Source organism: Misgurnus anguillicaudatus, chromosome 5 (genome assembly GCF_027580225.2).
Source record: "Misgurnus anguillicaudatus chromosome 5, ASM2758022v2, whole genome shotgun sequence".
Taxonomy (NCBI): Eukaryota; Metazoa; Chordata; class Actinopteri; order Cypriniformes; family Cobitidae; genus Misgurnus; species Misgurnus anguillicaudatus.
The window spans coordinates 4,349,885-4,555,745 of record NC_073341.2 but is presented as its reverse complement, the minus strand read 5'-3'; the positions used below and the strand labels follow the sequence as shown (position 1 = coordinate 4,555,745).

At 38.0% G+C, this 205,861-nt stretch overlaps 2 protein-coding genes, 5 long non-coding RNA genes and 1 pseudogene across 9 annotated transcripts in view; 3 read left to right on the top strand and 5 right to left on the bottom strand.

The window, feature by feature from the left end:
• Positions 1-4,947: 4,947 nt before the first annotated feature.
• On the top strand, positions 4,948-14,209 carry LOC141363889 (uncharacterized). 3 transcript variants are annotated; one of them, XR_012369495.1, is made up of 8 exons: positions 4,948-5,034; positions 7,167-7,340; positions 9,012-9,071; positions 9,208-9,288; positions 9,455-9,508; positions 9,678-9,764; positions 11,807-11,894; positions 13,684-14,209. It is a non-coding gene; the product is annotated as an uncharacterized lncRNA (long non-coding RNA). The 3 variants fall into 3 exon arrangements; XR_012369494.1 differs by lacking the exon at positions 4,948-5,034 and adding an exon at positions 6,528-7,063 and having other exon boundaries at positions 11,807-11,884; XR_012369493.1 differs by lacking the exon at positions 4,948-5,034 and adding an exon at positions 6,528-7,063.
• Positions 14,210-23,371: 9,162 nt separating this feature from the next.
• On the bottom strand, positions 23,372-30,253 carry LOC141364005 (uncharacterized). Its single transcript, XM_073868206.1, has 2 exons — positions 28,675-30,253; positions 23,372-28,593 (listed from the first exon to the last, which is right to left on the bottom strand). The coding sequence occupies exons 1-2, from the start codon at positions 29,750-29,752 to the stop codon at positions 26,711-26,713; spliced, it is 2,961 nt and encodes a 986-aa protein (XP_073724307.1). The 5' UTR covers positions 29,753-30,253; the 3' UTR covers positions 23,372-26,710.
• A 37,382-nt stretch (positions 30,254-67,635) lies between these two features.
• On the top strand, positions 67,636-178,661 carry LOC141363888 (uncharacterized). Its single transcript, XR_012369492.1, has 2 exons — positions 67,636-67,850; positions 178,514-178,661. It is a non-coding gene; the product is annotated as an uncharacterized lncRNA (long non-coding RNA).
• On the top strand, positions 101,733-145,210 carry LOC129413376 (taste receptor type 1 member 1-like). The gene is made up of 6 exons (XM_055167092.2): positions 101,733-102,065; positions 102,287-102,584; positions 125,621-126,367; positions 132,364-132,576; positions 132,660-132,780; positions 143,957-145,210. Exons 1-6 carry the CDS (start codon positions 101,884-101,886, stop codon positions 144,889-144,891), a joined length of 2,496 nt encoding a protein of 831 aa, XP_055023067.2. The 5' UTR covers positions 101,733-101,883; the 3' UTR covers positions 144,892-145,210.
• On the bottom strand, positions 104,999-106,353 carry LOC129437247 (uncharacterized). Its single transcript, XR_012369491.1, has 2 exons — positions 106,034-106,353; positions 104,999-105,171 (listed from the first exon to the last, which is right to left on the bottom strand). It is a non-coding gene; the product is annotated as an uncharacterized lncRNA (long non-coding RNA).
• Positions 164,420-167,801, bottom strand: LOC129413377 (uncharacterized). Its single transcript, XR_008633903.2, has 3 exons — positions 167,461-167,801; positions 164,979-165,225; positions 164,420-164,552 (listed from the first exon to the last, which is right to left on the bottom strand). It is a non-coding gene; the product is annotated as an uncharacterized lncRNA (long non-coding RNA).
• A 10,823-nt stretch (positions 178,662-189,484) lies between the features above and the next one.
• Positions 189,485-191,805, bottom strand: LOC129413378 (zinc finger BED domain-containing protein 4-like; annotated as a pseudogene).
• A 13,617-nt stretch (positions 191,806-205,422) lies between these two features.
• Positions 205,423-205,861, bottom strand: part of LOC129442786 (uncharacterized) — a 2,541-nt gene continuing 2,102 nt past the window's right edge. The window contains exon 4 of the long non-coding RNA XR_012369387.1: positions 205,423-205,861. This exon is cut by the window's right edge and continues 294 nt beyond it. This is a non-coding gene — a long non-coding RNA (uncharacterized lncRNA).

Here is a 205,861-nt window from a genome sequence, read left to right as displayed (position 1 = left end):
GATCGATCAAACGGGTGTTCGTGTAGGCTGTTAATTGTAAGACTTGCTTTGTGAAGTCTTCATGTTACTTATGAGAGGCAGTGTTGTCATTTTCACTTTCACGTGTTTCTTCCATCTGCCGACGTTGTCGCCATTTCTCATTTCACCCGTTTTTATGCGTACGCCTGGGTCAGAGCTTGCGTGGCGCACAGCACATTTTCCCGTCAAGTTTGCTTTTTATAAATAACAAGTATTGCGTAGAGAGTGGCGTACGCCTTCTTTTGTGCGTACGCAACGTTTATAAATGAGGCCCCTGATCCTTACTGAAAAACTACTCATAGTCAGTAACAATCTTATTCATGTACATTGCAAAAACAAACACTTTAGGCATAACATAAAGACTATATTGTAAGTGTTTAGTATTTAACTAAATAGATAAATAATACAAAGATCAATATTAACTGGTCAGAAACAGAGACGAGGATTTAGCATGAAATGAGAATACTTAACGTACTCTCAAAGTTGTTTATTTAACTTTAAAAAACACTTCTTCTTCTTACTGTTGGGTAAGACAGTCTGTCTTGCAATACGATTAACGTCGTTCACGGTAACTTAATTCACGTTAATCGGGGGAATCTTGTAAACAGCAAGTGTAATGTGTGTTATTTTAGCAATATTAATTTATGAAACAATATAAAATAAAGTAATAATTTACACGTATATCCCGCACTTCGTTCGCCATGCTTGGTTGATGACGTGAACTTCATTTCAGTTGATTGCGCAAAAGGTGTGCAATGCTGAGCTCCTTGAGTGCTGTGCTCTTGGCGGGTTATGATTAGTTGAATGGTAAGCTTGCATCTGATTGGCTAAAGAGTACGAGTGACCCACGTTGGAGAAGCACGCTGCCACCAAAGTCTAAAAAAAACACACACACGAATTCAAAGCAATTTACTCATGATAAACTCAAAATTTTTAACTTTTCGTACACAGTTCTACATTTGTGAACGTATTTTATGAATATGTATTTTTATTTTGGTATGTACATTTATATATATTTGTGTATGTGAATTAGATTTCATGCATGTGAAATTGTCTATGCATGTGTGAATCATGTTTTTTTGCGTGAATTATTAATGAGATTAATCTGTCTCCATAGTTCTATGGTGCAGATTGCACACGCTAAAGTTGGAATTATAAGGTTCTGACATTTTTGTCAAAATTGAGTTATTCACATATTCTTACTCTGTGACAACTTATTTACATTATGTGATGTTTTTTTAAAAAGTTATGTACATTTTGGGACATTTTATAAAAAAAACAAAAAGGTTCTATCTACAAAGTCAAACTCTAACTTGGCTCTATAAGGTTCTATCTACGTGAGCTAATCAGCACTTTGAATGCACAGAAGAGGACCAATCAGGATCAACTTTATGGGATGGTTTCTCGGACAGGGATTATCTTAAGTCAGAACTAGACCTTAGTTTCATTAGGAAATATTTAACAAACATGCCTTGCTTAAAGCATTACTTGTGTGCATTTTGAGGCAAAACAAAGGCACTGATGTATTTTAAGATATGTCAGTGCAAGTTGTTTTCAGTTTGGACAGCTCTTACATTTATTTTAGTCTAGGACTAGTCTAATCCCTGTTGTATCCCTAACCGTCCCTATATGTTGTGTTGCCGGCTTTTTCCTTGACGACAGGAAAAATCACAGACACCCAATATCTGTGAGGATTATCCTATGCTGCGCAACGCAAAGTTTTTAAGAAACCTTAAGATCAACTTCCAGGCCCAAATTCCAGGCAACCCTACTGTAAAATCCAGCTTATGCTGGTGGGATGGTTTTGGCTGGTCTCCCAGCTTGGTTTTTGCTGGTATTGCTGGTGTGGCGAGCTGGTCTGGCTGTGTTTTGGTCGCTTTTTGAGCTGGTCTAGCTGTGTTTTGGTCACTTTTTAAGCTGGTCTAGCTGGAAGACCAGCTGACCCACCAGCTTGACTAGCTTTGCCAGGCTGGTTGGAACAGCTTACAACAGCTCCTGCCACCATAAACCAGCTAAAACCAGCTACCAGCTTATGCTGGTCTTTGCTGGATTTTTCAGTAGGGGCAGTCTTTTTTTTAGGTCTTGCTGAGGAGATTGTTTTCATAGTTAGACACCACACTAGCCATCAGCGCTAGCTTCTTAGTTCCTGATATTAAGAGGCAAGCACTAAGATAAAAAAATACAGACAAAAAGGAACTAACCTATCCTACCCCAAAAAAAGTGTGTTTACAGTAAGTTATGATCGTTATGTCAAAATTTAAACATGTGAAAGATTGTTAAAGCAGTTACCTCAGTATTAAAATGATTTCAGAATGATTGTAGCCTGTAGCTGCTGAACCCTACTGAAAAATCCAGCAAAGACCAGCATAAGCTGGTAGCTGGTTTTAGCTGGTTTAAGGTGGCAGTAGCTAAGTCCAGCTTAAAAAGTGACCAAAACACAGCTAGACCAGCTTACTACACCAGCAATACCTGCTAAAACCAAGCTGGGAGACCTGCTAAAACCTAGTTTTGAGACCAGCTAAAACCAGCTCACCATCTTATGCTGGTCTTAGCTGGATTTTTCAGTAGGGAATGGTATAACATGCTAAAGCAAAATTGTGTATTTTTGTAATGAACCCGACATATCCAGAAGGATGGTAGAGAAACTGAGGCAGAAGAGGGAAGAAGCAATGTTGTAGAGGAGCAATGTAAAATCAGACTTTTAGAGATAAAAGTGCTAAAAATAAAAATATAAAATGTCATAGAAAGGATTAAAATGTTACTTTCTAACACATGTTGAAAAATTGTTACAACATTCATTTTATATTTAAAGGAACAGTAGGCCTATGTAAGAAATTTTTATCAATTAATCATAAAATGGCCCTGATATGTCACTAGACATTAAGAAATTATTTTCATTTTAAATACTAATTTCACTGACAACAGTGATCCGGCCAGGATATTGTCATTTAAAAAGTGGAGTTGCAGCCCTCAACTGATGTTTATGTTGTCATTTTGTGTATTGGCCACCAGAGGGGTATTGCACAAAAGCAAGATAAGGGATTAAGCTGGGATTTTCCAGTTATCCTGGCTGAATTTAGCCCTGACTCGGTTGCATGAAGGGAGGCTAAATTAATCTAGATGAAGTTACTATGGAGATTTATTTTTTGCAGCTAGCCTGCTCCAGAGCAGGCTAACAACCAGGCTAAAATTAATCCTAGTGATTAATTTAATTCAAAGAACTTTATTAATCCCAGGGGGAAATTGCTTTAATGTTACAATTATAGAAAATAAAGAAATTAAAGAAAAAAGAAATAAAAACATAACTGCCCATCAATGTTTTAAAAATTAATAGATAAAAAATAAAAAAAACTATAACTTTTCCCATATAAAAAAAGGTAATTTACTTCAATAGTGCATTGTCCCAGCACTTACAAATTGGAGTTAAACAGCCTCATGACCACAGGTATAAAGGATCTGCTAAAACGCTCAGTAGAACTCTTAGCAGTGATCAGTCTCTGACTAAATGTACTTCTCTGTTCGGCCAGCACCCTATGTAGTGGGTGAAAGGGATTGAATATAGTTTTGAGAGTATTCTTTTCTCAGCCACAACAGAACAGAGTCCAGCTCCATAGCAAGTACAGAGCCAGCGCCTCTAATGAATTTGTCCAGTTTATTTCTGTCCGCCACCTTCATACTAATTCCCCAACAGACCACTGCATAAAAATTTATGCTAGACACCACAGACTCAAAAAACATCCACAGCATGGTATAGCAGACTACCATTTCAGATTAATCGGCTAGTTTCTCTGAATCCTACTAGATATTCATGTGTTTTAGTCACTTCATGGTCTTGCATAAAAATACTAGATATACTGTCATTTATTTAGTGTTATTATTAAGACTTCTGTCAGGGGTTTGATGAATACATGTATTAATGCAGTTGTAAGAAATGGCTGATGAAGTTGAAATGCGGTTTCAATTAAGTACATATGTAGACTAGCATTAAGATATGAGAAATACCTGATTGAGAGGTACGGATTCTCATGTGATGTAAGAAATGTCAGTCTAGCACTGAAATCACTTCTACAAGATTGCAAGTAACAGGAACAGATTACTCCATAAAGTGATAAGGGCAGTCACACATTATTTTGTGTAACAGCTTTCCCTATTGTCTTTGGATGCAGTGGATGGCACCCACCCCTATGACAGATATTTAAGACTTTTTTAATGTTAAACTTAGTACAGACAATAAAATATGTCAGCAGACACTACCTTATGTGTAGATTTATTTCTGCAATCAAGTCATCAGCATGCAGAATGTTCTTGATCTTGATTTTCTGAAAGTGATGGATGGTCCAAATTATTATGCACATGCTATTTTTGTTTGTTTTTTAAAATAAAGTCAGTAAGTTTACAAATTGTATTTTAATCTCAATAGTTATATGACATTGTGCATGTTATTCTATTTAAATACATAATTTGACGTATTTAAAATCTCAAAAGATACTTTATTACTTAAAAAATATGCAAATTATGCTTTTCCAAATTATTTTGCAAAATGCACTTTATCAAAATTCAGTGTGTTAAAATAATCCACAAAACAGATATCTGTCAAATGTGCTGCATAGACAGATAATAAAAAAACATTGTAAATCAAATAATGTATTTAAGACAGGTTACATAATAATATATGAGCATGTTTTTGACATGACTTTTACTGTCCCATTTATTAAACTTGTAAGTCTATAGTTTTTGTCTTTTTTTTCACTTGAAGATGCTAGTATTGTATCCCAGACAGCACGGTCAGTCTTACCGACGTCGGCAATTGGAGGGCACCAGCGGCAAAGTGTCGGTTGGGGTTTTTCCCCTGCACACAGAATAAAAGTAGGTGGGTAAACGATCGGCGCGATGAGTCTGCAGCCGGAGATCGGCAGCGGAACCGCGAGCAACCTTTATGCCGACCGCGCCTCTTTTTTTCTTCACTAGATCTACGCAGTTGTTGGTCCACATCAAGCCGGCAGTGTAAGCGCGAAGGTATGTTGTTTAAATATGATTGTGGAAATGTTTTCGATAAACGGGTGACAGAAATTGGCGTCGGAGGCAACGTTACATGTTTTTAGACTTGGTTTGTTGTTATAACTGTTGACTTGGGGTGCGTTTCCCAAAACCATAGTTGCTAACCTGTTGTATTAGCAACTAGTTGGTTGGCAATGGAAAATAAGCAACATGGTTTTGGGAAACGCACCCCTGGTTAGTTATTATTAATATGTTCGAGTATTAAATATTTTTCAGTGAGTTGTTTTAGACAGTATTTTTGACGTGAGGGGATCGTTCGGTAAACAGTTAGGTAAACGGTAATAAATTGACGGACTGTCTTTTGTCTACACAAAAATGACATCTGTCATTTTATAATATGGACCCCTTACACTCTAAATGCATTTTTAATGATTTTGTCTAAGTGACATGCTTAAAATTAAAGGCAGCTCTTGTTGTGCGTTTTTATGGTAACGTTATAAGTAGACCTGTCAATCAAAGAGCTAGTTTAGTACAAGTGCACAGCCACTGTAGACAGTCAGACAAAGTGGTTATTAAGTAATAAAGTGATAGGAAGTAAGTGTTTTTGGACACACACCTATTCATAAAATAGAGCCTTTATTTAACCTTTGTAATTTAGGCAAAATAAAATGTCTTTTCTGTTTTTTTCACTCAGGTAAATACTAGTGCTGTGTTCAAAATATCGATACGACGATACATCGGCATGGACGCCTGACGATGCGCGCATCGATACAGCATCTTCCGTATCGATTCGGATGCACTTTTTAAAGTAACGTGACCAATCGCTGCTGATGCGTGATCTATATGGAAAGGACGCATGTGTCCCGCGGAGTACGTAGAGTTAAAGGTAGCGGGGTATACTTTCGCTTTACGTGTCTGTCTGTCTCTCTCTCTCTCTCTCTCTCTCTCGTATTTAAAATCAATGAGTTCAGTATGAAAGCGAAGATATCTTAGCCTATACTTATTAGTCGCTCTCTTATAAAACAGTACGCATTAGAGAAGAAACACGACAAAGATCTGCATGTGAAAAGTGTACATCTAGAGAAGAGATACAGAGCTTCTTCAAACTATAGCTGTCACATTAATAATCTGATTTCTATTAAATAGTATTAAGTCTGACTGCATGTTTACACATATATAAATAGATATAGAATAATTAAGTGAGAGACAAATATAATGCCTAGAGTAAGACACTTTTTCTTTGTAAAACTGTTTTAAAAAAAACATAAGTATTAACTCTGAGATTTTAAGAATTTCTATGAGTTACACCAAAAGCTAATAAATGCATGGCAAAAAGACAACTGTTACAACACTGCTTATTCAATGTACATTAAACAATAATAGTAATAATGTTACTTAATTCTGAACAAAAATGTAATAGTCTTGTATCGTGATGCGCATCGTATCGGGGCCCTTGTATCGGGATACGTATCGAATCGGGAAACTGTTGGCGATACACAGCCCTAGTAAATACGATGAAGCATGGCTTGGTGGCCTCCAGAACCTTTTACAGCCCACGTGATCAAATAGCTTGCGCGCGCATTTCGGCCACGGAAGTGTTGTTGTTCCCCAGTGGTTCTCTAACCTGTTAGCAACTCAGAAAGTTTATTAAAACGGTTTCCCAGCATCAAAATGTCTGGTTGTTGCGTTTGGTTGCACTAATATAATATACTAATATACGTATATATGTATCTGGCCACTTTATATTTGGCCATCTGCTAATGTCTTCTATCCACTCCACTATAGTACACGGATCTGGTAGATGTGTTGAAAAAGTTGATAAGTCAACTTTTTAAAATAACTTTGTCTGTGTTACTTCACTGCTGATTCTTACCATACTTCCGTTGCCAAACTGCGTGCACCTACGTTGCCACATCATCATTGTGTACAAAGAGTAAAAGGGTCTATAAAGACTCATACAAAATACTCCAAAGTTTTTTCAAGAGGACATCACCCAACCCATCTAAAGGATGAAAACAATACTCTTGTTGAATACTACATGAGACAAGTGAGAGTGGGGGGCTATGTTGTTCTGATGTTACTCATTGTACTTTCTATGTTCGATGTGATCAATATGAAAACTAATCTTTGTAAAAACTTTTCATTTACAGACCATCCTGACTTAGATCACCATCACCACCATCATCCCCTGCATCGTGCCCTTCATCAGACACCCAAAATGCACCACAAACATCACAGGCGAAGAAGAAAACGCACAACAAACCTTCCAAAAAACCCTCCTCCCCCTTCCCTCCTACCTATGGCTGGAAACAACATAACAGTTGGCAAGTTGAATTAACTATTTTGACCTTAAAGGCTTATTTTTTTATCTTATTCACTGTATCCCATAGTTAGATAAGTGCTTACATACTCCTTTCATCTCTGTGCGTGCCGTAACTCTGTCTGATGCACCCACCGCTAGCTTAGCTTTGCACAATGACTTGAAGTAAATAAGTGACAAAATAATGCCAACTTTTTCCTATTTATATGTTGTGATTTGTATAGTCACAACATGTACAAATAACAAGGTCATGTGAGACACAGCCATCTATTAATCATATACATACAGGGAACTATATTCTCAGAAGGCAAAGCCCGGCTACTTGGGTGCAGTGATTTGCTAGCAGCACCTGAGAAACCCCCGGTGAGGAGCAGAGAGTTCGGTCAGAGTTGTGCAGTTACTCCCCCCGGGTGGCAAGTGCTTCGCCTTCTGAGAATGTAGTTCCCAGTGTGTGTACTGTTGAAAGATGGCTGTGTCATGGCCTTGTTGTTTGTGCATGGTGTGACTAAACAAATCACAACACATAAATAGGAAAATGTTGCTGTTATTTTGTCAGCATGCTAGCTGGAGCCATTTACTTCAAGTCTTTATGCTCAGATAGGCTAGCGGTGGGTGCGTCAGACGGAGTTGCGGCACGCGCAGAGATGGAGGGGTGTGTATGCACTTATCTAACTCTGGGGGTTACTGTGAATGAGCTAAAATCCCAAAAAGTCGGCGTGTTCCTTTAAGTTTCCATATGTCCATTAGAAAATTGGAGGGATAGTTCACCCAAAATAATGTCATTAAGGACTCACCCTCATGTCGTTCCAAACTTGTAAGACCTCCGATGTTTTATGTTTAGTCCGAGAGCCCTCTGACCCTACATTGAATATCTATGCACGGTATACTGTTCATGTCCAGAAAGATAATAAAAAACATAATCAAAGTTGCCATTTGACATCAATGGGTCAGTTGGAATGTGTTGAAGCATCCAAAATACATCTTGGTCCAAAAATGACAAATTTATTCAGCATTCTCTTCCATGTCTATTGTGTAGCGCATGTGTCTGACTAAAGTCTTGTGACGCAGATGGCGTGTTATCCTCAGATATGTTTGTGAATTTTTTTCACATTTACAGCATTCGTCTCCCTCAGACTGTAAACGAAGCTCGGGCGCACAAAAAAAAGCGGGGACGCACCTAATAACACATCAGCCACGTTGTACGTCAGCTGCGTCACTGCAGTCATGTGACTTTGGTCTCGTGCGCGTTCAAAACGGAACCGGAAGAGAAGACAATGCTGAATGATGTCGTAATTTTGTTATTTTTGTACCAAGGTGTGTTTTCGATGCTTCAACACATTTTAACTGACCCACTGATGTCAAATGGCTACTTTGATGATGTTTTTTTATTACCTCTCTGTTCCTGGACAGTATACTGTGCATAGATTTTCAATGGAGGGTCAGAAAGCTCTCAGACTAAATCTAAAATATCTTAAACTGTGTTTCGAAGATGAACGGAGGTCTTACCCTCATGTCGTTCCAAACTCGTGAGTCATTAATGACATTATTTTCATTTTTGGGTGAACTCTCCCTTTTATTACATGCTCATACTTTAATTATGCCTGATAAGAATTTGTAATCTTTGTGTTTAAACATTTTTCGAATTTTAATCCTTGTTTTTAAATGGCCATGACAGTGACAAAAAGGAAGCAGCCTTCTCTAGCCCACCCAAGTTTCCATCAAAGGAGCAAGCCTAGTAAGACATTTTATGTGTATAATGCTGCACTTCTCATACAGCGAATATCAGATGTAGATATCTAAGGTGCAAATCTTATGGTTGATGTGCCTTTTTGATCATCTTTCTGTTGTAACCTTTTTTAATCTTCTTGAAGTGTCAGTAAGAAGAAAGCTGGCTAACCCTCCCACCCCTTGTTTAACTCCTCCAGCCCATCCCACATCATTGTAGAGTGAAGGTAAGTGTACCCTATATAGTAAAATGCATCAGGTCCCTAAATTCAAGCAGACACAATGTACTCCACAGGTCCACAGCACATACCATAGTTTGATGTTCCAGAGATATGATTTTTGAGTTTATATTAGTAGTGTGATCAGTAAACCAAGGTTTTCTGTCTTTCCAAGAGACTGCGGTTAATATTCAGAAAGAGGCGCAGAGAACTGAAGGCTTTCCTGACTGTAAGCCATTTAAAACGCAGACAATGAAAACACTGACACGTGTGTGTGTGTGTGTGTGTGTGTGTAGAAATGTGTGGCAATTACTCAGCCCACTGACATTAGTTTATCTAATTGTGATAAACTTGACTTACTGTTCACTCCAATAATTTCGTTTTTCTGTATTTTCTAGTGACACCGAATAATAACGAAGGCCTGTGTGCTTTGCAGCAGCCTCCACGTCACCCTCTTCCAGTGCTCCGTCAGAGGACTAACGATAGTAAGATATTTTACATGTAATGTATGAATCTGCACTTTTTACTCAGAACATCATACTGAGGTAGTAAAAGAATAAATTTCAGAATAATTCAATAGCAAATGAATTAGGGCCAGATTTTAAAATCAAGCTGGATCTGGGCCATTTGTGTTTTTTCCATTTAAGTGATTACATCAGTGAATGAGGACCTTCTTCGTACTGAATGTAAGTTTCCATTAAATATGTGATGCATAGACCCTTTTACAGCCCACGTGATCAAATAGTTTGTGCGCGCATTTCGGCAACGGAAGTGTTGTTGTTCGCCAGTTGTTCTAACGTGTTAGCAACTCAGAAAGTTTATTAAAACGGTTTCCCAGCATCAAAATGTCTGGTTGTTGCGTTTGGTTGTACTAATATAATATACTAATATACGTATATATAAAGAGTTTTTTATTCCCAAATAAACGCCATTTTTGAAAAAAATGAGTTGCTGCCAGAATCAGTATTATATCAGGTCAATATTAAAAAGTAAATTCTTAATTTTAAGCAAAATCCAATATACGCCGTTTTATTCTGTCATCTTTTCTCCCTTTTTTCCCAAAATGCAATAAACGCCACTCCTCCTTTTCTACAGAATGCCATAAATCCGCTCCACAGTTTGCAGCGCACCATTGCAATGTAAACAAACAATGGCGGCGCTTTGAGTACACGGAATACTAGTTTTCCTCATCTACTTTGTACTTCGTGATCAACAAACAAACAAAAACAAAATAATACTTTAATAGCATTGATAAACCTGTGATGGTTTTCTGTGACGGGAAAGAAACGTAAGCCATCAACATCTAATAATTTACGCAAGAGACACTCGGGAGACGGGTGCTTGTTTGCCCGGGCCGACAGCATCAAGTTTCTGTCATGATATAACACATTGACCCCAGGGGATCTTATGAAAAACTTTCCATAATTTTACTCAAAGTCAACGAAAATCGAGCAGGACCAAAACATTTTACAGCTGATCGCTGTGAAACACGTTAAGCGACGACGTCAAGTATAACCGCAGCAATGACAGTGTTCTTAATATCACAAAGTAAGTGTTTTGATTAATGCCATTAATGTTTATATTTTTAATTGGTGTATACCACTAGTCAACTAAATGAATAACATGGCAAAGATGAATGCACATTTATAAAGGCTATTGATTCAATAGATTTATAGCATTTTGAATAAAAACTTGTCATGGATTTATTGCATTTTGTGGAAAAAAGAATTAGTTTTTATAATAAATCTTTGAAAATCAAGTTATGAATTTGAATTATTTTTATGTTTTTATAACCTAAAGATGCTATGTGAAAGTTTGTAACAGAAAATAGTGGTTTTCATCTTGTCACTTTCTTGGTATAGAAAACACGTTTTTAACAAAATTTGTCAAAATGGATTTATTGGGTTTTGGAACCAAACTCTTCATATGTATCTGGCCACTTTATATTTGGCCATCTGCTAACGTCTTCTATCCACTCCACTATAGTACACGGATCTGGTAGATGTGTTGAAAAAGTTGATAAGTCAACTTTTTAAAATAACTTTCTCTGTCTGTGTTACTTCACTGCTGATTCTTGCCATACTTCCGTTGCCAAACTGCTCGTGCATACGTTGCCACGTCACCATTGTGTACAAACAGTAAAAGGGTCTATTGGGTCTTTAAACTTGTGGCTGTAAGCGCACTTGAAAAGTTTGAGAGCAAAAAGCCTACATACTGTTTAGCAGTTTCACAATCTAATTTTATCATTTCATAGTGACAACCGTTAATTGGCAGCAGGAAGATGAATATGAAGGGCTGGGCTCTCCTGAACATAAGCTGTTTAGCATGCAGATCAAGAACACACTAAGACAGGCACACACACACAATACACAGCGCACACACAGCACAGTCCTACATAAAATGGGGAATGACAAAAAAGACAGAAAAAGTTTTAGAACCACTGCTGTGGGGTCACTTATTTAGCTCTGTTAGTTGGACCTGGGTGATGCTGTTCTTTGTGTAACGGGACTTTTTCTGTATTTCCTAGTGCCACAAGATGATTGGCAGCAAGACACACCCAGTGATGAAGGGATGTGCTCTCCTTAAATCACAGCCTATTCATCAGGTACTCCTGAGTAAGTCCTGCAATGTGTTGAAACAACATGATTTTATTTTTTGCAAAATGCTCTGACTTTTCTGAATTGTCTTTTTAGAAACCATCCACGAAGATACAGTCTTGTTCAAAATAATAGCAGTACAATGTGACTAACCAGAATAATCAAGGTTTTTAGTATATTTTTTATTGCTACGTGGCAAACAAGTTACCAGTAGGTTCAGTAGATTCTCAGAAAACAAACAAGACCCAGCACTCATGACACGCACGCCCCCAAGGCTGTGCAATTGGGCAATCAGTTGAAAGGGGTGTGTTCAAAAAAATAGCAGTGTCTACCTTTGACTGTACAAACTCAAAACTATTTTGTACAAACATTTTTTTTTCTGGGATTTAGCAATCCTGTGAATCACTAAACTAATATTTAGTTGTATGACCACAGTTTTTTAAAACTGCTTGACATCTGTGTGGCATGGAGTCAACCAACTTGTGGCAGCTCTCAGCTGTTATTCCACTCCATGATTCTTTAACAACATTCCACAATTCATTCACATTTCTTGGTTTTGCTTCAGAAACAGCATTTTTGATATCACCCCACAAGTTCTCAATTGGATTAAGGTCTGGAGATTGGGCTGGCCACTCCATAACAATAATTTTGTTGGTTTGGAACCAAGACTTTGCCCGTTTACTAGTGTGTTTTGGGTCATTGTCTTGTTGAAACAACCATTTCAAGGGCATGTCCTCTTCAGCATAGGGCAACATGACCTCTTCAAGTATTTTAACATATGCAAACTGATCCATGATCCCTGGTTTGCGATAAATAGGCCCAACACCATAGTAGGAGAAACATGCCCATATCATGATGCTTGCACCTCCATGCTTGACTGTCTTCACTGTGTACTGTGGATTGAATTCAGAGTTTGGGGGTCGTCTCACAAACTGCCTGTGGCCCTCGGACCCAAAAAGAACAATTTTACTCTCATCAGTCCACAAAATGTTCCTCCATTTCTCTTTAGGCCAGTTGATGTGTTCTTTGGCAAATTGTAACCTCTTCTGCACATGCCTTTTTTTTAACAGAGGGACTTTGCGGGGGATTCTTGAAAATAGATTAGCTTCACACAGACATCTTCTAACTGTCACAGTACTTACAGGTAACTCCAGACTGTCTTTGATCATCCTGGAGGTGATCATTGGCTGAGCCTTTGCCATTCTGGTTATTCTTCTATCCATTTTGATGGTTGTCTTCCGTTTTCTTTCACATCTCTCTGGTTTTGCTCTCCATTTTAAGGCATTGGAGATCATTTTAGCTGAACAGCCTATGATTTTTTTGCACCTCTTTATAGGTTTTCCCCTCGCCAATCAACTTTTTAATCAAAGTACGCTGTTCTTCTGAACAATGTCTTGAACGACCCATTTTCCTCAGCTTTCAAATGCATGTTCAACAAGTGTTGGCTTCATCCTTAAATAGGGGCCACCTGATTCACACCTGTTTCTTCACAAAATTGATGACCTCAGTGATTGAATGCCACACTGCTATTTTTTTGAACACACCCCTTTCAACTAATTCAACGAATTGCCCAATTGCACAGCCTTAAGAGCGTGCATATCATGAATGCTGGGTCTCATTTGTTTTCTGAGAATCTACTGAACCTACTGGTAACTTGTTTGCCACGTAGCAATAAAAAAATATACTAAAAACCTTGATTATTCTGGTTAGTCACATTGTACTGCTATTATTTTGAACAAGACTGTATATAGACTTTTGTGCTGTCTTATTTTTTTCTGTTGCTTATTACATTATTACATTTTTTTAGGTGCTGTGTTAAGAAATCCTGCCTACAAAGTTCCACTGAGGCTGATATAAAGATGACTGTGAGAAACTGGCTGCAGCTGTCTGAGCAGAGACAGGAATGGGGGCGGCAAAGGCGGGACAAGCAAGCATCTTAAGTGAAATAATTGATTGGACTGATTCTGGAGTATGACTTATTCTGGAGGGAATTTCTTATTTTTGTTGCAGTTTGCTATGGGACGGTTTCAAGGACAGGGATTAGACTAGTTCTAGACTAAAATAAATGTAAGAGCTGTCCAAACTGAAAACAACTTGCACTGACATATCATAAAATACATCAGTGTCTTTTGTGATGCTTCAAAATGCACACAAGTAATGTTTTTATTAAGACATGTTATTAAAACTAGTTATATTTCAGAATTAAACTAAGGCCTAGTCCCGGTTTAAGATAATCCCTGTCCGGGAAACCACCCCAAAGTGTAATTTGTGGAGTGTTAAAATAAATGAAACTGCCTTTGCAAAAACAAAGTAAAAAAAAATTTCCAGATGCCCTTCTGTTTTGTTATTTCTCCTGGAAAACTCACTGATCCATTTTTGTCTGTTAGACTGACATTTACCAGGTTGTCATATTGTGTATGAAATACACCCTACACATAACAATCACTTATTTTCAATTTAAACTTTTTTTGTCATAAAACCTGGCAACTCAAAAGGAAGCGGCTGCAGACTGCGCAGCCACGGACGGAGTCTTGCATGCAAGTGGGCTAGTTGCCTACTTCTCCACTAGCTCTTGTCAAATTGTTAGGGAAGAAATTTTATGATTAACACAACATAAACTGTTATTGAGGGTTGATTGTTGTTGATACACAATATGAAATGAGTTAGCCTGCAGGGGTCTCCAACATTGTGAGCGAGGGCTACAACAATATGTATAAAACAATCTGGAGGGCTACTTTTTTATTTATTCTACTCAAAACTTTTTTGTTTTACTTACTGATTTTATTTTATTTTACTTTTTGATATGTTTTAGTATTGTTTAATATGTTAACATACGTAAACCAAGCCAAGTTAATATAAAACATATGTATGTAATAAATAAATATTACAATTGAGACTAATAGAATGTGCTGGCACCATGGAGACCCCTGGCCTAAACAAATCAATTATATAACGGTGGGATCCTGACGCCTCGCTCCCTTTAACACTGGAACAGCTGCTTTATAAGCATGCCTTGACGTTTACAGCGATGCAGCCGAAAATCAGCTGTGTTCAATGGGAGAGCGAAGCGGATCGCGCCGCATATAGGTCATAATAATTAGGGCGGGTTTACGTTGGCTCACGGTCGGCGATCATTCTGATGCCACCATCTTCCCGATGTCTTGCCTATTAGCTACCGATCTCCATAAGACATCTCACCGAGGCACTTTATGTCGGGCAAGTACATGCGCCCCAACGTCGGTAAGAGCTAAATTGCTGTCTGGGATCCCAGAGTTGATGTTTGAATATGAATTATAGTGCTGTCCACCTCACAGATCTTTCATATAATGATACTCCATAAAGAGTTCAGCGGGTAGTATTCATTAAGGGTGTCACGATTTCGATTTTAAATCGAAATCGATCGAAATTAAGTCACAGCTCCTAACTTCGAAATAAAAAATGGGATCGTCGATGCTGCCACGCCCCCATTTCACGTCTGGTCGGCTTGGCAAGCGAGGAAAAAAACCCTCAGAGATGCCTTTAAAAACATATGTCCAGCAGAAAGCGATCATATTTTAAACACGAGGGATGTAAGTTATTGCTACAACTCCTTGAAATGCATATCATAAACAGGATTACGTGATCTGACTTTGGACAGAGCGCAGCTCTCTGCACGTGCGCGATAGTGAGGGAGGCGCAAATATGCAGCGGGTTATATTTTAAACAAAAGGATAGTTTGCCTCAGCTTGCATGAAACGCATAAAACTGAACAAATACATAAGGATTACTACTTTAGTTTATGTTCAGACTTCGGACAGATGCGAGAGCGCATGCACACGTGAGACAGAGAGAAGCGCAGCTGCTTATGGTGCTGGATTTATTTCAGATGCTATGAGTCCAAGACACGCGCATTAAGTCCATGTGCATTAAGTCCATGTTAGAGATGCGCGGATGGACTATTATTTCATCCGCAACCGCATAACAAAACTCATCATCCGTCCACCATCCATCCGCACCGTTTCTAACCAGTTTTCAAAACCGCACCCGCCCGCCATCCGCTGACTGGGCGATGCAAGACTAGAAAGCTCTAGACTAGAATATCAGCAGTGAACTCCGTCTCCGATCGGCGCACATGGGACAAAAACAAATAAATAAATAGCCTAAATTAAACGCACAAATTACATAGCCTGCACTGGTGTCATCCTGATTTACCACTTTGTAAAACTTATTCCAGGCAACCCTTTTCTGACATTCTATTTCCTTTGTTTTTAATTCTCATTTTTTGAGTTTGCCACGTTCCTCCTTCGCTGGCGTTGATAAGAGCTGTGTCAAAATGCATCCTCAACGAATGGATCCTTAACAGCCGAGGATATCCCAAACAATTAAAAGCTTTATTAAAAAAATGTGTGTATTTATTAGAAAACTTTTTCTTGTCACTGTTTTAGTATTATAAGTTATGTTTTGTGTTAATATTATTCTGTTTATGTTGCGTATATTTCTAGGTTGATTATTTGATATGCTGTTGAATAGATTAATCTACATCAATGTGTCATATGTTCTAAAATAAATTAATATTTTTCTGATTACATATTTATTTTAATAAGTCAGAAATGTCTCCGCTGTTTTCTGCTGACAGGCGCGGTGGGCGCTACTGGGGGCGTGTGCAACAGGTGACGCAAATTGTGGGTCCTCAGAAGGCTAGACCGTCTCATTTCAGTTCTCTTCTTGAACTTCTGTGTCTGCCACTATGAAAGGCAGAGAGGTCGCATGCTTAGAAGGACACAGCTAATAACAAGCAGTCGACCGAATTTAATAAAAAAAAAAATTTTGTCACGTCATCCGCCCGATCTGTGTGTGCAAGAAGGAATCCTCTATCTACTAGCTCTAGCGTTAAGTGAAGCCCTCAAACCCCAATTCGAGTTGTGAAATGTGCATGTTAATGTTATAGTATTATAATAATAATAACAATATATAATGGGATATATTTTTTGTCTATATTTTATGCCATATAAACAATATGTAAAAATCGAGAATCGGATCGAATCGTGTCCTTAGAATCGAAAATGTAATCGAATCGAGGATTTGGAGAATCGTGACACCCCTAGTATTCATACTGTACCTTAATTTTTTTTTATTTCATGGCCATATTAAAATAGTCAGTGTTGCTTTTTTGCAGCATGCTATATCCTGCATGAAAGTAAATTAATTTCAGAAGACATGATTCATTTTTTCCTATGCCCATCTTTAAGGTACTCTACATATCTTCCAGATGTCCTTTTGGCCCCCTCAAGGGACCTACTATCTTACTTTGCAATATTCCAGTCCAAACCAGCCTTGTTTGAACATGGTGGCTATTCACCAACAATCCAGAATATACTATTCAGTGTTTTATAGCATGTCAATGAATACAACTGTTTGAAAACTTTATGAAGCTCACAGTAAATGTAGTATTTTTGGAAGCTTTAGTTTGGGGGTGGGGTTGAAATCCACTTGTATGCACTGAGGGATCCCATATTGAGGGCTTCTTGGTATTACAGAGACATCAGCATGTTTGCTTTTTAGCAGTGGCATTTTTTATTACTGCCTTTTCCTAATATTTTCCTTAAAAAAATTCTTCATATGGTCAAATCCTGTACATAAATCTTATAATAATTCAATGATTTCTGTTTAGTTCCACCAAATATAAATTGCTATAGAAAATAAATAGCTTTTTTAAGAAAAATGCACACTTTTTGCATCAAATAGATACACATAGTAGTAGTTAAGTGTTTGGAGTTTCATGGTGAATTTTTATGAGTTTTATCAATTTTTGCATCAGTGATTCTGTGATCGATTCCGTGGTCTGTTTAAGAATTCCGTGAACGTGCACTTATCCTAGCTAGCTACACCTGGCTTGACACAGCTGCACGTTCTCATCCTGGCTTAGCAATCGTGCAACAGACTTAGCCAGGATGGGCTAATTAAACTAGGTCAAGCTGGGCCTTTTCTGTTATCCTGGCTTTCTTAATTCTACTTTTGTGCAATACCCCCCAGTTGTGTGATTGCAGTACCAGTTTTAGCCACAAGTTTTGTGATTGTAATACCAGTTTTGGCCACAATCCTACATACTGTTCCTTTAATGTTTAAATAATGTTTTGGCAGAGAGAACCTTATAATTCTAAGCGAAAAGTGTTGTTTTAGAATTAGAAGGTTCCATCTGCATTTGACCCCTTCCAAAAATCCACATTTAGAAATTTGAGAAGATTTTGATATTGTATATTTAGAATGCATTTAGGGTCCCTGTTATTTTCATGTTTGAAAGAAACTTCTTCCCCATGTAAGTTTTCCTATATGCAGGGTGCGATTTGCCGGGGGGGGGATGCGTGGGATTTCCCCCTTTCTGGTCAATGTATCCCTGCCTCTGCTTAATTATTTTTATCCCCGGTGGGGGTTAAATTTATCCCCCTCTCAAAGTGATCAGTGCTACTACACTAGTGGCGAGACGGATCACAAAACTTATCACGGATCCGTGGTTTGATTAAAGTCAATTTTGTTTTAAAATGCGCTACTTTGGCTGGCTCTGATACAGCTGCCGCGCAGGATCTCTGTATTCACCACTCTGAAGACTTGATCAATGTCCCGCCCACGGCGCTATCTGATTGGTTACAGACCAGGTTACATCTCACGAGTAATAGCCTATCAACACTTGCGAGATGGTTATGGAGCTGTGTGTCGAAAAGATGAAATGCAGCATATTCAGCCGCATATTAATAAAGCGGGAATGAAGATCACAATGTGATTATCTGTTTATGATGACAAGCTGAGTTAGTGTCCCAGTCACACCATTGAGAATGGCAGAAGTTACACACATGATAAATGCCGATGAGGCGTTTAGCGAGGCGCGGGCGCGTCCAGTTTGCGCAAATGAGGCTAAGTGACTAACACATAATGCATCTGACTTTTCTATAATTTCACTGTAAATCACTGTAAAGCATCGCGGTGTAAAGTTAATGTTATTACTTTAAAAGCAGCATTAAAACGGTTTCTACTGTAATGGTATAACTTTGCAATCAATACATTGTTCATATTTATGTTTAAGTTGACACTACATTGTGCCATATAGTTTTGCCATTCAAGATTTAATTATTGCGTGTTTTTTTCGTTGTGCATGATCACAGTTCATATGTGTGGGGAAAAAAAAGCTATTACAGTAAAAATATTGCGTTATTAACTCATGAAGCAGCCTAAGAAAAAAGATTTTACAATTCCTGCAAATGCAGTGATGAGTTCATGTTCTCATGATTTATTATATGAATTAAAATGTTTTAAAATGTGCTGTGGACAGAGACGCATTATGTCAAGAATTATAAAAAATCGTCAATAAGCTCATAATTTGTGCTAAAATAGTATAAATCTTTAGTTTAAAACTATTTTGAAAAGCTGGTTATATTTTTATGTTTCTGCGCAAGTTCAGCAGACAGTGAGGTTCGGGTTTGTTCCGATCAGAGCTCGTGAGCGGAGAGCGCATTTCTGAATATTAGAAATATTTAAATTAGAAAAATATTTTTAAAAATAATAATATTATAATGGATTTTTGTTTAGGTCGGACAATAATTACCAAATTTCTCTCTCATATTGCTCTTCATAACCACTGAAAACAATCAAAAAAGTTAAAACTAGTGGTGGGTACAAAATGACGAAATATGGTGGGTACCCACCGTCGCCGAAATCGACGCCTATGAAAACATCCCCCCCTCTGTTTTTTTCACAAATCGCACCCTGCCTATATGTAATGCAAAAACTTTGAAGCTCAATATCTCAAAACTGCTCAGAACGCAGATACAACCTTATAATTCCAAGGGGACGAATTTAAGACAGAACACATTCAACACATTCAAATTATAAATAAAACGTAATATGTGGTAACCTCCTGCTGTCATACTGGAACAATTAAATTAAAAGCCTGTCTCTTATAGACGCCTGTCTCTTTTAGACGCCTGGTGTGAGGATAGGTTTGGGAAAATAAAAGCCCGGGCTATTATTTGAAGTTTTACATTTTATGACACAAGAAGGAATATCGAATATTGTGCAAGTTTTAAGCTTTATTGCCATTGACTCAAAATGCATTATAGGAAACTTGGCTGTCATATGTCCACACAAGTCACCTCCTGATGCATCCTCAATAAAATGGGCAGATCAAGAATACATCCGGGGGTTGAAGTCCATTTTTCAGCGTTCAGTGTTGAGCGCCGAGAGATAAATAAGATTCAACTTTGGGTGAAAAGTTCCGTTCATTAATATCAGTTCTCACATGGCTGTACAATCACAGTGGAGGAGGGGCGGGACATTACCACAGCAACCAACGGCGAACAACTCTTCGTACAATGAAAAAAATAGTTGGCATTCGACGTCTTCCAGACGTTTTCAGCCGCTTTTAAAAGCTTTGGTCTGCACAACTCTTAAGCCGAAAGTATACTAGGGACGTCCGCGTATGCGCGCCGTCCGCAGAATGTCATTTTTGTCATCAGGAGGGTCCGCAGACGGCCCAAAATTTGAGACCGTGTGGACAGTGCGCATAAAGTACGTGCACAACAGCGCATGCGTGTGAAAATATTTAGACAGGACACTCCACTATAAACAATTATACACTCCACTATAAACAATTATACAAAGGAAATAGACAGCATTTGCACACACATCGTTTTTCTTCTTTAACTTTTACTTCATCCAAGAACAGAAAGCTGTGGAGCATGTTTGTTACCATAATGTTTGATTCCTGTTCTTTGTTGTTTGTTCTAAACTGTGTTTGCAATGGTGGATCAGTTACTTTACTTCACCTATCCTAATGTTTTAATATACTGTAAATGTCGCCAAATCATTGCTGCCCTGGCAGCCTGTTAGACTAATAATTTGAATAAGAAATCATTTGTATTGCGTATAGTGTCGAACGCGGCCATCCGCGTGTAACCGAGGGGAGTAAACTTGGAAAGCTGCGCGGACGTGGGAGTGGAAAAAAGGTATACCCCAGCCTTTAGGTCAGTAAGGGGCAGGACACAACAAAGCTTTTTTTGTGGCTGAAAACGCCTGGAGGATCCCGAATGGCAGCTGTTTTTTGAATCTCTTTTAACTCTTGAAGCTCAGCACTTAACTCAGTCCTACAGATATAAGTCTATGGGGCGGTTTCCCGGACAGGGATTAGAGTAGTCCTAGACTTAAACACTTTTAAGAGCTCTCCAAACTGAAAACAAATTGCACTTACATATCTTAAAATACATCAGTGGCCTTTGTTTTGCCTCAACATGCATACAGGTAATGTTTTTAGTAAGGCATGTTTGTTAAAACTAGTTATATTTCCTAATTAAACTAAGGCCTAGTCCTGGATTAAGCTAATCCTGGTCCGGGAAACCGCCCCTATAAATCTAAGTTACTATGGTAACTAATGTTTGAGGGTTGTGCATTTATGTGATCAAACTGACTGGACCTATTTGTACATTAAACGATTTTATTGCAGACCGTCCAGCCAATCAGAATCGAGATTTTCAACAAGCTGTGTGTCAGGGCAAAAACCACAGAGAGATCCCAAAGCAGATTAACAGAAATGTTTATTAAATGAAACAACAAGAGTCAATAGCGCGTCTGGGTGCGAGGCCACTCCGAGGCAGACGGCAAAATAGAGAGCACACACTGGACAGAAGAAAGCCGCACACGTTCGGGTTCCTGCCACACTGTAACGAATGGTGGGTGAGAGGAAGATGGGCACACACACAACAGGAAGAAGGATCCTCCACTAGACTGGACTCCATGAGCCACAACACTGGCGGATTAAGATATTCCTTGAGACAGAGACAGAGAGCGAGAGAGAGAGAGAGAGCGTTAAAGGTGCTGGAGAGAAAAGCTGGACAGCTCCAGAGGAGAAGGACCGCTCTGCTGGACAGCGACAACGCCGCAGCGAGTCTCCTTAACTCGCAAAACGTAACACAGTCTCTAGAAAGGGGAGGTGGATAACAGTCTTTAACACAGACAGATGGATCTCAGTCTTAGAAGCCATCAGCGATCACCGTGATAGAATTCCAAAAGATTCCTGGGCAGCATAGGGCACAGATTAAACGGAGGAAAAAACTAAACAAACAGACTAGAATTACTGGAGAAAATAGACTGGACAAGACTAGAAACTAGCAGAGCTAGTAACGGGCGAGAACATACACAGACGAACTTGCAGTGAACCATCTTCTTCTTCTTCTTCTGTTGAGTTTTATGGCAGTTTACAATCAAAGTGTATTACCGCCATCTGCTGCGGTGCAATTCATTTTGGGTTTTTAAAGAAACTGAATAAAAAATAATAATAATAATAATAAATAAATAAATAAAAGAGAAAATAATACAAAAAAAAATAATTTAATTGATTCTAAGTCCTACTTGCTAACTGTGTATTTTTAACGAATGCTACTATAGCGCTGTTTATGCTTCCTGACCTGGGCTCTGCCAATAATGTTTCCAAGGAGAATACTTTCTTAGCTGTATTAACCGTCCTTTTCAGTATTTCTCTTTCCCCATTAAACCTTCTACACCTTAAAAGGACATGCTCCACATCTTCACTCTCTCCACAAACCTCACAATTCCCAGATGGATGTTTCTTTATAATAAATAAATTACTATTTAAACCAGTGTGCCCTATTCGTAATCTATTAAACCAAACCTCCTCCTGTCTATTTGTGTAACTGGTCTTTTTCCTTGATATTTCTTGTTGCAAATTATATAAATGTCTACCCCTCCTCTCCTTATCCCATTCAGACTGCCACATTGCATTCACTTTTTTGTTTGATTATTACCTTTATCTCTGACTTACTGAGTGGAACATTTATTTGAATTTCCTCTTCTTTTATTGCCTCTTTTGCAAGTTTGTCAGCTTGTTCATTCCCTTCAATACCTTTGTGTGCGGGAACCCATACAAACTCCACTTTTCTTCCCTGTTGATTAATTATGAACATAATTTGATAGATTTCATTCAGGAGGTCCGGTCTACACACTGATTCACCATTCTGAATAGATTTTAGTGATGACATAGAATCAGAGCAGATAGCAGCTTTAGGGAGCCTAGCCTCTTCTATCCATTGCAATGATAATGGCTACCATCTCCGCAGCAAAGATAGATAAATGATCAGTAGTTCGCTTTTTTATATATATCTCTGATCCAGAAATATACACCACAATCCCAGTCTTACCCTCAGAATCCTTTGATGCATCTGTGTATATTTTTGCAGTGTCGTAACACATATTCTCAACATACTGGCCTACCATATCTTTTTTTTCTATAATTACACTAGGAAAACCAAACAACCAAGGCGGGGTTATTGCCAGAGGCAAGGTCTTGCTACAATGTATTTCCTCTATCTTTAACTGATTTGCTAATCTGTTGGCATCCCATCCAAAGCTACATATCTGCGATCTCCCATATTCCCAACACTCACTTAAGACTTCTTTAGTAGGGTGCGACGCATTATGTCCTTTTAAATTGACCCAATAAGCCATACACAATTTCAAGCGCCTGAGGTTTAATGGCATTTCTTCTGTCTCAACTTGTAGCGCTGGTACAGGAGATGTTCTAAACGCCCCACTACATACTCTTAGACTTTTAGCCTGCATTCTGTCTAGTTCTTGGATTTGTGTCTTTGATGCAGATTGGTACACAATACATCCATAATAATCCAAATACTGATCTAATCAGAGCAGTATAAATTCTTTTAAGGGACGTTCCTGAAGCTCCCCATTTGTACCCTGTTAAACATTTCAATACATTATTTCCCTTTTTGCACTTCTCCAACATTTTCTGGATATGTTCCTTAAAAGTTAACTTTACATCAAGCCACACTCCCAGGTACCTAATAGTATTGACTTGCTTTAATTGTTGGCCATATAGCTTTAGTTCTACGGTAGGGTTATTTCTTTTCTTTGAAAAACAAATAACTTGTGTCTTTTCCACTGATAAATGAAAACCCCATTCAAATGCCCATCTTTCAACCTTGCTAATAGCTAGTTGCATCTTAGCTGAGATGTTTTCAATACTACGCCCTCTTATCCACAAAGCTCCATCATCAGCATATAATGCTCTGTATATTCTCAGATCTTCTATTGACTCAAATATGTCATTAATCATTAGGTTAAAAAACACTGGATTACACACACTACCCTGAGGTGTCCCATTTTCTATAGAATAGGTCTTGGAAACATTAACCCCAACTCTGACTTCAATTGTTCTGTCTTTTAAAAAGTCCTTAATCCAATTAAACATCCGCCCACCAATGTTCATCCTATTCAGCTTGATCAATAACCCTTCCTTCCATAGCATATCATATGCTTTCTCAATGTCAAACATGGTAGCCAGAACTACTTCATTATTTTGTGCTTTCCTTATCAGATTCTCCAAACAAACTACAGGGTCCATTGTTGTTCGACCACTACGGAACCCGCTCTGATGTTTAGAGAGCAGATCTTTCTTTTCAACCTCATACATCAACCTTCTAACCATCATTCTTTCCATTAATTTACATAAATTCGACGTTAATGCAATTGGTCTATAGCTTTTAACTACAGTTCTGTCTTTTCCTGGTTTACCAAAAGGAACCACTACAGAATGTTTCCAACACAAAGGTAATTTACCTTGCTCCCAGATCTTGTTATAAAGTTTTAGAATTCCACACTTGGCTACATCATCCATCTCCTTAATCATTTTGTAGCATATACCATCTTTCCCTGGTGAAGTATTCTTGACCCCATGTAATGCTCTCTTAAACTCAAATAAAGTAAATTCCTTATCAAGTACACTCTCACTATCTAATTTTTCCCTAGTAATCCTTTATTTTCCTCCATTACTTTAACTCTCCATGATACCTCTTCATCTGTTAGGTTTTTTGAGCTATGAACCTTGACAAACCCTTTAGCAAGCATCTCAGCTTTCTCCTGATTAGTCACTGCCTCTACATCATTATTTTTAATCACAGGTATATTGAATTCCCTTCTAATTCCTCCCATTTTCTTAATCATGCTCCAAACATCACCCAATTTAACTTCTGCCCCAATTTTACCACAAAATTCACGCCAATATTTCCTTTTTGCCTCTCTTACAACTTGTTTAACCTTTGCCTGTGCTCTTTTAAATTCTATTAAATTAGTATATGAATGGTTTGACTTTACATTTCTGAAAGCTTTATTTCTGGATTTTACTGCTTCCTTGCATTCATCTGACCACCAAGGTACCATTTTCCTTTTCCTCAAACCAGAAGTTTTACCAATAACCTCCTCCGCTGCCTCACACAATATATTTGTTATTTTTGAGTTTAATTCATCAACATCACAACTCCTATCCAATATCATCTCCATCATCATGCCATTCACTTTATAACTATACAACCCCCAATTTGCCTCTCTCATTTTCCATCTTGGAAACCAATTATCTTCTAGACACAAACTTTGATTCCAAACACTTAACCAGATAACATAATGATCACTGCCAAGAAATCTTTCCTTAACCTCCCACTGACTTACCCCTGCTATCTGATCAGATACTATTGTAAGATCTAACGCAGATTCCGTCCCATGACATACATCAAATCTAGTACATCTTCCATCATTTAAACATATTAGTTTATTGTCATCCATAAATTCCTCAATAGTAATTCCATTTTCATCCACTTTTGTTCCTCCCCACAGAGTATTGTGAGCATTAAAATCTCCACATAATATTACCTTTCCATTTTCGCCCTCAAACATCCTATCTAGCATTTCTCTCACGATTTTTTTACAAGGATTATAAAGGTTGATGATTTTAGTCTTAGTTCTTCCCATCCATATATCCACCATGACTACTTCTAAATCTACCAGTATATTCAATTCAATATTTCTATAATTTATCCCCTGTTGAATAAACGTAGCCACTCCACCTCCTGTAGTGTCCCTGTCTTTGTGCACTACTGTATATCCATATATAATAAAATCCAATGTTGATTTTAACCATGTCTCCTGTATACAGATAATATTGGGTTTGTCTTCTAATTCCTCAATATAATTCTTCAGCTCTTGACCATTAGCAATTAAGCTCCTAGCATTCCACTGAAGAATAGACAGAGTCATACTGTTTGTGACTCTTCTCGTCCAACCTCTGCTAGTAGTAAATCATTGATGCTATCTATAGTTATTTCCCCCATACCAATGTATTTCTGTGCTGCTTTAATAATGATTTTGATTTTCTCAGTTTTGCTCGTTGTTTGAGCAGAGCAATTGATAACTTCTGCTATGAAGGCTATAAACTTTACATTGTCTACTGCTATGTATTTTGACTTTACCTCTTTTCCGATCTGTCTAATTTCCTGAGAGTACCATTGTTGATTTTGTCCATGTATTCCGAGACCAACTCCTGCTGTTAACACTGCTTCTTTTTTCCCCTTTAACTTGTTTAATTGCTTCAGCATATGTTACCTTTTTCTCTACTTTAACTCTCTGAACCTCTACTGCGCGTTTGTGCTCCTCACACCCTTTATACGCAGCACTGTGCTCTCCTCCACAGTTACAGCATTTAACTTTAACACCTTGCTTACATTTACCATACTCATGGTCCTCCCCTCCACACTTGCCACACCTGGCTTTTCCTCTACACACTGCTGCTATATGCCCATACTTTTGACATTTAAAGCATCTAAGTGGTGGTGGGATGTACTCACGTACTTGGTAGCTTATATAACCCACCCTCACTCTTGCCGGTAATGTCTCCTCTCTCATGGATAACATTATGGACAAACTCTCCTTTTTAATCCCGTTTTTGTTATACATTAACCTCTTCACTCTTTCTACCTTAGCTCCCGTCACTTCTTTTCTTCTTCTTCTTATTCCTCTTCACTCCGAGCGGAGCATAGGGCTTCTACGGTCTGCCTCCAGACAATACGGTCTAGGCTCTTCCTCTTGGCTTCTTTCCAGGTGATGTTGATTTTCTGGAGTTCGTCTCTGGTGGTTCTTCGCCATGAGTCTTTTGGCCTTCCTCTGCGTCTCGTACCTTGGGGGTTCCAATCAAGTGCATGTCTTGTAATGTTTGACTCTGACTTTCTCAATGTATGTCCAATCCATTTCCATTTTCTTCTTTTGATGCTTGTTTCCAGTTCTTCCTGTTCTGTTTTTCTCCACAGTTCTTTATTGGTAATTTTCTTTGGCCACCAGATGCCACATAGATGTCTTAGCTTCTTGTTGATGAATGGTTGTAGTTTGGCCAAAACACCCTTGTTTATTTTCCATGTTTCGCATCCATACAGAAGGATGGTTTTAACACTGGAATTAAAAATCCGTATCTTTGTTTTCAGGGAAATGGCTCTAGATCTCCAGACTTTATTTAGGGTGGAAAATATTTGTTGTGCATTTCTCTTCCTGGCTTTTACATCATCTTCTGTTCCTCCAGATTTTGAAACTATGCTACCAAGGTACCTAAACTGGTCTACTCTCTCAATGGTCTCTTCTCCACATTTGATCACATCAGTATTTGCAGGTGTCTTAACTCTCATTTCCTTGGTTTTGTCCACATTTATTTTAAGACCGACTCTCTCTGCATTTCTCTTCAAGGTGTTTACTTTCAGTCTCATATGTGCTACTTTGTGGCTTAGTAAGCACAGGTCATCTGCAAATTCTATGTCCTCCAGCTGTCTGGTTAGTGTCCACTGGATTTCAGTCTTCTCGCTTCCGTAGGACTTGCGTGTGACCCAGTCCAGCAGGACGAGAAACAGCAGAGGGCTTAAAAGGCAGCCTTGTTTTACTCCAGTTTTGACCTCAAATCCTTGTGTTGTTATTCCATCATGTATGACACTGGCTTCAAAACCATCATACATCACTTTGATCATCCTGACAATTTTGTCTGGCACTCCATAGTGTCTCAGTAGTCTCCATAGTGTGGCCTGGTCCACTGAGTCAAAGGCTTTTTCAAAGTCCACAAAGGTTATGTAGAGTCCAGAATTCCATTCAAGAGATTGTTCTATTATTATTCTCAATGTTGCTATTTGGTCGCAACATGATCTTCCGGCTCGAAAGCCTGCTTGCTCATCTCTTATCTTGAGGTCTATTGTTTGTTTCATCCTTTCTAGGATTGCTCTTGTCATGACTTTGCTTGTAATTGACAGTAGCATAATTCCTCTCCAGTTCTTGCAGTGGCTGAGATCTCCCTTTTTAGGAAGTTTCGCCAGCAATCCTTTATTCCACTCTTTGGGGATAGATTCTGTATCCCAAATCTTGAGTAGTAGTGAGTGCAGGGCATTTACTGTCACTTCACCTCCAGCTTTCAGTGCTTCAGGTGGTATATTATCGGCTCCGGCTGCTTTCCCGTTTTTGATCTTGTTCAATGCATACCTAATTTCTTCCTTTGTGATAGGTCCTATAGGTATTTCAAGGTCTGTTACTGCTGGTGTTAGCTCTGGGGGGTCTTCTGGAAAGGGTCTATTGAGAATTCCTTGGAAGTGTTCTCTCCATCTCTCTAACTGTTCCTCTGTTTTACTTATGAGTTTACCATCTTTTCCTCTGAGAGGTTTCTTCTGTTGGAAGTTTTTCTTTCCACTCAGGCATCTTGTGATGTCGTATAGCTTCCTAAGGTCTCTTCTTTCTGCGGCAGCTTCTAGCTCGCTTGCCATTTCTTCCATTTGATCTCTCTTGTCCTTCCTACAGCTCTTCTTTATCTCTCTATCTTTCTTGTTATACTTTTCCATTCCTATGAATTTCTGATTCCTTGTTCTGGCTGTACCAATTTTTCCTTTTATAGATCGTCTTTCCTCCACCAGCCTCCATGTGTGGTCTGTCATTCATGGTTTCCTCCCTGTCTCTGGTTTCCCAAGAATTTCATCACATGTGGACAAGAACATGTGCTTAATGTCTGACCATTCTTTCTCCACGCTGTTCTCATTTTCTTTTCCTTCAGTATCTGATCCATTGTATAGGATGTCATATTTATTTGCCAATACAAGTTGAAACTGGATCCTTTCGTCTTCGTTTCTTAGCCTGCCAACGTTGTATTTAATTCGTTCCTTCTTTTGCTTCTTCTGTACTGCTAGTTTGATTTTAACCTTTGCAAGTAGCAGGTGGTGATCTGATCCTATATCGGCACTCCTCATGACTCTGGTGTCTTGGAGATTTCTTCTCCATCTCCTACTGATCGCGACGTGGTCTATTTGGTTCTCAGTTTTACCATCTGGAGACCTCCATGTTGTTTTGTGTATGTCTCTGTGTGGGAAAAGAGTTCCTCCAATGACAAGTCCGTTAGTAGCACAGAAATCTACAAACATTTCTCCGTTTTCATTTTGTTCTCCAGTTCCTTCGTTTCCCATCACATCATTGTTTGTTGACCTTTCGCCCACTTTGGCATTAAGGTCACCTATCAGCATGATAATGTCTCTTTTACTGATTTTGTTCAGAACTTGCTGTAGTGCATCATAGAAATCTTCCTTGGTTTCCAAATTTGCCTGTTCAGTTGGCGCATAGACTTGGATGATGGTAAGGTTTTGACACGTTGAAAGGAATCTGGCGACTGGTATCCTTTCAGATACAGGTTCCCATTCCAGTATGCTTCCAAATGCCTTCTTTGAAAGGATGAGACCAACCCCTTTTTCATGAAGGGCATCTTCATCTGAGTTTCCTGAGAAAAGTATGATTTCTCCATTTTGTGTTTTTACTTCTCCTGCGCCGTTCCATCTTGTTTCACTCACGCCAAGTATATCGAGCTTTAATCTATCCATTTCCCTCAGTGCTTGGGCAAGCTTCCCCGTTTGGTATAGGGTTCTTACATTCCATGTTGCAATCTTTGTGAAGGATCTCCGATTCAACAACATCGGTCTTGTTTTGGACTTCATAAATTGAATCTTCTCCCTTCCATTGTATTTGTTTAATGTCCCACCTTCCATTCCAAAAGGAACGCCCGGTGTGTCTGAGGCTTTCGTATTAGTTTCTGTAACAGTATTTTTTTCTGAGGATGGGTCGTTGGCCCTTCGCCCAACCCCCAACCTGGAGGGCCAGGGATATGTTTACACATGCCTTGTGCTAGGAGAGTTATCTTCCCAGATTTTAGCAGTCTCTCCAACCGCTCGCAGTGACCTCTAACTGGTCTGCTTGCTGCTTGCCGTTGACCATACAAATTTGGTTCTTCCGCCCACCAGCTTGGAAACCTCAACGTTAGTCCCTTAGGGTTCCTTTGCTGAGGATAACCATCCGACATTCCTGCTGCCGATGCCTTCGCCTTAACTCCGTTAGCCTACCATTTTTTCAGGGTTCCTGCGAAACCTTCTTGGCTACCGTGACGGTTCTGGGATTCATGAGAATCCCACCATGCATCGCTCACGCAGGCAGTCCCCTACTTTGGCGTTTCCCGGGGTGCACCATCGAGGAGGTGGAGTAGGACTTTGTACCCCAATCTCCCGTCACATTTCTCATAATCTCATCATAAGTCAATTCAGTTGGGACCCCTGTGATCACTCCCTGCACTAGTCTTTTCTTCTCCCATAATCCACACTTGATCTTCTTCCCCTCCAACACTGTCATTTTAACCAAAAGGTCTCTTTGTCTGTTATCAACACATGTAATGATTAAACTTCCATCTCTTAATGGTTTAACTGACACAGTTCCTACTGCGTTGTATAACTTTGATAACTTCAATGGATTCAAAGAACATGGCGAATCAAACTGAAGTTTTACCTTTATTTCTTCCTGCTGTCTTACATTTCCTCCATTATCATCCTCACCTGACTTCAGAGATTTAGCATTTAAACTATTATCACTGTTAGATCTTCTTCTCTTTTGTTCTTTCCTAGAAATAACTTTCTCCCATCCACGATTTGTTTCTCCCGCTTCCTCATTCTCCATCTCACTCTCACTCGTTTCTGCTACGTCACTTCCTCCCATTACCTTAAGTCGGCGCATCAACCCAGAACGCACCTCAGTCCGCCCTGCCGCCATCGTTCTCGTCAGCTTGCAATGAACCACTAAACACAGGGATAAAATACTGAACCGATTAGCCATCAAATGAACTGCAGCTGTGAGTGACGCAGGTGATGAAGATAACACTGATTACACCCATGAGAGAGATGCGCACGTGTGAAACTGTCAACACACAACACAGGGAAACCAAAATACAGCAGTCAATAAAACCAAAGTCATGACACTGTGGCCACAATATTCATTTTAGATTGGGTTAAAACTATCAGGTTAATGTTGTGGCAACTAATGTAATGCAACTGAAAGACTGATTGAAGAAGATTGAGGCAAATGTCAAGCAGTTGAGAAATGTTTAAAACAAAGAGAACTGAAGAGAAATAATGCCAACTTTTGGGTTTAATTTGGAGTGAGATTGACTGTCGAGCATATCTGAAAATGAAACTTGTCGATCAAATGTTTTTAAAGGGACTGTAAGTAGGATTTTAAGTGTTTTATTAATCAAAATCAATGTATTTATTCATAAATATGTTCTCTGATGTCAAATGACCTCTGCCAGTGATCTGACTTTTATTTGTAAGCTTAGAATTTCTCCTTTTTACTTACATTGAACGGGTAAGTCCAAGGAGGCATCCATATCGTTCCGCCGTATTGATAAACTATAATAGCAGAGAGGGACAAAAAACAATAACCTACCAACGCGTTTCCCCAATGCGTTTTCATTCAGAACACGTGAACCAGTAGCAACGGACAAGGAGATCAGTGATTACATAACGGCTACCGTAGTTGCAACACGCATTTGGAAACGGGAGGCGCTAGAGAGCACTGTTCGTTTGAATGTAAAATACAATTTCACCACTAGATGGGGTAAATCCTACTTATTGCCCCTTTAAATGATTCAGTCTGATTTGGTGTATTGATTGAACTCATTCATTAAAAAGAACCGGTTCAAAAGAACAATTTGTTCATGAACCAGACATCATTACTGAGAAAGAGGAGAAGCATAAAGTGATGATTTGTGATTGATTGGTCCTAATAGAAGGAGTCCCTGCTGAAAAAAACAGCATCAAACCAGCATGGACCAGCATGGGAATTATGCTGGTCTATGCTGGTTTAGCTGGTGGTCACAGCATACCAGCACCAAAACACAACATATGCTGGTCTTGCTGGTATGCTGTTTTTTTCAGCAGGGCTGTCACACTCAAAATACATCAAACGAGCATTCTGAATTAAACTGAAGCAACAGTTAATGTGCATGTCAAGACCATAATAATTATATTCTGTGTATAAATATATTATGGTTTATAGATATCAAATGATTTTTACTCTCTTTTATTGAAAACTGTCACAACAAACATCACACAGGCTTGTAGTGCTCACAAACACACACATGCTGGGCAGGGTTCTAAATTAACACCTGCCAAACTGCCAAATGCGGGTTAAAATTCATTTTGGCGGGTGTTAATAAAAACTTACTAGCCAGTTTGGCCGGTGATGCATGAGGCATTGCATGCATGAGACATAAAGCTCTGTTCTCGGACAATTATCCCTCTGGCAGTACTTCCTACATTTCCCATGAACACTGTGCTGTATTGCTACGTAATAATGTTTCATACAACCATTGGCTGCACGTAGTTTGCAGTGAAACCAGCGCGAGAAACCATGGAAATGAACGGAGTGCGTCCACCAAAACATAAGGAAGGCGGCATGTGCACCAGTGTAAATCTCAAGTTTAAATTTTAGCAGTTAACTAGTGTATCCCTTTACAAAGATAATAGCGGAAACAAAACAGATCTATATGCAGTGTAGTTACCCAATTTACGCTTGTAAAAGCGTTGCAGCAAGCGCACTTATACACGCACAAATCCATGTCCGCGCACGTCTTTGCGTTCATCCACGTACAACCACATTCAAAAGTCCAGGTGACCCCACACAATTGAGTTGGCTTATAAAAACATGACGAAACTAAAGTAAGGTTCTAAATTAAAATGTTAATCTTATTTGACTCGATCACTATTGGCTCCTGTAGATGGACATCAGAAATGTTTTGTGCAAAGCAGGAAAACTAGGGAACCAGTAAGGAGAGATGATGAGTAAGATCAGATAAGAGATGTAAGACAAATTACATCCTCACCCAGTCAGGTCTATATTAGAGGAAAAATCTTAGGAAAACCTGATGTCAAGTCTATAGGATTGAATTGTTGCTGAGAAAATCAAAACATGTATGTGTATGTTATACTGCTCTGTATTTTCAAATATTAAATTAATATTTAGTTTACTAATATTCAACTCTAACATAAACACTTAACAGTAACTATGACTGAGATTATTTTAGTATAGCAGTCATAAAATTACTGGTTTCTTAAAATATTGTAAAAAATATTCTAGAAAAATAAGTTATTAATCATTGCTATCATTTTATAATGTTGAAAATATGCATGTACGCGAAAGAAAAAACAAAACGAACAACTCCGTGGTGGGAACTAATAATTTTAAAGTTGAGGCAGTAAAGGACCATGAGAGTGCCCGAAGTCATCACAGAACCTAACGTTAATTAAAACTGCCAAGACAGGTCGTATTGAAGAGAGTCTTGCTGGGAGAAGCTTCACTTTATGTGTGTTTTTCATACCAACAATGTTAATAAAATTATCAAATGCATTCAGTGGCACTCATAATTTCTCTTATTTTCACCAGAAAATATTGGCTAGTGAAAAAGCACATTGGCTAGTGATCAAAAAAGTTAATTTCAAACCCTGATCGTGGGTATGATTGCTTGTCAATGATGAGTTTTCTGGGGGTATCTGCTTGCGTGGAAACTGGACAGGCAATTCAGAGTTGATACTTTGTGTCATCGACTTTATGAGGCTGTGTATACCTCATACCTGGTATTAAGATGCGCTTTGGTCGATTGAATCACAAGTGCAGACACATACACGTTTACATCTGGGATTTTAATCTGTCTCTTTTGTACATTTTTGACCACTTCTGTCCTGATTACTAAGGGTATGGTATTTGGACGAGCTTTAATTTTTCACAGGTTTAACATAATGCAAACTTATATAATGTCAGGGTTCGCTGCTTGTGTTGTTAGTAAACATGCTGCATAGTGTTTTGTACATGTATATTTACGAGCTTTGTCTGAAATTTCTGAACAATTGATGAAATAAGATCACGTAACTTTTACATGCTTGCAAAATAAAAAAAAGAAAGAAGCAGAGAGCAGCCACTTCAGTTTACAATTTCATGGTAATATTATTTTTAAACGATATGTTACAAGAAATTACTGTGCAATATTCAGACAATTACTGTGCTGTTTCCAGACAATACCAATGTAAATTGTGTTGATTTAAATATATAATATGTAGGATTTACATACTGTGAAGTAATATTTCTGTAATTACACCAGACTAATGGTGTTATGAAGGAGTAAAATGTAAGTACGTGGTTACTTTTAAATGTTAGTGGATAATAACACCATGATCAGAGAGACTAACAAAAGTCATTGGTAAAATGGTAAAATTTTCTCTGTGGCTTCCTCAAAACAAAACAAAGAGACAAACCAAGTCATTATAGTGGTTAGATGGTAACATTTGATCTGTTACTTCCTCAAAGCAAAAAGTAATTTCATAGAAACTTTGTAAAATACAGTATTGCCTGTTCCTACTTAATTTCTCAGCTGTGTTGATATACCCATAAAGTCTCCTTCTAGAAATGCTCAGTGTTGTTTCAATGGAGAAAATGAATGTATGGCGTGAGAAGAGTCTCACGCTGAATGCGTGAGTGTTGACACCCCTGATAATGTTACTATTTGCAACTATAGCACTGCACGGCTGTTACAAAGAATAGATAGTGTATTATCTAACTGAGCTGGAAGCTTACACAGAAAGCGAGATGACCAGGCAGATAAGCAGGCAAATTAACATCGCAGCGTTTCCCTTAGGCAACGGAAACTTATCGCAGCGCTGCCCTTAGGCAACTTATCTTTAGCCCTGTGTTCAATCAAAATGTATGCAGTAGAAGGTTTAGTAGATTTTGGAGATATAAAGAAAGTCTTTTCCAATTATTTCTGGGAGACATAGGCTACAGCCAAGCTATTGATTGTAGTCATCAGTTGGGCAGCATGAGGATGGGCATTGGGCAGAACCAGAACTATGTCTGTTGGTCTAAGGTGTCATCAGGAATCCCAGGATGAAACATGGAGACAAGTTTGCGCTTAGTTATGCTCTGTAAATGAGCAACACCTGATTGTTCCATCACAAGGCACAGAAATCACTCTCAAGAAAATGTATGCATTCACAAGCCTCGATTTAAGGGGGGATTCAGTACTGTTACAGCATCCCCTCTGAAAAATCTCCATCCCTATTACCATCACAATTAGATTTGTGTCTAATGTTAAATGTATCATGCAAATCAAATATTAAAATTCTCCTGACATGATCAACAACAAACTTCAGATTCTTGACAGTTTCTGATTACATATACTGTATATATTAACCTTGGCTGATTTTGCATCCTTGAGCAGTTTTGACCAGGACTGACATTTGTGCTTTTTCCAGGTGCTAATAACATAACAATGGCAAAGGTTTCATAACACTGTTCAGCACAAACTGGGCTACAATATTATGTAAGCAACATGCATGTAAATGTTTGTATTTTTCAGAGAAAAATGTTTATGCATGGTTTTTGAAAAAGCTAAAGTTTTAAGTCACTGATATAAGTCCACAAAACCCATACTAAACATGATTTCACAAGACTTTTCAAAACTGGATCTAGTATTCTAGAGTTTTTTTTTCTATAAAATGAAAATTATTCTGCCTACTCATTTATATAAAACAATACATTTAGAATTTCTAAGACACTTTTTGCTTAGAAAAGCCATATGCGAGGAGGCGTGAAAGCTCCTCAATAATCTGGTATTGACAATTGAGGAAACAAAGACTTGCATAATGAGCCTTTTATGCCTGGCTCACACTACAGGATAATAGGGGTAAATTCGAGGGAAAATCGGGCAATGGACCTCGATCGGCTCCGAAGTCCGGCCCAGATTATCCTGTAATGTGAGACTTTAAAAATGTAAACTTACACCTTCCAATATGCTCTAAAGCAAATCGGGGCCGCCCCGATCTTATCAAACATGTTTGATATTTAGGATTTTAAATCCGGAAAATTACGTCAGTACTTTCACAATAATCATTGAGAGACGGAGATGATTGACAGCTTTTGGGACCGCTGCAGTACGGGTAGACACAGGGACGGATTGGCAATCTGTGCGTTCTGGAAAAGTCCAGAACCATTGCGCGCCCGTCGGCAAGAAAGTCTAATAACGCAATATGAACAGCCAACAGCAGGGGTACTAATACGGTCACTTATATGCTGCTACGTGTAAAAAAAACGAGGAAGAAGAGTCAGCCTACTAGCCGTGATTGGTCCACGGATTAACGTCACATCAGCAAGATGTACTGTAAGTGCCAATAGTAGCAGGACACGTGACATTATAATATAAAATACATGTTATAAAAATAAATAAAACTTGTGTGAAAATGAACGTAATGCGCAACTACTGTTAGAGAGACGTGATATGTATGTGTGTGTGTGTGTGCGTGCGCGTGTGTGTGAGAGAGACGCGCGGCCACGATTGAACAGTGGAAACGTAAGAACAATACATACTCCGTCATTTTGTTCATATGGGACATCATTCAAACTGCAAAGTGTTTGCTTATGTGTGTACAGTCGCAATAAAACAAAACATTGTGCTTTTGTCAAACTGTAAACTCAAACTGTAACCTAAAACTGTCATCAAAATCACACACACCAAAGCAAAAAATATTTATCCAACCCCATTTAAAAACAGTCTGTGGCTGGACATTCATCGTATTGCATTGGTTTTTATTTCTTTCGTTGACTTTATTGTATATGAGAGGTTGTAGTGAGCTCATTTTTTTGCTAGTGTCACGGAGTGACTGTTGAGGCGGAACCAAAAGTTGTGAGCAGAGGTTCCGCCCGGACCGAAGACCGCAAACCCCGGCACTTCCGGGTAACCCTGGGCAACCGAAATCGGGCCAAATTCACAGCAGGTGAGAGGAGTGACGTGGCGATCGCTGACTGGGTGTTCCTAGGGATGTATGGAGTATAAAAGGAAGAGCAAAGATGCAGGAAGCGAGGCTGATTTTGGGCGAACTCACTCTCGCCAAAGGCGAAGCGGTTGACTTCGGGCTGGCTCTTTTCCGCCAAAGGCGGACCAAACCACACACCCTGGTGAAGAGTTGGAAAGCCCCGCTGATCCGGGGATCGCAGGAACGCGACCGGAGAGAGTGCGGGGCTAGAAGAGACGACGGTAAGGGTGTGTTGTTGTTGTTGTTGGAAGAAGAGACACCACGAGTGAGTCAACGAGAGACTGTTGGAAAAGAAGCGCCATAGGCGTAGCGTGAGCGAATATCTGGGAGCTACAGGACAAGGAGGCTCTGAAGGAATTGGACGGTGTAAAGGAAACCAACGAGTAAATGGGGTGAGCAACGTGAAATACTGATAAGGAGATTTACCTACCACTGCGTGTGTGTTGTGTTGTGTTAAAGACACGGAGAAAGAGACAGCATGGGGAAAGCTGCGGCGAATTTGGGACACATCCAGAGAGCGGATGGTGAAAGGAGTAAGGCGTACATACACACAGACTGTGAGTAAAGCAAAAATTTGAACACACAGACTGTGAGTAAAGCGGACATTTGATACTAATCACCTTCTCTTAATAGAACTATATGCATACCAAGCACAGCTGATGTTTCTGACCACTGTATATGAGGATAGCGGTGAACGAGTTGAAGCAGCAGATTTGGGCCTGGTGGTCTTGCGGGCCTGACCGAAGGTTGTGTGAGTACAGAAAAACCCAAGTTCTTCTTAGGACGGGCCTCAACCCGGCAGAGGGTGCAGACCTCATTAATCACTGGAGTGTGTCTGAAGTGCTGTGGGTGAGCTTTTCGTCTTGACATGTGTGCACGAGAGCTTTGCTGTGCCGTCTCTTTTTGCTGTCTGTGCCCACTCACAGGTCTGGGGGAGCCCTAGGGGAACGAGCAAAAGCTGTGGTCACCAGCACGTCGCCTAAACATCTTCTGACTGCCCGCTGCCAACCCTGGCCCCGAAGATACAGAGGTGAACTGTGTCCCCTGAGGAGGTATTGTTGTGTGGCAAGCCTAAAGTATAACAAATCACAACGACTAAAGATACCCACTGTCCACTGAATTGAAGTTATTCGTCTTGTGTGGCAAGCCTAAAGTATAGCAGAGTACAACGACCAAAGATATACACTGTTTGCAGAGCTAAAGCTAACTCACCTTACACGTCCCAAAAACCTAGATGAGAGAATACGGCGACGAACGGTACTTACCTAATTCCCAGCACTCATCTAATGTTTCCTTGCCTTCAGTAGGAAGAGAAGGGCGCCACAGGATTTACAGAAATACAGGAGGTGTGACAGGGACGAGGGAGCTCCGTCCTGTCCTTTCCCTGTGGGCACTTACCTTGCTGGCTGGACGATTGCCATTCCCCCTTCCCTTGACCCCCGTCTCTCCCTGGAGGAGAGAGAGAGAACCATTTTAGATTTCCCCCTTTCCCATTCCCCATTCTATTTTAAATAATTTAATAAAGATTGTTATATTTTACTAATCCCTTCTTCGTGTGTCTGGTCATTGGGGTACTTTTGGGACCTCCTCGAGGTGGAACTCAAGGAGGAGTGCGACACACAAATCTGTGGTCCACCTCTGCCTGTGACACTAGACTAAGGTATTGAATTAAACAGGAACATATCAGGCATGCATTGCTACCACTCTAAACATGCTAATATACAAGAAAGGGGGCTAAATAATTGACCAAATATTAGTTTAACCAAAAAACCCTAGCTAGCACTTTCTGTCTGTATTTCATCAGAGTGCAGTTTTTCCTTGTCTTTTATATTTGTGTTTAGTATTGTGAAATTGACAAAGACCTGGTGGTTGTTTGTGAAAGCTTTACAGACAAAATTAAAAGGACCTTGCCATTTTCATTATTTCACAGCTTTATTATACATCAAAGTGTAACATGACATTGACAAAATATTAAATAAAATTTAAATAAAATTTTTACAATAGTTAATTGTTTCAATATACCTCCAGTAAGTGAGTTGGTCTACCCTAGAGTATCCACCGAGAAACGAGTGACAGCTCCTCATCGGATCCAAGCCTACTGTCTATGCTCCGCCCACACCTTCATAACGACCCTAGCGATTGCCGAGCCAACTGATCTGAGTGCACTCTTAACAGAGGACGTTTTGACTCCAGAATGAGGAACGTTGGTTAATGTCAAGTGACTTTGTGAAACGGGACCTATAATGATTTTTTATCTATATTTCCCCAGTGAACAATGACCCAAACAACCACAATTAATAATGTTGAACTTTGTAATATATTTCAGGCAGCTGTTTGAATCATGGAAAGCGTGAATAAAGTGGCCAGTTCTAAATAGGACCCACTGTATTCTTCCCGCCTGATGCTAATTTAGCAGCATATATCAAGTTTGATTTTCATTAGCAACTAAGTAAGTTATCATTAGTCACCAAAAAAAAAACATTCGGTCTCATTAACATTGCAATGTTTTCCGCTACGTTTCGTGCGTCCATTTGGTGTTCATTATCATCGAAGACATTTCAAGCTTCTTAGCTAATGTTACCTCTTAGCATCAGCTTGGTAGATAACGGGTGAAAACCGGATCGGATCTGGGGTAGAGCTAACTATTAAACACTAACAGCTAAGGATGCGTGATCATTTGCATGCGATAGTTATTGCGCTTCTTGTCAGTGAAGACGATTTCTTGATTAAAAGTGAATCGCCATCAGCTGCTTTTTCAGATGGAGCCACATTTACTGCACAAAGCCGTAGTTCATGTACAAGCTGAGCATAGGTTATCGCGAGGCCTATTATAAGTGAACTTCTAGCGAAATACTAACAGCATCTTACTTACCAATCGAAAAGAAATGTTGTCATTGAGTCAAACCTCATTTCTTTCATGTCCATAAGTTGTCTCCAGTGATAAAAGGCAGTGCCAGTATTTACTCTGGTTCGGTTCCTTATTTTTAACAGATTTTATTTGTAATTCCGAGCGCGTTTTTTCCCTGCAGCGAATAGTTGTGGTAGTGGTAAATGTCTCTTGCTTCACCATTCTTCCGCTCTCTTCCCTGAACTGAAATGTGTCCGAAAACCCTATTGCAAGGCAGGAAGGCATCAGGGCATGTCCAAATCCATGGCTGTCTGAATTGCATTTCTCTGAGCTGCCTTCATGCCTCTTAAGTCATTGCCTCATGAGGCAGCGAGGCAACAAGTCAGCTGCCTTAGTTTTCGGACGCAGCGGTAGTAGTGGGGTGTACTTCCCACACGTGCGACTTATTCATGTATTGCAGTTTGGCTGGCGGTTATGTACGTGGCCCGCATACCGCCTCCCATGGTTGAAACTGGTATTACGACAACTGTCGGGCTGTAGCTAGTAATTTAGCATGCTAATTCAGATTGATATCTCTGCAGCACTATACCTTGTCATTTTTTGACATCTTTGCCCTTGTAGCATCTGGCTGGTTTGCCAGAACCGGATCATATCTGATACTTGGATTGCAGAAAAGCTAATAAATGTGATATTATGTGCTATCCCCCTTAGCCTATTTAGTTTCCCTTCATTTCTACATCAAAGAGGCTAAAGTCACCCCCGAATGCACCCCAACCATCTCGGGGGGGGGGGACATTTTATGGCACCTTTTGAAGCTCACCAGAGAGCTGACAAAGAAGTGTAATTTGCCCTAAAGAATACCTCCTGCAAAGAATGTCTTTGAGACCATATGACAAACTCTTAGATTGTGTCTGTAAATACATTTATGCATGTTTGATGTATGTTGGTTCCCTCTTTTATAAACTGCTTGTTAAATAACTTGTATTCTCATGTACAATTGTGTTTCTATGACTAAGTCTAGACTACCTCTGACAAATAGAGATTGTTTGTTTGTTATTCATACATTGGGATGAATCACAACATAATGCTTGCTTAAAACTATTCATGTTGGGTATTAAACTGTTCACCTTTCAATTTACTCTTTATTGATAAATATTGTATGATGTTATAACAATTCATTCTATTTATTCAATGATCTGGACTGATGTTTTGCAAAGGGAACCTAGAGTCATAAATATGCAAAGTTACAGTAAAGGGGGGACAAACAACTCTCCCCTGCTCAGCCCTGATTGGTCGATTCAAACTTTGATGAGCATGTCCTCCTGAAAGGATAAATACAGGCAAAAACTTTATCTCATCAGTTAAGTTAGCTGTTCTTTCATTCGACTCATCTCTTCTACAAGTTCAATTCAATTCAATTTTATTTATATAGGGCTTTTCACAATAGTTAATTGTTTCAAAGCAGCTTTACATTAATAGAAGCAGTGAAAAGCACAGAAAAACGACAGATTAGCAGTTAAATTTGCTGCATCAATGACTCAACATTATAAGCGAGCGTATTACTAATGTTACGTCTGGAAGAGGAAGCTAAGTTAAGCCCAAGGCGGCTGCCTCCCTGGGTTAAAAAAATTCCTAGGAGGAAAAAAACCCAGGCTTTTTAGCCAAGGAAATAAAAAAAGTACTAGGAGGAAAAAACCCTTGGGAGATATATTTTATATATATACACACACACACACACACACACACACACACACACACATATATATCGTCGCTGTCCTTTGAAAACCACGTATGTCCATTTTGCAGATTTTTAGATTTTTCGACAGATAGAATGTCCAGGTTCATTTCCGTATACAGTGTGCGTCACATACCTAAATGGCCAATGAAAAGTTGTGAAATCATGTCATCTGATTTTCACGTATATCCATTTGGTGTCAAAGCTGTCAATCATGCCGCATATCTTCCGCCTGTGAAGCATCTCGTCGGTCTCGTAAAGTTTTATTGAAGCTCAGCACTGGATATAGCCGAATAAACATGACAATGACTTTCCTTCATCGAGGTAAACGTTTCCCCCGGACGCCTGACGAACATCTAGGAGTGACTTACTTATGGTAGGACTGTGCAAACAAAGTATCTGTCTAGCATTGGTGTTATTTACGCTGGGGATGTCCCCACCACTTTTTGAAAGCATTTGGGTAAAATGTTCTGAAAAATCAAGCGATGCTTAAGAATGGTTTTGTGGTAGTGATGGGAAGTCCGACTCTTTTTTGTGAATCAGTTCTTTCGGACAGTTCGTTTCAAAGAACTGGTTCGAAAATCCGATTCACCAGTTCTTAAACGTACTTTACGTAATGACGTCATTCGCATCTAATTCTATCATCCAGGTGGGTAAAATACATAAAAAAATTCGTAAAATACATAAAAAAGTAAAGTCGTGTATGGTTGATTTATTATTATTTAGTTGTCCAACTAAAGTACATTCAAAAACTTTAAACAGAAATCATGACCAAGCTCATAACAACTTAAAATATAATCTGCACACACAAACTTAACAAATAAATTTTAGTCAAAACTGTGTTTAATATAATTAGCTGTACCATGCATATTTCGCGTAAGTTTTATGGTAAAATTAAATAAACTTACTTTATGTCTGTCAATCACCTTAGTTCGTGTAGGCTACAGTGTTAGCACAGCAACTCACTGATGTCCATACTGTTTGGCTCACGCATGCTGCTCAGTATCCACAGTTCTTTAGTTCTTCGGACGCGTCTGATAGAAACTGTTCTCAAATCAGTAAACTGGTGACTCCATAAATGCAGCAACCTGTTCCTGACTCAAGAGTCGCTGTATCGTGGTTTTCAGTAACACACGCGCAGTATTAACGGCTCATCAAGTCGGACGCGTCCGATAGAAACCGTTCTTGATTCAGGTATTCATTTTAACGGTGACTCTGGAATACCAGTATGTTTGTTGCGCATGCTCGGTATCAAAAAATTCACCATGTGTCGGTTCAGTCAGTGATACTGTTGGGGAGAGCTTCTACGAGTTAAGATATGGATTACTTTTTCTTAATTAGAATCGGAATGACTGTCGAGCACATCTGAAAGTGAGTAACTTGTGGATCATTACTGTCTCGAGACACAAACTTTTTAAACGATTCAGTCCGATTAGGTGTACTGATTCAAGTCGTTCACTGAAAAGAACCAGTTCAAAAGAACGATTCGTTCACGAACTGGACATCACTATTTTTTGGTCTAGTGTCACATATGTTGCGTTGTATGCTTATGGTGTGTTTTCTTGTACATATGTATTGAAATTCCTTGTAATCATTGACTAAAAGCGCTGCTGTTTTCTACACTATGGTGCTTTGGCACTGTTCGGTTGAGCTGGTGTTGCAGGGACTGTTACGTGTGTGCAGTCGACATTGTTGAGGGTTTTTTGCTGAGTATTTTCTTGTTGTTGACTGGCCTACGCTATGCTCATTTTCGATGCGCCGTTATTCAATATTTTTGTCCCCACCACTTTTCAACACAAACTGACGCCCCTGCTGTCTAGCATTACCATGTCAGTGTATTGATTCATTGTCCCTTCATAGTTTGCAAGAGACATTTAATAAATGTATAATTAATATTAAATAAAGTAAGCATATTTAACTAAGACGTAGGCTATTTAATGAACTGAGCATATTCATCTGTCAATACGAAACGCGACTTGGCCATTCTAATTAATGATCGGAAAAACGTGTATCGACCACTGTTACTGTAAAATATGCACGTATGTCCATTTAAACTCAATTTTGGTCAAATGTGGATTATATCATTACACTGGCAAGAATATGGTTACATGTAAATATGCCGTACCAAGTATGACAACGCTACATTCAACTGCTTTTGATATACAGTGTTTTTTTCACTTCCTGAAAAGTAACCGTTTTGGACATACGTGAGTTTCATCGAGCAGCGATGATATACATACACACACATAAACTGATAAGGAGATTAAGTGGGTTCTGCCGGTGATCGTTGGTCAGGCATTAGCTGGGCATTACCTTGAAGGACGGCCAGTAGATCAGAGGTGTGCCGACTTTCACATTTACTGGAACTGGGTCTGTTTGTCTCAATGTCCTCGGGGTCGAGGACGAGACAGGGAGAGAAAAAACAAAATCATATTAGCGTAGGGGTCGTTCACATGTAGTGCAAGTGTCACACAGTGATGTGGTTTAAATCAGCTTAGTCCCAGACAGGCTAACTATTGCGGCATAATTATGTTATCCACAGTTGAGGATTTAGCAAATTGGGGGCCCAATGCGAAGGTATATACAGGGATTAAATCAAAGAAAATCATCTGACTGAAAATTTTTTAGGCAATCACTTTGTGCCGTGGTCACATAGTGCCTCAAGATTCGAACACCATGTGGTCCAATACCCCTTACTAGTTCAAAACTAGCACATATAACCAATATTTTTCGTAATGGGCCAAAAAAAGACAAAACGTCTGCACAAGTTGTCAGTGCAAGCATTTATTTCCACAATGCTTTCAAAAACAAATAAATTAAATAGAACAATGTTTGAACAATAAACACAATGGTTTAACAGAAAAAAATAAGTTACTAAATAAGTTAAAACACTTAAACACAAGAAGAGAAAATGAAAAAGCCTACTTCTTTGGCCTTTTAGTGGTAAATCCAAAGTCATCTAACTTTAGGACACCTGATGCTCGTTTCTGAGGGGGGGTTTTTGACCCAGGAGGAGGGGATGAAAAGGGGGGGGGGTTCCTGCAGGTGTGGCTTTAGATGAGCAAGAGGAGGATGAGGGAGTTCCACCATGAGTTCCTTTTGAGGAGAGGGGTTTTCCTGCAGGAGTAGATGAGGAGGAAGAGGAGGAGGTTCCAGCAGGAGTGCCTTTTTTCCAAAGGGGAAGATGAGGAGGAGGAGAGAGTACCTTTTAATTTTCCTGCAGGGGAAGCTTTTCCAGATGTGGAAGGTGGGAGATGGCCTGCAGGGGAAGCTTTTCCAGATGTGGATGGTGGGAGATGGCCAGTAGGAGCATCTTTTCTTGATGTGGAAGGTGGGACATGGCATGCAGGGGAAGCTTTTCCAGTTGTGGAAGGTGGGATATGGCCTGCAGGGGAGGCTTTTTATTGAGGTAGAAGGGTGGGAAGATTTGGTTGCTGATGAAGTGGTGGAGGCTTTTTTCACCTTCTTCACCTTCACTGCTGATAGGACCTTTAAAGCTTCTCTGATTTTCCTATCCTTCTCTGCATTCATTTTCTCTTTCTTTTTCTCTTTACCGTTCAAATGATGAGAGACACAAACTTCTCAAAGCAGCACTAATTTTCATGGTAGAGGCTGTTTGTTCTGCTGCCTTCAGGTGTGTTTTGATGACAGCAAAGCCTTGATAGGTCTCAATGTTTAATCTGACCCTATCCTTCTCAATGATGTCATCCATGATGTTGAATGAACCTTCAACAAGAGGCCCAGTAAACAAAGAGAGCAGTGCCCTCACCATTATGCCCAAGATAGGAAATCAGATTGAGCCTTCTGGTGTCCTCATTAAAAAGATTTCACTCCACCAGTCAGCATCAATACGTGCAGCATTGTCATCAAACCCTTTGCCCTTTTCCTTCAAATCCAGGTCAGTCTGGTAGGCCCTCACCTCTTCATCCAGCTGGCCCAGTTCATCAGTGGTGATGACATTTGCCAGAGCCTTGGCTAAAGTGCTAAATGCAGTAAGTATATGTTGGTCCTGGATTAACGAAGGTGATAGTGCAGACAAGGAGGAAATGATGATGTTGCTCAAAGGGAGTTTTTTTGCAAGAATGCAGCTGCCTTGGTGTAGTCTTCTCTTAGGGAGGTGTACAACTCTTGCACCTAAGGTTTCTTCTCCACACTGGCCTTGTTGACTGCAAAATGGCTGAATTCACCAATCAACAACAATTTGTTTGGATACTGTAGGTCTTGGTTCTGGATATCCAGTCTCAACAAGCCCTTCACATTCAAGCGGATCGCATCGGGCTTCATGAACTTGGAGAGGATGTCTCTCACCAGCAGCACCACCTCAACATGCAGAACATGAACCATAGGCTTTTCATGTTGCAGTCTCTTGAGGAAGACCTGAAAGGGTGGGAGTATACCTGCAATTCGTAATTAAAAAAAAACATATTTAAAAATTCTAGAATCTTCAATGCACATACATTGCAACTTACCACTGAAAATAATTCAAAACCATCTCAATTCAGAAAGAATGTGGTTCCTGTGATAATTAACTGTTATTTTCCTCAAGTTCCTTAATTTGAATATATATACTAAAGGTTTATTAGGAACACCTGTTCAATATCTAATTAATGCAACGTTGTAATGGTGTGGGGGATGTTTTCTTGGCACACTTTAGGCCCCTTAGTGCCAATTGGCCATCGTTTAACACTCTGGGGCCGGCTGCGGCGCGGGCGCCGCCAACTCTTTATTTTTCAATCACTCCGTAAAGAGACTTAGATAACTCTGCTGATTTTGGACATACAGATATGATTTATACATCATTTAAAACGTTAAAGTGTCTAGTTTTTTTTCTGTCCACTCCCAATAAAAACAGAATGTTGTGCTTTTCGCAAAATTAAGAAAATAAACATGATGCGCGTTTTGTTCTCTCTCCCTCAGTGAAGTCATTTCAGAAACGGGTCAGAAAATTAACTGTAACTTCACGAATACATGTCATATAAACAAAAGATAAATGTCTACATAATGCTTGGAATGTCAGCTTTTAAATGATGTAAGTGAAATCGAAAACATATATTGTCATTTGGTGTAAACTGTATGAGAAGTAGGAGAGGGACCGTCTTTCTAATGTTACCTGATTATCTGTAATGAGAAGAGATCGCCACGCCCCCGCGCCATTGAAGTGAATGAGCAGAGACATCCATATGCATAACTTGTACCTCCTGCAGTCAATGGATACGCAATCCACAACCCAGTCTCTCCATTCCTTGTTGTTTCATCCGATTGCACCAAAACATGACATCTAAATCCTTATTTACTTGCGTATGTGTGTCAGTATCTCCAGACGCGAGTATTTTCTTTGTTCTTCCGTCAAACATTTCACGCGAGGGGAACACACATAAACAAACACACGAGTCAGGAAACTCGACGCGGTTTATGGTATTCTTATAAAATACGCGACTGAAAACAGTACAATCCGTATTTACTTGCGTATGTGTGTCACTATCTCCAGACGCGAGTGTTTTCTTTGTCTTCCGTCAAACAGTTCACGCGATGGGAAACGCATACACAAACACGCGAGTCAGGAAATCAATGCGGTTTTTGGTATTCTTATAAAATACGCGACTGCAAACAGTACAATCCTTATTTAGTTGCGTCTAAGCATATATCTCCGCACAGCATGTTTATTAAACACAGGATCACTCGCATGTGCACACATAAGTTACTGCTTTCATGAGCAACACGTGAGGTAATGGCGGCGGCTGTAAACAAACATTGAGCAAGTTTATCGTGCAAGTTTATCATGTTTGTCCCTTGTTGTGTTTCTACTATAATGATATAATGATTACAAAAACACAACTAAGAGTCCAAACAACGATAGGCAGTTGTTCTTTTGAGCTTTTTGCTGCACACAAACCCTGTGTTCACTTTACCATGATTAGAGTCAGGAAATCGACGCGGTTTTTGGTATTCTTATAAAATACGCGACTGCAAACAGTACAATCCTTATTAGTTGCGTCTAAGCATATATCTCTGCACAGCACGTTTATTAAACACAGGATCACTCGCATGTGCACACATAAGTTACTGCTTTCATAAGCAACACGTGAGGTAATGGCGGCGGCTGTAAACAAACATTAAGCAAGTTTATTGTGCAAGTTTATCATGCTTGTCCCTTGTTGTGTTTCTACTATAACGATATAATGATTACAAAAACACAAGAGTCCAAACAACGATAGGCAGTTGTTCTTTTGAGCTTTTTGCTGCACACAAACCCTGTGTTCACTTTACCATGATTAGGCTACTATGGTTTTTAAAAGGTAACTTATACTTGTGAAATTAATATAATATCTATATATCTAATATATATATATATATATATATATAAAATGAGTGTGTATTTACATTTAAATTGAAAAGTAAACCATATCATGGTTTTACTACAGAGAAAGTTACATTCCTGTTGAACATCCCCACAAGGCTCATTATGTGGCTCATTATGCAACCCTTTTGTCTCTCAGCTGTCAATCACTGATTATTCAGGAGCTTTCCCGCCTCCACGCATACAGCCTTTCCCAAGCAAAAGTGTCTTAGAAATTGTAAATCAATATCTTGCTTTATGTGAATGAGTAGGCCGAATGATTTTCACATCATTTTGAAGAAAAAACTCTAGACTACTAAATCCTATTTTGAAAAGTCTTGGGAAAACATGTTTAGAATTAGTTTTGTGGACTTATATCAGTGACTTAAAAGTTTTGCTTTTTCAAAAACCATGCATAAACATTTTTCTCTCAAAAATACAAACATGTACATAGATGTTGATTATATGATATTGTAGCCCAGTTTGTGCTGAACGCAGTGTTATGAGACTTTTGCCATTAATATGTTTTTAAGCAACTGAAAAAAGCACAAATGTCAGTGCATGTCAAAACTTCCCCAGGGCCCTAAAAACCCCTTAGATCCCAGAGGGTTAAATGCCACGGCCTACCTGAGCATTGTTTCTGACCATGTCCATCCTTTATGACCACCATGCACCCATCCTCTGATGGCTACTGTCAGCAGGATAATGCACCATGTCACAAAGCTCAAATCATTTTAAATTGGTTTCTTGAACATGACAATGAGTTCACTGTACTAAAATGTCCCCCCCCCCAGTCACCAGATCTCAACCCAATAGAGCATCTTTGGGATGTGGTGGAACGGGAGTTTCGTGCCCGGGACGTGCATTTCATAAATCTCCATGAACTGCAAGATGCAATCCTATCAATATGAGCCAGCATTTCTAAAGAATGCTTTCAGCACCTTGTTGAATCAATGAATCCTTTAGGTGAGTGTGTGTGTATATATAAAATCGTATTTATTTATTTACAATACCTCTGTACAAGTCGATCATGGCTGTGAGCTTATTGAACTCTGTAAAAAGTACACAGATTCTTGTCTTCCTGTCACTATTTGCGTCATTTAAGCCCTTTGCTGATTTTGCAAGTTGTTGATATAGCACATCTATCCTAGCCTTTTCATCAGATGTCACTCCATGCCTTTGCAGAACCTGGTTGAGCAGCCATCTGTAAAAAAATAAATAAATAAATAAAAACACAGGACATACATGAGATTAAGAAGAGTAAAGAAAAGTATTGTATTTGAGACTTTAAATTTAATAGAGAAAATATTGAAAGGAAAGACTACAGTACTGCCATCTCACCTGTATTTGCGCTGATCATGGGGGTGAAAGGAAGCTGAAATAGTGTGCAATCAGTGGATCTACTAGCTCCCTTACCCTGTTGCACACTTCCAGCATCTGAAGGAACCTGCTGCTGATGGGGCGGATCAGACTCTTGCTCTTCATGTGTAATAGAGATTGAAACTCTCCAAACAATTCCTTCTGCTTGGGGAACTTTTCAATATCATAGTAGACATCTGTGCAGAAATCATCAACAAAATTCTTGAAAGGATTCAAAAGGGCCTTGGCAGCATTTGACACCATATGCATTGTGTCTCCACTGATGTCAAGGAGGTATTCATTTTTTGTCTGATCTGCGTCTCCACTCCAGATCGCTTCCCTCTCATAACGCTGCAGTTATCCATCAAAACAGACACAACCTGATCCCAGTTTAAATTGTAGGAGTGAAGGATTTTTGCCATTGCATTTGTGAGAGTTGAGGCATCTGTAATGTTCACTCTCCTTGAGCCAAAATGATGGGTCACAACTTTCCCCATATCCTCATCAAAAAAGCGTACAAGTACATTTAAAATCTTGTCCATATTCATATCAGTTGCCTCATCCGCATTCAAAGAGAACATCTTTGTTTTCAATTTTATGGACAACTCTGTTTTGCAATAAGCTGCAATTCCATGTGTGCACAAATAGGAGGCGTGTGCATTGGACAATGACAGCCTGGAGAGCGCTCTGGTCTTCTGCAACTGATCGAATCAGATTGACAAGAGGCTGCGATAAGGTCAGGGACAGGTCATGGTCTGCTATGAAAAAGCAAATGCGTACTTTCTGTGCACGGTCAGCCATAGAGGGACTTACTTCTGTCGTGGTGGTTGTTGCACCAGGCAATGAGGATGTGTGCCGAAGAGCTCTAACATTAGCCCTATGACTAGCTTCCGACTGATGGCGTGAAAGGACTTTCTTGCCATTGCTCCCATAAACGCCTGGCATTTTCATTTTTTTGCACCAAGATGGCACATCTGACACAACAGTGGGACATTCCATATAATACGTAACTAACAGCGGTTCACTTCCGCGATTTGGTACGATTGCGCTCACATTAGCAGCGAACCGATCTGGAGTTCACATGAACCGGACCCCAGACCACCCTTTTTAAGCGGACTCAAGTACGTTTCGCGGGTGCGCACCCGAGTTCGAAAGACAGCGTTCACATCATCCAAATGTACCGAACTCTGATGTCAATCGAACCCGGGTGCGCACCAAAAGTGCTAATGTGAAAACGCCCTAAGACGCAGCTGCTCTGACAGAGGCTCTGTAAATTTGCACTTAACAAGCCTAAACGATGTTCTTAAAAAAAATAAAAAAATCTGTAGGATAGGTTTTGTTAATCTTTTTTTTCATAAGGAGAAAGACGTTCTACCTGCATGCACCCGCAGTTCATCTGGATTTGAATAGCCTATTCATTTTATTTTAATATTTTTAATAGATAAAAGCCGCGCAAAAATCACTGCAAAGGAAATTCCTTCACCACAACAGCCCTATTATTATTAGGCTATAATTATCATCATCATCAAGTTTACTGCACGTTCATCTATGCGTCTGCCAAACCCCTTTGGAGATCTCGTCTTTGTTTTAGACTGCATTTGTGTTCCAACGTAATTTAACTTAATATAACTTATTTAAACAAACTACCGCTGGAGACTGATTGGGCATTGAACACTGGTGTATAATTTCTGCTTTATGAATTTTTTGCGTGTTTATCATATATCGGGAAATGTCATTACGCAACCTCCGTTCAAATTCTCCGACCTTCTCAAACCTCTGTTTTTTTCCATTACTTCTCTACATCGTAACCTACTTAACCCTAACGAAGAGAGAATTTTGAGACGTCTGTTGATTTGGATTTTTTTTGTTTAATTCTTTCTTTCTGCCAACGTTGAGTGATAAACCGCAGCCTTCATGCTCAAAGCGAAGCAGCCTGGCTCCGATAAATCTGGTCTGTTTAAGGATTTCCATATAGCCTAATGATTATTTCATCAGTAGGCCTATTCTTTGAACTTTATCATAGCCTATGAGTCTATGAGCAGGCTATTTCATCAGTAAGCCCATTGTTTTTTTAATGAAAACTTTGAGTGGAGCTATGCCATTATTGCCAATTGTTTTTTTTTAAAGGGACACCATGAAACTTTTTGGCCACTAGGGGGTGCTAGACACGTATTTTTCACTTCTAGCGCCCCTAGAGCCCACAAGCGCCGCAGCACTGTCGCAAAGGAAAGGAACTGGCCAACCTAAAAACTAAACTAAAAACTAAACATTTAAAATGCTAAACGATCAACATTTTGAGACAACAGGGAGAAACGCAGTCATGTTACAACTTTCTGAACTCGTCGTGGCAGAAGCCATTTCTCAATCTGAAGGTTGCAGCCTCCGGATGTCTTATTTCTAAGCTGTATACGTCATCAAGACTGTCTTATTTCACAATATTAACAATTACAAAGTTGACTATTATACTTAGTTAATCGTAAATTGTTGCAGTATGCTTATGACTTGCGAATGTAATGCTCAGTTTACCTTAATAACCCAGGCTTGATGACGTGTGCAGCCTGCATATTTGACCTCCGGAGGCTGCAGCCTTCCAATTCAGAAACGGCCAGACGTATTTCCTTGCCTTTTTCCAAACAAATATTGTTGCATCCTCTCTCTTCCTCGCCACCAGGATTTTCCGCAATGGCGTTTGTTATTCCTCTTTTTTGTGTGAAAATCGCTCCAAATCCAAGTAAACCGATGCGTTTAGGTCTGCCGCTTTGTAATACGTCACGCGAGTGACAGCGGAACGCAGCAAATGAGGAAGAGAGAAGAGAGAAACGCTCGGATCATAGACACAGTAAAAGAAAGGTAAATACGTGAACACAGCATCTGAATACAGGGAACTATATGCAATATAATCGCCGTAATTTATAAAGAACATCGCATTTATGTATGAATCAACAGTTTATATAAAAAATTGCCTTAAAGGGGAATCGAACCCGGGTCGCCCGTGTCAAAGGTCCGTGACACTAAAGACTGTGCCACAGAGTCACATAATAGAAACTGCTCTCTACACTCCTTAAGTAGCCTCCAGCAAAATTCACGTTAAAAACAAATTGTGTGGAGGAAGTGACGTATGCCGTAAAGCAGTCGAATTTTGTAGTTTTTTTTGTGCTCTGGTTACTACCAGAAACCCTACGTTTTAAAATACGAGTAAAAGTGATACAGACCCCGTCAGGCTATGGTAGACATGTCATTCAACCTATTTAAAGTCGATGTACTATCACAAGGGTCTAATTACATGGTGTCACTTTAATAGGTAGACTTTAGCCTGTTATTATAAAACACACAATGCTCCATCTGGTCCTCATTCAAGTAATTTTTTTTGCCACACTAATGGTCAGACACACACCTAGCATAACGCTTGCATGGGGATTTTTTTTAATGCTCAAAGCATGTTTTTTTATGTCGCGTCAATTTATCTTTCAATCAAACATGACCAAACATAGCAAAAAAGCACACGGCATGTTCACAAACAAAATGTTTAAACACCACAGCTGTTAGGTGAACTTGTGCGAATCATATTCCAACCCCCCCCCCCCTTATTTTTTTCTCTTCGGATCTGCACCGATCTCATTATTAGCCTTTTGAGACTCGAGTTGACAGAAATCCGTCGCATGACGGAAAAACTTTAATCCATGTATATATGGTAACTAATGGTCACCTTCCGAACTTTAAGAGAAAATGAAACCTGTCGACCCGTTTGACTAAGGCCTGAAGCCCCACTGTCGTCGTTAATGCAGGTTCAGTGGCAAACGGGTCTATATTGCATACTATTTACAAGACCACGAGAAAACGGCAACATAGCAACATGACCATAAGGGTCAACCCGTTTGACTAAGGCTGGAGGCCCCACTGTCGTCGTTAATGCCGGTTCAGTTGCAAATACTCATGATTTTGTTTTTCTCTCCCTGTCTCGTCCTCGACCCCGAGGACAATGAGACAAACAGACCCAGTTCCGGTAAATGTGAAAGTCGGCACACCTCTGATCTACTGGCTGTCCTTCAACGTGATGCCCAGCTGATGCCTAAACAACGATATATATATCTCCTAAGGGTTTTTCCCTCATAAGACTTTTTTTTTTCCTCGGCTAAAAGCCCTGGTTTTTTTTCTCCTAGGGTTTTTTTAACCCGGGAAGGCAGCCTTCTTGGGCTTAACTTAGCTTCCTCTTCTAGACGTTACATTAGTAATTAGGCTCATGAGCGACGTGCAGATTTGCATTTCTCTCTTTGCCTTTACAGAAGAATGCCGCACAGCATTCTTCCACCTTAGAAATATCTTAAAAATACCCCATATGTTGTCTGCATCAGATGCAGAGAAGCTTATCCACGCTTTTATGACCTCTAGAATAGACTATTGTAACTCGTTACTCGGAGGATGCCATGCAAAACAGGTCAACAAGCTTCAGCTAGTTCAAAACGCTTCTGCAAGAGTTCTTACTCGATCAAAGAAGTATGACCGCATAAGCCCAATTCTGGCATCTTTACACTGGCTACCAGTTAAATATCGTATACAATTTAAAATATTACTAATCACCTACAAAGCCTTAAATGGCCTAGCACCCTCATATCTTAGAGAATTATTATCAGAATACAATCCATCACGTGCATTGCGGTCACAAAATTCTGGCCTCTTAATTATCCCTAAAATATCCTACTTAGCCCCTAAGCTATGGAATGATTTACCAACCGACGTCCGAAAATCAGAGACAGTAGATAACTTTAAATCTAAACTTTTCTCTTTAACAAGGCTTTCAAATAGTTGCAAATAGTGCAATTTTGGCCTTTTCCCATGACCTTAAAATAGTATGTCATACAGAACCGTTTGCCACTGTATGTTAGTATTAACGACGGCAGTGGGGCCTCTGGCCTTAGTCAAACGAGTTCTGTTTCCGTTTCTAAAATCATCAACTATATGTAATACACTTAACCAGCAATAGTTAGCCTGTCCGGAACCGAGCTGACTAAAACCACATTACTGTGTGACACTTGTTTTCTATGTGAACGGCCCCTACGCTAATAAGATTTTGTTTCTCTCTCCCTGTCTCGTCCTTGATCCCGAGGACGAGACAAACAGATCCAGTTCCGGTACATGTGAAAGTCGGCACACAACTGATCTACTAGCTGTTCTTCAACGTGATGTCCAGCTGATGCCTGACCAAAGACCCCCGGCAGAACCCGCTTAATCTCCGCTTAATTTCCTTCCGTTTCAATGTGTATATATATATATATATATATATATATATATATAACTCCCAAGGGTTTTTTCCTCCTATGACTTTTTTTACCTCCACCTGCTAAAAATCCGGGGTTTTTTTTCTCCTAGGGGGTTTTTCAACCCGGGGAGGCAGCCTTTTTGGGCTTAACTTCTATACGTTACATTAGTAATACGTTTGCTTATAATGTTGATTTATAGCCGTAGCAAATTTAACTGCTTGTGCTATCGTTTATTAGGTTGTGCTATCTGTTGATTTTCTGTGCTTTTCACTGCATCTATTATGTAAAGCTGCTTTGATACAATTACCAAATTGTGAAAAGCGCTATATAAGTAAAATTGAATTGAATTGAATTGAATATGTGTATTTTCTATGAGGACGCGGTCCGGTCCTAACAGCGCGACCCGTCTTCACATCCCCATCAAACAGCGTATACAATAGTGATGCGCGGGTCGGCGTTTTTTCCAACCCGCGGGTCCCGCTTTTATGAAATATTTGGCCCGCCCCAACCCGGACCGCAACACTGTATCTATTTTTACAACCCGCACCACCCCGCGCCGGTGACCATTAAAATAGACATATTAGGCATTTGTAATGTAAATAAAAAGAGGCTTTATTAAAGCCTAAGAGTGCTTGGAAACAGCCATCAGATTACATCGCCCTGTATGAAACCAGCATGGTCATATTAATATAGAGATAGGATAATGATAAACCAGGGGTGTCCAATACATCGATCGCAAAGGCAATGCCGGTAGATCGCACAAAAGATAACTGTGTATTCTCATGCTGCTCCATCATGCCTCCACGGGAAAATTGGCATTATGAGAAATTGTGAAACACTTAAGTCTTTTTGAGTTGCTGTGCCTTTCTTCTCATATGTGTTTTTATAAATCTTATGCCTGCCCGCTGCAGCTCAGTCGTGTAAACTTCCGAAATTTACAAGCATGCAATTGCATCACATTCTTCTTGCTTTCATGCACGAGCTGAAGCACGCGAGAGCGAGCGAACGAGGGAGAGAGAGAGAGAGGCAGCGTTGTGCTGATATACCGTATGCTTCTGATACTATTGTAAGTTTGTTTCACTAAATCTCCGCTATTTTAAACAGTACTCGACATGTGCTTCAGGATTTTTTTTTTCTCCTACGGGTTTTTTTCTCCTACGGGTTTTTTTAACCCGGGGAGGCAGCCTTCTTGGGCTTAACTTAGCTTCCTCTTCTAGACGTTACATTAGTAATACGCTCGCTTATAATGCTGAGTCATAGCCGCAGCAAATTTAACTGCTTATGCTATCGTGTATTATGTTGTGCTATCTATCTGTCGCTTTTCTGTGCTTTTCACTGTTTCTATTAATGTAAAGCTGCTTTGAAACAATTAACTATTGTGTAAACGCTATATAAATAAAATTGAATTGAATTGTATTCTGATAGTAATTCTCTTTGTAGGTGATTAGTGATATTTTAAATTGTATGCGATATTTAACTGGTAGCCAGTGCAAAGATGCCAGAATTGGGCTTATGTGGTCATACTTCTTAGATCGAATAAGTACCCTTGCAGAAGCGTTTGAACTAGCTGAAGCTTGTTTACCTTATTTGCATGGCATCCCCCGAGTAGCAAGTTACAATAGTCTATTCTAGAGGTCATAAAAGCATGGATAAGCTTCTCTGCGTCAGATGTAGACAGTATATGGCGTATTTTTGAGATATTTGTAAGGTAAGAATGCTGTGCGGCACGTTGGCGATGTGAGTATCGAAGGATAAGTTGCTGTCGATGTTGGACTTTAAGGCGTCCATCTGCATGTTCATAATTGGAGGAAAGACACAAATATCTAAATTGAATATTTATTGATCAGATATGAAAAAGTTTTACAGCGCGCCGGGTTGTTTCAAGGCCACAATCGGCAAGCAACAACCCCCAGCATTTGGGAAAACAGTTATTTATAAAGTATGTGACGTCGATCTTCTTCTTAGAATCTCCTCCCACAAAGGCTGCTTTTCCTCGTGAATCTGACTCCCTCACCACACCCAATTTCAGCCTATAGGAAAGATAAACACACAGACAAAGGAAAAAACAACTGCTCTCCCCCAACTTTGAGAGTCCTGCAGTTTGTCAGTACTTTTCCACTTTACATATGATTGACTTCACATAGCATTTTACAATGCTTTCTTAAAAACAAATCATTAATAAAACATTCATTTATTCATAAAAAACAAACTGTAAGATAAAAGTGATTATTATGTAGAACACATTTCAATATCATGACATAATTTCATTATTCGTAAAATTGGTTATATGAATAAGGCACACATTAACTTCTTTAGATAGATAAACACATATTAAATCTTTTACTGCAATACTACTTCTAAGCAAACACTTTTATCATCATTAAAAAACATCTGTTCAGTATGTTTTCCCTTCAGGGCTTTTTACAGCCCCCCTGGCTCCCACACACACATCAGCCACTTTGTGCCCTCGAGCATTTCATCCCTACATGTCAATGTCTTATTACAGGGCAATCTTCTACATTAGTCATGGGCACAAAGGCATAATCATTTATATATTTTAACACATTAATATTCATAGCAACATGTAATTTTATAAATCCAAACACCTCTACATGTAACAATCTGGAAATGAATGATTGCCAGTGAACTAATATCAAAAGCATGCACTTCTTTGTCTGTGTGTTTTCTCCTTAAAGCTTTGCTCTTATCTCGGCCATCACCAGCTGGAAATTCCTTCACTCAAGCTACCTCCCCCCAATAACCATCCACACACAGACAGCTCTCTTGTACTCAGCACAGAAATCATTGTTTTAAAAATACACATGAATTAAGATTATAAACAGCACGACTAACAAAATAAAATAAAATCCCACAATTCCCTCTCTTGACCTCTGAAAGAGGTCACACATTTTCTTATTCCTCCTCATCCAGGTTCTGTAAGCCTATTAGGGGCATGCTACATGGGGGTGGATTGTTCTCTTTTTTTCTCTATTGCAGATACTATTAATCTGTTGCACAGGGATCTAAGACAGGGAATGCAACAACATCCACAGGTCATCAGGATGGCCACAAATAGACCAATGGACACTACTATAGAGGTTACTATTGCCCTCCACAGTCTATCATACTGCATAAATCAAAGGTGTATGACGTACTTGAATTTTTTGTGTAATTCAATTCAATTCCCCCATATCCCTGTACACACTAATCTTGTGATGTAGTTTTGGACCTTTTGTCAATTTTCAGATTACCTCCATTGTTTATGCTAAATATTATGGTGATTATAATTGCAGTTATAACCCCTAGGGCCCACAGAACCTTCTAATTGCCATATAGCTTCATCTCTGTGGAAAAAATACACTTATGCCTATTGGCTTAATTAAAAAAAAAAAACACTCTTAAATTGAAACTTAATAACAGGTAAGAGTATAGCAAAAGAAGTAAAATGATGGAAAAACATACACTTATATGACGTTTACAATCACTTCTGTCAGGATCTCCACCACCTTACTGAAATCCAATTTATCTAACCCACACCCCATCCGGGGAGTGGATACACTTGTTATTCCTTTTTTTTTTTACACCAATCTCTCATGCATCTGAGGCTGTTGGTAAAATTCTCATATGTTGGTAAATCAGTACAGTTTTTTTTGGTTATTAAATGAAAAATCAGTCTGCCGTCGTCCTCATGAGTAACTGCACATTCACCTGTGTGTTTGTTCTGTCTTACAACCTTTTGTATTCCGTACTTGGTCTTGAATTGTACGGCTATACCTGCTCCGTAGGCACAATCTGTGCAGTGTGCTAAAGGTTCTGTTGCTGGGCTAGGAAAAAAATATCACCTTTTTTATGCACAATTTTACAGAGTGTTTGTTGACTTTGTTGTTGGTGTTGTGTGAGTGTTACCACTGATATGTTACCACTGATGTTTCACTTCCTGTTTGTTCTCTCTGTATTCCAGCTGATTCACTTTCACTTTCAACACTCTCCCTCTCTTGGACCTGAGTCCTCAGGTCCACACCGATTTCTGTGAGAGACCTGCTGGGAGAATCACATTTAACACAAGAAAATAGATGGATCCAGGTGTCGCCTTTGACCTGTAGCTGGACACAATGTTAGGTTTTTGCTTTTACTCTCGGTAGCCTGGACCGTCTCGGTTCGGCCCAGCACCGTCTGAACACCTTCACTTTCACTCAATCATCATTTGTAACAGCTTGGTCTTTGTCCCGGTGTCGTGTAGCCTGGCAGGAAAAATGTTTAATCATAGCAGTTAGTTTGTAGAAATAAACATCATTAGTTAGTGGCAGGATTGGATCCTACACCAAGGCGTTCCGTGGGCCTGGAAACTGTCGACCTGTGAGCAATTCAAAGGATGTGAAACCAGAAATCCTGTTAACAGAAGAGCGAATAGACATTAATGCAATTGGCAATGCGTCAAGCCATATTATTTCTGTCTGTGCACAGATTTTGTCAAGTCAAGTTTTAATGTCAAAGTCAGGTTCATTATTTCAGCTTTGCTCTGGCATTGGGGTGATAAGCAGCCCCGAAACTATATGTCAATTCCAGTGCATGTTTGTCAATTTTGTCAGATCTAACTTTGTCTTGGGAAACCATGGTTGGGGATATAAGTGGTTTATTAGGCAGTTGACAACAGCCACTTCATTAGGTACCTTCACAGCCTGTATTATTTGTCAGGCTTCGCTAGCATTTATTATAGGCCGGCCTTTCCTGGTTTAAAACCCACCTATCTGCCATATGGCAGTTCCATATATACTGCACCAATCACATATCCATAGTCACTATAAATAATCACCCTCTCTTCACCAGTGTAGTGCAAGGCTTTGATAACAGCTATCATTTCAGCTGTCTGTGCTGACTGCTTACCCTCCAATTTACCACTCACTCTAGTTACAAAATCACCCTCAACCTAGTCAACCACAGCAAACCCTGCCTTTAGCATACCATCTGATGCTCTAAAACAAAGCCATCCATAAATAACGTGATTACCGGTGGGGGAGTTGTCAGTGGTACCACGAACAAACCATCTCTCAATTTGTTTACTTTTTCAGTCAATGGTATGCAATCATGTGGCTCACCCTCAGTGATAAGATCAGTCATATTTACACCTTCATGCACATAATTTCAGGTTTGGTTGGCCAGGATTTTTTGGTAAACTTTATCTAGAACACCGTTTTATATATTGGTGCATACCTTGTTATCTATTGTTTGTTGTTTATAAGGCCCAGAAAATAAAATAAAAATAAATAAATAACAACATAAGTCTTTGGTCCTGGGTCAGACATAAGGCTCTATCTCACCATAGTTTAATTAGTCATTCATTTGTTCCCCGTCCGTCCGGGGGCACATTACAACGTTGACAGGTCATTGTAATTTCTAGGTCCCTATCTATTAATAACTATGTGTTGGAGGAATACAGAAATGCGTGCGAACTAGACTGGTTTGCTACCTTATATGGTAGTGGTTTGTTGATAGTCACTTTTCAATTTTACCAGAAACCCATTATCCCCACCGTTGTTGAAACTTTTTTTTTTTTTTTTTACGGTGGACTATTTAGGCCCATTATCCACTAGGGCTCTTAGTGGTCCATGAGAGGCCCAGCCATTCCTTTCATGGTGGGTTCCTGTGTGCCCCGTTATTCATCCGCATCACTCCCTTTGGCCCCATGTTGGGTGCATAGGCGCCATTAAATCTGGTTGTGATGGGTTGTGCGATCTCGGTGGCCCCCTGCCATAGCCACCTGCTCCACGCCCGGCACCACCTCCTCGGGGACCCCATCCCCCCCGCAGGTGGTCCGTTAAGTGGGCTCGCACCTGAATTTTGGGGCTGTGACCAATACATGGGACACTCTCGTCCCCAATGACCCTCCTGTCCACACACATAACATGTATTCCTGCCAAAACCTCCAAAACCTCCCTGTTTTGGTCTACTACTCCTTCTTGGCCTTCCCCTTCTCTGTTCGTTATATCCCTCCCACGGGTTTCCTGTATAGGGTGGGCCTTTATATGGATCTATGGGCTGATTGGGATATTGGACGTTGTCCGGGACACTAGTTGTCATAGCTACTGGTGTTGGTTGAGCCTGCTGGGGCATTTGTTTCTTTTTTGTGTTTGCCTGTTCCAGCTGCAGTTTCAAAAGCTCATTCTTAATCTTATCTACCTCTACAAGTTCTGTTTGTGTGATTTGTTTATGGCCCTGTCTGTGTAATACACAAGATCTCTTTCCCATGTTGTTATCATTTATATTTCTCTGTAATCTTAATATAGTTGTGATTATCTCTCCCTGTGTCATAATTGTTTGTTCTAATCTTTCCATTTTTCTTTTCAGGGCCTTTATTTCATCAAATTCAACATCTAGTTCACCGCTGTTTACTGTTAACACCGGCTGTTGCTTTGAGATCGAAACAGACTTTTCTTCATAAGGAGGAGGTGTGTGCAGTGAGGGGTATAGTGACTTCACTTGAGGAGGAGCCATGGGTGGGGCTGAGGGTACTGGCTCAGTGTTTCCTTGTCCTTTTACTTGCTCACAGCACAACTGTCAACTTCCCCTTTTTCTTTGATTTAATAGCCTGCATGGCAGCAGCAACCAGAGCTAATCTCGTCCAAATTCTCAAATCTGTTTCTAAGTCTTTTACAGTTGGTCCCTTTCCAAACTACTTGCCCTTTTTCCATTGCACATACACTGTTAGGCAACCATACTCATCACATTTTTTTTTATTTAGCCATTTTCACACAATTTACAAGCATTCCGAATTAAAAAAAAAAACACAAAACGTCACTCTTATCTAACAAAAGGATATATACACCAGTAGTTTTCAGGAGTTTCACCCACGCAACTACTGACCCGTCTTTTTAACAAAAATTGAAAGCGATTAACAATATGTACACCAGTAGTTTTCAGGACTTGCACCCGCGCGACTACTGACCCGAGTATTAGCAAAACTTAAAACAATTAAAAAATATCCTGACACACCAATTCACTATTTACGGAACTTTCATCTGAGGGACTTTAACCTACTTTGGTACTTTATAATGTCTAATACATTAATGGACTCCAACCACAATTTACCTTTATGGGGCTTTCACCCAAGGGACCATTCAACCCTTTTGGTACTTTATAATGTCTAATACATTAATGGACTCCAACCACAATTTACCTTTATGGGGCTTTCACCCAAGGGACCATTCAACCCTATTGGTACTTTATAATGTCTAATACATTAATGGACTCCAACCACAATTTACCTTTACGGGACTAAAACCCGAGGGACCATTCAACCCATCTCTCTCTTTCTATTAACCTTATTTTTTTTTTTTTTTAAAGTTTTTCAATCTGATCGTTTATTCAATTATTACTTTCAGTTTGGATCTCCTTATCAACACAATTAATTTGGTATATGTCCAATAGCAGAATTTGATAAAACAGGCTTCTGCTTACCTTTGTTTTAGAAGACCGGTCTTTTTGTGTTGAAATGGAGCCCTCCCTTACTCAATCCTAAGCAATTCGAAACTTCTCTTAATCTTCTTTTCCCTCCAACAACGTCGGGGATCACCAATTGTTGGACTTTAAGGCGTCCATCTGCATGTTCATAATTGGAGGAAAGACACAAATATCTAAATTGAATATTTATTGATCAGATATGAAAAAGTTTTACAGCGCGCCGGGTTGTTTCAAGGCCACAATCGGCAAGCAACAACCCCCAGCATTTGGGAAAACAACTATTTATAGAGTATGTGACGTCGATCTTCTTCTTAGAATCTCCTCCCACAAAGGCTGCTTTTCCTCGTGAATCTGACTCCCTCACCACACCCAATTTCAGCCTATAGGAAAGATAAACACACAGACAAAGGAAAAAACAACTGCTCTCCCCCAACTTTGAGAGTCCTGCAGTTTGTCAGTACTTTTCCACTTTACATATGATTGACTTCACATAGCATTTTATAATGCTTTCTTAAAAACAAATCATTAATAAAACATTCATTTATTCATAAAAAACAAACTGTAAGATAAAAGTGATTATTATGTAGAACACATTTCAATATCATGACATAATTTCATTATTCGTAAAATTGGTTATATGAATAAGGCACACATTAACTTCTTTAAATAGATAAACACATATTAAATCTTTTACTGCAATACTACTTCTAAGCAAACACTTTTATCATCATTAAAAAACATCTGTTCAGTATGTTTTCCCTTCAGGGCTTTTTACAGCCCCCCTGGCTCCCACACACACATCAGCCACTTTGTGCCCTCGAGCATTTCATCCCTACATGTCAATGTCTTATTACAGGGCAATCTTCTACATTAGTCATGGGCACAAAGGCATAATCATTTATATATTTTAACTAGGGCTGTAAATAGATTAAAAAAATTAATCTAGATTAATCGCATGATTTCATGAGTTAACTGCGATTAATCGCAAATTAATCGCACATTTTTATCCATTCTAAATTTACCCTAATTTAACACTTTTCAGGTTTTTAATATTCTAATCATATATACATATATATAAATGCTTTATGCAAATGTATGTTAACAATAGCCTGTTTACATTTTTAACAGGATCATCAGCCATTGTTTTGTATACTAATTTTCCTTTAAGAAGATTTTTCTTTCTCCATTTTTGTTTGCTGCTGTATCATTTGTGACCTGTGCTGGCAAGTTGAGTCAGAATTAGCCAATTTAAAAAAAAATAGTTGTTCATATTTTGACATTCTCTATTAAAACATAGAACAATGCATGATTTGTTGAAATATAACAAAATATGACAGAACTACACGTGTTTGAAGATGAAAGAGTCAAATTACCACAAAAATTACCACATCCATACATTATATTACCACATCAATACCTTAAAATCACTGGTAAAACTAATAGATTTAGCACACACAAAGCAAAAACATCATCAATGTATGTTCAACTTTTTTCCTTTTGTTTGATTGACATTGAGACAGACTGCTTAAAATCTAAGTGATCTAATATAATGTCACACATCAGATATTTTTACCCAACAGTTAACCAAACATTTACTTAAGACATAACAGATTATAGATCCTACCTGCGTGAATTCTTATAAAAACAGATATTTGTAAAACTGTAATTTTGTGTAGATGTCTCCAGGTCGCGCACTCGCGCGTCTGTGTGCACGCGCTTCAGATGTCAGTCAGTCAGCGTGAGGGGATCGCTTTTGAGTCTTGTCGCTCTTAATAACTCTTTAACATTAATCAGGTACCGAACTTTATCTCTCTTAATGACTATTTTAACATCAAGCAAGTCCTGCAGTCTATTTTTTAAGTCATGCATAAAAGCGAAACCAAAATGAATTGAGACGCATTTTTGTAGAAGATTAAGCATTAGGAGGATGGTAACGTTACACCTCTCAGACGTATAAATAAAGATCATATCAGATGTCCAACGAGCATTTAAAGCATTGGATTTGGTAGACGATTTGCTTAATGTTCTTATTTCTATGAAAACCTTTTACTCATTTAGAGAGAGTCACATTTGTCTGCGTCTCTGTTCATTCAACTATATGGGCTGGACCAAGGGTCAAACAGAAATTGCGCGTTGCGTTAATCTCCGTTAATAAAATTAGTGGCGTTAAAATGAATTTGCGTTAACGCGTTATTAACGCGTTAATTTTGACAGCCCTAATTTTAACACATTAATATTCATAGCAACATGTAATTTTATAAATCCAAACACCTCTACATGTAACAATCTGGAAATGAATGATTGCCAGTGAACTAATATCAAAAGCATGCACTTCTTTGTCTGTGTGTTTTCTCCTTAAAGCTTTGCTCTTATCTCGGCCATCACCAGCTGGAAATTCCTTCACTCAAGCTACCTCCCCCCAATAACCATCCACACACAGACAGCTCTCTTGTACTCAGCACAGAAATCATTGTTTTAAAAATACACATGAATTAAGATTATAAACAGCACGACTAATAAAATAAAATCGAATCCCACATCGATCATCACACCTAAGTTCCTAACCGTGGAAGATGGCACCACAGTGCAGCCATCTATGTGCAACTTGTAATCTGACATATTATGTTTGTAGAGATTCGGTTCAATAATAAGTATCTTATTGGAGTTGAGCTTAAGAAAGTTATGTGCCATCCTAACACAGTCTCACCCATGGCGTCAATATTTGACGACACTTGACCATGCGTCAATATGTTGACGCGGAGGGTATACCTTTCGCGTCATTTTTTGACGAACTGGGGACTTCAATACTATTAGGTACGCGAAATTAAACAGTTGTCACCTGGCATTGGGGTTTGGGTTAGGTTTGGGTAGGGATGTCATTATGTAAATCTAACCCTAAACCGACGCGAAAATGGTATAAAATAGTAAGAAAATAGGAAAGAGAATGCAACGGACTTAATAGTATTGAAGTCCCCAGCTCGTCAAAAAACGACGCGAAAGGTATACCCTCCGCGTCAACATATTGACGCATGGTCAAGTGTCGTCAAATATTGACGCCATGGGGTGAGACTGGGTTGGCCATCCAGTCACTTACATCGCTTATGCAGTCTGTTTGCTTAGAAAACGTGTGTGTTTCGCTGGGGTGTGAGGAGATGTAAAGCTGGGTATCATCCGCATAGCAGTGAAAACTTATGTTATGTTTCCTGATAATGTCTCCTGGGGGTAACATATATAACGCAAACAGGATAGGACCTAAAACTGATCCCTGCGGTACACCGTATTTAACCAGGGAGTGATATGACTCTTACTCATTTACATAAACAAAGTGATAGCGATTGGTTAGATACGACCTAAACCAGGCTAGCGCCTGACCACTGATACCAACATAGTTTTCTAGTCTATTGAGTAAGATTGTGTGATCTATTGTGTCAAAGGCTGCACTAAGGTCTAGTAATATAAGGATTGAGATTTCACCACGATCGGGGGAGGAGGACAATTGGGCCAAGAAGCCTCTTTGTTCTGTGAGTTTTAGGCCAAACTCACCTGAGTTTTTGACCAAGAATGGATTTTCAACAATCAGAAAACCAACAATTCACATCTCACATGATCAGATTAAGCAGTTTTTAAAAGAAAATAATAATTTAAATGAGTTTCAATCAGGTTTTAGATCAGCCCATAGTACTGTAACAGCGGCAACACTCACAAATGTTACGAGGTAGTTTTTGTTGTGTTTACTGTTGGACTTTAAGGCGTCCATCTGCATGTTCATAATTAGAGGAAAGGCACGGTATTAAAATTAAACTATTTATTGATCAGATATGAAAAAGTTTTACAGCGCTGGGCAGTCTCAAGGCCACAATAGGCAATCGACTAACAGCCAGCATTTGGAGAAAACAGTTATTTATAAAGTATGTGACGTCGATCTTCTTCTTAGAATCTCCACCCACAAAGGCCGTTCCCCTCGTACATCTGACTCCATCACCACCCAATTTTAGCCTGCAGAAGATAGACACACACAGCAAAGAAAAAACAAACTTTTCTCCGCTCATCCCTGAGGGCCATGCAGCCCGTAACTTCCTCCCCAGTACTCCTCCACTTCACATATGATTGACTTCACATAGAATATAATAATGCTTTCTTAAAACCAAATCATTAATAAAACATTCATTTATTCATAAAAAACATAAGCTGTAAAATGAAAGTGATTATTATGTAAAACACATTTCAATATCATGACATCATTTCATTATTCATAAAATTGGTTATATGAATAAGGCACACATTAACTTCTTTAGATAGATAAACACATATTACATCTTTTACTGCAATACTACTTCTAAGCAAAACACTTTAATCATTATTCAAAAAAACATCTGTTAGGGAAGAAAACACACACACAAAGAACAAGCGCAGGAGATTCTGTTCTTCCAAGTTGAGCTGCCATCCCCCCATTAGATTATTCTGTATGCAACCTTCATTTCATTGGTTAATACACATTTATCAAAGACAACATCTTATATTTATTACATCAATTATTCACTGATTAATACTGATTAAGTAAGAAATATATTGCATATTTTATCCTATGAATATTAAAGCATTGGTTAATACATGGTTGTCTGTTTGCTTTTCCCACTCTGGTCTCTTTCTTATCTTTGACAATTTCCAGACATACATTCCTAGTTAATTCTTCTTGCATTTTTACACACACACCCAAGCTGGTAGCTTTCCACTCTCAAACTCAAACACCTCATTTTTACGTAATAACTCAATGCATATATGAAACACACAGTGTTTGTAGAATAAAATGATTAATTAAAGAAATATAAAATGGAACAAAATCAATTTCCACAGTCCTTATTTGGACATCTTTGTAACTTTAACACGTTTGGCAATCATCATGAAATGTAAGCAGTAAATATATAAAACATAATTATTCAACAACACAACAATACTCCATTGTTCATGAATTGGTAAAATGCATTCATTAGTTAAACATACTACTTTTCACTTTCTCTAAATATAACATAGTTATAAAGCAAACAACTTGTTTATTGAAACCATCTGTTCTGTGTGTTTTCCCTTAAGGGCTTTTCTATAGCCCCCCTGGCTCCCACACACATATCAGCCTCCTTGGTAACTTTCCACACACACAGACAACTTTCTTGTGGTCATCACAGAAAACATTGTTGTAACAATACACATTAATTAAGATTATAAACAGCACGATTAATACAACAAAATCAAATCCCACAATTCCCTCTCTTGACCTCTGAAAGAGGTCACACATTTTCTTCTTCCTCCTCATCCAGGTTCTGTAAGCCTAATAGGGGCATGCTATATGGGGGCGGATTATTCTCTTTTTTCTCTATTGCTGACACTATTAATCTGTTGCACAGGGATCTAAGACAGGGAATACAACAACATCCACAGGTCACCAGGATAGCCACTAATAGACCAATGTACACTACTATGGAGGTTACTATTGCCCTCCACAGTCTATCATACTGCATAAATCAAAGGTGTATGACGTCGTTGAAAAATTTTTTTTTTTGTGTAATTTAATTCAATTCCCCCATATCTCTTTACACACTAATCTTGTGATGTAGTTTTGGACCTTTTGTCAATTTTCAGATTACCTTCATTGTTTATGCTAAATATTATGGTAATTATAATTGCAGTCATAACCCCTAGGGCCCACAGAACCTTCCAATCTCCATATAGCTTCATCTCTGTGGAAAAATACACTTATGCCTATTGGCAAATACTCAAAAAACAATCATAAATTCAAAAAAAAAAAATGAAATGTAAAATTAATACTGTAGAATTGTATAAGAAACTTAAAAATTAGATTCAAAAGGAAACATTGAAATGTAAGATTATATAAGAAACTTAAGAAATTCAAAGGTCAATATGATATGTAGCTACCCAGGTTATAATAAATAAACAGTAATTGTGATGTTCAGGTCCCTGAACACTTCTGTCAGGATTTCCACCACCTTATGGAAGTCCAATTTATCTAACCCACACCCCAGCTGTTGGTAAAATTCTCATATGTTGGTAAATCAGTACAATTTTGTTTTGTTATTAAATGAAAAATCAATCTGCCGTCATCCTCATGGGTAACTGCACATTCACCTGTGTGTTTGTTCTGTCTTACAACCTTTTGTGTACCGTACTTCGCTTTGAATTGTATGGCTATACCTGCTCCGTAGGCCCAATCTGTGCAGTGTGCTAAAGGTTCTGTTGCTGGGCTAGGAAAAAATGTCACCTTTTTTATGCACAATTTTACAGATTGTCTTTTGAATTTGTTGTTGGTGTTGTGTGGGTGTTACCAATGATGTTTCACTTCCTGTTTGTTATCTCTGTATTCCAGCTGATTCACTTTCACTTTCAACACTCTCCCTCTCTTGGACCTGAGTCCTCAGGTCCACAACTGTTTCTGTGAGAGACCTGCTGGGAAAATCACATGTAACACAAGAAGAGATGGAACCAGGTGTCGCCTTTGACCTGTAGCTGGACACAATGTTAGGTTTTTGCTTTTACTTCTCGGTAGCCTGGACCGTCTCGGTTCGGCCCAGCACCGTCTGAACACCTTCACTTTCACTCAATCATCATTTGTAACAGCATGGTCGTTGTCCCGGTGTCGTTTAGCCTGGCAGGAAAAATGTTTAATCATAGCAGTTAGTTTGTAGAAATCAACATCATTAGTTAGTGGCAGGATTAGATCCTGCACCAAGGCGTTCCGTGGGCCTGGAAACTGTCGATCTGTAAGCAATTCAAAGGGTGTGAAACCAGAAATCCTGTTAACAGAAGAGCGATTATACATTAATGCAATAGGTAATACCTCAAGCCATGTTATTTTTGTCTGTGCAAAGATTTTGTCAAGTCAAGTTTTAATGTCAAGGTCAGGTTCATTATGTCAGTTTTGCTCTGTCATTGGGGCGATGAGCAGCCCCGAAACTATATGTCAATTCCAGTGCGTGTTTGTCAGTTTGTCAGATCTAACTTTGTCTTGGGAAACCATGGTTGGGGATATAAGTGGTTTATTAGGCAGTTGACACCAACCACTTCATTAGGTACCTTCACAGCCTGTATTATGTGTCAGGCTTCGCTAGCATGTGTTATAGGCCGGCCTTTCCTGGTTTCTAACCCACCTATCTGCCATATGGCAGTTCCATATATACTGCACCAATCACATAAGCAGAGTCACTATAAATAATCACCCTCTCTTCACCAGTGTAGTGCAAGGCTTTGATAACAGCTATAATTTCAGCTCTCTGTGCTGACTGTTTACAGTTCAACCTACCACTCAGTCTTGTTACAAAATCATTCTCAACCTGTTCAACAACTGCAAAACCTGCCTTCAATGTGCCATCTGCTGCTCTAAAACAAAGCCATCCGTAAATAGCGTAATTAGTAGCGGGTAGTTGGCAGTGGTGTTGTAAACAAATTTTTTCTATTTTTTTTTGGCCATTTTTGGTTTTGTTTTTTTTTTTTTTTTTTTTACTATCATGTGGCATCCCCTCAGTAATTAGGTCAGTCAAGTTTACACCCTCATGGACATAATTTCAGGTTTGGTTGGCCAGGATTTTGTGGTACACTTTATCTAAGACACCGTTTTATATATTGGTACATACATTATTATCTATTGTTTGTTGTTTATAAGGCCCAAAAAATAAAATAAAAAATAACATAAGTCTCTGGTCCTGGGTCAGACATAAGGCTCTATCTCTCCATAGTTTAATTAGCCATTCATTTGTGCCCCGTCCGTCCGGGGGCACATTACAACATTGACAGGTCATTGTAATTTATAGGTCCCTTTCTATTATTAACAAGTGTGTTGGAGAAATACAGAAATGTGTGCAAACTAGACTGGTTTGCTACCTTATAGGGTAGTGATTTGTTGATAGTCACTTTTCAATTTTACCAGAAACCCATTATCTCCACCGTTGTTGAAACTTTTTTTTTTTTTTTTTACGGTGGACTATTTAGGCCCATTATCCACTAGGGCTCTTAATGGTCCATGAGAGGTCCAGCCATTCCTTTCATGGTGGGTTCCTGTGTGCCCCCTTATTCATCCGCATCACTCCCTTTGGCCCCATGTTGGGTGCATAGGCGCCATTAAATCTGGTTGTGATGGGTTGTGTGGCGCTGGTGGTCCCCTGGCAAAACCACCATTTCCACGCCCGCCACCTCCTCTATTGGGACCCCATCCCCTTGCATTTGGTGCGTTAAGTGGATACCTTACACTGGAATATTGGGGCTGTGACCCATTTTGAGGGCATCTTCTGGCCCAATGACCTTCTTGTCCGCACACATAACATGTATTCCTTACAAAACCTCCAAAACCTCCCTGTTTTGGTCTACTACTCCTTCTTGGCCCTCCCCTTCTCTGTTGGTTATATCCCTCCCACGGGTTTCCTTTATAGGGTGGGCCTGTATATGGATCTATGGGCTGATTGAGATATTGTACGTTGTCGGGGACACTAGTTGTCATAGCTACTGGTGTTGGTTGGGCCTGCTGGGGCATTTGTTTCTTTTTTGTGTTTGCCTGTTTAGTCTGTTCTAGCTGCAGTTTCAAAAGCTTATTCTTAATCTTATCTACCTCTACAAGTTCTGTTTGTGTGATTTGTTTATGGCCCTGTCTGTGTAATACACAAGATCTCTTTCCCATGTTGTTATCATTTGTATTTCTCTGTAATCTTAATAGAGTTGTGATTATCTCTCCCTGTGTCATAATTGTTTGTTGTAATCTTTCCATTTTTATTTTCAGGGCCTTTATTTCATCAAATTCAGCATCTAGTTCACCACTGTTAACTGTTAACACCAGCTGTTGCTTTGAGATCGAAACAGACTTTTCCTCATAAGGAGGAGGTGTGTGCAGTGAGGGGTACAGTGACTTCACTTGAGGAGGAGCCATGGGTGGGGCTGAGGGTACTGGCTCAGTGCATCATTGTTCTACTTCCTTTACTCGCTCACAGCACAACTGTCAACCTCCCTTTTTCTCTTTGTAATCGTCTCGACTTCAGCTGCAACAAAAGCGATTCTCGTCCCCTTTCTCAAATCTGTTTCTGAGTCTTTTACAGTTGGTCCCTTTCCAAACTACTTGCCTTTTTGCCATTGCACATACACTGTTAGGCAACCATCATCATCACACATTTTTTTTTAAATTTAGCCATTTTCACACAATTTACAAGCGTTCAAAACTTCAAAAAGCACAACACGTCACTCTTTTCTAGCAGAAGGATATATACACCAGTAGTTTTCAGTAGTTTCACCCTCAATACAAACACAATACAACTTTCACAGAAATGTCACAAAAATAACAACAATATATCAACAATACTATTCACATTAAGACGTCACTTCTTCTTTCCAGTATTCGTGGACCTTACATCCACGGGCTGCTGTACACCCCCTACAGGCTATACAACCTGAGTCGGTATTTTATAATACCTAATGTATTAAAGGAATCCTCAACCTTTTTAATTAATTCTGTTAACTTACACCGCCATTAACAGTATTCTTGGACCTTTCATCCAACGGGCCTTGCACCCCCTACAGGCTACAACCTGAGTCGGTATTTTATAATACCTAATGTATTAAAGGAATCCTCAACCTTTTTAATTAATTCTGTTAACTTACACTGCCATTAACAGTATTCTTGGACCTTTCATCCAACGGGCCTTGCACCCCTTACAGGCTACAACCTGAGTTGGTATTTTATAACGCCTAATGCGTTAAAGGACTCCTCAACCTTTTATTTAATAACAAAATTAAAAAATTTCAAAAAGTTTTTCACTCTGATCAATTTATAAAAAATTTAAATTTGTAATTCAGTTCGGATCTCCTTATCAACACAAGTAATTTGGTATATCCAATTAGCAGAATTTGATAAAACAGGCTTCTGCTTACCTTATTTTAATAGAGCGCTCTTTTTGTGTTGAAAGGGAATCCTCGCTTACTCTGGTTTCTTCAATGTGAAACCCTCCTTCCGCTCACTCTCTCCTTTCCCTCCACAAAACGTCAGGGGTCACCAGTTGTTGGACTTTAAGGCGTCCATCTGCATGTTCATAATCAGAGGAAAGGCACGGTATTAAAATTAAACTATTTATTGATCAGATATGAAAAAGTTTTACAGCGCTGGGCAGTCTCAAGGCCACAATAGGCAATCTACTAACAGCCAGCATTTGGAGAAAACAGTTATTTATAAAGTATGTGACGTCGATCTTCTTCTTAGAATCTCCACCCACAAAGGCCGTTCCCCTCGTACATCTGACTCCATCACCACCCAATTTTAGCCTGCAGAAGATAGACACACACAGCAAAGAAAAAACAAACTTTTCTCCGCTCATCCCTGAGGGCCATGCAGCCCGTAACTTCCTCCCCAGTACTCCTCCACTTCACATATGATTGACTTCACATAGAATATAATAATGCTTTCTTAAAACCAAATCATTAATCAAACATTCATTTATTCATAAAAAACATAAGCTGTAAAATGAAAGTGATTATTATGTAAAACACATTTCAATATCATGACATCATTTCATTATTCGTAAAATTGGTTATATGAATAAGGCACACATTAACTTCTTTAGATAGATAAACACATATTACATCTTTTACTGCAATACTACTTCTAAGCAAAACACTTTAATCATTATTCAAAAAAACATCTGTTAGGGAAGAAAACACACACACAAAGAACAAGCGCAGGAGATTCTGTTCTTCCAAGTTGAGCTGCCATCCCCCCATTAGATTATTCTGTATGCAACCTTCATTTCATTGGTTAATACACATTTATCAAAGACAACATCTTATATTTATTACATCAATTATTCACTGATTAATACTGATTAAGTAAGAAATATATTGCATATTTTATCCTATGAATATTAAAGCATTGGTTAATACATGGTTGTCTGTTTGCTTTTCCCACTCTGGTCTCTTTCTTATCTTTGACAATTTCCAGACATACATTCCTAGTTAATTCTTCTTGCATTTTTACACACACACCCAAGCTGGTAGCTTTCCACTCTCAAACTCAAACACCTCATTTTTACGTAATAACTCAATGCATATATGAAACACACAGTGTTTGTAGAATAAAATGATTAATTAAAGAAATATAAAATGGAACAAAATCAATTTCCACAGTCCTTATTTGGACATCTTTGTAACTTTAACACGTTTGGCAATCATCATGAAATGTAAGCAGTAAATATATAAAACATAATTATTCAACAACACAACAATACTCCATTGTTCATGAATTGGTAAAATGCATTCATTAGTTAAACATACTACTTTTCACTTTCTCTAAATATAACATAGTTATAAAGCAAACAACTTGTTTATTGAAACCATCTGTTCTGTGTGTTTTCCCTCCAGGGCTTTTTCTATAGCCCCCCTGGCTCCCACACACATACCAGCCACCCCCTCCTTGGTAACTTTCCACACACACAGACAACTTTCTTGTGGTCATCACAGAAAACATTGTTGTAACAATACACATTAATTAAGATTATAAACAGCACGATTAATACAACAAAATCAAATCCCACATTACCTTTTCTCTTTATAGGTTAATTGGATCCACCTGTTTCCAATTCCTCCTTTTGGGTACTTAAGAGATCTGGATCCTCACACCAGGGCTCATTCTCATTTGGCTTGGTTTTGAGTCTGGCTCGACCTTTTGTTTTGTTGTGCTTCTTTATATTTAAGTTGATTTTTATGTTAAGTTAGGTGTATGTTTATGTTTAATTTGATTACATTTAAACCCCTTTATTAAAATAAATTATATTTTGAACGTGCACCTTTGTGTTTTGTTGCTTCCTTGAAATGGGTTGTAACAAAATGGGGGCTCATTACTTGATTCACCTGTGTGTTTGACTCAGCTAATGTGTTAGCAAGCACACATGTGTTTTGTTGGGAGTAGTAAGGAGTCTGTTTGGTGTCCTTTTGTATATTAGATATGCTTCATCTTTGGTTGTTGGTTGGTGAAGAAAGAGAAATTAAGGAAAACTAAACTGAAACCACATTACGTTGGGTAAGTTAATTTTTGCTTTCCTCCCAAAATTGTTGTGAGAACGTTTTTCTATTTTGTGTAGAGAATGAGTTTATTTAGTTTATTCATAATATTCAATAATCTGTAGCACAGTTGTGGTATTTCCCCAGTAGGTTTAGCAACGCGTTGCGTTGGTTTGTTTTTTTAGTTTGTTATTTTTGTGCTTTTTGCTGGGTTGAGAGCACTGCCGCTTTTGTGTGTCTCACTGGTTTGTCCGTGAGATTATACGATTGACGGTATTTGAGTGCTTAAAAAGACTCAACTCTTGGCATGGGCATGAAGATTAGGGTCTACTTATTGTAGGGAAAAAGGGAAATAGAGTAGTGGGGAATAATCACGATTTGTGTTTACAGGTAGTTGAGAACAGTTGAATCTTGTTGTAAATGGTTGAGTTAGACTTATTTTTTGAGTCTCCTAGTGAGGAACTGTTTGATCAGCTAACCAAGAAACAATTGTTGGTGGTTGCTGCAAAATATGATATACAGTTAAATACTAAGGATAAAAAGTTGAAGGACAGTGTTGCATTAATTGTTAAAACTGCTCTTATTAACTTGAATGTCCTTGATACTAGTGAGTTTGGTTCTGATCGTGTTGGCGAAATGGCTTCAACATTCTCTTTTGAGCAGAGGAAAGAACTGATGCTTTTGGAGTTGGAAAAGGTAAGATTGAATCGTGAAGTTGAGATTCGTAAATTAGAGGTTGAGGCTGTGCGTTTTCAGTTGATTGGGGAAGGCAAGTTGGCAGGGACTGGTGTGTCCAGTTCTGTAATGGGGTTGGGTGTTGCCAATAATATTAGACTGTTGCCCAAGTTTAGTGAAACTGATGTTGATACGTTCTTCAGTTTATTTGAACGTTTGGCAAGTATGATGAAATGGCCTGAGAAGGAGCAGACTGTAATGCTGCAGTGTGTGTTAACTGGTAAGGCACAAAAGGCCATTTCTGCCTTAAATACTCATGATGGTCAAAGCTATCAAAAGGTAAAAGAGGCTGTGTTAAAGGTTTATGAGTTGGTGCCAGAGGCCTATAGGCAGAAATTTAGGAACATGCGGAAACTTACAGAAAAGACGTATTCTGAATTTGTGAAAGATTTAAAAATTCAGTTAGATCGTTGGTGTTCTGCCTCAGGAACAGATACGTATGAAAATCTTTATGAATTGTTTTTGTTAGAGCAATTTAAAAGTACTTTGCCTGAGCATGTGTCCATTTTTCTGACCGACCGTAATGTTATATCTACAGAAGAAGCTGCAGTTCTTGCTGATGAGTATGTACTCAATCATAAGGTAGAACTTAAGAAAGGTAGGTCAAAGTTCACTGATAATCCTGAAGATGGTGCAGTTCCCCGTCATGTCCCTTCTGATAAAGGAGAGAGGAATTTGAGAAATTATGTTGACAAAAATGACCGTTGTGCTTATTGTCATCTAAAGGGTCATTGGAAAAAGGATTGTTTAGCACTCAAAGGAAAAGTGATGCGTACCAAATCTGAACTAAAGCCTACTCTTACTGTTTCATCTGTTGAGAGTGACATTAATATTGATTGTTGCCTTGATGTTTTACAGAATGTGGCGAAACCTGTGGTACTTTGTAATGATGAAGACACTGGCTATGCTGCTTTTATTACAGATGGCTATGTGTTATTACTTGGATGTGACAAACAGGTCCCTGTTAAGGTGTTGAGAGATACTGGTGCATCAGAGTCATTTATCTTGGAATCTGTTCTGTCTTTTTCGCAGAAATCTGATACAGGGAATAGTGTGTTAATTAGAGGCATTGGACTATCTGTTCCCTTGCATAATGTGTTCCTTCAATCAGATTTAGTAAATGCACCAGTGGTGTTGGGAGTTCGACCTTCTCTGCCAGTGGAGGGAGTTTCAGTTATTTTGGGAAATAACCTGGCAGGTGACCGTGTATGGCGTGACGTTCCACCACCGCCACCTGTGGTAACCGTTTCACCTGTTCCTTTTGGTGAGAATGATATCTCTCAGCAGTATCCAGATGTATTTGTGTCATGTGCCCTTACACGTGCAATGAGCAAACAGAATGTTGATGGAATAGAACTGTCTGATTCTAAGGATTATTCAACATCTAAGAGATGGTGCCTGGTCTTCTTGCTTTACCTTCTGTCTCCCAGCAGGTTTGGGTGTCCACTCAAAAGGAGGACCCATCGCTGAGGTCTTTGTTTGATGCAGTGTTGTCTTCAGAGGAAGCAGAAAGTTCCACAAATGGGTACTTTATTGAGAATGATGTACTGTTGCGGAAGTGGACCTCTAGTGGTGAGCAAGGTCTGGGTGAACCCATGATACAAATTGTAGTGCCTGCCTCTTTGCGAAATACTGTTTTTGGAGTCAGTTCATGGAGGAGTGTCAGGTCATTTTGGAGTTAATAAGACCTACCAGCATTTGCTGCAGTATTTTTACTGGCCTCGTGTAAAGAGTGATGTAAGACAATATATAAAGACTTGTCAAACCTGCCAGTTAACTGGTAAACCAAATCAAGTTTTGAAACCTGTACCTTTATATCCCATACCTGTTATGGAACACCCTTTTCAACATCTATTAGTGGATTGTGTGGGGCCACTACCACCTTCAAAATCTGGTAATGCTTATCTTTTGACTGTGATGTGTCAAAGTACTAGATATCCTGCAGCCTATCCCATGCGTGCCCTTACAACACGGTCTGTTGTTAAAGCTTTGACCCAGTTTATATCTATTTTTGGAATTCCAAAAATAGTTCAGAGTGATCAGGGTACAAATTTTACATCTAATATGTTTCAGGAAGTGTTGAGACAGCTTGGCATCAAACACAACAGGTCAAGTGCATACCATGCTGAAAGTCAAGGCGCTTTAGAGCGTTTCCATCAGACTTTAAAGTCTCTATTGAGGGCATATTGTACTGAGCTTAAGGGTGATTGGGAGGAAGGGTTGCCATGGATGTTGCTGGCTGCTCGTGAGGTTATTCAGGAGAGTTTGGGGCTAAGCCCAAATCAGTTAGTTTTTGGACACAGTGTACGAGGACCATTGGCAGTATTGTGTGATGTTGTTTTGCCACCGGAACCACCACAGAGTTTAATTCAATATGTGCAGGGTTTTCGTCGACGTTTAATTTTGGCTGGAGAATTTGCAAAGGAAAACCTGGAAAAAGCTCAGAGAAAGATGAAATGTTGGTTTGACCGCAAGTCAGAGGTTCGCATGTTTAGTCCAGGAGACCAGGTGTTAGCCTTACTTCCTTTACCTAGTTCTTCTTTCTGTGCAAAATTTTCAGGTCCTTTACACTGTACTTAGACGAGTGTCTGATCAAAATTATGTGCTTTCCACTCCTGACCGTAGGAAGTCCACTCAGTTGTATCATTTGAATTTGTTGAAACCTTTCTATGCTCGCACTGTTACTTCTAAATTAACGTGTTCTCCAGTTGCAGTTGCTAGTGTGACACCTTCAGGTGAACAAGGACAGGATGTGAGAGCACCTGATGATGTAATTCTACAACCTCGTCTAAAGAACTCTGAAACTCTGGAAAATCTAGAAGGATTGTTAGCACATTTATCTGTTGAGCAATGTTTTGAATTAACTTCTCTGATAACTGAATTTTCTGCTCTTTTTCAGATATCCCCTCTCGTACCAACCTAATTGAACATGACATTAATGTAGGAAATGCTAAGCCAATTCGTCAACGTTTCTATCGAGTATCTTTAGATAAACGTCAGAAGTTGGAGTCTGAAGTAAATTACATGCTTGATAATAATATAGCCAAACCTTCCTTTTCAGATTGGGCTTCTCCATGCTTGCTAGTAGGAAAACCCGATGGTACTCAACGTTTTTGCACAGATTACAGACGTGTGAATGCTTTAACTAAACCTGACTCGTACCCTTTGCCCAGAATTGAAGATTGTGTAGATCAAGTGGGGTCTGCTAATTTTGTAAGTAAATTTGATTTGCTTAAAGGATACTGGCAGGTGCCTCTGACTACACGTGCTCAAGATATTTCATCTTTTATAATACCTTTTGGACTATTTTCCTACTCCGTTATGAGTTTTGGCCTTCGAAATGCCCCGCTACATTTCAGCGTTTGATGAATAGAGTGACAGCTGGTTTGGAGGGATGTGCAGTGTACCTTGATGACATTGTTGTCTTTAGTGATACATGGGAGCAACACCTACACCGTATCCGAGCCCTGTTTGAGAGATTGTCTGCTGCCAATCTCACAATTAATCTGGCCAAATGTGAGTTTGCCAGAGCAACTGTGACCTACTTGGGTAAGGTGGTAGGTATGGGATAGGTGCGACCAGTGGGTGCTAAAGTAATAGCTATTAACAACTTTCCCCCTCCCCAAACAAAACGTGAACTAATGAGATTTTTGGGAATGGCGGGGTATTACAGTAGTTTTTGCCCTAATTTTTCTTCTGTTGTTGCCCCTTTGACTGATTTGTTAAAAGCAAAAGCTAAATTTGTCTGGACTGCCAAGTGTGAACATGCGTTTGAGAATGTAAAGCGATTGCTCACATCATCTCCTGTTTTGACAGCCCCCGACTGGAAAAGCCATTCAAGCTTCAGGTGGATGCCAGTCAGGTGGGAGCAGGTGCTGTTCTGTTGCAAGCTGATGAAGGTGGAATTAATCGCACTATTAGTTATTTCTCACGGAAGTTAAATGTGTATCAGATCAATTACTCTACTATTGAGAAGGAGGCTCTTGCTTTGATTTGGGCATTACAGCACTTTGAGGTGTATTTGTCTGTTGGGACTATGCCAATAGTGGTGTATACTGACCATAATCCCCTGACATTTCTTCTTTCTCTGCAGAATCCCAACCAGCGTCTTATTAGATGGTCCCTATTTTTGCAGCCTTACGCCTTGGAAATTCATCACATTAAAGGCAGTGATAATATAATTGCTGACGCACTGTCACGTGCTCCATGTGATGAATGAAGTCTCTTGGGGTCTGAAGTCTTAACCACCTTTTAAACATGATCTATACATTTATTGGTTTATTTCCTTAAATTATGCTTTTCCCAGGCGCCGGGAAGTTGCGGGTTTTTAGGCCAAGGAGGTGTATGACAACTGGATTATGTGTATGTGGAAATAGAGACTTAATGCTTACTCTGAAAGGTTATGGTAATATTGTATAAAATATGGTAGAGTCTATTGGCCTCTCCCTTTTAAGGGGGGAGGTGTTACGAGGTAGTTTTTGTTGTGTTTACCTTTTCTCTTTATAGGTTAATTGGATCCACCTGTTTCCAATTCCTCCTTTTGGGTACTTAAGAGATCTGGATCCTCACACCAGGGCTCATTCTCATTTGGCTTGGTTTTGAGTCTGGCTGGACCTTTTGTTTTGTTGTGCTTCTTTATATTTAAGTTGATTTTTATGTTAAGTTAGGTGTATGTTTATGTTTAATTTGATTACATTTAAACCCCTTTATTAAAATAAATTATATTTTGAACGTGCACCTTTGTGTTTTGTTGCTTCCTTGAAATGGGTTGTTACACAAATGATATGATTACATCATTGGATAATAAAAATCATTGTGCTGCTTTATTTGTTGATCTCTCTAATGCTTTTGATTCTGTAGATCACAACATTTTGTTGAACAGACTCAGCTGCTTAGGTTTTAGTAAAATGAGTATAAATTGGTTTTATAATTATTTATCTGAAAGAACGCAGTGTGTCTCAGTTGAAAATTTTACTTAAAAAAAACTTGAAATTAAGAAAGGTGTTCCTCAGGGATCAATTTTAGCACCAGTTTTATTTTCAATCTATATAAATGATTTAGGTAATTTGATAACTACAGCTAAACTGCATTTATACGCTGATGATACAATTATTATGCAGGAGCAAAGTCCATGGAAAAAGCCGTAGAGCTATTACAAGATTCTTTCCAGGTATTGCAATCTTCATTGTTAAATTTAAAATTGGTTTTAAATATTAAGAAAACGAAATATATGCTCTTTACTCGCTCTCGTAACAAATGTGTGATTCCACCTATTTCAACTTTGGAAGGAGACTGTATAGAAAGAGTACATACCTATAAATACCTGGGTATATGGCTTGATGAAAGGTTGGGTTTTAAAGGCGGAGTCCACGATGTTTGAAAGCCAATGTTGATATTTGTAATCACCGAAACAAACACGCCCCTACCCCAATAGAATCTGGACCTTCTGTTGATAGACCCGCCCCACACATACGCAACCCAGCAAGGATGTCGGTTAGTAGACACGCTCCTTACTGCTGATTGGTAGTCGGCCCGTCTCCTTTTCCAAAGCGTTTTTCAAACATCGTGGACTCCGCCTTTAATATTCATATCGAAAATCTTTCAAAAAAGCTCAGACCCAAATTGAGGTTTCTTTTTCGTTTAAAGAAATTTGAGGCAAAAACGAGAATTATTCAAAGTTGTTTTCTTTCTGTGTTGGACTATGGTGATGTGATTTATATGCATACTATTTTATCTTCATTAAAAAATTAGATGTATAGTATATACCATGCTGCAATACGATTTGTGACAAATGCTCCTACACGTACCCATCATTGTACTTTGCTTGATTTGGTTGGTTGGTTCTCCTTGTATCAGAAAAGAAAAATGTATATGTTGCAGTTTATTGCAAAAGCTTTAAAAGGTAACTTGCCTTTTTATATCTGTAGTCTCTTATCTTATTGTTCTGGTAGTTATAACACTAGATCATCCTTTAAATTACTCTTAACTGTGCCTAGATCATACTCAGAGTTCGGCAAAACTGCCTTTTCTTCTTATGCGCCTAGATTATGGAATGAAATGCAGAGTATTTTGATGCTGGATGTGCTCCCATCTTTAAATATTTTTAAAAACCTTTTGGAATCTTACCTGAAAGAATCATGTTCGTGTTTTAATTAACTTTTATATATTTCATTTTTAAGAATGGTAGTTCTAAGTGCTGGACTTTTTTTGTATTGTCTGTTTGAAATATTTTTGTGTAAAACTTTGTGTGCTGCCATTTTGGCCAGGACTCCCTGGCAGAAGAGATTTTTTATCTCAATGGGATTATTCCTGGAAAAATAAAGGATAATAAATAAACCTTTCGGAACAACTTGTCAAATGCACTGGACGCTCGGTTCGCATACCGACAACCTGGTCTGTTCTTCCAGCATGAAAATGCTGCAACTGGACCTGCAAGCCATCTTCTTCCATCTGAACCTAAGACTTTCAAATGCCTCCAACTGCACAGATATGCAAGTACCCTATATCTTAGAATATAGCTGCGTTTAAGTTGGTTAAGTAAGATGAATGTGATTTATGCTACCGTCTCTCTCCCTCTCTCTTTCTCTCTCTTTATTTCATGTTAAATGTTCCTGTTTGTCCTTTGTCTATGTGTCATGTAATCCCAGTAGAGTAGTCAAATAAATGTGCATGTTTATCCATGGATGCCTTCTGAGTTCTGATTAAATTCAAAGTCACTTAAACTTTCGATCAATGCTACCTCACGCTCAAGGTTTCAGCAGAATTGATGTACAATTTTAGATATATATTCGTTGGCGAATTAATCAATTAATTGTTACGATTTGTTCTGCTGGAACCTACAATATATATATAGTTAATGACGATTAATTGTATGCATTTGCATTTAAGCTAAATCAACAATTCCCCGAATTGGAATAGTGATAAACAATAATTTCCCTTAACAGGGTGGTGTAGAAAATATCAACATTAATAATTGTAATTATTAATGAATAACTTATCATTATCAAAATGATGATTGGTTGTTTTAAACAACACTCTTATTTCTTCTCATTCTTTTGATGCGTGTAGCTCATTTTTTAAAATCTTTTACCTCAATTCTTACAAATGGCCCCTTTAAATAAATTACTATTTTAATGAGAATACTTGCAGAGACTGTGGTATTACAAGATTTGTGCATATATCTACTGTCAAGCCGAAAGAAATTAAGTGTTTGCGTGATTTTTGAAATGCGCGTTTCCATGCATGGCCTTTTGAGTTTGTTTCCATGAGTGTGTGCGCGTATGCGCACAGAAAACAACTAATTTAGCATCTTTGTCCCTCAAATTGTCTAAAATTGCTTAAATGTTACTGTAAACGATAAACTTTCTTATTAACAGTATTAGTAGCAGTATGTTCTTATTAACAGCATTTCATTTGCATTTTCAGTTTTACCATATTTACATTTACGTATTTACAGCAGTAGGCTACTAGACCGTGACTTACAAGCGAGGAGCATGTCCATGTGATGGTGATTGCTGTGTGGGTCTGTGGTGATAATCCAACTGGTGAAGACCGGAACATCCAGAATGAAGATGACACAATAAACAATCCACACGCTATACAATATAATCAAAACGGTCCGGAGACTGACATAGAACAAGTATCTGGCAGGGAACAGAGAGCTGAGTGAGTATTTATGGAGAGCATGTATTGATGAGCAGCTGGAGTGAGACATTCAAACACAGGTGAAGGTAAAAGGGATAACGAGCACATGACATCACAGGTGAGTAAACACCATACACGAGACACGGAGGAAACAGTGTGTTTGCCTACCGTGACATGTGTATGACGAAGAACACAGAAAAGGCAGTCGCCCGTCCTGCTCGCCACACAGTACAATAAACTAATCTCATACAGGAGTATGTTTTTTTTCAGCTATGAGAGAGGTCATGTAACATCAACTCCAATAAAGAGAACATTTTCTTCAGCATTGGTGCTTCTGACTGTGTAGGCAACCGTCCATTGGTGCAAGACCACCTTCTCTGGCTTCTTCAGGCGGCGTTACTGTCATACATTTTTCTGTTTTTACATTGTACAGCTGTCCCTGTTATGTAAATATTAATAACTATAACCATAAGCGGTAATAGAATTGTTATGGCAATGTTAAAAATGGTCATACGTTTATATAAATATCTAATGTATATGAAAATAATTACATCACATGCATCTAGAGATGTTTCCATACAATTTTTTCCCGCCCGATGCCGATTCCGATACTCATGGTTTGGGTATTAACCGATACAGAGTACTGATACCAGTGTTAAAAAAAGGAAAAGATTATACTACACCTACATAACTGTGATATTATCATTGTGGTAAGGTCTGGCTCAGGTTAAACCCTTTGTAAAATATGAATGAATACAGGAAATGGAAGCCATTTATTTTAAAAATTCTTTTTAAATAGAACAGTATAACAATAGTGCAACACCAACTTAAATATAAGAAAAAATATTTTAATTAAAGTGCAGCCACAATATTGTAAAATAAAGGCATTTGTCACAAATAAGTGTGCTTAAGTGTACTTTTATAAAGTGTACTTATTACATAAATAATATACTTTAAGTACTTAAGTGTAAATTAAATGCAATCTTTTCGGCGCACTGAATGCACATTAAGTGTAATTAATTTCAAATATATCATATATTAAGTTGAAATAAAATGTAATAAGTTTCCATTAAGAGTGATTTTTTTAACAACTTAATTGGTACTTCATTACAACTTTATATCTACTTTCATAATTGCTTCTTGTGTTTTTACAATATACTTAAAGTGCACTACACAATATAATGACATGCAATTAATGTGACTTAAAATACACTTTAATGTCAGTTAACAATAAACTCAAGTGTGGATTAAATCCACTGTTTTCAGCGAGCGAACTGAATAAACATTGAGTGTAATTAATTTCAATGTATCACATATTAAGTTGAAATTAAAACCAATAAGTTGCCATTAAGAGTGCTTTTTTGCAACAATTTATGTGGGTCCTTAATACAACTTTATATTTACTTTAATAATTGCGGTACGAAGGAGGAGGTAGCGGTGATGGTGAGCAACAAGCAGAGACAGAAGGTAAGTTGATTAATTAATTATTTTACTTTGAGTATTGAGAAACCTTTCTTTTTCTTTCCTCAATCACAATATGGTAAACAACAATGAAAATACAATGAACTTATATATATAAGGAATAAGGAAACAGTTTCTGAAATGTATCCTCTTATTCGTCTGAAGAAAAATATTTAAAATAGAAATTTGTCCTTTCCTCTAGATTCGTGATCCAATCAGGTCGAAATGGGAGGCTCGCCATCAATTAGGAAAATCCAGCTCAAGGAATGTTCAGTCCATTCACGTGTTTCTCTCTCTTTTTGTCTTTCACAGGCACGTGCAACCAAAATGGCGTCAGCGAACAGCAGTGAACACAACGCACCATGTGGTTTTACATAATCACACTGCAATGAACAATCCAACCCATATAACATCACAATATAACACCATTTTGTATCGTATGCATTAAACAAATAAAATGATATGCCATTTAAGTGTTGACATGCGTTTTTATGGCTAATTATAACATTGGTAATTAACAAACTCACCAGGTCAAAATGAAAGCTCAAAAGTGCTCAATCCACACAATCACGCTAGATCATTGAATATATGCAAGTTAAATTCTGATTTCTTTAGTTTATATAAACTTTAAACAGTTTAGGAGTCATATTTAATCAAATTAAACACTCTAGCGTTAGATCAGTGTCTCTGTCGCTCTGCATCTCTCGTCTGAACTGAGACGCGATCCGAAAGCAAAAAGGGGCGGAGCTTGCAATTAAACACTCCGATTGGTTTACTCATTTCAGATTTATAATTCAGATTGAATTATTCACATATATTTCCTCATTTATAAAATAAATGTAGATGTATGAATAGTCTCTATCATGGGCTTCAGCACCCCTAAAAAGGAGCTCAGCACCCCTAAAACTTGGGGCAAGAAATTTAATTATTCTAAAATGTAAGTTCGTCTTTGACCAGGTTAAATAATGTCCAAAACATACTCCGTAGTTTGTGGTTTAAAATGTATAATAAGGTAGAAAATGAAAACCTCCCCGCTTAGCAAATGGTGTCATCCTCTTCTTCTACTTCTCTGTACCTGCATCGCTTTAGCCCGTCCGTCATTCAGCGCAAAACACACGCAGAGTGAGAATCAGTTGTGTTGTGATGCAACTTTTTTGTTCAAATCGTACAAAATGTTTACGTTATGTTTATAATGAGCGAGTACATCACGAATCAATCTTTCAAGCCGTGTTTTTGTCTTATAATGAATCACCATGGTACACGTATTATAAGTGTTTATTTTCGGATTATTTTAGTCCGTCAGGTACCCGCGGGCTGCGGAGTAGTACAGTACCTGGGTGACTCGTCCATATACTTAAACGGAGAAGTAGGGCCGGTTACAATGTTCTTCCGCAAGACGCATGCAGTGCGTCTCAGTGGGTAGTTGCATACGTGTGTCTCCGTTGTTAAAGTTTATTGTATGATTTATCGTTAATTTGAGACTTATTTTAACAATCGGGAGTCATGTAAACATGACATCACATGCGTCTTTTCTGGTCAGTCTTCATGAAAACATGGCGTTTGGAACAGAGTGAAAACAAACTACATATCACTGTATACCACCAGTAGGCTACCGGTAAGTTATGTGTGAAATCACTGTCTTACTATCAAACTAGACAATAAATATTTTTTTAGTTTGTCACATGTAGACTAATATGAAGGGGATAACTTTTTTAACCCTTAGTGCAGGAGTCACAAGTGTTTTGTTTTAGACATATAGTAAAGGTAATGGTTCAATTAAAGGACTGTTAAAAGAAAAGCTGCAAATTAACAAACTATTAATAAACCTACCATATGTTGTAGGCATAAAAGTTATAAATTAGGAGATTTGTCATTTTGACAAAAGCTTAAAACAGTATATTCACATAAAACCATACCCACACTGCTGCTGTAGCCCACCTTTTGTCCTGAGACTTTAATATGGCATTAATGGCAAAAATGTGCTAGCTCACCATTAATTAGAAATAAAAAGGTTGGCAAAAAAATGCATCTGAAAACTCATCAGATTGATGCTTTAAAATATGTTATTTTAAAAAAATTCTAAGGGGGAGCATGCTCCCGGACCCTAGAGGGGTAATATTCTTCTCATCTTTTTCACCCCTGGCCCATTTTTATGCCTGAAAGGTCTCCAAAAAAATCTTTATTTTGGAGTTAGTTGAACCAATGTTAAAATGATAGCTATTTTACAATAGACATATTATTGGTTTTTGTAGGAAAAAAGAGCGAGTGGTGGCAGGCAGCGGAGCTCATTGGGTGCTCAGCACCCCTAAAGCTCTAACCCTAGAATCGCCTCTGGTCTCTATTATATTTAAGCACACTTTTAAAATAATAATATTTATAATTATTTAACCAGGGTTACATTTAAGTAAAACTAAATTAGACATTAATACAAAGTACATTTTAAAACAGTTTACTTAAGTGTGTTAAGAAATATTGTGATGAAAGTGTACTTACTATAAGTTAAAATTAATTAGATATTATTACAAAGTGCATTTTTAAACATGCACTTAAGTGTGTTTATAAATATTATGATGAAAGTATACTTTCTTTAAGTTAAGCTTAATTAGACATTAATACAAAGTGCATTTTTAAAAAGTGTCCTCAAGTGTGTTAGTGAAATATTGTGATGAAAGTGTACTTTCTATAAGTTAAAATTAATTAGATATTATTACAAAGTGCATTTTTAAAAGTGCACTTAAGTGTGTTTATAAATATTATGATGAAAGTGTACTTTCTTTAAGTTAAGCTTAATTAGACATTATTAAAAAGTGCATTCTTAAAAGTGCACATAAGTGTATTTATAAATATTATAATGAAAGTGTACTTACTATAAGTTAAAATTAATTAGATATTATTACAAAGTGCATTTTTAAAAGTGCACTTAAGTGTGTTTATAAATATTATGATAAAAGTGTACTTTTTTTTAAATTAAGCTTAATTAGAAATTATTACAGTGTTTCCCACAGGATTTTGAGAGACTGTGGTGGTGATGACATCACCCGCTAATTGGCATATATGTGACGTCATCATGTCGTGTTTGCTTTTGATCTAGTGTTGGCACCTAAAATATGTTTCACTTCTACTCTTTAATCTGTATTTGATCTGTATTATATATCAAATGATATTTTAGGCCGAATTAAGCTGTTTTAAATAGTGAAATAAAAATGTAAATGGGAATCATGAAAATTCTATTTGTGGGGGGCCAGTGTTGATTCTGTGGTGGGCCACCACAAATAAATCGATGTATGGGAAACACTGTATTAAAAAGTGCATTTTTAAAAGTGCACTTAAGTGTGTTTATAAATATTATGATGAAAGTGTAAAATTAAAATACATATGTAAATTAAATACATATTATTACAAAGTGCAGTTGTAAAAAGTGCACTTAAAGGGATACTTCACCGATTTAGCATTCAGCTTTGTATCTGTAGAAACCCGGCAGTATTACTGAATGACCATGTTTCCCTCCATCATTTCCCCCTGAGAGGAGAGATATCTGCATTTTGGTTCTGCAAAAAAGTCCTCCGATGATGCAAAAATCGTCATATTACATCATCGGAGGACTTTTTTGCAGAACCAAAATGCAGATATCTCTCCTCTCAGGGGGAAATGAGGGAGGGAAACATGGTCATTCAGTAATACTGCCGGGTTTCTACAGATACAAAGCTGAATGCTAAATCGGTGAAGTATCCCTTTAAGTGTGTTAATAAATAGTGTCATTAAAGTATATTCCATTTAAGTACACTTAAGTGGTCTTTAATTTATATCATATTATCAGCAAGTGCACTTCTCAAAAAGTATACTCTTATTATTTTAAGCACACAAAAGTATACTCTTATTATTTTAAGCACACAAAAAGTACGCTTTCAATACACTTAAGCACACAAATTTTTCACAAAGGAATGTTTAAATACAACAGTATAAAACAGTAGTCCAACAGCAACTTCAGTGATTCCTTTAAAAAACTTAAAAGTGCAGCCTGTCAGGGTTTTGAGACAAGACACGAACCCAAATGCAGACGTTAACAACAAAGGAATTTATTAAACAAACAGGGTAAAACAGAAAAACAAAACCCACGAGAGGGCAAAACAAGACAAGGGAAACACGACACTAAACTGACACTAAACTTAACAAAACTAAAAATAAACTTGTCTAAACCATTAAACAGACTAAGACTATGAATTCACTTAACACTCCAGAGATGTTCACAAGTCTCTGAGCTCGAGTCCGAGTCAAGTCTAAAGTCTTTGAGCTCGAGTCCAAGTCAAGTCTGAAGTCTTTGAGCTTGAGTCCAAGTCAAGTCTCAAGTCTCTGGGCTCGAGTCCAAGTCAAGTCTCAAGTCTCGTTGTAACAAATAAAACTCTAATAACAAATAAAGAAATTACAAACATTTATAAAAAAGAACAAAGTTGCACATTAAGTAAGGTCTAAAATTAGCATTAGGTACAGAAATTAAATGGATAATTACACTGTCTTTATTGCAAAAATTAAATATTATTATTATTATTATTTTTGAACAATAGAAGTGATTTTCTGTTTGTCTTGGGCTTGTGTTTGATTAACATAAATGACACAGACTTAAGTAGGTTAATTGAGGTTACTGTCTCTTTATTAAGAACAAATAAGCCCAGATTGGTTTCTGACTGGTTTCTTAAGACATAAACAAAAATGTTTTTATTAGAAAAAGAATACTGTGAGATCATTTTGTGTGTGTGTGCCCTGTCAAGAAAAGAAAGATTTTATGTTGGCTTAACTTTTAAAACACTTCTCTCTGTATGTGCACTACTGAGGGCACTGAAACGTGTGTTCAAACACAGGTGGAGCGCTTCAGGAAGAAGATGCAGCAGTCGCTTCACATAAAAACGTTACATTGTTTTTCATTGCTCTATTCAGCAAATGTATGTTAATGGACTACAGTATGACACAAAGTAGCGCAACTCTGAACCTGACTGGAGCTGGACCGGACACACTTAACCGCATGTGCGTACAGTAGGGGTGTAACGGTACGTGTATTCGAACCGGACCGTTTCGGTTCAGGGCTTTCGGCACGGTGCACACGTGCACCGAAATGCCGAATGCATTTTGTGTGCGCCTGTGCGGAACATAATACGTGCGTTTCCGCACGAACATATTAAGTGGCGGAAGTCTCCTCGTTCAGCGCAAGTCTTCTGTCAAACATATAACATAATTCGGCCCGCAGAAAGATTTTTATTTACTTAGTTGTATATCCGTTTGATTATTGATGTAAACGTTTACGTGTCGTATCTAAAAGCGCATGTTAAACGCGTGTCAACGCGCTGCTTTGTTCTTTCAAAAGTGAGTGAGAGGTTGCGCGTCTTTCGTTGCTACGCATTCATGAGACGCACTTTCTGTGACAGCGAGAATAAGGAATGCGTGATCAGATTTTTCATCTGCACCTCACGTCAATCATATCATTGTCACAGCTGGTCGGGACACGGAAGAGTTGTACCCGGGCTTACTCAGCTGTTACTCAGCTGCGGAGGGGTTCGTAAGTAAAGTCACAGCTTACATTGATGACACAAGCAAAGAATAGGAGAAACGTGCAAAAGATCAAAGATGGCTATGCATGCAACTCACTAATCTCAAAATGAGTGTATAATAAGTATATCATCATGTTGCTTGCTATGCAGTTACACATAGAGCAGTAATATTATTTTTATACAGAGATGGTACATAGCCAATTCAATACTGTGAGGTAAACAATCCAAAATAAATCAAAACAGAACATTTTTGGTGGCAAAAATGTAGGCTAATTGTTCATAAATGTATTCAGGAATTGAATTTGTTAGTTCAAGGTTTTAGTAGAAAAAGTTTAAGAGAAGGTTAAGAAAAGAGTTACCTTCTGTTATAAAATAATGTAAAAAAGAACTTTGCAGTAGTATTTTATTTATTATTTTTTCATTTTATATATATTTTATATGTTATATTTAATAAAAAAGTGTTTAAAAAAGTGTAAACAAATTGTAAAAAAAGTTTATAGTAATAAACAACCTGCAGTTTAATGTTTGCATTTTTCCCTTACTGTACCGAAAATGAACCGAACCGTGGCTTCAAAACCGGGGTTCGCACCGAACCGTGATTTTTGCGTACCGTTACACCCCTAGCGTACAGAAATCTGCTCAATTTAGCGCCTTTTTGCGGTTAAATTGTTTAACCATTTAAACAATTGCAAGCCTTAGAAACAAGTTAATGATAAACTTACCCTATTTAAATTGCATATTAATCCGCGAATCGCATGCGAGCCGAACCGCGGATCCGTCACAGCACTACCCAAAGCTTCAGATGAGTGGGACAGCAGCAGCCGGTGCATTTGATTTGCGGCCGCGCGTGCGGAGCAGATACGTCAAGTATCACGTCGTGGGCAGGTTGTAGGTAACGGAGGGAGGGGTATGACAGCGAGCTCATCAGACGTTTCCTAAAAATAAAAATTGTTCACGAGTCGCGCGGCTCGAGTCCGAGTCGAGTCTGAAGTTTTTGAGGGTCGAGTCTCAAGTCGAGTCTGAAGTCACTGTGTGTGCGACTTAAGTCGCACTCGAGTCCGAGTCTCAAACTCGAGTCCCCATCTCTGTAACACTCACAAGCAAACCAGCAGGATAAGCGACAAGACAAACGTGCACAGAACAGCAAACACAAGGACAATAAATAGGGACAGAGTAAATTACATACACCTGGAAATAATTACAAGTAAGGGATCGTGGAAAAAGTGTCGAGACCCAGGAAATGCGTGGTCAGAATAAACCAATACTAAAACCACGCATCTCCCACATAGAACATATGTACTGTCAGAACCCTGCCATGCTAAACTAGATCTAAATACAAACAAGGATCTGGCAGGATTCTGACACAGCCTTTATTTTATAAAAAGGCATTCAAATCTTCAAATAGTGCAGTATTTAACAATAGTGCAACACCAACATATAAAGTAAACATAAACAAAAATACAAATCAAAAGAGTAGCAGCTACATATTAAACAAAAAATACTTTACCAAGTAGGCTACACACTGCAGTAGCATTTAAATAATTTAGTATTGCTCATAATTTCAAAAGCAAAGGCAGATTTTTCTTTAAGAAGATGAGCATTTCTGCCCTCTCTCCTCCTAGCCTGCTCCTTCTTGCATCAATAATGTTGGATGCTACACTGAACTGCTCTCACTGTCAACACTGGTACAATAAGCACAAAGAAACTTTGTAGCAGTGGGAGCCAGGGTGGGAAAACAAATTTGGTTGACTTCTCTGTACTGGAAGGGGCTGTCTGAGCGTGGGACCATTTGCTCTGTCAAATATGTCTGTATTTGATTTTGAACTTGTGTGCTGCTAGTGCTACTTGCCCCACGTTCCTCGTCATGCTCCTGCAGAATTTCCTCAAACAGCCCTTTCAAGCTGCTTTTTCTGCTGCTGCTGTCTGGCTGTGCTTCCAGACGTGGGGCTTTATGAGGGTTTTCTGGCCCTGTCTCTGCTCTCTCAGGTGTGGTCCTGCTCAGTAACGTTGCCTCCATCTTCTCCACCTCTTATGTCAGAGCATCCTTGGCATGCTTGTTGCTGTCTGCTCCTGTAAAGTATCTAAAAACAATGAAAAATAATAAATAAATGTCTTACTGTGTAAAAAAAACATATAAACAACCTCTATAGTAGCTTTTAGTGGTAACATATTAATGCAGCAGTAATCAATAATAATGCAGTATCTAGTTATCCAAAACACCATTTCAAAATTTTGTTAATAGTATAGACATTTATTAAACATATTAGACATACCTGTCTTTGAATTGTGTGTCTAAAAGAGTGGCAACTGCATACAAGGGCTCATTTTCGATGGTGTTAAATCTTTTCTTCCTGTTCCTGACGAGAGACGCTGAGGAGTGACGAGAGACACTGAGTCGTATATAGCATATAGCCCGCTAGCATCACCAGTCGTTGCCGACTATAGTTAGCATTTCTTACCGTCTTTTTACCATAACCTGCCCTCATTGCCGATCTAATGGTGGATTCATCCGATGTATGCTCTTCTGACCTATCCACACCAGATCGGGAAGCTGTGGAAGAGCTGCTGCCCGGCCTTGGCAGATCCAATTTGCGGTACAGCGTGCCTCATATCAACCTGGCTCCAGACGTTCGCAGGCGACCGAGGCGTACTGCAAGCGAGCACCCTTCGCAATGCAGCTTCACGAACCTCATTCGGGTGAACAGAGACGCCATCGCCCAGCATGAAAGCGGTAAGACTCCGCTTGTTTTTGTAACCTGCACTACCTGCCACATGTACAGTTTAGCTTCTTCCGTCAGCACAGAGGGGTTTACATGTGCTAAGTGTATTGAAGTAATAAGGCTGACAGAGAAGGTTGCAGAACTAGAAGCGCGCATCCGAACGCTCGTTGAGGACAGTAAGGCCGCTAATGCTATTGTTAATGTTACAAACACTGTTTTGGGTGCGCCTACTGTAACGAGTAATACACATAGCTCGAATCCGGCAACTGAGTTAAGGCGGCTGACTAACTGGGTGACTGTCAGGGGCATAGTCATATCCGATGCCCATCGAAGACCCCCCTAGTAATTTCTAACAGATTCGACATTCTAAGCAATACACCGGCTGAGACATCTGTTAAAAGTGCCTTGGTTATTGGAGACTCGATACTCAAGAACGTGAACATTGAGGCACCAGCCACTAGGGATGTGCCCGAAGCTGAATACGTTATTCGGAAGGGCACGGATAATGGCTTCAAAACGAACAACGAATTCATCCGAATAACAGAGAAAAAATTCGGCCAGACATAATCACGTGTTTACTTGAACAGCGCTAAATTATTAACCTCTTAAAGCACATATATGTGTGTGAAGTGAATGAGTGCAATCTTTAAGATGACATGAATGACATTTTCTGCGCGTCCCTTATTTAGGAACGCGAGCTGTTTTGGAATTAGTTTAAAATCTTAAAAACGCTGTTGTATCAAACTTCTTTTAACCCAAATGTAAAAAATGACCCTTTTAGTTTTTTATTTTATTTTATTTTATTACACAAGACCAGAAAACCTTGATAAAATGCTGCACTCTGATAATAAAATATTTGTTAATAACTCCTTGTATCCGTGTGACTTCGGTCACAGACGATCTTTTAATTACTTCAAGTTAAAGCAAGCTTAATTTTCAATCTAGGTGAATATAAAATAAATAAGTTAATAGATAAAAAATATGAAAATGTAACATTTTAAAAGCAAAATTTAAACTGAAGATTACTATGAATTGCAATTAACATAAAAATATTAGTAAAAACATAAAAGTAAGTAAATAACAACTGAAACATTTGAATTAAATCTTTCTAATTTCCTTATTGTTTATCAGGTTGCTTGTTTTGAACTAAGTCAAAACTGATTTTTAAAAAATAAAGCAAACTGTAATTCGACGTTTTAAACGGATATCTGATTATTTATTAATTTAGATGAAGATTAATGAGAAAGTTTTATTTTAAACAATTAGTTCTGTTCGCGCAAACGCTGTATGGACATAGATAATAATAAAATCAGCAAGTTTGTTCTATTTATTATGCTTTCGTAAATTCTTGTCAAAACCGTTGTTTTTTAACTATTCTGTCAGTGCACATAATTGCACGGCTGTGCGTTGCGTTTCGGATCTGTCAGTCAGCGCGAGTCTTGTCGATCGTAATAACTTTTTAACATACATCAGTCCCGAATGTATCTCTTTTAATTACTCTTTAAACTTCAAGCAAGTCCTGCATTTTATTTCCAAATTCCTGCATGTTTTTAAACCGAAACCAAGATGTGACATGACACGTATCTTAGTATATTAGGTTAATCATTTCACTCTAAGAAAACGTATTAGATGTTTAATTAATAGAGTATTTGAATTAATGTAGACTACTTATTTTTTCTAAAAAACCTCCCACTCATTTAGACAGAATGGGTCACATATGTAACTGTGCTGCAAGATACAATAAACGCTTAAAGGTGATATACAATCAATGCGCTCTCAAGTTCAAAGCACATAGGCACAAGCTGTATAAGGCTTTGAAAATTAGAAGTTTGTTTTCCATGCCTATTATTAATGAGAATCAAGTTATTTAAGTAATTTTGATTAAAATTGTGTATAATTATTTTTAATAAATATTTACAGTTATTTAAGTTATAATTATAATAAAAGCAACATTTCATTTAAAATGCCATTTTCATGTAATACGACAAACTTCCAGTTTAAGACCCGCCCACTTCCGGTTCCATCCGAATACAAATACAGATACAAATAATTTTGAGATTGTTACAGATACAAATACAGATACAAATACTGACTCTGCTGCACACCCCTAACAGCCACTATTTCAGCTGTAAATACTGATAAATTGTCATTAATTCTTTTGATTTTAACTACCTCAAACTCTGGTATGTACACTCCTGTTCCTACATGATTATTCCTTGGATCTTTAGATCAATCAGTGAATTTTGATATGTACTGATAATAATTCTGCTTAACACATAATTTTGACATATAATAATAGCATATTTTTGAACCAAATATCCAATATTGCCATCATCCTTTTCAATACATTCTTTCTTTATTTCTAAAAGTTTAAAGTCTACATTGGGAGTAGGAAATATCCACGGAGGAACATTTCCCCATACCACATTTGGGGACTTCAGTTGTGCCATTCGCCACACCTTTGACAACCTGGCTACTGACAAGGTGAAAGATTGGCAGACCTTCAAGGAAAGTGTCATCCAGTCAGCTCACAATGTCTTCGGACACTTTCAACCTCCCCCGAAAAGCCGTGGATATCAGAGAGGACACTTAACATCATGGACCGGCGGCATGAGGCCCAGCTCCGAGGTGACCTGAAAGAGTATCAGCGACTGAACCCATGTGGTTACAGCTGAGTATAGGGAGAAGTTCTGGCAAGCAGAAGCTAAACACCTAGAGTCCCCAGCCAATAATAACAACATGAGCCCACGCCCATGCACCAAGCCCATAATGGCCCCCGCATCAAGACAGCCCTGGTGAAAGATTCTGATGGCAACCTTATAGCAACTTAAGCAAACTGCCTTGAACTCTGGAAAGAACACTTCAGCCTCCTTCTGCAGCATGGTACCTCCCCGGCTGATCCTGCCTTCTCATTGGCCACTAACGTTGCAGCCTCTAGTGTTGTCTGCAGTACAGGCCTTGTCACACCTGAGGAAGTGAAAGCTGCCATGGAAAAACTTAACAACAGGAAAGCCCCTGGCATATGTGCAATAACCGCTGAGATGCTAAAGTCAGCCGGTGAAAGCATCGTCGAGTGGCTTACCCACATATTCAATGAGGTGTGGGAGACAGAGAGGCTTCCCAGCAACTGGACCAGAGAAGTCATCTTGCCCTTCTGGAAACGTAAGGGTGACAGGCTAGTCTGTGGCATTACCACAGAGGCATTACCCTTCTATCTTTACATCGGGTTCATAGATCTGAAAGCTGCCTTTGATTCCGTCTGCCACACTTCACTGTGGAGTATCCTACATGCCCTTGGAGTACCACCCAAGATTGTTGCCATGTTCAAGCTGGTATATAGCAATGCTCAGAGCTGTGTCCGCATCAACGGCAGAGACTCAGACTGGTTTCCCAACTCCAGTGGCATTTGCCAGGGCTGCGTGGCTGCACCTGGCCTCTTCAACTGCATCATTGACCATCTGATGTCCAGGGTTTGCGAGTGGATCCCCGGAGTGTCCTTCTGCAATTACCACTTGACTGACCTGTATTACGCTGATGACACCATCCTGCTCAGCACACCCTACAGCCAGCTGAGAGATGCTCTGGGCATATACAGTGCAGAGCCGGAGAAGCTCAGCCTCCAGGTAAGCTGGACGAAAACCAAGTTCATATATATTGGTGACAGACCACATCCACCTTCCCTGCGGCTTGGCAATGATATTGTGGAGCCTGCCAAGAACTTTGTGTAACTGGGATCCATAGTGACAGACAACGGTGACCTAAAACCAGAGATTACCTGCAGAAGAGCCCTAACTGCGTCAGCTCTGCAGTCTCTCTGGAAAAAACTCTGGCGACACTTGACTATCTTACGCAAGACGAAGCTCCGGCTTACAACTCAGCAGTACTCTTCATCCTGCTTTATGGCTCGGAGACTTGGCCCTTAACCTGTTAACCTTTTTTTGTTTTCTGAACCCCCCCACAAAAAATGTCATAGCTAAACTAAAATAGATACAGTTTATGAAGTCTTTGCACTAAAAGCATAAGTTTGGTCTCATTTGAAAGCAGACACTTGGAAGTTTATTAAGAGGTGAACATTAGTTACTGTCATAATGAAAAAAGTTGTTATAGAGAGCTTAAATTATACTTGTTTATTAACTCCACCAAACATTTATGAAATATTGTTATGAAAAACTAAATGAACATGGCCTTGGAGCAATCTAGAAATGCTCTGCAGATAAAGCCACAGGTCTCACCATGTTCTGTTTTAAATCTGAAGATGATACCTCTAAAACTCTGTATTTTATTAAATGTTTTTTAGACCCATGTCATGTAAATTTATTTAGAGAAAACAGCAAAAATGCTAAGCTAATGTTTGTTTATTTATATCTCACAACATCCTTTCAGTTTATTGTCCTATTGCTCCGTGTTTTAAACAGACTCATTAAATAAGCATCCGAATGAGTCATTAACAACTTTTAATCCTGGATATGGCTGTCTAAATGTTTATTTTATTATTATTATTAATAATTACTCATACATTCTATTTAGTGTTTTATTTCCTCCTTTTGTCTCAATTCACTTTCTTTTTATTAAATTCCTTTCTTACAAAAAGAAACTTACCTTAAAGAAGCTTTACCAGTCTAAATTATTCCTAGAAACATATATCTCATATCTCCAGACAGCAGATGTTTACAGAACAGCTAGTACGTTAGCTTAGCATACCATCAAAACACGACAAATAAAAGCATTTATAATAAAACTCACTTTATAACATCAAAAGTCGAGTGCTTAAACAATCATGCGTGATCTGATGTGGCTTTGGATCATAAAATAAGACCGAAAATAAACAGTTTTATGCTATTTATGCTGTTAGCTTAGCATAGCATTATAATATATAGTACTGTTATGAAAATACCAGACATAGCGTTAAAAATACAGACAAACCATATATAATCTTAATCGTGTTTATTGTCTCCATGTTTCAAAACATCTTTATTTGCATGTTATTATAAAAACAGCGATCGCTCGTTGTGCAGGTCACTGTTCAAGTTCACGTCTGACTGACAGCTGCTGCTGAGCTGCTCTGACGTCTTATTCTTTTTATGAAAGTTTCATATTGACACTTTCAGACTTTAGCGCCCTCCGGCTTCACGTATGAATGAAACAAACTGAGTGTGAATGACTGCAGACTCAAACTTGCTCATATCGCCATTTTTGGAATAAAAATGGGTGAAATATTACCCCCCCTGCAGAAATTTGAAGTAAACATATAAAATTGAAGTAATATTTCTCCAAATATGCATACTTTGAATTAAAAGCCCCGATGGATGTTGTTTTATCGAGTGCTTTCATGACGATCACGGAGGAGTATTTTTATCAATGAGTGCGGCTGAGGGTTATATTTCAAATTAAAGGTATGTACCGTTTTTCATTTTCATAACGTCTGACAAAAATGAAGAAATTACTGTTACTAGGATTCTCAGATTAAAATAAAGGTCAAAAACTAAATCTTAAATCAAAACACTTTTTAATGATGTATAGTTGTTTAATGTAAGTACATTTAAACTAACAGTAATTTAAATTATGTAAATAAATAGCTCTTCAGTACATCCACGCCCTCGCGCAGGTTATCAAGACACTGGCTGCAAGATTAGATGACTTTGATAGCAGGGCTCTCAGAACCATCAAGAACATCAATCAGGTGGCCCCAGCGGGTTTCCAACCAAATGGCCGATTAATTGGCCGATTTTTGGCATATTTTAAAAAATCGGCTTTGGCCGATTTTGCAGCAAAATTAGGCCGATTAATAGGCAGGAGCATCTGCGGGCACCTAAGCGCTGTTGTAGAACTCGTGACGCTGCCTCTTGCTGGAAGCAGATCGCTCCCGTGTGTGTTGTTCACAAACAACTTTAGTAAATGATGGCGGGATCGCGCGAATTAAGCAGCCAGTACAACAGCGCGACGGGCTTATGTCTCGTGGTGCACTGTCCGTGCAAAGATTAGGCTCATTTCATGTGATTAATGAGTGATGATGAGTTTTGTTTGCGTGACAGAGAGAGAAGAGCCGCGCACGCACGCTTTCTGTCTCCCTGCTTTTATTACTCAAAACAAAACTGACTCGATGGTAAAAGGTCGGAAGACCAAATCATATCAACCGAGGAAATGTTTTTCGTGTTGTTACAGTAACACTTTGTTTACAGTTTTGCGCTGCTCAGCCTGGATTACAACACAGCGCGTCCGATCGCGAACTGACTCCTTTGAACGGATTCGTTTGAATGAACGGTTGAAACAAAAGATCTGTCCCAACACTAAACTCACAAGACGTCACTGTCAGCACAATCAGTCACTTATAGCGCCTCAGAAATGAGAATGTAAATGTGTTTAGAAAGATTTGCCCTAAATAACAGTCTCAACTAAAAAACATAGACATTTACTATGTTAACTTTATGATGAATAAATATTTTATCAGATCTACCAAATAAGGATTTTATCCTACAAAGCAATAAAAGCCATGGTAAAAAACTGATCAAAGATTATATGACAGAGTGTCAGGTAATATCTGTGTCTGATAAATGCATGGTGCAGAGGAGGTTATAAAACTCTTTAGAAAGACCAGTCATATTTTTTAAATACTTTGACTTAAATAGTGACATTTTTACATTTAAAATATCTGCTAATGATGAGAACATTTTGATTAATATGTACATATAGAAAATCGGCCAAACATATCGGCCATCGGCTGCCCTGATTTCTAAAAATCGGCATCGGCCAGAGAAAAAGCATATCAGTCGACCTCTAGTCAGTACAAATTAATATCAGCTGGTCAGGGAGCTACACTGCGACCAAAGTGGTCGCATATGCGACCTTTTGAACTGCCGTTGCGACCCTAATTTTTAATGGGTTGCAAATGTGCTACCTAATGTTTTAGACAATATGCTATGATTTACTATGAGCATTTATTAAAACAGAAATGTGGATTTTAAGAATACGTTTTATAACGTGCTCTGAGCCATCAACACGTTGGCTTCATTTTGCGTGAAAGCACGTCGTGTCTCTCCCTATCAGTAAGCGTTTGCGTGCTCAGCTGTTTCTCAATGAATTAGGTGCGACGCAAGCGCAGTGTCTTCCATGTTTCTGAACTTGAGCAGAGGTCTTTCTTCACTGAGGACGCGGGACCCGTATGGTTCCGGGTTTATATTTTAAATGGTCTGTCGGGTCCGGTTAGGTCCTAGTTTAATTACTTTGGGTCCCAAGTCTGATTAATGTTGTGTTTATAACCCGAGTCGATCAGAAAACGGCCATGAGCGCTACCGCGCTAAAGCTCGAGTGCATTTTCAGCGTGCCTTCGGTTTCTATGGCGATGGTTCTTGTTACGACCACGCGCTGCATTTGCTTTCTCACATTTTTTTAATAATCTTATTATTAATAAACCATATCTTTTCTAAAACCATATCCATATTAAGTTTGGACAGAGATTGTAGCAAAAAGCAATGCTAATGTCAAGGCTATTGCACTGAATGAGCAAAGCAATGTAAAGTCTGTCACCGGGACAGCAAGTAGACTTTTAAATCTGAAATAATGAGTGGATTAAGCTTTTTAAATCGGCAAGAGAGAAATAGAAAGATAGGCACTTTTACTGCTTCTGCTCTATCTAATAGAAATTATTAACATTATAACATCAGTCATAACATCAGTCACATTTATAATCTATAGACCTGCACTGTCTATTAATATACTATACATAGTATTGTATTATATTGAGTTTGATAAAAGGGGTCTAATTGCTTCATATATCAGTGCAAAAACAGTGTTTTCGTGGTGCTTTGACAGTGTCAGCTTTGTTAATGGCAAAGAAAGTTTGGGGTGGTTAGATTGATGAAATATAATGTGAAATTAATATTAATTTTCAATGAATCAAAGTATTGTGTTGTGTCACACATTATTAGTTCTACGTCACATGTATAGTAGAACATTATTTGTCAGTGGGTAATAATTGCCCTTTTCACCGGCTACCACCACCAAGTAAATTTCAGATCTTTGGGAAACACTGCAACGTTTAGGAAACCAGGCTGCATGTGGTTTAAAAGATGGCAAGTAAAATAAAAAGCATATCTGTATGCAATACAGTTTCATTATTGTTCATTATTATCCAGAGCGCCTTAATATAACTTGAAAAAAATATGTGCGACCAAATCATATTTTGCGCCAGTAACTGAAAAAGTTGGTAGCGCAAGTGCCACCAGTGGAAAAGGTTAGTGTAGTTTCCTGCAGCTGGTTAAGTCCCAACTGATGGCCTACAAAAAGGTCTCATTGCCAAGGTGTCATACAAGACACATCTCATCATGGGTAAAATCAAAGAGCTGTCTCAAGACCTTCGCAACCTAATTGTTGCAAAACATGATGCCATTGGTTATAGGCGCCGTTCTAAGCTTCTGATTGGTCCAGTGAGCACTGTTGGGGCCATAATATGGAAGTGGAAAAACACGAGTTTAAAATGCAATTATTTCAGCTTTTTGCTCAAAATTTTTTTTTAAGAAACCTACCCATATTTAAAAGGTTACAAAAAGCAGTCCCTCCAGAAAAACGCGATTGTGCGAACGCGCGATATATATCATAATCAGCCAAAGTACGCATATTTATGCGGGGCTGCATTTTTTTCCAAATACGACGCACTTTCGTAGCAAAAAGTCACATATATATTAGCAGAAAGTTGAAAAATGTTGCATTTACTTCCCAAAAGCGCAGCCGTGTCCTCTATTGCCATGGGAACGTTATGAAGTGACGTGATTATGTGACATGAACATCTTTGCAGCTTTTGCAAGTTTCCGCAGTTTTTGCAAGTTCCGCAATTTTCGCAAATTCCCGCAATTCCATCGCATAAATTGCATAAATATCCCCCATATTCCATCGCATTTTTTAAGAAAACGTGCCGCAAAATCGAGGATTTTTGCCCGCAACAATCACAAAAAAACTCTGGAAGGCTTTTCTGGAAGGACTGAAAAAGAGAAAAAATTAAGATAGGATTACAGGGCAACTTTTCAAATAAAGGCTGGTGGGGGATGAGTTCAGGTCATTGCCGTGTTTGGAATAAAATGTAATAAATATTACTCCTCTATAAAAATTTTAGAGGTAAATATATATAATCAATCAAAATTTCTTCAAATATGTGTATTTTTGAACAAAAAGCCTCAATTGATGTTGTTTTGTGAAGTGCTTTCAATTACAACCATGCATGAGTTTTTTTCTAAATGACTCCGACTGAGGTTCATAATTCTTTTTACAGGTATGGACTCTTTTTTCATTTTTATAACTCATGTCACTATAAGATGTGTAGAATAAACGTCAAATACTGAAGCTTGAGTCTTAGAGCTTTAAATGATGTAAAGTTTGTTCAAGTAAGTACAACCTTTCACATTTAAAATAACAGTAACTTCGAACTAATGTAAACAAAGGGCTCTGCAGTGCGCTGACGTTGTGCTGGGTAACAGGTTAACAATTGATTAACATATGATAGGGTGACCATACTTACCATTTTTCCCAGACACGTCTTAGCCAGGATTTCGAGTGCGTTCTCTGGAAGTCACATTTGTCGACTGCAAATGTCATCTATTCCAGGTTCTGAGTAGACAAACCTCAATGACGTATGCAGTCGCCCAATGCGACTTCCAGTGGACGCACCCGAAATCCTGGCTAGGATGTGTCCGGGAAAAATGGCATGTATGGTCACCCTACATATGCTCAGTGGATTTAGGTATGGAAATTGGGACTTGAATCAGTGAATATAGTGGTTTAAGCAAATTTAAGTATTGTATATAAGTCTCTATTCTCTTCAGTAATAGGCCACTACACATACCTGTTTCATGAGCAACAGTGCATTTTAAATCATGCTTCTGAGTCGTATTTACACTTTCCTTGTGGGATTTATTAATTTTGTCTTTTTAAAGGTTTCTTGCTTATCATCTGAGTTCAGCTTGGATGGAGACTACTTATTGGGTGGCCTTTTTCCAGTACATGAAGTTGAACAGGCGGCACCCATGTTCTTCCCGGAGGCCATTGAATGTAAATGGTAAGGCAAAACCTTTTTATTGCATTTATACAAGGTGGTTTAATAATTCTGTCATTATCTGTATGCTTATTACAACATGGTCTATGGATATCATCACAAGCCATTAATATAAAATGAAACAATATCTGTATTTTATTATGAGTAATGTTAAAAGTTGAAACTTGAATTGAGTGCAGTGAACTTGCATTGAAATTGTTAATTCTCTAATTAATGTTTTCTAGGCAAACTTTCACAAAATCTGGTTATCAGATGTTTCAAGTAATGAGGTTTGCTGTTGAGGAGATTAATAACTCCACCACCCTGCTGCCCAATGTTTCTCTGGGTTATGACATTTTTGATCACTGTTCTAACACCAAAAATTTCCCTTCAGTCTTCAGTTTTATCTCACAGAACAGATCAATAAAACCTAAAGAAAAACTCAACAACCATCAGCCTAAAGTCATTGCTTTAACAGGACCATATGGAAGCACAAGAACTATTACTATTGCACCACTGGTCACAATGGACCTTATACCACTGGTGAATTATTTATATTTCAGATGTGTTATATTACATACAGTTTACATGAAGTAATACGGCTCCTTTACGTGTATGTATATCAGATTTTCTTTTATGAAAAATATTTTTACCTGGACCTATTTTACCTAACAAACACATACAGTACGATATGTGATTTATACCATATCTGCAATAATTTCACTTATGCAATAATTTAGTCTTGTTTTGTAATAATTTATTTTTAATGCTGAGGACTACAATGTTACAATCTTCGAACATGCCAAATCGAATCAGAATTTAGATTAGGAGCTGTCCCTTTAAAGACAATGATTTAGGTTAGAAATGACAAGAGCAAATTAATAAATAAAGCACACAGAAAGCAAAAGTAACTAGTAAAAGTAATAGGAAAAAGCTAAACATATGGAAACAGTATAGAATGCTACTTTGTGTACATACAATCTACAATACAAGGCCAAAACTCTAAAACAAGACAAATAAAATCCCAAATCAGGCTATTAATTCCCAAACACAGAGAAAAGATTAAAAGATAAGTATTGCACAATGTTATCATAATGTTATATTTACTACATTTTAGTCAAATATCATACTTTTTACTCTACTTCATTTTGAAAAATCTGTCATTCCTTTTTATTTATCAGTGGATAAAAAAATCGTAACTGGGCAAACTAAGATGCACGCATGACGCGTAAAACCACCAATCAGGGTACAGCACGTGCTTCGTTTTGAACTTGTTTTGGTTGCCACGGTGGTTCATGTAAGTGACGCGAGTGCAGCAGTTTACCAGCGTATCGTTTAGAGCAGTGGTTTTCAATCTTGTCCTAGGGGACCCACTGCTCTGCACATTTTGCATGTCTCCCTTATCTAACACACCTGATTCAGATCATCAGCTCATTAAGGGAGAGATCCATGAACAGAACTGGGTGTGTCAAGGGAGACATACAAAATATGCAGAGCTGTGGGTCCACTAGGACAAGATTGAAAACTACTGGTTTAGACAATGAAACTGCATTCATAAACAACGGAGGAAATAACTGACTCACCACAACAACAATGGCCTTATTTACGCAGGTTTTTTAAGTCCTTGAATAAAAGAACGAGTCCTTCGTGTCTTCTCTGCCTGCCTTGAAACTCTGCTATTTCTTTTTACAAGAATACTCCTTCAAATCTAAGGAAACACGTAGATGTAAGCCATTTTTATTTTGTTTATATTTTTAAATGAACAATCTTAACAGTAGCTTGCAGAAAACAAGAAAAGTTTCATTGTGTTGTTAAAATATATATGACATTATCATGAATGAACTTTTTAGCAAGTTAGCTATGCAGGCTGGAGCTATTTTTAGCCGTATAGTTAGCTGTATAGACCCTTTTACAGCTCACGTGATCAAATAGCCTGGGTGCGCATTTCGGCAAGTGGAAGTGGTGTTATTCCCCATTACTTCTAACGTGTTAGCAACTCAGAAAGTTTATTAAAACGGTTTCCCAAAATCAAAATGTCTGGTTGTTGCATTTGGTTGCACTAATATACTATACTAATATATGTATGTATCTGGCAACTTCATATTTGGCCATCTGCTAACGTCTTCTATCCCCTCCACCATAGTACACGGATCTGGTAGCGGTGTTAAAAAAGTTGATAAAGTCAACTTTTTAAAATAACTTTCTCTCTGTGTTGCTACTGATTCTTGCCATACTTCCGTTGCCTAAGTGCACGCGCATACGCTGCCACGTCATCATTGTATACAAACAGTAAAAGGGTCTATGGTTAGCTGCCCTGGTGAAAAAATAGTATGCTAAATATATTTAATTTTGATATACTTAAGTATACTTGCAGTCACACTAATGACCAGTATACTTAAAGTGTGCTATTGATTAGTTTATTTAAAGAGTGCTATTTTGGAACAATTAATTTTGTACTTAATATATTTTAGTTGTATATTAATTGTAACAAAGTACAACTTTAAGTGTATTTAGTGTACTTTTGTGTGCTAAAGTGGAACAACTTTAAGTGTATTTAGTACAATTTAAGTACATGACTGTTTTTGTGCTAAATTCATGCTTGATAAGTGGATTTAGAGTGTGTTTTATTTATGTTAGGAGTACATTACACATGTATTATGAGTGTCTTGCAAGCATACAATCAGTATACCTTAAATAGACTGTTTGCATACATTCTGTATATTTTTGGCCAATCCAAAATTCTAAAAACTGCCCTGGTGAAAAATGAATATGCCAAGTACATTACATTTTGTATACTTTTACATACCTGCAGCTAGATTAGTAATGAGTATACTTCAAGTGCGTTAATAATTAGTTAACTTAAAGAGTGCTATTTTGGGAATAGATTACTTGCTGGTAACATAACCAAAATAATTTTTTCCAAATAAATAAAAGCTGATTAAAACAGTCAAAAACAATTCATTTTAAATATATTTAAAATATAGTTTTATTCACAGCATTCAAAGTGTACAGTATTTGCCTAAAAATTGAACAATTACTCATTGAAGAATGTCAAGATGATTAAGTTTACAACGTCTTTCTCTCCCAAATCAACTTTAGTCTGGCAGGTTTTGGTTCAGCCTTAGGAAATCTGAAAAAGATAGACAATAAGCTCAATTAAAAAGTGTTTAATATTAAAACATTACATTTATTTAAGACTTACTCTATTAAATCTATAGTTTACTGGCAGAGATTGTATAGCAGATATAATTTTACCTAAACTAGAGCTTGACTAAAATGTCATCATATATATTAAGGGGCGGTTTCCCAGACAGGAACCAGACCAGTCCCAGACCAAAACAAATGCAAGAGCTGTCCAAACCGAAAACAACTTGCTCCGACACACCCCAAAATACATCAGTGCCCCCCGTTTTACATCGCAATGCACACAAGCAATGCTTCCAGCAAGGCATGTTTGTTAAAACTATCCTAATTAAACTAAGGTCTAGTCCTGGATAAAGCTAATCCATGTCCGGGAAACCACCCCTAAGAGTTTTCATTATAATGACTTGCCTATATGGGCTGCAAAATCCTCCTTACATAAAATACTTTAGCTCCTAAAGAAACATTTTATTGTATTAAATTTAAATGTAAAACTTGTCAGAAAGAAAATGCAACAAGCAGACAATTGGGTGGTTTCCTGTAAAGGGATTAGCTTAAAACAGGACTAGGCCTTAGTTTAATTAAAAAATATAACTAGTTTCAGAAAACATGCCTTGATAAAAACATTACCTGTGTGCATTTTGAGGCGGAACGGGGGACACTGGTGTATTTTGGGATGTGTCGGTGCGGGTTGTTTTCGGTTTGGACAGCTCTTGCATTTGTTTTGGTCTAGGACTAGTCTAGTCCCTGTCCGGGAAACCGCCTCAATATGTATATAACGTTATCTAAACTGAAGCTTGATTTACTACAACGAATGAATTATTATATCTTAAGAGTTTAAAATGACTTACCATTAGCTGCAAAGTCCTCCCTACAAATGTCTTTGAAAAACTTTAGCTTCTGAGGAAAGAATGCAGCATCATTAATACAAAATACAGTTAAGTTAGGTAAAAGCCTTACAACCTCTAAACAGTCAATAAATGGTTAACTTTCACGCTACATTAAAAAAACTGATTTTCTGACGCTACCTTTTTTCATTAACATATACATACACACCAATACATATATTTAACAAAACAATCGGGTGTACTAATTCGATATAACAGGCTAACAGTGCTATCTTTCAAACCTTTAACATTAGCTATAAGCTAAGCTAAGCTACACAGCAGCTTATCACTAGACACCGCGTTATTGACAACATTTCGCATTCGAAATATGATAGTCTACTGATAAACTTCAGAATGGTCAAACGATAATCAAATATAATTAATTTTAAGATATTTTAACGTACCTTGGGACTCAATCCGTCTGTCTTGAACGACTGTTAAAAATCAAAATACGTGCGTCGTGACGTCATCCCACACGTCAGATGCATTATTCAAATCTCAGAATTCACTTTTCTCTGAAATGCATTTACGAAAACTGTTTAGGTTAATTAATGTGTACAGCTAACAGCGGTATGCAATTGACTCAAAAACTACAAAAAAACAAACACTCATATTCCCCTTACGAAAATTTATGTTTTTTTTTGTGGTAAAAGTTTAGTAACCATGTTTTTTTTTGGTGTATTGATTATTATTAGCAAAACCATGGTTATTTTGTGGTAAAACACAGTTCATTGGTTTATCCAATGCTTGACAATAGTGAAGTTAAAGTGTACCTTATTATGTTAATAGTATATTACAAATGTATACATCTACAATATAAAATGTAACAGAACATACTGCTCTCTCGTAATTTTAAGCCCACGTTATTTCTCCATAAAATAATATACATTTGTACACCCCATATACTTTCAAAATGTGCTTAAAATATACTGTTTCTAAAGAATACTAAAAAATGTATTTTAGAAATATACTGTCAGTGCATTATTATAATGATAACTTTAAGCATACCGATAAAGTATACCTAAAATACATTTTAAAATAAGTTTAAATTTAGTATACTTTAAAAATTGCACAAAACTTTAACTTTAAGTATATTTTTCTAAAGTATACTTTTAGAAAATATACTAAAGTATAATTATTTTGAAGTATGTTAAAAGTTTAATTGTAAAAAATACGCGCAAATATGTTGTAAGCATACTTTAAATATGTTTAAAGAAAGTACATTCCTTTGTAAGTATATTTGTAATGTACTATTGCAAAGTTAAATATACTTGAAATACAATAAAGTATATTTGTTTTTCACCAGGGTGTTTTACTTAAGTTCATTGTATTTGAAGCTCAGTGCTCTGTTATTGTGAAATGACAATCAATCGCTATCAACACTGTTGTAAAATACAAATTACATTTTGACTAGCCATGCAGTCCCAGGTGAAAAAAAGTGCACAAAAATACACTTTATTTAAGTACACTTAGTACACTTTTCAACAATATACTAAAAGTGCTCTATTTTCGCACACTAATTTTGAACTTAGTATACTAAAAAGTAGTATTTAGTACTGCTTAAGATGAACTTAATACCATCTTAGTGTACTCAACTGTGCTATTTTGAGACAGCATGAAGTTGAACTAAAATGTATTTTTAACATACTATGTCTGTATTTAAAAAATATATATTTAATTATAACTTGAAGTACACTTGAACACACCTTTAAGCATTTTTAAATATACTTTAAGGTATACTAATGGTATGTTAAAATAATATTCCAAATGTATTCCCAGGTGAAAAAAGTTCACTAAAATACACTTTAAGTTCACAACCTTAAGGTACCAAAATCTCTTTATTTTCGTGCAGTAAATTGTGCTTAATATACTAAAAAGTAGTATTTAGTATATATTAAGACAAACTTAAGACAACCTACTGTGTACTCAACTGTGCTATTTTCTAAAATTGTATTCAGTTCCTTGAAGCACATTTGAACCCACCTTTTAAACGTTTATAAATATAATTTAATAATTTCAGATATAATATTATTACATAAATAATATAACATACAAAATGAAATAATAATATATTTCCCACACATTTGTATACATAAAATAAATCATTTCTAATGTACTGTAACCATATTATGTGACATTTGAATTACTGTACAGTCAAGTATACTATTAGAATGTTATATATTTACTATTTTACCTGTATGTTTGCCACCAAAACATGTTTTAACTCATTCTAAAATGATACCTATTCTGTATTCATACATACGAACCGGCTTCTTCAATCATTAACTAATTAAATGTTAAAGGGACAACTAAGTATGTATTTACTGCTATTGAAATTATTTTACAATATAAAACAAAGATCAGTGAAATGCAATGAGCTACTTTTATCAAATTGTGGAACATTAATACATCAATATGAAACGTACACTATGAATATGCAACCATTGAATATTCATATAATCATAATAATGTAATTCTCTAAACAAAAAGTTACTGGAAAAAAAGCAGAAGTGCATTTGAACTAACTCGAGATAAACCTGCAAATGGCTGAACCAAAACACAGAGCAGTTTAAATGTCACGTTTAGGTGGAGGGTCACTTCTTCTTGCCATTCAGACACTAAAGACTTAATCACATTGGCCCTCATTTATCAAAAGTGCGTACACCAAAATTCCAGCGTACACCCAAAACCACGGTGACTTTGAGATTTATCAATATGGACGTTGGCGTACGGTACGCTCAAATCCTACGCCTGCTCAGGAGGTGGTGTACGCACATTTTGAGTTAGTGCAGAAATGCGCAAACACTTCCTAACACCACAAAAAGCACTGACAAACTAAAATATATGATATATTATGACCCACTGTAAAAAAACATAATAATTACAAACTTCAGTGTTTATTTTTATGCAACATGGACTTCAATGTTTAATTTGAGAGACTTTACCAAAGCATTTGATTTGAATGCATATGTATTCCTTCAGTTGAGAGCCTGGGCGCTTTACCTGACGTTTCAGGGCAAAGCATGTGAGCGGAGCGGAGCCTTGAGCGGTGCGGTAAAGCGCCTTTCTAAAAAGTCCGCTCGCTCAGCACCGCTCGTTGAACCCAGAACGCCCTTTGATAATTTGCTAGTTCGAGAATCTGTAAAAACGTCTAGCAATAAGTTGTGGAATTCAATCCTTATCATAAATGTAAAGTAAAAATCAAAGTTAATATTGGACAGGAAGAAAACATTAAAAGGAAGTGCGGAGAGACTGTAAAAGTTAGCAAATATTCATCCTGGAATCTGAAGCGGCACATTGCAAGAAAGCACAAGGATGTGCTACGAAAACATGGTAATAATGCATCAAAAGGTAAGCTAGTTATTCGATGATAAATAAATGAATAGGTAAAGTAAAATGTTTGTGTTGAATGGAGCCATAAATCCGATCATGATGACATGCGGACAAAATCATGGCCACGAATTATCTTTTATGCTACATTATGGACACTTCTTTTTCTTATTTAGTCTAAAGTATGGCCATAAATATAAAATTCGTTCCCAATATTCAACAGTTTGTTCCTTGGGATTAATTATTATAATATTTCATTACTATTACAATTATTATTACTTCAAATTATGAATTAGCCTAGTAAAACATGTGGATGTCGTGGAAACAAATTGTTAATTTGAATTATATCCGGAGCTCCGTATGAAACTGGATCTTAGCTAACAAACAACTGTATGTAAATACAGAAAAACACACTATAAAAGTTACTACATCATTAAAATATTATTTAAAAAAAACTTAACCGAACCATTAAGCAGACATATAATTTAGATGTAGGCAACAGTAAATAATAATAATAATAATAAATAATTATTATTCTAAATATCAATTAAGCGTCATTAATAATAAAAATAATAATACAAATATTACAAAATGTCATGCAATTATTAATGTGTCTTTAATCCCGCTCTTTAAACTCCCAAATAAAACAATTTTGTTTCTTTTCACTTCCCCGGATTCTCTTCTTTGCCGTCTTTCGTGTGTCAATGGCGTAAAATGAGGGCGTGGGGGAGGTGGAGACTTGAATTTATATGGGCGTGTTATTCTAATGACGATCGTTTTCAGCCGCGGCATTTATGAAGGGCAGATATTGCGTACACCTGAATATCAACGGTACGCACAGTTTCATAAATCAGGCGGTGAGAGGAGTGTAAGCATAATCTTACGCCAACATATACGCCCGTTTCTACGCAAGAATGATAAATGAGGGCCAATGTCTGTGAAAAGGAAACAGAATATATACAAAATTAACCAATAATTAATAAACATAGATAGGCATTAGAATTTTGTTAACTCCTCAGTTTACCTTTTAAAGCTTTGACTGTGTCCTCATCAAGCTTGACATGAAGTGTCAGTTTGATCCGTCACTACATGGTACTCTACAAGTTACATTGAACATACAGGGTTATAGGAGGCTTAACTCACTGATACTGATATAATGCAACCTGTGTGTATTACAGGATATGCTTTACTTTGATAATTGTGTTTTATTTTAACCAAGGGCATTTTCCATTGACATGTCTATTGTGGTCTTGCTTACAAGAAAAGTTCGCCTCTGTTTAAGGAGATTTAAGGAAATCAGAAGTCATGCCAATGGACTCTATGCACGCTTAACTTCCACGTTTGACTCAAGGCTGCACTTAAGTTTCCGATGCGGGAGATTTAAAGCAGTGTGACAGCAGAATTGCTAAAATTTACTCATTTGCTGGATTTACCCAAATTTACAACCTATGATGTGTGAAGAATTGTCCAGATGTGCAAACTGAGAAAGGTTTTATGTCTTGTCTTATCTCTAAATCATTAAGATATATTCAGCTAGCCTGTACTAGCAGTGCTTACATTTTGCTGTTTTTTACAATTCGTTCAGCAGGCTAATCACGTTAGTAATATATTAATGTCTTTGTAATGTTGTCTAAAAGTGTCAGGAAAATAAGAGACATAAGAGAGATCTTACTGTTACTGCTATATGAGGAAAAAGCAAAACGAACAGAATTACATATTATGATATGATGCTGATAGTGTAAAATGTGACATTCAGAGTTCTGTTCTGAGTTTTTACTGTTTTATTGTGGTATATTCACGCCGATTGTCAAAACATTTTTACTTGGTTATTTGAGTTAGTATCTTGAAACATTAGAGAATGTATAAAACAAAGCAAAAAGGACTATGGTAAAATCCATAACCACAGATGATATTTTCAGAGAAGACAGCTCAAACATACCTTTTAGTCTAGTACTAGCATTGCATTAAAGCGTAACTAAACCCCTGGTCAGAGCCTGACTCCACCCACTGGCAATATTTGAAAAATGCAAGAAAAGTGGAAAGGTCCCCACGGAGATAGAGGGGACGAACTAAGCTTGTACCAAGTGTTTGGTGAGATTGTAACAACCCTTACGAAAATTAACCATGGTTTTATTGTGGTAAAAGTGTAGTAACCATAGCTTTTTTGTCAATTGATTACTATGAGCAAACCCTTACGAAAAAGAAGTACACTTCAAGTTCATTTTATTAAGTATACTTAAGTAATGTTGGAGTATAGTTTTAAGTATACTTTATGTAGTAAGTGTACTAACATTTATGTTCTAGTAGTAAACTTGTAAGTGTACTGCTTGAATACCGATTGGGACTAAATTGGCCCACTTTTAGTATATAAAAGTATACTTCTAAGTGTACTATAAGTGTAAGAGTAGTCAACTTTAAGTGTACAACTAGTGCACAATTAGTTCTTCATTTGTACTGCAAGTGAACTCATGAGTATACTAGTAGTTTTCTAGACTTATACTTCAAGTGTACATGCAAGTGTTCTGTTAGATTACTCTTAGTAAACTAGTAGGTTACTCATTTTGTGCTGCAGGTATACTTCCAAATGTTCTTTTAATATACTTTTAGTTAACTAGTAGTTTACTAGTCATATACTGAAAGTGTACATGCAAGTGTTCTGTTAGTGTACTCTTAGTAAACTAGTAGGTTACTTATTGTATACTGCTTGTGTAACAAAGCACTTTGACACTGAGGATCCATCTGCAGGTTTTTATTAAACACTCATATTCCAACAGGCAAGGTCAAACAACAGCAATGTCAGGCAGGCAAACCGCTCAGCAATGACAGCCGGTACAAATCAAGACTTTGCGCTAACTGAATGTTTCCAGAGAGTTTATATAGGCTGTCCAATGAGTTTCAGGTGGCAGAGTAATCAGCCCAGGTATGCGGGATTATGGGAAATGGAGTCCAGAACGAAAGTAAATATTCAGGGGATTCAGCCATATATATATAGATATATATATACAACCTCAAATCAGAAAAAGTTGGGACACTGTAGAAATTGTGAGTAAAAAAGGAATGGAATAATTTACAAATCTCATAAACTTATATTTTATTCACAATAGAATATAGATAGCATATCAAATGTTGAAAGTGAGTATATAATATATAAATAATATATTTATAATTTTTGTATTTATTATTTTTGTTTGATTAGCTCACTGATAGCATGCGAAAGATTTAGCTTCAAATTGAAAGTACAATTAAAAGGTATATGTCAAGTATAAAAATTAATACACAGGAACATTGTATTGTACTTTAAGTGCAATATATATATATTTATAGTATGATGTTAAGTTCATTTAAAGTAAAGTTGAGTAGTAAACTACTAGTTAACTAAAAGTATAGTAAAAGAATACTTGCAAGTATACCTGCAGCACACGGTTGGTGGCTTGCTGGTTTGCTGGGAGTGCACTGGCGGAGCACTTGCATGTACACTTTCAGTATGAGTACACTAGTTAACTAAAAGTTTACACTGTGAAAAATACTTTGCTGCCTTGAAGTTTTTTGTTGAATCAACTCAGATTTACAAGTCATGTCAACAAAAATGAGTTGTCACAACTTATAAAATATAGTTGAGTCAACTTAATTTTATAAGTTATAACAACTCACCTGTAGTTATAACAACTGGTCTCTAATCAAGATAAATAACAGTAAGTTGAGATGACTTCTAGATCCGAGTTGATTCGGCTAGAGATTTTGGGGCAGCGGGGTATTTTTTGCAGTGTAGTAAGGGAATACTTGCAGGTGTACCTGCGGCGCAGAGTTAATAACCTACTAGTTTACTAACACTAAAGATTCTCCATAAAGATAATATACATTTGTACACTACATATACTTTCAAAATTTATACTGTTTCTAAAGGATGCTAAATAATGTATTTTATAAATATGCTGTCAGTGCATTATAATGATAACTTTAACAGATAAAGTATACCTAAAATAAACTTTAAAGTAAGTTCAAATTAGTATACTTTAAAAATTGCACAGAATTTAACTCCAAGTATATATTTTTTTTAAAGTATACTTTTAGAAAATATACTAAATTATAATTATTTTGAAATATGTTAAAAGTTTAATTGTAAACAAATATGTTGTAAGCATACTTTCAATATATTCAAAGATGGTACATTTCTTTCTAAGTATATTTGTAATGTACTATTGCAAAGTTAAATATACTTGAAATACAATAAAGTATATTTATTTTTCACCAGGGCTAATCATATGGCTTTTTGCAGCTTTCTTGATGTAGCTTTTGTTGTTGCATTTTTACTTAATACTTTTAAGTATATGTCAGTAAACAAGTATAGGCCAAATATACTTAGACATTTCGGTCAGTATAGGTCAAGTATACTTTAGTACAATTTAAGTATATTTCTGAGAAGTACCTAAAGTACATTTTAGAGAAGTACATAAAAAGTCAACTGAAAGTATACTTTCTTATTTTAAGTTTAAAAAAAGTATACTTATAGCACACTTGAATAAACTTCTTTTTCGTAAGGGAAACCATGGTTTTACTACACCAACCATGGTTTAACTATGGTTTTTGAAAACCATGGTTGTCAAAACCATGGTTATTTTGTGGTAACCATGGTTTAACTACACTAACCATGGTTTTTTGGTCTTAACTGTAGTAAAACCATAGTTAATTTTCGTAAGGGAGGGCGTGGTGAGCTTGAACCTGCTTACGTCACGAGTTATTTTTTGGACCCAACATCCAATAAGAAAATTAAACTGCAGTAGCCACCGTTCAACCTGAAGAGGGCAGCACTCAGACGTTTTTACACCATATATTGTAGTATTGAAACACTTTATATCCAAATTTCAAAAAACTTACTAAAATCAATGAACAGCACTAATAAAGCATCATTCTTACAGATCATTAACTAAAAAGGTTGGTTTAGGGTTTAGTTACTCTTTAAACATTAGCATTAGAAAAACGTTAAAGTGATCTAAATGTTATACGAATACTGTAAAACTAAAAACTTACCACCAAGAATAAGTATTTTTACGGGCTGTATCTTCATCTGTTCATCTCTACTTCGACTTATTAGAAATTCTCGGATCTGATTGGTCAATTTGAATGCCGCTGTGCTAAAAAAAGACAGGCTGTTATGATTTCTGAAATACAACAAGAGAAATGAAATGCCTAACTTTACTTACAAAAAATGTATGTTCCAAAAGCCACACAACATACATGCTTGAAGAAGCTGGGTTATACTGTAATACTAAATGTTCTACTTATTTAATAGTTCACTTAAAATAAAAAAGCAAAAATCTGTCATCACTTAACTTACCCTCATGTTCTCATTCATCTTCAAACAAAAACCGAGGTACTTTAATGAAATCCAAGAAACGTATATTTCCCCTCGATGTCAGATCCACTTGATACTTGAACTAAAAACTGCTCACATTTCAAAAAGTTATTCGCAACAACAATAAAAAAATATCGCTGAAGTAATCCATGTGAATTGCGTTGTTTCAGCCAAGTCCTCTGATGATCACTATATATAATTGAACAGTTTTAGTTTCAACTTTTAATCCACATTTACCAACGATCACGCACGTTGTGTATCGAACAACAGAATCAGGAAGCCAATGTGACGTACTGAATCCCAAGAACCAATGAGGTTTAGTCACGTCCGTCACGTGTGTTGTTTGAATATAAACACTAACAAATTTATGTGGATTAACTTTGTAAAATTAATATATAATGCACGATCAATGATAAGATGTTGAAATTGCAATGTTAGCCTATTAAAATTAATGTACATGTTTAAAAAATATATGTTTTTTTCTAAGTACACTAAAACTTCTGTAAAAGTATGCTTGTGTTTAACATAGTTTTTTTAAAATGTGTAATTAAACATATATTTTATCCCAGCGTACCTCTAGTGCTCTTTTTAGAAATATAGGTTAAATGTATGCTTGAGTTTAGCATACTTTTTTAAAGTGTAATTAAAGATATAATTATTACCAGCGTACCTCTAGTGCACTTTTTTTGAAATACATTAAAAGTATGCTTGAGTTTAGCATACTTTTTTAAAGTGTAATTAAATATTACCAGCGTACCTCTAGTGCACTTTTTAGAAATACATTAAAAGTATGCTTGAGTTTAGCATACTTTTAAAAAGTGTAATTAAACATATATTTATTACCAGCTTACCTCTAGTGCACTTTTTAGAAATAAATTAAAAGTATGCTTGAGTTTAGCATACTTTTAAAAAATGTAATTAAGCATATATTTATTACCAACATACTTCTAGTACACTTTTTTGAAATACATTGAAAAGCAATTTAACATATTTTTAATACACTTTAAATAAGCACGTTGGTAATACAAATGTATTAAAAACATATTACTTAAATACATTAAATACTACTTTTTTTTCACCTGGGGTGTATGATGATTAAACAGGCAGGTGGATTGGAGTGCTTCTTATTAACTGAGATTGGTATTTTCAAAAGTTTTGCTTCCAAAATATATTACAGCATGATCTCACGGATCTCCGAAATTTTCAGTAGCCCTGCCACGGACTTTCTTTTCCGTGGCATTCTCACGGATTGGTTACTGCTTTTTCCTATTTTCAAACCATTGTCGCTTCGGTTTAGGGTTAGATTTGGTGTTTGCGTTAGTATGTCGCTTTAAGTATTAGTTTATACTATTTTTTTCTGAGGTATTCTTTTATATTTTCTAAACTTTAAACAATTGTCGCCTGGCGTTGGGGTTAGAGTTAGGTTTGGGTAGGGATGTCATTTTATGTACATCTAACCCTAAACTGAAGTGACAATGGTAAGAAAATAGGACAAAACATGAGAATGCCACGGAAAAGAAAGTCCGTGGCAGGGCTACTGAAAATTTCGGAGATCCGTGAGATCATGCTGTAATATATTTTGGATTTTTTTTTTTTTTGCCCAGCCACCACCCCCCCGACTTCGGAGGACAACTTTATTTTTATTCATATGAAGGTTTGACAAACACATATATTGATTAAAAAAAAAAAAACACAGGTGAAAAAAAGAAACCAACTCCGAATGTCATATAGATATAGAAACAAGAGGAGCGAAAAATAGGAATTTGGGGGGTACACACCAGCTAGGTACACATATACAGACATAGATAAACAGACAGAGAGAGACAGACAGGCAGAGAGAGGCAGAGATAGACAAACATACAGAGACAGACTTACAGAAACATACAGACAAACAGGCGAGGATTTATGCATGTAGGATTGGTATAACTGTGCGTGTGTCTATTAGGTGTTGTTGGGGAATGAATATAGAGGTGGTTAGAGTGAAGGGTGAGATGGGGGTTGATGGGAATGTACTTGGTTCACATTAACTGATGAATTTGTAGAAAAGCTATGAAAGGTTTCCAGGTTTCTTTAAAGGCAGATATATTATTGTTTTTATGCGCTATGGTTTCTTCAGTCAAAATGAGTTCTGTGATTAGGTTAGTCCAATGGTTGAAATGACAAGATGATTTAGATTTCCAGTTTTGAAAGACTATTTTCTTAGTGACAGCTAGAGAGACAAGGACTGGGGTTTTATATTTGGGAGGGATGGGTGTATCAGAAATAACTCCTAGAAGACAGAGTGTAGGAGACAGTGGGAGTCTGCAGTCCAGAATTCAAGACAGTGTGTTGGTGACTGTAGTCCAGAAGGAGTGAACGGGCTGGCAGAACCAGGTGGCATGGAGGTAGGTGTCTGTGTTGCCACAGGTGCACTGTGAGCAGGTATCTGTTTCAGATAGTCTCATTTTAAATAGTTTGCTCTGAGTGATGTGGGTTCTGTGGATGGTTTTATATTGTATGAGTTGTAGATTGGTGTTGGTGGTCATGTTGAAGATGTTTCCACAGATCTGTGTCCATAAATCCGGGTCTGAAGGTAGCGTGAGGTCATTATTCCATTTTTCCTTAGGCAGACTAATTGTGGGATTAGATGAAGTGATGAGTCTGTAAAGTTTAGATATGAGTTTTCTTGGGTGGTTGGCTATTTCCATTAACTGTTCACTAGTTCTAGATGGCTGTGAAGTATTAGTTAAGGTTATTTTGCTTTTGAGTAAAGATTTAAGCTGTTGGTAGTGGAGAAATTGGTCTGTCTCGACCTCGAATTTCTGGATAATTGAGGTGAATGGCATAAATTTGTGGTTTTCAAATATGTGGTGAAGATGGGTGATGCCCTTTTGCTGCCATTTAGGAAAGTGGATTGGTTCATTGTGAAGACGGAAGTCAGGGTTGTGCCAAATTGGGGTGTATCTACATGGTGCTAATAGTGATTTTGTAATTTTATTGGTTTTCCACCACGCTGCCAGAGTTGTTGATATTATAAAGCTCTAGTTTTTTGATTGACTGTGGTAAGAAGGGGAGGTCTGCGATTGAGTTCGGGGAGCACAGATGTAGCTCAAGATCCAGCCATGCGTTGGAGTATGTATGTGGTTGAGTCCATTTGTATAAGTACTGTAGTTGGTTTGCCAGGAAGTAGTGCAAGAAATTTGGTGCTTCAAGTCCGCCTAACTGTTTTGAGTTTTGGAGTGTTGTAAGTGCTATCCTTGGTTTTTTATTTTGGCGTATTGCTACTGCAAGTGGTTCTATGAATAGGGCAAAAAGAGATGGAGAGAGTGGACATCCTTGTCTAGTTCCTTGGTGCAAGGTGAAGCTTGGTGAAGTGATCCCATTTGTGATGACTGTTGCCTTAGGGGAAGTGTATAGGGTAGTAATCCATTGTATAAATGACTTTCCAAAACCAAATTTACGAAGGGTGGTGAATAAGAATGTCCAATTGACCTTGTCGAATGCTTTTTCTGCGTCTAGTGATGCAATTATGGTTTTCTGTGGCTGTCTTTGTGCAATGTTGATAAGATTGAAAAGTCTGCGAATATTATCTGTTGCATTTCTGTTCTTGATGAAGCCTGTCTGGTGTGGGTGAATTAGTGAATGCATAACTGTTTCAATCCTTGTTGCTAGAGTCTTTGTAATAATTTTCAGGTCAGTATTAATTAAAGATAGTGGACGGTAGCTAGAGGGATATATTGGGTCTTTGTTTGGTTTCAGGAAGACAGTGATAAGTGCAGTATTCATATGTGTGGGAATGGTAGATGTAGTTTGAATTTCGGTGAGTAATCTATTAAAAGTTGGTGATAAAATATCCCAAAAGTGTTTGTATAATTCTGCTGGTAGTCCATCGGGTCCAGGTGATTTGTTATTTGGCATGCTTTGTAATGCTTTGCGGAGTTCTTCGGAGGTGATGGGTTGTTCTAAAAAATTTGATTCTTCTGTGGTTAATGAGGGAAGATCCAGGGTGTTGAGAAAGTATTCAATTTCAGGCTGTAGAGGTTGAGTGTCAGGAGAATACAAACAGCTATAGAACTGGCGAAAGATGTTATTAATTTCTTGTGGGTCCTGTGTAGTTTTACCAGTAGAGTCCAGAATGGATGGGATGAGTGACTTGCCTTTTTTGTATTGTAGCATATTTGCCAGATATTTACCTGCTTTGTTGCTAAGGTGAAATTTATCATATTTGAGTTGTTGTATACAGAACTGAGTTTTTTTATTTATGATATTATCCAATTGGGTCCTTAGTTGCTTTATTTCAGTTTGTGCTTCTTCAGATGGGGTGGTAGATTGTTGATTACTTAGCTGTTTAATTTTCTGCTCAATGGTGTTTTCCAATAGTTGATGCTGTTTTTTCTTGTGCGATGAATATGATATAATGATGCCTCTCATGACTGCTTTGCCTGATTACCAAAGTGTTGATGGTGAGATTTCTGATGAGTCATTGATTTCCAGAAAGGATGCCCACTCTCTTTTTATAAGGGTGTTAAAGTTGGGGTCTTCTAGGAGAGAGGTGTTGAAGCGCCATCTTGTGGAGGTTTTCTTCTGTACTGGGATGTTTAATGTTAAAGATACAGGGGCGTGCGTGATCACTGATAATAATTGAATGTATAGTGTTTTCTGATATCTGTTGAATTAGTGAGTTGCTAACAAGAAAGAAATCTATTCTAGAGGAAGAGCGATGTGCTGAAGAAACATGGGAATATTCTCTTAGTAGTGGGTTCCTTGCTCTCCAGCTATCGCTAAAGCCATAGTCCATTATGTATTGTTTAATTACTTCTGTAGAGTGACCGGTTCGTGCGTTGCTGTGGTTGTGTGTATGGTCAAGTGATGGATTGAGAACAGTATTAAAATCTCCAGCTACTATGAGATTTGTCGTGTTATATAGCAAAGAAAAAATGTTATGAATGAAAAGTGGGTCATCAGTGTTTGGAGCGTATATGTTTGCCAGTGTAAAAGTTAAGTGATTAATAGATATATTGATGATAATGAATCTTCCTTCTGGATCTGAGATTGAGGAATTGAGAGTGAAGCTGATGTTTTTGTTTATCAAGATGGAAACGCCTCTTTGTTTACTGTTATATGTGGATGAAAACATTTTATCGAATTGTTTGAAATGAATGTGTTGTAGTTCCTTATCTATTAAATTAGTTTCTTGTAAAAAGCAAATATCTGCCTTTAATTTAACAAGGTGGTTGATTACTTTAATTCTCTTAGAGGTAGTATGAAAGCCACGTACATTCCATGTTATTAGATTAAGTGTTTGCATGACTAAAAGTAAGTAGTGTGTAGAATGTGCTATTTTTACCTAAAGTAGGTAACCATGATATATAGAGGTGGTGGGGGGTTTCCCAGGCTGGATTAGACAAATGCAAAACACAGATGGACATTATAGATATATAAACACTACACTGAACATAGACAGACAGGACACATTTACAAATGCCACACACAATTATACATTCTGACCATGTCAGCGGAAAATAGAACGAGTAAAGAGTAACAAAAAAAGAAACAAAAAATACATAAAGATAGTGACACAATGCATATGATGCTTGATGCAGATATAACATTGTAGCAGTAAATAAGAAGAGAAGAGAGAAAAAATAGCAACAACAACAACAAAAAAATAAAGGAGACCTCAGGGTGCATAATAAGAGTACATTGATAACTATTGGCGTGGAAAATTAGATTTATAACAGGTTTTATCTATAAGGTAATGTAAAATGCATTATGGAACAGTCAGTGTTAAGATGAGCAGTGATAATTTGGTTAGACTATAGCCACGTAGTGATGTTTGGATCGCGATAGAGTTTCCCGTTCACGTACAGTTTGTCTACCGATAATGTAGCTAGTTTCCCTTCTTCGCGGAACTGTTTCATTATCGGCAATAGTTTTCGTCTGCGGTCTTGAATTTGTTTGGGAAACTGATTGTACATCGCATATGTTGTGTTCTTCAGTCGATTTCCTCTGCTTTTAACGAGTTCTTTGTGTTTGTAGTGTTCAAATTTAGCAATTATTGAAGGTGGTTTTTTGGGGTCTTTGGACGGTAGACGGTGAACTCGGTGAAACGTTATCTCCTCAACTGTTGCTGCAGGCAGTTTAAGAGAGTCGTGCATGAATTGTTTTATTGCATTCTCTGGATCGTCGGGTGTGTTTTGTGGAGGTATGTTTATTCCTGAAAATATCAAATTATCGCGCATGCTGCGACACTGAATGTCCAATATGGTTTCTTGGATAATTTGATTTTCGTTGGAGAGTTTTGTGACTTGAGTGGTGAGATGTGATACAGTTGCTTTTAGTCCGGCGTTTTCTTGCATTAAAGTTTCGATTTGCGATTGAGAAAATTCGAGACTAGCTTTCAGACCACGGATGTCTGTATGCAGAAGTTCGAGTATGGCAAGTTTGGAATTTATGGATGCGAGTACACTGACCTCGACTGTGACTTCCTCGTCTGTTTGGGTTGATGAGTCCCATTTTCGTATTTTCTTGTTTGGTTCTGACATGGTGTCCAAATTGTAGAAATAGCTGTCGATGAAGTTGAGCAGGTATCCGAGTCTTGACAAGGTTGGTTATCCAGTAGTATAGCGAAAGTTGTTTTGATAAATGAAGTCGTAATCCAATGTTTGTTTGTTTGTGTTCAGCACGCTGCCATGTTGGATCTCACCCACAGTCTCGCGATACTCTCAGTCACGGTGCATTCTCTCCTCCTCCTTCTCTCGCCTTTTGGATTTAAGGCTTTAGGCTTATGATAATTTAAATAGACATCAGTGTCTGATTAATTAATGTCCTTCTATTAATAGATTGGTGAGCCAAGAGAGTTTTTTTCACATAATTTGAGTTTTGTGACAAAAATGATACAGACATAATAAATCCCAGTACTTTTGTACTCAAGTATATTTTGAGGTAAATACTTTTGTACGTTTACTCAAGTAAACACTTTAAGCAAGTACTTCTACTTTTACTGGAGTAATATTTTACCTTGGGTATCTTTCAAGTACATGACTTGTGTACTTCGTCCACCACTGCCGGCCAGTGCCTTCAGAGGTGGGTAGTAACGAATTACATTTACTCTGTTACATTTACTTGAGTACTTTTTTTGGGTAACTAGTACTTTAAGAGTAAATTTAAGGATGGGTACTTTTTACGATGCATGCTTTGTTCAATAAACGAGCTGACATCTCAGCGTACAGGAATTCAAGATCCAACCTGAAGTGGTGTCACAGTAATGTCTATTTGAACACTATTAATGGTCATTTCACACACTGTCCCAGTTTTTTGCCATATGCACTCTTAAGCGATGACAAAATCTAGTGTAAGTTAAATCATACAAACAGCACGTTCACATCTGCACATTACTAAACAATCCTTCCTAAAGAATGAATGAATACAAATGAAAGAATAAAGTATGATTTTAAAGAAACATGTATATTAAAATAAATGTAGAGTTGATTTGCACAAACAGAAAAGTTCCATATGAAATTCAAAAATGATAATTTTTATCAAGGTCCTGGTTATTTTCAGTAATTGCACTTTAATGGCAATGAAAATAACCTATTCATATAAAAACATAACAAACAAACAGACACGTTCTTTTTTGTTTACTGTTTGCATGTTTAAAGGCAGATGCTGACAAGTTTGTGTTATGAACAGGAAAATAAATACAGAGTTAACTGTCAGAAAAACATCTGTGTGTGTGTGTGTGTGTGTTTGAGATTTTTTCTCAAATGACACATTATGTGATGTTAATGTACCCATTGCAGGACTGAGATAGGCTGCATTACTTGTATATAAGTAGAACAATGATACTGCTTTTTTACTCTTACTCAAGTAAATAATTAGATTTGATACTTTTACTTTTACTTGAGTACATTTTTGTATAAGTACTTGTACTTTTACTTGAGTACAGATTTTGGATACTCTACCCACCTGTGAGTGCCTTATCCTCATTCTGCCTAAACCAAACTGTGCAGAGTCTGTCAAGGGGAGACACTGTATCTTTAATACCTAAACTAACTCCTTCTTCATAAATATTAAAGATTATACCTTTATGTCAACTAAGTATTATTTTCACATTGGACTTACAGCCTAGCATTGTACAACAACATAACACGGTTCCATCTGCATGTTGTAGTAACAAAGTCCACTAAAGGTAAGTTGAAATATGAACCAAAGACTGCAGTTTAATATAAAACAAAAAGAGACAAAATTATCGTAAACTTAACTTGACATAGTTTGAAAGTTGCCTACAAACTTACCCACAGAAGGAACATAAATCCAATACATGACCAAACTAACATGGAACAATAGGCCTTAACCCAGGGGTGCCCAAACTCGGTCCTAAAGGGTCGGTTTAGTTCAAACTTGTCTTAGTACACCTGCCTGGAAGTTTTCAGTATGCTTAGTAAGACCTTAATTCGCTGCTTCAGGTGTGTGCCCTGCCTTCCATGACCATGCTTGGGCACCCCTGCTTTAAATTCATAAACATGGGGAACACATGACAACAACTACCAATGGAGAAAAAATACAAGAAACAAGGGAATCAGTCAAACGATGACATGTGGACAGGCTAAAAAGAGGAGCAAGGGAATCATGACATAAGCCAATATGGAATACTAAATTTCAAAATAAAAGATATGAAAACATGAACCCAACACAACTGTGACAGATTCCCCCCTCAAGAATTGCGGCACACGACGACCTAACAAAACATAAAAAATCAACAAGAAATCCAGGAGGGTTGTCTTGGGGGCTGGATGGAGGCCCAGGCCTGTCACTGGGAACAGAACCTGGATCATGGCTTAGAAGTGGACTATGACTGTAGAGTATTGGAGGACCTAGGCAATAAAGCAGAGAGGCATAGTGCAGTGGTGAACCTGGGCCATGGAGCACTGGAGGACCTGGGCAGTGGGAACAGAGGTCCATGGTGCACCTTGTCTGTGGAATACTAAAGAACATGGGCCATGAAGCAGTGAGCTGTGGAACACTGGAGGACCTGGACTGTGGAGCACAGGAGGACCTGGCGGGACAGAAAGACAAGGAGGACCTGGTAGGACAGGAAGGCAGGATGGAGCCGGCAGGGCAGGAAGCCAGGCCGCAGCCATTTTAGCTGGGACATGGAACACAGAGAACTCTAGTGGAGGCCTTCTTGACCATAACAAGAAGCTCAGGGGACTTAGGTTCAACCATCATAGTGTGACAGGAAGCTCATGAGACTCAGGTTTAGCCATCTTGGCCATGACAGGATGCTCAGGGGACTCAGGTTTAGCCATTTGGGCCATGACAGGAAGCTCAGGAGACCTAAGTTTAGCCATCTTGGCCTTGACAGGAAGCTCAGAAGACTCAGGTTTAGCCATCTTGGCTATGACAGGAAGCACAGGGAACTTAGGGGAAGCCTTCGTGGCCATGACAGGATGCATAGGGAACTCAGGGGAAGCCATCTTGGCTGTGACAGGAAAGTTCTGACGTGGATTTCTGGGCTGCAGTGACCTCTGGGGAAACCGTAGAACAGTGTGTGGCCCAAACACCATTGCCTGAAAAAGTCGTTATTGGCAGGGAAGCGTTTTCTCGAAAGAGTTAAAAGAATATAAACAGGAACTTACGATAAATGGTTTCTAGAGAGCAAAGGTTTTGTAAAACAAAAAGGAAGACACAAAGTCTGTATAATAAACTGTTAGGATTTGATGCTCACTCTAGTGATTGTACGTTATTCGTTGTTGTCAATGTCAAAATTTAGGTTGGATTTCAGATTTAATGTATGTTTATTTTTTTTTAAACAAAGCAGCTGATAATGCCATTTTTTTAAACAAAGCAGCTGATAATGCCATAGCGACAGAAAGAACCAACTGGACTGCCGATTCACTTTTACCCAAAATGGCAAGGGCATATGGCTGCTGCTGTGCGCTGGTGTTGCAAATGAACATTCTATTGAGTTTCTTTTCTTGTCAGTATACATTCTTTGACAGCTCTGAGGCTAACAAGAGGAGCAAAGGCATCATGACACAAGCTAGGAGCCATTACTAAATTTTAAAATTAAAGACATGAAAACAAGAACATTAAAAAGCCTAACACAACCATGAAAGATATTGCATTACAGTGTTGCAGTCTTGAAGGTCCGCTGCGCATAACATGAAGCAAATCTGAACACTGGTTATAGTATCCGGTTTTATAAGTGGTTGTCACTGCTGTTAAAACCACATAAAATATGGCTGTGAAAGCCGTATTCTGGTGCCATGTTAAAGGCGCTCTAAGCAAATTTGTGTGACGTCCCTTCCTGTTGACATTCGAAGTGTTGTCAAACTAAACGGAGCGTAGCTAACTCCTCCCCCTCTCTGTCGTGCTTTCTGAAAGAGTCATGAATGCATCCAACCCCAATTCCCAAATCCTTCTTGTCGTTTATTGGCTGGAACACTTTGTTATGTTTCGTGTTGCATTTTGTGAAGCCTGGGCTGTCTGCAGAGACCGCGTTTTTTAACAGTGTGTTCAGAGGACAGGCAGCTAGCAGATAGTGAGGAGATGTTTACTGTATGAAACAAAAATGTTTTATGGCCTAAAACTCGTGAATTCGCTTACAGCACCTTTGACGTAGCCTTAAGAGTAAAGGCTGTTGAAAATATAACTTTGCCATTATTTATAAAAGCATTTTTTTATTTGAAATTCTATTATTCAGTAAGTACTACTATTGTAAAATATTACTACATTTTTTATGTATATTTAATTAAGCATTTTAAGGATTAATTTATTTTAAAAAATTACTTTAATGTACTAAACTTTTGAACCGGAGTATATAATATATTGCATTTTATATCACAATGTTAGGCATATTAAAATGTTTTCTTTTTCTTCCAAAGGTGAATTATGGAGCTTCTAGTTATGCATTGAGTAATAAACTTCAGTATCCAACTTTTATAAGAACAGTCCCTAGCAACAAAGACATGATACAGATGATTATTCACATCATTCAGTGGTTTGGATGGAACTGGGTTGCCTTTCTTGGAGGCCCAGACAATTACAGTGAAGATGGCCTAAGACTTTTTTACAAGTATACTAGTGATACTGGCATCTGTTTGGCCTATCAGGAGACTCTTACAATCCAGGGAAACTACAATCAAACACTTAAAAATATCAACATGCTAAACATTAATGTCATTGTGGTTTTCGCTGTGCCAATATATGCAGAAAATATAGTGATAGCTGCCATAGCAAATAACATCAAAGACAAAGTCTGGATTGCAAGTGAAACATGGTCTATGAATCAGCAGCTTCCAAAAGAGCCAGGAATTGAGAAGATTGGAACAATAATTGGCATTACAGAGAGATTATTGTCATTGCCTGGATTTGATCAGTACATTTACAAAGTCAAAGCAATAACTAATGAAGATAATAATGGGGATGTTGAGAGTCAAGTACAGAGTACGATATGCAATCAAGAATGTAAGGAAGGTGCATTGTTGACTGCACAAGATATAATAAATGAAAATCCCTCATTTTCTTTCGGCATTTATGCTTCAATGTATTCCGTGGCTCATGCATTACATAAAGTTCTGCAGTGCAACATGAATAAATGCAGCAAAAACATAACCGTTAAACCATACATGGTAAGTAATTTATTATCCTTTTAAAATATATATCTTTTAAGTGTTATGCATTATATTAAAGTCCCATTAGTCAATAATTTTATCATCTTTTATCATCAAGGTTACATCCAGTTGTGGACAAAACTATTGGCACCCTTGTTAAAAATGAGCAAAGAAAGCTGTAAAAGTAAATCTACAATGTTTCTTCATTTGAGCTTTAATTAAAAAAAAATAATTCAATGGTTTGTTGATAAAAAAATTTGAGTGTAGGGGGGGAGTCACATCATATTTTTTTCTCAAATAGACGTTGACCACCATTATTGGCCTCCCTTCATTTAATCCTCTTTGCTACCTCCCTTTGCAAGGGTCACAGCTCCGAGTCTTGTATTATAATGTCTGATGGCAAGTGATCCTAGATTTTTCCTCCATATGTTGCTGCAGTGACCCATTTCTTGTTGCGTTTGATGTTTGTTTTTTACCAATGTATTGATGGAAGATTAAACCACAACCCATTATAAGATTTCTAGCAGAGCAAGTCAGGTTTTGACTTTTTATTTGTTGGTATTTTATATAATCTAGGGGTAGGCAACGTCGGTCCTGGAGTGCCTGCATAGTTTAGCTCCAGCTCTAATTAGGATATTAGATAACTACAGATTAGGATATTAGGATAACTACAGATAGGCATGTTTTATCAGGGTTGAAGCTAAAATCTGCAGGACATTGGAGCAATCTAGAAATGCACCGCAGATAAAGCCACAGGTCTGACCATGTTCTGTTTCAAATCTGAAGATGATATGAGAAATGGTTGAGAACGAACCCAGGCGCAGACAATGTAGAAAACACAAAATTCTTTATTTTCAACAAAACAGGAAAACAAAAACCCATGATGGGGAAAAACTAACATTGAACAGGATAAACAAAAGACTGACAAGACTAGACTATGCTATATTTAACAACAAACAGAAAACTGGACTACACTTAACTAACACTTAAACAATGAACTAAACATAACTGGATGGATATTACTGGAACACGACAGGTACAAAATCAGAACGAACGTAGACAGAACAATGGGCACAAGGACTTAAACAGAGAGAACTAATGAGGGGAACAGGTGAAAAAAATAAAAGTTAAGGGAGTGGGTAAAAAGTGACATGGCAAATACGTGGTCAAATATAACTAATACAGAGGCCACACATTTCCCACACAAAACATGGTACTATCAGAACCCTGCCACAAAGACTAGATAAAATACAAGACAAGATTCTTACAGGATCCTGACAGCACCCCCCCTTAAGGAGCAGCTTCCAGACGATCCTCAGGGGACACTAAGCACGGGACATGATGGACTGACAAACAGACAAGATCCAAAAAAACATAAAAAATAATAACAATGGCAGACTGGCATAAATGACGGGTTGGGGTTAAATAATAAAAATAACTAACAAGGGAGGGGGGTGGGGGAACAAAAGAGTTCATGGGAGGTGGTCCAGGTTAAATCCTGGACTTTCTGGGTGTGGCTGAAGGAGTCCGGGTGGGTTTAGTGGGGGCTTTGGGAGAGGCGGGTCCAGATGGGGCAAACTGTGGCAGGGATGGGGCAAGGATAACAGGGGGTGCTGCACCAGGTGGCGACACTACGACAGGAGCCTAGACAGGGGGCGCTGCGGCTGGCAGCAGAGGTGAGACAGGAGCCAAGACAGGGGAGGCTGCAGCTGGCTGGAGGGCCGAGACAGGGGAGGCTGCAGCTGGCTGGAAAGCCGAGACAGGGGAGGCTGCAGCTGGCTGGAGAGCCGAGAGTCCTGGCAGAGGAGTGGCGATACCCTTCTTCCTTTTTTTCTTCCTAGGCCAGGGTGCAGAAAGTATGGCAGAAGAGGGAGGCACTGTGATGAGTGTGGCAGGCTCCGAGGAGGACCCCTCGGACGCCGACTCCCATGATATCTTCTGCTCACGTTTCCCTGAAGGCTGATACGCTAGACAGAGCTTTCGGAGCTCAAGGTGGTGAGTGCCGGATCCTCCCGTGTCATCACTCCGTTGACACAACCCTCAGACATAGGGGATGGAGGTGCAGCCTTAGGTGAAACCCTGGGTTCTGATTTGTTCACCACATATCGGACCATGTCAATGAAGTCCAGGGGTTTAAGCATCTCCACCTCCCTGGAGCCGAGAGGTTCATCGAGGCAGGCGTAAAAGATCACCTTAAGTTCTTCTCCGTTGAGGCCGGCTAGACAAGCCTCGTCCAGGAACTTCTGGGCAAACAGCCGGTGGACATAGCAGCTGCGGTGGGCAACAAAGGACGGATCCATAAAGTCTGCTGGGTTCTGATATGCTACATTCGTTCTGTGAGGAATGGTTGAGAATGAACCTAGGTGCAGACAATGTAGAAAACACAAGACTTTATTTGCAACAAAACAGGAAAACAAAAACCCAAGATGGGGCAAAACTAACATTGAACAGGATAAACAGAACACTGACAAGACTAGACTATGCTATATTTAACAACAAACAGTAAACTGGACTACACTTAACTAACACTAAAACAATGAACTAGACTTAACTGGATAGACTGGAACACGACAGGAACAAAATCAGAACGAGTGATTTTTACACCAGCCGCATTAGAGGCGTGAAGCGCGAGTGATGTCAATGTTATGTCAATGTGAAGACGCGTTGATGCGCGTCTGGAGGTCTTGGCGTGGCGCAGAACACGCGATTACGCACCATTTGCACATCCAGTTCACGCGAACGGCGCGAATTGAGTGGCTGGCGAGAAACGCTCGAATGGTGCTTTTTGTGCATTTTGAGTTGACGCGAACTTGCGGCTGACGCCCGATTTGAAAAGTTTTTACTTTGGCGGGATTTCATGCCATGTTAACCAATCAGGAGCCTGCTTGCTGCTGTGGCGGCCTGGGTCCCCCACGGAAGAGAATTTTGAAAAAAAATTACCCCTGAAATGAAGACTTCTGGTGAAAATAGTGGAAACTAATTAATAAATTTAGATAAATATATTTCATACAACTTCTTAGGCCTAAATATTTAATGAAAAGCAAAGTATGCCTAATAAGTATACAAGACTGAACCACATAGATGTGAAATATAAAGACTATCATGATCATTTTGCCAACAATGAACCATAGTTTTGTTAAGAAATATAATCCATAATTATTTAATAAGAAACCCATCAGAAATGATTGACACATTATGAGACGGGAGGGAGCGGGACACAGGAACAGAGGGAGAGCACTGGAGAGATATATATGTGGATTGTTAGGCTAAACCTGTACTATCTCTTTTAATAGAATCACTTTCTTATCAACTATATTTGAGTTTTAAAAATCCACATAATTACATACCATATGAGCCTCTGGAGACGACTGACGGACCATGAACCTTGACATTGCTCCATCCTGTGCCCGCAGCCTCTCGCTCCTCTTGTGATTATCTCCTCATGCGTGCTGCTTAATATCACACACTCTACTTTTTTTTAAAGTTGCCCGCTAGCATTTTTTTTATTTTCACAAAGTTTTTAAAAATGCAGGCATGAGAATCCCTCACCTTTCGGCTAAATTCGCCGTTTTAAAGCCAAAACAGGTGACCCACGTGAATCGTGTAGATTCGATGTGAAAACATTTGGGGGGGTAGGGGGTAGGGTTTGAGCGCGTTGTTTGTTGACGCGCCCTTTGCCGTCATGTATCTCAGACAATAGGTTTGTTTGAGTTTATGCTGCACTGCAAAAACCGACAGGCAGGTGACATCAAAGTATCACAAGAATGAATCAAGAAGTCATAAGTACTCTGCTTTCGAACGGCTCTCGCACTACTGTGATGTCATCCGCCTTTTCTGTGTACTTCGTCATATGCTTCACATGCTTGTTGAAGATGCGTAGAACGACTGCCTTCGGGATGAAAAGTCAAGTGTAAGACACAAAACGCTGTCAAACTATAACTGTAGAATTCTGAGGCGTCAATCAATTAAAACAACATATTTAGGCCTACACAGACTGACACTGCAAAGTGACCTGAAATATTTTTTAATTGGAATGGATTGGAACGAATGGTGGACATACTCCTTGCTTGTAAGTCACATTGGTCTAACGTTACTACTGCTGTTAAATGCGCTAATGTCAATATGGTAAAACTGCAAAATATTGCATGAAATGCTGTTAATAAGAACATTCTGCTACTAATACGGTTAATAAGAAAGTTTATCGTTTACAGTAACATTTAAGCGATTTTACACTATTGGAGCAACAAAGATCCTAAAGTGAACTGTTTTCAGTGTGCATACACACACAAACTCAAAAGTCCATGCACGGAAACACGTGTTTTAAAAATCACGCAAACACAGTTTCTTTGGGCTTGACAGGAGATATATGCAAAAATTATCTTGTAATACCAAAGTCTCTGCAAGTATTCTCATTAAAACAGTCGTTTGTTATAAATGAGCAGTTGATCATATGTGTCGGTGTATAGATCAGCGCTTCTCCACCGGTGTTAAAGGGACAGTTCCTATTATAAGAAATGCTTATGTTTGAGTCATTATGTTAGTCAAACTACAGAAAACAAAAGGAAAATCACCTTTATAGCTTTAAAAAGATCAATTATATTTAATTTATAGAATGAAAACAGTGTTATATTAATTTGATACTGTTTCTCTACCTAATCAATACTGTTAGATCTTACTTTTTTGTAACTTTGTTTTTTCTATATTTTATATGCTTGTAATTTCTTGATTTGTTCTTATTTTCCCACATCACTTTTTTGCTCATCTGAAAATTATTCAACCCATGACTTAAAAACCATAATGTAATTAATTTAACCAGTACTATATTTGTAAAATTAAGTAATTTTAAATTAGATGTAGGCCTTCAGGTCCACCCTATTCCAAGGCCAACTTAAAATTGTATGGCCTTGCGACAGATGATCAAATTATGGCAAAATAAAATTATTGCAGATCAAAATAGTACGGGAATTCTACCTGTTACAGCTTTCCACATGTATCAACCCATTTAATTAAACATGGTTTCTGTTACTAGTCAAATGTTTACATTTTAAATTTACAATCTAAATTGTCCGCCAGAAATAAATAATTGAAATAATGGTCATAATGTATTTTTTGCTTATGGTGTTATGTTATTTTGTTTCTGCTGGGATGTTGGTTTCCTCAAACAACTTGTGGTGATGGTGGTGCTATATTCCTTTATTTTTTAAAGCTTTCTGACAAGTTTAAACTGATTTTTGAAGTTCTCCATCTGTGATCTTTTGAGAGTCTTTGTCCGCTCAAATTATTCTCCTTGCTGAGCATTAAGACAATACAGACACAAGTTCTTTTTCAGGCAGATTTGCAACATCTTCAATCGATTAAATTGTCTTCATTATTGCCCTGATTGTGGAAATATGTTTTTATGGTTTTAACTATTTCCTTAAAGCCACTTTCTATTTAGCTCAATAATCTTTTGCTGAACATCAGAACTGAAGTCATTGGTTTTACCCGTTGTAATTAATGGTTAAGGGGATTTTGCCTTTGTGTTACTTCATTATTTATTCCCATGTGAAGCCATGACTTGACAATAATATGTTTCTAGTCAACTAGGTGTGCTAAGAAAATTTTAATATCAATGGGAATATACTTCAGAGATTTTTTACTCATGGCAATAATTGTGTCCAGCTTGTATTAGAAAAACATTTATTTAATAATGTAACCCCCCAAATTTCAATAGTTTTCCTTAAATAAAACATTGTATTCTTGTGATTTTTTTTTAATTAAAGCAAAAGAGAAATATTGTAGATTTATTTTCACAGCTTTCTATGCTCATATTTAACAAGGGTGCCAATATTTTTTGTCCACAACTAAACACTATGTCTGTAAAAAATCTTTATGCCATAAAATAGCATGACAAAAATATTTATATTTATGTGTGTGTCTATGTATAAATATATTTATAATAATGTAATAACAATATATTATATAATTTTTTGACACATTTTTAAAACATTTCTTATTATTACATATCACAATAGATTCTGAAAGAAATTAAGAACTTGGATTTTCCACTCATTGGACGTCAGGTGAAATATGATGTTAATGGTGATCCAACCATCAGTTATGCTGTAGTGCTCTGGCACACTGAAACAAATCATTCATGGATTGAGATGGTGGGCACTTATGACACATATCCAGAAACTATTTTTACCATCAACAACTCACTCATGCCCTGGCGTAACAATACTTCTGTAAGTTGTTTTGGTAAGCTTTATGTATTATGCTAGATTGTCTTTTTTAATATTCTTTTAACAGTGTTTATTGTTCTATCAAGATTCCTTTCTCAAACTGCTCTGTTGAGTGTATGGAGGGATATTCCAGAGAACATGAGGGATTGCATGCTTGCTGCTTTCGGTGTAAAAAATGCCCACAAAACACTTATGTGGATTATTCTCGTAAGTACTTTAAACTGTGAGTAATAGATCCTTGATATTTAGGAGTCAAGCCGGAAGGGGCGAAGTCCCCTATTGTATCTGTAAGTGTTCTTATTCTTCTTCCACCATGGAAGTTTATGACAGCCTATAGAACCATACATAGGAAAGTTATAGATAGAGGACAGTCTGATCTGTCATAGTAACTTTGGAGTCTCTAAATTAACTCATTCTCTGCCAGCTTTTTTTTTTGAAAAGTTGCCTGCCAGCATTTTTTGTGACTTTCACAAAAGTTTCACAAAATTCCTTCCAGGAAAATGTTCTTTTAGAAATATATAAACATACAAATATATCAAATGAAACAACAGACCCTGTGCTTTCAAACAAAGAGACAAATAAACTCTTATAAACTCTAAAATATGGGTATTTTTCGGAAAAAAAATATTTTTTTGCAAAAAACTGAAATAATTGAATTTTTGTGAATTTTGTTAGAGATCAGATTCAGAACAATTATCAAAACATGCACGGAGTGTAAAATTAGTAAATACATTTTTTGCTTCAGTTTTTTTATAAATTGAGTAATCCACCAGTGGATAATCACAGTATTACAGATTAACATAAAAACTCATCAGGAACACATTTTTCATGCAAATGTTTTCTCTTAATTAACAAGATAACTCGTCAATAGCGGGGAAAGAGTTAAACCTTTTAGCGCCACCAATAGTTCAAATTCCACTTATGTTCATGCTCATAACTACTGATCCTTAAGTCCTAGATACAAAATTATTTTGCCGAATTCAGATGCATCCATAATCCATATGATGTCATTTTTCAAACTTCTAGAGTTTTTGTCTGATTGGTATAAAAATTATTTTTGACAGACCAATGGTCATCGGTGAGCACAGCAAAATGGATATGAGGCAGATCAATATATGCTCCCATTAGGGTCTATTTTCAGGTCGTTCCATTGCTATGTGGATGACACTCAAGTTTATTTACCCCTTAAACCTAATATTAATTGGCTGGAAACACTTAGAGCCTGCTTTTCTGATGTGAAAGCTTAATTATCTTAAAATTTTCCCAATTTGAATGAAAATAAACTGAAATCATAGTTTTGGTTCATCTGACTCTCCTAGTCAAATAGTTTATCACTTTCTGCAAAGCCTTTGGTGAAGAACTTGGGCTTTGTTTTTGATGATGGTCTAAAATTTGACAAGCAGAGATAATTCAGTAGTCAAACCCTGCTTTATTCAGCATCGTCTTTTAGCAAAAGTAAAAACAAAAAAAGGAAAAAATTTATAAACCTACAAATATATCAAATGAAAGAACAGACCGTCTGCTTTCAAACAAACAAACAAGAACAGCTAAGGTAATGTTTTCAGATTATCTATTTCTGCATTCAGAATGTACTATTTGCTGAGAAAAATACATTTCTGATCATTCACATCTATAAATATGACACAGCTATTGTTATTTCTTATTGAATATATTGAGATTTTTTTACATATTATCTGTTCTGTTGTCAGACAACAAGGAAGCAGTGGCGAACCGTGAGTACTTCAGCTGGGCCTTCAAAATATGCAATGAAGTGCAAATGCCTCTCCATGCGCAATTACGCAAGGCGCAATAAATGAAAGTCACAAATTTAATGGATAGGTTCTACTTACTACACCGCCTTAATTCTTAAAAACAGGAAAATGGAGACAAGTGAGCATGGGGGAAAAAACACCAAAATAAATTGAGAGTAGTTTGTTTTTCATAAATTTTAAAATTCAGAATATAATACTAGGCTATTCGTATTTCGTTAAATCATACAGTGAACGTGTAAAAATTCTGAGCACGCAAAGTTAAATTACAGAATAGGCATCGTTTGCCTTTAAATGCAGTTTTAAAGTTTAAAATTACTTTAATCTAACTGATAAACACAAATACAGACTCTGCTGCTCTGTAAATTTGCATTTAATTTTTGTTTTTTGTAAATATATATTTAGCTGTAGGATAGCTTGTTAGTCTTTTTTCATAAGGGGAAATATAGCACCCTGCGTTCTCAGTGCACCTCCTTGTGGCTTATAACTGTTATATTTTGCGGGCTCGCAAAATCCCTAGCCCGAGCCCCGGTGAATGTTTTTGCATTCTCTGAGATTTAGTTAGGTAATTATATTGTATGTAATTCGGCGTCGCCTGCAGTCATTACTATCCTCAAGTAAAACTGTCAGGAAGTGAAAGTATAATTAAACCCATTATTTTTCTCGTGTTCACGTCTGATATGCGCAGCGCAGCTGCACGCGCATCTCTCGGCTGTGCTCTTCACGAGTACCCGCTTAAGTAATTTCGTTTTTACCTCAGCCCTATCAAACTAGCCACAACGTCAATCACGTTTTCTGCCATTTACCTCAACCACTCTCACCGCAGAGATTCGGGCCATTAGACGGTCTATGATTAGGACTTCTTCTTCTTTGGTGTTTTACGGCAGCTCGCATCCAGCTTGTTGCATGATTAGGACTTCATGAAGGCTTACAATGCTTTGTTTTTTACCCGCCCACTTGAAATCAAAGCGTGATTGGTCGATTTGCCCGTCACTCTCCACACCAAAACACATAGCTTGGCCTTCCTTGGGATTCTTGAAGTCCTAACCAATGAATGAGCCAGTTTACCGGGCCTTAATAGAGACAGACGATTCTGATTGGATATGAACCTGACAGTAAGCTTAATGTTAGAACATAGATGAGAGAAAATATATTACATGTATTAAATTAAATTAAATATAAATTTAAACATGTAAAAACATATTTTATTGAATACTTTATTATTTATTAGTATTATTATAAAAAATATTTTTATTAATTTTTTTAGGCCTTCTCTGAAGGCGTAGAAGGCCCTGAAGGTTCCCCACTGCAAGGAAGACTTGTGACTAAACACGACCCAATAACAACTCGTGTTTAATCCAACCAGCTGTTACTTTATACTGCTAAAATCCTACAACCCCAAAACAGAAAAAGCTGGACACAGCAGAAATTGTGAGCAAAAAAGGAATGGAATAATTTACAAATCTCATAAACTTATATTTTATTCACAGCAGAATACAGATAACATATCAAATGTTGAAAGTAAGATATTTTGAAATGTCATGCCAAATATTGGCTCATTTTGGATTTCATGAGAGCTACACATTCCAAAAAAAGTTGGGACAGGTAGCAATAAGAGGCCGGAAAATTTAAATGTACATATAAAGGAACAGCTGGAGGAGGACCAATGTTTAGGAATAGGAATGTTGTCCTATTCTTGTATAAAACAGGCTTCTAGCTGCTCAACTGTCTTAGGTGTTCTTTGTCGCATCTTTCGCTTTATGATGCACCAAATCTTTTCTTTGGGTGAAAGATCTGGACTGCAGGCTGGCCATTTCAGTACTCAGATCCTTCTTCTAGACAGTCTTGATGTTGTAATTGATGCAGTATGTGGTCTGGCATTGTCATGTTGGAAAATGCAAGGTCTTCCCTGAAAGAGACGACGTCTGAACGGGATCATATGATTCTAGAACTTGGATAAACCTTTCAGCATTGATGGTGCCTTTCCAGATGTGTAAGCTGCTCATGCCACACGCACTCATGCAACCCCAAACCATCAGAGATGCAGGCTTCTGAAAAGAGCGCTAATAACAACTTGGTGTGTCATTGTCCTCTTTAGTCCGGATGAAATGGCATCCCAGTTTTTCAAAAAGAACTTCAAATTTTGATTCGTTGGACCACAGAACAGTTTTCCACTTTGCCACAGTCCATTTTAAATAAGCCTCGCCCAGGGAAAACGCCTGTGCTTCTGGATCATGTTTAGATATGGCTTCTTTTTTGACCTACAGAGTTTTAGCTGGCAACAGCGAATGACACGGTGGATTGTGTTCACTGACAATGTTTTCTGGAAGTATTCCAGAGCCCATGTTGTGATTTCCATTACAGTAGCATTCCTGTATGTGATGCAGTGCTGTCAAAGAGCCCGAAGATCACGGGCATCTGGTATGGTTTTCCGGTCTTGACCCTTACGCACAGAGATTGTTCCAGATTCTCTGAATCTTTGGATGATATTATGCACTGTAGATGATGATAACTTCACTCTCATTGCAATTTTTCTCTGAGAAGCTCAGAAAACTATTTTTTAGCGCAGCATTGGGGGAATTGGTGATTCTCTGCCCATCTTGACCTCTGAGAGACACTGCCACTCTGAGAGGCTCTTTTTATACCCAATCATGTTGCCAATTGACCTCATAAGTTGCAAATTGGTCTTTCAACTGTTCCTTATATGTACATTTACATTTTCTGGCCTCTTATTGCTACCTGTCCCAACTTTTTTTGGAATGTGTAGCTCTCATGAAATCCAAAATGAGCCAATATTTGGCATGACATTTCAAAATATCTTACTTTCAACATTTAATATGTTATCTATTTTGTACTGTGAATAAAATATAAGTTTATGAGATTAGTAAATTATTCCATTCCTTCTTTACTCACAATTTCTACAGTGTCCCAACTTTTTCTGTTTTGGGGTTGTAATTTAAATGCGACATTGTCTGATACAATTTACATTGAAGAGCTGATACGAGGTGATTTCGGATTACCTGTGTGTCTCATGCAGGGTTGCTCTTCTCATCTGATTGTGTTTATGAGCGCTTTTAATTTTAAATGCGAGTGATAGTTTAATTGTAGATCGCGTATAGCGCAGACAATTCAGCGCAAATTCACGTGCACGCACATACCACACCATAGGGAGGGAGAGAGAGCTTGTGCACAGAGAACTGGTGTGTGTGTGTGTGTGTGTGAAAACACTACTAACCTTTCGTTAAGTCATGATACTCGATCAACCGTCTTCTCTGTCAGTAACATCTGTTGACTGTTAACTTTTACGTGAAAGGACAGCGGAGGAACCCAGGTGGAAAACACCTTCAATCAGAGAGTCAGAGAGGCACTGTCGAGGTTCCGCACACAGCAGTGAGAAAGCGTGCGCGTGAGAGAGAGGCGCTGCTGAGCGCTTGCAAAAGCACATAAAGTCGTTTTAAATAATAAAATAAAATGTAAATGGTAATCATGGAAAATCTATTTGATTTGTGCCAGTGTTAAGTCTGTGGCGGGGCGTCCTCCTTCTTCTCGTTTGCACGAGTCTCAAATCAAACAGTGATTGAAAACTGGTCCAATTGTGCGGTGGGTGTCATGGTGTCTCTTTCCTCCTGTTTTAAAAACGTGCAACTACTGTGCTCGCTTCGTCTTCATGTTCGCGCAAGTCTCAAATCAAACAGTGATTGACAACTGGTCCAATGGTGTGGTGGGTGTCTGACAACTGGTCCAATGGTGTGGTGGGTGTCATGGTGTCTCTTTACTCCTGTTTTAAAAACGCGCAACTACTATTCTCGCTTCGTCTTCACGTTCGCGCGAGTCTCAAATCAAACAGTGATTGACAACTGGTCCAATGGTGTGGTGGGTGTCATGGGCCGTTTCTCAATATGCGTTCTTGTCTGTACTTGTGTTCTTGTGGACTTGTGAAACGTCATCAGTCGCCGACCAAGTACTGTTCCAAATCAAAGGCCCTGTCCCAAATGGCACACTCCGGACTTGTGGTCCTCCTCAGAGTCCACACTTTGATGACATCACGTAGTCCAGACTTTAGGGACCCTTGATGCGAGTCCACGTGGGTGCAGTCGTATTTTGGGACAGACTCGAGCGTCACACCGGAAATAGGTAGAGAAGTTGCCCGTCAGTGTGAACTCCTCCCTTCCGTCGTCTGATTGGTCTGATTGCCCTTTCGCAAGGACTTCTGGGTTGGTAAAGTGCGCGAAGCCTGCTGCAGTGCGGGCTTCGCTGAAGGCCGCATCAAGAGAGCAAAGGAGGCGCTGATGAGCACACTTCAAAGCGTAAAAGTGACAGATGGGACACCCTACGGACTCGTAGACTAAGCGAGAACGCCCAATTTAAGGCCACGAGACCGAAAGTCCAAATGAAGTGCGCCATTTGGGACAGGGCCACTGTTTGCATCAAGCCCAAGTTCACATAAAATCCCCGGATGTGTTCTTGATCCGCCCATTTGATCGAGGATGCATCAGAGGAGACTTGTGTGGACTTATGACAGCGAAGTTTCCCAGAATGCATTTTGCGTCAGGAGTTCGTTCTTCAGAGTCTGTACTTGCAAGTTCGAACTACGAAGGACACAAGTCCGAGTTTGGCGTACTTGGTATTGAGAAACGGCTATGGAGTCTTTTTCCTCCTGTTTTAAAAACATGCAACTACTGTTCTCGCTTCGTCTTCGCGCGAGTCTCAAATCAAACAGTGATTGACAGTTCTCTGGTCCAATGGTGCGGTATGCATTTTCAGGTTGACAGTAAATCTATCTGGCCCAATGAGATTGGAGGGGGGGCACCAGGGGGGGCCAATCATATTCCGGGGGGGGGGGGCGGTGCCCCTTCTAGACACGCCCCTGGCCCCCACGTCTTTATTTTTGTTACTTTTAGTTATTTTGTATTGTTAAAAACAAAAAACATTTCATTTTCCTGTGTTAAAATTAAAACCTGAAATAATTTAATATTTTAACTTCAATAAATAAAGAAGATTTAATATACAAAACTATTAACTATGTTAAAAAAAAGTATTATAGTTCATATTTTCTGATTTCCACAGTATGTGTATGAATTCCATTAAGTGACATTATCAACCATTTGCTAGAAGCCGATATATAAAAAATGATACATAAAAAATCTTTATGCTTAATCCATTAAGACTGTTTAATTAAAATATTAATTTATTAGTAATTCATGTAAGGGCAAAAAGATAAATGCAAAGCGTTAAATTACATGTAAAGCTGTGCTGTAACATTACCTGACGTTGTGCTGCAATGTTACATTAATTGCTTCCTAAATACAATGTTGTGAAAGTTAAAAAACATTTTGGGTTTACTGTTAGCTGGGCATGTCATCCTGAGGTTCAACACGCACCAAAAAGTTTTTTTTCCCAACACTTAGCCGTTGTAAATGTACTTAAAATATGGTGGTTATTTTCATTTTCAAAATTAAATTTTCCAGCTCACCTAGAGTTAACCATTTGATTTTTACTTTTTTGGAATCCATTCAGCCGATCTCCGGGTCTGGCAGTACCACTTTTAGCATAGCTTAGCATAATCCATTGAATCTGATTAGACCATTTAGTATCACACTCAAAAATAACCAAAGTTTCGATAATTTTTCCATTCAAAACTCGACTCCTCTGTAGTTACATCGTTTACTAAGACCGAGGGGAAATTAAAAGTTTTGTTTTTCTAGGCCGATAGGCTAGGAACTATACTCTCATTCTGGCGTAATTTTAAAGGACTTTGCTGTCGTAACATGGCTGCAGAATGCGCAATGATATGCAGCGCCTGAAAATAGTCCCCTTGGTAACTTTCAATAGCTGGGGACTATTTTGGGCACTGCGTAATATCATTGCATAGATTATGCTAAGCTATGCGAAAAAGTGGTACCGCCAGACCCGGAGATCGGCAGAATGAATTACAAAACAGTAAAAATCAAATGTTTAACCCTAGAGAAGCTCAAAAATGAGCATATTTTCAAAAAAGGGGAGGGTCCCTTTAAGCTATGAAACAGATGAACTGTTCCTGATTTTTCTAGGATTACACAACTCACACAAGAAATATCTGCACTGAATTAAGAACCCGGATTTATGCCTTTCATTATGTTGGGATTTACATTATGTAGGATGATTGTGTGTAAAAAATCACAAAGAAATTACTTTGCCTGGCAGTGGCATGTATTTAATGTAAGCTTACACTAAATTCTCTGTTGCACAATCATCTTAACAGTTGTACAAAAAAGTTACGTGCAAACTAGAGATGCGCAGATGGGCTATTATTTCATCTGCAACCGCATCACAAAACTCATCATCCGTCCGCCATCCATCCACACCAACGTTTCTGACCAGTTTTCAAAACCGCACCCGCCCGCCATCCGCTGACTGGGTGATGCAAGGCCCTGCTGATGACAGCCGTGAGACTAGAAAGCTCTCAGAATATCAGCAGTAAACTCCGTCTCCGATCGGCGCACAGGGACAAAAATAAATAAATAAATGAATAGCCTAAATTATATGCAAAAATTACATAGCCTGCACTGGTGTCATCCTGATTTACCACTTTGTAAAACGTATTCCAGGCAACCCTTTTCTGACCTTCTATTTCCTTTGTTTTTAATTCTAATTTTTTGAGTTTGCCACGTACCTCATTCGCGGGCGTTGATAGCTGTGTCCCAATTCAAAGGGTGCTTAGAATCAAGCCTCAAAATGCGTCCTCATTTCTCCGCGCTGTTAATGATAGAACGAATGGATCCTTAACATCCGAGGCTATCCCAAACAATTAAAACCTTTATTAAATAAAAGTGTGTATTTATTAGAAAACTTTTTCTTGTCACTGTTTTAGTATTATAACTAAGTTATGTTTTGTGTTAATATTATTCTGTTTATGTTGCGTTACTTGCGTATATTTTAAAATAAGGTTGATTAATTTGATATACTGTTGAATAGTTTAGTCTACATCAATGTGTCATATTTTCTAAAATAAATTAATATTTTTCTGATTACATATTTATTTTAATAAGTCAGAAATGTCTCCGCTGTTTTTTGCTGACAGGCGCGGTGGGCCCTACTGGGGGCGCGTGCAACTGGTGACGCAAATTATGGGTCCTCAGAAGGCTAGACCGTCTCATTTCAGTTCTCTTCGCGAACTTCTGAGACTGCCACCTTGAAAGACAGAGTGCTCACCTTTTAAGGTCACATGCTTAGAAGGACACAGCTAATAACAAGCAGTCGATCCGCCACCCGCACGAATTTAATTAAAATATTATTTTTCTTCACGTCATCCGCCCGATCCGTGGTTTATCCGCGGAGTCCGCGGCTGTAACCGCCAACCGGGCATCTCTAGTGCAAACAAGAACTTCAGTTGCTGTTTAAAAAAACAATGTTAAATATTCTGCATGCGCTTATTATCTCCGGATGCGCCCAATGTAATGATGCGCACATCTAATACAAATCTTTCATAAACGTTGTCGAAACATTTTGACCAATACCCTTTTTTTGTCTTTGTACAACTTTGATGAGCTTTTTGGATTTACTTAAAATGTTGAATAGTGTAGATTTTCAAATGTACGTATTACCATATACAGTACTGTAAATATTTGTGTCTATTACTATTTATAATTTATATTTAATTGTGGATGTTTTCTCACAATTATGACATAATGTGAAGTAAAATAAAAAATCTCGACTTTTGAAATGTAATTTAATAATCTATAAACATATTATACAATCTTAAAAAAACCTTTGAGTGTTTAAGAGAAATTTAGTATAGCTTCGTTGTGCCACCTGATGTATATTCTGTAAAGCTAAACACAACTTGTAAGAAAGGCACTCACAAGATTCTGCGAAAATGTGGGACAAATTACCGGACGCATTTTTAAAGGCCACATCTGCAGTAATCCATCATTCCCAAAAATCGGCGTAACTGTTGTTTGTTTGTAGAAGTAGAGAATCATGCATCAACTGGACAGATTTGTCTTTGTCCAACCTTATTTTTTTAATCATATCTTAAAATGTTTAAATTAGAAATCATTTACTTACAAAAACTCATCAGCTCACTTGGATGTGCTGTTTACAGCTGAGAAGAGCCAGGAGTTTATTTAACTCTTCTCCTGCCATTGACGAGTCATCTTGAGCGATCTTAATCCAGTTTTGACATCAGTTTAAAGTCTCTTTGTAGTCAAGAATTTTATCATTTAAAACTCATCTTTGAGCATCATAATAGCATATATAAAAGTTTTACCTGTCACAGTAATTTCTTCATGCTTTAAAACCTCTTGAATGTAACTTTTAGAATATGGGGATATACGGACTACCGGCACATCCGGGAACTTGACTGTAAATTTCGTCACCGCCCCTTTTTGGGGGATAAAAAAGCAGCCCTCCCATTGGCTTCCATTCAAAATAGCGGAACAAAGCAACGTTTTTACACAGCCGGCAGGCGTAAATTACTTATGAAATCACTCAGATTAAACATGACGAGTATTTATCTGTCCAACCTGCCTGCCATAGAGCCCGAAAGATACATTAACACATTTAATTTGGTTAATATAAAAACATGTCCCTTTCATTCTCACAGCGTCAAATTTGTGTAACAACGCCATCCAGTGATTGCTGGAAATATCGCTAAGCCAGTTAGTTGTATGACTCGACGGAAAAATGCACTCATTACTCTAAATATAAAGACATACTAAATAAATACGAAGTAACTTTCAAATATGAAGTAAAATCATTCACTTGCTTCCCTGTTGACTCGATGAGGTACGAGTAAATGTCCGGGTAAGACACCTCTGGCCAATAGGGAGCGTTGTTACACAAATTTGATGCTGGGAGAATGAAAGAGACATGTTTTTATATTGACCAAATTAAATATGTTAATGTATCTTTCGCACTCTATGGCATGCAGGGTGGACAGATAATTACTCAACATGTTTAATCTGAGTGATTTCATGAGTTATTTACGCCTGCCGGCTGTGTACGAAGGTTCCTTTGTTCCGCTATTTTGAATGAAAGCCAATGGAAGATCTAGTCTGATTTCCCCCAAAAGTGGGCGTGAACCTGTTCAGAGACATTCTATGACGTTGCGCCGGTTGTGCGTATATGAATACGCTGATTAGTCCCCACCTCTACTCAATTGCACAGCTTGGACCATAGATGTGAATATACAAATTAGTCCCCACCCCCACTCGTTGGCACCACCTCAGACCATAGGTATGTAAATAGATGCTACATTTGGCAGTTTCAGACACATAACTGCTAAGTCCTGTTTCACAGAAATGCATACATAAACTTCCGTATTTGCAGCAGTAATCTTTAAGCGCTGATGTTAACAGGTTACAGCACTCAACCTGTGTGTTTGAGCAGCACAGAAGCAGAGCTGAAGCAGCAGTGCTGTGATCGTTTCAGCACCATGTCTATGAGGCATCCAATTATAATTTCTATGACTCGAAATACTAATCCATGGGGGAATGAGACTGTTTCTAATTTTATTTAGATAATATTCAGCAATAGTGTTAAATTATGTATTTGCCCATGGCTCATTTTAAAACATAGACATATAACAATAAAATTCAGATGTCCACACTCTTTTCTTGTTGTTTATTTTTTAGGAGACCCTTATACCTGTTTTCCATGTGCAGAGAGTGAATGGTCTGATGAGGGCAGCACAACCTGTAAGACACGTGCTGTTGTCTATCTACAGTTTACAGACATTGCCTCCATTCTTGTCATATTATCTACTATATGCCTCATTGCTCTGCTTATTTTCATCTTTTGTCTTTTTGCCTACAATTACAACACACCAGTGGTGAGATCTGCTGGCGGCACTATGTGTTTCCTAATGTTAGCGTGTTTAACAATGTCTAGCATAAGTGTGTTCTTTTTCTTTGGACAACCCACATCTGTACATTGTGTGTTGAGAAATTTTATATTTACATTTTTCTTCACTATCTGTCTCTCTTGTTTGACCGTTCGTTCCTTTCAAATCGTTTGTGTCTTCAAAATGGCTGCAGAGTTCCCTAAATTACACAGCTTGTGGGTAAAGCACAACGGCCAGTGGCTCTTCATTATGTCGTCTTCTTTCATTCATTTCATTTCTTGTGTATTATGGGCAACTGTATCACCTGACGATCCCGTCAAGGACTCAATTACTTTTAATGACCAAACTATGCTTATTTGTGAAAGGAGAAACACTGTAACCATCAGCATTGTTTTGTTCATAAGTTGGTTTCTTGGTTTCCTGTGCATCTCATTTTCTTACATGGGAAGAGATCTGCCAAAAAGTTACAATGAGGCCAAATCAATAACTTTCAGTCTGCTTATGTACTATCTGAGCTGGATTATATATTTCACAATATATCTCAGCTTCAAAAGCAAATATGTCCTGCTTTTGAATGCACTTGCCCAGATAAGCAGTATATATGGAATTCTCTTCAGCTATTTCATACCAAAATCTTACATCATGTTATTTCAACCGAAGAAAAACACTGCTGCATACTTTCAAACAACTATTCAGAATTACACACAAACCATTAGTAGAAGTTGAATCACAATGGAAATGTTACCAACTATTAAGTTCAGCTTGGTGTGAGATTTCCCGGTGGAGGGGTTTGGCATCTTGGGTTTTGCTATTTAACATATCCATGAAGTTGTTCTATTTTATTTATGTTGTTCTTACTCTTAATATTTCAGCCAAAGTGAAACTATGACCTTTGACTGTAGCTTGAGCCTGAGGCATCACAGTGTAAATGTGTCTTACGTAGAGGAATCTCATTTTATTGCCATGTTATTATCAGTTTGTTTAAATAAAAATCGTGTAATTATCATAATCACTTACATTTGTTTTCTTTGTTATTGTTGACAAAATAAAAGCCTTCATCAACTAAACATTTTCTCAGTACTATTAATACTTTGAGATAGGTTACACAAAACAAAAGTGTTGCATTTATAATTTTGGTCAGTGTAGATTCAACATTAAATCATTTTTTAAAGGAACAGTATGTAAGAAATGTATATCAATTTATCATAAAATGGCCCTGATATGCCACTAGACATTAAGAAATCATGTTCATTTCAAATACTTATATCACTGACAACAGTGGTCTGGCCAGGATATTGTCATTTAAAAAGTGGAGTTGCAGCCCTCAACTGATGTTTATGTTGTCATTTTGTCTATTGGCCACCAGAGGGCTATTTCATAAAACTCGCTTGGAAAAGCGAGGATTAAAGTTACAAACTCGACTTGAATTAACCTAACAAATGAGGCGAGGCTAAAGCGGTTTCAAAAAAGGCAAATGAAGCTTACGCAATCCAACTAATGTGATCCAGATTTCCCTAGTCAAGATAATTGCGCGTGCACGTTATTCTTGAGCAGCTCTAGAGGTCGAGCGTGGATCAAATCGATCAAAGTTAAAGAGAAAGCGGTAATTTTTGATAAAAATGTATGAAAATGTACTACTGACTGAAAATTAGAATACTGCTGCAATAAACAAACCCATAAAATAGTTGGAAAGTCCTTATGTTTTAAATCCTTGCATGCCGAAACTAAATTTAAATATTTTGTCTTATTTTAAAGTGATCACATGAAAGCATAAAACACTGTTAGAAATGATGGCCTAGTGGTTAGTGCTCTCAGCAGCGCATGCAGGGATCTGGGTTCGATCCCCGTCAATGCTTATGTGGCTATGCTTTGCTCATTTTTATATACTGTACTTTTTAAAAATAACACAAATCTTAACTTTTAAAAGACAATTTGTAGTTTACTAAGTAACCTATATAATATTTAGCAGATGAATGATTTTAATACATTTACAGTAACTTTAAATGTAACTTAAATTTATTTATTTATTATTTGGGGGTACATTTCAAAAGCAGCAACTTGAGTGGACAATAAAATAACAGGTTAAAATAAAATATCTGGTTCATAAGAAGTGTAGTTGATTTAAGCATAATCATATGCTAAAAGTGTCTAATCTCATTATGTTAGCTGCCAAAGATGTTAACTGGCAATGAGGAGATCACTGGCATCTATCAGCAGCACAGCTTTACTCCTGCAGATGAACTGTTCTTCAAAGAAAAAAATGGGGTCACTGAGAGCATGGTGGGTGAACAGCATATGCATTTCTGAATTTACAGTAGTACAAGAAATTATTGTGTAAAATCATGTATGTTACACATATTCTTGACCAATCATTATTACTTGACATGTTACTCAAAACATTTTTGATGGCAAATTATGTGTGCGTTATAGAGCCACAAGTCATCATGTTAAACCCTGGGAGTATGAGAGATTTTAAACCACTGGTTTATTATCACACTGTTAAAAAATTAGCTGTAGTTATGCAGCTGTTTGCCAGTAACTTATGTAGATTTAAAGGTTTATTATTTACTGGCAACAATTTGTTCAAAGTTAAATGAACATTAAACATTAACAAGTCTATGATTTTACAGCATAAAACTATAAAATAACAGCCTCATGCAAAGCATTTTGTGAACCAGAAATCCTCATCAACCTTTTTCTGTTGTTTCCTTCATATTTTGGTTCCCAGAATGCTTTGCATGAGGCTGTTATTTGATGGTTTTATTCTGTAAATAAAAAGACTTGTTAATGTTTAATGTTCATTTAACTTTGAACAAACTGTTGCCAGTAAATAACATACATATAAATCTACAGTAAGTTACTGGCAAACAGCTGACAGTAATACTGTAAGTTCTACATATTTTTTTAACAGTGTAGTGTTAGGTGTTGATAGATAAACAGAGTTTTATGAATGGTTACAGGGTGAGGATCAGTTGAAGAAAAGCCTGAGGTATAAGCACATTATACTGTCAGTACAAGCCTTGTGAGCTGAAAAATTATTGTATGCAGGACACTAACAATCTTCTCTGTGATAAAAAAAGAATTTTAACTCATTTCAACAAAATGCCAAGAGCATACCATCAGATAATTATATTGTATTCCTTCATTGTATTCCATGCAGACACCATAATTTTTTTTTTAATTTCAAGAAAAATGTAACAACTAGAGAAAGATACAAATACTGTAGATCTTTAAAATAATGTGCATTTTTATGCACACCAAGCATAAAAAAAATTAAATTACTGTACTTGACTTTTGTGTGTTGTATATTTAAATTAAATTTACTCTTTGTGTGACAGACAATCTGAATAAAAAAAAAACCTATATATATATATATATATATATATATATATATATATATATATATATATATATATATATATATATATATATATATTTCATCAATACATTGCAATTATATGAATTTAGATACATCTTAAATTTGTTAATAAACTATTATCCTTATATTGGGGTAGTTAAGATTATCATTTATATTCAACATTTGATAGGCCTATATACCATATTATGAAACACATGTCTTTATTTTATTAATTATTATTGTAACAAAATTAATCAAATTTAATATATAAGTTGATTTTCTTTAATTGTTAGATTAATAGTGGTTAATAAAGTCAAATAAATGTCAAAGAGTCAGCTGTAATATCATTGCATTTACATTTCAGTGTTAGTGGAAGTCTAGTTAAGCAACAACTGAGGCTTAGCCTGACAGTTAGCCTGCTCCGGACCAGGCTAGTTTGCAAGCATAAGTTTCCATAGTAACCGGGGTTGAGCTAGTTCAAGTTTGTTTTATGAAACGAAATCCACCGGCAATAAGCCAGACTTAACAAAATAAGCCTGGCTTATTCTGTAATCTAGTTTTATGAAATAGCCCTCAGTTGTGTGATTGCAGTACCAGTTGTAGCCACAAGTTTTGTGATTGCATTACCACTTTTGGCCACAATCCCACATACTGTTCCTTTAAAGGTATTGCGGAGGATTTTCTTTTTCTGGGTGAATCATCAAGACGATTGGTCCTCCTAGTTGTCAATCAGGAGTCTTGTGCAATTGCATTTTTTTTTTAAAGTGGAGAAGGCGGTTCTTTTCTAAAATTCGAGAAAATCCTCTAATTCAAAAAGGGTTTGAAAAATAAGAATTAGGTTACATTGCAAATATTGCATAAGATCAAGACAACATGCATTTTAAAATGATTGAAACCTAGTGCTAAGATAAATGTTTATTTAATAGCAAACTGAGGATTAAAAAGCACATGAATTTCACATGTTTTTCAAGTTAATCACATGTGGACAATATGTGAAATTCTTGTGGACAAAATCACCACATGTGAACAACATCTCATAACATAATAGCGCACATATGTGCATGTGGCATCAGAAAGTGTGGTAATGTTAGTACTTAGGTATGGATGATACATTTATATACATACATTTGGAATCTGTATAAAGGCAGTACATTCAGACAAATGTGGTAGCTGTTTTTATCTTCATTTTGACAAATAAGCTATTGACCAAAATATTAAATATTGACGACATGCATCGCCTTTAAAGTCATGCGATATGCAGTGGAAAACTATTCACAATACTACAAAGTATTAAATATTGACCATATATATTAAACGTTTTTTAAACAGATTTGGTTGCTGGCAGGTGGTAATGTTGTGGTAAAATAAGACTTAACATTTGAAAAGAGTTTGCAGACCATATTGTCAGAAGTTGGATTGTTTTTCAAAGGGTAACCAATATTCTTTGTACAGTGGGGACCTCATCATGTCATCATCAATGTATAAAATGCTGTAAAGGAAAGAGACTTTTACTGGGACTTTGATAAGTGCAATTCCTGACCTTTCCAGGAGGAGGCGGTAGCGTTCTTGTTCACTACCTGCTGTGTTATAGTTGTAATACTAAGAGAACGTCAGCGGTTTAACTATAAGTTTCTCCTGCCGGTCCTACTGGTTTATCATTGGTGATTTGGTGTTGAAGTGTTAGTACATGACTAATAAGCAAGTTTTACATTATTACTTTAAGAGATTGATCGTGTTTGAGGTATATTATTTTATTTTGTGTGCACGCACGCACGTGCATTGCTAATTCCTGCAGTTAATTTAGGGTGGTAATTGTTTGTCTAATAAGCAATTGATTAACATTGACAATCTTGCAATATTATCATTTACATTGTGATATCCCTTTGACATTTAAATTGTTTATACTGCAGGAGGATTTGGTTTAGTTATTTAAACACTATTATTTGTTTAATGATATTTATTTGCTTTATACCTCGCACATTCATAAGAAGTCATTTGTTATCAGCCTAAATGATGTAAATGTGTATTTGAGATTACAATTTCTTGAATGTTAGTCAGATTTGTTACTAAATAGGTTTGTATACAGCCTATATAAGCATAGTTAATATTGTTAATCCACTTTTATTTAACCGTATTATGTCTTTATTATTTTCTAGACTATGATTCAATACACTTTTGAAAAGGAAGCTCCCGTTTCCTCATCATTAGAGTATTCTGACCGACACACGGGAGTGTTCACTGTATAAATTTCCTACCTAACAATCAACCTGCAATATAAAAATGCCAATTATTAAATGTTGAAAGAGCAAAAATAACTAAATTGAACTAACATTCTTAGTTGGACATAGTTGAGACAATGTGTTACCTTAAAGATGTAGCAGAGGATCCTCTCGAATTCCAGAAAAGAACCGCCCTCTCAATGCAACTGCAACTGCGCAACACTCCTGATTGACAACTAGGAGGACCAATCGTCTTGATGCCGGAAAAAGAAAATCCTCCGCAAATACCTCTAAGTCTACAAAAATATTTTTAAAAACATTTAATGGTGGGTTATATTAATTAATTACATGGGGGGTGGTTCAATGGTATTTCAAGCATTCTGACTTATTAACACAGTTATAGAGTTGTTTTCTCATGCTAAACGTAGGCAAAGTGTTAAAATAGCAGTTGGGCGTGTTACAGAGTATTTCTGTGACGAATGCACTTCGCCAGGGTTCGTACAAGTTTCGGAAAGTTTGTTTCGATTACCCCGCCCACCCGTCAATCAGCGGGAGACGCTAGAACTTGCAAACATCATATCACGCGACACAGCTTTGTTTCATTTTAAAACTCAACAATGGCACGAAAGAAGAAGTGTGTTTTTGAATGTAAGGAGAAGAATGCCAGTCTTATGAAAACAATGCATATGGTTTATTATCCGGGGTAGCAGCAGAGTTTTGCGTGTGGGTTTGATGCACTGGATTTTTCCAACTGGGTCATGAGTTGCATGCGGTATATAAGACTTCTGTCTTATGTTGATGTCACGGGGTGACAAATGCAGGCGGAATGAAAGTTGGCGGAAATAGTTCCGCCCGGACCGATTTTCACAAACACCATGCCGGTTCCGGCCGACTCTGGGCAAACAAATTAAGGTTAAGATCTAACAGGTGAGCGGAATGAATGGAGCGATTGGTAATTGGCTTTCACAAGAAGAGGAGGCCCATAAATAGGGCAATGATACATTCAGAAGGGGGAAGTTTTATTTCGCTTGGAAGTTTGTCTGGGTGAAGCTGTTTGGTGTGTGCTGGGAGTTTGGTGTGTGCTGGGAGTTTGGTGGCAGCACTGGTGTGAAGGAGACGATTTTATGTGGATTACTGGCTGGGTGAAGAACTACGGATATTGTGCTGGTCTCGATTTGGAGATAAGTGAGAAACCACATCTGCTGCAGTGTCATTGTGATCCTGTTATGTGTATTGAAGGAACGGGAGATGTCGAACGGATGTGACGAGTAAATCTAAAGAGAGGAAGCGGAGTTGGAGGATTAAAACGTCTGTTGTGAGGTACTGTGCAAAGGGAGACATCGTGTGTTCTATCAGAACCCCTTCTGTGAAGTACTGCTTTCCTTATCTCTGTCCTACCACTGTCTGAGTTCGTTTGTAGCATTAAATGCTTATTCATCACCCAGTCTGTTTCAGTCACTGTGAAGCGTGGGAGTAGTGGAAGTGAAGCAGGTGTTTTAAGATCGTGACATCTACGCCTTCACGAGCTGTTCCCCTGCCCCCTGTCGCCTACCCGTCCAGGTCTCCAAACCCGGGCTGAAGCTGTGATACTGACCCTAGTTCACTGTGAGTGTGAAGATTGCGGTGGGTGCTTTTATTGAAGTGAGTACACGTGGAGAACTGTCGTGCTGTCCTCAATGTTTGTCAGTAATCACATCCTAGGCTGATGAAAGAGCCCTGTGAATGAGGAGTCGAGTGGTGGCATCGGACGATCGTCTCTTACTTGTGTACGATCAAAGGACCGGTTTCATCCTCCTATGCCTGTGTAAAGAGGTGTCTTATGTTCTGCTGCATATATAGTGGAGTTGATAAACGTGAGTGAAGTGTGTGTTCTCTGCTACCAGCCTACAGGTCCCGAGCCAAGGGCTCGTATCGACGTGGGACTGTTTCCACTGACCGTTGGGAAGTGAAAGTGTCTGGGAGTCCTCTGTAAGTCTGCTTGCAAGCGGAAAGTTACGATTGGATGATATCCACCCTCGTCTCCTGCACCTGTTTGTACTTTGAACAGCCAAAGTCCAGTCTGCCACCAGCCCTTGTAAGTAAAGCTTACCTGAATACTCACCTGTAAATCCTCTTTGCCTGCCCAAGCTAAAGCCCAGTGTGCCACCAGCCATTGTAAGTAAAGCTACCTGAATACTCACCTGTAAATCCTCTTTGCCTGCCAAAGCTAAAGCCCAGTGTGCCCCCATTCTGTTATAAGTAAAGTTTATCTGAATACTTATCTGTGAAGCCTCTTTGCCTGCCAAAGCTAAAGCCCAGTGTGCCCCCAGTTTGTTATAAGTAAAGCTTACCTGAATACTTACCTGTGAAGCCTCTTGCCTGTTAAAGCTAAAGTCCAGTGTATGCACTGTGTGCTGTTGAAGTTAAAGGCCCCGTACACCTACCTGCTGCCCCAAGTTAAAGGCCCCGTCTACATATTTACCTGCTGTCCCAAGTTAAAGGCCCCGTCTACATATTTACCTGCAGTCCCAAGTTAAAGGCCTCCTACACCCTCTTGGAGTCCCAAGATAAAGGTCCCGTACACCGACCTGCTGCCCACGTTAAAGGCCCTGTATATCTGCCTGCTGTCAAAGTTAAAGGCCCCGTATACATACTTACCTGCAGTCCCAAGGTAAAGGCCCCATACACCCTCTTGCAGTCCCAAGTTAAAGGTCCCGTACACCGACCTGCTGCCAAAGTTAAAGTTCCCGTGTACATACTTACCTGCCGCCCCAAATTAGAGGCCCCATATACCTACCTGCAGCCCGAAGATAAAGGCCCTGTATACTTACCTGCTGTTTTGAGTCAACGGCCCCGTACCTCTATTCGCTGCCCAAAGTTAAAAGCCCCTTCTATTTACCTGCTGTCCCAAGCTAAAGGCCTTGTACACCCACCTGCTGTCGAAGGTAAAGGCCCGGTATACTTACCTACTGTCAAAGCCCAAGGCTCTGTGTACTCACCTGCATGTCCGTTGGCCCCATATTGGAGTGGTGATAGAGATCCGCATCCCCCCTTGGACTCCTATTGTGTCACAAACACGAAAGGATCAGTGCATGAACTGTAAGCCTTTGGGTAGAATTTCAGCGAGTTGTGGTCTCTGTGGATGATTTACCTCTGCATTTTCAACTGTTACTTCCCTCTTGTAAGTCCAGGGCCAGAGGTCGTAAGGAAGACACCTGCTGTCGCCTGATCAAGTGAGGACGAAAGGAAATTAGGACCACCTACCTGCATACACAAGGCCTAGCAAAGGATATTCCCTCCCTTGCCCCCTTGAGTCCTGGAGGACGAGTTCGGGCATCTGCGCCCAATTCCCCAACCTCTCATCTGACTACGGCAGCCCTTTTAGAACCTTTCTTTTAAATAAACCTGGTTAAATTTTATATATCCTTGTCTGTCTTGTCATTGGGGTGCTTTGGGACCTCCTTGGGGTGGAAATTGAGGGAGGAGCGAGACTCACGTTAGGGGTGGTCCGCTCTGACCTGTGACATTGGAAATATGGCAAGTGGATAGTGCCACGGATTACCAAGCAAAGGAGACAGTCGTGTACTTTTACGTGAGATAAGGATACGTCGCCTCCACTGACGCGTGAGGCCAACGTCGTGGATAAGTATGTCACCGCCCCGGACGCGTGACACCAACATCTTGGATAAGTACGTTGCCGCCATAGACACTTACCTCAAAAGTAGTTGCAGATACTGTCAGACCTTTTTAGAAGTGTGTGATCGTACAAAACTCCGCAAGTGTAGCTTGGTCTTAAAAGCTGAACGTGTTATATTCTGTATTTGATTCCGAAAACTGAAATGTTATTATGTATGTGTAAGTTACCATTGACTTTTTTAGGTTTAAGCCGCCTTTCCACTGCACACGACATACGGAAACAACAGTAGGAGTTCTCCCTCTAGTGGAAGTCGTAATGAAGTTTCAGTTTAATCGTATATGGGAGGGAAGCTCATTCCAGCGCAAGAGGCTTCATTCTAATATATTTACCATGGTGAAATAAATAAATGAATGCAAATGAATGAAACAATAAACAGCTATGCATATATGACAAAGATTGCCAATATGTTTTGGAGAGAACATATAGAGACAAGATTAAAATAATAAAGTACACAAATTAAATTAATAATTTATTACTTATCAGTAATCAAAAGTTTTTTTTAAAGGATTTAAGTGTTACTAATAAAGTTCAACAAAAGGATTAATCATTTTCACATCACACACAGTTTATGATTGAAATACAATGAAATGCATTACGTCCGGTCGGCATATCGCATGCGGTGTAGTCGCACAAGTTCAAATTTTTTAACGGATCAAAACGGATCCGATATTTACGCATCCGCAGCTGGTCGGCACTTCACGCAGCCCCTTTGTGACTCTCCATAGGAAATGAATGACTTCCGGTTTAACGGCCGTCGTTTGTCGTGTGCAGTGGAAAGGCGGCTTTAGAATAGACCAATTTTTAACTACGTGTTATAAAACCTTTCTACTAGAAAATCCCAAAATAATGTATATGTATGTATATGTATATATGCATTGTTAACTTTGTACTCTTGATACTTTTATAGATATTGATCTGAATAATTTGTACTTTTCCATATAGATTTACCTAATTTCTGAAATAAAGAAAAATGACACTACTTTGTACATTGTGGTGCAGTTTCAAGCCTGTATACATATACAACAATACTATATAACAAGTATCCACAGTAAACTATTAATCCGTCAGCTGCTACGTGGACATGCTGCAGGCTTTAATGACTGCCTACGTTTTGTTTATAGACAGATTTATTGACCAACATGTGCATATTTAAAATGGGGATTAAAGTTTTAATGATTTGTTTGCTCTATAATATAAAACTAGAAACAAAGAATTCCCAACTAATGGCTTAAGTTGAATAATTTATTTTTTCCTAACCATATTTTAAAAAAATCTTTGGACTCAGATCTTGTTGCTTTTACGTTTTCACCAGCAGTTGGCGCAATATTAGGTGTTTTGAGCGCTTGGAATCATTTGCGCCCCCTTCTGCTCAGGAGTGTGGATCAGATAATCTAGCTGCGTTCGAAACCTTTTCTCTTGTTCACTATTTCCTATAGCAAATGACAATTGAATCCACTATATGGGGAAGAAGGGAACGAAAATGAGTGAGCAATTTCGGACACTGAAGTAAGAGAGCTGTCGCAGAGATTCGTCATAAACCCTTACCTGTGTGGCTTCATTGAGTTTACTGTGAAACGGTAACGTTTACTTTCTTACTGTTTGTCACATTTGTCATGTTTATTGTATTAGTTATTAATAAAGAGAACAAAACGACTGCTTGTCATATTTATTTACTGTTGTTTATTTATTGTTTAATAAAAATTGTATTATATTTAAAATATAAGATATCGCAGTTAATTTTAATTTGTCTATTTTTAAAAAGTAGAAAATTACTGACAAGAAATAAAAAAATGTGTATAAGCGTAAATTTGTGTTCACTGTCAGTATATCCTTTAGCTTATTCCACATTAACATGCATTCATCACCCGATATAGTGCACTATATAGTGGATAGGGAGCGGTCTCGGACACAGCTTCTGTTCAAAATGTAAATGATCTTATCCCATCAGGCTTTTTTAAAACATGGCACCCCTAGGGGTAGGGAAGAAAACTACACCTCCCTGCTGAAAAAAACAGCATACCAGCAAGACCAGCATATATTTTGTTTTGGTGCTGGTTTGCTAGTGAACACCAGCTAAACCAGCACCAGCATTAGCACCAGCTAAACCAGCATTAGCACCAGCATCCCATGCTGGTCATACCAGCATATGTTGTGTTTTGCTTCTGGTATGCTGGTGACCACCAGCTAAACCAGCATAGACCAGCATAATTCCCATGCTGGTCTATGCTGTTTTTTTCAGCAGGACTAATAACCCAAAATAACCCTTTGTCTGTTTTTCACCTTAAGCGTGTTTTGGATTACACCGTTGGACTGCCTTTTAATAAAATGCTGCATGTGGATCCTTACACATCTCTCAGTCAGTACCATTACAATTTGTGTTTTTGTAAATTCGGTTGTCACTACCTGCAGGTCCCGTACACACTGCATATTAATTTGGTTGTCACTTCACCTTTTAATGCTTAGTCCTGTTCTGTACACACACAATTCAGTAATTTACGGGACTCACAACTGCATTCTACAACCGAATTAACTCCCGCAAAATGCAGGTAGTGACAACCGCATTTACAGAAACTCTGCACAGTGTGTACATAACCGAACAGAACAACTAGTAGTTAATCCAGTGTTTAAACATTCATCATAAACAGGGCAGACAGGTCTCTCTTCTGAAAAAATAAATGCTTAGAAGAGGAAAAAGTCTTCTGTATGTGCGGTTCAGAAAATGGCAGATGCACAAGCATTCGCTGACTAGTGTTGCCAGATCTTGCCCAAAAAAAACAGTGAACAAGAAAAATCCAATAATAAACCGAAATAAATCTAAATGCTTTACCTCAAAGATCAAAATATTGGGCCCAGCACCCTCACACTTTATTAAAGCTCCCGTTCTTGTCTGTGATTTTGAAGCTTTGATTTTGTTTATAGTGGGCAACAGTGATGCCACAGTTACTTTGAAAAATTAATCTGATTACTGATTACTCCTTTAAAAAGTAACTAAGTTACTTTACAGATTACTTGATTTTAAAAGTAACTAAGTTAGATTACAAGTTACTTTGTTAGTTACATTCCAGTAGCTGCCAACACCCCCACTGCCTCAACATTAAAAATGACAACCGGTTTTGCCAACACTCACTTTATTGGAAGTGCATTTTTAACAGTAACGTCAACAATGTATCTCCTCACATTTTAAGTTGAACTGTTGTGTTTTAAAAAACTAAAATATATATATATATATATGAGTCTTTCTTGACTTCACTTAACATAAATAGGGGTGAGCAGGGGCCATTTTCAGAAAAACTTAATTTTAAAAGTTAATGTTTTAGACAGAGATATATTTTTGTTGTGGTCAATAACTCACAAATGTGGTCTATCAAAACCAGCTGGAATTTTGAACAAATGTAAAACGAATTCTGTATAATTTCACTTTAAACAAGAGTAGTGAATTGTTACTTTTGACCTTGACAGCAGGGACGAAAGTAACACACAGGTGGGTCAAAAGTATCACAACAAAACATGATAGATTTTTGTGTTACACTTGTTTTTATTAAATATATATTACTATGACCTCTTTAATATGTAACTGCAAACTTATTTTGTCATTTACCTTTGTAAAAAATAATTAAATTACATTTTTATTTTAAATTTCAGTTTTATCAAATGTTTCAAAAGCAACCAACAGTACAAACTTAAATTGCTGAGACTAAAAAAAAATTCAATAGTTTGAACACTATGAAAATAAAATAAAATCAAATTAGAATAATATCAATTTTTTACCATATTATACACAGTATTAGCAGCGGGACAAAACTAACAAGTGTTACTTTTGACCTGACAGGATCTACTTACTCTATAAACTCGACTTACTTTTATTTTGAAAAACTGAGAAGTCTTCAGGATGTTATATACTAAATACCTTGTAGATTTATCAGTATAATAACACATGAAACGAGAAACACAACGCGTTGTAAGAAAAAAAGACCGCTTTTGGAATGTACTTATGATGGTTGAAAACACAGTTCTGGATCTACACGTGGAAATCGGTGAGTAAATAACGCAATATTTGTCAACTCTTTCAGAGGTTATGTGCTAATATGCTGTCAAAGTGAGATGCAGATGTTATCAGGACTCGGAGAAAATCGCTTTGTTACTTTGGTTCTTCAACTCTCCCACACTTACTGGTTTTGCACTGAAGTCCAGCTTTTGTTGTTTGGGTAGTGGATGAACTCCTGCTCACTGCTTCGCATCACCTGGTGGGACTTGCTCTTAGTTTGACTGTCTGCGCCGTGCCGCGACTCCAAATGTTTTTTTTTTTAATTTGACGTAGTGTTTTTGTAGCTGCATCTCTCTTCTCTCTCCATTGTACGTTGTTTACGTTTGTGTCGCTTACACGTGACCTGAATTGTCCTCGTGCTGAAAACGTGACTTGTCGCACACCTGACTTCACTTCCCAAGACGCAAGAAGAAATATACAAGAAAATATATATTTTACTAAGGAAATTTTCAAAAATAGTAACGCACAGTGACTTGGATAAGTAACTTTAATCTGATTACTGGTTTGGAAATATTAACGCGTTAGATTACTCGTTACTAAAAAAAGTGGTAAAATTAGAGCTGGTGGGCAATATAACATGTGTTCATGTTTCACGTGTAAAAAAAACGTGGTATTTTTCACACAATTGACTTATCTGTATAGCGCCGTTTTCACTGTCCTCAAAACAGGCTGATGTCTTCCTTGTTATGTGAAATCCCTCCTTCAGAAATACGTAACAAGTTCTGATTGTGTAGTTTTTTTTTGTGTGCTGTGATTCTTAGCAGAGCCGTTTGAGCCAAAGCTGGAGTTAGTCAACTAACTGTTTTACTGACGTCATTAAAGCAGGAAATAGAGGGCTGTAGTCCAAACCGGCCGTTCGTTGTAGGCTTTTAAAGAGGAATTCTATTGAAGAAAATATATCGCCTGGCAGTGAACTTTGAGCTTTATCATTTTACAGGTATTATTTATGCTATTATAGCAACATTACACACTAACTAACCAAAAACTTGATCGCTTCATGAGCCAAAAGCCATAAACGGTTTAGAGTCAAAACGGTATTTACGTACAAAAAAGACGAGGACCTGGCAACACTGCAAGACCGCGCGCTCCGCGCTGTGAAGCAGCCTCAAAAAACTGTAAAATACACAACGCCAAGACGGAGGTTTATTGCAAAACACAATGCTGTTATTATTTTGGTCAAAGCTGTGAGTGATAAGCACACGAGACGGCAGAACGTTGCTTTGGTTATTTCTGTGTCAATCATCACATTTTTGGGAGTGAGTCTTGTTCCGTACAGACACGAAACAAACATTTAGGGGATTTACTCCCGCATTTTGATGCGGTTGTCACCAGGCACGTGCACAGATAGGGCTCAACCTGTGCAGAACACATGCCCTTTTTGTCCTTACACCCCGAAGTGCCCTTTTTTTTGGAGGTGTTTTATTATTTTTTTAATATATAAATGTATGCTATTGTTAACCATTTACGTCTGTCTGTGTGTTTTACAAATATATTTATCAAATAAAATTATTAAAAAACGAAATCTTTTTGAATCCGCTCAAACTGTCTGTGAAACCTCTTAACTCCGCCCCCTGAGTGCAGCGAGCTGAAGTTCCACAGCAGTCAGAGCAGCTGAACGTCTTGAAACGGTAAATAAGTTTCTTGTTGTTTGAGTACAATGCTGTCTCATTACGAAAGAAACACTATATTTATAACGGCGCATGTTTTATAAATTTGAGCAGAGCCGAATTATCCATTGACGGGATTGGGCGAGTGGGCAATCAGGGGGCACCAAGGGCTCCAAACTGCGACCAAATGGAGTTTTTGACAAAGCGCAAGGAGTATTAAAAAAGTGTACACGCATGTGAAGGGCACCCGTGACAACAATACGGAATGCAAGGTCGGGTTTTTACCACTTTTTTTGCATGACGCGTCTCAATCGTTTAACTAAAGTCAACACATCTCATGCGAGAAGATCCGCCCACGCGGGTAAATGTCTAGCCTACATAAACACCAAAAACATTACAGATTAGGAAGACATCTTGATGCCCAGTTAGGAAAACTGGATAGAGACGAGAAACGTGTAAAGGATCATACAAGTATGCACATTATATTGGCCTGTCACCAGTGGCGGTTCTAGACAAATTTCACTAGGGGGGCCAAGGAGGGGCCAGTGTTTTACCAGAGGGGCACATAAAAAAACGGCAAGAATATAAGGGGGGTTACAGGAATTAGTTTAAGACAGGACTAGGCCTTAGTTTAATTAGGAAATATAACTAGTTTTAACAAACATGGCTTACTAAATACATTACTTGTGTGCATTTTGAAGCAAAACAAAGGGCACTGGTGTATTTTAAAATATGGCATTGCAAGTTGTTTTCAGTTTGGACAGCTCTTACATTTATTTTAGTCTAGGACTAGTCTAATCCCTTTCCGGGAAACTTTATTCCCCATAAACTTTATCTTACTTTACAATCATATAAATCTTTATTTAATACAAGAGTGAGTGCAGGTGCAAAAGGGGAGCTTGGCTCTTTTCTAAAGCCCCCCAACCGAAAATCATGCGAGCCTACTCAATAAACTTTATGAAATGCAAATTTTTATGAAGACAAACGTTTTAGTTTAGATATAAACACACATTGCTAGACAGTTAGGGACCACAATCTAATCAGCATTTAAAATAATATTTATTTTAAATTGTAAACATTTTATGACACATTTAATTATATTCCTCCAATTTTATGCACGTATATGTAAGAGCATAATTACAGCGCTTTTTACAATGTGTAAACTTTAAAAATTTAGCGAGATGTTGGTTTTGCCGGTTGTTGATGAGTAACAGCTGTGAATGATCACCGCGTTTAAGCAGCCACGTCACAGGAGAACAAGTGAACAGTGTCCCAATGTCAAGTGAGCTAGAGTCCTTACCAGTGCCCAAACCTGCATACACATTTTCAACATCGGAAAATTGAGAACGAATTGAGACACTCGCTGAGCAGCACCCAGCACCCGCAGCCAGCTACAGTGGTTGGGTACGCCGCTCTAATTTGCCCGTTTAGAACGTTATGCGTCGGATTAGTTCCGCTTTTGGCGCTCGCGTGTAAAATCTAAATAACTGTATACTTTTTTATTTGGTCAGCACGGGGTGGCCACAGGGGTGGCCAGGGAACATGTCTACAGAGGCATGGGCCACCCTTGGCCTCCGTGTAGAACCGCCACTGCCTGTCACTCATAACAGTATGCTATCTGGATATAACTTGTTGTATATGCATGTATCTTATGCCTTGAATAAGTCAAGGGAGTTGTATGATTATTTGGTTCATAACTTTTTATTCTGAAATCAACTGCATAGAGTTAAGTCTATTTAGTATTTAGTATATTTTTCAGTAATGCAGTTATTTGCACCTTCAAAAGACCAAGGTTCCTGGTCCTCAGCACAGTTTTTGCCAGGTAGGCAGAAACATGATGAATATGCTAATGGTATGGCTATAGTGTAGTATAATCTCCTATTTTGATCTTTAATCTCCTATTTCCCCCTCTTCTCAATCACATACATAAACATGTTAACCAAATAATACAAATTAGCTTATAAAACCAAACAGAATACCTTTTTTTTCTTTAAACATATTTTATTTAACTTTATGTAAGCAGGGGAAAAATTCTACAATTAAATAAGAGCGAGTACACAAGAGCACTTCACAAACACATGACTACAAATAGGCCTTATACAGACAAACACCCAGGATGTAAATTGTTAAAGCCAACTTACAAGGCCAGATATCCTTTGCACTGCATAATGCCAAGATATCATAAAATGTCATTTTTCATTCATTAATAGTGATTTCTTCAATCAATAATAGTGAATAAATATAAAGCTTTTAAGATGATTATTATGTGATATTTATTTGGAGTGGGTGCCCTTTTTCAGTTTCAGCACATGCCCCTCAAAAGGTTTGTGCACGGCCCTGGTTGTCACTCCCGACAGTTTGCAGTGTGTACGAGACCGCATTTTGCGGGAGTTAATTCGGTTGTAGAATAGAGGTCGACCTATATGGCTTTTTCTCTGGCCGATGCCGATATTTAGAAATCAGCTAGGGCAGCCGATGGCAGATATGTTTGGCCGATTTTCTACATGTACATAATAATCAAAATGTTCTCATCATTAGCAGATATTTTTTTATGTAAAAATGTCACTATTTAAGTCAAAGTATTTAAAAAAATTATGACTGGTCTTTCTGAAGAGTTTTACAAGCTCCTCTGCACCATGCATTTATCAGACACAGATATTACTTGACACTCTGCTGTCATCATCTTTGATCAGTTTTTTACCATGGCTTTTATTGCTTTGTAGGATAAAATCCTTAATTGGTAGAGCTGATAAATTATTTATTCATCATAAAGCTATTCATCATAAAGTAAATGTCTATGTTTTTTAGTTGAGACTGTTATTTAGGGCAAATCTTTCTAAACACATTTACATTCTCATTTCTGAGGCGCTATAAGTGACTGATTGTGCTGACAGTGACGTCTTGTGAGTTTAGTGTTGGGACAGATCTGTTGTTTCAACCGTTCATTCAAACGAATCCGTTCAAAGGAGTCAGTTTGTGTCGGTTATGTGCTAATCAGAGTTGAGCAGCGCAAAACTGTAAACAAAGTGTTACTGTAACAACACTAAAAAAATTTCCTCGGTGGATATGATTTGGTCTTCCGACCTTTCGCCATCGAGTCAGTTTTGTTTTGAGTAATAACAGTAGAGAGACAGTTTAAAGACAGAAAGCGTGTGCGCGCGGCTCTGCTCTCTCTGTCACGCAAACAAAGATCATCATTACTCATTAATCACATGAAATGAGCCTAATCTTTGCACGGACAGTGCACCGCGAGACATAAGCCCGTCGCGCTGTTGTACTGGCTGCTTAATTCGTGCGATCCCGCCATCGTTTACTAAAGCTGTTTGTGAACAAGGCATGGCTGCACACACATGAGACGGGAGCGATCTGCTTGCAGCAAGAGGCAGCGTCACGAGTTCTACAACAACCCTTAGGTGCCCGCAGATGCGTCTGCCTATTAATCGGCCTAATTTTGCAGCAAAATCGTCCAAAGCCGATTTTTTAAATATGTCAAAAATCGGCCAATTAATCGGCCGACCTCTATTGTAGAATGCGGTTGTGAGTCCCGTAAATTACTGAACTGTGTGTGTACAGAACAGGATTAAGCATTAAAAGGTGAAGTGACAACCGAATTAATATGCAGTGTGTACGGGACCTATGTGTCTTCTGGTAAGAGTGCAAACCCTCAAGGTCTATGAGCCAGTCTCTCCACTGGGCAACCGCACGCTCCTCCTCCAACCGCCACGATCCTTTTTCGGGATAACAGACCTTAAAGAGGTCTGTTATTTGTTTTGCCGTTAGCGGTGCAGGGGGACCTTCAGCAAACAAATATCTTAGGCACGGGTTATTTTTAAGTGCCTGAAGCACTCCCAGAGTTTCCAAGCCCTCCTTCAATCTAGTAAAGACATTCCACAAAGTGATATTAGTGACTTGATACATTACTACCTGGGTGTACAAACCAACATTCAGGACATTTACCTGCTTAACAAGGTTATGCAGATAATCACTTCAACAAACAAGCAACATATGGTTGTTTAAAGGCAGGGTAGGCAGCTCCCGTCCAAAAAACATCCATACCAAACCTGTTCAAACTGACCTTATATACCAATACATAAGTAAAATGTAAGCACTCTGAAAAAGAGAGCACAAAAATCGAGTGTCTGCACACCTCCCACGGCCGCTCTAAACACAGCCCATCACTTCCATTCAAACCACCACCCTCCCTTCTGGGCTTCTTCCAAAGCCACGCCCCCAAAACACATGAACGCGCGACACTGACCGCTCTGGAAGATGCATATTTACCTGAGACAAGCGGAGAAGATGGAGCGCGGTGCATCTGGTGACATCGTGCCAGAATCACATGTAATAATAAACCTAACTTTATCACTTTTTGAATATAAACAAATAGGATGGCTTTCAGTACTCACTATCAAGCTAGCATATCGATACTGGTAAAGTTTAACATTTATTTCGTTTGATTCGGTAATGAACAAGCTAGCTATGTTTGCTAAAAACAGGTTGCATTGATACACGTTTTAGTTACCATCATTTACACGGTGATGAAGGTGAATTTCGTGTAAGATTCATAACATATACGGTGTGTGGCATGTAAGAGTTTCCACAATGAAAGCATTGCTGTTGACTCTGATGAGGACTACACTCCGGGGACAAGTACCGTATCGTCGGCTTGAGGACAGGTCCGTGGTCGAGGGCGAGCAACCAGGGTCCGCGGAAGTAAGGTCCGAGGACGGGGTGGTCGAAGTGCAGGGCAAGAAGCACTTAGTCTTGGACAAGAGGACCTGCGTCGAGTTTTGAATCATTAAGCTCAAACACGGGCATGTGAACAGGTATATGATCTGAAGTGTAATGTGCACATAAGTCCTCTTAAAGAGAAATAAAGCCAATTTATTGCCATACAGGCAATTTGTAGTGTGGCAGTATGGAGCACTAGGACAGGGTCACAGAGTCGTGATTCCAAGTTGCTGTGTCTGGAAGTTACGCGACCGTTATCCTGATCCACTGCAACAGTACAGAGGTTTTATCCCTAGTAGAGTGTAATTGTAATGAGTGCTTTCAAGAACGTTCTATCCACTGTGTGAATGAATACATGTACATAGTTTTTGTGTTTTACAGTCTACTATATGTAAATATATATTTTTTGGGGGTTCTGTACAACATTTTTTTTTTAAATAAATAATTTGACTGAAAATGATAAATGACTTTTCTTTACACTTGCATCAGAAACCACATTAGATTTCAAAACTACATTTATGTATTACTTCTAAAATAACGACAACCAAATGTAGTATGTCACTTGTTTATTTTTATATTACTAAAACTATAACCTATACAGATATAAAAAACATCAGCACAATCAAAATAACACTATACATAAATAAAGACATGGTGTCTCCAGAGGTGTCTTGACTGGTTGACGGGCCAGACTTGCGACATAGCATCACATCAGCTATGGAGATGATTTATTGTTTTGGCAGCAATTGACCTATAAAAAGAATATAACAATTATCTCACTGACATGATTACCAGATTTAAAAAACAAACACATTACTGTTAAAAAGTATAACAATATATATCTCATCTATTATGGAAGTAGAGTTTTGAGTGTGTGTTTATCTCGGCCAGAAATGGCCATTATTAGACACATTTTTCTTTCATTCGTTTGCTGAAATCATATGTACTACTACATTTGTATTGGATGAAAAAGGCAGCCATGTGATATTGCGATTGTATCATGAATTATATAACCACTTCGATTCAAATAACAGTTTCTGAGTTTGATAAGTTGCAGTGAAAACTGTGTTATATGTAATGTTGAAATTTAAATCCTCATTTGAAGTATTTTCAACAAATCCATATAACTCATAAAATAGCTGGTACTACTATAGGTACCAGTATTTAAACAACTCACCTGACCCTCTGCTGACTTGAATTTGCAACAGCTCCTGTGTTGATGGGGCAGGTGCACCAGACAGAACGCCATGTTGACGGGGATCATCAGGTCTCCTGGTTCTGCTTCTAGCCATCCCCTTATTAGCTGATAGCCGTCGAAGGAGGATGGCACGCTGTAGGTCTGCAATGTAGCTGTAGTCCTTCTTCACCTTTAATGAATACAATCTCTCCACTTCCTGGACTTCTTGTTGTACAGCTTGCTGTACCTGACAATATAGAAAGGTGTATCAGCTTAATGAAAAGTTTACAATACCATACATCATTCTTTTTTATACAGCATTTGCACAGAACATGCAATTTTGATAATAAATCAGCAACGATTACATTTGTGGTGTGAACAAAAATAATATCTATATGTTTTTCACTAGTAAATCTTTTTTGAGCCATCACTTAGACATATATAGAATAAAATACATAGGAGTACTACCAATAACACTATCAACATAACAACATCACCACATATTTTAAATATCTTGTTTACAGATAAACAGAGTAACATACACTCAAACGAAACCCTTTTCACAACTGCATTGCAGACACACATACACACCCACACACACAAACACACGCGCACATGCATGTACGTACATATAGATATAAACACGCATACAAACACACACACGCGTACACAACACAGTGTGTACGACACACACAGATACAAGATAAAGACATCAGTAAACATAACAACAAACCACAGTCAAAAAAACGTTCAGGGTGAACATCGTTACATAGTTTAGACAGGGGATAAAGCTAGGTCTAAAACAGCTACTCGGCGCTGTATACTAGCGGTTACACAAGCATTTTGATTTCAAAAGTTACATTTTGCGAAATTCAATAAGACAGCTCTCAACTTGAGCTAACATTTAGGCCTATTGATTATTTACCGTCTCGCAGTAAGTGTAGCTATAACACAGTGGATACCAAAGTTACTCTGTTATAGCTACGACAGCGTAGTTCTACTAAGTAATGTTTAGGGCTGAAACGATTCATCGAGTTACTCGATTTACTTGATTCAAAAAATTCCTCGAGGCAAAAATTCTGTCTCGAAGCCTTGTTAAATTCCTATGACGCGCACTACACGCGCCGAGATCTGATTCAAACGGACCGCTGTTCAATGTTCAGGAAGCACATCATAGCGCGTGGTACATTTTGAATTTAGTTGGCGCGATGGCGGAGCGAATATGTCCATAAACAGCAGAGAGAGAATGTCTAAAGTTTGGGATCATTACATTATCATTACATTCAGCATCTGAACCGAAAACATCCACTGCTGTTTCACCAAGCGTCGATGAAACAAGGTAACGTAGCTTCCGCTGATTTTAATCCCATACTGTATTTGTAGCGATGTCGTTATGCGGTTTGACTAGATATGATGTTTAGCTTTGATGTTTTTAAGTAGTAAACGTATTCACGTTCAATTGCAGGAGAGTATAACTTAACCCCTTCACACACACGCATGCACTTTACAGTGTGTGTACCAAAAATGGCACCACAGTGCAATCATATATGGGCAAATTGTAATCTGACATATTTTGTTCAATAATAATAATCTTTGTCTTATTGGAGTTTAGCATAAGGAAGTTATTCTCTCTCACGCGAGTCAGACCGATTGCGCAATGCATCACATATGCTTTAACTTTTATGTAGCCACGCAACAATAATTTCAGCATGTATTCACTGTATACAGCGGGACGTGATGTTGTGATTTTTCGAACAGTTTCTTAACCTAAAATGCACCGCAATGCAAGTGATGCAAACCAAATGCAGCGTTCTATTGAAAATGAATTATGTATTTCTGCCGTACCAAAATGCAATGAAGCAACTGAATGTCTGACTGGGGTGTCACTCTTCCTCACGCACAGCACGCGTGCACACACACACACAGGTGCACGTGCGCACATACACACAGGTTGTTACCATAGCAAATAGGCTCACCCCAGAAATGATATATTATATGTTAGTAGCCTAAGGGTAAATGCTGCAGGTGTAGAAATGTACATAAACCAGATATTTACTTTGATGTCAGGGCTAGATTACAACATGAAACCTGTTGTGCATATTAATAAATTAAAGTGTTTAATTGTTGGCAGTGGCACTGGCACTTATAAACACTAAATGGGTAAAAATAAATAGGCTTATTTTTTGGAGCCAAATACCTCTGTTTTTTTAGAAATAAAAGCCAAATGCTTGAACATTTTACAGCCACGTCATTTTCGTTATGCATTATTTGTTTTGGTTGTTTAAAAACACATAAAAAAATTATCCGATTACTCGATTAATCGATCGATTTAGTGCTAGATTAATCGATTACAAAAAGAATCGATAGCTGCAGCACTAGTAATGTTATGTTATCTATATTAGGCAGGTATGTGTGCTAGTGATACATGCTTCATGAAAACATAAACACAAAAATTGACAATCAATATGAAAATCTGGATTACCTGTCCAGCAGAAATAAAGTCATCATTGCGTCACTTTTCAGCCCCTTGAGATCACGCAGTTCTCGCCATCACAGGAAAGCCACGTTGATGTTGACTCTTGTTTGGTTTCTTTGTTTATCCAAATACTTTTTGTTCATTGCCTTTTCTAGTACGGTCTTCCTTTTTTTGCCGTGTTTGCTTTCGCTGACTGCAAATGCAGGTACTGCGAGTTTCTCTGCCATACTCTTCCTAGGTTCCGTGCCTCTGCAATCTTTAAATCAAAGTGCGCGCGCATGTGGGCAGATCCTGTAGCAGTGGGGGTGGTAGCAACGGTTGCGAGACAGAGTGACAGTCACCCAAGCCTATCATTTGTTTCGTCCCGAATGTTGTAAACAGTTGTGAGAGGTGTACAGACACTCGACTTTTATACTCTATTTTTCAGAGTATTTACATTTTAATTATGTATTAGTATATAAAGACAGTTTAAACAAATGTGGAAAAAATGCTTCTAGACAAAAGCCGCCTACCCTGCCCTCAATATTAACATTATACAGCACTCTATAATGCTTGATTCGGATTGGCCAGTCACAACATGTGATTTTATTCCGAGATGACACAGCCTTACTGCCATTAGGAAATGGCATTTCCCTTGCATACGATTGATATATAAATATTATAAATGGCCAGAAGACAGAATACAGCGGATTTGAAGCAAGTATTTGATGTAAAGATAACACATGGTGAAAACATTTGGTTAATATCACTCTCACTTTTGACGGAGGTGATGTTTAGGGACTTTTATATATACACGAGTGCCTCTTATTTACTTGTATAGCAACTAAATGTGTACTAAGTGGAATAATATACAGCTCACAGTCTTAATATCACAAATAAATCCCTTCAGGGTGATACAAGTCACTTCAATGTAACGTCGGGGTTCAGATTACCCTGTCAGTATTTATTTTGTGATAACCAGTTGGATGCACATTATCACTTACTTAAGTAACAAAACAAGATGTTACTAAACCTTATTTAATCTCAAATGCACATCATTTTGGTTCAGTTGGCACAATAAAAACACTTACTACCTCAAAGGTGCATCAAGTCTTCCCTCCAGATAATATTTTAGGGATGACGACAATATGTCATCACGGTCACTTAATGTTCTGATGACTGTCAGGGACCCAAGAAGTGAAAGGTTATTGGCTGCCACATTTGCAGCTTCTCGTGTCTCCTCCACAGTTTTGGCTTCTTGAATCTGTAATGAACAAATAATTACTTTATTAGAAATGTCTCAGTACAAAATGTGTGTAGACGATGTTTTAAACTTTCTTAGCCCAGTTTGTGATTAGGGTAGTTTTCAGGCGTTGTTTTACATCACACTTAAGCTGTCGTTTAGAACCAGTTACAGTACAGAAACATACTAGTTTACATACTTTTTACTGTTGCAGATCATATTTTGTCATCATAATGAAAATGAGTACTATTCCATCATAATTCCCACAGTGCAGCACAATGCTATAGAAACACAGAAAAAAAGAATGCTTTCATGAATTTGAAACCGGCCTTTTGTATTTGTTGTCTAAGGTCAGCATCGTCCACCTCCAAGATGTCAACAGGGGGGCTGGGTTCTCCAATCATCTGGCATAGTAGTCTATTAGAAAAAACATGAGGTCCGAGTCCCCCATGAACTAAGCAGACAGATAATATTATACCAATAATTCGGTAGGTGCCTCTGCTGAGTCCTGTAAATATAAAATACAATTTGTAGACATCTTTTATAATGTTGTGTAAGTTCTGAAGATAATATACAGCTTCATTTGGACAGTACCTAAAGCAACAGATCAGGGAGTAGTTAAGCATACAAGTAAAATTGACCTGAACAGGACACAAAAACCTGCAAAGATATAATCAAATTCTTGTCAAACATATTCTGTAAATTGTAATCTATGTAATCTAATTCTGTAACGTGCTTACCTATAGAGTCTAGCCCTAGATTCTTCTTACATGTAGGCCCATCAAAGAAATGTGAGTTTAACAGATCTCTCAGTAGCAGGGTCAAAAATTCCCTGGTGGGTCCACCATTGTCCGCAGCCCCTTCACCTTGACCACAGGTGTCAACGAACACAATATCAAGTCTCATTTTAGGATTGAATTGCTTTCTTTTAAATGCTCGGAAAGCACTTTCAAGAATGTCTGTCTTCACAAAGTTTAACCGGTTTGCTGTTGGTGGCACCTTGTCAAAAATAATATTTGAATGCAAATTGCGTAATACATCCTTTATGTTGGAATCCAATGGACTCTGAGAAGAATGTTCAGAAAGTGTAGAGCGTGAAGGAGACCATGGAGGTATGGGTGATGGAGACATGGAGACCCTAAGAGCACGCCTGTCGACAGGGAGGTCTGTTGTCCCGGGCCCAGGGTGGGGGGGGGCATAGGGGGGCCCAGAACTGGAACCTATGGAATAATTGTTAAAAAATAAAGAAAATATTTGATTAATTTGATTTGAAGTTCAGTACGCTCAAAATGTCTGGTCAGACTCAGCACAAGTCCGGTGCTCAGAAAATAAAAGAAAAGAAGAAAATATTGGCCTTATAGAGGCAAATAGAATTCCTAATTCTCCCCATTAGGAATCTGTGACCGCAGATATAGTCACTGCATCGCGTGTGTTTAGAAGTCTGTGCTGTTTGCTGTGAAGTTTTTATGAGAGAAAGCACAAACTATTTAATATTTAATATGTAAAACTTGAATTTGAAATAAAACTTACCGCGGAGAAGATAATGAGATCTCTATCGTCTCTATTGCTATGTGACGGGACAATTATTTATTATTTCAAATCCGTTTACAAGATAAATATACATTGTGTTGTTAAACAGATGAAATTATCTTGATATAGGCTACATTCATTATGAGAAGCCTTTTCTTTTTACTGTTTCACTGTAGACAGTACTATATGTAATTTATATAAAACTCTATGGTCGTGACAGCACATTATCCGTTGGTTTATGTTGGTCCAGTTTAATTCAGGGTAATCCTTTAATAAAATGTAATTATAAAATATTTTATTGTTTTGTAATATTCATAGCACACATTCTCTCAGATCGTTTAAAACATTTTTAATTATTCTGCAAAATTCCACATAGATTTTGCAAAAGAAAGCAGAAATAGCAAAAAATAACTCCTTACACAGATTCCTTACACAGCTGTACTACTCTTGCAGCAATTAAAGCAGTTCAGATTTGTTTTAAATGGCAACATAGTTATATTTCTTTTTTATTTACATTTTAGAGTATTTTTGTTTGTTAAAGTTTTTTTATGATAACCAACAAGCGGTTTGCAGCCGACAGCAAGTTGACGACATGTTTGATAAATTGAACTCTCAAATCAACACTTCGCTTGTCTATAATAACAACTATATAAAATATATATTTTCAGCACATCACAGTGTTAGTTTAAACGTTTATTATCAACACACACTATTTTTAAAAAGCGGAGGCAGGTTGCTCTGCTGCTCGCAGCTGGTACGGGTGCAGAAATAAAAAAATGAAAAGGGCTATAGCTACAAAACGAGACGAAATAAACATGAAACCGAATAAACATGCAACCTGCCTTATCTTACAACTTCGCTATGCATATATTTAAGCAATATCGCTTGAGTAGGAGTGTGGTATAGCTCTATATCTATCCTACGGCCTCTATATCACACGTCTACGGCCTCGTGCCTCTGGCCTAATCACAGCCGTGATGATATAGAGCTATATCACATGACTCCAAGAGCGATATTGCTTTTATACAACAGTTTGACGGCACACGTTTGAAAAACGAAAACTAGAAAACAACAACGGAGTTATTTTAAAAGCCTCTTTGTTTGAGAACTACTTCTTCCGCCACGGATTTGAGGGTGGCCAGAATGACAGGTAAAACTTTCGGCTGCTTTGAAGCTCATAACAACTCAATGGACGGAAAAGCCGTTACTTTATATTACCGTTTCTTGGTCACAAAGTGTAGTTTTAAGATTAGTTCAGTCGAGAATGTATATGTATTATATTTAAATCTGCAGTCGATTAGTAAAGATAACGCCTGTTTGAACATTTGCTTAGTGAGATTCGGTACGAATGAGAACCAAAGCATGAGCGGACGTCAGTGTTCACTCGCCCCGCTGACCACCGCCCTCTCTGGGCTACATCTCTCCCAGGGATTCTCATGTCGGCCTTGTTTGTTTATGATCGTCAAAATGAGATCAAATCAGCAGTATTTGGTGTCATGATCAAACTATTACTTGTTTTTTATTCATATTTAGTGTCTTTTGTGTTGTTATTGTTTTGGCGCCGGGTAAAAGTGAATAAAACTATACTTGTATAACGTTACTATTGCTTTCTCATTTATTCTTAACGCGATTCGAGCACTCGATTATTATTATTAAACTTTGTTCTTGTCAGTACTATATAAAACGTTGTTTTATAAGTGTCAGAGAGATGTTTTTGCATGCTGCTTATAAATATACCAGTGGCGATATCTCATAACATGTTTTAATAGTCACGTCACGATAAAGTAAATGATCAATGTCCACATTTAAAAGCTGCGGTGCTTACCTGCAGTTCCACGGTGTTTTCGTGTTTTGATAAGAGATATAGCTCCAGAAAAAAACGAGTGTTTATATTCCTCTTTCCAAGTGTTAATCGTCCACACGATGTGACAAGACATTTCTCCCATTAACTTTAAAGTAACATCCAAGAGCGCTGATCTTTGAAGGAATAATAACTTCCGATTGGGGATTCACAGACTGATTTATGAGCTAGTAAAATAATGAGACACACGGAGAGTGATTCAAAACAGGGCGTCTGTGTTTTTCCATTCAGAGATGAGCCTGCTTAGGACCTCCATTCACTAGGTGGCGGAATGATACGAAAGGTGAAGCGGTTACAGTGCCGTTATGAGCACAATATGGCATAGCTCTTAGCCAATCAGATTCGAGAACCAGAAAGAACTGTTGTATAAATATATATATATATAATAGATTATGTCTTGGTTTGCATTATGCGCAGTGTCCAAGGTTTTAATCTAGTCCTCCATTAATATTTTTCCCGGTGCGCTGAAGGTCCTGCTGTTAAATACGCAACAGCTGCATTGTAAATGTGTGGCTGGCTGTGCTTATAGCGGACTCGTGCCATAGGTTAAAAGTCTTACTACGTTTGTTTTACAATCATCGTCGTCAAATGGTTATTTTAATTAAATTGAAAAATATAAAAAGATGGAGAAGCCTAAATAAGCCCGAGGTCCGCCCGCGTATCAGCTGTGACGTTAAAATTGTCCGAAACCAGACCTGAGGGATGTAAAAAGGTCGGCCGGGCTTGGGCTGAAATGCAGGGCTCTACCCTCAGTCGCATTCATTGAGAAAAATTTACCTTTACGAAAATTGACCATGGTTTTATTGTGGTAAAAGTGTAGTAACCATGTTTTTTTTTTTTGGTGTATTGATTACTATGAGCAAAACCATTTTTACTACAATAACCATGGTTTAACTATGGTTTTTGAAAACCATGTTTGTCAAAACCATGGTTATTTTGTAGTTACCATGGTTTTACTACAGTAACCATGTTTTTTTGGTTTTAACTGTAGTAAAACCATGGTTTATTTTCTTAAGGGTAATGCATGCTCATCATGAAAGCTCTTTACAAAATAATATCCCTCGTGGCTTTTGGTTCAAAGTGCATGTTTGGAGAAATATTGATTGAGTTTATATGTTTACTTCAAATTTCTAAAGAGAGGAGTAATATTTATTCCATTTTTAGTCCAAACACGGCATAATATTAGCTGAAGTTGTTTTATTGATATTTCCAATAGTCTGTTCATAATTCATACGTGATTATATGATATTTTGTGTCAGTATACAGTGTCAGTACACTGAAAAAAATGATTCATTGAATTGAATCAGTTTTTTAAGGTAAGTGGTTGCAATGTATTTATTTAAGCTACATTTAAACAAAAGTTTTATATTTTATTTTACTCTACTAATCTTTTTTGTTTAAATGTACCCTAAATAAATTGATGGCAACCACCTACCCCAAAAAATTGATTAAATTCAATGAATAATTTTTTCAGTGTACTACATTTAAAGGTGCAGTGTGTAAATTTTAGAAGCATCTAGTGGTGAGGTTGCAAATTGCAACCAACGGCTTAATACACTGCTCACCTCTTGCTTTTGAAACGCATAGAGAAGCTACAGTAGCTGCCACCGGTAAAACATGTCATTGTCAGAGACAACTTGGTAAAAAAAGTTTGTCCATTAAAGGCTTCTGTAGAAACATGGCGGCACAAAATGGGGGCCTCCACGTAAGGGGACCCTCTGTGTATGTAGATAAAAACGTCTCATTCTAAGGTTATAAAAACATAACGGTTCATTATTAAAAGGTACACCCCTGATAATATAGTTGTGTATATTATTTTTCATTTCTGTCAAGAGATCCTTCTAAAATTACACACTGCACCTTTAACTAAATGTTTTATGGCTACAATGTATAATTTGCAATATTCGTGGGTCCTGAATCTGATAATGCCAAATGTCTTGTTACCAGTTAAAAGTAAGGGGTGGGGGGCCCTCTAAGATTATCTTGTCCCGGGCCCAGGCAAAGACTGTCAGCTGGCCTGCTAAGAGAGACCGCGGAGGACACCACAGAGGAGACAGCGGAGGATACCACAAAGGAAACCGCGAAGGAGAACCAGACAGAGGCCGTGGAGGAGAACCAGATGGAGGCCGCGGAGGAGAACCTGACGGAACCCTAATTAAATCAATCTTTGTAATCTAAACATTGCAATCTGATTGAAAAGCAAATTTACATGTACTGTACATTCTATGTAATCCAAACGTCTGTGCAATCCAAATGGACATTCTATAACTAGCCCAAAAGAATCCATGACTATTCACGGTCCAAATACCAATAACTAATAGACGGAATTTCTTTCATCTTTAGCAATAAATAAATAAATAAAAACCACTGAGACAGTCAAACAGTAGCACAAATCTGAACTTGAATAAAGCAGCACAGTATCTCTCAACCTGTGTACGTTTTATCTCTGGATAAATGTACAAAGCTGAGTTGGAGAAAGTTTTTTTCATCAGACTGAGAAAATACTATTATTCACACGTTTACATGCCTACTTTTTTCCTGATGATCGGATCACAGATCGGACAACCCCCCCCCTTTAAATAAGATCAAAAATAGCATCTGATCAACCTCAATTGTTTTGAATAAGGTGTTTACATGAGGCTGTTCAATTGATTGAGCTATCAATGGGATTACAACCGGATTACTTGGTTGCATGTAAATGCACGTAGAGAGAACAATGGTCCTGTCCCAAATGGCACACTCCGGACTTGTGGTCCTCCTCAGAGTCCACACTTTGATGACATCACGTAGTCCAGACTTTAGGGACCCTTAATACGAGTCCACGTGGGTGCAACAGAGTCGTATTTTGGGACAGACTCGAGCGTCACACCGGAAATAGGTAGAGAAGTTGCCCGTCAGTGTGAGTTCCTCCCTTCCGTCGTCTGATTGGTCTGATTGCTCTTTCGCAAGGACTTCTGGGTTGGTAAAGTGCGCGAAGCCTGCTGCAGTGCGGGCTTCGCTGAAGACCGCATCAAGGGGGCAAAGGAGGCGCCGATGAGCACACTTCAAAGCGTAAAAATGACAGATGGGACACCCTACGGACTCGTGGACTAAGCGAGCACGCTGTTGGACTTTAAGGTGTCCATTGCATGTTCATAATTAGAGGAGAGGCACAGTATTAAAATTAAGTTATTTATTGATCATATATTAAAAAGTTTTACATGCGCGCTGGGTCATCTCAAGCAATGAACAACCAGCTCAAAAAGTAACATGCATATTTATAAAATATATGACGTCGATCTTTCTTCTTAGAATCTCCACCCACAAAGGCTGTTCCCCTCGTCAATCTGACTCCATCACCACACCCAGTTTTAGCCTGCAGGAGAAGATAGACACACACAGACAAAGAAAAAAACAAACTGTTCTCCGCTCATCCCTGAGAGCCATGCAGTCCGTCACTTTCTCCCCAGTACTCCTCCACTTCACATATGATTGACTTCACATAGAATATAATAATGCTTTCTTAAAAACAAATCATTAATAAAACATTCATTTATTCATAAAAAACATAAGCTGTAAGATGAAAGTGATTATTATGTAAAACACATTTCAATATCATGACATCATTTCATTATTCGTAAAATTGGTTATATGAATAAGGCACACATTAACTTCTTTAGATAGATAAACACATATTAAATCTTTTACTGCAATACTACTTCTAAGCAAAACACTTTAATCATTATTAAAAAACATCTGTCAGGGAAGAAAACACACACACAAAGAACAAGCGCAGGAGATTCTGTTCTTCAAGGTTGAGCTGCCATCCCCCCATTAGGTTATTCTGCATGCAACCTTCATTTCATTGGTTAATACACATTTATCAAAGACAACATCATATCTTTATTACATCAATTATTCAATGATTATTACTGATTAAGTAAGAAATATATTGCATATTTTATCCTGTGAATATTAAAGCATTAGTTAATACATGGTTGTATGTTTGCTTTTCCTCTTTAAGCCTCTTTCTTATCTTGACAATTTCCAGACATACATTCCTAGCTAATCCTCCTTGCAGTTTTTACACAGCACACAAGCTGCTCCCCCTCAGTAACACAAACACCTCATTTTACATAATAGCCCAGTGCATATATGAAACACACAGTGTTTGTAGAATAAAATGATTCATTAAAGAAATATAAAATGGAACAAAATCAATTTCCACAGTCCTTATTTGGACATCTTTGTAACTTCAACACTTTTGGCAATCATCATGAAATGTAGGCAGTAAATATGTAAAACATAATTAATCAACAACACAACAATACTCCATTGTTCATGAATTGGTTAAATGCATTCATTAGTTAAACATACTAATTTTCACTTTCTCTAAATATAACATAGTTATAAAGCAAACAACTTGTTTATTGAAACCATCTGTTCTGTGTGTTTTCCCTTCAGGGCTCTGTTATCAGCGTTTGCTGATTCCTCCCCCAACCGAAAACATACAGACAACTTTCTTGTACTCAGCACAGAAATCATTGTCGTAACAATACACATAAATTAAGATTATAAACAGCACGATTAATAAAACAAAATCAAATTCCACAATTCCCTCTCTTGACCTCTGAAAGAGGTCACACATTTTCTTCTTCCTCCTCATCCAGGTTCTGTAGGCCTAATAGGGGCATGCTGTATGGGGGTGGATTTTCTTTTTTCTCTATTGCAGACACTATCAGCCTGTTACACAGGGATCTGAGACAGGGGATACAACAACATCCACAAGTCACCAGGATAGCCACTAATAGACCAATGGACACTACTATGGAGGTTACTATTGCCCTTTACAGTCTATCACACTGCATAAATCGAAGGTGTATGACTTCGTTGAATTTTTTTGTGTAATTTAATTCAATTCCCCCATATCTCTGTAGACATGAATCTTGTGATGTAGTTTTAGACCTTTTGTCATTTTTTAGATTACCTCCATTATTTATGCCAAATATCATGGTAATTATAATTGCAGCTATAACCCCTAGGGCCCACAGAATCTTCCAATTTCCATATAGCTTCATCTCTGTGAAAAAAAATACACTTATTCCTATTGGCTAATACTCAAATAACAATCGTAAGTTCAAAAAGGAAAAAGTAAAATGTAAAATTAATACTGTAAAATTTTATAAGAAACTTAGAAATTAAATTCAAAAGGAAACATTGAAATGTAAGATTATATAAGAAACTTAAGAAATTCGAAATTCGAAGGCCAATATGGTATATAGCTACCCAGATTCAGAGGTGGAAAAAGTACTAAAATATTGTACTCAAGTAAAAGTAAAGTTACTTTAATAATATTTTACTTAAGTAAAAGTAAAGTTACTTGTCTAAAAATCTACTCAAGTAAAAGTAAAAAGTAAGTCATTTTAACTTTACTCAGAGTAAAAGTTACTTTTTTACAGCGGGAAGAGGTGGAGGATTCTAGTATAGTTCAAAAACGACAAGGGAATATAAATCTCAAACTAGTTGTTTTTAATTGTAGGAACATCTTTACAATTAAAGTGCAATAACAAAAAGTTAATAAAATAAAAAGCTTTTTTAAAGTAAGAAACATTTATGGAATTGTTTAATGATTTTTACATGTGAGTTATGCACTTTTGAAGGGGGTCAGCAGCTTGTAAATACAACCACTATAGTAAGGTTGTAATTGATGTATTGCTGGTAACATACATTATTTTATTAAACTATATATCTAGTTTAAATGAGCATATAATGAGATGAGTGCTATGTCTTTATACATTTGACACGTTTATTAGCTTCTTACTTCCCTGACCTGGGGACCTGATGACCTTTATTCTTCTCTCTCTCTCTCTTTCTCTCTCTCTTGCTCTCTCTCTCTCTGCAATGTCTAATGACCTGCGCTTTCTCGAGGACGTTTTGAAGTTCTGTTTGACTTGACGCGAAGCTGCTAGACCTCGGAATATAATGTGCATGGTATTAAAAACGCGTCGTGCAATTTCGTACTTAAGAGCATGAATCCTACCTTTCATAGAAACGAAACACTCGCTTCGCGTCAGTGGAAAGTGGTCGCTTAAATATGACCAGGGGTTTCTTTCATAAGATTTGAACTGAGGCGGGTCTGCATTAGCGCGCGCCTGTCTCGTCCGTTTCCATGGTTCTTTTTGCGCGTTCCCCGGGCACCGCCCATTTACATCCGTTTCGCGTCTTTATCACCTTGCTTTTTAAAATATTTTTTTACTCAGTAACGGATATGATTTAAAATGTAGCGAAGTACAATATTTTAAATAAAACATACTTAAGTAAAAGTAAAAGTACAGATTTTAAAAACTACTCAAAAAAGTAAAAATACACAAAAAAACTACTCAATTACAGTAACGTGAGTAAATGTAATTCGTTACTTTCCACCTCTGCCCAGATTATAATGAATAAACAGTAATTGTGATGTTCAGGTCCCTGAACACTTCTGTCAGGATTTCCAGCACTTTGACTTTGTGGAAATCCACTTTATCCAGGCCACACCCCAGCCGGGGAGTGGATACACTTGTTATGTTTTCTTTCTCACACCACTCTCTCATACATCTGAGGCTGTGGGTAAAATTCTCATATGTTGGCAAATCAGTACAGTTTTGTTTTGTTATTAAATGAAAAATCAATCTGCCGTCGTCCTCATGGGTAACTGCACATTCACCTGTGTGTTTGTTCTGTCTTACAACCTTTTGTGTACCGTACTTCGCTTTGAATTGTACGGCTATACCTGCTCCGTAGGCACAATCTGCACTCACCCAGTGTGCGAGGGGTTCTGTTGCTGGGCTGGAAAAAATGTCACCTTTTTTATGCACAATTTTACAGAGTGTTTGTTGACTTTGTTGTTGGTGTTGTGTGAGTGTTACCCCTGATGTTTCACTTCCTGTTTGTTCTCTCTGTATTCCAGCTGATTCACTTTCACTTTCAACACTCTCCCTCTCTTGGACCTGAGTCCTCAGGTCCACACCTGTGTCTGTTAGAAACCCAATCATCATTTGTAACAGCTTAGTCGTTGTCCCAATTTCGTTGTGTGGTAGCCTGGCAGGAAAAATGTTTAATCAGAGCAGTTAGTTTGTAAAAATAAACATCATTAGTTAGTGGCAGGATTGGATCCTACACCAAGGCGTTCCGTGGGCCTGGAAACTGTCGACCTGTAAGCAATTCAAAGGATGTGAAACCAGAAATCCTGTTAACAGAAGAGCGAATAGACATTAATGCAATAGGTAATACCTCAAGTCATGTTATTTTTGTCTGTGCACAGATGTTGTCAAGTCAAGTTTTAATGTCAAAGTCAGGTTCATTATTTCAGCTTTGCTCTGTCATTGGGGTGATAAGCAGCCCCGAAACTATATGTCAATTCCAGTGCGTGTTTGTCAGTTTGTCAGATCTAACTTTGTCTTGGGAAACCATGGTTGGGGATATAAGTGGTTTATTAGGCAGTTGACAACAACCACTTCATTAGGTACCTTAACAGCCTGTATTATGAGTCAGGCTTCGCTAGCATGTGTTATAGGCCGGCCTTTCCTGGTTTCAAACCCACCTATCTGCCATATGGCAGTTCCATATATACTGCACCAATCACTTATGCACAGTCACTATAAATAATCACCCTCTCTTCACCAGTGTAGTGCAAGGCTTTGATAACAGCTGTCATTTCAGCTCTCTGTGCTGACTGTTTACCGTTCAACCTACCACTCAGTCTTGTTACAAAATCATTTTCAACCTGTTCGACAACTGCAAAACCTGCCTTCAATGTGCCATCTGCTGCTCTGAAACAACAACCATCTGTAAACAGTGTGACTACCGGTGGGGGAGTTGTCAGTGGTACCGGAACAAACCATCTCTCAATTTGTTTGCCTTTTCAGTCAATGGTATGCAGTCATATGGCTCACCCTCAGTGATTAGATCCGTCATGTTTACACCCTCATGGACATAATTTCAGGTTTGGCTGGCCAGGATTTTTGGTAAACTTTATCTAAGACACCGTTTTATATATTGGTACATACCTTGTTATCTATTGGTTGTTGTTTATAAGGCCCCAAAAAATATATATATATATATAAAAAAAAATAACATAAGTCTCTGGTCCTGGATCAGACATAAGGCTCTAACTCTCCATAGTTTAATTAGCCATTCATTTGTGCCCCATCCGTCCGGGGGCACATTACAACATTGACAGGTCATTGTAATTTCTAGGTCCCTTTCTATTATTAACAAGTGTGTTGGAGGAATACAGAAATGTGTGCAAACTAGACTGGTTTGCTACCTTGTAGGGTAGTGATTTGTTGATAGTCACTTTTCAATTTTACCAGAAACCCATTATCCCCACCGTTGTTGTAACTTTTTTTTTTTTTTTTTTTACGGTGGACTATTTAGGCCCATTATCCACTAGGGCTCTTAGTGGTCCATGAGAGGTCCAGCCATTCCTTTCATGGTGGGTTCCTGTGTGCCCCCTTATTCATCCGCATCACTCCCTTTGGCCCCATGTTGGGTGCATAGGCGCCATTAAATCTGGTTGTGATGGGTTGTGTGGCGCTGGTGGTCCCCTGGCAAAACCACCATTTCCACGCCCGCCACCTCCTCTATTGGGACCCCATCCCCTTGCATTTGGTGCGTTAAGTGGATACCTTACACCGGAATATTGGGGCTGTGACCCATTTTGAGGGCATCTTCTGGCCCAATGACCTTCTTGTCCGCACACATAACATGTATTCCTGCCAAAACCTCCAAAACCTCCCCGTTTTGGTCTACTACTCCTTCTTGGCCCTCCCCTTCTCTGTTGGTTATATCCCTCCCATGGGTTTCCTGTATAGGGTGGGGCTGTATATGGATCTATGGGCTGATTGGGATATTGTACGTTGTCCGGGACACTAGTTGTGATAGCTACTGGTGTTGGTTGGGCCTGCTGGGGCATTTGTTTCTTTTTTGTGTTGGCCTGTTTAGTCTGTTCTAGCTGCAGTTTCAAAAGCTTATTCTTAATCTTATCTACCTCTACTAGTTCTGTTTGTGCGATTTGTTTATGGCCCTGTCTGTGTAATACACAAGATCTCTTTCCCATGTTGGTATCATTTGTATTTCTCTGTAATCTTAAGAGAGTTGTGATTATCTCTCCCTGTGTCATAATTGTTTGTTGTAATCTTTCCATTTTTCTTTTCGGGGCCTTTATTTCATCAAATTCAACATCTAGTTCACCACTGTTTACTGTTAACACCAGCTGTTGCTTTGAGATCGAAACAGACTTTTCCTCATAAGGAGGAGGTGTGTGCAGTGAGGGGTATAGTGACTTCACTTGAGGAGGAGCCATGGGTGGGGCTGAGGGTACTGGCTCAGTGCTTCCTTGTTCTACTTCCTTTTACTCGCTCATAGCACAACTGTCAACTTCCCCTTTTTTCCTTTGTAATCGTCTCGACTGCAGCTACAACAAAAGCGATTCTCGTCCCCATTCTCAAATCTGTTTCTGAGTCTTTTACAGTTGGTCCCTTTCCAAACTACTTGCCTTTTCTCCATTGCACATACACTGTCAGGCAACCATACTCATCACATTTTTTTTTTTTAATTTAGCCATTTTCACACAATTTACAAGCGTTCAAAACTTCAAAAAGCACAACACGTCACTCTTTTGTAGCAGAAGGATATATACACCAGTAGTTTTCAGGAGTTTCACCCGCAATACAAACACAATACAACTATCACAGAAATGTCACAAAAATAACAACAATATATCAACAATACAATTCACATTAAGACGTCACTTCTTCTTTCCAGTATTCGTGGACCTTTCATCCACGGGCTGCTGTACACCCCCTACAGGCTACAACCTGAGTCGGTATTTTATAATACCTAATGTATTAAAGGAATCCTCAACCTTTTTAATTATTCTGTTAACTTACAACGCCATTAACAGTATTCTTGGACCTTTCATCCAACGGGCCTTGCACCCCTTACAGGCTACAACCTGAGTCGGTATTTTATAACGCCTAATGCGTTAAAGGACTCCTCAACCTTTTATTTAATCAAAAATTTCAAAAAGTTTTTCACTCTGATCAATTTATAAAAATATAAATTTGTAATTCAGTTCGGATCTCCTTATCAACACAAGTAATTTGGTATATCCAAATAGCAGAATTCGATAAAACAGGCTTCTGCTTACCTTATTTTAGTAGAGCGCTCTTTTTGTGTTGAAAGGGAGTCCTCGCTTACTCTGGTTTCTTCAATGTGAAACCCTCCTTCCGCTCACTCTCTCCTTTCCCTCCACAAAACGTCAGGGGTCACCAATTGTTGGACTTTAAGGTGTCCATTGCATGTTCATAATTAGAGGAGAGGTGTTATGATTTCGGTCTTATTGGCTGCTTTGTCTTTGTTTCACTATGTGTTGTGTTTTTGTTTTGACAGCTCCACACGTGCGCGTCTTCCACCTGGTGATCTCATTACCTCTGACTTCTCTCACCTGCGACCCGCACCTGATTCTCATTATTGTCCAATCCGGTTTGATTTAAATTCCCCTCGTTTCCTTTGTTCCTTGCAAGTTCGTCTTTTTTATGTACCTGCCCGCTAGCTTGTCTAGTTCCAGTCTAGTTGAGTCTGTTATCTGTTTTTCCCGTTTTGAATTATTCACCGAGCTCTCTGCTGCCTTGTCTCTTAGATTTCACCGTCCAGCCGTCAGCCCCTCCCGATTGGTGTGTCAACAATTATCCAGCTAAGAACTCTCTGTCTGTGCTTTCTCCGAGCGCTGCTACACACCTTGCGCTGTCCAGCCGCAGTGCGCTTTCGGGCGCGTAATTCTGCGCATCTCTCGGACCGCTGTGGTGCGCTGTCCAGCACGGACTCTGCTGAAGATCTGACCTCCTCTCTCTCTCTCATTGTCTCACCAGGATTTTCTCTCTACGCCCTGAGGTTTTCATCGAGTGTCATTTGAAGTGGATGTCCATCAGTGTTTCCCACTTGGAGTGTTTTGCATTTTCACACATACATTCAGACATACATCACATGAAGACATTGACTGTTTATTATCTACACATACCCACTGATACTGTGTTACATTAAAGACCCTCTGCTCTGGGATTCTTGAGTTGTGTCGTTCGTAACAAGAGGCACAGTATTAAAATTAAGTTATTTATTGATCAGATATGAAAAAGTTTTACAGTGCACTGGGTCATCTCAAACAATGAACGACCAGCTCAAAAAGTAACATGCATCTTTATAAACTATGTGACGTCGATCTTTCTTCTTAGAATCTCCACCCACAAAGGCCGTTCCCCTCGTACATCTGACTCCATCACCACACCCATTTTAGCCTGCATGAGATAGACACACACAGACAAAGAAAAAACAATTGTTCTCTGCTCCTCCCTGAGATCCATGCAGTCCGTCACCTTCTCCCCAGTACTCCTCCACTTCACATATGATTGACTTCACATAGAATATTATAATGCTTTCTTAAAAACAAATCATTAATAAAACATTCATTTATTCATAAAGAACATAAGCTGTAAGATGAAAGTGATTATTATGTAAAACACATTTCAATATCATGACATCATTTCATTATTCGTAAAATTGGTTATATGAATAAGGCACACATTAACTTCTTTAGATAGATAAACACATATTAAATCTTTTACTGCCATACTACTTCTAAGCAAAACACTTTAATCATTATTAAAAAACATCTGTCAGGGAAGAAAACACACACACAAAGAACAAGCGCAGGAGATTCTGTTCTTCAAGGTTGAGCTGCCATCCCCCCATTAGGTTATTCTGTATGCAACCTTAATTTCATTGGTTAATGCACATTTATCAAAGACAACATTGTATCTTTATTACATCAATTATTCAATGATTAATACTGATTAAGTAAGAAATATATTGCATATTTTATCCTGTGAATATTAAAGCATTAGTTAATACATGGTTGTATGTTTGGTTTTCCTCTTTAAGCCTCTTTCTTATCTTGACAATTTCAAGACATACATTCCTAGCTAATCCTCCTTGCAGTTTTTAAAAAGCACACAAGCTGCTCCCCCTCAGTAACACAAACACCTCATTTTACATAATAGCTCAGTGCATATATGAAACACACAGTGTTTGTAGAATAAAATGATTAATTAAAGAAATATAAAATGGAACAAAATCAATTTCCATCTTTGTAACTTCAACACTTTTGGCAATCATCATGACATGTAGGCAGTACATATGTAAAACATAATTAATCAACAACACAACAATACTCCATTGTTCATGAATTGGTTAAATGCAATCATTAGTTAAACATACTAATTTTCACTTTCTCTAAATATAACATAGTTATAAAGCAAACAACTTGTTTATTGAAACCATCTGTTCTGTGTGTTTTCCCTTCAGGGCTCTGTTATCAGCGTTTGCTGATTCCTCCCCCAACCGAAAACATACAGACAACTTTCTTGTACTCAGCACAGAAATCATTGTCGTAACAATACACATAAATTAAGATTATAAACAGCACGATTAATAAAACAAAATCAAATCCCACAACGCGCAATTTAAGGCCACAAGACCAAAAGTCCACATGAAGTGCGCCATTTGGGACAGGGCCTAAGTCAGCCAATCGCAGGAAACAGAATTTTCTACTCTCATACTAATATGGAAGAAGGTAAGCATTCATTATTTTAAGGGCAGAGCAATGATTGTTTGGGCCTTTCTTCTGTTGAGTAGTGTTTGTTTAGATATCAATTTTTTTTGTAATTATGAAGTGTGAGGGGCAATAGTTTGTATATTAAAAGTATTTTACTGTGTAAATATTTAAAGTGCCCATATTATGAAAAACTCACTTTTTCTGGGTTTTGGGGTGTTCATTTCTGTCTCTGATGCTCCCACACGCATACAAACTTGGAAAAAAATCCATCCATGCTGTTTTGAGTGAGATACAGGTTTCTGAATGTCCTCTGCCTTGAGTCTCAGATTACACTGTTTCAAACTCAGCTCCGAAGTGATGTAACTAGCCGCACTCTGGTGCGCACTAAACGACCGCTCCGAGACTGCTCTAAACAGGTGGTTTTGGAGCGGCTGCCGCCAAACTCTGGGGCGACCCACCTGTGATGTGAACACTGCTGGACCTCGGGCCGAACCAAATACAGGAAGTTCTCCACATGTTTGAGCCACTGGGCTTCTGTTGTGACGTGATCCGGGTGTTATATTGTGGGTTAACAACAAACAAGCCAGTCCTGGTCCGTTGCAGAGATTCGCCGTCTCCTTTACGTTTGAGCTGATGATTTTATAAATGCATAGCTGTCCTCCACACACAAATAGTGACATTACGGGCTTTTTAGCAAACGGCTCCGTGAGAAAGGCTTTAATAGAACAGCTAGGCAATTTCGTGTTAAAGCAAAGAAACTTCGCAAAGACGTGCATCGTTTATCTCCAGATCTTGATAGCTGCGCTCTCCCTGTCAGGCTGGTTGTCGTGGAAACGTGGGGGTGGTCATGAGACGGTAAGAGCTGTCAGAGACCAATGGCAGGGCTGACTGTTGTCACGTGGTGTACGGTGCGGCATTTCAAGTACAGTAAAACAAATAATATGTGAACACGGACCGCACTAACTGAAAAAATGATACAATGTATTTTGGTGCGCTCCGAGGCCGCACCACGGTGCGCACCAACATATGTGAAAACACCCTATATTTCAAGGATTATATGCATTTGTGGACAAAAATGGTCATTGGATGTATTTTATTGGACTTTCATGGATCATTCACACATCTGAAACAGACTGGATTCGATACGCGATCGTTGTATCAACACAAAAGGTAAGAAGTCACGTTATATTTTGCATGTTGTCATCTTCTGTCACAAAATACTACATTTATGATGCTAGAGCATCTGTATCTCAAAACAGAGATCATACATTGATGCTAATCCCGTAAATTATACCTTTTAAATGTATAGTGATGTTAAAATTGTTTGTAGACAGTATGCTATATAGATATTTTTGCAGGCTAGATAGTTTACAGCGTGGTTTATTTTACAATTCTGCAAGAACTAAGTAATAGTGCTTTGCCAAACTAAACGTTTTTTTTTGCCAAACTAACCGAGACCCGCTAGCTTCTAGCAATTAGCACGCGGTCCACAAGCAGTATACATCCCCCGCCGCGTCTTAACTCATTCACCGCCAGCCTTTTTGAGAAAAGTTGCCCTCCTGCATTTTTGTGATTTTAACAAAAGTTTCACAAAATTCCTTGCAGGAAAAATTATCTTCTATAAATATATAAACATACAAATTATATCAAATTAAAGAACACACCCTTTGCTTTCAAACAAACAATAAACAAACAAACAAACAAACAAAATGGGAAAAAAACGTTTCATTATATATTTACTTTTTCCACTTAATTTAACCACTGAAATATGGATATTTCTCTTTAAAAATACAACATTTTGAGCAAAAAGCTTAAAAAAATGCGTTTTTGTAAACAAATTTATGTTAGATATCAGACTCAGAATGACTATCAAACATAAAGGCAGTTAAAATAAATCATGAAATCTTTTTAACTTCCGTTTTTGATAAATTCGGTTTTGGCGCCATCCAGTGGATAAAAGCGGTATTACACTTTCACTTTGAAATTCGTCCAGAAAGGCATATTTATTAGTTAAATATTAACTCATAATTGACGAGATAACTCGTCAATGGCGGGGAATGAGTTAATTTCTGTAATTTGCGAAAATAATGCCTTTGAAAATGTTTTAAAACGGGAATATGTTAGCATTGTCCAGGGAAAACGAGTTTATTGTTGAGACTGCTACATCACAATTGACTCTGGAATCATTGTGTGTCATGAGTTTCTTCTCCTGTAGTGTACTTATTTATTAGTGATACTTTTCTGCATGATTTGTCTGTTGGCAACATAAACCGTTAATAATAATAATATATAAAATAATAACACAGTATGGTCTGTACTGCTCACGATATCACTATGCACGCGCACATGACGTTAGTAGTGGGGTGTGATCAAAGGAGCAGCAGCTCTTAAATATGTAATGACTAGCTCAAAACGGCACAATCTGAAATGCCCTGAAACAGAGGCTTTTAGGGATGGGTAACAATCTTTTCCTACAAGCTATTTCGAGCAAACAACTTTTGAAACATGCTTTATGGAACTCATACACCTATTTTAACTTGTGGAAAAGCAGTCATAAGATGGGCACTTTAATATTATTTCAAGTATTTATGATTTGCTTACATTAATATTTAAGTTTTTTTAATATTTTGGATACATGGTAATCATCCATTCACAATTTGCAAATGGCCGTTCACATTATAACGATAACTCTAAAAAATATAGTTCTTAAAACCATTTTATATTAAAAATAATAGCGGAGTTCACACCAATTTTCAGGTTATTTCCACTTTAATGTTAAAATAACTGGATATGAATAGATTTTCTTTTCAAGAATTTAGGTAAACTGTGCATGTGTAAAGGGGCTTCTGTTACATTTTATGCATTAATGCTTCATAGGTAAATTATGTCATTGGACTATTCCATATACCTGCAAAGGGGCTGTCAAGAGGGAAATCCCTCCTACCATAACTTCCATCAGAATAATGGACCTGAAAGGAAGTACCACTCAGTTCAGAAGCTATTGCTGCCTCAGCCATCCTCTGATTCACAATCTGTGTTAATGATTAACAATAAATAAGTGTCTTTTGAAGAAACCCTGTCATTGCACCACCATATTTGCAAAGGCTCCAGGGGTGCCCAATCGTATTCCTGGCAATTGACTGTTCTGTAGAATTTTGGCCCAACTATAATCAAACACTCCTGCCTTTAAAGGGATACTCCATCGTTGTGTCCTATTAACTATGCTATTACATTAACTAAGAAGAGTCGATACATTCCTCTATCATCATTGTGCATGCACTTAAGCACTGTGGCGCGCAGAGACATTTTGATAGCACTTAGCTTAGCCCAGTTCATTTAATGGTAACAAACAGAGATGAAGTTAGAAATGACCAAACACATCAACGTTTTCCCTATTTAAAACGAGTATATAAACGAGTTATACAATAAAATATGATGGCACAAAATAAAACGTTGCGCTTTTCTAAGCGGATTTAAAAGGGTAACTATAATGTATGGCGGAATAGCACTTTTGGGAGTACTTAGACTCGGCGCAGTAACACTCTCCCTCTCATTATGAGAGGGAGAAGGGAAGTGGATTTTTCAGGTGAGTCGAAGTACTCCCTGTATGTATCAACTCTTCTTAGTTAAGGTAATAACATAGTTTAATATGACAAAACGATGGAGTATCCCTTTAACTTTGAAATGATCCTAAAGACACTGATTAGTAGATGCATGCAACACTAATTAGGCTTGCAATACAAAAAACACCTACATGGCCAGCCTCTTCTCTGCCTCCTCTATACATTTAGCAATGCAGTGGGCCTCTCTCTCTCTCTCTGAGTCTATGCACACAACAGGCATACAGAGAGTGATCATTTTTTATCAAATTTAAAATTACATAATATCTTATGGTATTTGTTAAAGTATTGCACTCTTGTCACTGTATTGCGCTTATGCGTGATGACATCATGTTGTTACGTCATTACGCCGCTACGTGTTTACGCTGTAACCAAGTCCAGGCATGTTCTTCTGCCATGTGAGAAAAATAAAGCAGTGGATGCTGAAGTGATGAGATGGTGTAACGTCTGCTTGTTTTCACACGAGTTATGATAAAACTGCGCACTCGGAGTTCAACAGGTTATGGGCCCAGGAGAGAAAACAAGCAAACATCTTGAGTAAGTCTGTTACGCGACGTATTACGTGTTATTAAGCTTAACGAAGAACGCACATTGGTAAAAATAAAGAGTTTACAAAATGGCAACCAGGATGACAGGAGGTCTAGCACCGCAGCTTTTGTTTGACGGATGCAAAGATAAATATGACCTTTGGGAAACAAGATTCCTTGGCTATTTACAAACTTTAAATTTAAAACAGACTATTTTGCATGAGCCCACTGATGTTAACGCAGAACAGCTAGCCGAAGATATACGGAAAAATGCTGATTGCTATGCGGAGTTATTAAGACTGATAGATGACAAAAGCCTATCACTGATAAGACATGAAGCTGCTGATGATGGCCGCGAAGTCCTGAAAATACTGAAAGAGCATTATTCAGGAACAAGTAAGCCACGCATAATAAATATGAATTGAATTGAATTGAATGCCTTTATTGTCATTGTACTTTACAGCACAACGAAATTCGGAGCGCTCTTTACATGGTGTATACAATAATTACAATAAATAATCAATAATCATTACAGTGTAGAGCCCGACCGATAAAGGATTTTGAAGGCCGATACCGATACAAATCGGACGATTTTTTTTTCTGAAACGTGCAACAAAACCTCAACAGATTTCCCTGACATTAGTTATTTGTAGTTATTTATGAGTTTTAACTAAAATAATATGAGAATGCATTTTGAAAAGAAACTTGTTTCTTTCATTGTCACAACAGAACAGAGGAACATCAAAATATATTAAAGTTCTGATAAATAAAATGTATAAAAATACAAACTTAAGATATGAAACGTAAAGGCCTTTGAACAAAAACAACAACAACCAAATCAAAGTTACAAGTTTTAAAAGACTTGGTTCATAAATTTAACTTTCTGATAAGTAACAAGAACAACAACAGCAAAATACAAATTGCTAACAGTATATGATGTAGTGTAGTGAATCAGTCAATCTTCAGTAGCTCCAGTCCAGCAGAGGCAGGTTGTAGTACAAGAAGCAAAGTTTCTCTGCATTCTCTCCTTTCAAAGAGCTTCGCCTATCCTCATAAATATTCCCTATGGTGCTGAACACTCTTTCGCTCACCACAGAGGAGGGTGGACAGGAGAGGGTGTCAGGAGAGCTGACAGTCTGGGGAAACGGTTGGTGTTGTGTTTCCACCAATCATATGGATTTCCACTCTTTCTGTCAATGACAGGCTCTCTTAAGTACCGTTCTAGCTCTTCGATGATCCCCTCTGGTTCCACTGCCTCACTGGTGGATGGAAGGAGCACAGTGTCATACAGCGAGTCTAAGAGCTGGGTACTTGGACCTCTGTTCTCTGCCTTTTGGGTTCGGTCTCCTCAGATGGAGTTTCTGTGGCAGAACCTGGTGGACTTGTCTCCATAGCCTCTTTTAGCCAGGTTTTCACTTTTACCAGAATTTCTGGTACCAAAGGGCGCTCTTTGTAGCGTGGGTCCAGGACACAGGCAAGCACCACCACTTTAGCGTCTTTAACTTTTGCAAATCTTTTTTGCAAACTGTCCAGCATGAATTTTCTTATGGTTTGAATACCCCTGGTGGTTGGTCCCTCTGACTCCAGTAAATGTTGTAACACTGCTAAACATGGTATAATGCAGGATGTGGATGAGTCCTCTTTGCTGAATTCCAGTGTCACCTCCTCCAGTGGTCCAAGGGTCTCTGCCAGGTTCGACGCAATGGACCATTCCTCTGCTGAAAGACATGTGAAATGTCCATGGTCGCTAGCATACGCAGTAATGGCTCTTTTCTGTTCAATCATCCTCACCAACATGTGCAGTGTCGAGTTCCACCTTGTCTGTACTGCCTGTATGATCGAATGCTGTGGGACACCCATCTCCTCCTGAATTTTAGCCGTAACAGAGTGGTTGAAGTGGGTTGCGATTTTCTTCAGCTTTGCCAGAATGTCCACCACCACCCTTTTGGGAACTGAGGCCATCATTGGTAACTAGGTGCAGTATGTGAGCACTGCAGCTCAGGTCTGGCATCTCAACAAGGCGCATGCCTTTCACGATATTTGCCCCACTGTCCCTGAGTACAAGCATGACCCGCTCCTCATCAATTTCCCATTCTTTAAGCATGGACAGAAATGTCTCTCCAATGTACTGTCCTGTGTGTGACTGTGACAAGGATTTCACGTTCAAGACAAGTTGGACCTTTTTTCAGTTCTTGTCAATGAAATGAGCAGTCAGGCTCATGAGTGCATCATTTGACCCTGACCAACAGTCGGTGGTAAAAGAAATGCTGTTTCCCTCATTTTCAGCAGTTTCTTTATTTTTATTTACAACTCCTGTGTAAACCTCATCCATCTTCTGTGTACAGAAAAAAATATCTGTCTTTAATGGGTATCTGGGCTCTGCCTTGGCCATAACCCTGTTAAACCCTGCACCCTCAACAACTGCAAAAGGCAGGATGTCACTGGCTATCATCTCCATCAGGAGTTTGTCCATTTCTTTAGTTCTTGGATCATTTAGAGTCCATTTTGTGGTTTTCTCTAGCACTTGTTTTAGGGTTGGCTGTGTCAATGATGTGGTTGGAACTTGAGGCTGTGTTTTGATCTAAGGTGTGCCCACAAGTTGGATGTATTTTTAAATTTGAGGCTGCCAGATCCCTGGCTCACAGATGCTGTACAGATGTTGCATGTGACTGTACCTGATGGGCCTTTTGTGAAATGCTCCCATATCTCACTTCGTCCACCACTTGCCATCTGTCAAAATATAAAGTAAACAAGCCAGGTGAGATCTACAAAAAACAACATAACATAAAACATAACATAAAACAAACAAATAAAATGATTGCTGCTACAGTCACAACTATTACTACTACCAGCATTATTATTATTATTATTATTGACTGTAATAATTACAAAATAATGATGACATTATTACTATAATCATCATTTATATTATCATTAAACAAGATAAAGGTCACTCCTAAATGTTTGTGTGCGTGTGTAATAATTAGTCCCTATATTGCCTTATAAGCTACCTTATAAATTACCTTATACAGTGGGGCAAAAAAGTATTTAGTCAGCTACCAATTGTTCAAGTTCTCACACTTAAAAAGATGAGAGAGGCCTGTAATTTTTGTCAAAGGTACACGTCAACTATGAGAGACAAAATGAGAAAAAAATCCAGAAAATCACATTGTCTGATTTTTTTAAGAATTTATTTGCAAATTATGGTGAAAAATAAGTATTTGGTCAATAACAAAAGTTTATGTCAATACTTTGTTATATACCCTTTGTTGGCAATGACAGAGATCAAACGTTTTCTGTAAGTCTCCACAAGGTTTTTACACACTGTTGCTGGTATTTTGGCCCATTCCTCCATGCAGATCTCCTCTAGAGCAGTGATGTTTTGGGGCTGTCGCTGGGCAACACGGAATTTCAACTCCCTCCAAAGATTTTCTATGGGGTTGAGATCTGGAGACTGGCTAGGCCACTCCAGGACCTTGAAATTATTCTTACGAAACCACTCCTTCTTTGCCCGGGCGGTATGTTTGGGATCACTGCCATACTGAAAGACCCAGCCACGTTTCATCTTCAATGCCCTTGCTGACGAAAGGAGGTTTTGAGTCAAAATCTCAGGATACATGGACCCATTCATTCTTTCCTTAACTCGGATCAGTCGTCCTGGTCCCTTTGCAGAAAAACAGCCCCAAAGCATGAGGTTTCCACCCCCATGCTTCACAGTAGGTATGGAGTTCTTTGGATGCAACTCAGCATCTTTCTCCTCCAAACACAAGAAGTTGAGTTTCTACCAAAAAGTTATTTTTTGGTTTCATCTGACCATATGACATTCTCCCACTCTTCTTCTGAATCATCCAAATGCTCTATAGCAAACTTCAGACAGGTCCGGACATGTATTGGCTTAAGCAGGGGGACACATCTGGCACTGCAGGAATTGAGTCCCTGGCTGCATAGTGTGTTACTGATGGTAGCCTTTGTTACTTTAATCCCAGCTCTCTGCAGGTTATTCACTAGGTCCCCCCGTGTGGTTCTGGGATTTTTGCTCACCATTCTTGTGATCATTTTGACCCCACAGGGTGAGATCTTGTGTGGAGCCTCAGATCGAGGGAGATGATCAGTGTTCTTGTATGTCTTCCATTTTCTAATAATTGCTCCCACAGTTGATTTCTTCACACCAAGCTGCTTACCTATTGCAGATTCAGTCTTCCCAGCCTGGTGCAGATCTACAATTTTGTTTCTGGTGTCCTTTGACAGCTCTTTGGTCTTGGCCATAGTTGAGTTTGCATTCTGACTGTTTTAGGTTGTGGACAGGTGTCTTTTATACTGCTAACAAGTTCAAACAGGTGCCATTAATACAGGTAACAAGTGGAGGACAGAGGATCCTCTTAAAGAAAAAGTTACAGGTCTGTGAGAGAAAGAAATCTTGCTTTTTTGTTATTGACCAAATACTTATTTTCCACCATAAATTGCAAATAAATTCTTAAAAAATCAGACAATGTGATTTTCTGGATTTTTTCCCTAATTTTGTCTCTCATAGTTGAAGTGTACCTATGATGAAAATTACAGGCCCCTCTCATCTTTTTAAGTGGGAGAACTTGCACAATTGGTGGTTGACTAAATACTTTTTTGCCCCACTGTATACCCGAATATAAGACGACCCCCTCATTTTCTTCTCTTAATGAATTCAAGCGTAACTTGAAATCTTATCTATTTACTGTGGCATTTGATTGTGTATGATTGATGGTGAAATAGCTATATGGCCAGTGTAAATAGAGGGATGGGTTTTATAACGCATTGAAATTTTTAGTGTTTTACTATGTATTCCTGATGTTGGCCCTGACGTATTTTATCATTGACCAAAACGAGAGGTAGAAATTGTGTATTCTTATTGTCTTATTTTAAGTTTTTATTGTGTAACAATGTTTGTTTTTAAATTGGATTATTATTATTATTATGTACAGCACTTTGGTCAACTTCTGTTGTATTAACTATGTGCTTTATAAATAAATTGAACATTGAACATTTACCAAACTTATTTTTGGGTTTTTACGAGAAAATAATTTTATTTTAATTTTTTTATTCTCTCTCTCTCTCTCTCTCTCTCTGCATCTCACGCATTCACCTCTTTCTCTCTCGACTTTTTTTGCTTGTTCGAACTCTATGTGGTTTCATATACCCAGGGCGGTGTTTGGTAAGATTGGAGGGCTGGATTTTTTGTTAAAATGTGACTTTGAGATTAATAAGATTCCAATTGCCTTGTCTAAATTTCATGGTCAAATTTTATTGTTTTGGAAAATGATCTTTTCTCACAATTTTACTCCACACAATTCAGTTCTGTGGAATAATAGAGCAATTTTGATGAGCAGAAAATCAGTATTCAATGCTGATTGGTTTGACAAAGGAATTGTTTTTGTTTCTGACTTAATGGATGATAATGGTGTTTTTCTGTCATATGATAATTTTGTGTTACGCTTTAATTTAACTTGTACTCCGAGAGAGTATCTAAGAATTTGTAAAGCTATTCCTCTACCTTTGGTCCACCTAATACGTAGTACATTGACTTATTCCGTTGTTACTCCTGTATTACCAAATTTATTAGTTGGACCTTACAAATTACTTGGAAAAGAATTTAATAATAAGGCTGCCACAGATGTTTTTAAATCCAAGTTGTATCACGACTATAAAAGGAACTGTGTATCTCTAGAGTTTGTGGATCTGTTGAAAAAGTCTTTTTCGAAGTATGTTAAATGGCCAATTCCACCTAAGGTCAAAAAAACACACTTTAAAATTTGTCACAAGATCTACCCAGTCTCCACTTTTCTTCATAAGTGTTTTAAATTTGACAAGGCGGGATGTGTTTTTTGTGATTTTTCTGATGAATCTTTGGATCATTTGTTTTTCACCTGTCCCATTTCAAACCAGTTTTGGAATGATGTCAGAAATTGGCTGATTTCAAAAATGCCAAACATCCCTGTGTTTAACATACACCACATTTTATATTACGTTGATGGTTTAAAGAATCCATTATCAGACATTGTAAACATTGTTCTTCTTTTTGGTAAATATCATATCCATTGTTGCAAATGGAGAAATTCACACCCATGTTTTCAACACTTTATGAGTGAATTTAAACTATTTCACTCTTCACTGAAACTACTGAAGAACTGTCATGCTTTGAAATTGTCCACAAACATATCTAAATTTCTTGTCCTCTAAAATTGTATGTATGTATTATAACTTTTTTTTCCACTCCTTGCAATTATTGTGTATCCCCTGTTGTTGTTTGTCTTTGAGTTTTTTATGCCAGTACCTTTACGAGTTGTTGTATTCTTGTTTAAAGCACAATAAAAAAAAATAAAAAAAACTCTTTCTCTCTCTCTGTGCATGCTGGGAGTTTGGGGAGGTGGGAGCGCGTTGTGGAGAACGTTGTATTTGTGAGATTGATTGGCATCATTTCTCGCGGTTTTTCTACACTTTTATTTTTATTTTTCCCTTCACTGGTCTAAACAAAGATACTGTAAGGAAAAAGTGCATTTTGAGCATATCTGCGACTGTTTAGTCGCTGTTATGGTGTCCGTCCAAGTTCAAGGGATGCCGGATATGTCTCTTCGGAATGGGGGCAGGTATGTGCCTGAATCCGGAGTGACAGTAGAGGAATTAATCCTTGTATTAGGAGAAAAAGTAGGAGCTGAAAACATCGCCTTAGCCTCACAAATGAATAAGGCAATTGTAGTGTTTTTTAAATCTGAGGCATTCGTTAATGTTTTGACGATGAGCGGGTTATGGGTAAGAGAAACTTTTGTTCCTATAACTCCGCTATCCACTCCAACAACTAAGGTTATAATTTCTAATGTTCCACCTTTTGTGTCAAATGATGCAATTATAAAAGAACTACAGAGATTTGGCAAAATTTCAAGCCCGATGAGAGCAGTTCCTCTCGGATGTAAAAATGCCGCATTAAAATACGTCCTTTCATTTAGAAGGCAAGTGCACATGTTTCTAAGTTCTCCAGAGAAAACTTTAGAGGCTTCTTTCAGAGTTGCTCATGGAGAAGGTTCTTTTATGGTCTATGCTAGTACTGAAAGCATAAAGTGTTTTGAATGCGGGGATTTAGGCCATAAGCGATTTGCGTGTCCACATAAAGAATCAACGTTACAACGCGTGTCCACGGCTAGCACTGGGGAAAACACTTTTGAGCGTCGTGCAAGCAACACAGACATGCAGAGATCCGAGGACCAAGATAAACACGCTAGAGATGAAACCGTAAAGCAGCAAGAGGTGAGTGAAGCTAATACTACTAATACTGTTGATATGAAAAAAACCTGGATGTTGTAATGTGGATGACAAAGTTGTAAGTGAAGGTGATGATATTGATCAAAGTGATGTTGAAAACTTGAGTGGAGTTAAAGGTGCAGTGGAAAATATGGTTGATGAGTTGGAGAATTTGTCACAATGTACTGATGATGGTATTAAAGAGGATAAGCAGTGGACAGATATGCCTAAGGGAGATGAAAAGGATTTATATACTCTTGAACAGATTAACTCTTTCCTTGATAATACCAAAGGAAGAGCAGTGAGTGATTATTTCCCAGATATTGATAAATTCATTTCCTCAGTTATGTGGGCTAGGAAGAAAAGTAGTTACAATGAACTCTCTCAACAAAAAAGGTTCCGCCGTAAAAAACACTTGACTACATTTAGAAAAATTGGAAAAGTGGGGGGGGAGGGGAAATAAATAATCACAATGGCTGTCTTTCTGTCTTTACTATCTTTCTGTTTTCTCTTTTATCAGTGAATGGGGTGATGACAGGGAGATTATTAACGGGAAAGGTTTCCATTTTCTTTTTGTAAATGTCTATGCTCCGAATATCACAGCAGATAGACTGGCTTTTTTTGCTAAAATTGAAAGTTTTTTAAAACAACAGCAGTAAGGAGATTTTATTATCTTAGCGGGTGATTGGAACTGTACCATAGATTTTACGAAAGACAGGAATGGTGAAGAACCCCATGCACAGTCAGCTTTAGTTTTGGCTAATGTTGTCAAGGCTCTAAATTTAACAGATGTGTGGAGAGAACACAACCCATTAACACAACAATATACTTGGGTAAATTTCAATGGTAGTAGGATTTCTGGAGCAAGGTTGGATAGATTTTACATATCATCAAATATGAAAAATAGGATTATAAACACAAAAATCATTCCTGTCTTTTTCTGATCACAAACTTATTACTGTAGAATGTACCTTAGCAAAAAGTGCTCACAAGAGCTATTATTGGCATTTTAACAACAAGTTATTGCAAGATAAACATATCTGTGATACATTTACAGCCTTTTGGGAAACTTGAGCCGTTTCTCAATATGCGTTCTTGTCTGTACTTGCGTTCTTGTGGACTTGTGAAACGTCATCAGTCGCGGCCCAAGTACTGTTCCAATTCAAAGTTCGCATCAAGCCCAAGTTCACATAAAATCCCCGGATGTGTTCTTGATCCGCCCATATTATCGAGGATGCATCAGAGGAGACTTGCGTGGACTTATGACAGCGAAGTTTCCCATAATGCATTTCGCGTCAGGAGTTCGTTCTTCCGAGTCTGAACTTGCAAGTTCGAACTACGAAGGACACAAGTCCGAGTTTGGCGTACTTGGTTTTGAGAAACAGCTTTGGAAAACTGAGAAATGTTTTTATGAGGATATAATACAATGGTGGAAAATTCTATCTATTCATCTATGATCGGAGGCTTTGGCCTCAAAGTTGAGAATGAGGTCCATCAGGGTGGCAGAGAGACTGCTGACGCAGATACATTATTTTATACCACTGAACTACAGACTGTCTTAGAGAATTCTGCTGAAGAGGAACACAATATGGACTTCCCAGAGCTGGATGTAACAGCTGATACTGGGGAATGGCAGGAAACAGAAGTAAGATTGTTGACTTTTAAAATACCAGAACTTCGATTCTTTAGTGGCATTGGAAGTAAATCTCTGTATGTACTGTGTGTGAAGAAAAATCACTTACGGATGTTTGAAAATATAAGGGAGTCCAAATGGCAGGAGTTTTTTGGTTCAAGTTTTTCCGCTAGGGGTTGCTGGAGGACCTTGTACAAACCTCCCATTGAAAAAAGGACAGGAGATCTTCAATGGAGGATAGTGCATGGTATAATCGCTACGAACAGACACAGAACACACATTGATCCACAGGTAGGGGGGGAGTGCCCTTTTTGTGGGATGCGGTTTTCCATTTGTTTTCTGAGTGTGAGAGATTGCAAATACTTTTTTAAAAATAGAAGAGTATTGTCAAACTTTGGGAGAAGAGTTCACAATGATGTCTTTTTATCTATGGCCCAAAATACAGTAGAAATAAAATGCAAGTACATGTTCTACTAAATTTTTTATTTGGGCAAGCAAAACTGGCGATTTGGCTTTCAAAAAAAAGGAAAATTCTTGGTACTGTTCGACCGATGTTCTCTCTGTTTTTAAAGGGTTAATTAAGTCACATATTAACATTGAGTATACGTACTATAAGTTGATTGATGATCTGGAAAGGTTTAGATATAAATGGGGTATTATCCAATATCTATGTGGAGTTGAGCTTGATGGTGTTTTACAAATTAATGTCTGAGTAATTAATGGTTTTTTGGTTTTGGATTACTGTTTTTGTACTGTTATATTGCTTTTTGACAGCTAGGTGTTATTATTTTTTTTTTAAAGATTGTTTTAATGTATATCTATAAAGTGTGTTTCTAACTGCTTAGACTGTACTCAGGTTTTGCTATAATGTAAATTAAAGGACATGTAAAGTCAAGTCTCTCTCTGCATCTCACGCATTCACCTCTCTCTCTCTCTCTCTCTCGCACCTCTCTCTCTTCTCTCTGTCTGTCTCTCTCTCTCTCCATCTCGCGCGCGCACCTCTCTCTCGCTCGCTCTGCGTCTCACTCTATACGTTTTAGTTAACCGTAAACGTGCGGCATTTTAATTCAGTTAAACACAGATATTATGTTGCTTCTCTAATTTTAAATGCATATTGGAAGGGAGAGCTGGGTTTGTCTTAATGGGTCGCTTTTCAGACACCATTTCAGATTAATTCCGTCGTGCTTTCTCTCTTTCCCCCATGATTTTTTTCAATATCGCGAATATAAGACGACCCCCCAAACTTGTTTTATATTCCGGTATACTACATTGTCAGCTTTCTTATCCCTTTACCTGCACTTTTTTCAATCATCAGGTGCTGCCTGCCTTCTAAAACCTACTATTTAGCGATCTAAATCCATTATGTGACTCGTTAATGCTGCGGCTGAATGACAGTCTGCAACGTACACTTGGCGTCAGTGCATTTCACACACGTGTAAAAGAAAAGCGAACTTTTATGCACAAGCTACGTTTGATACTTTTTCTCTATGTCTAAATGTTCACTCCCCGCAAGTCTAACATTCATTTTACAATGCAGGGACTGTAACAAGAGATATGCTAGTTATAAATACAGGCAGAATAAATTCGTTGTGGTTTCCAAGCTCGTTAACGTTAGCGATCTTCCACTGATTGTGGGATTAGCTATTAACATTCATTTTCAATATAACAGGCTAAGGAGAGATGATACGTCTCATTGCTATTTACTGTCACGTTATTAAATAAATACTTCAGTCACATTGTCAAAAGTTAAAAGGACAGTCAGTCAACTACACTGCAACAACATAATATTACTAGGTAATTCCGCTTCACTCTATGCTTATTTAACAGCAGCAAAACTAGACATGATAGTCACAAATTTTGTCATGCTTATTTGAGTTAAGAGAACTTATTGGGATGTTCTTTTAATTGTTATTCAAGCAATGTATGTCTTGTGACCAACTCACCATCAACTAAATCGTTGTTCTCTCTGCCAACTCTGGCTGGATCAGCAGATTGCAGGATGTGTGACGCATTATACACGTGTGTTGCCAACAGGGTGGTTGTAGAGTGCCCTCTGGTGGACAATCTATTCAATGGCAAAACTCATGACATGGTTGAAGCATGGTTGAAGGCTGTTTCGTTTCATCCGTTTTTTTATTTATTTAAATATTCATATATCGGCCATTATGAATGCCGATACCGATAGTTTGGAAAATGCCTAATATCGGCCGGGCGATATATGGGTCGGGCTCTATTACAGTGCATAAAAAACTAATAATAAATAGAATAGAATAAAAATACAGTAATAAAATACAGTAATAATATTAGAATAAAACAATAATCGCAGTTCAAAATATGATAGTAAGTGACTGTTTAATCTAACTGCCTTTGTTTAGAGAAACTATTGCATTTGGAAAAAAACTGTTTTTAAATCTGATGGTGCTTGTTTGTATGGACCTATATCGCCTACCAGAAGGCAACAATTGAAACAGGTAGTGTCCAGGATGCGTTTTGTCCTTAGTGATATTCTTTGCTCTCGAGAGAGTACGACTGAGTGCAATGTCTGACAGGGAGGGGAGAGGGAAACCAATGATATTTTCTGCAATCTGTATGATTCTTTGTAGGGCCTTTTTGTCAGCGGCAGAACACGCAGCAAACCACACAGAGATACAGTAGGATAGAACGCTCTCAATGGTGGCTTTATAAAAGGACACCATCACCATCAAATTCATGCTGTTTTTCTTCAATGTCCTCAGAAAGTGAAGACGCTGCTGTGCCCTTTTAACAACTGTAGTGGTGTTAGTTGTCCATGAAAGTTGATCTGTAATATGGATGCCCAGAAATTTAAAAGAGGAAGCTCTCTACACACACTCACCATTTATGAGGAGGGGTTGATGTTGTGTACTACATTTTCTAAAGTCTATTATGAGTTCTTTTGTTTTTGCAATGTTAAGGTAATGTTATGTACACATTGTTAACTCAGCTACGCATGACGGACAACGAGAGTGTTACCGACTACTTAATAAGAGCAGAGAACCTCATCACTGCCCTGAGAGATGCAGGAGAAACCATGAGTGACGGGCTAACCATAGCTATGATTCTCCGCAGATTACCAGACTCTTTTAAACCGCTTGCGATACACATAACGCAAAATGAGGACGACAACAAAGCATTGGAAGGATGCAATGGACAAAGAAATGCGATCGCTGGAGGAGAACAAAACCTTCACACTTACACAGTTGCCACCAGGAAAACAAACTGTTGGAGGCAGATGGGTTTACACAATTAAGAGAGACATTGATGGATCTGGAAAAGGCTACAGTCGCAAAAGGCTACAGTCAGAAACAAGGGACTATGATGAGACATTCTCATCCACAGCAGATATGACAAGTGTGAGAGTGGTTATGCAAAAAGCAGCACAAGACTTGATCTTACATCAAATGGACGTTGAGAGTGAGACAGCTTATTTGCATGCACAAATTGACCACAAAATATATATGGAACAACTGGAAGGTTATGAACAAAAATCTAAGACTGGTGAAAAACTGGTATGCAAATTAGAGAAATCTCTCTATGGCCTCAAACAATCAGGTAGAAACTGGAATGCTATGTTACATGTTTGTTTAACTGAGAATGGTTTTAAACAAAACTCAGCTGATAACTGTGTATATACAAAGGAAAAGCATAATGAGAAAGTAATACTGATTGTATGGGTTGATGACCCAATTATAGCGGCTAACAATGAAAGTGTTCTGAAAAGTGTTAAGAAAATGCTAACTGAAAGGTTCAAAATGAAAGATATGGGAAGGTTGAAACATTTCTTGGGCATAGATTTTGAACAAACAGATGGTCTAGTCAAAATGTCACAGGAGAGATATGTGTGTAAAATACTAAATCGTTTTGGTATGCAGGATTGTAAATCTAGAGAAACCCCATGTGAACCTAAGCTTGATTATTCAGAAGATGCTGAAAAAATGAAAGAGCCAAAGAAGTTCAGAGAGGCAGTGGGAAGTTTAATCTATTTTTCCACTTACACACGACCAGATTTAAGTTTTGTTGTCAGGAAACTATCTCAACATTTTGCTGAACCAACAGAACAACACTGGAACACAGTGAAACATGTGTTCAGATACCTTAAAGGTACAGGAAAACAGGAACTATGCTTCAGAAGAAATGACACAGAGAAACTAGGTCTAAGGGTGCGTTCACACGACAAAATTTCAGGAGTGACAACCGTATTTACTCACAGGTGTGAGTCTGGAAGTGTCCTGTTCAGACAGCATATTAAAGACACAAATACAACACTGCCTGTATGAACGAGCAAATATATATATAAACTTTATATATCTCACTTACGGGGCTACACGCAATTTTATGCATATAATGTAATATGTTCTGTGGCGTCTATGAAGGTAATATAATATCACATTAACCCTTGTGCATCCTTGAGGACATTTTTGTCTTTTTAGGGCCCGAGCACACCGGGGTGTGAGGACCCTATTGTTCTTCAAGGAGTTATTAGGGCCCGAGCACTGAGGAGCAGGCCAGAATGGCCTGCACCGAAAGGTGCGAAGCCCTATTGGTTTTGCTCGAATTTATTTTATTAGGGCCCGAGCACCGAGGAGCAGGCCAGAATGGCCTGCACCGAAAGGTGCGAAGCCCTATTGGTTTTGCTCGACTTTTTTTTTTAACATTTTTGGCCTCTTGAAATTTGGCACAGACGTTAGAGTAGTCCGTCATTGCGAACACAGGCGTGGCACAGGGGCTCTGTAGCGCCCCCTGTAGTGCAAAAAAAAACATTGGTGCACAGATCGGGCAAACATGTACGCACATGTACGAGAGTTGGTACGCATATAGATCTCATCGACCCGAACAACTTTCGCCCTCTAACATTTTAGCTCCGCCCAACAGGAAGTCAGCCATTTTGGATTGTTTAAAAAATGCATGCAGTGAACTTTTAAATACTCCTTCTAGGGGATTAATGGGATTGACACCAAACGTGGTGATCATGATGTCAAGACATTGGACTTGCTAAATTGCGAAGGGATTTTTGATATCTCGAACGGTTCTGCCATGGCGAGGCGACAAAGTCATGGACGAATTTAGAGAAACAGGAAGTGTCTAATATCTAAGCCAAAAAATTTCTTATTGGGATGCCATGCGGGGTGTTTGTTCGTCTGAAGATTCCGATCGCATCGATGTGCCTATTGTGACTCCCGGGTATAGCGCCACCACCAGGCGCAAGGAAGTGTGTCAGTCAGTGTCTAATATCTAAGCCAAAAAATGTCTTATTGGGATGCCATGCGGGGTGTTTGTTCGTCCGAAGATTCCGATTGCATCGATGTGCCTATTGTGACTCCCGGGTATAGCGCCACCACCAGGCGCCAGGAAGTGTGTCAGTCATGAACTTTTAAATACTTCTCCTAGGGAATTCATTCGATTGACACCAATCGTGGTGAACATGATGCTGAGACATTGGACTTGCTTAATTGAGAAGGGATTTTTGATATCTCGAACGGTGTTGCCATAGCGAGGCGACAAATTTATGGCGAATTCAGAGAAACAGAAAGTGTCTAATATCTAAAGCAAAAATGTCTTATTGGGATGAAACGCAGTGTGTATGTTCGGCCAAGGATTCCGATCGCATCGATGTGCCTATTATGAGTCTCGGGTATAGCGCCACCAACAGGCACCAGGAAGTGTGGCAGTCACAAAAGGTGGATTTTTTGACAGTTCCATGCGATGTTCTTTTAAATACTCCTTCTAGGATATTCATGCGATTTACAACTTTCACAATCAAACCTATTAGCTCCGCCCCACAGGAAGTTTTGGATGGTTTCAAAAATGCATACGGTGAACTTTTGAATACTCCTTCTAGGGGATTCATGGGATTGACACCAAAACGTGGTGATCATGATGCCGAGACATTGTACTTGCTAAATTGCGAAGAATTTTTTGATATCTCGAATGGTTCTGCCATGGCGAGGCGACAAATTCATGGCCAAATCAGAGAAACAGGAAGTGTCTAATATCTAAGGTAAAAAATATCTTATTGTGATGACATACGGGGTGTTTGTTCATCTGAAGATTCTGATTGCATCGATGTGCCTATTGTGAGTCTCGGGTATAGCGCCACCACCAGGCGCCAGGAAGTGTTGCAGTCACAAAGGTTGATTTTTTTTGACAGTTCCATGTGATATTCTTTTAAATACTCCTCCTAGAATGTTTATTTGATTGACAACAAAAGTGGTCAACATGATGCTGAGACATTGTAGATGCTAAAGTTAGATTAACTGTAAATTTGGCACACACATCAGAGTTGTCAGCTGTTAAGTGGTCAGATAAAGGCGTGTCTATTTAGTGGCTCACTACACAGTAAATTTGCCAGAGTAAAATTTACTCAATTTGAAGAAAATTTTACTCTATACCAGATAACATTTGGTCCCTCTCTAAAAAGAGTAAAAGTTACTCTTTTGATAGAGTTGTTTTTTTAGAGTTAATTATGCTCAATGTAGTGTTAATATTTTACTCTGTCATGTAATATTTGACTCTATGAAGTGTTTTTTAAAAACAACTCTAGTACCATTTTACTCGGTTCAGAGCTAAAAGAAATTGACTCTGTTACAATTTAACTCTATTTAGAGGAATTTCAGATTTACTCTGCCACAATTTACTTCCCCTCCCGAGTTGTTTTTCATCAATTATGAGTGAACTACAAAAAATAATCAACTCTGTCCAGAGTTATTCTTCTGAATTACAAAATTCACGTTTCCCCATCAAACAGCTCGAAAATGAAAAACGTCAGTCTGAAACAAAACTGTAATTTCAGTAAAATTTTATTATCTTGCTATAACAGCATCTATTATAAATTTTATTTGTCACGCTCATCTTTTAAACAGCATTTTTACAATTCATGACAACAACACTAAAATAATATAAATAGTGATAATACAACAGAGGAGATAAAGAATTACATGAAATAATATGGTACAATAAACAAAGCAGAGACAAACTACTACAAATACTGAAATTAGGAAATACAGTTAAAGGAGACATTTCACAAGACTTTAAGATGTGAAATAAATATTTGCTGTCCCAGAGTATGTATGTGAAGTTTTAGCTCAAAATACCATATAGACAATTTATTATAACATGTTAAAATTGACACTTTGTAGGTGTGAGCAAATATGTGTTGATTTTGGGTGTATCCTTTTAAATGCAAATGAGCTGCACTACATGGCAGTGGTTGAATAGTGCAGATTAAGAGGCAGTATAATTATAGTAAGATCCCCTTCTTACATCACAAGGGGAGCCACATTTCAATGAGCTATTTTTTCACATACTTGCAGAGAATGGTTTATCAAAACTAAGTTACTGGGTTAATCTTTTTCACATTTTCTCTGTTGGGGGGACCCAATTATAGCACTTAAACAAGGAAAAAGTCAGATTTTCATAATATGATAATATGTCCCCTTTAAACGTTATTTACAATATGTAAACCATGCGTTTGTTATCAGAGTCCCAAATAAAAAACAATTTAAAAGTGTAAATCTGCAACTCACGTACTAGGCCCTTGTGCAAACCCAGCTGAAAAAGTAGTACACTTCAATAATGTACTGCTCTCTTTTCGCACATTCATTTTGTACTTAATAAACTTAAAAATGACTGTGCTATATTGAGACGCCATGAATATAAACTAAAATGTGCTTAAAATATATTTAAAAAATTTATTTATTTACCACTTGTTTGTATGAAAGATGGGTTTAAGTTTACTACAAGCAGTACCTAATTACATTTTTTAAATATATATTTTAAGCACAATTAAGTTTACATTCATGGTGTCTCAAAATAGCACAAACAAGTATACTTAGATGTTCTTAAGATTTTCTTTAAGAAGTACTAAAGAAGAATATTTTTTTTGTATATAAAGTAAAAAATTAGTGTGTAAAAATAGAGCACTTTCAGATGGGTTTTCACAAGGGCCTAGTACGTGAGTTGAAGATTTACAGTTTAAAATAGTCTCCATCTGGGACTCTAAATAACAAAAGCATGGATTACATGTTGCAAATATAATACAAAAAATATTACAATTGAAACTATGGTTCTAAAGTCATTCTTCATGAATTCATAACTTGTAT

Excerpts from the sequence above, each read along its gene's own strand:
- LOC129413376 (XM_055167092.2), top strand. The coding sequence starts at position 101,884 with ATGCTTCTGAGTCGTATTTACACTTTCCTTGTGGGATTTATTAATTTT. Across the intron at positions 102,585-125,620 it reads CAATGGACCTTATACCACTG|GTGAATTATGGAGCTTCTAG; the intron begins GTGAATTATTTA and ends TTTCTTCCAAAG. Across the intron at positions 132,781-143,956 it reads CACTTATGTGGATTATTCTC|GAGACCCTTATACCTGTTTT; the intron begins GTAAGTACTTTA and ends TTTATTTTTTAG.
- LOC141364005 (XM_073868206.1), bottom strand. The coding sequence starts at position 29,752 with ATGGAAGGTGGGACATTAAACAAATACAATGGAAGGGAGAAGATTCAA. Across the intron at positions 28,594-28,674 it reads AATTCTTGGGAAACCAGAGA|CCAGAACAAGGAATCAGAAA; the intron begins CAGGGAGGAAAC and ends AAATTGGTACAG.